The sequence below is a fragment of the Corythoichthys intestinalis genome, chromosome 8, assembly GCF_030265065.1.
Source record: "Corythoichthys intestinalis isolate RoL2023-P3 chromosome 8, ASM3026506v1, whole genome shotgun sequence".
Lineage (NCBI taxonomy): Eukaryota > Metazoa > Chordata > Actinopteri > Syngnathiformes > Syngnathidae > Corythoichthys > Corythoichthys intestinalis.
Genome location: NC_080402.1, coordinates 15,888,011 through 16,122,825, shown reverse-complemented (window position 1 = coordinate 16,122,825; position 234,815 = coordinate 15,888,011). Strand labels below are relative to the sequence as shown.

General features: G+C 38.8%; 6 protein-coding genes and 1 long non-coding RNA gene across 12 annotated transcripts; 6 read left to right on the top strand and 1 right to left on the bottom strand.

The window, feature by feature from the left end:
- Positions 1-4,256: 4,256 nt before the first annotated feature.
- On the top strand, positions 4,257-18,548 carry LOC130920492 (tubulin beta chain-like). Its single transcript, XM_057843765.1, has 5 exons — positions 4,257-4,424; positions 11,790-11,898; positions 11,993-12,103; positions 12,215-12,459; positions 17,417-18,548. Exons 1-5 carry the CDS (start codon positions 4,368-4,370, stop codon positions 18,239-18,241), a joined length of 1,347 nt encoding a protein of 448 aa, XP_057699748.1. The 5' UTR covers positions 4,257-4,367; the 3' UTR covers positions 18,242-18,548.
- Positions 18,549-23,141: 4,593 nt separating this feature from the next.
- Positions 23,142-86,060, top strand: dennd1c (DENN domain containing 1C). Of its 6 annotated transcripts, none has more exons than XM_057844541.1 (22): positions 23,142-23,232; positions 23,547-23,611; positions 24,759-24,802; positions 24,894-24,943; positions 28,121-28,240; positions 28,313-28,382; positions 28,456-28,536; positions 31,851-31,904; positions 38,007-38,117; positions 38,185-38,285; positions 38,347-38,392; positions 38,461-38,562; positions 38,643-38,768; positions 43,680-43,781; positions 45,828-45,915; positions 46,002-46,042; positions 46,113-46,163; positions 46,223-46,279; positions 46,364-46,471; positions 49,137-49,216; positions 49,416-49,620; positions 85,956-86,060. In XM_057844541.1, exons 1-22 carry the CDS (start codon positions 23,216-23,218, stop codon positions 85,980-85,982), a joined length of 1,746 nt encoding a protein of 581 aa, XP_057700524.1. In that variant the 5' UTR covers positions 23,142-23,215; the 3' UTR covers positions 85,983-86,060. The 6 variants fall into 6 exon arrangements, with proteins under 6 accessions (XP_057700524.1, XP_057700520.1, XP_057700522.1 ...); XM_057844537.1 differs by lacking the exon at positions 85,956-86,060 and adding an exon at positions 60,258-61,013 and having other exon boundaries at positions 38,464-38,562; XM_057844539.1 differs by lacking the exon at positions 85,956-86,060 and adding an exon at positions 60,258-61,013 and having other exon boundaries at positions 46,247-46,279; positions 46,424-46,471.
- Positions 53,552-80,472, bottom strand: LOC130920963 (uncharacterized). Its single transcript, XR_009064267.1, has 3 exons — positions 80,318-80,472; positions 68,986-69,082; positions 53,552-57,451 (listed from the first exon to the last, which is right to left on the bottom strand). It is a non-coding gene; the product is annotated as an uncharacterized LOC130920963 (long non-coding RNA).
- LOC130920961 (complement C3-like) lies at positions 86,011-138,876 on the top strand. Its single transcript, XM_057844535.1, has 43 exons — positions 86,011-86,172; positions 88,834-89,029; positions 90,758-90,920; positions 91,016-91,113; positions 94,893-94,981; positions 97,139-97,221; positions 97,299-97,386; positions 97,505-97,607; positions 99,701-99,821; positions 100,378-100,493; positions 102,615-102,761; positions 102,856-102,955; positions 103,039-103,133; positions 104,955-105,146; positions 105,249-105,404; positions 105,570-105,699; positions 110,027-110,101; positions 110,208-110,402; positions 110,485-110,605; positions 115,848-115,936; positions 116,040-116,179; positions 116,276-116,488; positions 119,802-119,865; positions 119,989-120,078; positions 120,189-120,395; positions 120,473-120,554; positions 120,653-120,812; positions 120,910-121,005; positions 127,752-127,902; positions 128,771-128,856; positions 131,545-131,622; positions 131,698-131,853; positions 131,933-131,995; positions 134,018-134,099; positions 134,195-134,243; positions 134,369-134,459; positions 134,535-134,624; positions 134,717-134,819; positions 137,672-137,761; positions 137,873-137,965; positions 138,058-138,141; positions 138,358-138,502; positions 138,618-138,876. The coding sequence occupies exons 1-43, from the start codon at positions 86,096-86,098 to the stop codon at positions 138,757-138,759; spliced, it is 4,989 nt and encodes a 1,662-aa protein (XP_057700518.1). The 5' UTR covers positions 86,011-86,095; the 3' UTR covers positions 138,760-138,876.
- Positions 138,877-148,185: 9,309 nt separating this feature from the next.
- asf1bb (anti-silencing function 1Bb histone chaperone) lies at positions 148,186-156,536 on the top strand. Its single transcript, XM_057843887.1, has 5 exons — positions 148,186-148,282; positions 148,365-148,480; positions 152,276-152,391; positions 152,478-152,654; positions 155,704-156,536. The coding sequence occupies exons 2-5, from the start codon at positions 148,372-148,374 to the stop codon at positions 155,899-155,901; spliced, it is 600 nt and encodes a 199-aa protein (XP_057699870.1). The 5' UTR covers positions 148,186-148,282; positions 148,365-148,371; the 3' UTR covers positions 155,902-156,536.
- A 10,348-nt stretch (positions 156,537-166,884) lies between these two features.
- On the top strand, positions 166,885-199,561 carry prkacab (protein kinase, cAMP-dependent, catalytic, alpha, genome duplicate b). The gene is made up of 11 exons (XM_057844095.1): positions 166,885-167,364; positions 171,577-171,638; positions 173,894-174,022; positions 176,086-176,184; positions 183,030-183,112; positions 183,238-183,364; positions 184,045-184,140; positions 186,563-186,685; positions 189,019-189,078; positions 189,231-189,335; positions 192,271-199,561. Exons 1-11 carry the CDS (start codon positions 167,319-167,321, stop codon positions 192,394-192,396), a joined length of 1,056 nt encoding a protein of 351 aa, XP_057700078.1. The 5' UTR covers positions 166,885-167,318; the 3' UTR covers positions 192,397-199,561.
- A 5,630-nt stretch (positions 199,562-205,191) lies between these two features.
- On the top strand, positions 205,192-230,443 carry samd1b (sterile alpha motif domain containing 1b). The gene is made up of 7 exons (XM_057842606.1): positions 205,192-206,485; positions 217,248-217,449; positions 221,116-221,249; positions 224,174-224,207; positions 224,296-224,413; positions 229,048-229,162; positions 229,246-230,443. The coding sequence occupies exons 1-7, from the start codon at positions 205,646-205,648 to the stop codon at positions 229,390-229,392; spliced, it is 1,590 nt and encodes a 529-aa protein (XP_057698589.1). The 5' UTR covers positions 205,192-205,645; the 3' UTR covers positions 229,393-230,443.
- Positions 230,444-234,815: the final 4,372 nt, after the last annotated feature.

Genomic DNA, 234,815 nt, shown 5'->3' with positions numbered 1-234,815 from the left:
CTTCCAGAATGTTCCTGTATTTGGCTGCATCCATCTTCCCGTCAATTTTAACCATCTTCCCTGTCCCTGCTGAAGAAAAGCAGCCCCAAACCATGATGCTGCCACCACCATGTTTGACAGTGGGGATGGTGTGTTCAGGGTGATGAGCTGTGTTGCTTTTACGCCAAACATTTCGTTTTGCATTGTGGCCAAAAAGTTCAATTTTGGTTTCATCTGACCAGGGCACCTTCTTCCACATGTTTGGTGTGTCTCCCAGGTGGCTTGTGGCAAACTTTAAACGAGACTTTTGATGGATATCTTTGAGAAATGGCTTTCTTCTTGCCACTCTTCCATAAAGGCCAGATTTGTGCAGAGTACGACTGATTGTTGTCCTATGGACAGACTCTCCCACCTCAGCTGTAGATCTCTGCAGTTCATCCAGAGTGATCATGGGCCTCTTGGCTGCATCTCTGATCAGTTTTCTCCTTGTTTGAGAAGAAAGTTTGGAAGGACGGCCGGGTCTTGGTAGATTTGCAGTGGTCTGATGCTCCTTCCATTTCAATATGATGGCTTGCACAGTGCTCCTTGAGATGTTTAAAGCTTGGGAAATCTTTTTGTATCCAAATCCGCCTTTAAACTTCTCCACAACAGTATCTCGGACCTGCCTGGTGTGTTCCTTGGTTTTCATAATGCTCTCTGCACTTTAAACAGAACCCTGAGACTATCACAGAGCAGGTGCATTTATACGGAGACTTGATTACACACAGGTGGATTCTATTTATCATCATCGGTCATTTAGGACAACATTGGATAATTCAGAGATCCTCACTGAACATCTGGAGTGAGTTTGCTGCACTGAAAGTAAAGGGGCCGAATAATATTGCACGGCCCACTTTTCAGTTTTTTATTTGTTAAAAAAGTTTAAATTATCCAATAAATGTTGTTTCACGATTGTGTCCCACTTGTTGTTGATTCTTGACAAAAAAATTAAATTTCATATCTTTATGTTTGAAGCCTGAAATGTGGCGAAAGGTTGCAAGATTCAAGGGGGCCGAATACTTTTGCAAGGCACTGTATATGTATATACGCATCATGGCACTGTTCAAGTTCAATCAACTGTTCAAGTTGTTGTTGGCAGCGTTTGAAAGCTTAGGTTTAAAGACATTCTAAATATCCATCTTGCCTCCTCTGGTGTAGTTTTGGCTTAGCAAAGCAAAGGATAGTCTCCGAGGTGCTAGTCTCATGATCTGTTCGAAAAATGATTTTGACCCATTATGAAAACTTTACGTCGTAGGATTTTTGTTAATTTCATTAATTTTTATTGTTTGTTTTATTGCTTTACAACTTTTGGAGACCACATTTTAACGGCTAGGTCTTTATTTCAAAGGGGCAGTTCAGAATTTTTCACATTAGGCTTAATCTTGGAGTTAGCGGGGGTTTAATTAGTCGTTGGAGTTGATTTAAACAAATTTTGTGCAATTTGTCAGTTATTTGTTAGTTTTAGGGCTCCGGAATGGCTAAGCTAGGGCGAGTCAATGGCTGGTCCACTAATTAAACCCCCGCTAACTCAAAGATTAAGCCTTATGTGAAAAACTCTCAATTACACGCAATGACATTTTTCAGTTATTTTTATGTTGAGGCAGCAAAAGGGAAAAAAAATGGTAAAAAGTAACTGATAAGTTACTTTTAAAGTAGCGTAGTTACGTTGATAATGAAGTAATCAGTAAAGTAACTAGATTACTTTTTTTTAGGTGTAATCAGTAATCAGTAATTAAATTACTTTTTAAAGTACAGTGGTACCTCTACATACGATCACTTCGACACACGATCTTTTCGACATCCGACGTAAAATTTGAGCCGCCATTTGTTTCTACATCCGACGAGTTGCTCGAAATACGACGACATGACAGCACTGCAAACGAACGCACGGTGGATTTTCTTGTGTGAGAAATCAACACAGTTTTCAAAAAAAGTTGATACAGTTGGAGAAACAAGGAAAAAAGTGATGCTTACCTTTGAAATGAAGATGCAAGTTATAGAAAAATATGAGCTTGGGGTGCGCGTCCCTGAACTGGCTCAACAATACAGCTCCATGGTCCTCTTCCGACCACCGTTCGCCACTATTTATAAGTTAAGGTGACAATTATTATTGTGGTAACATTGCCAAGGAAATCGCCAGCTTCGTCACGTTTTTATCATTTATTTAAGAACTTATCCAACACAAAACGCCCATTGTCTTAAGCAGTTGACCGCTCTCAAGAAAACGAAAGTATTATCTCTACCGCACCGACCTATCTCACTGAGACGTCACCTTCGCGGTGCGTTCAGGGACAGTAAAAAGTGTCCGCCATATTAGAATCCGATTCGTTACATTATTTACAGGAATAATTATTAATTATTCTTATTATTATTATATTATTCTGAATTATTTATTTATAACTTATTTGTTTTTCTATGTTTAATTGCCATTTGTAACAGTGCCAGCAGTATTTATTAAGAATTTAGTGTATGTTTTTAGGCTTTGGAACGAATTAATGGAATTATAATGTATTCCTATGGGAAAATCCTGCTCGACATACGACCATTTCGACTTACAAACAAGGTCCTGGAACGAATTAAATTCGTATGTAGAGGTACCACTGTAATCCGTGACAACACTGGTGACGACATACAATCAAATTTACAGTAGTTTAAAACACTTTCGCGGGTAGCTACGAGGCAAGCAAAAGCTGAGCTGCGGTCGCGTGACGGCAGTGCAGGGGGGTGAGAACTGTCGTTGTATGGAGGCTTCATGGCAGCGATGTTTACCTCATATGTGCACAGAAAAAAGAATATTTAGTATGATCACCATAATACAGATTTGCAATGAAACTGTATACATGTCCATTTTTTCGGATTGTTTTATTTATTTTTTCGTGTCAGAGCGTGTCGGGTGTGGTTGGTATGAAAAATTATGTCCATCCGTCCATCATGTGCTACTCAAGCGCCCAAAAACAACGCACGCGGGCACGAGAGATGTCGCAATATGTCTACATTTTTCTTAACAGACTAATGAGAGTAGAAAGGCGACATCGTAAAGAGCAAACAATTATTTCTCGTCAGCATTTGACGATCTGAGATGAGGGAACGACAGGGGAGCTGACCGGATTATTTTATTTATTAATACCAGTGATTTGCATTGAAACCGTCTAATATTCCAAGTTTGTCACTGGTGCAGGTGTGCAGGGAGTGGCGCATAACACACTCAGCTCACCCCTGTTCCATTTATAGCTTGCAGGCTATCACTGTTGACATTTGACAACTAGCTATTTACACTTTAGTTTTAACAATAGTTACCAAAAATAATAGTGATGAGCATAAAAACAAAAACACAACAGAGCGTCAGGTAAATATGATGTGTTAGTGGTTCCATATTTCGAAATTAAACTTTCGATTTATTTTTATTTTCATGACAGCAAGCATGCCGCGTTGGCTGGTAGTAGCAGCATTGTTTATGTGATCAAGATCATGCTAAAGGAAATCCGTGCGACCCCGACCCCAAACCCAAACAATATAATTTTCTGTTGTTTTTTTTTTCCCACATTCTGTCTCTCATGGTTGAGGTTTACCCATGTTGACAATTACAGGCCTCTCTAATATTTTCATTTGGGAGAACTTGCACAATTAGTGGTTGACTAAATACATATTTGCCCCACTGTATATTCTGCTTGTTTTTTCTCAAACCATGATATAAACGCGATTGATTTTATTTTGGGTGTGTTTGAGGAATTCAAACAGTCAAACAGTAAATCGGAGAAAAGATGCTATTCCCTGATTGATTATGTTAAGTCGAACGGTGCCTACGGGAAAAGATACTATCTCCTTCAACTATATTTAAGAAAAATAATCTTATCGAGACGTTTTTAATATGCAGTGTACCAAGTCGTTGAAAATGTTGCAAGACAGGTCTTTAGTGTTTACAGAAAAGTTCGTCAACGATAGTTGGTGCATTCAGAATGCTGAGGTTCCGATGTCCTTATGAACTATTGTATAAATGCTTTCCTACTCGCTGATTAACCTATTAAGAGTAGAAATTCTTATGCATTTTGCTTCATGTTTGTTAAACCTGAATCCAGGAAATACATATGCACTTTATGAAAAACATATAATAAAATCTAGTCTGGCAAGAACCAGTTTCGTCTTCCAGTTGGGCTAGTTGTTTCAGTTAATGTGTCATTCCAGAAAGTAAAGTACGACTCTGAGGGAAGGGCGTGCTGAATCTGAGACCTTTTTAACTGCACTCTGCCATTCGTCTAGCACATTCAGCACTTGTAACACAGTGTACACACTCTGTACGCCGTCAGCATCGAACAGCAGCTCCTTGAAGACGCAGCACCCACTACAGCAACATGCGTGAGATTGTCCACCTGCAAGCTGGCCAATGTGGTAACCAGATTGGAGCAAAGGTATAATTAGACACTTGTCTTCTGTTGTTTGCTACTTTGTGGACATGATTATTAAATAGGTCAACATTGGGTCAAGTGTTGCGTGATCAGCGTGTGATCTGTCATAAATTTTCACACATAAATGTGACTTGTTGGCCCACTTTTTGATTTCTTAAATTCGTTTTGCACTGTGTTAATATATGGTTTGTGTTTTCATGAGCAGATAGATAAAATAACAGTTGGATGATAAAAATTTCTTTGTGATTTGTAGTTAAAACTGTCAAAATATTAATTTTTAAATAGATTAATAAATGTAACATTCCTCAGAATAATGCCTGCTGATTAAAAAATTGCTGTTTTTTTCTTGTGATAATCTCACAAGATTATGTTGAATTGCCAGCCTTTTTTTGTTAGGCCCTACATTTTCTTATACAATTGATTTATCTTGGCATAATCTTGGTTTAAACTTGTAGGACATATCATGTTTGTTACACTATTGTGCTTGGATTCCTTTGCAGGGTGTAAGTGTTGCATGTTAGTACATGTCTTTCATACAACCTTCAGGCATCAAGCAATAAATATAATTGCAGATCTTAAATACTTATAAGGTATGCGTTGGCCAAAGTTTCAGCCGTCACCAGATTTAACTCTAAAGGTATTTGATCAATTTATCATTCTGTTTTCTATTCGTTTGCAAACTGGTATGAGAAACAAACCATTGGAAATAGTTCCTGTTGGCTTCAAAAAAGAAGCAGGTGAGCAAATTCCAGGTTTGTCACTGGTGCAGGTGTGCAGGGAGTGGCGCATAACACACTCAGCTCACCCCTGTTCCATTTATAGCTTGCAGGCTATCACTGTTGACATAATGACCCAGTTTGGGAAACTATTGCTGCATGATTTTAATTTTTATAATGAGAGGACATAGGACCCTGAACAATAATTAGGCAAAGGCTTAGACTTCACTATCAGTTGATGGAAACAAGGCGCGTTGCCGCTCCGTAAGGGGCCTATTTTCAAAAACCTAAAATTCAAATATTTTCAAAACAAAAGTTGCAAGTATCACGTTAAAATATTTGACGCAATTAACGCACGTGCCCCGCTCAGATTAAAATGACAGCAGTGTAATGTCCGCTTGTTACTTGTTTTTTGTTGTTTGGCGCCCTCTGCTGGCACTTGGGTCCAAATGATTTTATGGGTTTGGGGAGTGAGCATGGTGTAATGACATCAAGAATGGCGAGGTAGGAGTTTGTTTTTTGATTGAAAATTTTACAAATTTTAATAAAATGAAAACATTTAGAGGGGTTTTAATTTAAAATTTCTATAACTTGTACTAACATTTATCTTTTAAGAACTACATGTTTTTTTTATGCATGGATCGCTTTAAGAGAACGTTAATAATGTTAATGCAATCTTGTTGATTTATTGTTATAATAAACAAATACAGTACTTATGTACCGTATCTTGAATGTATATATCCGTCTTGTGTCTTATCTTTTCATTCCAAAAATAATTTACAGAAAAATATGGCATATATTATAGATGGTTTGAATTGCGATTAATTACGATAGTTAATTTCTAAGCTGTAATTAACTCAATTAAAAATTGTAATTGTTTGACAGCCCTAATATAAATATATATATATATATCAGAGGTTGCGCTAGACTTTTTCGTTGTCTGTCATTTTGACTGACAGGGTCATAAAAATCCGGTCATAATCTATTTTTACCCGTCAATTAAATTTTTAAAATGATGATAATGACATTGTGGTGACCCTTTGTTTGGCATAATTCACCTTCCGTACTTGTGTGTCCATTTGGCCGAGCGCGTTACCGGCTACGACAGTCACGTGACAGAGACACTTAAGAGCCGCGCGCGGTCCCCTCACTATCCACTCGCTCTCGCTATATGATTGGCCGAAGAGTCGAAATGCTCTCCCGTGAAATGCCCGTTTAAAAATGTTCCCGTTGTTACTTCTTGCGTTCGCTTATAAGTGCCCATTTCAAAAGGAAAAGCGATGGATGATACTACACACAGAGCGTATTATTAACAAATGTTAAAGTTGTATAATCATATAGCGAGAATAAGGAACGTCACTGACAAGCGCAGGCCCCCGCGAGTGGATAGTGAGGGGTCTAGGACAGTGCGCCTACAGCTAACTAGACTCTTAACATTGCATACCGCTTCAACATATTCAATAGTATTTAGTTTTCATTCATTTTAAATTAATATTCTGTCCGAACAAGCTTAACAGAGAATCCACACCGTGCCATCACACATCAAGCAGATGAATATGTAACTTTTTCTCCGCAGTGACAAAAACAGCTAACTGTGGCCCAGTAGTTAGGTAGCCTACCATATGTAGCATATGGAACAATGAAATTAACAGTTCACCTGCTGTGGCCTGAACGTAGTCTCACACTTTCCTCCTGGTGCGCATGGACTTGAATTGCAGGCCCGCTTGTGCAGTCCCTGTTTTTTCACCTCTTTTATCAACACCATCGTCGTTTTGGGGCTTTTTGAAGAAACTTCGGACACTCAGTTGCCTTGACATTTTTCAGAATAAGGCCAACGACGTCATGCATCAAGAGAGACAATGGCTAATTAATAAGCTCACTCGCCACCCTGTGGTCTGGGGTGCAAATTGCAACCGGTCAAAATGATGGATGGATTTCAGTTTTTTCCGTCACCATTTTAAAAAATCGGTCAACGATGGAAAATATTCGGTTAACGCGACCCCTGATATATATATATATGAGCAGCAGTATCAAAAAATTCAGTCGTTCCCTAATAAAGTCCTGATTAATTATTTTTTATGTAAGTATAACTAAACTTAAAATGGCTATAAAATTCTCAGATTTTACGCAAGATGCACAATCCACAATCACCAAATGCAGAGATAATCACCTATATTTTCAGGATTAACAGCAATACTTAACATATCATATAATTTTTTGCCCCAAATAGCGACTTAATTTAAAAAAAAAAAAAAAATTGTGCTATTTTGACATAAGTGTTCAACAGCTAATAAATCACTCAATTTTTACATCAGAATCTTCATACTTGAGGAAAGTATGCAGAATCATCTTACAACAACAAAAGCAAATTTAGCATTTTTCTATATACAATTACAACGTATTTAGGTTGAATTCCGATGTCACTATTGCCTCAGCACGTCTTGCTGGCTATCTGGCCCTCTTCATTTTAAGAGTGAAATTTTACTTAAAAACGTTGAAGCCGATTTTTTTTGCATGAATGCAGAAATGTCTAAATTACTCGTTTTTAACCGAAAAAACAGGCAGTTGGCCGAAAATTACCTGATTACTGTAATTTACGGACTATAAGGCACACCTGACTATAAACCGCCACCCACCAAATTTGACACAAAAATGGCATTTGTTCATAGATAAGCCGCGCTGGACTGTAAGTCGCAGCTGTCCTCACTGTATTATGGGATATTTACACCAAAAAATATTAACCGGTGACACTTTATTTGACAGCGGCATCATAGGATGTCAGAAGACCAAATGAACCACCATGAAGCTTTGAACCAATTAGCTGCAAAGGTTCATTGCTTCACGAAGCTTGATTTGGTGATCAACACTCCCTTGGAGGAGACAGTCAACCTCTGCTGCCACCTGCTGTAAACACTATTGTCATCAACATGCCTCCTAGCATGCATTGCAGTGCTACAGATGTGAATAACAATCAAAATTCATGTTCTGTTCTAATTATTTCTTCAGTTACTGTTCTAATTGTTTCATAAATTGCTAGTTATAGTATTTAGTAACACTTTATTTGACAATGGCGCCATAAGACTGTCATAAGACCATCTTAAGTATGTTAGGACACTGCCATGCGCATTGATAAATGCTAATGACAGATGTCATTTTGTGTCACAACAGCAAATTATCTCACTTTTGAATGAATATAAAATATTTGCGCTGGACATATATGGAGTTAGTGACATAATTTGCCGGATGACACTTAATGACATCTGTCATAAGCATTCATAATGCCCATGATAGTGTTATGACATAATTATGACGATCTTATGGTAGTCTTATGATTCTGCTTTCAAGTAAAATGTTACCTATTTACCCAAAGAAATCAACAAATAAGCGAGACTGGACTATAAGCCGTAGGACTCCAAAATGATAAAAGTCGAAAATTACGGTATTTGAATGTAAAGTTACACTATTGTGTATGGATACAAAATCCAACATTGCAGGCATCACAAAACAAAGAGCTTTTTATGTTGAAAATTGTTGTAAATAAATTAGGGCTTTCAAACGATTCAAATTTTTAATCGAGTTAATTACAGCTTAAAAATTAATTAATCGTAATTAATCACAATTCTAACCAGCTCTATAATATGCCATATTTTTATGTAAATTATTATTGGAATGGAAAGATAAGACACACGACGGATATATACATACAACATACTGTACATCAGTACTGTATTTGTTTATTGTAACGATAAATCCACAAATGGCATTATTAACATTCTTTCTGTTAAAGTGATCCATGGATAGAAAGACTTGTAGTTCTTAAATGATAAATGTTATAGTTACAAGTAGGCATGTGCCGGTATGAGATTTTGACTGTACGATAACCGTGAGCAAAAAAATACCACGGTTTCACGGTATCACGGTATTGCAATTATAGCTCCAAAATGTGTTATTTTGAGATGTATGGGTTAAAAAAAAAAAAACTTCTTTCCATTGAACAGGATTTTTTTTTTTAGAACATAGTTGCAAATTGGAATATGAATGTATTGTTAAAATATATAAATTATCAATTAAAAAAAAAAAACAAATTTTAAATAAAATTAAAATATAATGTAGACTATACCCACAGCCACAGCTCAAGTTGCTCAAGTTTAGAGCAAGAACAAAATAATTTCTATAAAAAAAGTAAAAACTCTTTTGAATAAATTTTTTTAAAATTTATACTGCATAATTTTTTTTGAGGATTGAAAAGCTCAAGTGAAGTTTCGCCATTTTCAGCCACTGTGTCAACTCTAGTCTACATGATGTCATGCCTTTGTGTTAGAAAGAACAAAGAATTCAAAAGTTAATAAGTTAGTTAAAAATGTATAAGTTAGTTAAAATGTAAATATTGTTGTGGAAAGGTTTCATCTTTAAAAAATAATAATAATAATAATTGGGAGTGAGACCTCTCCTTGATCCAGCGAACGTGGATTTGTGCTTAGGGCAAGATCATCTTTCCTCAATTAACGATCTTTGATGCTATACCTTTTTTTCCCCTTCATTCAAGAGAATCATGCTTGTTTTCTCACTCTGCGGCAGTAACACTCGACGAAGTTGCTCTCCCAGCTAAGCCTAGGCTAACATTCGTCTTTTATAAGCTTTTAGTTAGTTTGTATATCGAATTTCAAAGGAAAATATGTGTTTTGTTTTTGGCGAACTCATAGTGCTAATCTGTTTAGCTACTCACACATGGAAAAATACAATTGTACAACGTTTTAAATGTATTCATTCTGAATATTTCACTTACCACGATTTGAGAGCTCAATAAATTGAAGAAAAGAACGCCTTATGTTTGGAGAATTTGTTTAGGGTTCGCTGGCTGTTTAGCGATAATCACTTTCACACGCAGCAACAAACGGGAGGGGGTGAGCGCTGCCGCGCCACGCCACTTCTGGCTGGATTTTTGACACATGAAAAATTGCGAATACCGTACTACGGTCTGACGGAAAATTTTAGTGGTTTTGAAACCGCGACGTTTTCACACCACGGTAAACCGTGAAACCGGTAACCGGCACATGTCTAGTTACAAGTTATAGTAATTTTATATTAAAACCCCTCTTCATGTTTTCGTTTCAGTAAAATTTGTAAAATTTTCAATCAAAAGTAGAGTTAATATAATAATAAGAAGAATAAAAATAACAATAATAAAAATAGAGTGAAAAGTTTTACGTGTATTTTGCATAGCTATTTTGATATGGAATGCCAGTTCATTTTGCATGTTTGTTTAACTGTGTGTCAGAATAGGACCTCATTACTATAGACTGAAGTGTTTTTCTTTTTGTGAACATTATTTTTTTTTGGGGGAGAGAGGGATAGGAATATTATTTTTGTTGTGCTTTCACTAAACGATACTTATGTTTGGAGAAGGAGGAGGAGAAGCTTATGCCAATAAACGGTGCGGTCCAAAGAACGCCTGTGTCCACTCGCCTTTACTGTATAACATATACAGTGGGGAGAACAAGTATTTGATACACTGCCAATGGGCTGGCAGTGTATCAAATACTTGTTCTCCCCACTGTATCTGTACATATCTTACCCAAAATAAAACAAGAGACACATAATTGCCACTAAAAGAAAGAAAACTTACCGAAATATGTGTGGAGCACAAATAGCAATTTGCATTGCATTGTGAATACAGCATAAACGTCTCACAACTACTAATTCTCCCACGTTTAGAAGACATAACATGAGTATGGAACGGCGCTGCCCCCAAGCGGCCGGTGGCATTCTCTTCACTCTTAATGTCCATAAACGGCCTCATTGTAATGTTTGAGGCAATATGCCAGCAGGTCATTCATTGCATGCGTTAATTGCGTCAAATATTTTAATTAACGTGATTAATTAAAAAAATTTAATTAACGCCCGTCAACACGATAATTTTGACAGCCCTAAAATAAATGTGTAAATCCCAGAATTTCTATAAATATAAATGTAAAACAGTCTAGATTCTTGGTTAAAAGCAAAAAAAAAAACAAAACAAAAAAAACGGGTAGTTACCATTAATTTTAAGTAATTATTTTAAGGTGAAGTTGCGCTAATTTTTTCCTGTCGTTTCATTTTTTTCCACAACATTTAAAAATGCATGCATGGTGCTATTTTAGATAATAATTACCATGAATCTTGGACCAAATCACTCTTGAGACACTGCTGCCTGCTTGTATGCACTAAAACTTTCGTTGTTTTTCCACCTAAATCCGGCATTAAAATGCAGTGTGTGTTTTAGTTTATCGCAGTGAAAGCTCCCACAACGCTCTGCCTGGCCCGGCCCCCTTTAGGAAGCCGTGGCGCAATGTCTGTAGGAGCTGTTTTACCAACTGATATTGAAGTCTATGGTAAAGGTATTTACAATGAAGGTGTGGCACAGCACACGAAAGAATATTTCTAGGTTAAATTATGACAATCGTTAGAATAATAATAATAATAAATGCCTTTGATCTAGTTGTTGTAATTTTGACATCGGAAATCTGAGTTTTACAAGACTTAATTATGTTATACTATTTGAAACTTTGGTAGACGTGGACTAAATCATGGACAGATATGATGTTGTTAAATCAACATTACATTGACAAAACCTTTGAAAATGTTTCCTGTTACCTTGTATTGTCTCTACCAGTTTTGGGAGGTGATCAGTGATGAGCATGGCATCGACCCAACTGGATCCTACCAAGGAGATGATGCCCTTCAACTGGATAGAATCAATGTGTATTACAATGAGGCTTCAGGTCAGAAATCCCTAAATTCAACTGTCATTGTTTATGTGTTGTACGTGAAATGAAATCCAGTTTTGAGCGCAACAATTTGTTTTTGTTTTTTTAGGAGGAAAGTATGTCCCAAGGGCAATCTTGGTGGATTTGGAGCCAGGCACCATGGACTCTGTCCGGTCTGGCCCATTTGGCAGGATCTTTAGACCTGACAACTTTGTCTTTGGTAAACTTTCATTCTGATTTTTGATAACTGCAGATAATATACATAAAATAATACATGTTGCTATTTAGTTCACTTATCGATTAGATCATGATTAGCTCTTTTTTTCCCCAGGTCAGAGTGGAGCTGGCAATAACTGGGCCAAGGGTCACTACACAGAGGGAGCTGAGTTAGTGGACTCAGTTCTGGATGTGGTGAGGAAGGAGGCCGAGGGCTGTGACTGCCTCCAGGGGTTCCAGCTTACACATTCTCTGGGTGGTGGCACCGGTTCCGGGATGGGAACACTGTTAATCAGCAAAATCCGTGAGGAGTACCCCGATCGTATCATGAACACCTTTAGTGTGGTGCCCTCTCCGAAGGTACAGATCATTTCAGACTAATTTGATTCAGTGTTATTCCAGAAATGGATGACAATGTCTTTTTCTGCTGCCAAAACTATTGATTGTTTATCCGTTTATTTAATGCTCACTTGCTGGCCACCTATTTACAGAACAACGTATACACTAGGGGTGTAACGGTACACAAAAATCTCGGTTCGGTACGTACCTCGGTTTTGAGGTCACGGTTTGGTTCATTTTCGGTACAGTAAGAAAACAAAATGCAAAATATAAATGTGCTAGTTGTTTTGTGCTTTCAACAATAGGAACATTAGCCTATACAAAGCTACAATTCTGTTCAAAAAGTAGCGGGTATTTAAAGATAATCCAACAACAATTTGCCTTTCAGACCCCGCGTATTGGTCAGCTTTCTTTCTGACAGAAAGACGAAAAAAGAAGCCCTGTGCTAAAGGGAAAACAGTCCCAATGACAAAGATTTGAACATGTATTTTGCAAATGAAATGCCTCAATGAAACATTTTTTTTTCTTATGAACGGTTTTCAAAAGCTTTATTGGTGGATTTTCTCAAGTTAAAGCGCCACACATAAATTAATAAATTTAGTTGTGTAAGCAGGATGTGTGTATAGTTCTTATTATTTAATTACAGGTGTTTTAGCTCATTTCAATTTATCTTATTTAAATGCGCTATTATTTATTTTCAGCACTGAAACGAATGCTCGAGGAACTCGAGTTTAAAAACTGATCCGAGTAATTTTATTCACCTCGAGGAATCGTTTAATTTTGCCAGCTCTAAGCATCATGTTTTGCCCAGACTACTTTTAATGCGGTACAACGCGCTGATGTCACGTGCATAGAGGAAGAAGCAATAAAAAAATATAAAAAACCTTTCTACAGCTGACAGCCGCTCCAAACTACGCCGACGTTGCTAAAAACTAGCCCGCATGATATTAAGGTGGTAGCAGGTAGCATCTGATGCGTCTCATAGATATCAAATATATGTTGAACTAGATGCGAAATGACAGAGTCAGCGGTGTAAGTAAACAGCCGCCATCTTAAAGCAGTACAATTCTCAGTGCTAATAAATAAGATTAAGTTACTGTCACTCGCTCACGTAATGTTAGCCCTGAGGATGGCTAGGTTTCTATTAAGACCACTGTCGATGCGTGGCTAACGTGTCTTACATACAGGCTTTAACATAACATAGCGTTGTGGAGTGATGAGGGTGTAAAATAAAAACTCAATAATGCTAACTATCAATTTTAGCTCAGTAGTCATTGCTGGCTAAAACACCAAGTAGCACTGGTCCCTAATGTGCTCCAATACAGCAGGTATCATACTGTAACGTTGACAAAGAGTCACCCGCGTCGTTAGGTTGCAATTATTTCTTTTTTGCAAACTTGTGGGACGACAACAACAACAGGAAGGCACGTCTCTCGCTGTCCCGCACCTCCCTCACCCCCGCACGTCACGCGGTGCATTCAGGAACTCATGCCAATGTCACCGCCATATTATAACCTGATACTTTTATTTTGAACACTGCAAAAACTCAAAATTCTATCAGGACTTACAGTTTAGACTAACTTAAAACTTAACTAGAACTTAAAAATGGCTTGTAAGAAATATATACTTTTTTTTTTATAAGATCTAAAAGTTTTTGAGTGAAAGCAGTGAATTGGTCTTTTTTTTTATTCTAGTCACATCTGAGAGGCAATTGTTGGCTGTTTTCAACAATGTACACCTAAAATAAAGACATTGATTGACTGAAAATGGTTCAACACTAGATGAAATGTCTTGTTTTCTCATGTATATTTATAATTGCTCTTTACCTAAAAATATATAAGTTTTATCCGATTACTCGATTAATCGATAGGCTTTTCAGTTGATTACTCGATTACTAAAATATCCGATAGCTGCAGCCCTATTAATTATTTTATGTTTATATTTTACAAATGTGATGTGGTATTCATTTATATCGTATAGTTTATGTTGTATAACTTTAGTTCCTATGTGAATATTAGTTCCTACTTGTTTTGTTGTGGTAAGAGGGTTTTGTATTAAACACGGGGCCGTGTTGGTTATTATTATAGCACAGAAGACAGTAGTAAATCAACAAAGACAAGTCAACTGTGCCCTGATCTACCACTCAATAGATCTGATGGACTCAAAAAGTAGGTTACAATTGCATATTAGTTTGAAAATCGACCGGATCCACCGTATTTTTACACAAGTGACTTCCGGCCTAGCTACCGGTAGTCTCGCGGCAAATAATAAACTCTGCCGTTCTTTTCGTGTGCGTCGCGTTGAGCCGCTTCTGGGACGCATCTAACACGCGGCCGCACTGCGACTGGTGTGCATTGGCTGATTGACTCTAACAGCCGCGTTTCCCTGTGTCCTCGCGGCGGCCACATTGTCACACCGTTGACGTTTCCTGGTTATACTGTCCTACCGTGTTGGTCCTCATTATAGTAGAGAAGACGGAGTAAATATAATATACACAAAGAAACTGTAACCCAATCGACTCACAGCCTCGAAAAGTAAGGGTTATATTACGTCAGAAACTCGTTCGTCTGTTCCGAATCGAGGACCACGTACCAAAACGGTTCAATACTGTTACATGTACCGTTACACCCTTAGTATACACTATGAAGGAAAATGAAATAAATACGCGAATACAAATTACAGTTCATAATAGAACTTTTAAGGACACATTTGGAACAAAACACCATGTAACAGGTGCATATAAAAAGTGAAAATGTTTAAAACACATCACAACACTGATGCAGCGCCGTTCCATACTAATGTTATTCCTTCTAATAGTGGGAGAATTAGTAGTTGTGAGACGTTTATGCTGTTGCTTTGTGCTCCACACATATTTCGGTAAGTTTGCTTTGTTTAGTGGCAATTATGTGTCTCTTGTTGTATTTTGGGTAAGATATGCACAGAGATATATCTGTTATTAAGGCGAAGTAAAAGCTAAGTAAAAGCACAACACAAATAATATTGCTATCTCTCAAAAAAAAAATAATGTTCACAAAAAGAAAAGCACTTCAGTCTGTAGTAATGAGGCCCTATTCTCACACAGCTAAACAACAATGCAAAGTGAACTGGCATTACTCAGAGTTTGGTCACTCAGTTCTTATTATTGTTATTTTTATTCTTCTTATTATTATATTAACTCTACTTTTGATTGAAAATTGTACAAAATTTATTAAAACGAAAATATGAAGAGGGGTTTTAATATAAAATTACTATAACTTGTAACTATAACATTTATCTTTTATGAACTACAAGTCTTACTATCCGTGGATCACTTACACAGAAAGAATGTTCATTATGCCATTTGTGTTATAATAAACAAATACAGCACTTATGTACAGTATGTTGTATGTATATATCCATCTTGTGTCTTATCTTTCCATTCCAACAATAATTTACAGAAAAATATGGCATATTTTAGAGATGGTTTGAATTGCGATTAATTGCGATTAATTACGATTCATTAATTTTTAAGATGTAATTAACCCGATTAAAAATTTTAATCGTTTGACAGCCCTAGTTTGTACAGTTTTGGGGCATGCTTGTTGACTTCCTCCTGTCTAGTTTAACGGAGAAAAAATAAACAATGCAAGATGGAACGCTTGAATGTGGATCTTCAGCTCATCAACACTGAATAAATGTTGATCCTACAAATGTTGAGGCACAGGTGACGCAGAAGACGGTTTCGAGGCGGTCGTCCAACTTTTGATCCCGCATAGAGTTCTAGCCTCGGATGGAAACCAGCTAGCTGTGGCTGCTAGCTTCAGACTGGCGTCGAGCACTGCGTCCAGCGTTTTGTCAGAGGTCTGCGAAGCCCTCCAGCCCGATTTGTTTGCCGTGTCCTACAACTAGCCAGTGGGAAGCCATAGCAGATTTCTAGCGTCTATGGAACTTCCCAAACTGCGTTGGAAGCCTTGATGTTAACGTTATCATAAAAAGCACCGAGGCACTCTCAATCAGTGATGATGTATCGTGTGCAAATTGTCTGTTATTGAAAATTAAAGATCAAAACAACTCATTTGACACCAAACCTGTGCTTTATTCTTCATATACGTGAAGTGTGACACGCAAATAAATCACAGCAGACTCACAACAAGCATATGTACACAATAAATATTGAAGTACACCAACCAAAAATACGACATAAAGTGATAAAAAGCTGGCAGTTTTTGGCCGACTGGGTCACCGCTTCATGTGGCCACTCGATTCCGAACACACACGTCTCGGTGGTTCTTCCATTTTTTTATTCAATCGCTGACCTTTCCATTTGACAAACTTTATGATGTCTTCACGAGACTTGCTCTTCGATGATACTCCCGTCGGCTTAGTCCATTTTTGCGTGTAGAAAAATAATGGTTTACAACGGCGGTGATTTCGCGCTGAAACGGAAACAACAGTCTGAGCGAACCAATCACAGTCTATTTCCACCTCGTCATATGCGTTAATGTGACGCTAGGGTTTGAAAAATCAATAGGACCGCATCAGGCTGCAGCGCAGGGTCGTAAATCGGGTCTTCCGTGACGGCACAGGTCTGACGCGGAAGTATAACTCGGCCTTAAGGGAGGATAAATGAGTGTCCTGCTTGAGGTTCCTGTGAACGACTGTCCTGCATAAAACCAGACGTATGGACACCTTATGAATAGTCAAAACAAACAGAAGCAGAGGCTAATGGTAGCCACTGCTCGTCACATGCATCATTATGGAAACGTGAAATCATGGTATTTTATCGATTATTCAAAAAACTTAGTAATCGTTTAGGTGCCAACTTTTTGCTGAGTGTGTTTTTGTCATGTATGATTTTTAATGACATAAAAAGCAAAATATTTGTCTAAAAGCTCAGACTTCCAATTGACTGAAACGACCCTCAATGATTCAACCATGCTGTAGTTGTACATTCATCTGACTGAAATTCTAGTTTTTAATTGTAGCATTTTGTCTCCAGGTGTCCGACACAGTGGTGGAGCCTTACAATGCAACCCTGTCCGTCCACCAGCTTGTGGAGAACACGGACGAGACCTACTGCATTGATAACGAAGCATTATACGACATCTGCTTCCGTACTCTGAAGCTGACAACACCCACCTACGGAGACCTCAACCACCTGGTTTCCGCCACCATGAGCGGTGTGACGACCTGCTTGCGTTTTCCCGGGCAGCTGAATGCAGACCTCCGCAAATTAGCTGTCAACATGGTCCCCTTCCCTCGTTTGCACTTCTTCATGCCGGGCTTTGCCCCACTCACCAGCAGGGGGAGCACACAGTATAGAGCACTTACTGTGCCTGAGCTCACTCTGCAGATGTTTGATGCTAAAAATATGATGGCTGCCTGTGACCCCCGCCACGGACGCTACCTGACCGTGGCGGCCATATTCCGTGGTCACATGTCCATGAAAGAGGTTGATGAGCAGATGCTGAACGTCCAAAACAAGAACAGCAGCTACTTCGTCGAGTGGATCCCCAACAATGTCAAAACAGCTGTGTGCGATATCGCGCCGCGTGGCCTCAAGATGGCAGCCACCTTTATTGGCAACAGCACTGCCATTCAGGAGCTGTTCAAGCGCATATCTGAGCAGTTCACTGCTATGTTCCGCCGCAAGGCTTTCCTCCACTGGTACACTGGCGAGGGCATGGATGAGATGGAGTTCACTGAAGCGGAGAGTAATATGAACGACTTGGTATCAGAATACCAGCAGTACCAGGATGCCACCGTTGGTGAGGGAGATTTTGAAGACGGGGAGGACGACGACGAAGAAGAAGACATGGCCTAACACCTACTGTATCTCTCTGAGGCAATTCACTGCCTCCGTGCACTTATTTTAGCCTCGGCGCAGGTCTGCAATAAATGCACAATCATTCTAGTCTCCCTTCCAACTTACTGACTTCAGACCTTTGCCATCTTCTACAAGTCAATTCTGGGTTTACTGAATACGGTTCCTCAATTCCCCCAGTGGCTACATAGAGATCTGTTGTCAGCTATTTTTTCCTTTTTTATCAGATTTGGGCCAGATTCAGTACGTTGTATTTGAATTCAGATGCGTGATTTGCAATTAATTTCAATAAACGTATTGGAAAATATATCATGTCTTTTTTTTTTTTTTTTTTTTTTTTTTTGCTTCCTAACTACTTGGATTGACTGCTAGACAACTAGCGAGACTTTGCTAGTTGTCTAGTAGATCTAACTAGTACTACCATCATTCTTTAACACTGGAAGTCCTGTTTTTTTTTTGGGGGGGGCTATAAAGAAATAACAGAAAGGCGTCAAATGACCCCAATTACAAAGTGACTACTGGGCTTTGTCAAACAATAGACCACTCAAACAAACAATCAAGCAGGCTAGACTACAGTGGAGTCGCAGCCTAGGTGTGAAAGGGGGTTTCACTCCGGATAGCTGCAATTAGCATCTCGAATATAAGACAGACGGGTGGAGTTCCTGTGGGTCATGCAAAGGAATTGGCTTGCTCTCATGTGGGCGCAAAGAAGGCGCAGAAGGAAAAATTGCTTCGGCAACAACCTCCAACACCTAGCCTCGGGAAAAGGGCAAAGTGTCATATGTCACCACATAAAAACTGTTTTGTTGTTTATTACACAGTCCCTTGTACTGCAGGCAAACTGCAGCTTTTGGAATATGTAAAAAAAGTTGTCCGCCCGATTGCCTGCCTGAGCACTCGCCTGCCTGAGCACTCCACTGTCCAACAAAGCCAATGCAGCCCTCCCCCACAAACACTCAAGATGCTAATGGCGTACCGCAAGCAACACATCACTTCCGCTCATTAATATTCATGACATTAGCTACTGTTGCTAAGTAGGGACAAGTCACCGTTTGTCCCTAATAGGAAATGAATGGAAATCGTGTACGAAGGAGATGTTTACAGAGCTAAACCTACCAATTCTCTCCGAAAATGATGTGCCTGGTGCCAAATTCACTGGCAAAGATATGGAAGAACATAAAAATGTTCAGTTAAAGAGACGGCTTGAGTGTCGAAGGCGAGAAAAAGACGAAAAAAACGAGCGGGCCTAAGCATAGCCTTAGCTTTTTTATCGACGCGACTGACAATGAATGACATTCTCCTCTTCTACCTTTCAATAAGGTATCCTTTACCATCAGCCCTGTCTTTCTTATATATCTTCTGGTTGTCCTACGTCTCTTACCGTTCTTGTGGGTAATTTACTTAGCTTTGTGCAGCGATCGCAAATGCTACTCAGTGAGAGCCAGCGAACACTTTTAATTTTTTCATTGATAACAAATCTTAATTCTATAATTTATTTACACTTCCCCCTTACTAAAGTTGTTTATTTATATATATACATATAAAGAACAGAATCGGTAATGGTGGCTGTCAGATACCATTGTAATTCTTTTCAGGTCATTCATTGTCAGACAGAAGCAGTACGGCACAACGTTGCCTGAAACGTATGAAGAAAACATCCTTCATGTGTCGTAATGTCTAGAGTCGTTTCTACAAGTTCCAAAAAAGCAATGCGTGATCGGCATGTTCGTTTTTGAAAGATTACCAGCGAAAAGTAGCACAAATTACGTTGTTTCTATGCGAGGGCGGGTCTATAATGTCCCACTTTGGCTTTACTTCTGCTTTACGATGCGACGTCACGGTCTAAAAATAGCATGCGTGCGGTACGCCATTGGAGCAATCCAACCCTGTGGTTTTGCGAGGGTGAATGGGAATTATGAGGACCATAGCGCTCACAAAAGATATGCTGATTTGGGTCGGATGATCCTTTTCCAGTTACAAAAGTGATTTGTATCAACTGATCCACCCTTGGTAGTTCTAGTGTTAAGAGTGCAATAGTAGTATAAGTTTAATATAAATTGTATTTCGTTTGATGTGACTGTAAGCCAATATTCTGCAGTCTGAATATTAATATAGGCTGGCAACCGATTCAGGGTGTACCGCCTAATGCCCACGGTTATCTCCAGCTCCACCGTGACCCTCGAGAGGATAAGTGGCTCGGAAAATGAATGAATGAATGAATATTAACATAGGCCTATAGGGGAAAAAAAAAAACAGCGAGACTGATCGATCCGGCCTGTAGTGGTGAAGAAGGAGCTGAGCCAAAAGCCGAAGCTCTCTATTTACCAGTCGATCTACGTTCTTGCCCTCACCTATGGTCATGAGCTGTGGGTTGTGACCGAAAAAACAAGATCGTGGATACAAGGGGCTGAAAAGAGTTACCTCTGCAGGGTGTCCTGGCTCCGACATCTGGTTCAGATGCCTTCTGGACGCCTTCCTGGAGAGGTTTTCCGGGCATGTCCCACTCGCGGGAGGCCCCGGGGAAGACCCACCCAGGACACACTGGAGTGACTACGTCTCTTGGCTGGCCTGGGAACGCTTTGGGATACTGCTTGAGGAGCTGGTTGAAGTGGCTGGGGAGAGGGAAATCTGGGCTGCGCTGCTAAAGCTACTAACCCCGCGACTCGACCACTGATTAAGTGGTGGATGGATGGATGGATGGATGGATGGATGGATGGATGGATGGATGGATGGATGGATGGCAGATGGATGGAATCAGGTTGTCATATTTGTGTGTGTCTCAGTTCTTTTTCTTTCCTTTTATGCAGCACCTGATTGAGCCAGATTGGCGGGGTAATGCGACACACCTGTGCTTGATTAGGAAAGCTCAGTATTTAGGGAAGCTTGTCACCATCTGCAAGTGTCGGACTATTGCTTGCTATTTGCCTTGCTTACCGCCTGTGTGTTCATCGTCATCCTTCGAGTTTCCCGACGTACTACGGTCGCATTCTGGTTTGGGTCATCTTTACTTTAGTGCTCTTTTGGGCTTTGTAGTCAGGTTCTTGTACTGTGTTATATTCATGCATTCTAGCGTGCTCTCTTAGTTGTACTTTGTTAAACTCGCATTTTTCGCGTGCTCCCTTTGTTGTATTTTATTAAATCCGCGTTTATTGGCGTGCTCCCTTTGTTGTATTTTATTATATCCGCGTTTATTGGCGTGCTCTCTCAGTTCTACTCGCATTTTTGGCGTGCTCCCTTTGTTGTACTTATTAAATACAAACATTAGCTCTACCTGATCTCCTTGTCTGTTTTTGGGATCCACATCAACGGCTTGCCGTTCATAACACAGGTGAAAAGGATCGGGTTTTTAATTCTAAAAACATATCTCCCAGTCCTCTTCTGGATCATCCAAATGCTGTCTACCGAACCACAGACGGGCCTGGACGTGTACTGGCTTCAGCAGGGGGACACATCTGGCAGTGCAGGATTTGAGTCCCTGGCGGCGCATTGTGTACTTAATGTGGTACCAGCTCTCTGTAGGTCATTCACTAGGTCCTCCCGTGTGGTTCTGGGATTTTTGCTCACCGTTCATTTTGACGCCACGGGGTGAGATCTTGCATGGAGCCCCAGATCGAGGGAGATTATCAGTGGTCTTGTATGTCTCGCATTTTCTAATAATTGCTCCCATAGTTGATTTCTTTACACCAAGCGTTTTACCTATTGCAGATTCAGTCTTCCCAGCCTGGTGCAGGTCTACAATTTTGTCTCTGGTGTCCTTCGACAGCTCTTTGGTCTTGGCCATAGTGGAGTTTGGAGTGTGACTGACTGAGATTGTGGACAGGTGTCTTTTATACCAAAAATCAAGCAATGTGATTTTCTGTTTTTTTTTCCACATTCTGTCTCTCATGGTTGAGGTTTACCCATGTTGACAATTACAGGCCTCTCTAATCTTTTCAAGTAGGAGAACTTGCACAATTGGTGGTTGACTAAATACTTATTTGCCCCACTGTATATTGCAATGTTATTTTTTTCCCAATATCATTCAAGACTTTTCTTTTTTTTTTCTTTTTCTCTTCTTCTTTTTTCGGTATCCGATCAGGACTACGTATCGATATGATTCTCAAAGTCAGGTGACCCGGAATTTGATGCGAAAACATGGGATCGGGACATCCCTAATTAAAATATATCGCAATAAGCAAACACAGCATCTTGAATGTTGAATAACAAGTTCAAAATGAACTATGACCACCCAACTTGCTCCCTAAACATCTCATCGACCCAGAGACATGAACCTACAGGAAACTACAGTGGCCCCACTGTATAAGTCTGCAATTAAATAATGTAACTAATCAGCCCTGATTGATACCTGATACCATAATGTATGGTTATACATCCCTAGAACTACTAAGTTTCATTGTGATCTGTGCATGAATAATGGCAGAGTAGCAATTTTAGTTAGTGTCTTCTCAGAAGAAAAAGAAGAAAGTGAGCGAGAACATGAAGCCTCCCTCCGGGCGGTCTAAAACTGTACTGAAAATAGATACATACAATTGATCGATACTTACAATAGACAATGCATCTCCTGGCATGTAGATACATGAACTTGATTAAAAATACAAAATACATTTCAGTGCTGTTAACTATGAATAAATACAAATTCATAATCCAGTATAAGTCTAATGTGACTATTACTTTTGTAAATGCAAAAATGCCAATAATGAACAAGCACATCGCATCTCACAAAATAATTATATATTAATAGGGATTTGCATTTTGTTGGGTAGTTGAATTACAATGTTTAACGTCTGTGATGAGTGTTATTAAACACACAGAGTGACACAAGACTGGCATGAAACAGGAAGTGGTTAGTGACACCGGTGCAGTGCTGATTGTGCAGACTGACACTACTTTTCTCTGTCTTCTTAAACACTGATCACCTGCTAAAGAGCTCGCTTTTCCTGTACCGACGCATGGACACAGCTGCGTTCACACAGCATGGGCTCGAGACTCAGGTAAATTAATCAAGTCCATCATGTTAATCATGAAGTGAGAATGTCTGTCTTTGTGGATTTTTAGTCACTTCCTCTAATATTTGAACATTTCCTACAGCAAACAAATTGCACTCAATAAGTGACCCTAACTTTTCAAAGCAACAGGCAACCAACCATCATTTGAGCGTTTGCAATATAATTTAATTAAAAGCTACAAATATAGTTATTTCCTGTCATACATTTGACAGAGTGTACTCTTGCTCATTACCTCAGAGAAATTATGTTCCATTATAAATCATGCCTATATTAGGTCATATTCATCTTTGTTTTAACAGAAAAAACCCTGAGCGGCCGTTCAACGTGTTCTTTGAGGCAACATGTCCTGTAAACAAAGACAAAGGTGAGTCCATTTTCATTACCTTGCAATTACGCATACTGTATTAGTACAACTTCATCCGATACACAATGAACTGCTCAGCCACAGAAATTGTTCCTGAAATGAACAGGGTTATTGCAACAAATATAACATAATGACTTCAAATTTACAGTATGTGTGTAAAAGTAAAGCAAAATGGTATTTTTTTTAATACTAAATAGATGATAGAAACACAGCAGTAACAATGGGTACTTCCTGTTCTGTGGTTTGGAAAACACACAGCATGTCCTATTTCTTTGAACCTGAGGGCAAGAAATGTGATCTGTAGATAGTCTAGAGTGTTTAAGTAAACTAAACACAACGTGCATGATTTTGAAATGTTGAAAAAAAGTCCTGGAAAACCCCCGCTAGATGGACACATCTCATGGTGCGGTATCATGCGACTGGAAATTTTAACTAACTCTATCAAAAAAATGAAGGAATCTGACATTCTAGCCAGACCGCTGGAATAGCGTCAACCGAACCGCCGGACCTGCGCTGGCGCAGCTCCAATGACCCGGGCCAGCAAGACCACAAAATCCGGCCAGAAGGCCAAACTCTGTGCGATCACCTCAGTCTTAACCTTTTGTACTGACTCCATTGTGAAAGGTTTAAAGTAGGCTCACCGAGAACAAGTCGACAGCAATCAAACAGAAAGGCGAAACAAACTCAGGAGAGGAGGCAAACTCGTTCCAAGATCATTATATGAGAAGTCAACAAAAGGTTCCCGAGAAAAATGAAAATGCTTACTTAAACATTCAGTCTTTTGAAGGCTCTCGCGGGGTGGGCAGTGAGCAGGAAGAAGGGTGTGTTTCGGATTATTTCCTGTTTGTGGATTGGACAGGAGGATTCGGAAGTTACTGCTGTAAGGGTAACGAGGGTTGTGGATTTTGCCACCTCAGCGTCAAAGGGACTCTCAGAGTCTTATCAAGCGCGTTATTCATTGGATATCGAGCGTTCTCCAGTGTTCCTGGTGTTGGGACAGGGCATCCCGCCATCTGCTCTGGACTTTTCAGAAGAAGAAGGTTGCTTAAATGTTGGTGGGGACAATTTGAGCGTCCTGAAAAGTTAGTAGTGTTATGTCCCTACCGTCCCTATGTAAACTTACGCCCTTGTGCTTTTATCTCCACAGATCCGGGAGTACGTCTTCAGTTTCCGGAAGACTTTGGAGATGAGGTTGACCCTTGATTGCATTTGCTTGCAACATATTCTGGACTACATTCATAATTACAGTATTTGTATCCCCCAAAAATGTTCCCCCTTGTAGGAGTCTTGTCAAACATTGTCCAAGTTCTGCTTTCCCTACGACATACAAAGGTAAGTTTGCTGTAGTCACTCCCACTAAAAATCCTGATCGCAGTAGCTTTGCTTTTCATTTAGCGGAATCTCACGGTTTTTGTCACATCAAAATATTGTATGCGAGTGTATGAGCCGAAAATTGCTCAAAATGAAAACAGAAGCAGTCTCAAATCTACAGTAAATGTGAATAATGCTAATTATCTCGGCTATGTTCAGTAAAAAGACCTATAAGTGGTTTTGACTAAATGTAATTTTTATATTGTCCAACTCCAAAAATCCGATACCTCTATCAAATTGATACCGATATATGCGTTCGTGGACTTATCACATTATAGGTAATTGTATTGTGATGCCCCACTGGATGCTTTAATAATGATAATGCTCACATAACATACATACCATAAGTCCCAAGCAGCTTAGTTTGGAGCGATCTAATGGTTAATAAGTATAACTGCTGTGCTAAGCTGTTACCAGCACTTGTCCAAAGGCATAAGGCCTCTACATTCACTTTGAAGGCAACATGCATACTGTATTGGCCCAAAACCGATAATGAAAAACCAACGCTGATATTATCCGATATCATTTTAAAATGCTTTTATTGGCTGATATTATCTGCTACCTGATAATATTGGACAACTCTACTGAAAACTATGCAATTCTAGTTGAGTCTCTTAAAAAGCACTATACAAATAAAATGTACTATTATTATTAAATCACACAAGCTGTTTTTGACTGACCCAAAAAATGCCTCTTACAAAATACTGAATTGCTTTTTTTCTCTTCCTGTGTGTGTGTCTCTGATGTGGGTGAAGTATTTTTACTGAGTGTACCATGAAGTTATTTGCTGTATGAGAGTACAGTACAGTGTACAGTGTTGTTTTTGGCAGCCCTTTTAATTTTTGTCATAGTCTTTGTCTTTTGGCCGAAAATACTTATTAGTTCTAGTCGTATTTGTCATTTCAAAATGTTTTCGTCTAGTTTTAGTCGACAAAATCTCACACAGATTTCGTCCAATTTTAGTTGACAGTAAATCAAAATGTTTACACCTGTAAAATTCAAGAATTTCAGTCCAAAGACTTTATTGATCCCTCATAGGGGAAATTCAGGCATTGCAGCAGCTCAGACAGTGTACAATCAAATGTATAACATATAGACAAACTATAAGAAAAGGTATATATAAATTACCTATGACTAAATTAACAAACGTGAATGATATGCTATGGGGTTGAGATCTGGAGAATGGCTTCTTACGAAGCCACTCCTTTGTTGCCCTGGCTGTGTGTTTGGGATCATTGTCATGCTGAAAGACCCAGCCACGTCTCATCTTCAATGCCCTTGCTGATGGAAGGAGATTTTCACTCAAAATATCTCGATACATGGCCGCATTCATTCTTTCCTTCACACAGATCAGTCGTCCTGGTCCCTTTGCAGAAAAACATCTCCAAAGCATGATCCCCCCCACCCCCCTCCTCCATGCTTCAAAGTGGGTATGGTATTCTTTGGATGCAATTCAGTATTCTTTCTCCTCCAAACATGAGAACCTGTGTTTCTACCAAAAAGTTCTATTTTGGTTTTTGTTTTTTTTTGGTATTTTGGCTCTCTAGCGAACCGCAGACGGGCCGGGACGTGTACTGGCTTCAGCAGGGGGACACGTCTGGCAGAGCAGGATTTGAGTCCCTAGCGGCGCATTGTGTTACTAATAGTAGCCTTTGTTACTGTGGTCCCAGCTCTCTGTAGGTCATTCACTAGGTCCCCGCGTGTGGTTCTGGGATTTTTGCCCACCGTTCTTGTTATCAATTTGACGCCATGGGTTGAGATCTTGCATGGAGCCCCAGATCGAGGGAGATTATCAGTGGTCTTGTATGTCTTTCATTTTCTAATAGTTGCTCCTACAGTTGATTTCTTTACGCCAAGCATTTTGCCGTTTGCAGATTCAGTCTTCCCAGCCTGGTGCAGGTCTACAATTTTGTCTCTGGTGTCCTCCGACAGCTCTTTGGTCTTGGCCATAGTGGAGTTTGGAGTGTGACTGACTGAGTTGTGGACAGGTGTCTTTTATACCGATAATGAGTTCAAACAGGTGCCATTAATACAGGTAACGAGTGGAGCCTCGTTAGAAGAAGTTAGACCTCTTTGACAGCCAGAAATATTGCTTGTTTGTAGGTGACCAAATGCTTATTTTCCACTCTAATTTGGAAATAAATTCTTTAAAAATCAAACAATGTGATTTTCTGCCTTTTTTCCACATTCTGTCTCTCATGGTAGGAGAACTTGCACAATTGGTGGCTGACTAAATACTTATTTGCCCCACTGTATTGTGAACATGTGACGGAAACTATTGCGCTTTTTCGTTTCGTTCTCGTCTCGTCAGACGAAAACTGGCATTAGGCTTGTTATGTTTTAGTCTCCCAAAACAAGTTTTTAGCTTGTTATTTTCTCGTCATCATCATAAAAAAAGTGTTGACGAAATATTTTAATTATCGTCATCGTTGACTGAAACAACACTGGTGTTGTATGAGTTTAGTGTGTGTATTTGAGTTTTTAGTAAAGTTTTTTTTTCCTCAAATGCTTATCATTTTTGAATATATTTTTACATATAATATATGTATGTATGTATGTATATATGCATATATACATATATATACTTCACACTAGACTTGTCCGATATTGTCGGGGATCCAAAAATATCAGCCGATAAAAGCATTTTAAAATGATATCGGATAATATCGACATCAGTTTTGGGCAAATATGCATGTTGCCTTCGAAGTGAATGAAGAAGCCTTCTGCCTTTGTACAAGGGCTGGTCACAGTTTAGCACAGCATTTATGCTTATTGACCATTAGATGTTTTTGAACTAAGATGCTTGGGATTTGTTATGTGAGCATTATCATTATTAAAGCATACAGAGGGCCTCACAACACAATTAGCCATAATATGTTAAGTTCACCACGGCATATATCGGTATCGGTTTGATATTGGTATCAGATTTTTGGAGTTGGACACTATCAGGATATCGGTTGAAAAGTCATTATCACTTTACACCAATAAAGGCCGCTCTATTGTTCCCAACTACCTTGTTCTTGTCAATCAACAAGCTACTAAAAGCAGAAGCTGCATTTTGTTGCAGTACAACTGGGCAAAACAAATGTTGTCTGCAGTTCACTTTTGGCAACATTTCCATCATTGTCTTTTATTTAGGGCCAGGGAAGGGGTGGCTGTTCAGCACTTTACATTTGTTCTCACCGATCTTGAGGGATGCCAACGCTTTGGTTTCTGTCGCCTCACCGGCAGTACCCAGACGTGCCTTTGCATTCTCAGGTATGACCGAGTCAAGTGAAGCACCCCTTTAAGTTCACCACTTAAAGTATGACACAGTTGTTGTTCTCACAGTCACCTTCCATGGTTTGAGGTTTTTTATAAATATCTTAATACCCTGGCTGACCACATCAAAAGGGAGCAGGTGAGTTTATAATAAAGTGGAGGCTGTTTTGTCCCAAATGTGACATATGTGAACCTTCTTTTCTGCTTAACAGACCAATGAGATGAAAGCGATACTCACTGCACTCTACAAGGAACCGATGCCACTGACTGCTGAATCTATCACACTGCAAATGGTAAATTTTATATAATATATATTATTAGTGTTGCCAACTGTGCCTTGAAAATGAAATAGTCCGATATTCAGACACAAAAGTATGCATCCCTTATTGAGCTTTCAAGGGACGCGCTTTGTCCCTTATTATCATCAAACTCGAAAATAGTGTCTTATTTGTAGAACCAACAAATATGCTTTACAAGATTATGCAGGGAAATTAATTCCCCAGCCTATACTGCTTTTTGACCAATGAGCTGACGGAACAATGACAATAAGAAATCCCACTCATCTTATTGGTCGAGGTACTGTCGCTAACGGTAGACAAGAGTGTGGGAGATCGGAGGTGAAAGCATGTTCAAAATGATGATCATTTGTTTTCCTGTTCTTCTCTGTGTACTCCATTTTCACTAATTGTCTTATATTTTTGTGTTCTGTAAAATTCATTATATTTGAAGTGATCATTTGTGAAAATGTTATTGCTGAGGAAACTTCGAACGCACCTAAATTCTAAAAAATAAAAAAATACCTGAGAGTTTGTATACAAATTTTTTTTTTAAGTATTTTAAAAAATGGCCCAAAACACATACACACCCACACACACATAAAGTTTCAGGACCTTAAAGTGCGTATGACACCAAAAAGCATGTTTATTTCTTATTTCACGAGACGTTTTATGCTCCTGAATTAAATGGACCGCTTGGATGTATGTATGTGGAAGCGATTGTTTTATATATCCAATTTTTGAATCCTGCGCCATGAAAATGAGTGACTTCCGGCTCGAGTCTCAGCTATAGGACGAATGCGAATGTGACGTCACCCAGGTCAGCATCTCACAATACAATATTGCTTTATAGCATGCAAATGGACTGTGGATTGAGCTGATTTTGCGGTTTAATTCGTTTATTTTTTGCATCACACCAGCCAAACAGCTGCCGGCTTTTGTAGCTGCACCAGGGAGAGGCGTGTGAGCCTTTTTGGGTTTCAGAAAGTTCCCATTCACCCCGAGATCTGCCAAAGCAAGTGTGCGACCACTGTGGGATCATTGGACTTATGAGGGAGTCAACATCATGTTTTGTATAATGTCAAATACTGGAATCATGGCACACGTTTTAATACGGAGGTGGTTTGCATTTCGTGGCCGACGACCGCGGATTGTGTTTACTCAGCTTATTGCCCTCTTCGTGTGCCTGGTGATCTGTCAATTTTTCCACCTCATCAGAAATTGCAACTTTGTGTTAAAAATGGCGGCAATTACAAAGCAAACACTATAAATTTTCTTTAATCAAAGAAATATTTACTTGCGTTTGATCATGGACGGACATGTAGAAAAGTTCTCTTCAGACACACCCTGCCTTGTTAGCTGCACACAACAACTGCACACCGCTCTCTGTTTACGTCTTCGGCGTGTTTTTAAGCATTAATTTACGCCATATTCGTGTTGTCCATGTGGCAGCTACGCGCTCCTCCGATATCGGCCGGTTCGTCCGGAAGTCATTTTCCAACTGCTTCCCCAGCAAACGAGATCTTCTGCCTGCAGCAGGGGAACAAGTCCGACGAGCTGTAACTTGCTCGCTGCTGGGCGGGTTGCTGATCGGCGAAGACAATCGACAACCCCGCCGCCGTGTGACATGATGAGTGATTTTTCGCTTCAAAAGCCGAGAATAGACTTTGAAACATCACTTGGTTCGGGTTAGCTTATTGGCTAGCTTTCACGCCTCCTAGTTTGTTTACGCTCTCCGAAGCCGGGGCAGGGAAATGACAAAAGCCGGACACCTCCGTGGCTTAAAATATAGTTTGGGAGGTGCAAGACGTGGACAGTTTTGACCATTGTGGAGTAATTTTGCCATGACGTACTGAATAAATGCATTTTTAATATTTCATATTCCATTTGGCACAAGTCTGTTATTTGTAAGGACCATACCATTTATTTAGCAATTGGGGAAAAATACTTCGATAAAAAGAATACCCTGTAAAAATATTGGAGTAGAGAGACTGAAACGATGACATTTTGCGGCTCTCTTCGTCGCATTTTCCTCGTTCTGAATAATTCCCCTTCAATGGGCTGAATTCTAAATCAAATGAAACCATGACCCTGCCGACGTCATCAACCTGTTGGGGACACTAGAGTCCTATAATGGCAGGCGTGGCTCACCGGCAGATTAATATAAGACTAATTTCTCGACATCTGCGCTTGCCCAAATTGTTGTATATAGTCGAATCGTCTCAAAATATGATTCTAATTCACATAATAATGCTATTAAAGACTTTTTTTTATCCGTTCGTAGGCACTTTAAGTGTTAAATTACACACTTTTAAATTTAGCAGGACAGATATAATTCTAGTATATTTTGTATTAAAATACATTGCCGTCAATTGTTTTTTCCATGTGCTTATATAACTCAAATATGTACCTAATGAATTCAGCTTTGAGTAAAATTATTATAATATTATAATTATGTATAATTAAAAAAAAAAATACTTCTTACATACAAAAAAATAAATAAAGGTTGACGATTATCGGGCTCAAATCCAGGCTCTACCAATAAGGTGTCAATTTTTAATTTTTTTTAGGGAGTTGGCAACTCTGTATATAATTATATACTGTAGAGAGTCACACATATATATGTAGACACATTATGCAATCGAACTACTGTGCAAGTTTACAGTATCTTTTGTCAAGATAAAACAGTTGCCACACTGTGTGCAATACAGAATATTCATACACTATCATGCTCTAACTTCATTCTGTCATCTATGAGTGAGGCTTATTCACTTCACACTTCACCATTCTCAGAAGTGTGTGATAAAAGCTTTTATCATTTGGATTTACACAAAAAAGTTTAACTACTTTTTTTTTAAATAACATTTTCTATTTAGACATGAGGAAAAGGTCATTTTAAAAACGTGTACGAGTGCCCTCTAGTGGCGTTCAAGTGTTGTTAACTTTCAAATCTAATTCACTGTAATTGTATTTCCCTTTTTTTTAAATACTGTATTTGATTTTAAGCATTTCTTTAAAATTAAATTGCAGTGATAAATTTTGTGTTTAACAAATGAATGAATGATTTCAGGCTTCCGTTTAGCATTTCTTCATAATAGAATGAAAAGAAGCAACAACCACAATAAATGAGAATAAATACAATGCAACATTCCACATACGTATTCACTAGTTTCTGCTAGGTAAAAAATCAATTCATGATTGCAGGGTGGCCATTTTTCCCCCAAAACAACCAATGCATAGAATTGTGGCCTGAAACTATACCACAGTTTTTTTTTCTTTTCCTACATTTTGCTATAATTCACCAACCCACTCATATTGTATTTTCCCAAAAGATTCCATACTTCGTTGCTCCTGACTCCAGAAGTCTCCCATCGATTCCTGAAAATGTAAGTAATTAGACATCCCAAAGACATGCATGGAAGGCTGATTGAACATCCTAAATTGTCCGTAGGTGTGAGTGTGTGCGTGAATCCTTGTTTGTCTTTGTGTGCCCTGCGAGTGACTGGCAACCAGTTCAGGGTGTACCGTGCCTCCTGCTAACTGGAATAGGCTCCAGCACCCCCACGACCTTCATGAGGACAAGAAGTTAAGAAGATGAATGAATGAATTAATGAATGAATATACTGTGCTGGTTAAAAGTATTGGCACCCCTGCAATTCTGTCAGATAATGCTCAATTTCTTCCAGAAAATGATTGCAATTACAAATGCTTTAGTAGTAATATCTTCATTTATTTTGCTTGCAATGAAAAAACACAAAAGAGAATGGAAAAAAGTTAAATCATTATCATTTTACACAAAAAAAATTCACAAAATGGGCCGGACAAAAGTACTGGCACCCTTTGAAAAATCATCAGGGTCCCCCCAGGATTGATAAATCTAAATTCAAGACTTTTAAGACCTTTTTTAATGTCATTTCAACTGAAAATTAATACTTTTCTCGCACCCATTATTTAGATAATATTGAATCATATTAAAAAAAAACATAAAGCACTGAACATCAAATTTAACCTCAATTACTAAGTGTGTTTGACAAAAGAATGAATGAATGACATTTACTGAAGATACAATTAAAACACATTTAAATTTAATGTCTTTTAGATTTTTTTTTTTCCCTGGATAAAATGGATTTGACACTATTTTTGTAAAGCAACTTCAGAAATTACATTTGCAAAACAACAGGTTTCCCTTTTAAGAGGACCTAGTAAAGGTGGTAGATTGGTGATTGTCAAGTTGGTCACCTTAACTCAGTGCTTCTCAATTATTTTCTGTTACGCCCCCCCAAGGAAGACGTAAATGTTTCGCGCCCCCCCCCCCCCCAACTCTCTGCCGCCACTGTAAATAGTATCATTCGTCTATATTACTATTATAATTACGCCTCAGCCTAACATTGTGTCCTTTTTTTTCTATTAAAGAAAAAAAGTAACATAGATCAACTTATAATAAAGTATAACTTTTTTAACATTGTGTTGCTTGTAACAGAAAAGACTTAACGCGCATCAATTTGCCTGAAGTTAAAAAAAAAAAAAAAAAAAAGTCACATCCAAACTGTAAAAATACACTCAAGGTACATTTTTGACCATTTGATACTGAAAAATAAAATGTAATAAAATCAGTAAATAATAACAAATTCAAATTGATTAGAAACATTTACTCTTGCCAACATGCCAAAAAATTTGACCGAAAAAAAAACAAAACTGAATAGAAGGCGGGAAAAAGGTCTTTGGACAGAAGGAAAGTTTTTATTTTCGCTGATTCACCACAGTGCTCACTGGTTTACTGATATAACACTGACAAAGCAGGACGATTGTGACAATTGGCAATATTCGGCACGTTATCGCTGAAAAACAATCAAGCGGCTTATCAATGAGATTGAGGTCTAATGTCTTTAAGTGGCGTCTTAACTGATTTGGCTTCTCCGCTATAATCATTTTTAGACTCAGTAAACAGTGGTCTTTCCTCATTTCCCACTATATTAAAAGTCAAAGGCAAACGGCCCGAAAAAAGCGCATTCTCGGCGGCCGAGGGAGAACCGTAGGTGAGGGCGGTGGTCGTGACGATCCCAAGCCGAAAACGGCACTTCTCGGCCGGACACGTGAGAACCGAAGAAGACAGTGGGTCGCTGCGTGAGTCCAGCTCTGCATGAGTCTCTTCCGTGTGCTATTGCTTACTTCAAAAATACTGCACGCACTTTGAAAATGAGAGCGCCACTGCCACCCACGGAGTGGATGTGCAAGTACACTTTATTCTAGTACGGCAAAAAAAAAAAAAAAAAAAAATCATGTTCCCCGAGGTCACTCGCGCCCCCCCGGCATCGCTCTGCGCCCCCCTGGGGGGGCGCACCCCACCATTTGAGAAGTACTGCCTTAACTGTAAAGTGCTTGGGAAAATCTTGCAATTGGCAGTGAAAGTTTAAAAAACAGCCACTAAATGGCAGTAGTTTACCATTAATTACCACAAAATAAAAAAGCTACACATGACCATTTCCCTTGGTAATTGTTTTTTTCTAATCACATTACAAGAAGTATACAAAACACATGTTAATCCTTTGTTAGCTATTGAAGACATTTCTTTTAATCAGATAGAGAAAATCCATACTCTTATTCAATCAAGAAAAACATTTAGAAGGTGTTTGACTATCACCTACATCAGACATGTCCAAAGTCCGGCCCAGGGGCCAAATGCGGCCCGTGGTCAAAATACATCCGGCCCCAGCCTCTGTCATAAAATCAATAACGTCTGGCCTGCACACAGACTTAATAACTTGGTCAGCAGTACTGCTACTAGCAAATGAAGTAGCTTACACACTAAATGCTGCGCCTCATTCACCCACTAAAAGGCAGCAGCACTCTAAGCAACATTACCCCGTGTGACCCTTTACTTCCAATTTTCTAAAATGGCGATAATCAACAACAACAACAACAAAAAAAGTGGACTGCGACGGCCGACGCTTCAAGGATAGGTGAAAATTGGACTTTTTCTTCAATAAAATACGCAACAACTGTGTCTGCCTCATTTGCAAAGAGACAGTCGCTGTTTTTAAAGAGTTCAGTGTGAGGCGATATTACCAAACAAGACACGCTGACATGTACGACAAGATTAAATGGCAGATACGCAGCGAGAAATTAGAGCAAATTGAAGCTGGTTTAATTTCATAGCAGCAATATTTCCCAAGAGCCCGAGAGTCAAAAGAGAACCCCACAAAGGCTAGTTGCGAGATAGTTTAAATTATTAATTTTAAAAAATCATAACGCAAATGTGATGCACAGGATGGCTTGCTAAAATTTGCTTAAATATATTGTTCTACGTACGTCAGCCAAGGTCGGCCCACCACATTTTTACCACACCAAATCTGGACCCCTTTGCCAAAAGTTTGGACACCCCTGACCTACATTATAATTTGCCTATCACCATGCCGTGTTATTCAGATACACGTTACCCCGCACTCGTTCAAATAATAGTGTCAACCGTGTTGTGTATCTGAGGGTGATGGTGGATCTACGACTCCGGTTTATCCATGCTAAGGCTAGTTCACCTGCCAATACCCCATTGAACATGGCTAACTCTTGAGTTAAAACTACGAAATTCACTTTCATTCGAAAGGCAAACCGTGCAGAAATACATTATTGCATCTAACACATTTTAATTGGAGAAATTGGCAACTTACTTTCAAATGTTAAGCAGGTCCCTACCTTCGCATGACCCATAAACTGCGACCCAAAGTATCTGGATGCGACTTTGTCGCCGATCCAATACCTCACATGCTGGTCCAACTGTTTGGACTTGGTTGTCTTGTTGAGGCTTTCGTCGAACAAAACAGCTAAGGCACAGGTGTCAAACCGATTCCAGAAAGGGCCAAGTGGGTGCTGGATTTTGTTCCAACCGATACCGTGCAGAGAGTTTAACCAATGAACTTCATACTGAAACAAGCAGCACCTGACAAAGTTTAACTGATTACACATGTAAAAGATCTGATTGGTGAAAAGGTGTCCTCTTCATTGGTTGGAAAGCAAACCTGCACCCACTTGGCCCTTTCTGGAATCGGTTTGACACCTGTGAGCTAAGGCATCTGAGCAGTTCCTTACGTTAGCACACAGTGCTGTGCGATTGCCTGCTGTTGTGATGTTGATGCTAATGATGCTAACAGCACGCACGCACGAGGTGCATTATGATTTGTAGTGCAGTGCATCGTAAAAATTCTACGCGTCATCTTCGTTATGGATTAAAAAAAAACAAAAAACTGCAAATGAAAACCACGGTGAAAAAATTCCAGACTTACGACTGCTAATTTAATAATTTTAATACCTTTTTAATACCTTTGATAATGGAAAACTAAATTCAATGCTTTTTTAATACTTTTAATAACCCGCGGGTACCCTGAATCATGTGATGCTTCTCTAATTTGTGTAATTAACAGCATCTGTTACTTATCTGTGGCACATAACAGGTCGTGGCAATAACTAAAACACACTTGCAGCCAGTTAAAATGGATTAAAGTTGACTCAACCTCTGTCCTGTGTCCTCGTGTGTACTACGTTGAGCATGGAGAAAAGAAAGAAGACCAAAGAACTATCTGAGGACTTGAGAAGCAAAATTGTGAGGAAGCATGTGCAATCTCAAGGCTACAAGTCCATCTCCAAAGACCTGAATGTTCCTGTGTCTACCGTGAGCAGTGTCATCACTGTAAAGTCCATGGCACTGTGGCTAACGTCCATAGATGTGAACGGAAAGGAAAAATTAACGAGAAATTTCAAAGAAAGATTGTGCGGATGGTGGATAAGGAACCTCGACTAACATCCAACCAAGTTCAAACTGTCCTGCAGTCCGAGGGTACAACAGTGTCGGCCCATACTATCCGTCGGAGTCTGAATGAAAAGGGACTATACGGAAGGATACCCAGGAAGACCCCCACTTCTGACCCAGACACATAAAAAAGACAGGCTGGAGTTTGCCAAAACTTAGCTGAAAAAGTCAAAAACGTTTTGGAAGATTGTTCTCTGGTCAGATGAGACAAAAGTAGAACTTTTTGGGAAAATGCATCAACATGGAGTTTACAGGGAAAAAAACAAGGCCTTCAAACAAAAGAACACTATCCCCACAGTCAAACATGGCAGAGATTCCCTGATGATTTGGGGTTGCTTTCCTGCCTCTGGCACTGGACTGCTTGACCGTGTGCATGGCATGATGAAGTCTGAAGACTACCAACAAATTTTGCAGCATAATATAGGGCCCAGTGTGAGAAAGCTGGGTCTCCCTCAGATGTCATGGGTCTTCCAGCAGGACAATGACCCAAAAAACACTTCAAAAAGCAGTAGAAAATGGTTTGAGAGAAAGCACTGGAGACTGGAGAAGAGTCCAGACCTCAATGCCATAGGTCACCTTTGGAGAGATCTGAAAATGGCAGTTTTGAGAAGGCACCCTTCAAATCTCAGAGGCCTGGAGCAGTTGACCAAAGAAGAATGGTCTAAAATTCCAGCAGAGCATTGTAAGAAACTCATTGACGTATACCGGAAGCGGTTGTTCGCAGTTATTTTGTCTAAAAGTTGTGCTACCAAGTATTAGGCTGAGGGTGCCAATACTTTCGTCCGGCCTATTTTTGGAGTTTTGTGTAAAATGATAATGATTTAATTTTTTTTCATTCTCTTTTTTGTTTTTTCCTTTCAAACAAAATAAATGAAGATATTACTACTAGGGCTGTCAAAATTATCGCGTTAACGAGCAGTAATTAATTTTTTAAATTAATCCCGTAAAAATATTTGACGCAATTAAAGCACAAATGCCCTGCTCAAACAGATTAAAATGACAGCACAGCATCATGTCCATTTGTTACTTGTGTTTTTTGGTGTTTTGTCACCCTCTGCTGGCGCTTGGGTGCAACTGATTTCATGGGTTTCAGCACCATGAGCATTGTGTAATTATTGACATCACCAATGCCGAGCTACTAGTTTATTTTTTTTGTTTGAAAATTTTACAAATTTTATTAAAACGAAAACATTAAGAGGGGTTTTAATATAAAATTTCTATAACTTGTACTAAAATTTATCTTTTAAGAACTACAAGTTTTTCTATCCATGGATCGCTTTAACAGAATGTTAATAATGGTAATGCCATCTTGCTGATTTATTGTTATAATAAAGAAATACAGTACTTATGTACCGTATGTTGAATGTATATATCCATCTGATGTCTTATCTTTCCATTCCAACAATAATTTACAGGAAAAATATGGCATATTTTATAGATGGTTTGAATTGCGATTAATTGCGATTAATTACGATTAATTAATTTTTAAGCTGTAATTAACTCGATTAAAATTTTTAATCATTTGACACCCCTAATTACTACCAAGGCATTTGTAATTGCAATAGTTTTCTGGGAGAAATTGAGCATTATCTGACAGAATTGCATGTGTGCCAATACTTTTGGCCAGCACTGTAGCATGCCTAGCAGGTTTTGTAACAGCTCTGTTGTGATTGTTTTGACGTTCCAGAGGAACTTGACAGAGCTGATTGTAGCAGTAGACGTTACGAACCTTCTGCAGCTCTACGCCAGCATGCTGTTTGAAAGACGCATCCTCATATTTGCCTGCAAATTAAGTACTGTATGTATTTCTTTTATAGTTTTAATGATAACAAATGTATCCACAAATTGTCTTCTACTGTTTTTAGCTGACATCTTGTGTACATGCACTTGGCGCTCTGTTATACCCAATGCACTGGCAGCACATCTTTATCCCAGTTTTGCCACCTCACCTTCTGGACTATTGCTGGTAAGTCTGTCCGTCAGTGGTCTGCATATCTACAAATTACATCTGATATCACCCATTACAGTGCACCAATGCCGTACCTTATCGGGGTTCACAGTAGTCTAGCTGAGGTAAGAAAATGTATAAAAACAAACGAATCTATGAACACACGTCGCTAATCACAGTGTGGGTTTGGCAGAAGGTGAGGAGTAGAGGGTTAGAAGAAGTTGTCGTTTTGAATGTGGATACTAACACATTGGAAAACCCCTTCAACGACCTTAAGAAGATACCTTCTGATGTGGTAACAGTGTTTTTGTCTGCATTGATTATTACTTGTGAAGGGATTTGAATGTCACAATTGTCAGTTTTTTCTGTCCTCAGGCATCCGAGCTGAAACTATGTTTGAAGCGTCAGGCAGTGTCGGCTGGTTGTGGGGTTTCGCAAGCTTTTCTCAAGGCCCAGTCTGCGCTGTTTGGAGGATACAAAGATGCTCTGCAGAATCAGAAGGTATGGTTTCTTCTTAACTTGGCGTGAAGTCAAATATCTTTGTTATTCATAATGTAATTTTATTAATGTCATTTTATTAAATCTTCAAGAGAATGTTCCAATTTGTACTTTTCAGTTTTTTTAACATCCCTTCGTGAACCCTGAGGAACATTTTGAAAAAAAAAAGTTTTAATCGGCATGAAAATCTAAAGTATGCATTAGGCACGTGCCAGCATGAGATTCTGATGGTATGATAACCTTTAGCCAAATATTACGGTATCACGGTATTGCAATTCCAGTTCTAAAATGTGTTACTTGGAGATATCTGGGTTGAAAAGAAAAATACCTGGAACATAAGTATAATGTTAAGTTAAAATAAATTTTAAAAATAACAAAAAGTAACTAAAATATTTTAAATAAAATTAAAATAAATGCAACCCTTTAGGTGAGGCTAAACCCATAGCTACAGCTCAACATTATTACCATCAGAACAAAAATAATTGAATTATTTTCCATAAAAAGCACATGTGTATGACTCATATTTTTTTTTACACGATACACACACTCTCTTTCTCAACAGACAGTTCCCAGAGAGAAAAAAAAAACACATTTCACCACCACTAGACACACTAAACACGCTGGAGTTAAGTCTCGTAGCTGGTGGGAAACATTCATGACAGTGTTTACTAACCTTTATTTATGTATAAATGCGAAATCGTATTGGATGTATTGCCTCCTCGGCAGTCACCCTCCGCAAACATGTTTTACATGTCGGTTGGCCCTCCTCCTCAAAGCCACGGCCGTCTAACGTTTCTGTAGCCGATGTATTCCCTTTTCAGCGATTTCGTTTTCTTCGATGGGGGGAAAAAATTCAGAAGTTTCACCTCATCCAGCCATCGTGTCACACAGCTGACTCACTGACAATGAACAACAACCACTGGGGGAGGGTTGAGCCTTGCAGCTATAAGCGAGGCATTTCTCCCTGCATTTTTTGGGACATAAAAAAATAGCTAATACCTTAGGGACGGTATGACGGAAATTTTTTCCAGTTTTGAAACCATGACGTTTTCATACCATGGTATACCTTGAAACCGGTAATTGGCACATGTCTAGTACGCATGCTGATGACAAAATCAAAATTGCAATCATTTTTTTTTCTAGTACGTCAAGTATTTTTTTTCGAAGCTTAACCTCCAGATGGGCCATATATGATGGCTGACTATTGTTAGATAATTAAATGAAAAAATCCTCAAGCTGAATGCCTCAAAAGAGCCATGAACTTCATTTTTTCAAATTAACTATAGTTGCGAAAATAAATGAACTCTATTAGGCTATATAAGCTGCACACAGACTACTTTTCGTTGTGTCAAAGTGTCATTTTGTCAGTGTTGTCCCATGAAAAGATATACTTAAATATCTGCAGAGATGCGAGGGGTGTACTCACTTTTGTGATACACTGTACGAGCATACAATTATACATAATTGCAGTAGCAGATCCTCAAAAATAAAGATACACGATAATATCGGTCACCGATAATTATCGGCCGATAATGGCAATTATGACGTCACACAGATAATCCAGATAATAAAAAAATTCAACCGATAATGCAATCCGATTATTATATACTTGATTTAGCCTCCAAATGTGCGCAACCAAAGAATTCAGCACGCCGCCTCCTCAACCCCTCCCCTCTCTGAAGCCCCTGAGGGAGGAGGGGTTGAGGAGGCGGAGTTACACGACAAGAAGTAGTTGAATATTATGGCGGCTGTTACTAAAAAAACAACGCTCTCGCCATCTGCGAAACATGTACCGTAGAAGTTCCAGGCAGAAAGAAAGCGTCCTCATTCAAAACGACTAACCCAGCAGCCGTTTAAAACTGCGTAACATAAAACTGCGTCACAAAGATTTATGGAACGAATACGAGGCTGCTGTTAGCGGGAATGCTAAGGCTATTGTAAACACAAGCTAAACTACGGGGCTTGTGACAATACAGAGTCGGGCTGTTTGGGGATGCAGCCCAAGGCGGGTGGTAAATTTGCATCTAAGGCTAAACACCGGCACGACTGTAGACCGATAGTCGGCAAGTAGCCGTCTTCCGACGGAGCCCGCCGCTCTGGCCGGTCCGGCAGGCCGCCTCGCCGTAGGCGGGGCAGGCCGGGCCGAGCCGAGCCCGATTTCCCGGCTTCGGGACCTCCGGCGAACACCCCGGTTTCTCGAGCGTTCCCCCACGGCGTGCGAGCAGAGCCAGGACCCGAATACGCCGCTGCGAACCAGTCGGGGCGGGCGGATTATCCGGTACGAACGTAGTTGCCGCCGCCGAGACGAGACACGATTTGTTTTTTTTACCGAAATGTTCCGAGAACCAAAGCCCTGGATAAAAAAATAATGCCGTTTATAGGACCACCATTCTTCATGAAAAAGTGATGTCCAGTAAGCAAACTTATCATGACGGCACAGTGGTTCAATGATAATTTAACATGGAGAAAACGAAGTCAGCCAGCCAATAATGCATGCAGTATGTAAAATGACGAGCGGTCAGATGACTTTGTAACGCTGCCTTTATTTTTGGCTTAACAAAACTCAGGCACAAAACAACACGCACGCGGATGCGAGCTCCAACTCTGTCCAAATAGTCCTGCCGTGTATCAGTTTAGCTGCTGTAAAGCAAATGTCGCGAAAGCCGCAAATGTAAACAAAGCGCTGCAGAATGGGTACATGACATCTCGCTCTTTTGAGTTAATCATTTTCACAGTGTGCAACAAAGCATATAACATTAGCAATCACTTTTCAAATTATTTAACTTATTTCTCTGATCAATTACAGTCACAGTGGATAATCAAATTCTTAAATCAACATTCTGTAGCCACAAATATTATTCAAAATCTTTCCTTCTTCCAAGTTTTTGTTTTTTTAGGATTAAGTATAATAATGTATTGCTTAAAACAAGGCTGTTAAGATTATTTTCAGCTAGCTAATTTTCTTCCAAGAAATCTGAGAGAAATACAATTGAAGCGATGGCAGATAATTTCACTTATTGTCAATAGATTTACACTTAAAACTGACTAGTTTTAAGGAGGTGTGTTTTGCAGCGTATTAATGTTATATATGTTAGGAATGGCTTACTTTTAAAGGCATTTTTGTGCAACTTAGGTATTTACTCTGTAAGTAATTGTTGCCAAAAGTTTACCATTACACAATGTTAGACAATCTGTCATTATTTAGATGTTTGAATTGAAGACTTGTTGATATTTTATGTTGAAAAAAAGAGCAATAAATTATATTTTTGCACAGTAATATTGTCTTTTGTGTGTACTTGAAATTTTTACATAAATCTTTTAATAGAATTATCGGCTTGACATTATCGGTTATCGGTTGGAATGAGGAGGAAATTATCGGTTATCGGTATCGGTTGAAAAATGTATTATCGTGCATCACTACTCAAAAGCATGACATGGTAGAGAAAAACTGAGATCCGTTTTGGATTCCACACTCCATAAGTAGAGAAAAAAAGGCTGTCAGATTTTATTTAATTAAAAAAAAAAAAAAGTGTTCCACGGTGATACTTAGCGATGTAACAATACATCAAAAAGGTGATATATTGCGATAGCTTGTAGCCCAAAAGATTTTCGTTATGCTCCCACCAAGAATCAATCCACTGATGAAAAAAAAGGTAACCAACAGGTTGTTACCAAAACCTTCCATTAGAATAGTGTCTACGTTAGCTCAATGACCAGAGGCGTAGCAAGGGTCCCTGGGAGCCCCAGGCAACATGGGGCCCTTCGAGCGTGTGAAAGTAAGGGGGACAGTTGGACTTGGAGCAATAGCATATTTAATAAAAGTACGTATAATAACGCCTCAGTCTCATAGAGCGCTTTTTACGACACTCAAAGTGCCCGGCTTCTACTACATTAGGACATAAAACTACAGTAACACCGCTGTCTTGCTTCCTTTTCTCCCCTTCTGCTTTTTTTTTCTTTCTTTTGTCGCTTCCAGAAGGATAACTTCTCTTCATTTTGGATATACGCCAATTAACAAAAAGCCAAATCGCCGCTCACTCTCACTCTGAGTCACGTGGATGTGTGGGGGTGGGGGTGGGGGTGGGGGGGGGGGGTAGCGCGAGTGAACGGGCCCCTTCAGGGAACTCTGACACATGAATTTCACTGGCACTGTCGCACTTGTCACTGCGACAGTGCAGTAAAGCTGCATTTGCTAAATCTGTTGGCCCTCTGGGGGCCCCCTGCTGGCTGGGGGCCCTAGGCAATTGCCTGGTTTGCCTAATGGGACGTGACGCCTCTGTCAATGACTCCCATTGACGGCGCTAAACGTCCAATTAATTTTGATTAGGATTTGACGTTTAACGCCATCCATGGCACTGAAACCAGAACATTACAGCCAGTCTTCTTTGGGCATTTACAGGTTACTTCCTATTGATCTTAAGTCATTGACTATTGATTTAGGGTCACAAGTCTTGAGTCAGTTCCTTTTCAATAACCCAAAATCAACAAGAAGTGACCTGTAAATTCCACAAAAGCAAAAGGAAGTCACCGAAAATCAACAGGAAGTGACGTGAAATGCCCCAAAATGAACTCTTGCTCGGGATTGGCTTTCACTGACAGCCACAGACATCCAATCAGTTTTAAGTGGGAGGGTGGCAGTGAATGAACATTTGTTCATTTGCTGCCATACCTCCCAGTTCAAATGGAAAGGATGTTTACTAGTGATTAACTAATTCCAATTCACAGCAGAAGGATGAATATAGTTTCTTTTTCTGTTTATTACTAGAATATCGTAGACTGATTTCCTGACCAGTGTATCAATAACTTGTATTGCCATATTGTGAAATCATTATCTTGAGCCTTGTATCACAAATCATATACATATAATCAAATCAAATCTTTTTTTTTTTCTTTTTTTTTTTTTTTTTTTTGCAGGGGGGTGAAATCTGCTTCAATAAGGATTTGTTTTTGGAGCACAAGTCACCCAGTATGAGGCAGTTTCTTCAAAGTGCCATTCATTTACAGTTTTTCAAGCAGGTACATATGCGTTTGCTGCTCTCTACTGGTCAGATAATCAAATTAGCCCTCATAGCGGTGGTGGGAATCCATCCATCCAGTCCAGGTCGGCAACCCAAAATGTTGGAAGAGCCATATTGGACCCCCCCAAAAAATAATATGTCTGGAGCCGCAAAAAAAAATAAAAGCCTTAAATAACCCTAATACAGTATTGAAGACAACACATGCTGTACGTATCTGTATTAGCTATATTAGCCTACTATCAAATTGACTAAGTCGGCTAAAAATACATAATAAGACTTCATGATTTAATGTTTATTTTCCCTGCAGTGCATCCAACGCATCACGTGACTTATCTGTTTGTATGATCATAGGCGGAGTTTGACTTTTGGGGCAGGGGGGCACAACATGTTGATGACCCCAAAATGCAGTGTCAGCAATAAAATTAACTTACAAGAATATTTAAAATAATAAGTTGACAATGAGTGTTTTTTGTCTCCCATCATTCTTGAGGGGAATTCTAAATCAGGCTGCTTAGGCAATACTTTTCGCCAAGATCGTTATCCATTGAATTTGGTACGCCCTCCGGTGTCGTGCCAATGTAGTTACCCCAGTCAAAAATTGGATCCCCTGGGCGGAGCCATATGGAGGTAGATTTGTGTCTTTATTATTCAATAAAAAAAAGTTGCTTTAATCAAAATATATATTTTCGACCCAAGAAAAGTCGCTTCAATCAAAAAAAAAAAAAAAAAAAATGTGTTCGAAAGCAAAAATACATTTGAAATTCAAAAAACTCCCCCCAAAAGAAAAAATGCATGTGACAGCTATTTTTCTTTGATATTTTTTTTTTTTTTTTTTGATTGAAGTAATGCTGATTTTTATTTGGGCCATATTATGATTAGGACATTTGTATCTAAATCGTTCAATCCCCCAAAAAGTTGCTTCAATCAAAAAATATATTTTTTCAATCAAAGAAAAAAAATCATTTTTAAAAATATTTTTTCTCTTATATATGTATTTTAAATTATATGCAAAGCAAACGACTAAGGTGCTCGAAAAATATTTTTTACCCATTATAAAAATGTTTTTTTGTTCATTTCCTTCATTTTTGTTGCAGTTTTATTGCTTTACAACTTTATATATAGATATATATATATTATATATAAAAGAAAGTCAATTACATGCAATGACACTTTTCGGCCACCAGGGGGGGGGCCTGCCCCTCCCCTTAAAATCCGCTTATGTGTATGAGTTTAACCTCATTACAATATTAATGAATTGTTTCATTGCCTTAATGAAATTCTAGAAATGCAATTAAGAAATCCAATTTTTTATGTCATTTTTATTTTGAGGTTTCGAAAAACAACAAAATGGAATGTGCGTATCGGTTTTGTTTTTGAAGTCTGCAAATAGGTGTTCTGATATGTCGATAAATGTCTCCTTCATGTACTCACCATCTGTGAACTGTTTTCCACGCTTCATTATCTCCCGGGTTGAAACAAAACATGCAGCAGTAGTGGAGCTTGGCGATGCAATCCACTTCTTAAATCTATTTTTGCGCTCCTCTAAGTTCTTCAGAAGTAAAGGAACCGCACATTTTCTCTCACTCCCAACTGGGTACTCGGCTGCCGGTTTGTTTACAATAGCCACCTGCCTGGCATCACACCCTGCTGATAGAATGGCGCAAATCTTCCTTGACAGAAATGTTGAAATTTAATATTTATTCAACTCATTTTTACAGCATTGGAAAATGTTAAGAATGTTTGTCTTTTTTGTCTTTCTACAGAAACCATATCAAAACAAAAAATATATTTCCCTCAACCATTTTTTTCCATTTTCAAACATTTTTGAAAATGCTCCAGGGAGCCACTAGGGCAGCGATAAAGAGCCGCATGTGGCTTTCATAACACGGGTTGCCGACCCACGATACAGTCCATTCATCTGTATCTGGTTGTTGTTACCTTGTACAGTGACTTATTTTGTTAGATCCATATGAATCTTAAACGAAGAAAGACCACTGAAATCTTTTAAATGACATTTATTTGAATTTTGTGAAATATTTTTTAGTTTATTGATGGACGCCTAGACATTCTGAAAACAGGGAAAGTACCAGGAGATCTCTTTGAGGAGGAAATCCTTAATTGCGAAACAACAGGTAAAGAACACTGTGGTAGTATACAGTAATTCTGAACAGTGGAATTTTCACTTACGGTATTTCCGTGTTGGTCATTTTCTTTGCAGGGAAGAATAAATCTTATCAGCAACTGGTTGGTAATTTAAAGGTAAGTTATAAGTTAGTTGCAACAAGAAACTATTTTTCCACCGTTCAGGATGTTGTTGTGTCTTTAATAGAAAGGGGGAGGGGCATTGATCCTCAACATGAAGTCCAAAACAAATATCCGGGTGAGTGTAAGCTGAAGAGTGTTTATTTAGAGGAGCATTTGCTATAACTGTTTATATAGATGAACAATTTTTGTGTTTTCCAGACCAAAGGTATAAAAAGCAGGCTGAAAAATAAGGTGAGTAGTGTGATGGTTGCAGTAATACATAACGCTACATTTAGGGCACTTACACATTAATATGGGCATGTGTGTGTAAGGCAGGCCTTGAATGAAACACATGCCATTCAAAGAGGTGAATCTGTGTCATACCATTGTGCTCAGTCCGACTGCCTGCAAAATCGTCTGCCAATCACACGTCACTATGGAATGGTAACAACCATAAAATTACCTACAACATCGAGGCCCGTCTAGAAAAAGACGTTTGATATACCGTATTGGCCCGAATATAAGACGGCCCCCTCTTTCTCAAGACTCAAGTTTGAAAAAAGACTTTTTGAACACCAAATTCATTTGTATACAGAAAATTACAGTACATCCGTAACAAATGAGTATAACAATATATTTGAGAGAAAAAGCATGTTATTTTGCCTCATTCAAATCTTAATAGCTGAACATTTAAATATGTAAACTAAAGTGCACTCACAATCGTAAATGAATGGCTTCATGTTTTTTAAATGTAAATAAACTAGGGCTGTCAAACGATTAAAATTTTTAATCGAGTTAATGACAGCTTAAAAATTAATTAATCGTAATCAATCGCAATTCAAACCATTTATAAAATATGCCATTTCTCTGTAAATTATTGTTGGAATGGGAAGATAAGACACAAGACGGATATATACATTCAACATACGGTACATAAGTACTGTATTTGTTTATTAAGACAATAAATCAACAAGATGGCATTAACATTATTAACATTCTCTTAAAGCGATCCATGGATAGAAAGACTTGCTGTTCTTAAAAGATATATGTTAGTACAAGTGATAGAAATTTTATATTAAAACCCTTCTTAATGTTTTCATTTTATTAAAATTAAAAAAAAAAAAAATTAAATCAAAAAATAAACTAGTAGCTCACCATTGTTGATGTCAATAATTACACCATGCTCACTCATGGTACTAATCCAGTGCTTCTCAATTATTTTCTGTTACGCCCCCCCCCAAGCAAGACGTAAATGTTTCGCGCCCCCCCAAACTCTCTGCCGCCACTGTAAATAGTATTATTTGTCTATAAAATTACTATTATAAATACGCATCTGCCTAACATTGTGTCCTTTTTTTCTAATAAAGAAAAAAAGTAACAGATCAACTTATAATAAAGTATAACTTTATTAACGTTGTTTTGTTTGTAACAGAGAAGACTTGACGTGCATCAATTTGCCTGAATTAAAAAAAAAAAAAAAGTCACATTCAAACTGTAAAAATACACTCAAGGTACATTTTTGACCATTTGATACAGAAAAATAAAATGTAATAAAATCCGTAAATAATAACAAATTCAAATTGATTACAAACATTTACTCATGAGGACAATATGCCAAAAAATTTGACCGAAAAAACAAAAATGAATAAAGGAAAAAAAGAGTGTCCTTGGACAGAAGGACAGTTTTTATTTTTGCTGCTCACACTCAGTATTACCTCCTTTGCAATGGTGTGGAGTCATTTTGCAATGAGCATGCTAAGAATGCTCACTGGTGTACTGATATAACACTGACAAACCAGGACTATTGTTGGCAATATTCGGCACGTTTTCGCTGAAAAACAATCAAGCGGCTTATCAATGAGATTGGGGTCGAATGTCTTTAAGTGGCGTCTTAATTGATTTGGCTTCTGGCAGTCCGCTATAATTATTTTCAGACACAGTAAACAGTAGTCTTTCCTCATCACCCCACTGTATTAAAAGTCAAAGCTAAAAGGCAAACGGCACGAAAAAAGCGCATTCTCGGCGGCCGATGTAGAACCGTAGGTGAGGGCGGTCGTCGTGACGATCCCAAGCCGAAAATGGCACTTCTCGGGCGGCGACGTGAGAACCGGAAAAGACAGTGGGTCGCTGCGTGAGTGAGTCCGGTCGGAAAACGGCTTTCGAAAACGGCGGCAGCGCACTGCTCTTCATATCTGTTTTCTGTGTGCTGAGTGCTCTTCCTTAGTTCAAAAATACTGCACGCACTCTGAAAATGAGAGCGCCACTGCCAACCACTGAGTGGATGTGCAAGTACACTTTATTCCAGTCCGGCAAAAAAAAAAAAAAAAGAAAAAAGCATGTTCCCCGAGGACACATGCGCCCCCCCTGGCATCGCTCTGCGCCCCCCCAGGGGGGCGCGCCCCACTATTTGAGAAGTACTGTACTAACCCATAAAATCAGTTGAACCCAAACGCCAGCAGAGGGCGCCAAAGACCAAAAAACAAGTAACAAGGTGAAGTTACACTGTACTGTCATTTTAATCTGTTTGAGCGGGGCATGTGCGTTAATTGCGTCAAATATTTTAACGTGCTTAATTTGAAAAATTAATTACCGCCCGTTAACGCCATAATTTTGACAGCCCTAAAATAAACCAATCTGTTGTGATAAAACAACAAAATTGCAACAACTGCATTAACCATCAAAGTGAAGTCTAACTGTAACTGTAGTCTTGAAACAAATCTGAATAAGGAAAAACAATGCAATAAAATAATGCAAACTGGTTAAACTTGAGAGTAGCTGAGATCTGTCATGACAGAACATCGCTTCAATTATACCTGGCACCATCTAGCATCGTGAATGGGGAGAGTAGCTGAGATCTTTCATGACAGAACATCACTTCAATGATATGTGGCGCCATCTAGCGTCGTACATGGGTATGATGTCTAGACCGCGAATATAAGACGACCCCCTCTTTTTTAGTCTTATTTCAATGCAAAAAACACAGTCTTATATTCGGGCCAATACGGTACTTCAGTGTGTTTTGCACTTTTGTCACTACTTGTTCTTCTGTTATGGTTTCTTTTTGTTTTTATGGGGCTGGTGATCACTTTACATCCACGTGATACATCAGCCTCGTCCCCGTCGGCCTGGTCACCAACTTAGTGGCACTCGAGGCAAGAGTACCACGACAGGTGGAGATACATGGAACAGGTGAGATAAATACATCTGTGGACATGTATCGACCCATATGTCAATTCATTCATTTATTCACATGTTCATCAAGTATGAGTAGACAAAAATTCCACTCACGCTGCCAAATTTTAGTTCACTTCAGCTTCACCTCAATGCAACCTTTAAAAACTGAAGCATATTAATTTTACACATCTTTTTTTCGTGCTTTTGTGTCAAGTGAAACATCTGAGCAAGTGGTCAAACTTGAAAAGGATAAAGAGCAGGAGGAGGAAGAGTCAATGCTATGTGATCTGGAGGAAATGGATCTTCTAGGAGAGATCTTTGACACGCTCAGCACTCGCAGCTCACTTGACCGCGGCTTGTTGTATGGCACACGTAGCCTAGATCTGTTTGGCCCAGACAGTGATGACTATATTACAAAGGTAAGAACTTAAATTTGACAGATATGAGCAAATGTGAAATTTATATCACTTGCACATTGTCAGTCAGTCTTTTTGTCTTTGTTATAGTTCTTCCAGATCCCTTTTTTTTTTAGTGCCGCAAGTAGACACGTGTTGATTAGTTGGTTTTAAGTTATACCTTGGTTTGAACACGTCACGGTTTCAAAACCTATAAAATTTTCTGTTATACCTTTAATATTAGCTACAAGACCCAAAAATGCAGGTAGAAATCCCTTGCTTGCTGCTGCAGGGCTCACCCCTTCCTCTCTGGTTGTTGCTTAGTGAGTCAGCTGTAGCCTGGCTCTGCCAGACTATTCTCCCTGTATTTTTCAAACACTGAGAGAAATAGTCTGGAACCCCTCCCATTAACGGCCTTTTCGAGCAGATACAAAATCAATCGACAAATCAGATTCGTTTATTTGCGTCACGTGTTCTTCACAAGCAACGTCACTCTTGCGCGTCGACAGTCGTCCCTTCAGCAACACAGACGGTGAACGGCAGAGCCGAGAATATGTTCCAATCCACGGTAAAATCAGTTTTAAATGACCAAAAACACATCGACACGAGTCACTGACAACAATCTGTCTCGCGCTAGCCATGTCGAATAAACTCCGCTCTCTTCGTATGTTTACTTCCGCGCGCAAGTCCGTCATCCTGAAGTCGCCATTTTTCTAACGTCACGTCTGCCCGTCGCTGATTGGTCCACTCCGCTGTCTGTATGCTGTGGCTTGCTCCGCCCTGGAAATTGTTTCCGTGGGAAGGGTGGCCAGACTCAATAGCTGGAACAGCGTTGAGTCTGGTGTACCAGGCTAAGTCAGCTGTGCTAAACGATGGCTGGAGGAGGTGAAACACCTGAATTTTTCCCCCATCGGAGAAAACAAAGTCGCTGGTATGGGAATATTTTGGCTACAGAAAAGTTACAGATGGCCACGACTGGGGGGAGGAGGGCCAACTGACATGTAAAACATGTTTGCAGAGGTTGGCTGCCAGAGGAGGCAATACCTCCAATATGATTTAGCATTTACGTGAACACTACCCGTCACTTTATACAAAATTAACAGTTAGTAAAAGCTGTAATGAACGTTTCCAACCAGCTACGAGTGTTAATTCCAGCGTGTTTAGTGTGTCTAGCTGTGGTAAAGCAATACTATAATGTAAGCTTGTTTATGAGGCACATAATTTGGCTAATTAGCATGCCAAGATGGCTAACTAGTTTCATCTCTTAACATTAGCGTACTTTTGTTTAAGACTTCCACCATTATTAACCCATTTACTCCCAGCCATTTTCACCGGAGCAAGGCCTGTCGCTCCCGGCTGTTTTACTGGATTTGGACTGATTTTGCAAGACCCACAGAAAATTCGATTCTATTGCTATATAAAAATGGAACCCACCAAAAGAAAGATTAGATTCTGTTCTTTCAGCAGAAAAAAAGAGTAAGTTCATATCTTTTTCCATTCTTTAGAAATCAGCATTAAAAAAATAGCTTAGTTTGAGCAATTTTCCAATTTCTGATGAAAAAAACGGTGAAAATTAGCTTTTTGTAAACGGATACATTTCAATCATAACTTTTGACTTTAACACAGCTATTTTTTGCTTTAGTTACATCCCAAACATCTGAATAATGTTTTACAAAATAACTTTTTACATAATTTAATAATTAAACAATTTATATATTATTTATTTATATACATTATACATATAAATTATGAATAATAAATAAATTAAATTAAATTAATAAATAACTTTATATATATATATATATATATATACAGTATATATATTATATATAATAACTAGGCCTGCAAGCAGGACTGAACGGGCCCTCGCAATCTAGCGCAACTCGGACGTCATGCAACTCGGACAGTGTGCAGGTCAGGGTGGTGGCAGATCGTCCTCTCTAATCATCTCATTAGAACCTAACATGCGCGAAAGTTGCCTCTTTACATTCACACACCTAAGAGATAAAAACCCCTATTGGACAGAGGACTACAAAAAAGGAGCGAATAAAGGGTCATCACAGCAACAGACAGAGACATGTGGACATGGGCCGTAAAATAAGTATTTTAAAAGGTCTTGAAACTACAATGACCAACCTGAAAAGAACTGGACATATATTTTAAAAAATGAGTGACTTTCTATTGCCACTAGTTGGCGCTGTAGGGTTGATGCAAATGACCCCTACAGGACCCTAGTGTTGTATCGGTCGCGAACGATTCGTTCTTTTTGAACGAATTGTTTGGGTGAACGAGACCGAACTAATCACCATCTGCACTGATTCGTTCTATGAAGTTGGTGCTTGTTCACTGCGTGGGAGGGCGTTGAGCAAGCGGCAGCGTCTTCTGACATCGCACACGACCAATCAGACGCCAGCCTCATCGCAGGCAGGGGAGGGACCGGAAACAGAATCAGGGCGTATGTCACTCACTTCCACGTGTGGCCAATGAGCAGCCAGCGTGCAGGCAGGGGGGCAAGACTGAGTTTTGTCACTTCCCGTTCAGTGACTCGGTCCTCTGGTTCCTGACCTAGCTTGCTGCTAACTTGTCTTTCCAGTAATGACTATGCGGTGAACGAATCAAAAAATGAAAGGAAATGACTTTGTCACATATTTGTTAACGTGGAGCCTATCAAATGCAGCTCAAAAAGACAAAAACACCACACAAATCTAGCGAGCATGGTTTAGTGTACTACTTTTCTCAACAGACTCGCGAATACCTATTACGACATACTATCAAATTTACAGTAATTTAAAACACGGGTAGCTACGAAGCAAGCAAAAGCTGAGCTGCGGTCGCGTGACGGCAATGAAGGGGGCAAAGAACTGTCACTATATGGAGGCTTCATGGCAGCGATATTTACCTCATATGTGCACAGAAAAAAAGAATATTTAGTATGATCACCATAATACTGATTTACAATGAAACGGTATATACATGTCCATTTTTTCCAAGTGTTTTATTATTTTTTTTTTTCGTGTCAGGTGTTGGTTGGTTTGACAAATTATGTCAATCCGTCCATCATGTGCTACTCAAGCGCCCCAAAACAACGCACATGGACACGGGAGATGTCGCAATATGTCTACATTTTTCTTAACAGACTAATGAGAGTAGAAAGGCGATATCGTAAAGAGCAAACAATTATTTCTCGTCAGCATTTGACGATCTGAGATGCGGGGACGACAGGGGAGCTGACCGGATTATTTTATTTACTAATACCAGTGCAAAAATTCAATCCGATCACCATAATACTGATTTGCAATGAAACTGTATATACATGTCAATTTTTTCCGAGTGTTTTATTTTTTTTTTTCGTGTCAGAGCGTGTCGGTTGGTTTGACAAGTTATGTCAATCCGTCCATCATGCGCTACTCAAGCGCCCCAAAACAACGCACACGGACACGGGAGATGTCGCAATATGTCTACATTTTTCTTAACAGACTAATGAGGGTAGAAAGGCGACATCGTAAAGAGCAAGCAATCATTTCTCGTCAGCATTTGACGAGCTGAGATGCGGGGACGACAGGGGAGTTGACCGGATTATTTTATTTATTAATACCAGTGCAAAAATTCAATACGATCATCTTTATACTGATTTGCAATTAAACTCAAATATCAAAATGTAGTATTGTCTTTATTTCAGAGCAGCACATTCGACAACTAGCTATTTACACTTATAGTTTTAACAATAGAGACTAAAAATAATAGTGATGAGCATAAAAACAAAAATACAACAGAGCGAGAGGTAAATATGATGTGTTGGTCGTTCCATATTTATAAATTAAACTTTCGATTTATTTTTATTTTCGTGACAGCAAGCATGCTGCGTTAAATGTGATCAAGAACATGCTAAAGAAAGTCCGTGCGCCCCCGACCCCAACCCCCCGCTCCCCCCACAAAAGGAAAATGTTTAACCGTGTCCTCAATCGAAATGCAAGCACGAGCCATGACTTTGAGCCCATAGAACTAGGACAGACTACGCGGAAGTTCTCCCTCGCTTTTGCAGCAGCGGGAGGGAGACGAGGCTGTCTGTGAAAGCAGAATGATATCGCCTGTCACTCATTTCTGAAACTACGACGAGTGGTCAATGTGGAAGAGAGGGAGGGACCAAGCAATGTCACTTCCCGTTCAGTTATACTGCGAAGCGGTCTTTGGTGATTCGTTCGGCAACGTCACTTCCCGTTCACTAACCGAACGATTCATTTGGGCGGGGAGGGAGATGAGGGGGGCGAACGATTCGTTGAACGATTCGTTTGAACGAATCTTTTTACTGAACGATCCGGAATGGATTCGTTTACTCAAGTGAACGACAAATCCCGTCACAACAGGACCCTTCAGACTATGACTCAACAAGCACGATATGTTTGGCGCAGATATGTTGTAGAAGTTATGACTGTTCAAAACTTGTGGTGAGACGAAATGGCTTCAGTCATTTTTACTTCTCCTGTTGGACCCTTCTGCTTCAACCAAACCTCAGTATTTTTCATCAGGCACCTGAACACATGTCTTAAGGCTCCCCTGATGCAGGTTTGAGGTGAATAGATTTTTTTTCCTTGGAGGAGGAGCCTGTTTCGTAAAAAAGGCATTTCCTGTTCCCACTAGGGGGCGCTAGGCCTAATGAGTAATATTTCAATGCACTTGTGTTAAGGGTGGGATGCCGCACATACATGCCAGATATGAAAAAGATTGAACGTTGTTTCAAGGAGCTATTAGTCCTTTACTGAATTTGTCATTTTGCCGAAAAAATGGCCGACTTTGGCACCACGCCCAGGTCAGACCCATGAATGAAAACACACCATTTTGAAAAGTTTAGATTTCATATGTCTCCTGAATTGTCTAACCAATTTTGAAGATGATCCAACTGATTCCCTCTGTGACAAGGTCTCAAATGTGCACCTTGTTAATTGATAAAAATTTCACATTCGATCCAAAATACCCGATTTCCTGTTGGGTTTGGAATATGGGTGCAAGGGACTTTTTGGAGCAGTTTTGCACAAGGTATCGACTCCCCAAATTTCATTGCTCTACGTTAAAAAAAACCTAATAGGAAACGCCTTTTTGAAAAATTCAAGGGGGCGCCACTGAGCCATTTTGTTACATTTTTTTGTAACGTTGCAAGATTATCGAAATCCACACAAAGCCGCATGTATGCGCAAAATTTGGTGAGTTTTCATGCATGTCCAGGCCTCCAAATGTAAACTGTACTAGAAATGGACAGAAATTTCACATTCGATCCAAAATACCCGATTTTCTGTTGGATTTGGAATATGGGTGCAAGAGGCTTTTTTGAGCAGTTAGGCATAAGGTATCTACTCCCCAAATTTCATTGCTCTACGTTGAAAAAACCCAATAGGAAATGCCTTTTTTAAAACTCCTTTCTGTCGCCACTAGTTGGCACTGTAGAGTTGATGCAAATGACCCCTACAGGACCCTTCAGGGTATGACTCTCAACAAGCATGGGAAGTTTGGCGCAGATATGTTGTATATCTGCTGAGTTATGACTGTTCAAAGTATTTTGCGAGACAAATTGTTGACGATCATTTTCACTTTCATGTTTGGACCCCTCCGCTTCAACGAAACCTCAATATTTTTCATCAGGCACCTGAACACAGGTCTTAAGGCTCCCCTGATGCAGGTTTGAGGTCAACAGATTTTTTTCCCTTGGAGGAGGAACCTGTCTCGTAAAAAAAGGCATTTCCTGTTCTCACTAGGGGGCGCTAGGCCTAATGGGTAATATTTCAATGCAGTCGTGTTCAGGCTGGGATACCGCATATACATGGCAGATATGAAAAAGATTGAAAGTTGTGTCAAGGAATTATTAGCCATTTACTGAATTCGGTGTTTTGCCGAAAAAATGGCCGACTTTGGCACCACGCCCAGGTCAGACCCGTGAATGAAAACACACCATTTTAGAAACTTAAGATCTCATATGTCTCCTGAACAGTCCCACCAATTTTGAAGATGATCCAACTAACTCCCTCGGCTAAAAGGTCTCAAATGTGCACCCTGTAAATCGATAAAAATTTCATATTTGATCCAAAATAACCGATTTCCTGTTGGGTTTGGAATATGGGTGCCAATGCTTTTTTGAAGCGGTTTTAGACAAGGTATAGACTCCCCAAATTTCATTGCTCTACGCTGACAAACCCTAATGTTATAGGCCAATTTTAAAATTTCAAGGGGGCGCCACTGAGCCATTTTGTTACATTTTTTTGCAACGTTGTTATATTATCGAAATTTAGAATTTTCCGCACGTATGTGCAAATTTTGGTGACTTTTCGCGCATGTTCAGGCCTCCAAATTGGCCGTTTTCATTTGCCCTGAAAAAAAAATAAAAATAAAAATAAAATAATCCTTTGCAAAACAATAGGGCCTTCGCACGCCTAGTGCTCGGGCCCTAATAATAGTAAATTAAAAAAATACAATTAAAAAAAATAATTATGCATAATTTAAATAACTTTTTACAAAATAACATAAACAACCAGACAAATAGAGCTTTTGATAGCAAAGTAACAATTTAATTACACATAACTAAAAGAGATGACCGCGACAGTGGTGGCCGCGACAGCGGGTTAAACTTTTCCCTGATCGCTGCCTGTCTCGTAAAGATGGAATTTTTTCTAGTCTTTCTTTTGTGATGACCACTGCCTCGTTCGCCTGGGGAACTTGTGTTCCTGGGGGGGGGGGTTGGTTTGGCCGTGCGCGTTTCCGTGTGGGACTCTGGAGGGTGCAGGGGACGCGAGTAGCGAGCACGGCGGCGCGGGCTCTGCTCGGCAAGCAGCAAGGACTCAAACACTGCACTGGTTGAATCGGGTTGGGGGTCTTACCAAATGCGCTCCTGCCCTCTAGTGGCCAGTTTTATTGCTTTAAAATGGGCTTTGAGCTTTGTGCATTGTATCTTAGATACATGGGAACCTCTCAATGCCTATTGTCAAAATAAAAAACAAAAAAAACGCAAAACACGTATAAATGCGTTTTTGGGACACTGACGCAATTAAAAATAGAACATTATTTATACGTTTTTGGGAGCAAATGAGTTAACATCTGTACAAAATTACATTTTCTTAATTCAGCGTATTTTTGCTTAAAGCAGAAGTTCAGAATTTTAGACATTAGGCTTAATCTTTGAGTTAGAAAGGGTTAAATTAGTCGGTGGAGTTGATTACAACAAATTTCGTACAGTTTTTTAGTTATTTATTACTTTCAGTGCTCCGGAGTGGCAAAGCTAGTGTGAGTCAATGGTCCATTCCTAGCATACCAATAAAATAAATGATATTAACCGATCTAACATAGTCAAATACATTTAAAAGGCAGATCATTGTTCAAAATACCCATGCCCAAAAATATCCAAGAGGAGTACTTCAGCCACTCGTGCTCATGCTGCATTCAAGGAAGACTTCTCCCACTCAGATGGTACCAGTTGCGACCTCAAAGCATTCCAAGCGTTTTTTATTTTTGCCATCAAAAGACATTTTGACATCCAACAAACCTGGCTCCTCGTAAGCAATCAAATAGTGGAGGAAAAACTAGGGCTAAGGTAAATAGACCACACTGTATCCTGCCTTCTTTAGTTTTACTATTGACGGTCTGCTTTTCGACGGGTAGCGCATTTTGTCGAGTGACGGCTGATTGAAGCAACTCGTGAAGTCGAAGTTTTTTCCTGACTTCGCAACTAGGGCCTCCTAGTTCGAGTGGCGTTCCAATGATGTTTCCTGCTCGGAGGTTGGAAATCTCAGACTTCCCACCTTCCTCGAATGAAGCATCAGTTTACGGTGTCTTGACTGAAGAACGGCAACATAGTGAAATGTGCATTTAGAGGCTGTGGAAAGACAGAATAAATGGGCAAATAAGAGTTTCCACAAATTCCCTATGAAGAAAAAGGAACAATATAAACTGTGGATACTTGGTGCTGGCTACGACATAAACAGACCGGTGGAAAAAATATCACTCTGCTCTGCAGCCTGCTACCTACAGAGCCACTGGATTACAAACGTTGCTGTTTATGCTAGTTATTGACATGCAATGGTAAGTTTTAATAACTTCATCGTGAAAACATAGCCATCACTATTGACTGCATGGGTCATCTGTGATTTTCATGCGTGCATATGTTGTTTTATGTTGGTATGCTAGGAGAGGCTCATTGACTCGCACTCCGGAGCCCTGAAACTAATAACTAACTAACTGCACGGAATTTGTTGAAATCAACTCCAACGACTAGTTAAACCCTCGCTAATGGCGTACCGCAAGCAACACGTCACTTCCGCTCATTAATATTCATGATGTTAGCTACTGTCGCTAAGGGAGGACACGCAAACGTTTGTCCCCAATAGGAAATGAATGGAAATCGTGTACGAAGGAGATGTTTACAAAGCTAAACCTACAAATTCTCTCCGAAAATGATGTCCCTGGTGCCAAATTTACTTGCAAAGATGTAGAGGTACATAAAAATGTTCTTTTAAAGAGATGGCTTGAGTGTCAAGGGCTGAAAAAGACGGAAAAAAAAACGAGTCGACCTTAGCATACCTTTAGCTTTTTTATTGACACCCTTTTCTTACGCGACTGACAATGATATTCTCCTGTTTCAACAAGCTATGCTTTACCACCAGCCCAGTCTTTCCTATATATTATATCCCCTGGTTGTCCTACGTCTCTGACCGTTCTTAGGGGGGGAATATATATTTTGTGTAGCGATCGCAAATGCTACTCCGTGACAGCCAACGAACACTTTTAATTTTGTTGTTGTTAACAAATCTTGATTCTATAATTTATTTACACTTCCCCCTTACTAAAGTGTTTTTTTTTTTTTTTTTTTTAAACAACAGAAACGGTAACAGTGGCAGTCAGATACCAATGCAATTCTTTTCAGGTCATTCATTGTCAGACGGAAGCAGTACGGCACAATGTCTTGCTAAAAAATAAGTTAAAAATAAAAAAATGGCTTACCTCTTTGTCCTCTGAAAGACCATGCCAACCCAACAAAAAGTTTAATGCATATGAAATGTGAATGGATTCACCGAGCTGGTGTTAAAAGTCTGCGCAAGTTGATTCAGTCATCACATTTTTTATTCCCAAGTTTTTGGTTTCGGGAAACGTATGAAGAAAACATCCTTCATATGTCGTAATGTCTAGAGTCGTTTCTACAAGTTTCAATAAGCAACGTGTGATCGGCTTGTTCGTTTTTGAAAGATTACAAATAGAGCGCAAGAAGCACAAGTAACATGGTTTCCATGCGAGGGCGGGTCTATAATGTCCCACTTTGGCTTTACTTCCGCTTTACGATGCGACGTCACGGTCTAAAAATAGTATGCGTGCGGTAAGCCATTCGAAGATTAACCCTGATGTCAAAAATCCTAAAGTTCCCCTGTAAGTAGGGTTGTTCCGATCATGTTTTTTTTGCTCCCGATTCAATTCCAATCATTCCCGATAATTTTTCCCGACTATATACATTTTGGCAATGCATTAAGAAAAAAATGAATAAAACTCGGACGAATATACACATTCAACATACAGCACATAAGTACTGTATTTGTTTATTATGACAATAAATCCTCTAGATGGCATTTACATTATTAACATTCTTTCTGTGAGAGCGATCCACGGATAGAAAGACTTGTGACTAAATATTGCCATCTAGTGTATTTGTTGAGCTTTCAGTAAATGATACTGCAGCCATTCAACCCAAATGCATGATGGGAAGTGTAACCATGACTGTGCGTAGTGCTACCAATTGATATATCTTCTCTGCGTTGAGAAATAACACAAGGTGTTAAGATAGAAATCAATTGCTACCTTGCTTCCCCACATTGCTTCCCATGATATTTCTAATCGTAGGGAGAGGGATTGTCAGGCTTTAGCCAATTAAAAAAAAACTCCAAAGGCTGCCAATATTCACTCTACTCATTTTACACTGCCTAATATCTCTCTATATAGGTAAAACGGCGGTAGTACAGATTGAGCGCAACAATGCTTGAGTGGGTCGTGCAACGCATGCATTAATTGCGTCAAATATTTTAGCGTAATACTTTTTTTTTTTTTTAATAATTACCGCCGTTTCGGGATAAATTTGATAACCCTACCTTAAGCCTAAACTAAAGACTCTGGATGGGTGTAACATATTATGTCTGTAACGTTAAATACAATTAGAATACGATTTAATTAAAAAATATATATATATATTAAAAAAAGGCATGGCTGATATTTTTTACGCCGATTCCGATACTTTGAAAATGATGTGATCGGACCCGATCAAACGGGATGCCGATCGATCGGGACATCTCTACCTGTAAGGTTATCAAACAGTCAGAATTTCATTCCGGCACATGCCTAGCAGCAAGTCTCGTTTTTAATTGTGTCAAATATGTAACATTTCTGGGTGCACCTGTATTTTGTCCTTCACAAAGTTGAGAAAAATATATTTTTCCAACAGTTATTTAAAAAAATACATTTGATTAAAGTTTTAATATAAAAAAATTATGTAAAATTATTTTTGCAAGAATATTTTTATCACAAATCATCAGATTTCCTGCAGACAACATTTCAGTTATCTACCTGTATGTAGCACTAGTATTTCTGACAAAGCGGCTTGAATTATGCAACATTTGATGAACTTTTGTTGTGTTTTTAAGATTGGTCAAGTCAATCCCAGCCAAGAGAGCCTCCTCCTGTCCACGTGTGACAGCGACAGCCTTCACAGCTGGAATCCAGACCAGTCAGACGAGGTGGTAACCTTAACCAATAACTCGAACTTGCCACTTCACCCAAACAAGACTGACATTGATAAATTACCAGAACAAGAGGTGCTGGAAAGCGCTGAAGATAAACAAGAGGAAAGCAAAGTGGCAATAGATGTGAATCATAGCGTAGAAATACTTAACAAATGTAGTTCAAAGGAAGTCATGTGTGAACCAGAAAACTGGAAATTTGAGACTGAAAATGTCACTTTAAATCATGGCCCATTGAAGGAAACCACTGAGCAGCATGAGGACGAAGAGTTAAAAATCACAGACTGTAGTGAAAATGCGAGTAGGAATCCGGGACAACATGACCAAATAACAACAGCAGAAATACAGAAAGATGCAACAGCGGAAAGAAGTAAAAACATTGGGCAGGAAAGTGAAGAAGTGGGCCACCAAAACCTCTTCGAGATTAATGATGTTCAGATATGTCAGTCATGTGATTCAAAAACCTATTTTGATGCCAACAGCTACATCAAACATGAGGTAGGAAGCCCAACTCCTGTCAAGGTGTCGGAACTTAAAAAGCGGTTTGAAGCTCAATGGAGTGACCATACTGGCTGACTGGGAAAGGAAATATCTTCTCAACCCCAAAAATACAGTGGGGCAAATAAGTATTTAGTCAACCACTAATTGTGCAAGTTCTCCCACTTGAAAATATTAGAGAGGCCTGTAATTGTCAACATGGGTAAACCTCAACCATGAGAGACAATGTGGGAAAAAAAAAACTGAAAATCACATTGTTTGATTTTTAAAGAATTTATTTGCAAATCATGGTGGAGAATAAGTTTTTGGTCAATACCAAAAGTTCATCTCAATACTTTGTCATGTACCCTTTGTTGGCAATAACAGAGGCCAAACATTTTCTGTAACTCTTCACAAGCTTTTCACACACTGTTGCTGGTATTTTGGCCCATTCCTTCAAGCAGATCTCCTCTAGAGCAGTGATGTTTTGGGGCTGTCGTTGGGCAACATGGACTTTCAACTCCCTCCACAGATTTTCTATGGGGTTGAGATCTGGAGACTGGCTATGCCACTCCAGGACCTTGAAATGCTTCTTACGAAGCCACTCCTTTGTTGCCCTGGCTGTGTGTTTGGGATCATTGTCATGCTGAAAGACCCAGCCACATCTCATCTTCAATGCCCTTGCTGATGGAAGGAGATTTTCGATACATGGCCCCATTCATTCTTTCCTTTACACAGAGCAGTCGTCCTGGTCCCTTTGCAGAAAAACAGCCCCAAAGCATGATGTTTCCACCCCTATGCTTCACAGTGGGTATGGTGTTGATGGGAGAAATATTATGTGATGCCTTAACATTAGCACATTATGCCTTTGTGATGCATGATTGCTTCTGTGACCTAGATTGTAAGAACTTCTATTGTTTTTCACCTTGGGTCCCATAGTTAGGAGGGAATCTCACGAGATAACTTGTTTTGCACCATAGTACGCGCTTGAGTCCCGTAGTTAGGAGGGAATCTCACGAGATAACCTAAATAAACATTCTACTTCAACCGCTGGGAGCCTCAACTGGGGGGGGGGGGGGGGGGGGGGAAATCTCATACCCTTGGGGGGGGGGGGGGTTCTCACGAGTTCGGGTGGTGCGTTTTCGTGGGGGCAGGGAGTGGCCACCCGTGTCCCAGCGTCAGACGTGCCTATAAAAGTCGGGAGATTCCCCCAAATCCCCGGAAGTCTGCCAGAGGATTACGTACGGGTCGCTTGGCTTTGTTCCTTCGCCGCTTTGCCGGAGCATTTGGCTCCCCGCTCATTTGTCAACGGTAAGCAATTTTCATTGTTAAGGAACATTTTGTTGTGCTGTAACTGTAACGCGGGGATTCTGGGATTGACAAACTAGATTTAACGTCGTTACCACTTGTTTGATACTTGTTGCTTGCTCTTGTGGGATTGTAATCAATAAATCTCATTTATTCTGCATTTTCTCATCAATAAACATCGTCTATTGGGCAAAAGTGTGCTGGTTGCTGACTCACTGCGAACCCGAAAATTTCGTAAAACAGGTGTTCTTCGGATGCAATTCAGTATTCTTTCGCCTCCAAACACGAAAACCTGTGTTTCTAACAAAAAGTTCTATTTTGGTTTCATCTGACCATTACACATTCTCCCCGTCCTCTTCTGGATCATCCAAATGCTCTCTAGCGAACCACTGATGGGCCTGGACATGTACTTTCTTCAGCAGGGGGACACGTCTGGCAGTGCAGGATTTGAGTCCCTGGCGGCGCATTGTGTAACTGACAGTAGCCTTTGTTACTGTGGTCCCAGCTCTCTGTAGGTCATTCACTAGGCCCCCCCGTGTGGTTCTGGGATTTTTGCTCACCGTTCTTGTTATCATTTTGACGCCATGGGGTGAGATCTTGTATGGAGCCCCAGATCGAGGGAGATTATCAGTGGTCTTGTATGTCTTTCATTTTCTAATAACTGCTCCAACAGTTGATTTCTTTACACCAAGCGTTTTACCTATGGCAGATTCAGTCTTCCCAGCCTGGTGCAGGTCTACAATTTTGTCTCTGGTGTCCTTCGACTGCTCTTTGGTCTTGGCCATAGAGGAGTTTGGAGTGTGACTGACTGAGATTGTGGAAATGTGTCTTTTATCCCGATAATTAGGTAAAACAGGTGCCATTAATACTGATAACGAGTGGCGCCTCGTTAGACCTCGTTAGAAGTTAGACCTCTTTGACAGCCAGAAATCATGCTTGTTTGTAGGTGACCAAATACTTTTTTCCACTCTAATTTGGAAATAAATTCTTTAAAAATCAAACAATGTGATTTTCTGGGTTTTTTTTCCACAATATGTCTCTCATGGTTGAGGTTTACCCATGTTGACAATTACAGGCCTCTAATCTTTTCAAGTAGGAGAAGTTGCACAATTGGTGGTTGACTAGATACTTATTTGCCCCACTGTATATACATTATGACATGCACATTATATCTTGCATAAGAAAGTAAGTTGAGGTGTGCATATATTCTTTACTTCAGTGCACATTATTTATCATTTTAGAAGTGAACATAATAAAAGTGCATCATTATTTACCAGTATTAATCAGTATCCTTCAATGGTGTATTATACAGTATAAGTAGACAAAATGCAGAGTGCGTTAAGAATAAAAAGAGAAACCTCTGTTTAAATACAAAACATGTCAAGTTCAAATCCCTCTTGTGGCAGACTGAGGACAACTTTGGATTTTAGCAAGGAGCAAAACTTCCATAATAAAATAATGTTTTCCTTTTTCATGTAGCAAAACTGGTGACAACATTTATGGTCTGTTTACTTCAATAATGAAATGAAAAGATGTATAAAAAGGAGTGTATGGTTTGTAAGAACGTGAACATGGATCGTCACCAGAAGTGAGTGTGCATATTCCAAATGTTCATCATTTTAGTGTTATCAAATGAGGCGTTCTTCTTTGGGCAAGGGAAGAGTCAGGCTACGCTTTTCAGTTCCAGCTGCTCTGACCTGTTTCCTCTCCTCAGCGCTAGGACGGTAGGTTCCCTCCATGCTCCTCTTCTTTTTTATGATGCACAACAGCAGGAGCAGAGTTAAACCAAGCAGCAACACCACAGTGGAGACTAGTGCCGACACCACCGGTGGGAAGGAGGCCTGCATTGTTATGTTGACAGACAGCTGTGAAAAATGATAACATCACAGACAACGTGTTATTTTGATAGCCTGAATTGCAAACTATTTAATAAGTTTCAAAATAGGGAAAAATAAGCCCCCAACGTCCCATCTGGTCTCAGATGCTCTACAGTTGTATGAAAAAGTATCTGAACCTTTTGGAATTTCTCACATTTCTGCATAAAATCCCCATCAAATGTGATCTGATCTATGTCAAAATCACACAGACGAAAAAACTGTCTCCTTTAAGTAAAAGCACCCAAACATTTATAGGTTTTCATATTCTATTGAGGATAGCGCACAAACAATGACAGAAGGTGGTGAAATATAGTAAGTGAACCTTCTCCCTAAGGAGACTTAAAAAAGAGCATACGACAGGTGAAAAAAAAAGTCTTAAATAGCAATATTATGTGAATTAGAATCATATTTTGAGACGATTCGACTATATACAACAATTTAGCAAAGTGCAGATGACGAGAAATTAGTCTTTTAATCTGCCGATTAGCCACGCCTACCATTATAGGGCTCTAGCGTCCCCAACAGGTGGACGACGTCAGCGGTAGACTGGGCTCATCAGTTTTACTATTCAGCCCATTGAGGGGGAATTATTCAGAACGAGATAAACACGACGAAGAAAGCCGGAAAATGTCAGTGTTTCAGTCTCTCTGCTCCAATATTTTTACAGGATATTATTTTTATCCAAGTATTTTTCCCCAATAGCTAAATAAATGACTTGAGAAGGACCAGTCAGCTCGTCAAGGAGGAACTATTCACAACGAGGAAAACGCGACGAAGAGAGATGCAAAATGTCATTGTTTCTGTCTCTTTACGTAAATATTTTTACAGGATATACTTTTTATACAAGTATTTTCCCCAATTGCTAAATAAATGGCTTGGTCATGACAAATAACAGTCTTTTGCTAAATGGAATATAAAATAATAAAAATGCACTTATTCAGGACGACATGGCAAAATTACTCCGTAATGGTCAAAACTGTCGACTTCACCTTTACTGTCGCACCTCCCAAACGATATTTTATGACACCAAAATCGGACATATGTCATTTCCCTTCCCCGGCTTCGGAGAATGTAAACAAACCAAGAGGCGTGACAGCTAGCCGACATGCTAACCCGAACCGAGTGCTGTTTCAAAGTCTTCGAAGCGGAAAATCATACATAACTAGCCCGGATTACTTGACATGACGACTGGGTTGTCGATTGTCTTTGCGGATCGGCAAACCGCCCGGCGGAGAGCAATTTACAGTTCGTTCGCCGGAGGAGGGCGACTGCAGTTGTTGTGCAGCTAACGTGCACAAGGAGAGCTTTTTATATGCCTATCAATGATCAAACGTAGGTAGTCCTTTATTTAAAGAAAGTTTGTAGCGTTTACTTTGTAATCGCTGTATTCGTATTTGACATATACAAAACAAGATGTTTACTCACTTCCTCGTAAGTCCAATGGTCCCACAGTAGTAAGGGATTGTTTTGGCCAAAAAAACGAAATAAATATAGCGATCGCTTCCACACACATCCAAGCAGTACATATCAATCAGGAGAATAAAATACCGTGTGTATTATGAAATAAGCATGCTTTTTCGTGTTACATGCACTTTAAAGAGCAATTGAAACCACTTTTTACCATACAGTTTAAGTCAGGTGTGTGCCCAATCACTGATGAGTGGTTGAAAGCTGTCCTGCTCCGTATAAAACACACACCTGGTAAGAATTGTCTTGATGAGAAGCATTGTCTAATGTGCATCATGGCTCAGTCAAAAGAGCTGTCTGAAGACCTGCGATCAAGGATCGTTGATTTGTATAAAGCTGGGAAAGGATAGAAAACCATCTCAAAGTCTGGATGTTCATTAATTGACATTCAGAGAAGTTGTCTACAAATGGAGAGACTTTGGCACTGTTGCTTCTCTCCCAAGAGTTCGGCGCAGAATACTCAGAGAGGTAAAAAAGAACCCTAGAGAATCTGCTAAAGACTTCCAGAAATCACCGGCACAGTCCAATATCTCTGTGCACACATCAACTACATTTAAAACTATGGCCAAGAATGGTATTCATAGGAGGACTCCACGGAGGAAGCAACTGCTGTCTAAAAAAAACATTGTTGCTCATTTAATGTTTGCAAAAAGGCACTTGGACACGCCACAGACGTTTAGGCAAACTATTTTGTGGACTGATGAAGCCAAAGTTGAATTGTTTGGGAGTAACAAACAACGTCAAAAATGGAACAGCTCACCAACATTAACACTTTATCCCCACCGTAAAACATGGTGGAGGGAGCATCATGATTTGGGGCTGCTTTGCTAACTCAGGGCTTGGACAACTTGCAATCATTAATTGAATAATTAATTCAAAAGTTTATCAGGATGTTTAGCAGGAAAACCTGAGGCAGTCTGTCAGACAGTTGAAGCTAAAGAGAGGATGGATGCTGCAACAAGACAATGATTCAAAACACAGAAGTAAATCATCTTCAGAATGGTTTCAGATGAGCAAAATGCACGTTCTGGAGTGGCCAAGACCAGACTTGAACCCCATTGAGATGCTGTGGCATGACCTAAAGACAATGATTCATGCCAGACATCCCAATCATCTGACATGACTACAGCAGTTTTGTAGAGAGCAATGGGCCAAGATTACTCCTGATCGATATGCCATACTGATCTGCAGCTACCGGAAGCGTCTGGTTTAAGTTATAGCTGCCAAAGGGTGGGGGGGAGGGGGGGGGGACCAAAATATTAAACTTGATGGTTCACTTAATTATTTCCCCCCTTCTGTCATTGTTTGCATACTATTCTCATTAAAATATGAAAACCTATACATGATTGGGTGGTTTTAGTTAAAGCAGACACTGTTTTTTCATCTGTGTGATTTTGACAAAGATCAGCTCACATTTGATGGTGATTTTATGCAGAAATGTGAGAAATTCCAAAAGGTTCAGATACCTTTTCATACCACTGTAGGTGTGTCCGCTAACTGCGCTCATATGCCAAATGCCTACTTGTTACCATAATATCTTGTTACAACTTGAATGATACTTAATTTAGATGTTGTCCATTTCCATGCCCTTAGCAAGGGCGAGCAACAACCAAAGGAAGCAAACAAGCAGAAAAAAGAATATAGGAAGTAAGGTATTATTGAAGTGAAAAATGACAACCAATGCCCTTCATCCCTAATGTATTAAGGCACACTGAACGTATACTGTGTGTCACACAATTATAGAATATATTTGGCCATTACCATGCACTGTATGGCTCAGAGAGCTAGCAATTAATCGTTCCTTCACCTTTCTCTGTCACAGCATTTAAACTGGATTAATACTTGCATAGCCATCAATGTGTGTACGTCACTGTGACAATGCCTCGTGCAGTTTTCCTTTTTGTGTAATGACTCACGCCCAGAAGTTTCAAATGCCTTGTCCTTGTGGGGGGAGTGGTATGTTTGCTTAACTTTAATTATTTCCCCGCCCGCTCTCCTGCTTAACTTTGTTGAGGCAGCTATTTGAAAATGCTGCCAAGTTAGTGACAGTTAAATTTGAATGCGATGCAAGTGCTGACTTCATGCAAAAACGAGATCTGACTGGCTGTAATGAATGTCAATCAAAGGGGATGATAGGTGAGGTGCTTTGCTTGACTAAAATGAGTTTGTGTTTCATGAAATAATTTCCAATGTGACAAAATATATCAGCAAGAGTGGCTTTATAAAATCATTACATTGTAGAGATTTAGAGTAATATGAGCACAATCCCTTTTAAGACCAAGCTCGTAACGTGAATATGCTTGAATCATGAATTGATTTTTTTCCATAAGAAATAACTGTATTCTAGTTTACGCGAACAAAACAAAGTATTTGGTGGAAGTAAACTAGAGGACATTAATGTTCACTTGTAAGCACAAATGATCCACTTTGATACAAAATTCTATCACCAGAAACAACAAGGATGAGCAGCAGATGGGGAATTCTGTTGATTCGAGATGCTCACATGCCATCTGAACGGGATGCTAAGGCACCCGGACATGCCAAGCGAGAGAGGCTGTTCTGGATTTTGCCTGTTGCTCATATTGTGAAAATTTGCTCGCATTATGAGACTTTTCTCTCGTGAAGATGTTCGTATCGTGAAAAACTCATAAGGTGAGGTGCTAGTATCATGAGGGTCCACTGTAATTTTCATTATGACATGGGCCGCACGGCAGGCCACCTCAGACCACAGGCCATTGGGAAATGTCCCGAATCTCCTAATGGCCTGCATTAGGGTTGTCGCGATCCGACATTTAGATCGGATCGACTGCCGATATGCACAAAAAAATGTGCATCAGATCAGCTGACATGGAAAAAATTCCGATCCAGACTCCCGATCCAGTTTTTTTTTTTTTGAGAAACCGGTCCTGGTTTTCCAGCGCACCGATATACATAATCCATTCCAGTTTTTGCTTTGTTTCCCTAAAATGCGGTCCGCATTTTACAGCACACCTTCATTTTCTTAAAGCCTTAGTACAGTTGTTCAAGAGCAGAGAACTGATGCGGAGTTAATTGTTCATTTTCCACGGAGGTTGTTTGTGCGTTTTGCTTACAGTTTACAATATTATTTGCACGTTTTACTGATTGATAATTTCATTTCTGTTTGTTATGTATAATGTTTTGTGTTTATCACTAAATAAACAGGTCAGTTTCTTGTTACCAACCATTGTGTGTTATTCAAACTCACCTAATTCAGGTGGCTAGTTGTTATCAAGAGTACTAAAACCTTTTTCAACATGAGTCTGACAACTAAGTAGGCTAAATAACTTATATCGGTATCGGCCAGTATCAGTATCGCATCGGAGTGCAAAACAATATCGATATCGGATCGGAAGTGCAAAAACCTGGATCGGGACATCCCTAGCCTGCATCACAGTAATGTACAGTATAATGTTTCAAGAAACCTAACTGGGGAATTATGACAAAATTGCATGATAAGAGTAAATGAAAACAAGACATTTTACCTCCCAGAAGAAAAGAAAGACGCTCCGATTGCTGGGGTGGACTTGGACCTTAGATTGACGTAAACGAGCATCAGTAAAACTTTAAATCAAGCAGCATCTGGAAAAAATAAAATATGTAAGATGACAGATATGTACAGGTAGCGGTGTTGTTTTAGTCAATAATGACAATAACGAAAATATTTCATGACGAAGACGAGACGATAATGAGCTAAGAACATGTCTTGGGAGACTTAAACATAACGCGAATGCTAATTTACGTCTTACGAGTAGAAAATGCGCCATACTTTGCATCGCATTTTCACAACGTGTGAGATTTTTTGTGTGGTTAGCCTGCATTGTAGCAGTGTCTGGTCGTGTACTCATGTGACGTGCTGCCCCCCCCCCCCCCACCAACTCTCTATCTATCTTTCGAACAGTTCGTGGCGTCCAGGTAGGTTTAATTAATTGCCTGTGTATTGTTACGTGATGGATTTGAAGATGCTTTTAAACGCTACAATATGTGCTCGTCTGTCAATGTTCATTCAAAATACTTTTGATTTATTTGAGTGAAACAGACAACAATGTTGAGTAAATGTCGATTAAAACTAGACGAAGACACACATTTTGAAATGACTAAAATATGACAGACTAATAGCCTGAATATTATCTTCCAAAAGACTAATACGAAAATTAAAATGGCTGCCAAAAACAAAAGTAGTCCCCAATTACGAAAGACTTGCGTTCTGACGCTGGCGACGTAACCTGAATTTCCGTGTAAGTCGGAATTAACTCTATAAGTACCCCAAAATACCCCTAAATCTAAAAATATCCCAAAACATGTATTATATGTCATTGTACTGTTCTCGCCAAGATGTTGGAGCCATGTCCTAGCTAGACAGCGAGCTAAGCTCCGAAATGACGATGTCTGACATCCATGTGGTTTTCTCACTTTATTCAGCTGCTCATGACATCAACACTCGCAGAATCAAAATGAAATAAGAATCAAATTAAATCTGTTTCATTTTCAAAAACAGCATGTTGTGTTTATAACTAGCTGCTGATATAGCAATAAAAATTCCACAAAAGCGATTAGCATGTATCAATTAGCGTTCGCACATCATCAAAAACAATCACATCAACTCGCCTCAAGTATTACACCACACTTGATAACGCACAATAAACAGTGCAAAAACAGTTGGCTCTGTGGATGCTTCACAAGCAATAAATGTGCGTGCAGGCTTTTTCTTTTTTTTTTTCTTCTTTTTTTTTTTTTGCTCTTTCCCCTCTCACTCGGCAACGCAACTTCATGGGCACAAATGGCTCTTTATCGTGTGTGTGGGAGCGCTCTTCTTCGTGTGCGCAAAAATCTTTTTCTTCGTGTGTACTTGCGCTCTTCTTCGTGTGTGCAAATACGTTCTTCTTGTGTACATGCGCTCTTACTCGTGTGCGGTACTTACTACCTGCTCTACGCTTCCTGCGCCAAAATAAAAGCATGTATCACAAAACAAAAGTCAACATTAGGAGAAAAAAAAAAACGACCGGAGACTCCGGCGTCGTAAAGTCGAAATCAAATACCGTATTTTTTCGGACTATAAGTCGCAGTTTTTTTTCATAGTTTGGCTGGGGGTGCGACTTATACTCAGGAGCGACTTATGTGTGAAATTATTAACACATTATGATATCATTTCACATGTTATTTTAATGTTTTGGAGTGACACTGATGGTTTGGTAAACTTGTTAGCATGTTCTCTATGCTATAGTTATCTGAATAACTCTTAATAGACCGGCCACGTTCGCGTTCTGCCTTTGCCAATTTGTGTTCAATTGTATTATTGACTTTCTTATATTGAAATGCATGCTTTTAGTTTGTGGCACTTTCACGCCCAAGTGGGGGCGCACTCGCACGTGTTTACGCGAAGAAGAGCGCTCATACGCCAGATGAAGACGCAGCTCTGAGTGAGTGGGCAAGTTAGCGAGAGAGGAAAACGGTTGCGAACCTACGTTCATTGTTTATGCTTGTAAAATATCTCTACAGAGGCAACGCCTGTGTGTATCCTCTTTTTTGTTGTTGTTGTGCGTTTTCCACCCGCGATCGGACACTTACAGCCAGTTGTGTGGTGCTAATGCTAGCGAACGCATGCTAACCGTGTGTGTCATTTCTGTAAATGCACATAATTAGCATTCATTTATGTTGATGCGATCTGTTTGGTATCGAGGACGAAATTGATTCAGCAAATTATACGGATTTCCAGCATCGTTATTTGGGAGTTTAACTCGTTGTATAGCCAGGACCGAGCCGTAGCGTCCTGGTGAGGACAGTATATTCGCATTTCGTTGTTCATGCACTGTACCAGGGCCGGCCCAGCTTATACGCAGACTATGCAGCTGCTTAGGGCCCTTGACCACTTGGGGGCCCCCAATTTGGCAATTGTTTAATTTATATTCTATTTTGTTTACTACAGTTTGCTTTGACTTTTGTGAGTTTTGATACTTGATTACAAGCTTAAAAAATAATAAAAGTTATTCATTAACTTCTTTGAAGTTTTAAGTATGCAGTGCAACAAAATCTGATTAATATTCAAAATAAGGACGTATGGGTTGGATTGCATGTATGGGTTTCACAATACACTGTGACGAAATGGTGGGCCAAAAATATGGGCCCCTTTGCATTATTTTGCTTAGGGCCTCCAAATGGCCTGGGCCGGCCCTGCACTGTACACTTATTCAGCATGTTGTTCTGTATTATATTTACATATTAAAACATTATCTGGCTTTGCCAAATTGCAAAGACCAGATAATAAATTACCTTTCAAGATGACATATCTGTCTATGTGTTGGATTTTATCAAGTAAATTTCCCACAAAAATGCGACTTATACTCCTGTGTGACTTGTATATGTTTTTTTTTCTCTTCGTTGGGCATTTTATGGCTGATGAGACTTATACTCCAGTGCGACTTGTAGTCCGTAAAATATGGTAAGTGGGGTACGTCGTAACCCGGGGACTACCTGTAATTATTTTCTTAAATTATTTAGGTATTTGTTAGGAGTGAAACTCACATATTGCATGATGATTATATATGGATTCTTTGGACAACGATACAATATTTGCCGCTATTACAAAGTCTGGCAAGATTCTCTTTTTGATTCAAGGGCCTTCATTTGAATTAATATAATATGTTGTACACATTCAACACAATTTTGTAACTGAAACATTTCAGACTTTTGGTAGTATTTCACCACTGCACTGTTTCCCGTGTATGATGCAATGAAACAAATACATAGACTGTTTGGCCACATCTGACCCAAACTACCTTGACTTGTGGAACTGTAAACTAATGGTTTGCCAAACATTATTCTTGTGGATTTGGATGGGTCATCTAAACATTATGCAAGAGAGCTTAGCTCGTGTTTACAGTTCTTGGTCATTTTAATTTATAAATTACAAATAGAGTAAGAGTCAACAAGAAAGTAGAGAACGGAGTTGGTTGTCACACGGGTTGGTTATGAAACTAGGTTCAAGTAAAACAAGTACTAAAAAGGTTTTAGCCATACTACAGCCATCCAAAATATAGGGGAGAACAGTGTTTTTGGCCAATGTGATGGTTGTCACACTTGCTATAACTGCACCGCCAGAGTGTGGTGTTACATGATATCAGTATCAAAATGATAGAATTGCACCAATAAAAAATAATAATCCAAATCGTCTTTACTGTTAAGTGTGACATCACTTTAAGATGAAAGGCAAATACTTTTCTAAGTTCAATTTTAAAATGTTATGGCATTTACTATTCTTTTTATTGAGCTTTACCACGATAGGTTTTCAGTCTTATGAAAGTGTTACCGTCAAAGTATGAGGACAAAGCTACATATTTTATTTATGTTGGCTAGCTGGCTAGTTGCTTGCTAGCAGTAAATTTTTGCATTTAGCCAATATCACAAGATGTTACAATTTTAATGGGGATTGTTGTGAAACCATCAGCAGTTTAAGGATTTGTATTGTCGTGGTACAAGACACGGTGAAATTGTTTTCCAACAGCTCTCAGTTGTGTGCATCATACAAAATAGCATTTAAAAAAAAAAAAATTTTTAAAAAGGGTAGAAAATAGAAAATTAAGATAGCTTCAGTACGTATTATAGCAGTGATGTGTAAAAACACCCCCTTCTGTTTCAAAGGTGTCTTAACATTTTTTAATCCATTCTGTATTCTTCGGGAACTCATTTTACACTTTCAACACCAACTTGCTGTTTTACAAATCAGGCAAGTTAAAAAGTTTTATTTCACTTAAAATAATAAATTAGAGATCGACTGGTATGGGTTTTTCAGGACCGATACCGATATTTAGTTGTTAGAGGGGCCAAAAAACGATTTTTGGAGCTGATATTCAATCGCCGTAAAAGTGTAAGAATTGGCACAAAAAAATTGAATATTGCCAACACTGAACTTCATTGAAATGCTAACGGATGTTTATTGAATCACATGAATAGAAAATAATAGCTAATAATAGTGGGTGGCGTGCTCCAGTGGTGGAGGAGTTGTTTCCCAACCCAGAGGTTGTAGGTTCAATTCTTCGACCTGATGACCTCGTCCAAGTATCCTTGAGCAAGATACTAAACCCCCCGTTCCTCCTGGTGCCGCGTCACCAGTAGGTACATGAGGATATAGTGTGAAGTTCTGTGAGGGCCTTAAAGACCAAATGTGAAGTAATTTCATAACATGCCAAATAGGGTCACAATTAAAGTAATTAAACATTGTCCAACAAATAAAGCATGAAAAACAATTTTTTATGTTGTATATTTGAAAAAATAACTGCGTTTCCGAAGTTCGAGCCTGAAAGGGGATGAACCCGGAAGTGATACGTCACACCGAGAACAGCGATGGCAGCACTCCATATGGCCGCCATACAAAGCCCTTCAAACAATGATTCAAACAGTGATATAAGCGATAGATCGAGCGCAAGGGAGGAGATCCAAGTTTTTGAAGAGTTGGAGGAAGAAAAGGAGCTTGGAATTTTATGTTGAACCTAACATTTACTAGCCAGACGCTAATCAGGATGCAAACAATGTGCCTAGACTATCTGACATGGAATGGAGACAAGACGCATCGAGATTACAAGATTGGTAAGATATGGGCTGTTATTATTTTCATGACTTGAAGACGCAGGCATTTGCACATAATTTTATGTTTTTGTCTATTTGATGACATTGTTTAAAAAATAATAATAATCAGACTTCATGTTCATTTTGGCAGATCCGGCAGCTGTAGTGCATATAAAATAATAATATAAAAACATTGGGGGGGAAAGAAGGAGATGAGTCGTTGTTGGCTTTCTTCACTTTATTGTGGCAACAATAAGAAAACAAAATAATAGCGGACTGCCGCCACATTCGACCACAAAGTTTTGCTTCTCGCTCATCTCCCCCTCATGTCCTACTCACAGCTCTCTAGTCCCAGTGTCTCTTAAACGGATCGTGCATAGTGTCTTTTTATGAGCTTTTTGTTGACAAAGGTATCGAACACACGACATGCTGACAACTTTGTTTCTTTATTAACACATGGAGCTAACAGTACGAACACAGCTTGGGGCTCTCGGCAGGTGGTGCGGAGCGATAGATAGAGCCTGTAGAAGTGCCGTCTAATGGCGTGAGGAAATGTAGTTTTTTCACACAAGCCAACAGACTACAAAGTACCACTTCAGTGTTGTCCCGAGACTACATTTCCCATGATTCACTGCGTGACCTGTGCCGCTCACTGATTCGCTGCAAGATTGACTCAATGGCTACGCTAAACCAACACGCTAGTTGTCAACTGTCACCTGTCAGCGGCTCTCGTAAAACACAAACTAGAAGGCTATTATGCGATCACCGTGAAAGAAACGCCGAACCGTCCAAAAGTAATGCAATGCTTGAAGCATGACAGTGGAAATACATAATACAAATGCAAATAAATGTGCACAAACTCACCGGCGTTGTGTGTCTCTTACGGCAACGTGACCGTGAATTACCGCGACGCCGACCCGCTTCTATGCACATCCACACCCCTTTCCCGATTGACAGTGGATTAACCCTTCCGGACAAGATCGTAGATGACGCACAATTTAAACACGCTTAACCTAGCGAACGCAACAACAACTATGATCGGGGATTGCCACAAGATAGCTTTCGGCTCTGCTTTGACAAAGTCATCAGTCATCTATCCAAAAATCACACTTACTTTTTGGCAAATCCTTGATCATAAGCAGACCGGTTGAGGAAGCAGGCATCTTCGAAGTCTTTGTAGCAGAGAACACGACTCGATGATGGCGTGAAATTCATTCGCTTATTGCAAACAAAAGATGTCCATTTACGTGCCCTGCTATCCTTCAGTCACTCATACAACTTTTCTTTAGATTGAGAACAATACATCGCCACACACCGCCGTGGCATCTTACCGAGAAGCAATGCAACAATACTGTGTGTATGGCGGACTTCCCTCGCAGTTCTCGGTGTGACGTCATTTCCGAAGATTTACGAAAATTGTCGAAGAAAAGCATTTTCGTTGTCAAGGGCGTTGCTATGGGTTTAACAAAGAATCTGGAAGGGTTGCGTTTAAAATAATAACGAAAATATGCTTATAATTGTTTAGCCATTGATATTATTCAAAAACATGGTTGGCCAACCATACTTCACATTTGGTCTTTAAAAAGGTGGACAGGCGCAATACAAGTGTAACTCAATTTCCAATTACCATTTAACCAATCAGAGGACTGGGTGAATAAAAGTGCAGGAGAGGGAGGCACGGCTGCATCTGAGCCGAAATAACCCAGTTTTAAATATTTTTTTTCATATCAGCCGGTCGGATATAAGAAAAAAGAAAAGAAAGAAAAAAAGGCCAATACAGAAATACTTTATATTTCCAAATATCGGTGCCGATCATCAGTCTATCTCTAATATTATTTTGAAATGAAAGCCTGAAGAAGAAAAAGCATGACCAAAAACATGTTGCAGTAGAATGTCAAGTACCTCTCACAAAAAAACCTTTTGAAAATGGAAACAAACATACAATATTTTTTTATAACTATAGGGTCCAGGGGAAAACTCATCAGCTTCAGTCAAGCAAGTATTTAAACTGCAGCAGCTGAAGTTTACAAATGAAGAGTACTTTTCATAGTTAATTAACATAACAAACTAATACAATTTAGATCAAAATTATAGAACAATTTATAAACAACTTACTTTGTCTGAATCCATGTCATCATCATAGCTCTACAAACAGATGAACCTTTTGTCATGTCTGCACCATGTCACTCGAACATTTCCCCCCCCCCAAAAAGACCAAGTCATCTGACTGACTATTCTACTAGTAGATGTGTTATTGGGAATCTATTCATGTAACAGTAAAAACTGTAGCTTGTGACAGTCAACCCCGTTGACCCCTACAAACAGACACAATACGTCTGAAATAATGGCTACACACCTAATTTACAGTGGCGCCACCAGGGGGAGGCCAGGGGTGGCCATGCCCACCCCTATAAATTGGTTGGCCACCCCACTGGCCACCCCGCTTGCCAGTATATCGAGACATTGTTGTAGCATCAGTTATGCATTTCATCCCAAATAAATGCATTTATTTTGTTTTGTTGAATGTACGGTTGTCAAATTTATCGCGTTAACGGGCGGTAATTATTATTTTTTTAAATTAATCACGTGAAAATATTTATCGCAATTAACGCATTCGCCTTACGACTCATTCACGCATTGCCGCAAACAGCCTACAATGGCGCCGTTTTACTTATATACAGAGATAAGAGGCAGTGTCAAGTGAGTGGAGTAGACAAGCATTCATTGGGGCCGTGCTTTTAATTGGCAAAAGCGTTGTCATCTCTCACAGCAACTATACATATTGTGGGAAGCGACGTGGGTAAGAATGACAGGAGTTGATCTTTTTCTTAACACCCTGTAGTGTACCCAACGCAGAGAAGATATAGCATTTGCAGCCACCACACACAGTCATGGTTGCACAGCTTCCCATCATGCATTTGGGAAGAACAGTTGAAGTGCATGTGACACGAAAAAGCATGTTTATTTCATAATACACGCGGTATTTTATGCTCCTGAATGATATGGACCGCTTGGATGTGTGTGGAAGCGATCGCTATATTTATTGAGTTTTTTTAATCCCGCGCCATGAAAATGAGTGACTTCCGGCTTCGGTCTTGCATTGAGGAGGAGGGCGTTGTGACGTGTATGGTAGAAGACGTCTTCTTCACTATACAGCGTACTGTTGTGTATGAGGACGAATGATTCAGCTGATTTTGCGGATTAATACATTTATTTTTCGCATCACGCCAGCCAAACAGCTGCAGAAAAATCATTCTGTATGAGGGAGAGGCGTATGCGCCTTTTTGGAGTTTCAAAAGGTTCCCATTCACTGTGGATATTGGCCAAGCCCTACTACTGTGGGACCATTGGACTTACGAGGAAGTGAGTAAACTTCTTGTTTTGTATTATGTCAAATACGAATACAGCGATTACAAAGTAAACACTGCAAACTTTCTTTAAATAAAGGACTACTTATGTTTGATCATTGATAGGCATGTAAAAAGCCCTCCTCATGCACATTAGCAGCACGTTAGCTGCGCAACAACTGCAGCCACCCTCCTCCGGGGAACGAACTGTAAATTGCTCTCCGCCGGGCGGTTTGCCGATCCGCAAAGACAATCGACAACCCAGTCGTCATGTCAAATAATCCAGGCTAGTTATGTGTGATTTTCTGCTTACAAGACATTGAAACATCACTCGGTTCGGGTTAGCATGTCGGGTAGCTGTCACGCCTTTTGGTTTGTTTGCATTCTCCGAAGCCGGGGAAGGGAAATGACATATGTCCGATTTAGGTTTCATAAAATATCGTTCGGGAGGTGCGACAGTAAAGGTGAAGTCGACAGTATTGAACATTATGGAGTAATTTTGCCATGTCGTCCTGAATAAATGCATTTTTATTATTTCATATTCCATTTAGCACAAGACTGTTATTCGTCATGACCATGCCATTTATTTAGTAATTGGGGAAACTACTTGGATAAAAAGAATATCCTGTAAAAATGTTGACGTAAAGAGACAGAAACAATGACATTTTGCAGCTCTCTTCGTCGCGTTTTCTTCGTTGTGAATAGTTCCCCCTCGACGAGCTGACTGGTCCTTCTCAAGCCATTTATATAGCTATTGGGGAAAAATACTTGGATAAAAAGAATATCCTGTAAAAATATTGGAGTGGAGAGACTGAAACAATGACATTTTGCGGCTCTCTTCGTCGCGTTTTCCTCGTTCTGAATAATTCCCCCTCAATGGGCTGAATAGTAAAACCAATGAGCCCAGTCTACCGCTGACGTCATCCACCTGTTGGGGACGCTAAAGCCCTATAATGGTAGGCGTGGCTAGGCGGCAGATTAAAAGACTAATTTCTCGTCATCTGCGCTTTGCTAAATTGTTGTATATAGTCGAATCGTCTCAAAATATGATTCTAATTCACATAATAATGCCATTTAAGACTTTTTTTCTCCTGTCGTATGCTCTTTAAGTCGCTACAGTATCATTTACTGAAAGCTCAACAAACACACTAGATGGCAATATTTAGTCACAATCAGAGGTTGCGCTAGACTTTTTCGTTGTCTGTCATTTTGACTGACAGTGTCATAAAAATCCGGTCATAATCTATTTTTATCCGTCACTTACATTTTTAAAATGATAATAATGACATATTCAATAGTATTTAGTTTTCATTCATTTTTAATTAATATTCTGTCCGAACAAGCTTAACAAGAGGCAAACAGACAACGGAGTGCACCAATCAGCGACGGGCAGACGTGCCGTTAGCAAAGCGACGAGGGCAGGACGAGGGACTTGCGCGCGGAAGTAAACATACGAGGAGAACGGAGTTTATTCAACATGGCTAGCGCGAGACAGACTGATGTCAGTGTCTCTTGTCGATGTGTTTTAGCTCATTTAAAACTGAATTTACCGCGAATTGGAACATATTCTTGGCTCTCCCGCCATCCGTGTTGTTGTAGAGACGACTTTCGGCGCACAAGAGTGACGTTGCTAGTGAAGAACACGTCACGCAAATAAACAAATCTGATTTGTCGACTGATTTTGTACCTACTCGAGAGGCTGTGTTCCAGACTTTTCTCTCAGTGTTTGAAAAATACAGGGAAAACAGTCTGGCCGTGCCAGGCAAACACTCAGTTGCCTTGACATTTTTCCGAGTAAGGCCAACGACGTCATGCATCAAGAGAGACAATAGCTAATTAATATGCTCACTCGCCACCCTGTGGTCTGGGGTGTGAATTGCAACCTGTCAAAATGACGGATGGACTTCAGTTTTTTCCGTCACCGTTTTAAAAAACCGGTCAACGATGGAAAATATTCGGTTAACGCGTCCCCTGGTCACAATATACAAACTCACATTTATCCTTTAAGAATTGCAAGTCTTTCTATCCGTTGATCCCTTTCACAGAAAGAATGTTAATGTTAATGCCATCTTGTGGATTTATTGTAATAATAAACAAATCCAGTACTTATGTTCAGTATGTTGAATGTATATATCTGTCTTATCTTTCCATTCCAACAATCATTTACAGAAAAATATGGCATATTTTACAGATGGTTAGAATTGCGATTAATTACGATTAATTAATTTTTAAGCTGCGCTGCGATTAACTCGATTAAAAAATTTTAATCGTTTGACAGCCGAAGTTAAATGTACACCTTATGCCTAATATATACATAACACAATGAAACACAATTGTTGGGGAACTCTAAATGTTGACTGGACAGTTATGGACTAAGCACATTAAATCATTAGTAACATCAAATATTACACAATACACTAAAATGTATCAGAAAGCCGTGTCCTTAAGTCTTTCTGATAGTTTTCCCCTGACCTTTTTACTGCAATACTATCATGAAAACCTGAACTTAAGGCTTTTAGTTTTGGCCACCCCAAGATTTAAAGTGGCCCCATCTGGCCACCCCTATGAAAAATTTCTGGAGGCGCCACTGCATTTAGTCCGTTTAGAAATGTAGGGCGTAACAATAAAAAGTTACCCCAAAAAAAAAAAAATACTACCAAATTGAGGCATTTTCTCTACAGACAGCAAAATAGTATTTGTATTTCCCTAATCCCTAATAACAGTGCTGACTGGGCGACCGCGATGCGGTTCTGCGGCAGGAATGCAGCCCGTCTGGTTACACCTGTTCGCTCAGGTGACTACTGGGACTCGGGAAAAGCCGCCAGGAGCAGTAGGTGGAACCGATGAACCCTCGCTTCTTACTTGCGTTCAGCCCCTCGACACGTATCTGTACTTGCAAGAAAATTACCTGACGAAGAACCGGGAACCTGCCCAGATGAAATGAATCTCGTCGATGGCGGAAACCTCAGTTTAAAGACGTTGTCAAAAGATTCAGTTGGACAACGACGCTGTGTTCTCAGCACAATCGAAACTTTGGTCCCACGGTACCTGCCCGTATGGAAATGAAACATGTCACGTGAATTACAACGACCAATCAGGAGCGTCTTTTATTCTCGCTCTCTAACGTCAACACTAATATTCATGACCATAATTTATTTTTTCATAGAGCGGTAAATGTGTTCACTCGCGCACCATGATAATGCATACAAATTAATACATGTAAATGTATTGAAAAATAATCTAACAATGAATTATAATGCAAGTTGGTGTACTAGTAAACGAAATTGAAAATTGAAGACTAAATAATAAGTGTCAAAATCGTTTTAGCATAGGCGCCTCATTGACCCCAGTTTGATCGCAAATAGTCCAAATCAGTATCTTTGCGGCATAATAAGTTATAAATAAAATAATAATAACAATAATAATAATAATAATAAAGCAAAAAAAAAAAAAAAAACACACACACACATTGAGAACATATCCACATTTATTGAATATCATCTTGTTACAAATGCAACAAACAAACATTATAATTAAGTGTATTCATTTACACGTAGAATTTACAGTCACAGTGGGTCTAAATCAGGGGTCGGGAACCTATGGCTCGCGAGCCAGAGCTGGCTCTTTTGATGGCTGCATCTGGCTAGCAGACAAATCCCTAATTAGTAAAAAAAAATAAATAAATAAGAAAAAAGAAAAAAAAGGTTATACTCCTTTTCGCATTGCGCGAAACGGCAACAGTCAGAGGCGACTAAAAAGCCAGCTCGCAATAATTTTTGTGGGAAAGTGGCAAACATACATGTCATTGTGTCTATCTATCTATCTATCTATCTATCTATCTATCTATCTATCTATCTATCTATCTATCTATCTATCTATCTATCTATCTATCTATCTATCTATCTATCTATCCATCCATCCATCCATCCATCCATCCATCCATCCATCCATCCATCCATCCATCTATCTATCTATCGCATAGGCAACGCAGATGAGGCAGAGTCACTGTGCAAGTGGGGTCGCCGTATTTTGATGTCGAAAAAAGCGGCTGATGTGCCAATGTGCGTGACATCAGGACGTAAACTTCCCTCGTTTTCAGTTTCGTTTTCCGCGTCGTTAGAAACCCTTTTGAGAAGATGGCAAAAAGAAAAAAAGACGAGGAGTAGCGTACTTTTCAGCAGGACATACAGTGCTGGCCAAAAATATTGGCACCCCTGAAATTCTGTGAGATAAAGCTCAATTTCTCCCAGAAAATGATTGCAAATACAAATGCTTTGGTAGTAATATCTTCATTTATTTTGCTTGCAATGAAAAAACACAAAAGAGAATGGGGGAAAAAATCATTATCATTTTATAAAAAACTCAAAAAAAGGGCCAGACAAAAGTATTGGCCTAATACTTGGTAGCACAACCTTTAGACAAAATAACTGCGAACAGCCGCTTCCGGTATCCATCAATGAGTTTCTTACAATGCTCTGCTGGAATTTTAGACCATTCTTCTTTTGCCAACTGCTCCAGGTCTCTAAGACTTGAAGGGTGCCTTCTCCAAACTGCCATTTTCAGATCTCCCCACAGTTGTTCTATAGGATTCACGTCTGGACTCATTGCTGGCCACTTTAGAAGTCTCCAGTGCTTTCTCTCAAACCATTTTCTAGTGCTTTTTGAAGTGTGTTTTGGGTCATTGACCTGCTGGAAGACCCATGACCTCTGATGGAGACCCAGCTTTCTCGTACTGGGCCCTACATTACGCTGCAAAATTTGTTGGTAGTCTCCAGACTTCATAATGCCATGCACACGGTCAAACAGTCCAGTTCCAGAGGCATTGAAGCAATCCCAAAACATCAGGGAACCTCCGCAATGTTTGACTGTGGGAACCGTGTTATTTTCCTTGAAGGCCTCTTTTTTTTCCTGCAAACTCTATGTTGATGCCTTTTCCCAAAAAGTTCTACTTTTGTCTCATGTGACCAGAGAACATTCTTCCAAAATGTTTTTGGCTTTCTTGGGTAAGTTTTGGCAAACTCCAGCCTGGCTTTTTTATGTCTCTGGGTGAGAAGTGGGGTCATCCTGGGTATCCTACCGTAGAGTCCCTTTTCATTCAGACGCCGAGAGATAGTACAGGTTGACACTGTTGTACCCTCGGACTGCAGGACAGCTTAAACTTGTTTGGATGTTAGTCGAGGTTCTTTATCCACCACCCGCACAATCTTTCGTTGAAATCGCTCATCAATTTATCTTTTCCGTCCCTATCTAGGGAGGTTACCCACAGTGCCATGGGTTTTACACTTATTGATTACACTGCACACGGTAGACACAGGAGCATTAAGGTCTTAGGGATGGACTTGTAGCCTTGAGATTGTCCATGCTTCCTCACAATTTTGCTTCTCAAGTCCTCAAACAGTTCTTTGGTCTTCTTTCTTTTCTCCATGCTCAATGTGGTACACACAAGGACACAGGACAGAGGTGGAGTCAACTTTAATCCATTTTAACTGGCTGCAAGTGTGAGTTAGTTATTGCCACCACCTGTTATGTGCCACATGCAAGTAACAGGTGCTGTTAATTACACAAATTAGAGAAGGATCACATGATTTTTCAAAGGGTGCCAATACTTCTGTGCGGCCCTATCATTTTATGTAAATGATAATGAGTTAGTTTTTTTCCATTCTCTTTTGTGTTTTTTTTTTTCATTGCAAGCAAAATAAATGAGCACATTATTACCAAAGCATTTGAAATTGCAATCATTTTCTGGGAGAAATTGAGCATTATCTGACAGAATTGCAGGGGTGCCAATACTTTTGGCCAGTAGTGTATGTATGTATGTACAGGGCCTTGCAAAAGTATTCGGCCCCCTTGAATCTTATGGTGATATGCCTTGGACATCTATGGGTGTTAATAAGCATAACAAAGGCGTTCCACAAGGCTCAATCTTAGAGCCTCCATTGATCTTAAACTCTCATGTTTGTCTTTCACTGTCACTGGCACTGAATGAGTTAATACAGTGCCTTGCAAAAGTATTCGGCCCCCTTGAATCTTGCAACCTTTCGCCACATTTCAGGCTTCAAACATAAAGATATGAAATGTAATTTTTTTGTCAAGAATCAACAACAAGTGGGACACAGTCGTGAAGTGGAACAACATTTATTGGATAATTTAAACTTTTTTAACAAATAAAAAACTGAAAAGTGGGGCGTGCAATATTATTCGGCCCCTTTACTTTCAGTGCAGCAAACCCACTCGAGAAGTTCAGTGAGGATCTCTGAATGATCCAATGTTGTCCTAAATGACCGATGATGATAAATAGAATCTACCTGTGTGTAATCAAGTCTCCGTATAAATGCACCTGCTCTGTGATAGTCTCAGGGTTCTGTTTAAAGTGCAGAGAGCATTATGAAAACCAAGGAACACACCAGGCAGGTCCGAGATACTGTTGTGGAGAAGTTTAAAGCCGGATTTGGATACAAAAAGATTTCCCAAGCTTTAAACATCTCAAGGAGCACTGTGCAAGCCATCATATTGAAATGGAAGGAGCATCAGACCACTGCAAATCTACCAAGACCCAGCCGTCCTTACAAACTTTCTTCTCAAACAAGGAGAAAACTGATTAGAGATGCAGCCAAGAGGCCCATGATCACTCTGGATGAACTGCAGAGATCTACAGCTGAGGTGGGAGAGTCTGTCCATAGGACAACAATCAGTCGTACACTGCACAAATCTGGCCTTTATGGAAGAGTGGCAAGAAGAAAGCCATTTCTCAAAGATATCCATAAAAAGTCTCGTTTAAAGTTTGCCACAAGCCACCTGGGAGACACACCAAACATGTGGAAGAAGGTGCTCTGGTCAGATGAAACCAAAATTGAACTTTTTGGCCACAATGCAAAACGATATGTTTGGCGTAAAAGCAACACAGCTCATCACCCTGAACACACCATCCCCACTGTCAAACATGGTGGTGGCAGCATCATGGTTTGGGCCTGCTTTTCTTCAGCAGGGACAGGGAAGATGGTTAAAATTGATGGGAAGATGGATGCAGCCAAATACAGGAACATTCTGGAAGAAAACCTGTTGGTATCTGCACAAGACCTGAGACTGGGATGGAGATTTATCTTCCAACAGGACAATGATCCAAAACATAAAGCCAAATCTACAATGGAATGGTTCAAAAATAAACGTATCCAGGTGTTAGAATGGCCAAGTCAAAGTCCAGACCTGAATCCAATCGAGAATCTGTGGAAAGAGCTGAAGACTGCTGTTCACAAACACTCTCCATCCAACCTCACTGAGCTCGAGCTGTTTTGCAAGGAAGAATGGGCAACAATGTCAGTCTCTCGGTGTGCAAAACTGATAGAAACATACCCCAAGCGACTTGCAGCTGTAATTGGAGCAAAAGGTGGCGCTACAAAGTATTAACACAAGGGGGCCGATTAATATTGCACGCCCCACTTTTTAGTTTTTTATTTGTTAAAAAATTTTAAATTATCCAATACATTTTGTTCCACTTCACGATTGTGTCCCACTTGTTGTTGATTCTTGACAAAAAATTTAAATTTTATATCTTTATGTTTGAAGCCTGAAAGGTGGCGAAAGGTTGCAAGGTTCAAGGGGGCCGAATACTTTTGCAAGGCACTGTATATATATATATATTTATATATATATATATATATACATATACAGTGCGTGTGTGTACAGTGTGGTTAGCAGTGTATCAAATACTTGTTCTCCCCACGGTATATATATATATACTGTATATATATATATATAATATATATATAAATAAATATATATAAATATATATATATATATATGTACTGATTTTAAGCACTTCAAATTATGATAAGCTTTAAACATGTTACTGTCTCACTGAATTATTTTTAAACAATTTTTAAACACGCCCAATCTATTTGAAAAAAAAATTACGTCTAAAAATCCTCTTTATGAAATGCCTCATTGAGTGAGTCCACTCAAATCCACTCAAGCTGCTCACTTACACACAATGATTTGCCACAGCAACTGCTTAACAGGTTAAGTGATGTTGACGCATGTGGCGCTTTGAAGTTTTAACCAAAAAGCGTTTCTGGCAAGATCAGACCGTAACTGTCTGTCAATCATCATTAACTTAATAAGCAACTCCAGTGCACTGCACTGTCTGACCAAGAAAAGCGGCAGGAGCGAGAGTGAGAGACTATGTGATCGGATCGCGACAGCTCTATAAAATATTGCGTTAATTTATCTGTTTCTTTCCATTGAAACAATAATCCACAATGGACTAAGGGCGCAGAGTTTGAAGCGCAAAGTAGCGAGGGATCACTGTAACGCATTTCTTCTCTTCTTTGGGAAATCAATCGAATGCCATAGCTCAATGCAAAGAGCAATTTTGTCATCAGAGTTCATTCCATGTTGTCGAAACTCCTCAAATATTTTGTCTCATATTACACAACTTTAACCTTGTGTGTATTTACGTACATGTTCATTTTTTTTTCCTGAAAATGAAAGTTTGGCACAAAAGCTATTGCTGATTGATTTTTTTTTTTTTTTTTATGTTTATTTTGTAGATCTTTGCCAATCTGGGCAGTTTGTGAACTGCTTCTGGGAAATTATGGACCCTCGAGGAGGAGTTTGGATGTGGGACTATAAAAGGGGAGCGTTGCAGTCCTGAACTCTACATTGACAGCTCCTCAGAATTCGGGGGGCCATGTCCGCAACTCCTCTGTGGCTGCTGGCCTCACTGGCCTTTACCTTTTTGTCATCTGTGATTCATGCTGCTCCATTGTAAGTAAATTTGACACTTTCCTCCTAATACGTTTTCGTTTTCTTTTGTTTCTTCCTTTTTTTCCATAGCATTTTGAACTGTTACATCAATATCTATGCCGAAACTGTCATTTGCAGTATCAAATCAGGTCAGCCTCCTTGTCTGATTACTTTAAATTGTCATACATGCAAATTTGCCATCTGTTATTGTACCACTCTATCACCACTTACTGCTATTCACTTTGTTCCTAATCTGTTCACACCGTAAACCGTTTTTAAACTTTTTTTTAAATTAACCTCACTGTACTTTTGCTTTGTTTTATACGGTACACGTTATGGCGAGGTTTTTGATCTCGTTGTACTCTGTACAATGACAATTGCATTATTCTATTCTATTATTTTTCTATTCTATTACATTGTATTGTTTTCTATCTGTCTGGTCATCTCTCCATCTTCCAATTTTTGAATTGTTTGAAAATGTTTAGAGCTGTTAAAATTGGCTCAGCATTCTCGTGTAATCATTAGCAGACCACTAGTTTGCAGTTCCACAAGCCAAGGTAACATGATCAAATGTGGCCAGACAGTCCTTATTGGTTTTATTACATCAAACATGGTAAACAGTGCAATAGTGCGTTTTCGTTCTGAGCAAATGTTGGATTTTAGTCTTTAAAATCAATAGCTGACTCATTGTTTGCAGAGTCTATGGTAGGAGCAGGGGTGAGGTTGTCCTAAAATACAATATGATAGGTGTTTTAAATAGCTATCACGTTGAAAATGAAAAGGATGATGAAATAAAACAACTGATTTAATCATGTTCACTGACAAAAAAATAATTAAGTGAATCTGTCCTTTAAAAAAAAACATTTTTTACATTTACAATTTCACAATATTTCATGGCAGCGGTTAATAGCCCCCATTAAACTCCCGAAAATCTTATTTACAGATGATTTACATTTTTTCGTTGTTTTTTGTTGTTGTTGTTGTGTTCAATGTATTTATTGAGCTTTAATAAGACATATATTAGGGCTGTTAAAATTATCGCGTTGACGAGCGGTAATTAATTGTTTAAATTAATGCCGTTGAAATATTTGACGTAATTAACGCACAAATGCCCTGCTCAAACAGATTAAAATGACAGCACAATGAAAGCTGTACTTGTTGTGTTTTTCGGAGTTTTGCCGCCCTCTGCTGGCGCTTGGGTGCGACTGATTTTATAGGCTTCAGCACCCATGAGCATTGTGTAAGTAATTATTGACATCAACATTGGCGGCTTCTAGTTTATTTTTTGATTGAAAATTTTACAAATCTTATTAAAACGAAAACATGAAGAGGGGTTTAATATAAAATTTCTATAACTACTAAAATTTATCTTTTAATAACTACAATTTTTTTCTATCCATGGATCGCTTTAACAGAATGTTAATAATGGTATTGCCATCTTGTTGATTTATTGTTATAATAAAGAAATATAGTACTTATGTACGGTATGTTGAATGTATATATCCATCTTGTGTCTTATCTTTCCATTCCAACAATAATTTACAGAAAAATATGGCATATTTTATAGATATTTTGAATTGCGATTAATTGCGATTAATTACGATTAATTAATTTTTAAGCTGTAATTAACTCGATTAAAAATTTTAATCGTTTGACACCCCTAATATATAATAAAAGAAAACAATGATTTCTACATGTATTAATTAGGGCTGTCAAATTTATCGCGTTAACGGGCGGTAGTTAATTTTTTTTATTAATCACGTTAAAATATTTACCGCATTTAATGCATGCGCAGAACGACCCACTCACGCATTGCCACAAAAAGACTATAATGGTGCCATTTTACGTATATTGAGATCTAAGAGGTAGAGACAAGAGAGAGGAGTGGACACAGGCATTCATGGGGCCGTGCTATTTATTAGCAAAAACTTTGGCATCTCTTCCACAACTATTATAACTATTGTGGTGAGCGACGTGGGGAAGACTGACATGAGATGATTATTTTCTTAACACTTATGTATTGAACAAAACGCAGAGAAGATATACCATTTGCAGCCACCACTGACAGTCATGGTTGCCCAACTTCCCATCATGCATTTGGGCAAACTCTATTCAAACATTTCGTTTAGCTCAACAAATACACTAGATGGCAATATTTAGTCACAATATACAAACGCACATTCATCTTTTAAGCATTACAAGTCTTTCTATCCGTGGATCCCTTTCACAGAAAGAATGTTAATAATGTTAATGCCATCTTGTGGATTTAATGTTAAAATAAACAAATACAGTACTTATATACAGTATGTTGAATTTATATATCCTTCTTATCTTTCCATTCCAACAATAATTTACAGAAAAATATGGCATCTTTTAGAGATGGTTTGAATTGCGATTAATTATGATTAATTAATTTTTAAGCTGTGATTAACTCGATTAAAAATTTTAATCGTTTGACAGCCGTATCATAAATGCATTATCTTAACATTTTAAAATAAAATACTGTATTATCTTTTTTTTTTTTTTTTTTTTAACTGAAAAAAAGTCTACGATGAACTGAGGGCGCAAAGTTTTTAAGCGCTAAGTAGCGAGGGATCACTGTATTGTTTAGAGAATTATTCTATTTTGCAAGTGTACCTAATGTTGTGACCCTAATAAACTCCTCCCTTTAATGTGCTACAGGAAGGTGATGTCTGCCCCCAACCTGCTGCGGGTAGGAACAGCAGAAAATATTTTTGTGGAGTGTCAAGACTGCACTGGGGGCGACATACAGGTGGACATAAGCGTGATGAACCATCCAACCAAAACCAAAAAACTTGGCTCAGTATCTGTAACCCTCAATAAGGGCAACAACTTCCAAGCGTTTGGTGAAGTTACGGTAAAAAAAGATAAGTTACATGTTTCTTAACCCTTAGATGCATAAGTGGGTCAAAAATGACCCGGTGAGGTTGGTTTCTTGAAATATCTTCAGAATGAAAAATTGCTATCAATTCGTATTTCAGGTATTCCTCAAAAAACATGTTCTTGATATAATGCCATTCAAATTTTTGATGAACTTTTTATACATTTGAAGAAATTGTCATTTTTGTATTATTACCCTAAGCTTCCACAAGTGGGTCAAAAATGACCCACATGCATTTTCTATGGAATCCAATGGGAATCTTTCATTCTTATCAACTTTGGCTGTCAGGAATAAATTTACCGTGGACCACACAAACTAGGTATGTAAAAAGGGACATCCCTTAAGAAGATTATGTTACACAGCAAGAGCTGATACGTATACTGTAAGTATTATGTCCATATAGTATTTTGTGTGTGTGTCTTTCATGACTCTATTATTATTTATCAACAAATTAACCTACTTCATAACTAGCGAGCTAACTATGAATGGGTTCATACCGCAGGTCCTAATGTACAATTCCGAGTTTTTGTCATATCTGTTTCTTTGGCGTACCTGTTCAGACTGCCTTTGTCCATTGAGCCTGTTCAAGTATCACACACGTGCTCTAATTTGCAGTCTGTGATGCGCTGAGCAAACTGGCCCGCGTGCGCAGGAGCATTGGAGCAGAGAGAAAACCGAACATTGTCAGGCTTTTTCTGAACCCATTTTATTTCTTTATTACTGTTGTCAAGCCCGCTCCTTCCCCAAAAGCCACGTTCAAGCTAGGCGCAAACGCAAGCACAGCTGCACCGCTACCGTAGCACCCTGTCTCTCTCGTTTTTTGCTGATGTTAATTGCTGCATGAATTCCAATTTGGGGGACTTGACAGTTCGGACCGCAGCCACATTCTGGAAAAATGTGGCCTGGATGGGATTTTAAACACATACGAAAGTGACCTGCATCGAATTTGAAAATGGTCCTCTTTTATGCGACATTTCCCGTTCAGTCGATTCGGAAAAACACGAAAAAATCTGATTTGTGTTAGATTTACAGCTGAAATGGTCCAACAGATGTTGGATGATGGAGAGACAGTGACAGGGTTGGACTCAAGTGTCCGAAATTTCTGATGATGAGGACCCAGACTATTGTCCAGGTGGCAGTGGCAGTTGTCCACCTGGAAATCCAACTGAACAGGATCAATGTGACTCATAAAATTCCACTTATGTGTCCTCTGAAGAAGAAAGTGTCCAAATCATGGCCAACAGAATGAGTTGGTAGGGTTCTTACTAGAGAGAATTACCTCCCACCCATGGCAGAACACAGAACCAAAATATCCTCAGAAATTGGTCAGTGCTTAGCACCGCTTTCTTACCAAAAAGATGCATGGGAGCTCTTCATCAATGATGATAAAATACAAGGAAAGATAAAGTCTATTGCTGGTGTTGTTTTTTTGTTTGTTTGTTTTTTTTCCAAAAAATGTTAATTGAATCATTAAGATATTTCAAGCATGAAATCATTCTTGTGTGGCCCTAAATATCATACTAATTAATTTACAAGTGATTATTCTTCATCAAAATGGCATAAAAATACATTGGTTCTAATATGGGTCATTTTTGACTCACTTAGTGTAGTGTAGGGTCCAGTAACTTGTGCATCTAAGGGTTAAAGATGCCTTTAAGTGCTTTAATATAACATATTTACTATACTATGCTCCTCACTTGTTAGATACCGACAGCTGACTTTAATCTAGATCCCAATACGAAGCAGTATGTATACCTGCAAGCTCAATTCCCCGACCGACTCTTGGAGAAAGTTGTGTTAGTCTCTTTCCAGTCTGGATACATTTTTATCCAGACGGACAAGAATCTCTACACCCCTGACAGCACTGGTATGTAAAGCTATTTGTCGAAGTGTTAAGTTATTAACAGTCATTTGGCTCATGACAATTTTATGGCAACTTAATATTGTATTGTTTTTTTCTAGTGAACTACAGGATGTTTGGAGTGACCCCTAACATGGAACCTGTTGAGAGAGATCTCCAAAATCAAGCTGATGCTGCTGCTATAATCATTGAAATGATGGTTGGTTATCATATATTGATTGGTTAACCTCCCTTAACAGGTTCAAACTTACACCCTTATTTAAAAAACTGGACAGTGGCTAAGTAGAGAAATCTTTTATTAAAAACATAGATGTATAAAATAACAAAATTAGGAACAAATTTGAAAGAAAAAAGAAACAAGAGTATCTGGTTAGCTTGTTGTTATCTGGTTAACCTGTTCATGTTTTTGTGTACACCGAAAACACTCAACATTTGAGATTCAATATTTTTAATGCGAACATTTTATTTAGCGTAACATTACCGTATTTTTCGGACTATAAGTCGTAGTTTTTTTCATAGTTTGGCAGAGGGTGCGTCTTATACTCTGGAGCGACTTAATGTGTGATTATTTACGGTCGGGTCGACTTCCCTCTCGCTACCTTTTTAAAAAATAAATATATATGGCGGAAAACACAGACAAGACTGAAAAAGCAGTTTCTGCTATTGCACGCCTTTTTAAAAGAAACTGCTGTATTTAAAGCCAAAACAACTGTTGTGTTTAATAGAACAATATGTCTATATGCTGCCATAGCAGATTCATGGCACATTAAGCCCCCAAACTATTTTTAATTTTTCCGTTTTACCCTGAAAACCCCCGTTTACAGACGTCGCGCAACCGCTTTTGTTTCGACCCAGCCATAAAACGAAGGTAATTAATTATATTTATCATTCAAAATGTCTGTCATTTTTAGCTTAGAATCATTAAATGATGTCTAATATTTCATTTAAAAAAAAAAAAACGACTTTAAAAAATTATTCACTCGCATATTTTAAACTTTTAAACAAATGACGTCACAATGAAAAAAATGGCGTCTGTAAAAAAGTCACGGATATCTACCTCATAACTATCGTTTAATTGTATATTTTTTTGTTGCTGTCGCATTTTCCCCATTATTTGAGATAATAAATAATCGATCCAAACAAAGAAAAATTGAAAAAAATGTTGAAAAGGGTAAATATATGAAAAAGAACATCTCAACCACTCCTTGATGTCTGCGATTTCTGCATTGCCACCCTTGTTATATTGCTATGTTTCACCCTTAAAATCCTCCCAAAATCCAGCTGTGGCCATTCACAGCTGTGGCTTGGCACTCAGTGATACATGCAACATGGAGTTTTTGGATCGAAACAAGATAAGTATGCGATAATATCTCTTTAAAGTCATGGCGTCTGTAATTCTGCTCTCGCGTGTTCTCACCTCCAAATAGGGTTTTGCTGTCTAAAAAACATTTTTTCTTTTTTAGGGCTGTCAAAATTATCGCGTTAACGCGCGGTAATTATCTTTTTTAATTAATCACGTTAAAATATTTGACGCAATTAACGCGCATGTCCCGCTCAGAAAGTATTCCGCCTTTTGGTAAGTTTTACAGCAAGGCTTTTTGTGCTGTCCAACAGCGAACTCTTGTGGTCGCTTTGCAACATGGTTTATTGTTTTCTTGCCAGTTCATTATGGCTGCCCGACGTCTCGGGCTGATAATGTTGTGCTTAGATGATCCTTGGACAAGATTTGTCCGTAAGTATGGTTGTTGTAAAGAATGTACATATTATGTTAGTAAGCGAAATGTTATATTTTTTGTATGAGACGCTTTTTGTTTATGTTTTAGTGAACCTGTATAGCGTGCTAAGCTAACGTCATTGCTAATGCAATGCTTGTGTACTTTTATTTTGTAGTTTTACGACGGTCTAAAGAGGACAATGGTTTGAGGCCATTTTATTAATAAATCAGATGAAAAAGGAAGAAGTCTAATTATTAAGGCGTCGTTCACTAGCTGTCTAGCTTTGGAAAAAGTAGAGGCTTCGGAGTGAGGACAGCATAGACAGATTTAAATGACAGTAGAGTGAAATGCCCACTACAGTCCTTATGTACCGATTGTTGAATGTATATATCCATCTTGTGTCTTATCTTTCCATTCCAACAATTTATTTTACAGAATATATATATAATTTACAGAAAAACATGGCATATTTAATAGATGGTTTGAATTGCGATTAATTGCCATTAATTACGATTAATTAATTTTTAAGCTGTAATTAACTCGATTAGAAATTTTAATCATTTGACAGCCCTAATTTTTTTTTTAAAATGCCCTCCTGTTCAAAATTTTTCTTCCCCCAGAAAATTGAGATTTTAAGCTTTCCAATGATGTATCACACATGCATATCGGACAATTTTGAAATTTGGACAAATTGGGGGTCTCAGAGCGGAACTTCAAGTCACCTGAGTGTTTTCCGCCATATTCTTATATTTATACTAAAACGATGTATGGATGTTAAATAAAATAATTTGGATGAAACAAAGAAGGCGCTGTGCATACCTGCGCACGTGAACGCAGTGGCCTCGCTCTCTTTGCAATCTTCCCCACCCGCGCCCTGGCACCCTCCGCGAGCATCATGGTATTTCTTTTTTCGATATGGAGCAGCTATAGGAGTGAAAAACAAACTGAAGAGAGGGGACTTGAAAAGCAAACAACTGCTGTAGGAGTGGGATATGGAAAGGATTCAAATTGCTTGTTGAAGATGCTATACGGAAAACTGTGTCGGCTTCGCTGAATGTAAACAAATGTGGCGCTTTAGTCTCATACGAGAAACATATTTAACAACATTTTCCAGCGTTATTTCGTTGTGTAAATGCATTTATAATGATCATAAAAATATGTAGACTATTTAAACATTGAAAAAACTTGCAGGGGGGGTTTTCTGCCAACTCGTGGAGATTAAAATAAATGTCAAATCCTCTATCTGCCTGTTAAAACAGACACGCCAACAGAAAAGATATAAATGTTTATTGAATATTCATCTTACAGTCTTGTTTAACTGGTAGAATTCGTTACCAAAGACAGGCTTTAATTTGTTATCATTATGCAAATGTGCACCGGCATCATCACAAACGTGATCACACAAAATGCAACCATGCATTGCATCCCCGCATTTCCTCCTTCTCCTGAGTCCTCACAAATAAAACATAAAATTTCGTTTTCGTTTTGTTTTTTTTCCAGCTCGTGCCTACAAATAAAACATAAAATTTCGTGTTTTTTCGGGCTCGGGCAAGCAAATCAAGGTAATTGATCGGGCTCGGGCCACGTCAGGCTTTAATACCCGTGGGCTGGTCGGGTCAGGCTGGATTTTTTAGGCCCGATCTAACTTCTAGCGCAGTGGTCTCAAACCGGTCCTCAAAGGGCCGCAGGGGGTACTGGATTTCATTCCAACCAAACGAGACAAATACCTTTTCACCAATCTGGTTTCTTACAAGTGTAATCAGTTGATTGCAATCAGGTGCTGCTTATGTTAGTAGAAACCTCATTGGTTGAACTGTTTGTGCTGGATCTGTTGGAACAAAAACCAGGACCCACTGCGGCCCTTTGTGGAGTCGGTTTGAGACCACTGTTCTAGCGTCATGTAATGTTAGCATACCGTACACCTATTCAGCCTGTTGTTCTCTGTTGTGTTTTAAATTGCCTTTCAAGATGACATGTCTGTTCTTGGTGCTAGATTCTATCAAAGAAATTTCCCCCAAAAAATGCGTTCAAAGGTTCGACTTATATGTTTTTTTCCTTTTCATTGCGCATTTTTTGGCTGGTGCGACTTATACTCAGGTGCGACGTATAGTCCGAAAAATACAGTAATGTCATGTTGCATTGTCTCTGCGTACTCTGAACTGATCTCATGCACAAGGAATGATCTTTCATGAAAAGGTTCAAAAGCATGATTAAACAGTACTCATGAGCCTGACAATAAAATTTGTTCAATCTTTGTCCCCAGACCCCCGAGGATATCGTTTTACCACTTGAATCAGTCTTCCTGAAGACAGGGATCTACTCTGGAAATTATAAACTTGCTGAAGTTGTCAGGTGATGATTTCTTTTTTTAATCAGACATTTGTCACATAAACTCTGTTTATTTTAATTTAAGAGGTTGGGTCGAGATCAGTGGTTCTTAACCTTGCTAAATGTACTGAACCCCGTGGGTTTCACAAGATCAGAACAAAATCGTATTTTTTCCAACTTGAAAATCGATGTAGCTAAGCTAACAAGCTAAAACCTAAGTGAATTTTCCATTCAATTGTTTTCTCATTTAGACAGCATGTTTTTAAACAGGTCAAAATGTTTGTTTTATGCCTGAAGCATAATAAGACCACTAAACAAAACTGGCCCAATGCGCACATCTTTTTGAGGTATATGTCTTATATTGTTCAACATTAAACCTGCTTAGTTGCATTAACCTTGACTGTGCAGTTTCTGTCATGTTTACATCTCAAATGACATCAAATTTAATAAAACACCTCGCACAAAATGATCGCCAGATTTGTACACAGTCATTATGTTAAAAAAATAAATTAATTAAAAAAAAAGAATCTTCTCACAAATCCAATAAACATTGTTAATTAACAACAAATAATTTTACCTTTTGATTTGCTTTTCACATTGGAAAATGAAATTAAACTTGACTCATTTCACACTGTTTTTATTTATGTTTTCATGTCGATATTCTTATTATATGGGGCCTTGCATTGCAAAGGCCCAGATAATAAATTTGCTAGACTTTATTATTATTATTCATCTTATTCTCCGCGTTTTTTCGGCACAACGCGCAGCCCGAACCATTTGGCCGATGTCGACTCTATTGATGCCAATGTACCTTGACCCCATTGACGCATATGTAAGTCGATGCCATTGACAGCCATGGATGTCCAAATTTCCCATTCATCTCCAATGGCATTTACATTGCATTGATGCCATTGACGGCCACGTTTGTATGTTGATTCTATTGATGCCAATGTACTTGGATTCCATTGATGCATATGTAAGTGGATGCCATTGAGGGCCATGAACGTCCAAATTTCCCATTCATTTCCAATGTCATTCACATTGCATTGACACACAAGTACACAATTGCCAATGAGGGCTATGTACGTCCACGCCATTGACGGCCATGTATGTCGAGCCTATTGACGCCAATGTACTTGGACTCCATTGGTGCATATGTAAGTCGATGCCATTGACGGCCATGGACGTCCAAATTTCCCATTTTATTTCCCAATGGCATTTACATTGCAATGATGCCATTGACGCATATGTAAGTCGATGCCATTGATGGATATGGACATCCAAATTTCGTATTCATTTCCAATGGCATTTACTTTGCATTGACGCCCAAGTACACAGATGTCATTGAAGGCCATGCCTATTGATGCCAATGTACTTGGACTCCATTGACGCATATGTAAGTCGATGCCATTGACATCTATGGATGTCCAAATTTCCAATTCATTTCCAATGGCATTTACATTGCGTTGATACCATTGACAGGCACAATTGCCAATGAGGGCTATGTGCGTCCATGCTATTGACGGCCATGAACGTCGATTCTATTGATGCCAATGTACTTGGATTCCATTGACGCATATGTAAGTCGATGCCATTGACGGCAATGGACGTCCAAATTTCTCATTCATTTCCAATGGCAAAAAAAAACAATGTCACTAAATCAACCTGGGCGGGCCAAGATCTGTATCTTCCCACAGCAAAACCCCATAGTAATTTCTCCAGAAATTGCAGTTAGTAGTTCTATCACATCCTTACCTCTCAAGCCATTTTCGAGGCGTAAAATGTGATGCAAATGTTGTTGTTTTTTTATGTCAACGCAGTGCACACCACCGGTAGGTCTGTTTAACTTCCTCATACCAAGTGAAAGTCAACCTTCTACTGAGCAAACCAGTTTCTTGTTCCATCAGATAGAGGATTAGCAGTTGAAAGAATTTGAATAAAGCCTGTAAATTGGGGACTAACCAGCCCATAACCACGTCTAAAACGCCACTTTCCCTAGATTAAGTCAGCGTCCGAAAATAGGGCTCTGCGTGTCTTAACCTTCACCAAACCCCTTAGACTGACTCACCAAACCCCTGAGGTTCGATCGAACCCGGGTTAAAAACCACTGGTCGAGATTGTACACAAAAATACATGCTGTTCCAGACAATTTGAAAACCTTGTTTGAAATTCTTTGTTTAGTCCCGGTCTGTGGAAAATTGTTGCCAAGTTCCAAAGTCACCCACAGCAAAGCTTCACTGCACAGTTTGAAGTTAAAGAGTATGGTGAGGCCCGAATATACGGTAATTTGTCTGACAGAAAAATGTGTTGCTGTACCATGACATGTTTTCATTACTTTCAGTGCTACCCAGTTTTGAAGTCAAATTGTTGCCTTTTGTGCCGTTCTTCTACCAGGATAGTCAAGAGTTTGCTGTTGACATCAGAGCCACGTATGTGAAAAATCTAAAAAAAATTAGGATACGTACTGGTGCAGAAAAGAAAGATTCTATTATTTTCTATCACTTGCTGATCGGCGTGTAGACGTTAATTTCTTTTCTTGTGATTTAGGTATTTATTTGGGGAAGAGGTAGATGGAACTGCCTTTGTGGTGTTTGGGAATCTAAAGGATGGCGAAAAGAGGAGCTTTACTGAATCTCTTCAGTCAGTGCCTGTAAGTGCATTCATTATTTAGTAAACTGTAACTTAATTCACTGAAATCTGTTTGTCTACCCAACAAGGAATCACACAGTCATTAAACATATTGGGAGGGTGCATGTTGGGCAGAGAAAAAAATAGTTTATACATTTTTTAAAGCAACTCATCAGTAAATGGCCTCAAAAACACCCCAAAAATAATATTACATACAGTTTTGTTCAAAATTGTTAAACCCCCAGTACCGTATAGTGTTGTTAAAAGTCTGAGATCATTTAATGAATTATTTACTGTGTTGGGGAAAGTAAAAAGTCCATTAATTGTTTCCATAAAACATGCATTTCTATATTAATTATGTCAGCTATACTAAGGATATGATTTTCACTGATACTCTTTATAATATGTGCTTAAGTTTACAATTCCTCTTGCCTCCTTTCAGTTATGTGAAAGTGTGCTTGCAGATGTTATTTAACCCCTTCAGACCTAAGCATGCTGCTGAAGGACATGACGCGTTCGCATCTCCAAACCAATAAATACACTGAATTCCGTTGCTCTTGCCACTTCTTGGTGATGACTGGATGAATATTTACCCATCAAAATCATATCATGAGGTTTGGCATGCCCTCTTTGCTATTTTTGGCTCCTTGAAAATGGCTGACCAAACGCAACTTTAAAAAGCACAACGTAAAGTGCTCATTTCTCATCAAATACACATTAACATTAACACTAAAAACAACCAATAAAAGAATGGAATATAATAATTATGAAAAATAAAATAAAATAAAAATGCACTTTATTCTGATTTTTTAGTAGAGCAAAAATCAGCACAGATTTGTTTTTTTTTTTTGTTTTGTTTTGTTTTGTTTTTTTGCCTAACAGATTTTTTTTTTTAATCACTATTTTTTTGTTTTTATGATTTAGGTATTTTTGTTTTGAAGTTATTTGTTAACATCACTTAAAGAAAGACAATTACCCATTTGAGGTTTAGTACAACCTTTCAGTTTTAAGGAAGTGAGGGAGGGAGGGCAGGAAGGAAGGATAGAAAAATGAATAAAAGAAAGAAAATAAGAAAGAAGGAAAAGGTAGGAAGTAAGGAAGAACTAATAAAAGATAGAAAGGCAAGACAGAAAGAAAGAAAAGAAAAAGAGAAATAATAAGAGGAGGGAAGGAAGGAAGGTATGTGGAAAACAAAAAAAAGGATGAAGGAAAAGAAAAGAAAGGAAAGGAAATAGGAAAAAGAAAGAAAGTAAGGTAGGGAAAATCAAGAAAGGAAGGTAGGAAGAAGGAAATAATGTAGGAAGAAAGAATGTAAGGAAGGAAGGAAGAAAGAATGAAATAAAGGAAGAATAAAAGAAAGGAAGGAAGGAAGGAAGGAAGGAATAAAAGGAAGAATGAAAGGTAGGAAGGAAGGAATGAAAGTAGGAAAAAGAAAGGATTGAAGGAAGGAAGGTAGGAAGGTAGGAGAAAGAAAGAAAGAAAGAAAGAAAGAAAGAAAGAAAGAAAGAAAGAAAGAAAGAAAGAAAGAAAGAAAGAAAGAAAGAAAGAAAGAAAGAAAGAAAGAAAGAAAGAAAGAAAGAAAGAAAGAAAGAAAGAAAGAAAGAAAGAAAGAGGAGGGAAGGAAGGAAGGTATGTAGGAAAACGAAAAAAGGATGGAAGGTAGGAAAAAGAAAGGAAGGGAAATAGGAAAAAGAAAGAAAGGAAGGTATGGAAAATCAAGAAAGGAAGGTAGGAAGAAGGAAATAATGTAGGAAGAAAGAATGTAAGGAAGGAAGAATGGAAGAATAAAAGAAAGGAAGAATGAAAGGTAGGTAGGTAGGTAGGTAGGTAGGTAGGTAGGTAGGTAGGTAGGTAGGTAGGTAGGTAGGTAGGTAGGTAGGTAGGTAGGTAGGTAGGTAGGTAGGTAGGTAGGTAGGTAGGTAGGTAGGTAGGTAGGAAGGTAGGAAGGAAGGAAGGAAAGAAAGAAAGCTATAGCTGGAGAAATATGAACCTGTGTACATGAACACTGTTAGTGTTGAAGTCAAGATTCTCTGATACTAAATAACATATGAAAGCTCAGTCAAGAGCACTGCTACATGATATTTTTTTAAATTCACGTCTGTTTTTGTCTTTTAGATCGAGAGAGGCCGCGGAGTGGCCACACTCAAGAGAGCGCAGATAACACAAGTCTTCCCCAACATTGATGAGTTGGTGGGAAGTTACATATTTGTGTCTGCCAGCGTATTGACGTTAAGCGGTAAGAAAGTATTGGTAATAATTTCTCATAATTTGGGAATCAAACCAATTAAAGTACAACGGACAATCATTTTTTTTTAACAAAGGAGTGGATCCAAGTGCACAGAAGCAGGGAGGCCAGGCAGGTAGTGGTGGATTTAAAAAGGATTTAATATCTAAAATATCAGAACAAAGTCCAAGTCAACACATACAAAAGCCCAAACTAAAAGACAGGGTATTAAAATATTACCAATGAATTAGGGGATACAGGAAACACAGGAAACAAGGACAATGTCGCAACAAAAGGTGGATAGAAGAAGGGACCTCAAATACACAGACACGGGGTCACAAGACCAGGCAGACCTGCGTGAGTACAAAAGATGCTGGGGAGCTGATTGGTAACACACATGAATTGGTAATCACAAGAACAAAACACACAGAGGAACAAACTAGAATGAAAATAAGCCACAAAACGAAACAAGACAGGGAACAACCAAGAAATAACCTAAACCAAAATGCACTAAACAAGCACAAACCATGATATTAACATATATTGTGTGTAAATCTTGTGATCACAGGTAGTGAAATGGTAGAGGCGGAGTTGAGAGGAATCCAGATTGTCACTTCTCCTTACAGCATCCAATTCCAGAAGACGCCCAAGTATTTCAAACCAGGGATGTCCTTTGATGTGACGGTAAAGAATTAATGTACAATAAAACAACAAGTGTAAGGGAAATTTAAAATTAAATGCAAAAGGAGGTGGAAAAAACATAGCCACACTGGAGTATAAGTCTCATTTTGTGGGGGAATTTTATTCTATCAGAAAGCAAGAAGAAACATTATACTTTATAGCAGGGGTGCTCATACTTTTTTGCTCCAAGAGCTACTTTTCAAGGAGAAAACCTCACGCAATCTACCTTAACTCAGGGGGGTGCTGCATAATCAGAGGTGGATAGTAAGACGTTACATGTACTCTGTTACATTTACTTGAGTAACTTTTTGAGAAAAATGTACTTCTAAGAGTAGTTTTACTAAGCTATACTTTTTACTATTAGTAGATTTGTGGAGGAAAAAAAAATGCTACTCTTACTCAGCTACTTTGGGCTACACAAGAGTCGCTATATTTTTCCTCTTTATACTACATATTAAATTTATTTATTTATGTAATTATTTATTTATTTATTTTTGGAAGCAATGCCAAGAGTAAAGACGTGCCTGGTGTCTTACCAGGGTAGCGCTACGGATTTCACCAATGAGACGTCGCAACAATAATCACATGCCTCCATTATACCAATCAGACGCAAGCTTGCTGTTCTATCTTTACACCAGCCTGTTCAATCATGTGATGTCTTTAAAGCACAGTAAAAAATGAACAATTTGATTTAGGGCGCTGCCCTCAACATGACACGAAAGCGTGGATTTTATTCTCTCCCCCAGTTATTATTTGGCACTGATTGACCACGGAAAACTGGCGATATGATCTTTTTAATTTCAAAATAGTAATTATGAAGGAACTCTTCACTATTCAAACTAGGAACTATTTTCTCCACCAGAGGACACTCATGCTCTTTGGACGAATAATGCTTCATTTATGTTTTTTTTTTCTCTCTCGTCGGAATTCAATGATTTTTTTTTTAAATTCAATTAATTTTTTTTAACAAAATAGTTTTTAAAAATTCATTTTAAAAATTAAAACTTTTTTTTGTTTTGTATTTCTATGGCTTAATGAGGTTATGTAATGGGCTATTGTACAGTATCATTATAACAATAGTCCATATAGATCAATTTGTGCTCAGAAAAATATACCATTAAAAAAAACGGGGGGAAAAAATCCAACAAAAATGTAAGCATTTACTCACAATGTTACTCATTAATTGAGTATTCTTTTCACCGAATACTTTTTTGCTTGTACTTGAGTACATTTCTTGGACGATTACTTTTACTTTCACTTGAGTAATATTATTTTGAAGTAACTCTACTCTTACTTGAGTAAAATTTTGGGCTACTCTACCCACCTCTGTGCATCACCCCAAAAAGTTGCTCACACAAGATAATTAATTTACAATGGAGGATTAGGGCCAAGTAAAGGAGAAAAAAAAAAGGACTACGAGATTAAAGTTGTACTGGTACAACGAGAGAAAAAAAGTTGTGTTGTTACAGTGGGTAAACAGCTGAGCACTTTACTTACATGTACCTTAGCTAGGAGCTACGACAAAGCATCAATATAAATCCATCTATTGATTATAATTTGATGTAGATTAGCCAAAAGATAAAGGATTTCCTTATTTATGAAGCATATTCCAAAATATAGGATCAGGAGATGCACAATATTATTCCAATTTGCTATTACGTCACTCATATCGTAAAGCTACTCCATAGCTGAGAGCTACGACGAAGTCTTGGTAGCCTATAAAACATTCTGTTGATAATGATTCGATGTAGAAGAGCCAAAATATAAAGGATTTTCTTTTCCTTATTTGTAAAACCGATTCTAAAACACAAGATGCTTTCAATATTGAAATAACTTGGGCTATTGTAGCTGAATATACTGCTACTTACTTTACGTAGCGTAGCTACTTCATATTTTGGCTTATCTACATTAAATCATTATCAATAGAATGATTTAATGTTGACGTAATTGGCACCCTTGCTTTATAGTAACAACAATAGAATATAGAACAACAGGACTTTTGTCAGCTTTAAAAGTTTAGCAAAAACATTTTTTCCTTCTCCTCATAAGAACACATAATAATATAGAATGCAAGCCAGTTAAATGTTTGGTGACGAAGCATTTTTTTTGTGTCCTGGGTGGTAGGTTAAGGTTTTGAATCCTGATGATACTCCAGCACGTGATGTTCCTGTGGTGGTGCACCCAGGTGAGGTACAAGGAATAACCTCAGACAACGGCGTCGCCAAGCTCACTATCAATACAGTTGCGCGGGACCCAGTTTTGAAGATCAAAGTAAGTCTCGGCCCTATTTTAATGCAGGTGAAAATATCACAGCCGTGTGTTTTAACAACAAGGCTTGTTTCCTTCTCTTGTTGTTCAATTACAGGCAAACACCAATGATCCAAAAATTCTCAGAGAAAGGCAAGCAGTCGCCCAAATGGAGGCCCGCCCATATCAGACAAACAGCAATTCTTACATCCACATAGGTAAAAAAAATACTCTTTCCTTTCTGTTCTGTACAGCACCCAAGCTATTTCAGTATCTCATGTATAAAGAGTGCCTTTTACAGGGGTGGACACTGCTGAGCTGGATTTAGGAGATAACCTGAAAATCAATCTTAATCTAAACAGGCCACCAGCTGGAGATACTGACATAACATACTTGGTGAGAAGTGTTTTACTGACTACCCCATGCTGGTTTAATTACCGTATTGGCCCGAATATAAAACGGTGTTTTTTGCATTGAAATAAGATTGAAAAAGAGGAGGTAGTTTTATATTCGCGGTCTAGACGTTATACCCATTCACGACGCTAGATGGCGCCAGATATCATTGAAGCGATGATCTGTCTTGACAGATCTCAGCTGTCTTTTTAGTTTAACCAGTTTGCATTATTTTATTGCAATGTTTTTCCTTATTCAGATTTGTTTCAAGACTACAGTTACAGTTAGACTTCACCTTGATGGTTAATGCAGTTATTGCAATTTTGTTGTTTTATCACAATAGATTGGTTTATTAACATTTCAAAAACCAGAAGCCATTCATTTACGAATGTGATTGCGCTTTAGTTTACATTAGGACTGTCAAACTATTAAAATTTTTAATTGAGTTAATTACAGCATAAAAATTAATTAATCGTAATTAATCGCAATTAATCGCAATTCAAACCATCTATAAAATATGCCATATTTTTCTGTAAATTATTGTTGGAATGGAAAGATAAGACACAAGATGGATATATACATTCAACATACATATACATAAGTACTGTATTTGTTTATTATAACAATAAATCAACAAGATGACATTAACATTATTAACATTCTCTTAAAGTGATCCATGGATAGAAAAACTTGTAGTTCTTAAAAGATAAATGTTAGTTTAAGTTATAGAAATTTTATATTAAAACTTCTATTCATGTTTTCGTTTTATTAAAATTTGTAAAATTTTCAATCAAAAAATAAACTAGTAGCTCGCCATTGTTGATGTCATTACACCATTGCCTGGTACACCAGACTCACCACTGTTCCAGCTATTGAGTCTGGCCACCATTCACGCAGATTCAATTTCCAGGGCGGAGCAAGCCACAGCAAAAAGATAGCGGAGTGGACCAATCAGCAACGGGCAGACGTGACGTTAGTAAAATGACGAGGGCAGGATGAGGGACTTGCGCGCGGAAGTAAACATGCGAAGAGAGCGGAGTTTATTCAACATGGCTAGCGCGAGACAGACTGTTGTCAATGACTCGTGTCGATGTGTTTTTGGTAATTTAAAACTGATTTTACCGTGGATTGGAACATATTCTCGGCTCTCCCGTTCACCATCTGTGTTGTTGTGGGGATGACTTTCGACGCGCAAGAGTGACGTTGCTCGTTAAGAACACGTCACGCAAATAAACTAATCTGATTTGTCGATTGATTTTGTACCTGCTCGAGAGGCCGTTAATGGGCTGGTTCCCAGACTATACTCTCAGTGTTTGAAAAATACAGGGATAACAGTCTGGCAGAGCCAGGCAAATTACACCATGCTCACTCCCCAAACCGATGAAATTGTTTGGACCCAAGCGCCAGCAGAGGGCGCCAAACAACAAAAAAAACAAGTAACAAGTAAACGCACATTACACTGCTGTCATTTAATCTGTGCGGGGCATGTGCGTTAATTGCGTCAAATATTTTAACGTGATGAATTTAAAAAATTAATTACCGCCCGTTAACGCGATAATTTTGACAGCCCTAATATTAAGATTTGAATGAGGCAAAATAACATGCTTTTTCTCTCAAATATATTGTTATAAACATTTGTTTCAGATGTACTGTAATTATTTTCTGTATAAAAAATAATTTGGTGTTCAAAAAGTCTTTTTTCAAACTTGAGTCTTATATCTTATATATATCTTATATATATTGAGTCTTATAATCAGGGCCGTCTTATATTCGGGCCAATATGGTATTATATACTTAGATGGACACTGACATTTTTCTTTTCAGATCATTGGCAGAGGAAAACTGGTGAAACATGGTCGTCACAGGACGATAGGCCAAGTTCTGATCTCCATCATCGTTCCCATTACTAAAGACATGTTGCCATCATTCCGGATCGTAGCTTACTACCGTCCAAATAACAATGAGGTGGTGTCAGATTCTGTTTGGGTGGACGTGAAGGACTCCTGCATGGGCACGGTAAAAAGAGCCTATTAGCTATAAGGAGGACATTCAAATTTATGAATTTCATTATTTGGCGAGGCAAAAACATATATATGTGTGTTTATGTCATCTACTTAGCTCAAACTGGAATCAACTATACCTGCACCATCCTTTGAGCCTCGCAAACTATTTGGACTTAAGGTCACTGGAGACCCAGAGGCCACTGTGGGCCTGGTAGCAGTGGACAAAGGTGTTTTTGTTCTGAACAAGAAGCACCGCCTGACCCAGAAAAAGGCAACCATTTTTTATTATTTTGTTTGAAAGTTGCATATTTTTAGAGGATGAAACAATAAGTTAAGAATTGTAAAAATACTGTAAATAAATAGAGAATCCGGAACCAGCTATTTTTAGTATGTCATTTTAAAGCCATACATTAGTTCTTTGGTTATTGGTTAACAGGTTTGGGAAACTGTGGAAAACGATGACACAGGCTGTACGCCAGGTGGAGGAAAGGACGCAATGAGTGTGTTTTACGATGCTGGGCTGGTGTTTGAGACTAACAGTGGACAAGGAACACCTTACAGAAAAGGTAATAGATTCTACTGTTTTTATGCCATTTTATAAACTGGTGATTTGGGATGTTGTGTCAAATGGCAACAACAATAACAAAGGATAATACAATAATTTGCAAATTCCTATATTCTAGTGAGTACACAAAAAAGACAAGATATTTAATGCCAGCAATTACAGTAGGTCCCATTCTTGCTTGATGTGCAACTTCAGTTACTCAACAGTCTAGTTCTCTGTTGTCGTAATTTGCGCTCCATGATGCGCCATTCAGTAGAATAAATGTGTGGACTGGACCGCAGTGTTGTTTTTGGCAGCCCTTTTAATTTCCGTCTTAGTCTTATGGACGATAATACTTCATAGTCTAAGACACAGAAGACTCAGAAGAACGGACTCCCTCAAAGTAGTGTGTTCGCCCCCCTGTTGTTCAACATCTACACTAATGATCAACCCACCCAACCAGACATAAGACGTTTCCTATATACTGATGATTTGTGTATTTCCTCCCAAAAGAGTACCTTTGAATCAGTTGAAGTCTCCCTTTCAAATGCTCTGGACCTGCTCATCCCTTACTATTCCATCAACCACCCAAGAGCTAACCCAGAAAAAACACAAATTTGCACGTTTCATCTAAAAAACTGTGAATCTGATCGCAAGCTACAGATCAGCTGGTTATGGTAAGAGGCTGCAGCACATCTCAAAGCCAGTCTACCTAGGGGTGACACTTGACAGGTCTCTCACCTACAAAGAACGCATCACAAATACCAAAGCCAAAGTGGCATCAAGGAACAGCATTCTCAGGAAGCTTACCAACACAAAGTGGAATGCTGATGATGATGCACGTACAACAGTGTTGGCTTTATGTTTCTCTGCAGCGGAGTAGGCATCACCTGTCTGGTGTAGATCAGCCCATGCCACCAGGGTTGATACCACGCTAAACTCGGCTTGTCGTGCTGTCACTGGCTCTTTGAAGCCTACAAAGGTTGATGACCTGTACCTACTTTGTGGGATTGCTTCACCAAGCATCCGGAGGCCAGTTGTATCCTAGAAGGAAAAGCTGAGACAAGAAACTGACACCAGCCACCAACTCTACAATCATAAGCCAACAGTAAAAAGGCTAAAGTCAAGGCACAGCTTCCTGCACTCTGTAAAGGCTCTGGACAGAAATCTGGACAAGCAGTGTGTCGCTCTGTGGTCATAACATCTTACCCAAGCCCCACACACAGTGTCTTCTACCAGGCCATGCTAATCTTTTCCATCTGGTGCCAGTGAAGCATGGCCACTCTGGTCTTGCCGTAACCGCTGTTATCGGCCGATGCAAAGCAAACCTAACAAAGTGGGGGTTTTATGAAAATGGCGACATCTCTTGTCTGATTGGAGATGCTCAGACCATGCAACATCTCCTTGTAAATGGTGTTATACTTGTATAGCGCTTTTCCTCCTTTCAAGGCACTCAAAGCGCTTTACAATACATCGCCATCCACCTACTGGTGACGCAGCACCAGTAGCAATGTGGGGTTCAGTATCTTGCTCAAGGATACATAGGCGAGTTCATCAGAGCAGAGAATCGAATCCACAACCTCTGGGTTGGGGGACAACTACTCTACCACTGAGCCACGCCATCCCCATGTCCCCTCTCCTCCCGACATCTTGCACCCAAGAGGACCTAGCTGACCGAACCCCGAGTTTCAGACAATGCATCCAACTATGGACTGGAATCATCTGATGATACATAGTGACTGGAGAAGAAGAAGAAAAGGAGAAGAAGAAGATAGTCTTAGATCAGTGGTCTTCAACCCGGTAGTCAAAGGCCCACTGTGGGTGCAGGATTTCATTCCATCCAAGCAAGATGACTACACTTTTTCACCAATCTGGTGTTTTACAAATGCAAACAGTTTTTCCCAGTCAGTCTGCTTGTTTTAGCAGAAACCCCATTGGTTCAACTATCTTTGCTGGATCGGCAGGAACAAAAACCACGACCCACAGCGGGCCTTTGAGGACCAGGTTGGAGAGCACTGTCTTACATGGCGAAGACTCAGACTAATTTTCGTTTAGTTTTAGTTTGAATTTACTCATAATCTTTGGTCTATAAAATTAAAAAGTTCGGGTTGAAAAATATAACAAATAAAGGTTTCCAACAATTTTGAATAAACATTGACAGGCGAGCACATATTGTAGCGCAGGGGTGGGCAAACTGGTCCTCGAGGGCCGCAGTGGGTCCTGGTCTTTGTTCCAACTGATCCAGCACCGAGCTTTTAACCAATGAGGTTTCAATGGAAACAAGAAGCACCTGACTGCAATCAACTGATTGCACTTATAACACATCAGATTGGTGAAAAGGTGTCCTCTTGATGGGTTGCAGCAAAAACCCGCACCCACAGCGGCCCTTTGTGGAATAGTTTGCCCACCCCTGTTGTAGCGTCTCCGAGGACAACGCCAAGTTGGTGATAAACACACTCAGCTTGAAAACAGTACAGTATTATCAATTATTTATACCCTCCTGGCCACCACAAACTGTATGAAAAAAAAAAAAAAGTTGTCCGAGAGTTTAAGAGGACGCATATCAGTCACGTTTGCGTTAGCATTAGCCTAATGCTAACAAGAACATGAATGCTATGCTAACGCCACCCACTACATTTAGTATGTGATGATCACTCAGCACAGATAAGAAAACGAATCTTACCGCATGTATTTCAGAACAAGCAAGCCTGGAGAGGACATTCATGGGATGGGGGGGGGGGGGGTGCAACACCTCACATGAGTGACACAACCAGACACTGCTTCAATGCAGGCTAACTATACATACAAATGTTACACATTGTGAATATGTGACTGAAACTATGGCGCATTTTCGTCTCGTCAGATAAAAACTGGCATTCGTCGAATTATGTTTTAATATGTTAGACACATTTTTAGCTTGTTATCGTCTCTTCATCATCATGAAAAATTTGTTCGTTGATGAAATATTTTCGTTATTATCATCGTTGACGAAAACAACACTGCCAGTAGACCGGCAGGCCAGTCTAGTACTAGAACTCTTTTACGAAAAATCCATGCTATTCTAATACTTGCAGAATATGACAAGTCTTGCTGAAATAATCAACAACATCCCGGGAAAAAGCATTGGTTGGATGGCAGCAGAGTTACTGTATGCGAATTAGCCATGCCTTGCCTTTTGATCTTTACGCTGATAACGCCAATGATCCAAATGGTAAAGTATTTCAACCACAGGCGGAGTTTGACTTTAGGGGCAGGGGGGGGCACAACATGTTGATGACGCCGAAACGCAGTGTCAGCAATAAAATTAACTTACAAGAATATTTATAATAATAAATTGACAATGAGCGCTTTTTTGTTTCCCATCATTCTTGAGGGGAATTCTGAATCAGGCTGCTTTGGCAATACTTTTTGCCAAGATCGTCAACCATTGAATACAGTATGGTACGCACGCCGGTGTCGTGCCAATGTAGTTACCCCAGTCAAAAATTGTATTCCCTTGGCGGAGCCATATGAAGGTAGATATAATTGTCTTTATTATTCAATCAAAAAAAAGTTGCTTCAATCAAAATATATATTTTCAATCAAAAAAAAAGTCGCTTCAATCCAAAAAAAAAAAAAAAAAGTGTTTGAATGCAAAAATACATTTGAGACTCATAAAAATGGATGTGATAGCTATTTTTCTTTGATTGAATTTTTTGGGGATTGAAGCAATGTTGATTTGTGTTTGGGCCACATTTTGGCAAGGACGTTTTTTTCTTTACTATTCAATCAAAAGATAAATTGCTTCAAAATATATATATTTTCAAAAAGAAAAATCACTTTAATCGAAAAAAGAAAAACTTTTAATCATAGAAAACGTTTTTGAATGTGAAAAAATATTTAAGATTGAAAAATTTGCATTTCAACACTTAATTTTTTAAGTTTTACTTGATTGAAGCAATCCTTTTTGTGTTTGGGCCATATTATGGGTAGGACATTTGTGTTTAAATCATTCAATTCCAAAAAAAAGTTGCTTCAATCCGAAAAAAATATTTTCAATCAAAGAAAAAAATCATTTAAAAAATAAAATTGCCCTCCCCTAATTTTTTTTAAAATGAAAATTATGTGCAAAGTAAATGACCGTCTAAGGTGCTAGTCAAATGATCTGTTCAAAAAATAATTTTGACCCATTATAAAAAATTTTTTTTTTGTTCATTTCATTCATTTTTGTTGCAGTTTTATTGCTTTACAACTTTCATATATATAGTAAAGTCAATTTCATGCAATGACACTTTTCGGCCACCGGGGGGCTGGCCCCCCCTTAAAATCCGCTCATGCTTTCAACGTTTATGATTATGCTTCATTTCCAGAGCTGAAATGTCCATCACCACCACCCAGCAAGAAAAAACGAGCTACAACTCTGTTAGAGGTCACTACAACATTAGGTAAGCATATTAATGCATAGTAGTCATTGCTGCCAAACAGTTGGTATCAAGAATCATGTGATAACTAATGCGGCCTCTCTCTCCCCCACATTTCCTTTATTTTCAGCTGGTAAATATGTCGGTACACAGAAGGAATGCTGTCTGGATGGCATGGCGGAGACTCGTCTCTCATACACATGTGACATACGCAGCGAGTACGTTATTGGTGGACCAGAATGTGTTGAGGCCTTCCTGTTTTGCTGCAAAGAGTTGGAAGGCCAGAGAGCTGACATGAAGCAAGATGCTCTCGTCATAGCTCGGAGTATGAAATGGACATATGGGGTAATATTCATAGACCACTCAAATTACTGTCTCTCACTGCCCCTGTTAAATCTCTTTTTAAGGTGAGAAGAGTGATCACATCTACATGGACAACATTGAAATTGTTACACGCACAAATTTCCCTGAAAGCTGGCTTTGGTCTGATATCAAACTGCCTCCTTGTCCTCAACATGCGTCAAACTGGTATGAAACTGCACTTTAAAAAATGGTTAGAAAAAAATTATGTACATATATTTACTGTAAAATATTGGCAGCTGTGGTTGTTAGAATTTACGATGGAGTATTAGAGCAAAACAAAGGAAAAAAATAGGATTACAAAAATTGAAAGTAGGGTTGTTCCGATCATGTTTTTTTGCTCCCGATCCATTCCCGATCGTTTTAGTTTGAGTATCTGCCGATCCCGATATTTCCCGATCCGATTGCTTTTTTTTTTTTTTAGCTCCCGATTCAATTCCAATCATTCCCGATAATTTTTCCTGATTATTTACATTTTGGCAATGCATTAAGAAAAAAATGAATAAAACTCGGACGAATATATACATTCAACATACAGTACATAAGTACTGTATTTGTTTATTATGACAGTAAATCCTCAAGATGGCATTTACATTATTAACATTCTTTTTGTGAGAGGGATCCACGGATAGAAAGACTTGTGACTTTGTAAATTGTGACTAAATATTCCCATCTAGTGTATTTGTTGAGCTTTAAGTAAATGATACTGTAGTCATGCCCAAATGCATGATGGGAAGTGGAACCATGACTGTGAGTAGTGCTACCAATTGATATATCTTCTCTGCATTGGCAAATAACAAGGTGTTAAGATACAGATCATTTGCTACCTTGCTTCCCCACATTGCTTCCCATAATATTTCTAATCGTAGGGAGAGGGATTGTAAGGTTTTAGCCAATTAAAAAAAGGCTCCAAAGGCTGCCAAATTCACTCTACTCATTTTACGCTGCCTTTTATCTCTCTATATAGGTAAAACGGCGCCATTACAGATTGAGCGCGACAATGCGTGAGTGGGTCGTGCAGCGCATGCATTAATTGCGTTAACTATTTTAACGTGATACTTTTTTTTTTTTAATTAATTACCGCCATTATTAGGATAAATTTGATAACCCTACCTTAAGCCTAAACTAAAGACCCTGGAAGAGTGAAACATATTATGTTTGTAACGTTAAATACAATTAGAAAACGATTTAATAAAAAAAATGTAAAAAAAAATTTAAAAAGGCATGGCCGATAATTTTTTGCGGGTTCCTATACTTTGAAAATGACGTGATCGGACCTAAGCGATCGAAACATCTCTAATTGAAAGTCATAATATTACAAGATTAAAGTTTAAATTTTACAAAAATAAAGTCATATGTTGTTAAAACTAAGAGAAAAAGTCATAATATTATTAGAATAAATTCATATGTTGTAATATTACATGAAAAAAAGTCATACTATTGTAATATTAATGGAAAAAGAACTACATCAAAGCATAAGTACAAATACTTACCGCTCCGGAGTATAAGTCGAACCAGCCATAAAATGCATAATAAAGAAGAAAAAAAACATTAATAAGTAGCACTGGAGTATAAGTCGCATTTTGTTTTTATATTATTGCTCCAACACCAAGAACAGACATGTTACTTGAAATTTAAATGACAAACAATTTAAAACAAAAACAGAATAGAGGCAACACAAGGCTTAACGGTATTGCTTATGTTACATGACACAACTGACAACATGCCTGGCAGTGTTGTCAGTAACGCGTTACTGTAATCTGAATACTTTCTTCAGTAACGAGTAATCTAACACGTTCATTTTTCCAAGCCAGTAATCCGATTAAAGTTAGTTTCGCTAGTGCCTGTGCGTTACTATTTTGTTTTTGCCTCATAATGTATGTACAATGAAGAATACTGTAGTCATGTACGAAGAGCATTTCTCATCGGGGGAAAAAAAATGGATCACGTGTATTAAGATGCTGTTTGAGGCTGTCTGCCACGGCGGTCAACAACATAGCATTCTGACGAGGCAGCGAGGCTAACAGTGAAAGGCAGGATATATGCCGCAAATGGATGCCTTTGCTCACTGGAAATACAGCCATTACTTCACATTTCTGTCCAGTAAAGATGACAAAAATATCTCCGTGCGTTGCAAACTTTACGCTGGCTGAAAAAGACTGTCGGCCGCTAAAAACTCTACATCCAATTCAACAAGGAAGCACTTGGAATTACAGGACAACGAGACAAAACTCGAAAATGTAACAAGACAGCCAGCACTTTTACAGTTTGTAACCAGCCTTTATGCACATTTTATTGTCAGTATTTGTAACCATAGGCGGGGTTTTACTTTTGTGGGGCTGGGGGCAAAGCATGATGATGACTGAAACAAAAGTCAAAAGTTTGGACACACCTAAACATTTTTACGTTTAATGTATTTTCCATACTATTGTAAATCCTCTCTGAATACATCAAAACTATGAACGAACATGAGGAATGGCAAAAAAAAAGTGAAATAACTAAAAACAGGTTTTATATTCTACATTCTTCAAAGTGTCCACCTTTGAGCTGTCGCCAAACCTTTGGCCAATACTGTATATATACATATACAGTGTATATAAAACTGTTCAAACTCAGCTGTTGGTGGTTGCGTTTGAAAGCTTAGGTTTACAGAAATTCTAAATACCCATCTTGCCTCCAAGGATGTAGTTTTGGCTTGGCAAAGCAAAAGCTAGTGTCGTAGGTGCTAGTCACATGATCTGCTCGAAAAATGATTTTGACCCATTATGAAATACGTTGTAGGATTCTTGTTCATTTCATTTATTTTTGTTGTTTGTTTTATTGATTTACAACTTTTATAGATAATATTTTAACAGCTAGGTCTTTATTTTAAAGGGGAAGTTCAGAATTTTTGACATTAGGCTTTATCTTGGAGTTAGCGGGGGTTTATTTAGTCGTTGGAGTTGATATTTAACAAATTCCGTGCAGTTTGTCAGGTATTTGTTAGTTTCAGGGCTCCTGGGTGGCTAAGCTAGCGCGAGTCAATGGTGGTTGAAATTAACTACATCGACTAATTAAACCCCCGCTAACTCAATAATTAAGCCTTATATGAAAAATTCAATTCCATGGGATGACATTTTTTCTTGTCATTTTTATGTTGAGGCAGCAAATGGAGAAAAATTGGTAAAAAGTAACTGATAAGTTACTTTTAAAGTAACTTAGTTACTTTGATAATAAAGTAATCGGTAAGGTAACTAGATTACTTTTTTGAGGTGTAATCAGTAATTAAATTACTTTTTTTAAGTAATCTGTGACAACACTGATGCCTGGTATGTTAAAATAACTCATTAAGATTTTAATCATAGCATAAATAACATGCTAACAACTTTATCAAAACCATCCGTGTAACTCAAAATACCCAAATAGCTCAAATCCAGTGAAATCCTCAGTGTCACTTTTCATTAACTCCCCTAACTCCAGAGGTAGACGATGCGGCACTTCTTACTACTTTTGACTTGTAACTTGTACTGTGCAGAGTAGGATTTCCTTTTCGGTGTCATTTTTGTTAAGCCCTTCTTCTTGTTTTTAAAAGTTGCCAGCAATGCTGAAATTATCAACACAGGCCTAGAGAGCCCTCTTGTGGACGGTTTACTGTAGTGTGAAAATAATATGAAATGTCATCATGAAATAATATACTGGTAATAATGTGTTAATAAAAACACACGTAGGTTGCTCCGGAGTATAAATTGCACCCCAGCCAAAATATGGGGAAAAAAAACACGATTTATAGTTCGGAAAATACGGGGTATATTTATTATAAGAAACCGATTCTAAAATACAGCTTCACGAGATGCTCTCAATATCGTTCATTTTAACGGAGGTGGCGAAGTGCTTTATGAAGTACGTAGTAGTTAATTTAGCTAAATTAGCCTCATTGCATTCATAATATTAAATGTCATAAAAGAACATTTAATTTGTAATATTACAACTTTTTTACCGTAACATTACAACTTTAATCTCGTAATATCACAAATTTATTTCAAGTTTATTCCTGTAGTACTATTTTTTTTTCTTTGTTTGGCCCTAATATTCAGTCGTAAGAATTGTATAAAAAAACATTTTTTAAAAGAATTTACTGTCGAATTAACATCATTAACTACAATTTTTTAAAACTACAATTTAACTGTTGTTTTACAATAAACAACTGTAAAAAAAAAAAAAAAAAAAAAAAAAAAGGAATATGTATGTGTAATTGGTTTGATGGTTGACGTAACTGCACTCTCTTTCTCATTCTCAACCATTTCCACTTGGTTTTGAGCCTTTGTCGTTGCCATGGTACTCAAGTGTCCTAAATACTGAGCCAATCTAGTCACCAGCACACTTTTTCGAGTTTTCGGAGAGGAAGGGTTTCTAACCTTTTTCGAACACGGCACTTACTCTTCAGTAGTAGCTCAGTAGTCAGAACTCTTTACTGCCAAGATGACAGTGTGGGTTTTAATCCTGCAAGAGAAGGTGGAGAATAAGAAACGGAGTACTGTGGTGTCATCACAGTGTAATGAATTTACAATATCAAATTTTTCCACCATGCTTTATAGTTAGAAAAAATATATACATATCTACCGTAAAATTTACAGTTACTAAACCGTTTTTCCTTGTATTTTATGTTCCTTGTATTTTATTTTAACGATAAATGCTGTCAGCTATAGCTGCCACCATTTTGTTCAATGTACAGTATTCAGATTTAGCATTGGAAAGAGATCAATATAAGACATGTTTTTTCACTTTTTTCCCAAAGTATTAAAAAAAAAAACTTTTATGTATTAATAAATGTTTTTTAAGCACCTCAAGTGAAATAATTATGATAAGTTTTAAACATGTTACTGTCCCGCTGAATTATTTTTAAACAAGAATAAAGTAGAAAAATGCTTGTCTTTATTAAATGCTTCATTGAGTGAGTCCACTCAAATCCGCTCAAGCTGCTCATTTACACACAAGGAGTTGTCACAGCAACTGTTTAACAAGCTAAACGATGATTGACGCATGCTGGGCTTTGAAGTTACGGCTTCCAAGCATCTCAGGCAATATCAATCCTTAACATCTCTCAATCATCGTTGAGTTTAATAAGCAACTCATTCGCATTGCCTGACCAAGAAAAACAGCAAGAGGGAGAGTGAGACAACGCTCATCTGTATTCATTTATTTATTTTTTAACTGAAAAAAAAAATCCGCGATGAACTGAGGGCGGAGCGTTTAAAGCGCAAAGTAGCGAGGGATCACTGTATATATGTATAGTTTTACATTGTATAGTCTAACCACGTACAATTTTGTACATAAAAGAGCAAATACAGTATAACCAATCGTTCATAAGGATGAAGGGCATTTCTGCACAAACACAACCTTGTGCGATCAAATCATTTATTATTTGTTTCAGTGACACCACATCACACTTGACTTACGTGCCGATGCAAGACTCCATCACAACATGGCAGTTCATGGGTATCAGTCTATCCAAAACTCATGGTGAGGAATAGATCTACTCTCCTTGAAACTGTTAGAATAATGTCCTACTGGTTTTGAATTGTACATCCCATGTAAACTTTCCACATTTGTTGCTATCTTGCAGGAATCTGTGTTGGTGAACCCTTAGAAGTAATTGTAAGGAAGAATTTCTTCATTGACCTCAAGCTTCCTTATTCGGCTGTCCGCGGAGAACAGATTGAAATCAGGGCAATCCTCCACAACTACAGCCCTGATGAGATCACAGTAAGTCTGTGTGTGTTGTAGATTTTAAATTACATAGACCTCCACTCTGGCTGCAATATATGTATACAATCAAATCTCTCCATATTTGTGCTCAAGGTGCGTGTGGATCTGTTTGAGACAGCGGACGTGTGCAGTGCTGCTTCCAAGCGCTCAAAGTTTAGGCAGGAGGTTGAAATGGGAGCCCAAACTACTAAAGTTGTACCCTATATCATCATTCCCATGAAAAAGGGAAAGTTTGGTATCGAGATCAAAGCAGCTGTGGCCGGATCTCATCTTGGTGATGGAATAATGAAGGAGCTGAATGTGGTGGTAAAAAACATTTAAGTGTGCTACTGAAACATAATATTCACTCTTGAGTCTTACTCAGCCTACAGACAGATTTTGTCGCATGTTGTTGTTACGGACTCTTTTAACATACTCAACTACTCAAGTAAGAATAGCGTTACTTAAAAATAAAGTAGTAAAAGTAAAAGTAGTGAACTAAAAAAGGTACTCATGTACAAATAAAAAACTTAGGGCTGTCAAACGATTAAAATTTTTAATCGAGTTAATTACAGCTTAAAAATTAATTAATCGTAATTAATCGCAATTAATCGCAATTTAAACCATCTATAAAATATGCCATATTTTTCTGTAAATTATATATATTCTGTAAAATAAATTGTTGGAATGGAAAGATAAGACACAAGATGGATATATACATTCAACATACGGTACATAAGGACTTTATTTGTTTATTATAACAATAAATCAACAAGATGGCATTAACATTATTAACATTCTGTTAAAGCGATCCATGGATAGAAAGACTTGTATTCTTAAAAGATAAATGTTAGTACAAGTTATAGAAATTTTATATTAAAACCCCTCTTAATGTTTTCTTAATGTTATCGTTTTAATAAAATTTGTAAAATTTTCCATCAAAAAATAAACTAGTAGCCCGCCATTGTTGATGTCAATAATTACTTACACAATGCTCATGGGTGCTGAAGCCTATAAAATCAGTCGCACCCAAGCACCAGCAGAGGGCGGCAAAACTCCATAAAACACATTTAACAAGTGGGCATTTCACTCTACGGTCATTTAAATTCTGTCTGTCTGAGCGGGACATGTGCGTTAATTGCGTCAAATATTTTAACGTGATTAAATTTAAAAATTAATTACCGCCCGTTAACGTGATAATTTTGAAAGCCCTAAAAAAATATTTGGTGAAAAGAATACTCAAGTAATGAGTAACATTGTAAGTAACTGCTTACACATTTGCTAGATTTTTTATTTTCTCAGGACAAAGTTATCTATCTGAACTGTTTTTACAATCATACTCTAGAATAACCCATTATAACCGCATTAAGCCAAAGAAAAAAAAGAAGAAGAAAAATCATTGAAATCCGGCGAGAGAAAAAAAAATGACAGAAATGAAGCATCATTCGTCGAAAGAGCATGAGCGCCCTCTAGTGGAGAAAATAGTTCCTAGTTTGAATGGTGACTAGTTCTTTCATAATTACTATTATGAAATTAAAATGATCATATCTCCGGTTTTCCACGGTCAATCGGTGCCAAATAAAGACTGGGAGACTTCATTTTTTACGGTGCTTTAAAGACACCACGTGCTTGAACAGGCTGGCGTGTTCATAGAACGGCAAGCTTGCGTCTAATTAGTATAATGGAGTCATGTGATTATTGTTGCGACGTCTCATTGGTGAAATTGGTAGAGCTACTCTTCGCATCACTGGCAAAAAAAATAAATCTAATATGAAGAGTAAAATGGAAAAATGTAACGACTCTTGTGTAGCCCAAAGTAGTGGAGTAAGAATGGTGTTTTTTTTTTCCTCACAAATCTACTTAAGTGAAAAGTATCGCTCAGCAAAACTACTCTTAGAAGTACATTTTTCTCAAAAAGTTACTCAAGTAAATGTAACGGAGTACATGTGATGCGTTACTACCCACTTCTGCATATCACTAAAGAGTAAGAAACATAATAATCTTCATAATGTATTCAGAAATAAGTCTGTGAATTTTTACCTTACAATCTTCAAGAAAAATTAAGAATAGAAAGAAGTTACATGGAAAATTACTGTAATTTTCAGACTATAAAGCGCACCTGATTATAAGCCGCGACCCAACATATTTGACACGAAAACGGAATTTGTTCATAGAAAAGCCGCACTGGACTATAGGACGCAGCTGTTCTCACTTTAGTATGGGATATTTACACCAAAAGATATTAACCGGTAACGCTATATTTGACAGCGGCATCATAAGATCAAATGAACCACCAAGAAGCTTTGAACCAATTGGCTACAACGCTCCATTGCTTCAAGAAGCTTCATTTGGCCATTTTTGCTCCATTGCGGGAGACAGTCAACCTCTGCTGTCAACTGCTGTCAACACGTTTGTCGTCCAACATGCCTCCTAACATGCACTGCAGCGCTACATTTGTAAATAACAATCAAGCTCATATTCCGGGCTATATTTTTTTCAGTTACTGTTCCAGTTGTTCAATTATTTGCTAGTTAGGGTATTTGGTAACACCTTTTTTGACAATGGTGCCATAAGACAACATAGACGTAGACATCATAATTATGACATGACACTCCCAAGAGCATTAATGAATGCTTATGTCATGTCATTTTGTGTCTTTGGTAAATTATCTCAATTTTGAATTAATGTAAAGATCCGAGCTGGACATGAATGGAGTTAGCTGATTGTGTCATGTCACAATTATGACAGTCTTATAACGCCGGTGTCAAAGAAAGTTAACTGTCAAAGAAAGGTTAACTAATAACTAGAGCTGTCAAACGATTAAAAATTTTAATCAAGTTAATTACAGCTTAAAAATTAATTAATCGTAATTAATCGCAATTCAAACCATCCTTAAGATATGCCATATTTTTCTGTAAATTATTGTTGGAATGGAAAGATAAGACACAAGACGGCTATATACATTCAACATACGGTACATAAGTACTGTATTTGTTTATTATAACAATAAATCAACAAGCTGGATTTAACATTATTAACATTCTCTTAAAGCGATCCATGGATAGAAAGACTTGTGGTTCTTAAAAGATAAATGTTAGTACATGTTATAGAAATTTTATATTAAAACCCCTCTTAATGTTTTCGTTTTATTAAAATTTGTAAAATTTTTAATCAAAAAATAAACTAGTAGCTCGCCATTGTTGATGTCAATAATTACACAATGCTCACTCATGGTACTAACCCATAAAATCAGTTGGACCCAAACGCCAGCAGAGGGCGCCAAACACCAAAAAACAAGTAATAAGCTGAAATAACACTGTACTGTCATTTTAGTCTGTTTGAGCGGGGCATGTGCGTTAATTGCCTCAAATATTTTAACGTGATTAATTAAAAAAAACTTAATTACCGCCCGTTAACGCGATACTACTTATCTAATAATAACCAAACAAATAAGCCGCACTGGACTATAAGCCGCAGGATTCAAAATGAGAGAAAAAAGTAGCGGCCTAAAGTCCGAAAATTACAGTACCTCTTCCTCACCAATCCAAACAATTCACAAGCAAAAATATTGCACATAATTACATTATTATTATTATTATTATCATTATTGTTTTTTTTGTTTTTGCTTTTGCTTTTCTAGCATGAAGGCGTCCTGACAAAATCTCCTCAAGTTGTAACCCTCGACCCCACTAAATTGGGTTCAAGTGAGTTTCCACATTCAACTTCATTCTATGGCCATAACATTAAAACTGTGCAACGTTTTTGTCATTTGGCAATTAATTCTTTGTTGTTTTTTTGTTTGTTTTTTGTGTGTGAACGCACTGTAGATGGTAAACAGGAAGTCATTATAAACAGTCAAATTCCCAAGAGTAATATGGTACCAGGCACAGACCCTTTCACACAGATTTCTGTGATTGGTGAGATACTACCAGAAAATTACAGAGTTGCATGACATGATCCTGTATTTGTGGATTTTTGTTTGTTTGTTTTGTTTATTTTTAATCTCTATATATCTTCACGCTTACAGGTAGAGAACAAGTGAGTGTACTGGTGGAGAATGCTATAGCTGGAACATCAATGGGTAGTCTGATTTATCAGCCCGGAGGTTGTGGCGAGCAGAACATGATCCACATGACCCTGCCTGTAATTGCAACCATATATTTGGACAAGACCAACCAGTGGGAAACTGTGGGCTTTCAAAAACGCAATGAAGCCCTGCAGCATATAAAAACAGGTAGGACCACGAAAATTCACTGGCAAAGATGAAAGATTTATGGGTGTCAAAATGGTTAGAAAGTGTTTTGTATACAGGCTACAAAAATCAGCTTGCTTACCGGAGGAATGATGGTTCTTTTGCTGTATGGGCCGGGAAGGTGGGGAAGGGTAGCAGTTGGTGAGTCAAGCAAACAATTATAGCAATCATTGATCTTGGATTTGGTTTACACTATACACATGTACAGAACAAATGTGGTGTTCCCGATCTTGTTCCAGGCTGACGGCCTATGTTGCCAAAGTGTTCGCCATGGGCAACCAAGTAGCGGCAGTGCAAAGAAATGTGATCTGTGATGCTGTCAAGTTTCTCATTCTCCATGCACAACAACCTGATGGCATGTTTAGAGAAGTAGGCACGGTGTCTCACGGCGAGATGATTGTAAGGGCACCTATGTATTGTCATTGCAATTTGAAATTACTTTGAATTAATATTTACTGCTAACTGATTAACATCACTTTATCTGTTTTATGTGTAGGGTGACATTCGCGGTGGAGACTCAGACGCCTCTATGACAGCCTTCAATCTCATTGCAATGCAGGAGTCACGCCCACTTTGCTCTGACACTATTAATGTGAGTACTCTACACCATTATTAGACATTTACAAAAGTCCCTCAGATCCAGAGGTTGTGCTAAACTTTTTCGTTGTCTGTCATTTTGACTGACAGGATCATAAAAATCCGGTCATAATCTATTTTGTATATATATATATATGTATATATGTCTATTATGTATATATATATATATATATATATATATATATATATATATATATATATATATATATATATATATATATATATATATATATTTATATATATATATAATAAAAATATATATTTATATTTATTTATATATATTTTTTTTTTCCCCCAAGTGGGACCTTCCATGATCCTAATACATTTAATAATAATAAAATATTATTAGGGCTGTCAAAATTATCGCGTTAAAATATTTGACACAATTAACGCACATGTCCAGCTCAGAAAGTATTCTGCCTTTTGGTAAGTTTTACAGCAAGGCTTTTTGTGCTGTCCAACAGCGAACTCTTGTGGTCGCTTTGCGACATGGTTTATTGTTTTCTTGCCAGTTCATTATGGCTGCACGACGTCTCGGGCTGATAATGTTGTGCTTATATGATCCTTGGACAAGATTTGTCCGTAAGTATGGTTGTTGTAAAGAATGTACATATTATGTTAGTAAGCGAAATGTTATATTTTTTGTATGAGACGCTTTTTGTTTATGTTTAGTGAACCTGTATAGCGTGCTAAGCTAACGTTGTTGCTAATGCAATGCTTGTGTACTTTTTGTAGTTTTACGACGGTCTAAAGAGGACAATGGTTTGAGGCCATTTTATTAATAAATCAGATGAAAAAGGAAGAAGTGTAATTACTAAGGCGTCGTTCACTAGCTGTCTAGCTTTGGAAAAAGTAGACGCTTCGGAGTGAGGACAGCATAGACAGATTTAAATGACAGAAGAGTGAAATGCCCACTACAGTCTTTATGTACTGTATGTTGAATGTATATGTCCATCTTGTGTCTTATCTTTCCATTCCAACAATTTATTTTACAGAATATATACATAATTTACAGAAAAATATGGCATATTTTTAGGGCTGCAGCTATTGAATATTTTAGTAATCGAGTAATCGACTGAAAATTCTATCGATTAATCGAGTAATCGGATAAAACAAATATATTTTTAGGTGAAGAGCAATTATAAATATACATGAGAAAACAAGACATTTCATCTAATCTTGAACCATTTTCAGTCAATCAATGTCTTTATCTTCGATGTATATTGTTGAAAACAGCCAACAATTGCATCTCAGATCTTATTAAAAAAAAAAAAAAAAAAAAAAAATATATATATATATATATATATATATATATATATATATATATATATATATATATATATATATATATATATACAAAAATGCCATTACGCTTGATAACACACGTCACTTAAAAGTTAGGATTTTTTCCCACATGTTTCAATTGAATTTCTATTTGTGTCAAGCCATTTTTAAGTTCTAGTTAAGTTTTACGCTACTCTAAACTGTAAGTCCTGATAGGATTTTGAGTTTTTGCAGTGTTCAAAATAAATGTATGATACAGGCTGTATTGGGGCACATTAGGGACGAGTGCTACTTGGTGTTTTATCCAGCAATGACTACTAAGCTAAAATTGATAGTTAGCATTATTGAGTTTTTATTTTACACCCTCATCACGCCACAAAGCTATGTTATGTTAAAGCCTGTATGTAAAAAAAAAGTGGTCATAATTAATAGAAACCTAGCCCTCTGCAGGGCTAACGTTACGTGAGCTAGTGATTCAGACAGTAACTTTAATCTTATTTATTTGCGCTTAGTGCTCTTTATTAGCACTTAGTGCTCTACTGCTTTAAGATGGCGGCTCTTTATTAACGCTGCCCAGACGCGGCCGAGTGTGTCGTTTCGCATTTAGTTCAACATACATGTGATCTCTATGAGACTCATCAGATGCTACCTGCTACCAACTTAACATCATGCGGGCTAGTTTTTAGCAACGTCAGCGTAGTTTGGAGCGGCTGTCGGCTGCGGAAATGTTTTTTATATTTTTTTATTGCTTCTTCCTCTACGCACGTGACGTCAGCGCGTTGTCCCGCATTAAAAGTAGTCCGAGCGAAACGTGATGCTTAGAGCTGTCAAAATAAATGATTACTCGAGGTGAATAAAATTACTCGGATCAGTTTTTAAACTCGAGTTACTCGAGTTGCTCGAGTATTCGTTTCAGCTCTACATATTTTATAGATGGTTTGAATTGCGATTAATTGCGATTAATTACGATTAATTAATTTTTAAGCTGTAATTAACTCGATTAAAAATTTTAACCGTTTGACAGCCCTAAATATTATATAATATATTAATATTATATATATATATATATATATATATATATATATATATATATATATATATATATATATATATATAATTTATTTATTTATTTATTATTAAATAAAAATGCACGTTGATACGACGCGCGTAAAGGCAACTTCCAATTTTTTAAAAAATCGTTAGAAAGTTGTATGGACTTACAATCCGCTAGCTTGTTGTTTCCTGTTGTCTTCCGAAATACACCCGGGTGACGCAAGTCAAGTGTTCGTTCATAGCCGACGTGCTACCGTGGTATGGGAGCTCAGTTTAGCAAAAAGAGTACACACAGTGGTGGCACCCTCCATATTTTCCTTGAAATAATTTCAGGCTCTGGCTAGTCTGGTCGGCTTTTTTGGCTTTAAGCCGCTTTCACCGTGTTACCAATTCTGCCCTTCTTGGTAATTGGCAGTGTTTTCAACTGCTCGCCACAGTGAGGAGTGAACCGACGATTCACTTGATTCGTTGTCATCCTTCACTGCATCAGTCCCTCTTTTTTCACCTCTTTTATCAACACCATCGTCGTTTTGGGGCTTTTTGAAGAAACTTCGGACACTCATTTGCCTTGACATTTTTCCGAGTAAGGCCAACGACGTCATGCATCAAGAGAGAGAATAGCTAATTAATATGCTCACTCGCCACCCTATGGTCTGGGGTGTTAATTGCAACCTGTCAAAATTACAGATGGACAGTTTTTTCCGTCACCATTGCAAAAAACCGGTCAACGACGGAAAACATTCGGTTAACGCGACCCCTGCTCAGATCAGAGGTGGAGTTTGACTTTGGTGGCAGGGGGGGCAAAAATTTTGATGAATTTTGAATTTTCACGCTCATACATACAGGCATCCTAGCTGTGTGTGTGTGGGGGGGGGGGGGCGTGTGTGTGTGTGTGCATGCGTGAGTGTGTGCATGCATTTTTCTGTCTTGCCTAGTGGAGAAGTAGACGCTGCTTTTTTTTTTTTACTGAATATTCCAAGCCAGGAACATTTATAATGTTGAAAATGAGCGGGGTTTTTATGTTTCCCATCATTTTTGGGGGGGAATTGTAAATCAGGCTGCTTAGGACAGCTATGCTTTTGGCCACGATCGTCGTCCATTGAATATGGTCTGGCCAGTGGTGGCTCTGTTGTACAATTAACGTCTTTAGTGGGGCACATTGAAACTTCACTCACCATTTTGGCGGTGCTCTACAACATTTTATGGTCCATATCTTCAATCCTTAGTTTTCGCTCAGTAGTTTTTGTCGCTTTTGAAAGCTTAGGTTTGAAAAAAATACGTATATCCATCCTGCCTCTTCTATCCTCAGGTGGTTCTTTTTGGCTTAGCAAAGCCAATGACTGTCTCTAAAGTGCTAGACACATTATCAGATGGAAAAATAATTTTGACTCATTGCCGATCGATCGGCTCCGATCACGTCATTTTCAAAGTATCAGAATCGGCAAAAAAATATCGGACATGCCTTTTTTTAATATATATATATATTTTTTAATTAGATCATTTTCTAATTGTATTTAATGTTACAGACATAATATGTTACACTCATCCAGAGTCTTTAGTTTAGGCTTAAGGTAGGGTTATCAAATTTATCCCAATAACGGCGGTAATTAATTTTTTTAAAAATATATCACGTTAAAATATTTAACGCAGTTAATGCATGCACTGCACGACCCACTCACGCATTGTCGCGCTCAATCTGTAATGGCACCATTTTACCTATATATAGAGCTATAAGGCAGCGTAAAATGAGTAGAGTGAATTTTGGCAGCTTTTGGAGTCTTTTTGTAATTGGCTAAAGCCTTACAATCCCTCTCCCTACGATTAGAAATATCATGGGAAGCAATGTGGGGAAGCAAGGTAGCAATTGATCTTTTTCAAGCGCTATATAAGTATAACACCATTTACCATTTAACACCTTATGTTATTTCCAAACGCAGAGAAGATATAGAGATTGAGATTGGTAGCACTACGCACAGTCATGGTTCCACTTCCCATCATGCATTTGGGCATGGCTATAGTATCATTTACTGAAAGCTCAACAAATACACTAGATGGCAATATTTAGTCACAATATACAAAGTCACAAGTCTTTCTATCCATGGATCCCTCTCACAGAAAGAATGTTAATAATGTAAATGTAATCCTGAGGATTTATTGTCATAATAAACAAATACAGTACTTATATACTGTATGTTGAATGTATATATTCATCCGAGTTTTATTCATTTTTTTCTTAATGTATTGCCAAAATGTATATGATCGGGAAAAATTATCGGGAATGATTGGAATTCAATCGGGAGGGGAAAAAAAGCAATCGGATCGGGAAATATCGGGATCGGCAGATACTCAAACTAAAACGATCGGGATCGGATCGAGAGCAAACAAACATGATCGGAACAACCCTAATTTCATTCATATTTGTTGTTTGTTTTATTGGTATACAACCTTCATAGACAACATTTTGCTGATATAGTTTTAATTTTAAATTCATATATTGGAAAGTCAATTACCTGCAATGACATTTTCGGCCACTGGGGGGGCTGTGCCCCTCCAGCCCCCTCTTAATTTTCGCGTATGCCTCAGATCTGAGTCCCAAGTTTCTTGTGGGCAAGTGGAGATGAGTCACAAAATTATGTAAAGTCAAGCCAAGTCGCATCGAGTCACATGACAGGTTTGTCCTTCACCAATGTTCCCCAGGCCACTTCATAAAACAATCAGGTTCTTATCTTCATGAAAGCAAACCAATCTTCCTAAAAATTAAAAATCAAATCTTAAAAAAAGCGACAAAGTCTGCATGGACTAAACCAGCATAAAACTGTTTATGTATACCAACTTTGATCACAGCCTTATGTGAATGGAAAATGTTTATTTGGATTTTTTTACACATTTAAAGTGCAGGCTCAAACTATGTAAACCACAAATGAGACAGCAAATGTTGAAATACTAACCAAAATACTTACATACATTTTGCGGATTGATGTTTATGTCAAGGTGTTTGCTTGGCCCTGACTGGATTGAATTTGAAACCACAATCAAACATGCGCCCTGTCACTGAGCTATATTACTTTTTACTTTATTGTTCATATTACCTCCATGTTATCGTCACTCCACTGCCTTCCAGTTCATTGTAGAATTAATTTTAAACTTTGACTGATTTTAATGTATTAACAGCTGGGCTCCTTACTACTTGTCTGAGATTTTAACCTTCCGTAACCCTGGCAGGGCTCTCCAATCTCCAGCTGCTTTTGCAAGTTCCTAGGTCGCAACTTAAACAGTCGGGTGATCGATCTTTTGCGGTTGTTGCCCCTAGGTTGTGGAATAGCCTGCCCATAGACTTCATAATGATAGTAACAGGACATGGGGCGTGGGGCCGATTAATAAGGGGGCCTAACTCCATCAAAGCTGACCGAGTGGAAACACAGACAAAGATCTTTTTACGTTGAAAATTCTTGAGAATAAATGCGTAAATCCTTCAATTCTTTATAGATATGGACATAAAACAGTCTCGATTCTTTGTTTAAAGAGCAAAGAACCGGGCAGTTAGCATTTATTTTACGTAAATATGTCGAATGTGCTGCTAGTCTTTAAACCACTGTAGCGCCGCCATATCAGCTCAAGGAGCTTTTTACGTTGAAAATTCTTATGAATAAATGCTTAAATCCCTGAATTCTTTATAGCTATGGACGTAAAACAGTCTCGATTCTTTGTTAAAAGAGCAAAGAACCGGGCAGTTAGCATTTATTTTACGTAAGTATTGTAAACTATGACACCAATGATGTAGCGGCTAATTTCTTCTATTGATTTTTTTTTTTATAACGTTTCAAAATGCATGCATGGTACGAAAAATACAATAATTACCTTGAATCCTCGAACAAATCACTGGTGAGACTATCCTTCCTATTTGTATGCGGAACACCTTTCGTACTTTTTCAACCTAAATCCAGCGTTAGATCGCTGTGTGCGTTTTTTTTTAGAATAACTCCTCTTGATACTTGGTGTGGGCAGGCTCCCTACTTGAAGACATGGTACAGTGTCTGATGGATGTTACCCGTCAAAATAATTTTGAAGTCTATGGCCTGCTCCCTGACATCCACCCCATCACTAGTCTAGGCCTTTTTAAATCTAGGTTAAAGACCCACTTTTTTAGACTAGCTTTTCCTCTGCACTAGGGTAGCCTGTTTTTTGGGGTGTTTCAACTTGCTTATGATTAGTAATTTGTTATGATGTTTTTTTTTGCACGATGTATTGTTTTATTTTCTCATTTTCATCGTGTCGTACGTTCCTGGCTTTTATTTGTCAAGTACTATATTTTGCTTTGTTGTAAAGCACTTTGAGGACCTCTCAGGTTTTTGTAACGGGCTAGATAGGAATTTGAATATGAACTTGTCCTCTCTTTCATTCCAGAGTTTGGAGGACAGCGAAAACAAAGCTATTGCTTATCTGGAAAAACGTCTGCCCAGCCTCACCAACCCATATGCTGTAGCCATGACATCATATGCTTTAGCAAATAAGAATAAACTGAACAAAGAGATCCTCTACAAGTTTTCTTCATCAGGTGAATTCTAAAACTGTGTTCATTTTAAATGATATTGTACAGTATTTTCACTAGTAAATAAGAGTTATTTACTTTTTTATTTATTTATTTATTTATTTATTTATTTATTTATTTATTTTATGTAATGGATATTGACACACTTTAGCCATAGTAATGATTACCGGAATAATTACCGTATTTTTCGGACTATGAGTTTTTATATTTTTTTATACGTTTTTTTTCATAGTTTGGCTGGGGGTGCGACTTATACTCCAGAGCGACTTATGTATGAAATTATTATATATCATTTCACATGCTATTTTGGTGTTTTGGAGTGAGAGTGATGGTTTGGTAAACTTGTTAGCAGGTTCTTTATGCTATAGTATGTAGTATATAGAATAACTCTTAATAGTTATTTTACTTTAACATACCGGCCACGTTCGCATTTCATTGTTCATGCATCATGTAACATTATCAGCTGTAAGCTTATTTAGCATGTTGTTCTCTTACCCCAAAAAAATTACCCCAAAAATGCGACTTCTACTCCGGTGTGACTTATATATGTTTTTTTCATCTTCGTTGGGCATTTCATGGCTGGTGCAACTTGTACTCATGTGCGACTTGTAGTCCGAAAAATACGGTACATTTTTTTCAGTAAAAATGAGGATGGCTTATACTCAAACAAAAATAATTGATTACCTGCAATTGGCTAACAGCCAACAGTTTGTAGGGTGTACAGGCTCCAGCACACACATGACCCAAGTGAGGATAAGCCTTACAGGATGGTTGGATAATAATTACAATAGTGAATTTCTATGTTTTATTTTGTTGTGTAAAATCTTATTTTGAAAATCTAAACCTTTTACCAATTATATGTCTTTTTTTTCAGACTTTAGCCACTGGCCTGTGCCTAAGGGTCATATTTATACATTGGAGGCAACAGCCTATGGTCTTCTGGCTTTAGTGAAGGCTGGGGTAAGTTGATATACTGCAACAATTACGGCTACAGGAAAAATTAGGGACATTTTGCCGTTGTTACCTGCTTCACATTGAAATCAATGTAACATTTTACAACTCACTACTAAGCAAAGGTTTACATGTTCAGTTAAATACTCAAAAGTAATGGTGTCAACAATAATCGATGCGGCGATGCATCCCGATGCGGGGCATGGACGATTCGATTCGATGCGGGCAACAAGCCGAATCGATTCAGCGCATTTTAAAATATATAAGACTAATAGCCTAGATCTTGAGCCCGGACCTGAACCTGACCCAATCCGACCCGAATTTCGGGCCGAGTCGGGCCCAAAATGTCAATGATTTACGTTCGGGTCAGGTCGGGTCGGGCGGACTCCTCGCACGCTTTATTTATTTATTTATTTTTAAAAAATAAATATATACCGTACTGGCCCGAATATAAGACGGTGTTTTTTGCATTAAAGTAAGAATGAAAACCTGGGGGACGTCTTATAACTGCGGCCTAAAAAAAAAAAAAAAAAAAAAAAAAAACTGCGGCCTAGACATATACCCATTCACGACGCTGGATGGCGCCAGTCATCAATGAATCGAATGCTGAACTTCAGTTACAGTTAGACTTCACTTTGATAATTAATGCAGTTATTGCAATTTTGTTTTATCACAATATTTTTTTCTTATTTATATTTCAAAAACCAGAAGCCATTCCTTTATGAATTTGATCGCACTTTAGTTTACATATTTAAATGTTAAATGTTTAAATGTTCAGATATTAAGTTTTGAATGCGAAATTAAATGCCTTTTCTCTCAAATATATTGTTATAATCATTTGTTTCAGATGTATTGTAATTATTTTTTGTATAAAAAATAATTTGGTGTTCAAAAAGTCTTTTTTTCAAACTTGAGTCTTGAAAAAGAGGGGGTCGTCTTATAATCGGGGTCGTCTTATATTCGCGCCAATACGGTATTTGTATACTAAAACGATGCATGAATGTTAAACCAAGGAATATTTGTTATAAAAAATAATTAAATTGGATAAAACAGAGAGAAGGCGCTTTGGTAATCCCAAACATGAGCCGCAGCAGAGCCAGTGCATTGTTTGCGCACATGAATGCCGTGGCCCCGCCCTCCTTTTAATCTTCCCCTCGCGCTTTGGCCTCTCCGCGAGTCTGCAACTGCATCCTCGTATTTCCTTTTCGAATTTCGATATAGAGCAGCAAGAGGTGAAACGCAAACTAAAGACGGGGAGATTGAAAAGGCAAGAATCCATGAGTGGTGTGTGGAAAGAATTTAAATCGATAGTGAAAAATGCTACAGAAAAACGTGTCGGCCTGCAACAAATGTGGCGCTTTGCTCTCGTACCAGAGCAGAAAGACTGGCACCTTGACGCTGAGCAGGCATTTTAAAAACTGTAGTTGCCTAAAAGATGATATTAGTCAAACATCGTTATTATCATTTGTTTCGAGGGCTACACCTCTTCGTGCTAAGCAGGACATCGTGGTGTTCCTTTAAATGTTATTATTTATTTTGTTTCAGTGCTCCTTAAGGCAGGTTGTTCTTTTGCGTGTTCTAATGCGAGTCATTAAAATAAAGAATGTTGTTTAAAAGTATTTTAGTTTAGTTTTTGTATATGCTGCTGTTCCTTTCATTGTCATAGAGGCGTGTAGTGAGCAAAATATCCCACACAGAAATATATTTAACGAACCTTTTCAGCGTTATTTCGCTGTGTAAATGCATTTATAATGATCAGAAAAATAGGTAAACATTAAGAAAAATTGCGTTTTTTTCTGCCAACTCAAAGAAATTAAAAATTTTAAATAAATGTCTATTGCATTTTGCCAAGGAAATGACGCATGAACTATCCACCTGATAGAACAGACACAAAAATATAAAAGATATAAATGTTTATTGAATATGCATCCTACAGTCTTGTTTAACTGGGAGAATTTGTTACAAAAGACGGGCTTTAATTTGTTATCATTATGCACATGGCATCGTCACAAAAAACGCAACCACGCATCGCATCCCCGCATTTCCTCCCCCACCTGAGTCCTCACAAATAAAACGTGCTCGGGCCTACGAATAAAACGTACATTTTCGGGGGGGTGTCCGAGCCTACAAATAAAACATAAAATTTCGGGGGGTTTTGCGCAATTCCGGTGATACAACGGATTTGGTCTCCCCATTTGTATTATTATTCTCATGTTTACCTGTAGAGGAAGCTACTTTACATTCAAAGCAATGCAGGGGGGACGAGGAACCCAAATCCGCTTCCTCACCAGAGTAACGTCACAGACATGCGCAGTTGCAACCGAGAGAGCAGAGAGATAGGACATAACATAACAATGGCTGAAGCGGAGAAAGAGGGAGTGCTACTGTGTGTAAAAAAAAAAAAGGGAAAGCCCTGGTCTCGTTCAAAGCACAAATTATATGCTTTTTTTTTTTTTTTTTTTTTAATCAAATATATATCTGAAAGTATACTATTTTCATTTGACTTCAACCAGGAGTGACACAAGAGCCAATAAAAAGTTGTTTAATCGAATCGTGGCCCTCCGAATCGTAATCGAATCGAATCGTGAGGGCAGTGCCGATGCACACCTCTACTAAAAAGTACTTCTTACAATAGTTGTTTAGTTTCAAAGCATTCTGTGCATTCAGTGCAAACTTTCTTTGAATGTTTACATCAAGGCCTTTGAAGACGCCAGACCTGTGGTGCGATGGTTCAACAAACAGAGGAAGGTTGGTGGAGGCTTTGGGTCAACTCAGGTAAGACAAGATTCTATGGTAACATTTGTGACATCTGGGCACAGATAAATCTATTTTCCTTATTCTTCTGTTTAGGCTACAATCATGGTATATCAAGCCATAGCAGAATATTGGACCAATGCCAAAGAGCCAGACTATGATCTGAAGGTGGACATTGATCTACCTGGCAGATCAAGACCTATCAAATTTAACTTCAACAAGCAAAATCACCATGCTTCGAGAACATCTGAAGTGAGAGTGGCTAATATCTCAGTAGTTTAGCATTCTGACTACTGTTGTATAACTCTTTGTCACCGTTTAATACACACAGATGAAGGGAATTAACCAGGATGTGAAAGTAACGGCCGAAGGGAGTGGAGAAGCAACATTTACAGTAAGTCAACTACTTATCCATGTTCTGGTCCGCTGTTTTGAACAGATACACTAGGTCCAAAATTCTTCATAGCCTATTTTTCTGTTGTTTTTCTTTGTGATAGAAGTTTTAATGTGGAGAATAGGTTTACAGTATTCTGGCCGGAAATTAAACTGTTCATTTCTTTTGTAATTTCGAGCAATTATGGTGATATGCCTTGGACATCTATGGGTGTTAATAAGCATATCAAAGGCGTTCCACAAGGCTCAATCTTAGAGCCTCCATTGATCTTAAACTCTCATGTTTGTCTTTCACTGTCACTGGCACTGAATGAGTTAATACAGTGCCTTGCAAAAGTATTCGGCCCCCTTGAATCTTGCAACCTTTCGCCACATTTCAGGCTTCAAACATAAAGATATGAAATTTATTTTTTTTTGTCAAGAATCAACAACAAGTGGGACACAATTGTGAAGTGGAACAACATTTATTGGATAATTTAAACTTTTTTAACAAATAAAAAACTGAAAAGTGGGGCGTGCAATATTATTCGGCCCCTTTACTTTCAGTGCAGCAAACTCACTCCAGAAGTTCAGTGAGGATCTCTGAATGATCCAATGTTGTCCTAAATGACTGATGATGATAAATAGAATCCACCTGTGTGTAATCAAGTCTCCGTATAAATGCACCTGCTCTGCGATAGTCTCAGGGTTCTGTTTAAAGTGCAGAGAGCATTATGAAAACCGAGGAACACACCAGGCAGGTCCGAGATACTGTTGTGGAGAAGTTTAAAGCCGGATTTGGATACAAAAACATTTCCCAAGCTTTAAACATCTCAAGGAGCACTGTGCAAGCCATCATATTGAAATGGAAGGAGCATCAGACCACTGCAAATCTACCAAGACCCGGCCGTCCTTCCAAACTTTCTTCTCAAACAAGGAGAAAACTGATCAGAGATGCAGCCAAGAGGCCCATGATCACTCTGGATGAACTGCAGAGATCTACAGCTGAGGTGGGAGAGTCTGTCCATAGGACAACAATCAGTCGTACACTGCACAAATCTGGCCTTTATGGAAGAGTGGCAAGAAGAAAGCCATTCCTCAAAGATATCCATAAAAAGTCTCGTTTAAAATTTGCCACAAGCCACCTGGGAGACACACCAAACATGTGGAAGAAGGTGCTCTGGTCAGATGAAACCAAAATTGAACTTTTTGGCCACAATGCAAAACGATATGTTTGGCGTAAAAGCAACACAGCTCATCACCCTGAACACACCATCCCCACTGTCAAACATGGTGGTGGCAGCATCATGGTTTGGGCCTGCTTTTCTTCAGCAGGGACAGGGAAGATGGTTAAAATTGACGGGAAGATGGATGCAGCCAAATACAGGAACATTCTGGAAGAAAACCTGTTGGTATCTGCACAAGACCTGAGACTGGGATGGAGATTTATCTTCCAACAGGACAATGATCCAAAACATAAAGCCAAATCTACAATGGAATGGTTCAAAAATAAACGTATCCAGGTGTTAGAATGGCCAAGTCAAAGTCCAGACCTGAATCCAATCGAGAATCTGTGGAAAGAGCTGAAGACTGCTGTTCACAAACACTCTCCATCCAACCTCACTGAGCTCGAGCTGTTTTGCAAGGAAGAATGGGCAAGAATGTCAGTCTCTCCATGTGCAAAACTGATAGAAACTTACCCCAAGCGACCTGCAGCTGTAATTGGAGCAAAAGGTGGCGCTACAAAGTATTAACGCAAGGGGGCCGAATAATATTGCACGCCCCACTTTTCAGTTTTTTATTTGTTAAAAAAGTTTAAATTATCCAATAAATTTTGTTCCACTTCACGATTGTGTCCCACTTGTTGCTGATTCTTGACAAAAAATTAAAATTTTATTTCTTTATGTTTGAAGCCTGAAATGTGGCGAAAGCTTGCAAGGTTCAAGGGGGCCGAATACTTTTGCAAGGCACTGTATGAGAGTTGTTAACTCTCATCTCTTTAAAATCAGCGCAATCATATAATATGCGGATGTCAATCTAACAGATGGTGTCGCTGTATTATGCCCTGCCTTCCGAAACACAAAGTGACTGTCAGGACTTTGACATGACAGTTAAGCTTATCCCTGGTAATTTTCTCTTTATTTCTGTGGATTTTTTTTGCCAGAATGATTTTATTGTTTGCCTGAAATCCTGAATTTGCTCTTGTGATGTGCGTTTCTAGAAAGAATTACCGAGGAAGAGAAGATATACAAGCTAAAAATAGAAGTCATGTAAGTACAATAAAAAACAGAAAAACAGAAACTTAAAGATTACAAGTTTGATATAATCACATTCAGTTTTAGTTTATTGTGGTAGGAGTGAATTGAAAATATTGCTGTGTCTTGTGTCCGAGCAGGTATCTGAACAAAGAACATGATGCTACGATGTCAATCCTCGACATTGGCCTGTTGACTGGCTTCCGTGTGGACGATAGAGACCTGGGCTTGGTAAGAGCCCTCAAAGACAAATATTGCATTGTTAATGTAGTTTACAACCGTTTCTAATTGTATGTTTCTGTGTAGCTGTCTAAAGGTCATGCTCCAATCATTTCCAAGTTTGAGATTAACACAGTCTTGTCAGAGAAGGGCTCCCTCATCATCTACCTGAACAAAGTAAGACCAATTTCTTTGCATTCTAGTGACACATAATTCACTTTTGATCATGTCTTGTCGTGCATCACTTTTATTTTGCGTCACCTCCACAGGTCTCTCATAAGCGTCGTGAGGAAATCAGTTTTAGGATCATCCAGACCATGAAAGTGGGCATCTTACAACCAGCTGCTGTGTCTGTTTATGAATACTACAATCGTGAGTCACAAAGACACTTCTGCCTTGTATTGTGGTTCAGGGATGCCTAATGCTGTGATTTATACTTCTAAACAAAATTATACAGTGGTATCTCAACATACGATCGCTTTGACACGCGATTTGTTTCTACATCCGACGATAGGCTTGAAATATGACTATTTATGACAGTGCCGTAGTTTCTTTGTTTTCCCACAAGACGGATGCACGGCGAATTTTTTTGTGAGAGAAATCAACAAAAGTTTCAAGAATGTTAGTGCAGGTGATGAAAAAAGGGAAACGGTTACCATTGAAATATAGATGAAAATGATAGAATAATATGAGGGTGGTGTGCGCAACGGTGAACTGGCTCCACAATACGGCCGTAGATCTCGATCTTGACAGTCCTCCTCAGACCTCCGTTCGCCAGTCTATATAAGTTAAGGTGACAATTATTATGATTGTAACATCGCCAAAAAATCGCCAGCTTCGTCAGGTTTTTAATCATTCATTTCAGAACTCTTGCAACTAGAGTTGTTCCGATCATGTTTCTTTGCTCCCGATTCGATCCCGATCGTTTTAGTTTGAGTATCTGCCGATCCCGATATTTTCCGATCCGATTGCTTTTTTTTTTTGCTCCCGATTCAATTCCAATCATTCCCGATAATTTTTCCCGATCATATACATTTTGGCAATGCATTAAGAAAAAAATGAATAAAACTCGGACGAATATATGCATTCAACATACAGTACATAAGTACTGTATTTGTTTATTATGACAAAAAATCCTCAAGATGGCATTTACATTATTAACGTTCTTTCTGTGAGAGGGATCCATGGATAGAAAGACTAGTAATTCTTAAAGGACAAATGTGACTTTGTATATTGTGACTAAATATTGCCATCTAGTGTATTTGTTGAGCTTTCAGTAAATGATACCGTAGCCATTTAACTGTTCTGCCCAAATGCATGATGGGAAGTGCAACCATGACTGTGCGTAGTGGTACCAATTGATATATCTTTTCTGCGTTGGGAAATAACATAGGGTGTTAAGAAAAAGATCAATTAGTACCTTTCTTCCCTACATTGCTTCCCACAATATTTCTAATCATAGGGAGAGGGATCGTAAGGCTTTAGCCAATTAAAAAAAAGCTGCCTTATTGCTCTATATATAGGTAAAACGGCACCATTACAGATTGAGCGCGACAATGCGTGAGTGGGTCGTGCAGCACATGCGTTAATTGCGTTAAATATTTTAACGTGATAAAATTTTAAAAAATTAATTACCGCCGTTAATGGGATAAACTTGATAATCCTACCTTAAGCCTAAACTAAAGACTCTGGATGTGTGTAACATATTATGTCTGTAACGTTAAATACAATTAGAAAATGATTTAATTAATATATTTATATATATATATAAATATTTATAAAAGGCATGTCCGATATTTTTTTGCCGATTCCGATACTTTGAAAATGACATTATCGGACCCGATCGATCGGCAAAAATTATCTTTTTTTTTTTAATCAATGGCAGTATTTTATTTTTTTCTAACAAGATATTTTAGTAAAAGAGAAAAATTGTGGCTTACTAGAGCCTACAAGTCTTTAAGTCGAGGTTTCCTTTAAGGTCTTAAATTCTCCCGTACCAAACTCAAACAAGCATGCCTTTGTGGACATTGTGTAGGTCTGCTGGGTTTCCGGGAACAGAAGATTACCTTCCCCAAACATTTTTAAGATAAAGATTCAAGGGGAACTATTTAGTTTAATCAAACCTGATTCAATAATTAAATTGTCCATGCAAATACAGTGCCCTCCATAATTATTGGCACCCTTGAAAAAGATGTGTTTTTTAGCTTCTAATATATATATATATATTTTTTTATTCAAATAAAATGGGACCTTAATGAAAAAAAGAGAAAAATCCAACGTTCAATACAAGTGCATTCATTCAGTGGGGAAAAAAAATCCCACATAAAGAAAAAATTATTTGACATCAAATAATGTGTGTCACAATTATTAGCACCCCTGGTTTTAATACTTTGTACAAACCCTTTTCCCAACAAATCAAGGTCTGGGGACTGAGATGGCCATGGGAGGAGCTTGATTTGGACATGGACTCACACAAAAATACACACGGTCCCAGGCTTCAACTGGGACCGTGTGCTTTGGTCAGATGAGACCATGATTGAGCTTATTGGCAACAAACACTCTAAGTGGGTCTGGCGTGCCACGAAAGATGCGCATGCTGAAAAGCATCTCATACCCACTGTGAAGTATGGGGGTGGGTCAGTGATGCTGTGGGGCTGTTTCGCTTCCAAAGGCCCTGGGAACCTTGTTAGGGTGCATGGCATCATGAATGCTTTGAAATACCAGGACATTTTAAATCAAAATCTGTTGCTCTCTGCCCGAAAGCTGAAGTTGGGTCATCACTGGGTCTTACAGCAAGAAAATGACCCTAAACATATGGCCAAATTTACACAGAAATGGTTCACCAGACACAAAATAAAAATTGTGAAATATTATAGGAGAAGATTAGGTGCTGTTTTGTTGGATAAAGGGGGTTGTACAAAGTATTAACACCAGGGGTGCTAATAATTGTGACACATTATTTGATGTCAAATAATTATTTCTTTATGTGGGATTTTCCCCCACTGAATGAATGCACTTGTATTGAAGGTTGGATTTTTCTCTTTTTTTCCACTAAGGTCCCATATTATTTGAATTTAAAAAATTATTAGAAGCTAAAAAACACATCTTTTTCAGGGGTTCCAATAATTATGGAGGCCACTGTACTTGTTATACAGTATATCACAGCTAATCAGAAAATAATACAGTATATGTTGGCTCAACAAAAATTACTTCTCTATTTGTAGAGAGGCAATGTGTGAAATTCTACCATCCAGAAAGGAAAGGTGGTCAACTCCTGAAACTGTGCACAAAGAATGAGTGTACCTGTGCTGAAGGTAAGATTTGAGTTGAAGTATCATTCACATACATCCTTTTACCAAGATTTACAATGAATGGCAGCAGTGATCTGTTTACATTACTTGAATATTATGTTTTTGTGTATGTAGAGAACTGCAGTCTTCAAAAGAAAGGTCAAATCAGCAATGATTTGCGTGTAGAAAAGTCCTGCGAGAGTACCCCAACCAACAAGATAGACTACGGTAAGATCATTTGCAGTAAATGGATCTTTCTTATTGGTGAACAGAAGGATCAAAAAGGAATGGATGTTAATGTGTAACTTGTATGTCCTCAGTGTACCAGATAGAACTAGAACAATTTAAAGATGGCGGTTCAACTGACATCTATACGGCACGAGTGAAGCAAGTCATCAAAGAAGGTAAGATTTCAGTTGATTTGGGAACTATTCACAATTCCTGTCTAGTGTTGGGCAGCATCCTCACCTTTCTAAGACCATTATTTTCTAAAACAAAAACAGAACGACATACTTAAGTGGTTTCGGCCCAATAGCGGCAAAATATTTCAGAGGAGAGAGATGCTCTTGATGCTTCTTCTATGAACATATTTTCTTTGTTCTCCCATTATGACATTACAGGAAATCAAGATGTGGGTGCCCAAGGCCAACTGCGTACATTCCTCAGCTATCCTCACTGCAGGGATGCTTTAGAACTGGACATAGGCAAATCCTACTTAATCATGGGTTCATCGAGAGATATTCACAGAGACGACGAGAGAAAAACGTGAGTGTTTAGATATATACAATAGGTCTGTGAGAGAATTTTACACTGAAGCATGAAGGCTTTGTTTTGGATGGTGGCTTGAAATGTGAACTTGTTTTCACTCTCCTCCCCTCAGGTTTCATTATATTCTTGGAGAAACAACCTGGATCGAATACTGGCCTACGACTGCAGAATGTCAAACCCCACAGCACAGACCTACTTGCTTAGGCATGGAGCTCCTGATAAGGAAGTATGAAGATCGTGGATGTGAACAGTAGTTAAAAGTCAAGAACATCAACTGAAAATATTTTTCCAATACTCTCAACATGTAAAGCTTCCTTTATTATGTCATTAAATGTTACACAAATTTCATTAAAGTTAAATGGTTGCAAAAATCACAGTCTGTTTTTCTTTGAAATACCAAATTAAAATTAAAATGCCAAGTTGGTGTCAATTACGCATAAGTGCAGAAAATTATTTTAAAACTAAACAGCATTGTACTGAATATACTGTACAGTATATAGGGTGTATTGTATATTCACTTAACCTTCTTATTCACTTCATGACCCATTGGTGAAAGTGTGTTGGACTGTATATGCTATATTGTTGAGATTAAAAAGGAAATGTAACATGTAGAGCAGAAACGATTATTCAAATAATTCGAGTAACTTGATTGTAAAAATTGATCGAGAAATGTTCTCCACCTCGAGGATTCGTTTAATTTTGCCAGCTCTAAGCAAGATGTTTTGCCCGGAATACTTTTAATGCGGCACCATGCGCTGATGTCATGTGCGTACAGTAAAAAAACGATAGAGGCGGTGGGTACATTTGATTTCAACCATGCATGAATGAATGAATGAATGAAATATTTATTGTCATCATCATCGGTATCATCGACAATCATTGACAATTACAAAATGTGATATGATTTGCCCGAAGGAACCGAAGAAGGAGACAAAGGCAGACGGGACGAAGCATATGCTTATCAGTTTCCCGTCCCCCGTACAACTAAAGCCGCACATTCAGACATGGTACATACTGTACATCAGATGGCCACAAACTTTACAATAACCCAATCAACACAATGACTCAGCGTCCAGTCAAGCAACTCGATTCATTTCAGGGCGTACAAGGTCATGGCTTTGTCATGTCCCTGACATTTTTGCATCTGTTTGCTGTGAGAACATTTTGTTGTGGCTATGTGTGTGGCAAAAGTGATTATGTGTTATCACAGCTGGTGTGAGTGGCGACTCAGCTTTTCTTATAAGTCTCTTAAAAGGATACATTCCTAAGGTGAATTCTTGGGTTTAGAGAAATTAAAAGGGAGGACTGGGTTTAGCAGAAAGTGCAGGTGTCCAATTTTGAGACTCCTGTCGTTTATAAGTTTAAGCTTACTGTCCACATCCACGAGTTGTTATACTGGTCCGCTGTGTAGTATTTACAGTTATCCAGCTTTTGTAGAAGTTGTGGTCCAGGAGTGCTTCAGGAGCTCAGAGTGCGTCTGGACACGACGAAGGCTGGAGCAAGAATTTTAAAATATAAAGGTAACGCCGAAGAAGCCGAAGAAGCAAAGAGAAAGGCACCAAGAAAAAGCAGAAAATGTCAAAAGTGTGGCAGAATTTCAAGCTGAAAACCAAGGCGAACACTGTTTCATGTATTCACTGTAAGACAGCGCTTGCATAGGACTACCCCCGCCTGGCCCTGGCTACCCCCGGCTGGACTGCTGACCAATGACCGCCCCCGAAACTCGGGTCGGGCGCCACCACGTGGCCCACCCGCAAAGGGCAATAGTGCAGTTTCGGTGCAGTTTTAATCCCGTTCAACCAGGGGTGAAAGTGGCTAGAATTTCTTGCCGGAACTCCCCGACGTGAAGGTCGCCACGGAGCCAGAAATTGTATTAATTAATTTATTTATTTATTTATCTATCTTCATTTGGGGGGGGGGGGTTTCAAACCTCCTAAAACTACTGAAATTCAAAGAAAACTGTTTTGGTACAGTTATTTCTATAACACATACAAAAGCTGATTTTCATTGAAAATGGTATTTTTTCAATGATTTGCAAACTAAACTTAACAAAAACAGCAACAACCCCAACCTCCATCTCCTAATTTTTATTTTCCCTCATTTCCTCACATACTAAATGCCAAATCTCAATTTTAACTACTTATGAACATAGGATGTATATTAAAATTGAAGTTAAAGTTGAAGTTTTTTTTTTTTTTTAATAATAAAGATATAAGTAGCACAATTCAGAAAAATAAGTACAAATGACTTATATCATGCAGAGTGAAATCATAATCATAAGGAAATGAATAAGTACCCTAACATAAATGAACAAATAAAAGTCCAAAGTGCACATTGACAGCTAAGATGTTCAGAACCTTCCCATCAGAGCAAATAAAACTAAATATGATAAGCCTCTTCAACTCTTTCCTTGCTCTTAAAGATTTGATGTATTTTCTGTTGCATTGCCCTTTTTTTGTCGCATCAATTCCACTTTTTTGGGGGGGGGGCTGTTCCAGAAAACATGCACATTTGAACCAATCAGACCTAACTATCTCTGCTGATCACATGTCAGTATGTCAGCCAATTGAACGGATAAATGAGTCCAGGCATTTTGCTTTGCTACGTGCATTGGCATATTGACGTGACTCATCATCCTCAGACTCTGATAACTGCAGCAGCTGGGGAAACCTCCATCCCGTCCGTGGAATAAAGTAAATAATAAATATCGGTGGAAACGGATTACGCTACACAAGCACCTTATTATGCTTGTTGTTAACTCTTTTGTATGGAAGTCTGATGTTAGTAGGTAGATTAAATGCATGCAGCTTAGCATTTTTTTTTTACATAGCGTTTTGATAGTTGCCGTCATATTTTTGGAATCAAAGCACCGTGTACAGCATTCAGGCCCTGAATCATATACCGGAACTGCGTTTCTGCCCTGAATCTTGTACCGGAACTGCGTTCCTGACCGTTCTGGCCCACTTTCACCCCACACAAACGAACACAACAATCCACGGACGCAACCCCCACCCCCATCCTACAAATACAAGCACGCACGCGCGCACACACACTAACATAGAAATCAGCTTCAGTCAATCAGCACAGAGGTCTACCTAACTTTTACTGCTTCTTTTTTTCCATACTCACTCAGGTACTGCACCTAAAAACTACAGTATATACAATCGCGGTGTCAGTAACCGCATCAAACGCACCAATTGGAGGGTCGCGCTGACGCATCAACGCAGCCTCAACAGAATTTCTAGTGACAGTACAATATGTTCAGAAATAATGTAATTTCCTTCAGTCATTTAAAAATATAAGTTTATTGTTTAGTGATACACAAGCACTGTAACTCCCATGCAAATGCTATATACATTTTGTTTTGTGTAAATTTCAATAAATTATACAATGCCCTCCATAATTATTGGCACCCCTGGTTAAGCTGTGTTTTTTAGCTTCTAATATTTTTTTTAATTCAAATAATATGGGACCTTAGTGGAAAAAAAGAAAAAAATCCAACCTTCAATACAAGTGCATTTATTCAGTGGGGGAAAAATCCCACATTAAGAAATAATTATTTGAGATCAAATAATGTGTGTCACAATTATTAGCACCCCTGGTGTTAATACTTTGTACGTTTTGCCAACAAAACAAGGTCTGGGGACTGAGACGGCCATGGGAGGAGCTTGATTTTGTGTCTGGTGAACCATTTCTGCGTAGATTTGGCCATATGTTTAGGGTCATTGTCTTGCTGAAAGACCCAGTGACGACCCATCTTCAGCTTTCGGGCAGAGGGCAACAGATTTTGATTTAAAATGTCCTGGTATTTCAAAGCATTCATGATGCCATGCACCCTAACAAGGTTCCCAGGGCCTTTGGAAGCAAAACAGCCCCACAGCATCACTGACACACCCCCATACTTCACAGTGGGTATGAGGTGCTTTTCAGCACGCACATCTTTCGTGGCACGCCAGACCCACTTAGAGTGTTTGTTGCCAAAAAGCTCAATCTTGGTCTCATCTGACCAAAGCACACGGTCCCAGTTGAAGCCTGGGATCGTGTTTTGTTGGCAAAAGGGGGTTGTACAAAGCATTAACACCAGGGGCGCTAATAATTGTGACACACATTATTTGATGTCAAATAATTATTTCTTTATGTGGGATTTTTTCCCCACTGAATAAATGCACTTGTATTGAAGGTTGGATTTTTCTTTTTTTTCCCATTAAGGTCCCATATTATTTGAATTTAAAAATATATATATTAGAAGCTAAAAAACACATCTTAACCAGGGGTGCCAATAATTATGGAGGGCACGGTAGTAAAAATTTGATGCATGATATTTTGATGAACATTATTTACTTTGAAAGAACGGATATTGCTGCCATTATATTTCCTGTTCCTGTTTTGCTTGTTTGTATTTTAGTTTTGACGGACCGGAGAAGATGGACTCAAGCCGGATCGGAGCTGAGCGGATCATTTGGACCACCTCCCATTAATAAAATACAAATGTATTTGTTGCATCCAGTGTTATTTTCGTCAACGATAACAAGAATATTTCGTCAACGAACAATTTTTTCACGACGATGATGTCACGATGACGCGCTGAAAACGGGTCTTGGGAGACTGTGACATAACGAGATGGATGCCAGTTGTCGTCTGACGAGACGAGAATGAGATGAAAATTCGCCACAGTTTCTGTCATCAATACACAATGTGAGATTTTTTCTAATTGTACGTGTAGTTAGAACACATTTAGCTGTGTTTGGTCGTGTCACTCATGTGACGTGCTGCGTCCGCACCGAGCCCCTGCCCCACACACACGCTTACTCACGTGCAAGCCAGCGCCCATTCCAGGCTCATTTTGTGAAACATATGTGTCAGGTGCTGCTTGGTAAGTTTTGCTTTCTTATCTTGGCTAGATATGCCATGTTGCTTTATCCTTTAAAGGTCTGTGCTGAGGGATCATCACACACTAAACAAACTCATAGCATAGCGTTCGCATTAGCATTAGCATTTAGCACAGTGACTTGGTTTCTTCTTAAACTCTTGGAAAAAATTTTACATACAGTTCATGGCGTCCAGGTAAGTTTAATTAATTGCAAATAATGTGCTGTTTTCCTGTTGAGCGTGTATTATCATCATCAAAATGGTGATGTCTTTGTAGACTCTACAGTTATGTGCTTGTCTGTCATGTTCATTCAAAATTTTTGGAAACATACTATTTATGTATTTATTCATGGTAGGGCTGTCAAAATTATCGCGTTAATCACGTTAAAAAAATTGACGCAATTAACGCACATGCTCCGCTCAAACAGATTAAAATGACAGCAGTGTAATGTCCGCTTGTTACTTGTTTTTTGGTGTTTGGCGCCCTTTGCTGGCGCTTGGGTCCAAATGATTTTATGGTTTTCAGCACAATGAGTGAACATGGTGTAATTACTGACATAAACAATGGCGAGCTACTAGTTTATTTTTTTGATTGAAAATTTTACAAATTTTAATAAAACGAAAACATTAAGAGGGGTTTTAATATAAAATTTCTATAACTTGTACTAACATTTATCTTTCAAGAACTACAAGTCTTTCTATCCATGGATCGCTTCAACAGAATGTTAATAATGTTAATGCCATCTTGTTGATTTATTGTTATAATAAACAAATACATTACTTATGTACCGTATGTTGAATGTATATATCCATCTTGTGTCTTATCTTTCCATTCTAACAATTATTTACAGAAAAATATGGCATATTTTATAGATGGTTTGAATTGCGATTAATTACGATTAATTTTTAAGCTGTAATTAACTCGATTACAAATTTTAATCGTTTGACAGTCCTAATTCATGGACTAAAACATTTTACGTTTATGGACGAAAACTTTTTTGAGTTTTCGTTGACTAAAACTAGACGAAGACAAACACATTTTGAAATGACCAAATTATGACTAAGACTAATAAGTATTTGTGTCCAAAAGACTTAAAACTAAGCATATACTTCATAATGTATTGGCAGTACACAGGGCGCGGGGCCGACAATTTGGGGGCCTGCGTTGTTGGCGAGGCCGTCAAAGCTGATCAAGTTGAATCACGGACAAAGAGCTTTTTTCGTTGAATAGATGCTTAAAGTGCCTGTGACACGAAAAAGCATGTTTATTTCATAATACACGCGGTATTTTATGCTCCTGAATGATATGGACCGCTTGGATGTGTATGGAAGCAATCGCTATATTTATTCAGTTTTGTGAATCCCACGCCATGAAAATGAGTGACTTCCGGCAACAGTCTCGAGTTGAGAAAGAGGCCGCTGTGACGTGTATGGAGGAAGGAGTGCTCTTCACTATACAGTCGTACTGTTGTATGAGAAGGACTAAGGATTCAGCTGATTTTGCGGATTAATACGTTTATTTTTCGCATGACACCAACCAAATGGCTGCAGAAAAATCTTGCTGTAAGAGGGAGAGGCGTGTGCGCCTTTCTGGGGTTTCAAAAGGTACCCATTCACCGGTGGATATTGGCCAAAACAAGCCCTACTACTGTGGGACCATTGGACTTACCAGGAAATGAGTAAACATCGTGTTTTGTATTATGTCAAATACTGGGATCATGTTAATACTACGTAGGTGGCTTGCATTTTGCGGCTGACATGGTCCTTGCCCCCTCGGCGGCTTGTTGCACATACCCCCGCCGGGAGAGAACTATACTCTGCTTATTACCCTCTTCATGCGCCCGGTGTTCTGTCAAATTTTCCGACCAATCAGAAATTGCAACTTTGAGTTAAAAATAGCCGTGACTACAGCGATTACAAAGTAAACAGTACAAACTTTCTTTAAAAAAAGGACTACTTGCGTTTGATCATGGATAGGCATGTCATTGTCATTGAATGGCAGCGGTCATTGTCCAGCTGCTTCCCCTGCGAGCTACCCTGTCCGTAGTAGCTAGGAACTAGCTGTAAATTGCTCTCCGCCGGGAGGTTTGCCAATCAGCAAAGACAATCGACAAACCAGTCGTCATGTGAAATTATCCGGGCTAGTTATGTGTGATTTTCCGCTTCGAAGACTTTGAAACATTACTCGGTTAAGGTTAGCATGTCGGCTACCTTTCACGCCTCTTGGTTTGTTTACATTCTCCAAAGCCGGGGAAGGGAAATGGCATAAACCCAATTTAGGTGGCATAAGATATCGTTCGGGAGGTGCGACAGTAAAGGTGAAGTCGACAGTTTCGATCATTATGGAGTAATTTTGCCATGTCGTCTTGATAAATGGATTTTTATTATTTTATATTCCATTTACCACAAGACTGTTATTTGTCATGACCATGACATTTATTTAGCTATTGGGGAAAAATACTTGGATGAAAAATAATATCCTGTAAAAATATTGGAGTAGAGATACTGAAACAAGGACATTTTGTGGCTCTCTTCGTCACGTTTTCCTCGTTCTGAATAATTCCCCCTCAACGGGCTGACTGGTCCTTCTCAAGTCATTTATTTAGCTACTGGGGAAAAATACTTGGGGAAAAAAGAATATCCTGTAAAAATATTGGAGTAGAGAGACTGAAACAATGACATTTTGCGGCTGTCTTCGTCACGTTTTCCTCGTTCTGAATACAGTGATACCTCAGCTCACGAACATAATTGGTTCCCAGAAAGTGTGTGTAAGGCGAAAAGTTCGTCTTCCGAACATTTATTTCCTCAGCTCACGAACATAATTGGTTCCCAGAAAGTGTGTGTAAGGCGAAAAGTTCGTCTTCCGAACATTTATTTCCCATAAGAAACCATTAAAATGAGAATAATCCGTTCCCAGGTCCCCATAAAACATAATTTTCTACTAAATAAGCCTTAAAACTACACAAAAATATACCTTATTTTCTTTAATGTCTTCTTAGGCTTAACACTAGCCTGTGGTGGGGTCTTTTTCGGTCCCATAATACCAAAAGTACACTCAATATGGTCCAAAATGTCTATCAAACACAAACCACGTCCGCACTCAACGAAAGGGAGGGGACGAACTGGGACGCCGTGAGCGTGCGTTAGCTTCTCGTAGCGCTGTTCGACCGCGTGGTTTGGTTCATCCGCCGAAAACTAGTTCGTCAGCAGAGACTATATGCTCGCGAATTTAATGTTCTTGAGGCGAAAGGTTCGTGAGTTTAAGCGTTCGTGAGCTGAGGTATCACTGTTATTCCCCCTCAATGAGCTGCATACTAAATCAGACGAAATCGTGACTACGCTGACGTCATCCACCTGTTGGGGACGCTAGAGCCCTATAATGCTAGGCGTGGCTAACCAGCAGGTTAAAAGACTAATTTCTCGTCATCTGCGCTTTGCTAAATTGTTGTATATAGTCGAATGGTCTCAAAATATGATTCTAATTCACACAACAATCCTATTTAAGACTTTTTTTCTCGTGTCGTACGCACTTTAAATCCCTGAATTCTTTATAAATATGGAAGTAAAACAGTCTCCATTCTTGGCTGAAAGCAAAAAAAAGTGCAGTTAGCATTTATTTTGCATAAATAAGTCGAAGTACAATGCTAGTCTGTTAGTAAATGTAGCTAGCGGCCGCCTGATGTAAACAGAGCTTTTCCGGTGAAAATTATTGTGAACAAATGCTTAAATCCCGAATTCTTTATAGATATGGATGTACAATAGTCTCGATTCTTGGTTAAAAGCAAAGAAAAACATACAGTTAACATTTATTTTGCATAAATACTGTATGTCGAAGTACAATGCTGGTCTGTTAGTGAATGTAGCTAGCGGCCACCTGATGTAAACAGATCTTTTTCGTGGAAAATTCTTGTGAATAAATGCTTAAATCCCCGAATTCTTAATAGATATGAAAATAAAACAGTCTCGATTTTTGGTTAAAAGCAATAAAAAAAACCTGCAGTTAGCATTTATTTTACCTCAAAATTGCGAACTATGATGCTAAGTAGCTGCTAAGTCCTCCCATTGATTTTTTTCACAAAGTTTCAAAATGCATGCATGGTAGGAAAAATATAATAATTACCTTGAATCCACGAACAGGAGACAATCCTTCATGTTTGTATGCTTTCGTAGTTTTTCAACAGAAATCCAGCATTAGATTACTGCGTGTGTGTGTTTGTGAATAGCTCCTCTTGATATGGGCGGCCCCCTACTTAAATGCGAGGCGCAGTGCATGACTGATCAGACCCGTCAATACATTATGAAGTCTATGGAATATGACAGAAATTAAAATGGCAGCCAAAAAGAAACACTAGTTGCGTCGTTCAAGCGTAGCGGAATTTGGGGGTCAGTGTCATGCTGTCGTGTAGCGTTGCCAAATTGATTTTGACGGTGACTACTGCGACAATAAAAGATTGCGTTCTGTTCTATTTTAATTCTACTCTTATCTGCAATTATTGCGTTGAATATGTATGTATTGATATTACATACACTCAGGGAGGGTTCGAGATTATGGGGGGGGGGCGGGGGGGGAATCATACTTCGCGTTTTTTTCACCAATCGCGGGGGGTTCTGATCCCTGTTGACCTCGATAAACGAGGGATTATTGAATGGGGCAAAAGAGCCACCCTGGCCCACACTCCATTCCTAGAGGTGGCGGTAGAGCACCTAGTATAAGATGTTTGCTACCAACCCCCTTCCCATCGCCACTCGCTTCTTCTTCTTCTTCTTTTTCTTCCCCCCCAAAAAAAAAAAAAAAAAAAAAAGATGTGACGTACTTCCGCTTCGAACTCTACCACATTTGCTTGGAGACCACAAAACAGCGAGTGTAGTAACTTCATTTGAGAAGCGTGTGCATTTATTCGCGCTAACGTCTGTACAACAACCTCAGCTTGGACTTTAGACTCATCCAAGTAAAAAGCGAATACATTACTACTTTGTTTTTTGTCTGAAGAAGCGCCATGGCGAAGGTACAGGTGCTTAATGTCGCTGTACTGGACAACCCGAGTCCATTTGGAAATCCTTTTCAGTTTGAAATCACGTTTGAGTGTATGGAAGATTTACCCGAAGGTGAGTTTTGTTCCAGTTTGTTTGTACAAGATATTTCCGCATTATTAAACGCGTTGCCTGTATGATAAATGAATCACAACTTACTCGGCAAGAATATAAATTGGATTGCGCTATGTCGTTACACTACTTTTGAAGCAGTCGATTAAGTTTCCGTTTTTTTTTTTTTTTTTTCCTGTATTTTTAAGTGAGTAACATTTGAGTCGACATGTTGAAAATTGGCGCTGGCGCGTTTGGGTTTGTCGCCCCACCCTTGAGCTTCTCTGATTGGCTAATTTTCTTGCGCGTTGTCGGTTTGCCAATCGTTGATTGGTTGGTGGAAGTGCCTGCCTCGAGTTGCCGAAATGCGTATTATGTTTTGCCGCGAACTTCAGATGACACAGGCTTTACCGATTTTAAACATCTTGCTTTCCTCTTAAACACTAGTGATGACCAAATGAAGTCTCAAAGCTTTCAATCCAGTATATATTATATTTAAAAATATATTGAGAGAGCGATTCATTTCTTGCTTTTTTTGCAAACAACTTTCATTGGCTGACCAAAACCTTGTCGTTTAAACTATTTTTGGTGGCCTTGTTATTATTATTATTTATTATCTTATGGTATCACCGTAGACGTAATTATCTGTTTAACATCAATGTGTGGGTAACAGTGTGGCATAAATTAAACACGTTTAAGTTAAAAAAAATTGTTAGGATTTTCAAATGATGGGTGCACTTTGTTGCTTTGGATGTTTTAACCTCTTTACCTGGGTTCCTCCTTTTAAAAATATTATATTCTTAGAGGCTTTTTCTTTTCTTTCTTTGAGGAACCCCTTTACATTTTACTGATGTAGGATTGCAAAACTATATCACAATCACAACAAGCCTCCATCATAGGAAGGGAAATGAAGAAAAAAGAAGAGAAACATGGCCATAATTCCAAAATGAACTGGACCATTACTAAAATGAAAGGACATGTATTTGTGAATTACTGTAGAGCAGTGCTTCTTAATTATTTCCAATTATTATTATAAGTGCACCTCTGCATAAGAATTTGTCATTTTTAATTTTAAAGAAAAAAAAAGTTATATAGATCAATTTACAATAAAGTACAGTATAACTGTATTAACACTGTTGTGTTTGTAACTGAAAGGACATCAATTTTGCCTGAATTAAAAAAAAAAAAAAAAAAAACTCAGAAACAAACTATAAAAACACACTAAAGGTGCATTTTTTACCATTTGATACTGAATAATAAAATGTAATAAAATCAATAAATATTTAAATTGATGAGCAACAGTAACTCATGAGGACAATATGTCAAAAAAATTTGACAAAAAAACGCAAGGGCGTAGGTTTGCATAGGGACGGTAGGGACATAACACTACTAACTTTTCAGGATGCTCAAATTGTCCCCACCAACTTTTAAGCAGCCGTATTTTTATTATGTAATGATTTCAGTTATATAGGTCATTTAGAATATGTAGAATTGAGCGTACCATTATTAAGTGAATTACTTTCATTATGTTCGGACTTACATTTACCCCTTTTCACTTTCTGAATGTGCCGGTGTTCTGCCAAAATCTCCTACATCTGCGAAACATCCTACATTAATCGAATTTGACACCCAAAGTACTACCGTCCGCTCTAAACTTGTTTTATTTAGACGCATACAGGAATAACGTACTAAAAAAAATGCCTGCAGAAAATACTTAAATGTAGTTATATCAAATAAGGACGGCTTAAATACGCGACGCGACTAATGTGGTCAACTGCTTCAAAGGTAACACCAAAAAACACAATGGTTAAAAGTATGAGGGGGTAATACATGCAAAAGGTATCTTTGAGGCAGTGAAAAGGTTCTAAATAACTAAATTAAAAAAAATAAAGGGAGTACTCGCCGCTTCAAACCGATGTGCGCATGCTTGTGGATGCATGCGCAAGCGCACTGCGCATTTTGTAGGACGTTTTGCAGCGTAGTAAGGAATGGCTAAACACCGGTCCATTTTCCCCCCCCCTCAAACGCATGTTTGATCAGCTGATGACCAGAACCCCCACATTCGCACAATCCCGACAGAAATTCATGTTAAAATGCTGCCTCCTCCGCCCCCTTTAAAGAGGAGGGATATTAGCTTTTTTTTGCGGCCAGCTGCAACAGCCACTGTAAGTAATGTAAAAATACGTCATGTTGTGGAGGTTGGGAACACGCTGCTAATTTTGCTACTGAAAGTCCAACTTGCATCAGAGTTAGCATAACATTAAACTGTCTGAACATGCTAACCTGTAAAACTCAAGTAGAAGGCTGCTTAGAGAGGTGTCTTCCTGTATGTTTTCTTCTGTTAACGTTAATTCAATTGTGCATTTATTCATTAATTAAAATGTATTTATTTTCTACATCATTAAAAGAGGTTTTTATTTGCAGCCTAAGCACATTTTTAACACAACCACTGTAATTTCCTTTATATGAAGAAAACATTTTGAAAAATGACTTTCCCATGAAAATAACGTTTTAATTTTTACATAGGAACCAGCTATTTTTGAGGTATGTACCCAATCTGTTTGGTCTTGTTAATGTCCTATCTCTGGCGAAAAGTGTACATGCAGGTTATGCTGTTATAGCGTCCCTACCAATGTTGAGACCAAACGTACGCCCTTGCAAAAACGACTTTGTCATTGGACAGAGGGACAGTTACTTTGCTATGGTGTGGCGTTATTTTGCACTGAGCAACTTGGTATCCCACCTTATTTGATGATATCAGTGCTCGCTGGTTTACTGATGTAACACTGAGAAAGCGGGACGATTGTTGGCAATATTCGGCACGTTTTCGCAGGGGGGAAAAATCAAGCGGCTATCAATGTGATTGGGGTCTAAAGTCTTTAAGTGACGTCTTAATTGATTTGGCATCCTGCTGTCCGCTGAGAGCATTTTTAGACACTGTAAACTAAGCAGACTGGTCTTTCCTCGTCTCCCACTGTATTAAAAGTCAAAGCCAAACACTTAATGTGCTTCGTCATAAAGTTCCTCGTCTTAGCTTTCCATACCTTCAAATACTGCGCACTTTCTGGAAATGAGAGCGCCACTGCCACCCACTGAGTTAATGTGCAATTACATTTTATTCTAGAACGGTTACGTCCGCCACCCCTGGCATACGTAGCTCTGCCAACCCACTATTTAAGAAGTAATGCTATGGAGTAACACATTTCCTTACTTATAAGCACATTCTGTTTTAATATCTGGTAGAGATCAAATATTGTCATGAGGTGGAAAGACGTCTTAGCAGACTCAATAATTGGGCAATTGTCTGTATGAAAATTGCAGGAATTTAGCCACAAAATTTGCAGGGTTCCTGAATGCTACATACATATTCATAAATCGTGGCAACAGTTGAACTCCATTACAAAATCACGACACAATATGCAATAGGCTTAATATACCTATTAGCTAAATTCAGAATGCATTAAAAAAAACATTAGTTCAAACAAAGACTTAGCTTATGTTGGCCTTAACAGGGAGCATCTGGATTCAGCCATGTGAAATGAGGCAGACTAGAGGGCAGAGTATCCACCCAAATCAATAAAACTAAATGCAAACACTTTTAAAACAAACCATTACATCAGCACTTTAATTAAACGAATCCTCGAAGCAACAAAATTATTATTTTTTTTCTAATCGAATACTCAAGTTAATCGATTAATCGTTGCAGCACTACATAAAACATTACTTCTGAGGTTCATCGAATCAACAAACTATGACCTGTTGCTAGTGAATCAAATTTCTCTTCTTATTTATATCCAATATAACTCTGTGTTTTCTCAGATTTGGAATGGAAGATAATCTACGTCGGCTCAGCTGAGAGTGAGGAATACGACCAGGTCTTGGACTCTGTTTTGGTGGGCCCTGTACCAGCTGGAAGACACATGTTTGTGTTTCAGGTGAGTTGCATTCCCGTTTGCGTTCATCAAGCTGTACAAGTGATTTCCAACCACTTGCTTCGTGTGGGGCTGTTCCTTTCTCTCAGGCGGATGCTCCAAAAACGAGTCTCATTCCAGAGAGCGATGCTGTAGGAGTGACTGTCGTCCTCATAACATGCACATACTCTGGTCAGGAGTTCATCCGAATTGGTTATTATGTCAATAATGAATACACTGACCCAGAACTACGAGAAAACCCACCTCTGAAACCTGACTACTCCAAGGTAAGAGATGATGGCAGGGGATGAAATTAAGCGCATCCCGATAGCCTGGGGCAAGTAAAAAAACAAACCCATGCAAGCGGCCTACAAATATTACATGGGCGAGAGAATGACAATATACATATTTCAAGCTGTATTCAAATTGGCAATGGAAAAAATGAGATATAGAGCTGTGTATGAATTTGCTATGACTCGATTTGTCACTGCAATGGAAGTCGAAAAGTGATCAGTGGATCCAAAACGAGGTTATTGCACTGTCTATTTAAGGGAAAGAGAGCAAGTGGTCTGTGCCTAAAGTGAACATATGTGAGGATGGACGAAGCAGGATCCGTTTTAGAAAAAAATAAATGAATATTTAAAAAAAAAAAAAATTAAAACGCCGACGTTGTCCATGAAATAAGACATCTCCTGTACCAGGTTATTTTAAGCTTTAGCTATCCAGGATGATGTCCTAATGAGTCAAAATTTTCCAAACCTGTTCCACCATCATCCACATTGAGGGATTTTGGGAAATACTTAATTTACAACTAAAAAAAAAAAACAAAATCTAGTGATTTTGCTGCGGCAAAACTCACTGTGTATAAAGCAGAATAGAAAGCAGAAAAGTGCGATGAAATATGTTTGTTTCTAACTTTTAGAATCAAAATTCCATCAAAATGCACTTAAAACTCTCGTGAGAATAGTCTGCTGATGAAATACTTCCAGTTTTGCACGTTCGGTTTGGCTCATGAGTAAACTTGAACCCAAAATGAAGAAAAATGGTAAAATGATTTTTATATTTAAAATAATCGCAAATACAATTTGCCCAGCCCAAGTTAAAAGATGGGTTAGCTACTTTCCATGACTTTTCATGTAATCGACATTTTTTATATATTATATTTGCTTACTACCAGGGGTGAAAGTGGGCGGGAACGGTCAGGAACGCAGTTCCGGTATAAGATTCAGGGCCAGAACGCAGTTCCGGTATAAGATTCAGGGCCAGAACGCTGTTCCGGTATACGGTGCTTTGATTCCGAAAATATGACGGCAACTGTCAAAACTGCCACACGCATTTAATCTCCAAGAAGAAAACAATGTACCAACATCATATTTACATAAGTGTTAACAACAAGCATAACAAAGTGCTTGTGTAGCGTAATCCGTTTCCACCGATATTATTTATTTTATTCCGATATTTATAATTTATTTTATTCCACGGACGGCATGGAGGTTTCCCCAGCTGCAGCAGTTATCTGAGTCTGACGATGACGAGTCACGTCAATGTGCGACATCACCAGATAATTAGCTCTGATTGGTTCAAATATGCATGTTTTCTGAAACAAAACAAACAAAATCAATAAATAAAGGGCAATGCAACAGAAAATGGATCAAATCTTTAAGGGCAAGTAAAGAGTTAAGGTGGCTTATTTATCATATTTAGCTTTATTTGCTCCGATGGGGAGGTCCAGAACATCTTAGCTGTTAATGTGCACTTTGGGTATATTTGTTCATTTATGTTAGGCTACTTATTCATTTCCTTATGATTTAAAAAAAGTCAACGTTTGCACGATCTTCAAAATATATTCCATTTCACTCTGCATAATATGTCATTTGTACTTATTTTTCTGAGTGTAGGTTACCTATTAGTAAAAAAACACAACAAAAATACATGTTTACATTATCTTAAATTTTATTATACCGTACATCCTATGTTCTAAGTAGTTAAAATTGAGATTTGGCATTAAGTATGTGAGGAAATGAGGGAAAATAAAAATTAGGAGATGGAGGTTGGGGTGATAGCTGTTTTTGTTAACATTTATTTTACAAAAAATTTGAATGAAAATCAGATTTTGTATGTGCTATAGAAATAAATGACCAAACAGTTTTATTTGCATTTCAGTAGTTTTGCACCCCCCCCCCCCCCCCCCCCAGAAAAAAAAAAAAAAAAACTAAAATAAATAAAATTCCTGGCTCAGTGTCGTCCTTCGCGTCGGGGAGTTCCAGCAAGAAATTCTAACCACTTTCAACCCTGCTTACTACTATACAGATCATTCCTATATTTTCAACCAATATCAGTTTAGTTTTTCAATCCTTTGCGGTTTTTGCATTTTATTACAGCCTGAAGTGCTGTCATGTCCCCACTAGAGGGCAGCCTTCAGCCGCTAATGGCACACACGTGCTTGTTCTGACATTAGCTGGTCATGGTTGACTGATTTTCACATATTGGAGCACTTTGGCTGCAGTGCAGTACAGCACATTTTCTCTATTGTTGGTCTCTTGTGTGTGCAGATGTCTAAAAATTGGAATAACGGGTACTTTTGCTACATTCTTTTGGCCTATTTTTAAGTGCTAGTAATATACTCACCCATGAAAAACTATAATCATTTTTGCTTTGCACATAAAATATCTTGATTTGGGGAAAAACTAGAGCTTACAGAATAAAACCTAAGGTCTGATTCAGCATCCCAATATTACACAACAACAAGTGTTTGAATGATGCAATTTGCCTCAGATGAGCAAAATTTAGATGCACTTGACCAAAGGGGGAAAGTTGAAGTTATCTATAGGCAAGCCAAAAATTATAAACTTCAAGCTCTCGGCAGTGTGAGCGTCAAAACGTGAGTGAATTTGGGTGGACTCACTCATATGAATGTTATGGGGAGTGATAATGTTCACACAAAAAAAAAGTGCTCAATGCAAAGAGAACTGGCATTCCCAATCAAAATTGCTATGCAAAATACACATCAAACTTACTCAGACTTTGCCTTGGCTGGATCTCTAATTAATTTAAAACTCTCCATTGACACCAGTGGTGTATTTTCAATCAGGACTTTACTTATCTTTCCATTCCAACAATAATTTACAGAAAAATATGGCATATTTTAGAGATGGTTTGAATTGCGATTAATTATGATTAATTGATTTTAAGCTGTGATTAACTCGATTAAAAAATTTTACTCGTTTGACAGCCCTAAATTAAACCTGAATTGAACTGTGTGTGCCTGATTGTGTTGATGTGCTTTGAGAATTGGGGTGTCATATCTAAAGTTGGTCATCCTTTTCAACCATTTAGCTCCAAAGGAACATTTTGGCTTCCAACCCACGAGTGACTCGCTTTCATATTAACTGGGACGGACTGGCTGAAAAGATGGAGAACATCGAGAACGTGGACCCGTCACCCAACATCGGTGGCATGCTGCCGCCGGCTTACATACCGGGGAAGGCGCCACCTTTTGGACTAATACCTGACAATTCCATGGACTGCATGTAAGGAATGGTTACATTTGTACTTCGTCCAAGCACTTCTCACTTGTTTACATGCCAATACAGCATTGCTACGGGGGAAAAATGACATGGTGGTCGAACACAAACATGACTGATCATGAGTGATCTACAGGTATATACTGTATAATATTTGGTGTATTTTCAGTTTCATTGCTGAGGTGATAAGAATGAATGTCATCGGCTACCGTTTCAGGCCTTTGATTAAACGTCTTCATATTTGTGTACACTGACTGTTTGCGATATCAGTTTTGCTTAGAGAAGGTGACTCGTGCCATTTTTCTGAAGGAATATCATAAATGCAATTGGGAAAAAAACTACAATATTAAAAACCATTGTCAGGGTCACGTGCCTTCTTTATGTATGCATTATTTAACCTTACCTCAGTCTAAGAAGCAAAATTGAAGAACCAATGATTCTACAGTTTTCTAATGACTTGAAAATCAGGTTTCTCACTGCGTTACACTAATGCATGTCCATAGAGATCACCAATTATTCCGAGCCGCAGTCAACTTTGTAAATACTGCTTTCCTTAAACATTTTTGAATATTTTTAGGACATTTATGTAATAGTATAAGAGGATATGTAATAACAAGATAAATAAAGGTTGTTGTTGTTTCGTTATGATTATCTGTGTTCCTTGGAAATCATCTTAAGTGTGACCTGATAGCTGGTGCAGCCAGAAAAGCAGCGAAGTGACACGTGAGAGATGAGTCAGCGCACTCTTTCCCCTCCCCTGCCTTTTTGCCTTTTTTTTCTTTCATTCATAAAATGCAGCATCAGATGCCACTCCATTTTCACGCTAGCCGAAGGTTGCTAGGCAACAGCAGTCGCCAAAAACGAGTCAGGCAGAGGGAAACTGGCTTTTACCTACGTTATCAATCAAAAAGGAGCTGTGCTGTTGGTGGAAAGTTCAGTGCAATGCAGGCCTAAATCTTGTGATTAAGTGATTCAGTAGTAGCTAAACCATTTTACACCAATGTTTTCATTTTACATCCATTTTTGGATGCTCCCGTTTTGAAAGTGTTAATAATCAGGGTTGTTCCGATCATGTTTTTTTTTGCTCCCGATCCGAATCCCGATCGTTTTAGTTTGAGTATCTGCTGATCCCGATATTTCCCAATCCAATTGCTTTTTTTTGCTCCCGATTCAATTCCAATCATTCCCGATAATTTTTCCCGATCATATACATTTTGGCAATGTATTAAGAAAAAAATGAATAAAACTCGGACAAATATATACATTCAACATACAGTACATAAGTACTGTATTTGTTTATTATGACTATAAATCCTCAAGATGGCATTTTCATTATTAACATTTTTTCTGTGAGAGGGATCCACGGATAGAAAGACTTGTGACTTTGTATATTGTGACTAATTATTGCCATCTAGTGTATTTGTTGAGCTTTCAGTAAATGATACTGTAGCCATGGCCAAATGCATGATGGGAAGTGGAACCATGACTGTGCGTTGTGCTACCAATTCATATATCTTCTCTGCATTGGCTAATAAAATAAGGTGTTAAGAATAAGATCAAGTGCTACCTTGTTTCCCCACAATGCTTTCCATGATATGTCTTATCGTAGGGAGAGTGAGTGTAAGGCTTTAGCAAATCAAAAAAAGGCTCCGAAGGCTGCCAAATTTCACTTTACTCATTTTACGCTGCCTTTTATCTCTCTATATAGGTAAAACGGCGCCATTGCAGATTGAGCGCGACAATGAGTGGGTCATGCAGCGCATGCATTAATTGCGTTAAATATTTTAATGTGATACATTTTATTAAAAATTAATTACTGCCGTTATTAGGATAAATTTGATAACCCTACCTTAAGCCTAAACTAAAGACTGGGTGAGTGTAACATATTATGTCTGTAACATTAAATACAATTAGAAAACGATTTAATTAAAAAATATATATATAAAAAAAAAGGCATGGCCGATATTTTTTTGCCGATTCCGATACTTTGAAAATGACGTGATCGGACCCGATCGATCGGCTCGATCATCTCTATTAATAATAATTTTGTACATTTTTTAGACTGAATGATTACTAGAAGTGTAAATATCATTGGGAGAACACAGGTGGGTCATATTAGAATTGAAGGACATTAACCCTTTCAGACCCACATTTTTTCTGCGGGGCAAAATTAAAAAAAAATCTTCATCGATTTCTACTCCACTCAAATACCAGAACAAAGTGCATTTTTTTGGTCTGGGGTATTTCATCTTTTCATTGGTTATTTTTAATGTTACATTGTTTTGATGAGAAATGACCACTCACATTTGCCTTTTTGAAGTTGCGTTTTATTTCACCCATTTTCAAAGAGCCAAAAATGGCAAAGAGGGCATGCTAAACCTCATGATTTGATTTCAGTGGTTAAAGTTCTGTCCAGTCATCACCCAGAAGTGGCAATAGCAACTAAATTCTGTGTATTTATTGATTTGATTGAGGTCTAAAGGGGTTAAAGCTTAAAAAGTGAAATCTGTACCTTCAGTATTCCAATTTTCTGCTACATATTCATCATTAATAGGTCATGAACAATCAACAGATTGATTTGTTGATTATACGGATCAAATTTACCAATTTTATTACATGATTTAATGTTTATAGTAAAACAACAGAGTTGAAATCTGTGCTGATGTTAGCGTTCTCTCAGGAATAGAAGCTAGCTGTTACTACTGACCAAGATGTCAAACATGCGTAAGTAAATAGGTAAAAATAATAATAATAATATAGGTGTTATTCTGATCATGGGTTGCATGAGGTAGAGTGAGCTGTTCAATCAAGGCTAACTAGATTATAAAACTTTACACAGTCTTTTGGAAAACTTTGAAGTCCACCCCTACACACACGCTAATTACAGGGAATGCAATTTTGTCATTTCCCAACAAGCTGCAGAATGAAATTGGAGCTTCTCCCTATCAGTACAGAGAATGTCAAATATAAGGCTAAAAACACAATTATTCAAATCAGAACTATTTAGCAAGTGAAATATATAAAAGATAAAATTAATGAATAAAAACTGATTAAAATACATGTCTATGTATAAGAGAATTGGATGAGTAAATGTGATTTATGGAGCATGACAGTTTTATGACAACAATTACAAATTGTGTTTTGTGAATTGAGTCCATGTGAAATGTTTGTGGTATTGTCAAAAGGGGGCTGGTTTTATCAAATGTGTTTGACATTTCCTCATTTGGTTTCAGTGGGTTGGATTTGGGGTTTTAGCAATTGGGAAAAACTCTAAATAGAAGTAGTGTACAATAATCATTTTGCTAGCAATATTAAATTAGGTAAATATGAGTTATTAACTTCTAAAAAATAAAAGTTCCAGTACTTGGGTCATCGTAAAAATGTCTGTTATAATGAGAGTTAAATTAATTTCATATACCACAATACTTTCCGTCTCCCAAAAACAGGGTGGAGGGGTGACGATGGCTCCTTTGCTGGACTGCGGGAGGAGGGATGGGCTGCAATGGATCCCCCCCTGGCGCCCTCCCTCCCCGGGCTGGCTGGGTTGGGGCCGTGGCCCTGAGTTGGTGCCCGGGCAGCGTCTCAGTTCGTTTGCGTGACTGTCGCGTGTTTGTTGGGGCTCGGGTGCGGCTGGATGTGATTGGGCGCACTCGGACGGGGCGGCGTAGGGTCAGTCGCCAACGGGCTTACACTCATAAGGGATTCACACGATTACTGGTTTCTAGATCACAGAGCTGATTTGTGTACACTCCACCCCTCCCAATCACTTAGCTTATAGACTCCCCCCCCCCTTTCCCTGGTCAACAGGCCCCCCACATGGTGTCAACCGGAAATGGCTGACGATAACGCCAACATATTCATAGTGTAGGCGTTCAATGCATTTCTTGTTGTTTGTGTTTCTTTTCTTCTGTTCCCCCATAACCCCTTCATGGTCGCTGCTTTGTCATAATCAACGAGGTATGTTGAATGAGCAAAATGGGAGTATGTCATACTCTCAGTTTGAAACAATAAAACTTCAGATCATCCAGACACTTAGACTTTCATTCTGCGTGTCAAACAGCTGAACAGGACAGGTCTAAAAAAAAAAAAAAAAAAAAAAACGCACTCAGACAAATATGCATGAATAAAATAATTTGCTACAGTTATTTGAGCAACTCCTAAAAAACTAAATGTGAAAATGCCGAAAGTAATAAAGGATGTTATAATGAGAATGAAATTAATTTCATATACCAAAATGCATGAGGCAACATAATTACCCTGAATTAAAACAATTAAGCTGTTTTGGTCGCACATTGAGGTGTGCAAATTCAATATCCTTCAGGTGTGGCCACTTTTGGCCACCAAGTGGCGATAAAAGCGCAGAGATCATGGTGTGAGTTTTTTGTTTGTTTGTTTGTTTGTTTGCTTTGTTTTACTTTGTTTATTTATTTAAATTTACCAACCTGACGGTATATAAAATACAATGCAGTTTTACAATATGAACCAAAACATAAATCACAATTTATAACAACGTAAAATAAATGAAAATTAGGGGAATTTCAACCCATATAACTCAATCATGACAAAACGGGAGCAATATATACAATTAAATACTTTTGAAAAATATATATGACAGGCAAAATAGGTACAGGGTCTTGACTTAATGTCTTTGTTCACACCAGTCCAGGCAAGTATAAAATCTATCAAATTCCTTGATTAAGACAACAAAGGAAGGTCTGGTGTTTCTTCATTAGCACAGTAAATATGGTATTTTGCCAACATTACATTGACAATATTTGATACAGAAGGGTCCAAACTATGCATAAAAACAGAACGTGATATAATTGAAATTTTGGAGTGTCATCCACTCTAAGAGACAGCCAATCTCCAACATCCACCCAGAAGCACCGCGACATATAACAAACATATATTCCACGGTTTCATTTTTCCCCCGCCAAAGGAACACTGATCCACCTCAAATCCAAATCTCTCCCTTAAAAACTCTCCCACCGGGTATATTTTATTTATTATTTGAAAATGAGTTTTCTTCACTTTTGTCATAATAGGCCATCCAATATATTCAGAGTTGGCTTTTGTCAATGTATTAGATTGTACACAATTCCTTTCTTGCCACAAAATTTGTCCAGATAAAATTATGAAATGGTCTAATTTTAAAAACTTTGCCGATGAACTTGTCACACCTTTTATCAGTCAACATACAGTTTTCAATCAGTAACTTTGGCAAAACTGATGAAGTGTCATTATTAATTAAAAACTTCTAATCAAGTGAATCCATGGTAAAGGGCTCACCCTACAAACTCAGTTGGAACAATTCTATTTAAATTTGTTCCGTAAGTCTGAATAACTTAAAATCATCCGCTTGCTATCCATCAAGTCTGTGACAAACACAATACCATTATCAAACCAATTTTCCTTAAACACCAATTTTACAGAAATGTGACCGAAAATTCGCCGCTGAAAACTTTGGGCCAAAAATAGCTCAAATTGCATTTTCGCTTAAAAGACCGAGCATTTACTACAAAATGTTTTGAAGAACAGCGGTCCTCTTGTGATTACATAATCAAAACACAGCGAGCTAAAACGCTTCACAGGCAACATGTTCGCAGTTTGGAAGTATTTTGAAGTATCAAATGAAAATATATAATTATTAAATGAAGGAAAATAAAATTTGCATTCCATCGATGTCCCGCGACACATCAAGTATTGTGCATTTGAGCCCATGCGTGAGTAGTTTGGAGTTTATGCAGTATACAAATAAAGTAATATTTAAAACATACATGTGCATTTGTTGTGGTTTAGTCCAATATGTTTACAGCACGACCACTTCCACACCTCCTCTGCCAGTTAATCAAAGTGGGAATTACTTCGCTCAGCTTCTTCGCGGCTAGAACTCGGCCCGGTCGCCTGACTCTCGATTGATTCCACTTATAGCACAAGAAAACAGTCTTATTTTAAGGAGTAGGAGAGATTGTAATAGCCTTGTAAAGAGGTTTACAAGTTTCAGCAAGAAAGGGATAGTTTTTGGTTTTTGTTGGGAACTACAATTCCACACAAGCGTACATCGAGATCTCATTTAGCTTAGCAATTGGAGGTGTGAGACCCATTTTTTAGTGTCCCACACTTCCAAAAAAAGCACATTTATCAAGTATTCATCGGCTGTGACAAGTGTGTCTACGTCCACCGAACAGCAACTCTGGCCGCGTTCAGAGTTTGCCACAAAACGATCATTGCCACTGGAATCGCACCCTCCAATGGGGTTTCAGAATTGGCACCATTCGACTGATGAAGGCAACCACTCCCGCCTTCAACGGGCGAGCATTGTCACCCACAAAATGCAAGTTATCTCCCAATTAAAACGTGTGACATGATCCTAGTGTCTGACATAAAATTAAACACTTAGCTTTCCCGTTTCCACTGCCTGCCCTTCCGTCCAATGGTCCCTCGATTGTCGGAATTGTTTTGCTCATTCTTCGCGGTGAACAGGATCTTTTGGAAACCCAAAAAGGCTCATCTAATTCTCATTGGTGTAGCAACAAAAGCCTGCAGCACTTCTGGCTTACTTGATGCAAAAAATAAACGAATTAATCCGCAATATCAGCTGAATCCGCATTCCTTCTGCAAACAACAATACAGTTTTGTAGTGATTTTGTTTTCATCCAACGTCACATCCGCCTTGTTCCTCAATTTGAGGCTACGTCTCCACTAGGACGGATAATTTTGTTGCCTTGTGATTCGGACAATATTTATAACTGTCCGCACTACGTTTAAGATACGTTTATAAACGCTGCATTCTTGCACGGGACGCCTGCATTTGCGCTGAGTACGCATGCGCAAAAAGGAGCAGTTCGTGTGTGACGTCATCGTTAGCGTGGGTCACCTCTGAACCGGAAGCTTATAATTTTTCTGCGTTGTTCGATGTCTTCACCAGTCATATTCAAGCGTAAGATTTACAAGGTCTTTCAGTTTTAAGAGGAGGGGCAGAACAGCCGCGGCTGTGCTATTCGCCGCCATTGTTTACAATGCCGTAATGCCACACAAAAAAATAGTGATGTTGCGCTCCATGACATCACTTCCTTTGTATCCAATTGTTATACGGATACCCTAGCTATACTAGGCGGCGGGTCCGTAGTTTATGAAATGACACGGTTCCCCTACCCCGTGTAATAAAATCTCCGGACAATAGGTACATTAGTGTAGCCGACATGCCCTATAGCTTAACTAATTATACGTTTAAGGCCATTATCCATCCTAGTGTAGACGTAGCCTGAGACTCTCAACGGAAGTTTCTCATTTTCATGGCGCAGGATTCAAAAAGTTGAATAAATATATAGATCGTGTCCACAAACAGCCAAGCAGTCCGTTTCATTCAGGAGCATGAAATACTGCATGTTAATATGAAATAGGATGTTTTAGTTGCGTCATTTATTATATATCCTTGCTCATGATTGGCTTCATGTACATGGAGGACCAGGAGTGCAAAAATCTAATAAATACACAATTAACTAAATTATTAAATGTGTCATTAAAATGCTTCTATTTCAATATTTATTCATTTATTTCAGTATATTATTTCGATTTTTTTAAAATTTCAATTTATATTCATTATTTATTTCAATTTTTACTTATTTATTTCAATTTTTATTTATTTCCATTTTATTTATTTCAACATTTATTCATTTATTCCAATATATATTTATTCATTTCAACATTTTTTTTTTTTCAATTTAAATTGTTATGTATTTATTTCATTATTTATTTCGCTTTTTATTTATTTCATTCTTGCACTCCTGTTCCTATGGAGGACCAGGAGTGCAAAAAGTTAAATAAATAAATACACAAGTAAATAAATTATTCAATTTGTCATTAAAATGCTTCTCTTTCAATATTTATTTCAGTGTTCATTTTATTTCGATTTATATGTATTTAGATTTTTATTTATTTCAATTTATGTTTAGTTATTTCAATTTTTATATATTTTACAATGTTTACTTCACTTTTTATTTATTTCAATTTACATTCATGTATTTCAATTTTTACTTCTTTATTTCCACATTTATTTCCATATTATTCAACATATATATATTCCAATATATATTTATTTCAATTTTATTTATTTCATTATTTCAACATTTATTTCATTTTTTATTTATTTCATTCTTGCACTCTTGTTTGCAAGTAGGAGTGCAAAAAAATTAAATAAATACACAAATTATTAAATGGAAATACTGTATATAAATTGAAATAAATACATGTAAATTGAAATTTTTAAAAAATCGAAATAAATACTGAAACTGAGGCATTTTAATGACACATTTAATAATTTATTTAATTGTGTATTTACAGTGCCTTGCAAAAGTATTCGGCCCCCTTGAATCTTGCAACCTTTCGCCACATTTCAGGCTTCAAACATAAAGATATGAAGTTTAATTTATTTGTCAAGAATCAACAACAAGTGGGACACAATCGTGAAGTGGAATAACATTTATTGGATAATTTAAACTTTTTTAACAAATAAAAAACTGAAAAGTGAGGCGTGCAATATTATTCGGCCCCTTTACTTTCAGTGCAGCAAACTCACTCCAGAAGTTCAGTGAGGATCTCTGAATGATCCAATGTTGTCCTAAATGACCGATGATGATAAATAGAACCCACCTGTGTGTAATCAAGTCTCCGTATAAATGCACCTGCTCTGTGATAGTCTCAGGGTTCTGTTTAAAGTGCAGAGAGCATTATGAAAACCAAGGAACACACCAGGCAGGTCCGAGATACTGTTGTGGAGAAGTTTAAAGCCGGATCTGGATACAAAAAGATTTCCCAAGCTTTAAACATCTCAAGGAGCACTGTGCAAGCCATCATATTGAAATGGAAGGAGCATCAGACCACTGCAAATCTACCAAGACCCGGCCGTCCCTCCAAACTTTCTTCTCAAACAAGGAGAAAACTGATCAGAGATGCAGCCAAGAGGCCCATGATCATTCTGGATGAACTGCAGAGATCTACAGCTGAGGTGGGAGAGTCTGTCCATAGGACAACAATCAGTCGTACACTGCACAAATCTGGCCTTTATGGAAGAGTGGCAAGAAGAAAGCCATTTCTCAAAGATATCCACAAAAAGTCTCGTTTAAAGTTTGCCACAAGCCACCTGGTAGGCACACCAAACATGTGGAAGAAGGTGCTCTGGTCAGATGAAACCAAAATTGAACTTTTTGGCCACAATGCAAAACGATATGTTTGGCGTAAAAGCAACACAGCTCATCACCCTGAACACACCATCCCCACTGTCAAACATGGTGGTGGCAGCATCATGGTTTGCGCCTGCTTTTCTTCAGCAGGGACAGGGAAGATGGTTAAAATTGACGGGACGATGGATGCAGCCAAATACAGGAGCATTCTGGAAGAAAACCTGTTGGTATCTGCACAAGACCTGAGACTGGGACGGAGATTTATCTTCCAACAGGACAATGATCCAAAACATAGAGCCAAATCTACAATGGAATGGTTCAAAAATAAACGTATCCAGGTGTTAGAATGGCCAAGTCAAAGTCCAGACCTGAATCCAATCGAGAATCTGTGGAAAGAGCTGAAGACTGCTGTTCACAAACACTCTCCATCCAACCTCACTGAGCTCGAGCTGTTTTGCAAGGAAGAATGGGGAAGAATGTCAGTCTCTCGTTGTGCAAAACTGATAGAAACATACCCCAAGCGACTTGCAGCTGTGATTGGAGCAAAAGGTGGCGCTACAAAGTATTAACACAAGGGGGCCGAATAATATTGCACGCCCCACTTTTCAGTTTTTTATTTGTTAAAAAAGTTTAAATTATCCAATAAATTTTGTTCCACTTCACGATTGTGTCCCACTTGTTGTTGATTCTTGACAAAAAATTAAAATTTTATATCTTTATGTTTGAAGCCTGAAATGTGGCGAAAGGTTGCAAGGTTCAAGGGGGCCGAATACTTTTGCAAGGCACTGTATTTAATTTTTGCACTCCTGGTCCTCCATACATATTGGTCAACGTCAGTCAGTTTATCAAACAAATTTTAGTCCTAAGATTTTCTAAACAATTAAAAAACAAGGGTGCCCAAATTTATGCACCGGCCTATTTTTCTTTAAATCATTATTACGCACTTTCTGTTCATCCTATAAACTGCATTTCGTTTCTCAAATATTACTGTATTCATCTGCTATATTACATATTAAACAGAAATATTTGTTCCAAACAATCGGTGATTTACAAAGGGACATTTTCTTTTTAATGATTAGAGGTGCCCAAACTTTTGCATACCACTGTATGGAGTCAGCAGTGGACATTTTTCCTCGATGGATTCACTTTACAGAAATCAGTAGCAAAAGGTTGTTGTTTTTTTTTTTGTCTTTTGGTTGCAGACACTTGTGAAAGCGTGATTATACTGTGGTAACTATATGTCTTCCAGTTCTGGAATGACCCAGGTGTACAGTAAGGTACTGATGATCCGTTTGCATTTGGGTCTGTTGATTGTTGCTGCACGAAAGCTGTGCTCTCTTTTTCTCTCCCTCCCGCGTCCGTCTGCCATGCCGCGTCCTGCCAAGCTGGCCAGACCGCGCCGCGCGTGCGTTCCATTCTGACCAACATTTCTAAAAATAGCTCGTGGTTGACGTCACTCGGCGGAACGCGTATGAGTCGCTTAGCGGCGGGAAAGGGGGGCGGGGTAGACTACTGAGGAGACCGGAGAGAGACTGCGTGTTTTGGGAGGAAATAAAGAGTACCGCACCTTCGGCAGTCAAACGACAGCATCGCACCTCTAAACATTGTCACGGTCCCTCCACGCCAGCTCAGCGGCGGAGGAAAATATCAGTGACGTTACACCATTCCCGCCCACCACCCCACCTTAGTTTAGTAGGGCGGTAGGATACTGCCGTTGGATTGCGGAGGACCAATCACAGCGCTGCTTTGGACGTCGCCGTAGATTGTAAACCAATGAGGAGCCGAAGCTGCGCTGTCAATCAAGTTGGATTCTGTTTAGTGGGCGGGACGTTCAACGGGCTGTAGTTCCGTCATCCCTCTCATCTCCGGGGCTACAGGGGGCCAATGTTGATTTGGACGAATTTCCTTCGAAATAGGTGGACATTGGATTGGAAAAAACAATTTGCCGACGTGAAGGCTTTCGACTGACAACACCGCATCCCCGCCCTCCCCTTTGCTGTGTTTTTTTGGGCGCTGGGGTGAAGGTGGGAAGCCAGGGGGCCTCGCTCGGAGGGGCTGCAAGGAGGTATCGGAGAAGACTGGCTCCTCCGCGTTCAGACGGAAGCGCGGCTGCACCCTCGCGGTATCAGTCGGTTCCAAATCGACACATTGTTTGGATTTAGGAAATAGCGTCCTGTCCAAATCGAGCTTTGACCTGCTTGGCGGAGCCCGAGAGTGAGCCATCCTCCGTTGACAGGTTGTCATCATGGGCAACGCGCCCACGGCCAGGAAGGGCAGCGAGATGGAAAGCGGTGAGTAGAGCAAAGCATCACGCTTCACACCTGAGCGTCACCTGCCTGGCGCCCGCCTTCTTTCGATAGCGTTTGAGGCCTTACGACGGATCCATTTCGTTTGTGTGAGATCTAAATAGTACACACTTGAGAGTATCACCGTTCGCTGATCACAACATTTGTACAACGCGAGCAGTACATTATGTAAGTTCTGTATAGTACGTTCATGACGTGGTTTGTGATTGCAGTGATGCACAGTACTATTGAAAGACATCAACCCTATACTAATGTTTGGCATCCCTCATGGAGCGAAATTAGATAACAAAACTTGATACATCATGATACGATACGATTTGCGATACAAAGCTCACGATAAGCTCGCGATCCAACGATTATCGATACATTTGTAGAATATCCGAGAATGATTTTCTGACCAACAACTCATAAACAGAAAAACAGGCTTCTGCTGTGAATTGGAATGAGTTTATCACTAGTACCGTATTTTTCGGACTATAAGTCGCACCTGAAGATACGTCGCACCAGCCATAAAATGCCCAACGAAGAGGAAAAAAACATATAAGTCGCACCGAAATATAAGTCACATTTTTCGGGGAAATTTACTTGATAAAATCCAACACATAGAACAGATATGTCATCTTGAAAGGCAATTTAATATTAAAATACAATAGAGAACAACATGCTGAATAAGTGTACAGTATGATGTTACATGATGCATGAACAACGAAATGCGAATGTACTGTCCTCACCAGGACGCTACGGCTCGGTCCTGGCTATACAACGAGCTAAACTCCCAAATGACGATGCTGGACGTCCGTATAATTTGCTGAATCAGTTTCGTCCTCGATGCCAAACAGGTTCGCATCAACGTAAATGATAACTAGGTGCTATTACAGCAATGACACAAATGGTTAGCATGCGTTCGCTAGCATTAGCACATCGTTCAAACAACCACAGAACTGGCTTTTAAGAGTCGGATCGCGGGTGGAAAACACACAACAACAGAAAAGATGATAGACACAGGCGTTGCATCTGTAAAGATATTTTACAAGCATAAACAATGAACGTAGATTTGCAGCCATGAAAGCGCCACAAACTAAATGCATATATTTTAGGGGTGTCAAACGATTAAATTTTTTAATCGAGTTAATTACAGCTTAAAAATTAACTAATCGCAATTCAAACCATCTATAAAATATGCCATATTTTTCTGTAAATTATTGTTGGAATGGAAAGATAAGACACAAGATGGATATATACATTCAACATACGGTACATAAGTACTGTATTTCTTTATAATAACAATAAATCAACAAGATGGCATTACCATTATTAACATTCTGTTAAAGCGATCCATGGATAGAAAGACTTGTAGTTCTTAAAAGATAAATGTTAGTACAAGTTATAGAAATTTTATATTAAAACCCCTCTTCATGTTTTCGTTTGAATAAAATTTGTAAAATTTTCAATCAAAAAATAAACTAGTAGCCCGCCATTGTTGATGTCAATAATTACTTACACAATGCTCATGGGTGCTGAAGCCTATAAAATCAGTCGCACCCAAGCGCCAGCTGAGGGCGGCAAAACTCCGAAAAACACAACAAGTACACCTTTCACTGTGCTGTCATTTTAATCTGTTTGAGCAGGGCATTTGCACGTTAATTGCGTCAAATATTTTAACGGGATTAATTTAAAAAATTAATTACCTCTCGTTAACGCAATAATTTTGACAGCCCTAATGTATTTCAATATAAAAAAGTCAATAATACAATTGAACACACATTGCCAAAGGTAGAATGCGAACGTGGCTATAGCTATTAAGAGTTATTCAGATAACTATAGCATAAAGAACATGCTAACAAATTTACCAAACCATCAGTGTCACTGCAAAACACCAAAATAACATGGGAAATGATATCATAATGTGTTAATAATTTCACACAGAAGTCTGAGTAGAAGTCGCACCCCCAGCCAAACTTTGGGGGAAAAAAAACTGCGACTTATGGTCTGAAAAATACAGTAGACGTCCAATCCATTTGAAATGGGAGGGATGGCAGCGAATGAACGAATGTGAATTGGAATTAGTCTATCACAAGTAGACGTCCGAACCAGTGTGAGCAAATGAACATTCGTTCATTCGCTGCCATCCCTCCCTCTTCAAACGGATTGAACGTCTATGGCCGTCAGTGGCAGCCAATGCCAGGCAATGAGGTAATTTTGGGCCATTTAAGGTCATTTACCTGTTGATGTTCAGTTACCTCCTGTTGATATTGGGGTATTTTATGGGTCAATTCCTGTTGCTTTTGAGTTATAGAACTGGAAGTGACCTGGGAATCATCCAATTGAATAGGCAGTGACTCAAACTCAATAGGAAATGACCTATAAATGCCCTAAAATTAACCGCAAGTGACCTGTAAATGCCCTGAAAAACCCCAGTCTATATGCTTTGGGCGTCATGCAACGTCAATGCAGCCTTAGAGTTAACTGAGACACTATTATGGTGAAAGATTTTGGTAGCAACTTGTTGGTTCCTTTTTATTCATTTATTTTTAGACATTTACACCCCTAAACAAAACCATCCAAAATGACTTCGCGAGGTGCGCAGCACCCAGAGTGCCACACATAAGAAGAAGGGGGGAAAAAAACATGTTCATGTTCATTCAGAAGTGGCAAAGTTAGGGCTTACAGTGGCCAAATCCAGCCCGCCAAATTTTTTCATGTGAAGGCAAATTATGTGTGTCAATTTAGTATTTTTTCACCTTTATCAGCTTTGAAGTATTAGGGAAAATAGTTTTTGTGAGTAGGCATGTGCCGGTTTCTGGTTTCAAGGTTTTACCGTCGTATGAAACTGTCAGTTTCAAAACCACTAAAATTTTTCGTCATACCGTAATAGGGTATTACCTATTTTTTATGTATTTTTTTTCCCCCTTCAAAAAAGATAAAGTCACTAGTATGGGAGTACTTCAGCTCCCGAAAAGAAACAGATGGCATGACCTCCAACATGATTTCACATTTACTTGACCATCTGTCACTTTACACAAAATTTAAGGCAAGTAAATGCTGTCATGAATGTTTCCCACCAGCAACGAGAGCTTCTTTAGTGTGTCTTGCAATGGTAAAACAAATACTATAACATAAGCTTGTTAACGAGGCAGATAACGTGGGTGGTTAGCATGCTAAGACAGCTAACTAGTTTACTCTCTACCCTTAGCCTACTTTCGTAAAGTATTCCGTCAGTGTAAACATCTGTTCAAAATAACATTTTCACAATACAGCGTGTTGTGTTTTTTCCTCTCTGGCGACTATCTTTGTTGAGAGAGGGTGTGGGTGGGTGTCTGTATAAATGTGTAAATAATGATACGAGTCATACACATGCGCTCTGTCTCTTACGCTCGCTCTCCATTAATATTCAACTAATTCATATTAATAGTAGTAGTGGTATGTGTTTTACATTGGGTAAGGCATATTGTTAAGCCACAACTGAATTCATTACCTTATTAGTTCTCATCCCTTACAAAGACGGTGGAAACAGAAATATTGTTTAATCCCCGAGCAGGCGACCATCATGATTTTACGGCACTGTGTGGGTGTGTGCTGGTCCTTATGAGAAATGCAGTCTTTCTTAAGGCAAAGCACTACCGCTTTTGTCCACCGGCGTCGCTAAAATCGACCAAAACTGAAAAGTTAAAAGTGTTGCTATGAAGAGAAAATCAAGCTATTTTGAAATAGAAAAAAAAAAAACATTTAACATTTTTCTTTTACACTTTTGTGGACAATCTGTCAAAAACTCTTGTCTTCCACACAGACTACAATAACACTCCAGTGCAACTTTTCTGTAAATGTATACAGAACACTATATTATTGCAACATTCCTGTAAGCAAAATAGTGTCTTTCCTAACAGAAACTTCTGTAGTCAAAAATTTTGGGTACAACCTGGTGGGTTCTTTTTCAAACAGTGACACCATTTTAAAACAATTCATCGATTCTTGGTGCGAGCATGTCGATAAAATATTGAGAAACAACATTTTGTTACATATCACCTTATTGCTATATTGTCACATGCCTACTACTTATTATAGAACACCTTTTTATGCGACAGGTCTAGCCATACAATACTTTCAATTACCAAGATAGTTGATACAGTTTTTGTGTGTTTGTTTTTTCTTCTCTTAATTGACAAAACCTAAATTACTGTTGGTATTGTTCTTTTATAGTCAAGGAGTTCCTTGCTAAAGCCAAAGAGGACTTCCTGAAGAAGTGGGAGAACCCTGAACAGGTGAGAAAAACCATCCAATAGTTACTAAAGGTTCTCAGTGGAAAATATACTTTCATGTTTTTCCTGTTCAGGTCAAAACGTGTCTCTTATCAAGTAGAGATTAGTTAATGACAAATATTCAGCATTTACGTCCTGTACTAACTTTAAAATTGTAACTGAGTAATTCAGATCATTGGCTGTGACTTTTGAGGAAAGGAATGAACTCTTTCATGGGAATGGCTCCATAAGCGGATTTTAAGGAGGGGCCATATATTATTTATATATATATATATATATATATATATATATATATATATATATATATATATATATATATATATATATATATATTTTTTTTTTTTTTTTTTTTTTTTTTTTTTGATTGAAGCAACTTTTTGGGGAATTGAATGGTTTGGACACAAACGTCCTACCCATTATATGGCCCAAACACAAAACGGATTGCTTCAATCAGAGAAAACTTTTTCAATGAAAAATTAAGTGTTCAAATGCAAATTTTTTAATCTCAAATATTTTTTCGCATTCAGAAAAGTTTTCTATGATTGAAATTTTTCAGTTTTTTGATTGAAGTGATTTTTCTTTTTCTTTTTATATTTATATATTTTTTAAGCAACTTATTTTTTGATTGAATAATAAAAACAAAAACGTCCTTGCTAAAATGTGGCCCAAACACAAATCAACATTACTTCAACCAAAAAAGTTGCTTCAATGGAAAAAAAAAAAAAAAAAAAAATTCAATCAAACAAAAATAGCTTTCACATGTGTTTCAAATTTATTTTCGCATTCAAACACATTTTTTTTGGTTGAAGCGACTTTTTTTGATCGAAAATATATATTTTGATTGAAGTGACTTTTTTTGATTGAGTAATAAAGACACAAATCTACCTACATATGGCTCCGCCTAGAGGATACAATTTTTTGACTTGGGTAACGACATTGGCACAACACTGGCAGGCGTACCATATTCAGTGGGTGACGATCTTGGCGAAAAGTATTGCTTAAGCAGCCTCATTTAGAATTCCCCTCAAGAATGATGGGAATTGAAAAACGATCATTGTCAACTTATTATTATAAATATTCTTGCAAGTTAATTTTATTTCTGACACTGCGTTTGGGGGTCATCAACATGTTGTGGCCCCCCTGCCCCAAAAGTCAAACTCCGCCTATGAATGGCTGTATAAATTTGTTATAACAACAGCAAATATAGTAAACATATTTCATTGTAAATTTCTAGCTCAAATGATATAAACATCAAATTAAACTGCTATAATGTTATTTTTACTCCTGTTACAAAAGCTTTCCTGTGTTTATTTAATAAGCTTAAGTACAGATAAAAGAAACCATACTTCAGTAGGTAAAACAAGGCTACTGATGAAAAAAATGTGATGGAAATGTAATTGTGTGCATTTGTAGATATGGTAACACTTTATTTCAATGCTTCTTATGATGGTGTCATGAGACTCATAATCATGATATGACACCTGTCATCAACATAAATGAATGCTTACAACAGATGTCATTAGGTGTCCTGACCCAAAACCTCAACTTTCCATCACAAGTGACATCCCCGTAATTTTCGGACTATAAGGCGCACCTGACTATAAGCCGCCACCCACCAAATCTGACACGAAAATGGCATTTGTTCATATACAGTATGAGCCACACTGAACTATAAGCCGCAGGTTTCCACATTGTATTATGGGATAATTACACCAAAAGATCATACACAATAAAAATCAACAAGTGAGATAAAAGGCTTGTAATCCCAAAAATACGGTAATTTACTGAATGACACATAACTCATTGGCTACCACTGACAGCAATAGATGTCTAATCTATGAGTAGAATTACTACAGTATTGACACATCAATTTAAATTCAGAGAAGGACACAAAAAGCAACATTATTGGACGTCTATCTTACATTGCTCTGAAAGAGTTAATGATATCTGTCATAAGCATTAATTCATGGCAGGTATCATGTCATGATTATGACACAGTCTGAAGAAGCATTCAAATAAAGTGTATCCATAGCTATTAAGCTGCTCTAAGCATTTTTAGAACAAAAGGAGAAGGAAGCGTTTTAGCAAGGTAATAGAATTTCTTTTCGTCCAATTAAAAAAGTTGCACAAGTTTAAAAAGACCTTCAACACAGTATTGTACTGTTTATCATTCTAAAGCAATGTAATTGTTTAGAAAAGACATTCGACATCAAACAAAAACGAACCCAACTGACGCTTTTTTTATTTTGGCCTATCAGAACACTGCATGCCTGGAGCAGTTTGAGAGGTTGAAAACTCTAGGCACGGGCTCATTTGGTCGTGTTATGCTGGTGAGGCACAGAGAAACGGGACAGCATTACGCCATGAAGATCCTCAACAAACAGAAGGTCAGTCCAGGCCAGAGGTCAGAATGCACTCTCTTCCATAAAGTTAATGTACAAAGAAGGGATGTTTACACGTAACAGTAAACCTAAGGGAAAATGGTAATATTTTCACATATGCAGAATATTTAACAACATCAAAAGGGGAATTTAAGACATCTCAGAAGCAAGTGTCAAAACTAAACAGTTACATCATGTTCTGCATTCTTACAGCCTACTTTGATTTTGCAGATCAATCTCGGCATAATTTTGATATGCATGGTGTGCTACTGTTTAGCACGTCTTTAGCACGTTTAGCACAATTCTTGTGGTATTATGGATGAAAATGGCGAACTATAATCACCAAAATTGATCTGGATGTATACAGTATAGTCAAGCTCACCTCGACATATGGAAATATGAAACCTTCTCCCCAATCTTTCTTTTCATAGAAGATTTAAACTGCCCAGTTTGGAGCACTGCTCTCACTGGCCTGCAAACTGAGTGATGCTCATGGGAAATTTTAATATCTAATATTATACTCGATATGTATGTAAGTTATTTGTTTAAAACAAGAATAATTTTGCTTTGAAAAACCTAATGAAATGGATTCATACAATACAATGCCTTTTTTTGGTCAACATACTAGCAAATTGGAAGACTGAATATGTATTTGACATCAGTTCAGAGAAAAATGTTTTTGAAGGAGTAAATTTGAGGTGTAATGATGTTCACATGAAATTAGGGCTGCAGCTATCAATTATTTTAGTAGTAGATTAATCGATGAACTAGTTAGTTTGAATAATCGGATTAGGAACATAAAAAATTTAAAATGAGCTGAAAAAAATAAAAGAGGAAGAATACTTGGCTAACTTACATAGCAAAAGTCCGCTAGCTTAAACGCTATAAAATGCTAACATTTTTTTTACAATGCTCTCAAAAAATGGTTAAAACACATATTCCCGCAAAAAAAACGCTAAATATATCTATAAAGTAAATTACGAATACATTAAAAAACATTAGCTCAATCAAAATATTAGATTATGTTGGTCCTAACAGGAAGTAGCTGGGTTGCCTGGTACACCAGACTCAACGCTGTTCCAGCTATTGAGTCTGGCCACCATTCCCACGGATTCAATTTCCAGGGCGGAGCAAGCCACAGCAAACAGACAGCGGAATGGACCAATCAGCGACGGGCAGACGTGACGTTATTAACTGACGACTGAAGGACGAGGGACTTGCGCACAGAAGTAAACATACGAAGAGAGCGGAGTTTGTTCAACATGGCTAGCGCGAGACAGACTATTGTCAATGACTCGTGTCGCTGTGTTTTTGGTAATTTAAAACAGAATTTACCGCGGATTGGAACATGGTCTCGGTTATCCCGTTGAACATCTGTGTTGTGGAGACGACTTTCGGCGCGCAAGAGCGACGTTGCTCGTGAAGAACACGTCACGCAAATAAACGAATCTGATTTGTCGATTGATTTTGTACCTGCTCGAAAAGGCCGTTAATGGGATGGTTCCCAGACTATTTCTCTCAGTGTTTGAAAAATACAGGGAGAATAGTCTGGCAGAGCCAGGCAAGTAGCTGGGTTCAGCCATTTGAAATGAGTTATGTCATATTCACTGTCGCCACTAGAGGGCAGTGTGTCCGCCCAAAGCAATAAAATTAATGCAAACACTTTCAAAACAAATTTATTTGAGTCTGGTTTTCTAATCGAATTACTGAAATTGATCGATTAATCGTTGCAACACTACATGAGATCTCGTTAGACTCAAAATTACTATATGCATCCTTTCCTTTTTCCACAAGAAGCCAAGTATACCCTGGAGTGGTTAATCTCACAGCTAATAGTTTATTTTATGTTTACTGTATTTATTATTTAACCAGATGAAACAAGTCATTCCATTCAGACAGAAATAGTCAGTGGCACTAAAACATGATCACTTACTTGACTTCAATTTTTTTTGTTTACATAGGCTGTCTTAGTCCAGTGAATTAGTCTATCACCATCAATGGCAACCAATGAATTCAACACCCCTTCTCCAGAATAATATATATATCTTTTCACTCTGTCTGAATTCTAGGTGGTCAAGCTCAAGCAGATAGAGCACACTCTGAATGAAAAGAGAATTCTTCAGGCCGTTAACTTTCCTTTCCTTGTGCGTTTAGAGTACTCGTTCAAGGTAAGGCCATTTTCCTGATTTTTTTCCTATGAATTTGTGTGAATGTTGTTGGTTTATGCCATGTGGGAACACTTCAACAGCAGACGTGCTCCCTAGTTGCCATACTCCTATTAAGGTTTTATCCATTTAAGCTGTTTGGATGAACCTTAAATGCCCCGGGATTGAATACCTTGATGTCTCAGATAAACCTATTAGCAGCATGGTTTCCCAGTGTCTGGATTTTATACTAACCTAACATACTACACAGCAATGAACTAGTTTTTATATTGGTAAAATAAACAAGGACAATCTGCATTTTAAATCAGTTTATAGCCCATATTTTTGATATGGTTGACTGCAGACCCATTTCAGTTTTACTGCCATTTGTGGAGAGCACAGCGGCCTCTAGTGGCTATTATTGGCACTCGACTATAAGGTCTATCGGATAGAGGATAGACTCTATCCTCAGTTAAAGAAAGATAAAGACAGTATTTTGGCGGCGTTAAAAGTATATTAGGGATGGGGAGTTAACTTTAATTAACACGATATTCCTGAAAATTTGACGGGAGGGAAACATTAATTGGTCTTGCATCCAAAACATATTGTTAGATTCATTTATTATTTTTAAATATCATAATTCATTCAAATTCCTGTTGGACCTAAGTGCGTACGACAGGATAAAAAAAAAGTCTTAAATAGCATTATAATGTGAATTTGAATCATATTTTGAGACTATTCGACTATATACAACAATTTGGCAAAGCGCAGATGACGAGAAATTAGTTTTTTAATCCGCCGTTTAGCTACGCCTACCATTTTAGGGCTCTAGCGTCCCCTACAGGAGGATGACGTCGGCAGGGTCATGGTTTCATCTGATGTAGAATTCAACCCATTGAGGGAGAATTATTCAGAACGAGGAAAATGGGACAAAGAGAGCCGCAAAATGTCATTGTTTCAGTCTCTCTTCTCCAATATTTTTACAGGATATTGTTTTTATCGAAGTACCTTTCCCCAGTTGCTAAATAAATGGTATGGTCATGACAAATAACAGTCTTGTGCTAAATGGAATATGAAATAATAAAAATTCATTTATTCAGTACAACATGGCAAAATAATGTTCAAAACTGTCGACTTCACCTTTACTGTCGCAACTCCAGAACGATATTTTATGCCTCCGTAGTTAGTCAGGCTTTTGTCATTTCCCTGCCCCGGCTTCGGACAGTGTAAACAAACCAAGAGGCATGACAGCTAGCCGACATGCTAACCCCAACCGAGTGACGTCTCAAAGTCTTATTTTTGCTTTTCAAAGCGAAAAATCACACAAAACTAGCCCGGATCATATCACACGGCGGCGGGGTTGTCGATTGTCTTCGGCAACCTGCCCGGCGGCGAGCAAGTTACAGCTCGTTCCCCTGCTACGGACAGGGGAGCTCGCCGGGGAAGCAGCGTAGCTGCCACATGGTCCCGAGTGGCATTTTCGGTGGACAATCAGCCACAAAATGCAAGCCACCTCTATAATAAAACGTGTGCCATGATCCCAGTATTTGACATAATACAAAATACCATGTTTACTCACTTCCTCGTAAGTCCAATGGTCCCACAGTAGTAGGGCTTGTTTTGGCCAATATCCGCGGTGAACGGGAACCTTTTGAAACCCAAAAAGGCCCACACGCCTCTCCCTGGTGCAGCAACAATTTTCTGCGGCCGTTTGGCTGGTGTGATGCGAAAAATAAACGAATTAATCTGCAAAATCAGCTGAATCCGCAGGCCAGCTGCATGCTATTAAGCAATGCTGTACTGTGAGATGCTGACCCGGGTGACGTCACATTCGCATTCGTCCGAAACCCAAGATTGAAGCCGGAAGTCACAAATTTTCATGGCGCGGGATTAAAACATTTTTTATATAAGACGATCGCTTCCACACACATCCAAGCGGTCCATTTAATTCAGGAGCATAAAACACTGCGTGAAATATGAAATAAACATGCTTTTTGGTGTCATACGCACTTTATTGCACATTTTGAGTGTTATTCAGGTGTATTGTATTTTGCTTACACATGTGCTTTTACTGGGATTATGCAGGTCATTAAAAAGCATTAAAAGTCATTAAATGGATTTTGTCAAACTTCAGGCCTTAAAAAGCATTAAACTAAATATTTGAGGCATTAAAAATTACATAAACCTGACGGTTAAAGAAATTTTTTAAAAGATAAATTATTAGAGGTATCATTTTAAAATGATACCGGATAATATCGACATCGGTTTTTCATTGTCGGTTTTAGGTCAAACTGTGTGTTGCCTTCAAAGTGAATGTAGAAGCTTTCTGCCTTTGTTCAGCAGTTATGCTTATTGACCATTAGATGTCTCTAAACTAAGATGCTAGGGATTCGTATGCGAGCATACGATTTGTATTCAGGGTGCAAAATTAAATGAACAATAATTACATTAGATACCCCATTCACTGTACTGAAGCTGTGTGCCTTTGTTGTTATTTTGAGCCAGAAGCACTATGTGAGTCATATGTGATATGGCAGTGTCTTATTGGCACTTTGCACTTGCACTTGTTACAAAAAAACTGATGTTTGCCCGATTTTGATTTCAACAATAAATTTAGTGGTGAAATATAGGCCCGTTTTCCTTAACTTTAGTTGAAGCCGTTCCCTTATTTTTCACACCATGTTTATTGGAATACCTTGAAGTTTTTACATTTACCATTCTTAAAGTATCCAGTGGGGCATCACAATCAGTGTTGCCACAGATTACTTGAAAAAGTAATTGAATTACTTTACTTTTCTGATAACTTTTTTATCAAAGTAACTAAGTTACTTTTTACCAATTTTTCTCCCTTTGCCGCCTCAACATAAGAATGACAACAGAAAAATGTCATCGCATGTAGTTGACTTTCCCATAATTGAATTTAAAAGGGAAGATCAGAATTTTTCACATAAGGCGTAATCTTCCAGTTAGCGGAGGTTTAATTAGTCGATGGAGTTGATTTTAACCACCATTGACTCGTGCTAGCTTAGCCACGCCAGAGCCCCAAAACCAACGAATAATTGACAAACTGCATGAAATTTGTTGAAATCAAGTCCACCGACGAATTAAACCCGAAGATTAAGCCTGAGGTCAAAAATTCTGAGTTTAGGGTTAACAGCATATCAGTGCCAATGTAAAACAATGCAAATTGACTGCACAATAATCAACAACACACAAATGAATTGCTCAGTGCAATAAACACAAAGGTGGGGACGGGCGCGGATGCGCGCGCACAACCTGGAAGTACGCCGCATACACGTGCAGTCATTTTGGCCACAAAGCGTGGCGGCAACAAAGCACTTTACACTCAATCATACTTAAAACACATCCCAAAGATACTAAACGAACACATCACCTCACGGCATTAATGTGGAACACGAATATGATGTAAACAATGCGTGCCAACTTGGAGCGACAACTACCCGTCGTTGCAAGGCAAATTTATTTATATAGCACAATTCAACACAAGGCAATTCAAAGTGCTTTACATCACATGAAGATCATTAAAATCACATTTAAGACAATCAAAATCGGAAATAAAATTATACATAAAAATCGCATTTAATAACAAATAGAATAAAAATAAATAAATAAAAATAAAACAAAAACTGATAATAATAATAATTGAAATCAGCAATGGAGATAAGCACAAGAGGAATAGAAAGCAAGTAGATTGAAATATATAGACAGTTATGGATATGCAGTGCTAAACAAAAGCATTTTTAGCCCTGATTTAAAAGAGCTAACAGTTTGAGCATACTTCAGACGTTGCAATGGCAAAGCTACGAAACGGCCGCGCATGTAGGGGGTCCAACCTACCGCTGGAACCCTCTACAATGAAGGAAGAATAATCATGTTCATTCATGGAAGTACACGGATCAACATTCCCTCGCACATCGCAACAGGTGGCTGCACTTGGCTCTAATGTGCACCCACGCTGGCAGCCTGACACACGCTCTTCTCAGTCCCAATACACTTAGCGCGTGTGACTCGAGACCAAAACAGGAAGTAACTGTGAGCGGTTACCATAGAAAACGAACACGTAGCGGCGACCTTTCTAGCATTTTCTATTCAAAATGCTCTTCGTACATGACTACAATATTTTTCATTCTACATACATTATGAGGCAATAACAAAATAGTAACGCACAAACACTAAGGAAACTAACTTTAATCAGATTACTAGTTTGGAAAAATGAATGTGTTAGATTACTCGTTACTGGAAGAAAGTAATCAGATTATAGATATAGATTATAGCATTACTTGACAACACTGAATAGTGACGGGATCTGTCGTTCACTTGAGTAAACGAATCCATTCCGGTTCGTTCAGTAAAACGATTCGTTCAAACGAATCGTTCAACGAATCGTTCGCCCCCCTCATCTCCCTCCCCACCCAAATGAATCGTTCGGTTAGTGAACGGGAAGTGACGTTGCCGAACGAATCACCAAAGACCGCTTCGCAGTATAACTGAACGGGAAGTGACATTGCTTGGTCCCTCCCTCTCTTGCACATTGACCACTCGTCGTAGTTTCAGAAATGAGTGACAGGCGATATCATTCTGCTCTCAGAGACAGCCTCGTCTCCCTCCCTCCCGCAGCTGCAAAAGCGAGGGAGAACTTCCGCGTCGTCTGTCCTAGTTCTATGGGCTCAAAGTCATGGCTCGTGCTTGCATTTCGAATTAGGACACGGTTAAACATTTTCCTTTTGAGGGGGAAGTCGGGGTTTGGGGTCGGGGGCGCACGGACTTTCTTTAGCATGATCTTGCTCACATATACAATGCTGCTGCTAACAGCCAACGCGGCATGCCTGCTGTCACGAAAATAAAAATAAATCGAAAGTTTAATTTCTAATTATGGAACGGCCAACACATCATATTAACCTCTCGCTCTGTTGTATTTTTGTTTTTTATTATTAAGATGATCGTTTTGAATTTTTGCACTGGTATTAATAAATAAAATAATCCGGTCAGCTCCCCTGTCGTCCCCGCATCTCAGATCGTCAAATGCTGACGAGAAATAATTGTTTGCTTTATGATTTCGCCTTTCTACTCTCATTAGTCTGTTAAGAAAAATGTAGACATATTGCAAAATCTCCCGTGTCCGCGCGCTTTGTTTTTGGGGCGCTTGAGTAGCACATGATGGACGGATTGACATAATTTGTCAAACCAACCGACACCCTCTGACACGAAAAAAAAAAAAAAAAAACACTCGGAAAAAATTGACATGTATATACAGTTTCATTGCAAATCAGTATTATGGTGATCATACTAAATATTATTTTTTTTCTGTGCACATATGAGGTACATATCGCTGCCATGAAGCCTCCATATAGTGACAGTTCTCTGCCCGCTTCACTGCCGTCACGCGACCGCAGCTCAGGTTTTGCTTGCCTCGCAGCTACGCGTGTTTTAAATTACTGTAAATTTGATAGTATATCGTCATAGGCACAGTCCCGAGTCTGTTGAGAAAAGTAGAACACTAAACCATGCTCGCTAGATTTGTGTGGTGTTTTTGTCTTTTTGAGCAGCATTTGATAGGCTCCACGTTAACAAATATGTGACAAAGTCGTTTCCTTTCATTTTATGACTCGTTCACCGCATAGTCATTACTGGAAAGTCAAGTTAGCAGCAAGCTAGGTCAGGAACCGGAGGACCGAATCACTGAACGGGAAGTGACAAAACTCAGTCTTTCCCCCCTGCCTGCACGCTGGCTGCTTATTGGCCACACGTGGAAATGAGTGACATACGCCATGATTCTGTTTCCGCTCCCTCCCCTGCCCGCGATGAGGCTGGCGTCTGATTGGTCGTGTGCGATGTCAGAAGACGCTGCCGCTTGCTCAACGCCCTCCCACGCAGCGAACAAGCGCCACCAACTTCATAGAACGAATCAGTGCAGATGGTGATTAGTTCGGTCTCGTTCACCCAAACAATTCGTTCAAAAAGAACGAATCGTTCGCGACCGATACAACACTAACACTGAACACAATACAATTAGCCATAATATGTTAAGGCAACGACGCCATGTATCGCTATTGGTTTGATATTGGTCTCGGATTGTTGTTGTTGGACAATATCAGTCAAAAAGTCATTATCGGCCAACTCTACTTACAATGTGTGTGTTTGAAACTATCTGCAGTTGGGCATGGGCATTAAATTTGTTTGAAGTGGCATTAAATTACCGTATTGGCCCGAATATAAGACTGCCCTGATTATAAGACGACCCCCTCTTTTTCAAGACTCAAGTTTGAAAAAAGACTTTTTGAACACCAAATTAATTTTTTACAGAAAATAATTACAGTACATCCGAAACAAATGATTATAACGATATATTTGAAAGCAAAATACTGTTATTTTGCCTCATTCAAATCTTACTATCTGAACATTTAAAAATGTAAACTAAAGTGCAATCACATTCGTAAATGAATGGCTTCTGGTTTTTGAAATGTAAATAAACCAATCTATTGTGATAAAACAACAAGATTGCAATAACTGCATTAGCCGTCAAAGTGAAGTCCAACTGTAACTGTAGTCTTGAAACAAATCTGAGTAAGCAAAAACACTACAATAAAATAATGCAAACTGGTTAAACTTGAGAGTAGCTGAGATCTGTCATGACAGAACATCGCTTCAATGGTATCTGGCGCCATCTAGTGTCGTGAATGGGTATAACGTCTAGACCGCGAATATAAGAGGACCCCCTCTTTTTCAGTCTTATTTCAATGCAAAAAACACAGTCTTATATTTGGGCCAATACGATACATTTGCTGATACCTGTATAGAAACCCCTTTTTAGTGACACTAAGACAACACATTTCTCTTCTCCTCCACAGGACAACACTAACCTTTACATGGTGATGGAGTATGTGCCAGGTGGGGAGATGTTCTCCCATCTACGAAGAATTGGCAGATTTAGGTAAGTGTTGAGTGGACATGAAGACGTTTTTGGGGATATGTGGGAAAATTGGGTAGCCACGTTTTGTCTGATTTACGCTCAACTCGATGATGTGTTTCCCTGAGCATATATACTTGCATTTTCAGTGAGCCTCATGCTCGGTTCTACGCTGCTCAAATTGTACTGACCTTCGAGTACCTGCATGCTTTGGACCTGATCTACAGAGATCTGAAGCCAGAAAACCTTCTCATAGACCAACAGGGCTACATACAGGTAAATTTAGCCTCTATTGAATGAATACATGGGAATATTGTATATACTGTAGCCATGGAGATGATACTGTATATATTCACTAGTTGGCTTTTGGGGGGAAGGTTTAATGTTTTGCCTGTGTGTATTAATAGTGCAGACACCCACAAGGCTTACATTATAAATCACAGCTAAATAATAAGCGATTCAAATGCCAGTGAGGTGATCCGTTGCGTCTGCAAAAACATTCAAGTTTGATACATTTGCTTGAGAAGCCACCTATAAACACAAAAATGTTATGTCAATTCAGTTATATTCAAAGAATTCTGAATTGTTTGCAACAGTGAAATAACAACAATAATGCAAGCATAACACCATTCACATCGTCAATTTGCATTAAGGATGTGCAGGATTATATTCTCTCACTTTGCACATTTTGTTTGAAGCTGTTTTATTCTATTATTCCATTTGATGAAAAATGTTAAATGAACCTGTTGCAATTCATGCAACACAAAAAATAATGTCTACATGAGATAAATCAATGCTGGTGTTCAATCAACATGCCCATATTCCACACTGATTATGTCAGTCCAAAGTAAATTGAAAGGATACTGTAGATAAGTATTGACGGACGGAGGGATGGACCGACAGACATGTACATGGATAGCTCACTGCTTTCGCTCAAACTTTTCTTGCTCTGACAGGTGACAGATTTTGGCTTTGCCAAACGTGTAAAAGGCAGGACCTGGACACTGTGTGGCACACCAGAATATCTAGCTCCTGAAATCATCCTCAGCAAGGTAAAGTACTGTTTTGCTGTAAAAACAACAAAAAATCTAACATTATTATCTCTGCATTTCACTGCTATCATATTACTAGTTTTATACCAGTGTTGTTTTTGGCAGCCATTTTAAGTTTCGTCTCAGTCTTTTGGACGAAAATACTTATTAGTCTTAGTCATATTTTAGGCATTTCAAAATGTGTTCGTCTTCATCTAGTTTTAGTCAACAATTCTCAAAATGTTTTTGTCTATGAACTTCAAAAGTTTTAGTCCATGAATAAATAAATAAAAGTTTTCCAACAATTTCGAATGAGCATGACAGGCGAGCACATAACTTTAGCGTCTACAAGGACATTACCATTTTCATGATGATAATACAACTCAGAAGGAAAACGGCACATTATTTGCAATTAATCAAACTCACCTGGATGCCACGAACTGTATGTAAAATGTGTAAAAAGTGTATAAGACGACACAGAGTCACCACGCTAAATGCTAACGCGAACGCTATGCTAATGCCGTATTGGCCCGAATATAAGACGGTGTTTTTTGCATTGAAATAAGACTGAAAAAGTGGGGGTCGTCTTATATTCACGGCCTAGATGTTATACCCATTCACGACGCTAGATGGCGCCAGATATCATTGAAGTGATGTTCTGTCATGACAGATCTCAGCTACTCTCAAGTTTAACCAGTTTGCATTATTTTATTGCAATGTTTTTCCTTATTCACATTTGTTTGAAGACTACAGTTACAGTTAGACTTCACTTTGGTGGTTTATGCAGTTATTGCAATTTTGTTGTTTTGTCACAATAGATTGGTTTATTTACATTTCAAAAACCAGAAGCCATTCATTTACGAATGTGATTGCACTTTAGTTTACATATTTAAATGTTCAGATATTAAGATTTGAATGAGGCAAAATAACATGCTTTTTCTCTCAAATATATTGTTATAATCATTTGTTTCAGATGTACTGTAATTATTTTCTGTATAAAAATTAATTTGGTGTTCAAAAAGTCTTTCATCAAACGGTCAATCAAATGGTCTTATAATCAGGGCCGTCTTATATTCGGGCCAATACGGTATATCTAGCCAAAATTAAAAAGCAAAACTTACCAAGCAGCACCTGACACATACAGTTGTGGTCAAAAGTTTACATACACTTGTGAAGAACATAATGTCATGGCTCTCTTGAGTTTCCAGTTATTTCTACAACTCTGATTTTTCTCTGATAGAGTGATTGGAACAGATACTTCTTTGTCACAAAAAACATTCATGAAGTTTGGTTCTTTTATGACTTTATTATGGGTGAACAGAAAAAAGTGATCAAATCTGCTGGGTCAAAAATATACATACAGCAGCGCTAATATTTGGTAACATGTCCCTTGGCCATTTTTTACTTCAATTAGGCGCTTTTGGTAGCCATCTTCTGGCAAGCTTCTGGTTGAATCTTTGACCACTCCTCTTGACAGAATTGGTGCAGTTCAGTTAAATTTGATGGCTTTCTGACATGGACTTGTTTCTTCAGCATTGTCCACAAGTTCCCAATGGGGTTTAGGTCAGGACTTTGGGAAGGCCATTCGAAAACCTTAATTCTAGCCTGATTTAGCCATTCCATTACCACTTTTGATGTGTGTTTGGGGTCATTGTCCTGTTGGAACACCCAACTGCGCCCAAGACCCAATCTTTGACTGTGGTCACTGACATCTGTGTTCCAGCAGCTTCTAATTCTTGGCAGATCTGCTTTTTGGTGATTCTCGGTAGAATCTTCACCCTTCTGACCAATTTTCTCTCAGCAGCAGGTGACAGCTTGCGTTTTCTTCCTGATCGTGGCAGTGACAAAACAGTGCCATGCACTTTATACTTTCAAACAATTGTTTGCACTGTTGCTCTTGGGACCTGCAGCTGCTTTGAAATGGCTCCAAGTGACTTTCCTGAGTTGTTCTAGTCAATGATTCGCTTTTTCAGATCCATGTATGTATATTTTTGACCAAGCAGATTTGATCACTTTTTCTGTTAACCCATAATAAAGTCATAAAAGAACCAAACTTCATGAATGTTTTTTGTGACAAAGAAGTATCTTTTCCAATCACTCTATCGGAGAAAAATCTGAGTTGTAGAAATAACTGGAAACTCAAGAGAGCCATGACATTATGTTCTTCACAAGTGTATGTAAACTTTTGACCACAACTGTATTTGCCTGTAGAAAGAAGTTTATTACAGCCACAGATAAAATTGATCCTATGATTTTAAAGTACATAGAATTCTGGTAACGGAATGGTATAGTATCGGCAGATGTTAAAATTCAGATATTGGATCAGAATTTTTAAAATGTGGATCGGTGCATCCCTACTTTTAGCTAACTGCTCCTGCCTGCTTTTAGCCTGTTTATGAGAGTCTCATATACTGTACTGTAATACATTTGTCATCTCCATTAGGGATACAACAAGGCAGTGGACTGGTGGGCCCTGGGCGTGCTGGTCTATGAGATGGCAGCTGGGTACCCCCCTTTCTTTGCTGACCAGCCTATTCAAATCTATGAGAAGATTGTATCGGGGAAGGTATAATTCACTTTCTGACTGACACACTCGCTCACAATACACATCCATGTGCAGTATGTACTGTATGAAAATGAAACCGTCATTATTTTTGCTTTCTTTCTGTGATATAAATACTACTGGACAAAAAAGAGAAAAGAAGCAAATCCTTAGACGAGAGGGGTGGGACTGTAATTCAGCTGCATTGGTGCATGCTGGTCATGTTCATGAGGCGACTTCAATCATAACTATAATAATTGCAAGCTGCTGGCCATATTTTAATGCAGGCTTGGGTTTATTCATCTTATCACGATTTTCCAAATTCAAAACCTGTCTGCAATTGAAGTTGTTGAGATTTTAGTCAATATACTCAATGATTAAAGTTTGACCTTCAAATTTTAGTCATGATTATTATGACTATTAACATCTCCATTTGCAGAAAGCTGGTAAGATCTTTGGTTATGATTATACTAAAAAGGGGACATTGTATGAAAGAGGTACTTTTCGGTTCTAGTTGTGTCGGAAGTGGCTGCCCATCCGCCAAGTATTATATACAGTGGGACAAATAAGTATTTAGTCAACCACTAGTTGTGCAAGTTCTCCCACTTGAAAATATTAGAGAGGCCTGTAATTGTCAACATCGGTAAACCTCTACCATGAGAGACAGAATGTGGGGGGGGGGGAAATCACTGTTTGATTTTTAAATAATTTATTTGCAAATCATAGTGGAAAATAAGTATTTGGTAAATACCAAAAGTTAATCTCAATACTTTGTTTTGTAACCTTTGTTGGCAATAACGGAGGCCAAACATTTGCTGTTACTCTCCACAAGCTTTTCACACACTGTTGCTGGTATTTTGTCCCATTCCTCCATGCAGATCTCCTCTAGAGCAGTGATGTTTTGGGGCTGTCGTTGGGCAACACGGACTTTCAACTCCCTCCACAGATTTTCTATGGGGTTGCGATCTGGAGACTGGCTAGGCCCCATTCATTCTTTCATTTACACAGATCAGTCGTCCTAGTCCCTTTGCAGAAAAACAGCCCCAAAGGATGATGTTTCCACCCCCATGCTTCACAGTGGGTATGGTGTTCTTCGGATGCAATTCAGTATTCTTTGTCCTCCAAACACAAGAACTTGTCTTTCTCCCAAAAAGTTGTATTTTGGTTTCATCTGACCATAACACATTCTCCCAGTCCTCTTCTGGATCATCCAAATGCTCTCTAGTGAACCGCAGACGGGCCTGGACGTGTACTGGCTTCAGCAGGGGGACACGTCTGGCAGTGCAGGATTTGAGTCCCTGGCGGCGCATTGTGTTACTGATGGTAGCCTTTGTTACTGTGGTCCCAGCTCTCTGTTGGTCATTCACTAGGTCCCCCCGTGTGGTTCTGGGATTTTTGCTCACCGTTCTTGTTATCATTTTGACTCCACGGGGTGAGATCTTGCATGGAGCTCCAGATCGAGGGAGATTATCAGTGGTCTTGTATGTCTTCCATTTTCTAATAATTGCTCCCACAGTTGATTTCTTCACACCACGCGTTTTACCTTTTGCAGATTCAGTCTTCCCTGCCTGGTGCAGGTCTACAATTTTGTCTCTGGTGTCCTTTGACAGCTCTTTGGTCTTGGCCATAGTGGAGTTTGGTGTGTGACTGACTGAGGTTGTGGACAGGTGACTTTTATACCGGTAATGAGTTAAAACAGGTGCCATTAATACAGGTAACGAGTGGAGCCTCATAAGACCTCGTTAGAAGAAGTTAGACCTCTTTGACAGCTAGAAATCTTGCTTGTTTGTAGGTCACCAAATACTTTTTTTCCACTCTAATTTTGAAATAAATTCTTTAAAAATAAAACAATGTGATTTTCTGTTTTTTTTCCCCCCACATTCTGTCTCTCATGGTTGAGGTTTACCCAACCATAAGACACTGGATTTTGACTGATTTTGCAAGGCCCACAGAAAATTCTGTTCTATTGCTATATAAACATGGAACCCACCAAAAGAAAGATGACTCTCTTCTTTCAGCAGGAAAAAAAAGTTAGTTCATATCTTTTTCCATTCTTTAGAAATGAGCATTAGAAAATAGCTTAATTTGAGCAATTTTCCAATTTCTGATGAAAAAACAGAGAAATTGAGACGTATTACGTCTTTGGGACACTGAAACAATTAAAAATAGAACGTATTTATACGTTTTTGGGAACAAATTAGTTAATTAAGACTTTAATGTAGGGGCGTAACCTTTATTTACTAATTCCAGGTGAACCAAAAACAGTGGTGGATGTACACCCTTGAAATTGTGAAAATACAATATAATGTATACAAAATATACGATATTTAATATATATATACTGTCATTTTGCCTAGGTGCGTTTCCCGTCCCACTTCAGCTCCGACCTGAAGGATCTCTTGAGAAACCTGCTGCAGGTAAAGAATTGTCGTTTTTTTTCTAATCAAAGGTTTGCAGTCATATGTGTTTGGTATTTTTTGTTTTATTTTGTATTTTTCCAAAAAAAAAAGTGCTCCATTAATCATAATGAGCCAAAAAAAATACAAAAAAGTTTTTGTCTTATTTCTAGGTTGATCTTACTAAACGCTATGGGAATCTCAAGAACGGGGTCAACGACATAAAGGGACACAAGTGGTTTTCAACTACTGACTGGATTGCCATTTACCAGAAAAAAGTATGTATTTTTTCTAAGGAATTTCACGACTTAACGATACGCTGTCGATTATTTGGATAACAATACAATATTTGCCGATTTTTACAAAGTGTGCCACAATTCCATTTTGAATGAAGGGGCTTCGATTGAGTTAATGTAACATGTAAATATCTAATGCACATTTGACCTAAAGCAGCAAAAAGTACATTTAACTTCTGACAATTTTGTCACTGTTGCATTTCAGAAATTTCATTCAATTTAAAAAAAAAATTTTTTTTTTTTTTTTTTTTTTGCGCTTTGATCAAAATCAATTTGATTTTCACTGTTTAGACAATAAATACCGGCAATTGCATTTGAGTATACTTGTATTCAATAGTGAAAGTGTAATGCTTTACTTACGCATTTGGAAGCACGCTAGTCGTGAAAGTAAATCTGTCTGATAATTCTACATTACATGACATGAATTTAAGTTCAGCGTCATGTTTTAACATGATGAATTTCATATTTCATAAGTTTCACGTTTTAACGTTATGAGTTTATCTTAGGGATGTCCCGATCCGATCACATCACTGGAAATTGGACCGATCACGGCATTTTTCAAAGGATCGGAATTAAGTGAAAAGGATCGGGTTTATAATAAAAAAAAATATATATATATATACAGGTAGTCACCGGGTTACGACGTACTGGACTTACATAATTTCAACCACACGATGCCGGAGTCTCGTCCTCCATTTTGTCTGTAGTCGTTTTTGGGGTTTTTTTGGGTGGCATAAACAGTACCTTATTGTACCTTTTTACTTTTTTAGCGTGTTCTGTCGTCACTAAACATGAATTTGTTCAGCTTTGCAGACATCAAAGCAATTTTGCTTTTTAAAGCTTTTCACTTTCTTCACTTTTGACAATTTGTAAAGCTGTAACACACATATGTACACTTACTGTATGTTCAAAACGATACGCTTTTTAACAATAAAACACATGATACAAAACAATTGGTGTTCAAACGACCATCTTGTCTGATCAATATGTAAATTTAGTAGATTAAATTAGCCTAATTTGCCTCACAAAAGCCCGCTATCTTAAATGCGACGAATGCTAACATATTTACAATTCTCATGGCAAATATCTCATACATAACTCCACAAACTCTAGCTGTAAACTAAATTACAAATGCATACACAAACATATATGAAAACAATATATATGAAACAACTTACAGCCTTACAGTGGGGCAAATAAGTATTTAGTCAACCACTAAGTTCTCCCATTTGAAAATATTAGAGAGGCCTGTATTTGTCAACATGGGTAAACCTCAACCATGAGAGACAGAATGTGGGGGGGGAAAAAACAGAAAATCACATTGTTTGATTTTTAAATAAATTATTTGCAAATCATGGTGGAAAATAAGTATTTGGTCTATACCAAAAGTTCATCTCAATACTTTGTTAAATACCCTTTGTTGGCAGTAACGGAGGCCAAACACTTTCTGTAACTCTTCATAAGCTTTACAAACACTGTTGCTGGTATTTTGGCCCATTCCTCCATGCAGATCTCCTCTAGAGCATTGATGTTTTGGGGCTGTCGTTGGGCAACACGGACTTTCAACTCCTTCCTCACCCTGTGGCATCAAAATGATAACAAGAACGGGGAGCAAAAATCCCAGAACCACACGGGGGGACCTAGTAAATGACCTACAGAGAGCTGGGACCACAGTAACAAAGGCTACTATCAGTAACACAATGCGCCGCCAGGGACTCAAATCCTGCACTGCCAGACGTGTCCCCCTGCTGAAGAAAGTACACGTCCAGGCCCGTCTGCGGTTTGATAGAGAGCATTTGGATGATCCAGAACAGGACTGGGAGAATGTGTTATGGTCAGATGAAACCAAAATAGAACTTTTTTGGTAGAAACATAGGTTCTTGTGTTTGGAGGAGAAAGAATACTGAATTGCATCCGAAGAGCACCATACCCACTGTGAAGCATGGGGGTGGAAACATCATTCTTTGGGGCCTTTTTCTGCAAAGGGACCAGGACGACTGATATGTGTAAAGGAAAGAATGAATGGGGCCATTTATCGAGAGATTTTGAGTGAAAATCGCCTTCCGTCAGCAAGGGCATTGAAGGTGAAACGTGGCTGGGTCTTTTAGCATGACAATGATCCCAAACACACAGCCAGGGCAACAAAGGAGTGGCTTCGTAAGAAGCATTTCAAGGTCCTGTAGTGGCCTAGCCAGTCTCCATATCTCAACCCCATAGAAAATCTGTGGAGGGAGTTGAAAGTCCGTGTTGCCCAACGACAGCCCTAAAACATCACTGCTGTAGTGGAGATCTGCATGGAGGAATGGGCCAAAATACCAGCAACAGTGTGTGAAAAGCTTGTGAAGAGGTACAGAAAACGTTTGGCCTCCGTTATTGCCAACAAAGGGTACATAACAAAGTTTTGAGATGAACTTTTGGCATTGACCAAATACTTATTCTCCACCATGATTTGCAAATAAATTCTTTAAAAATCAAACAATGTGATTTTCTGTTTTTTTTTCCACATTTTGTCTCTCATGGTTGAAGTTTACCAATGTTGACAATTACAGGCTTCTAATATTTTCAAGTGGGAGAACTTGCACAATTAGTGGTCGACTAAATACTTATTTGCCTTACTGTATGTACTTGTGTTTGAAAATTATTCATATTATGAAGACGGCACAGTGGGACATTAACATATTTGGAACATTTGTTCAGACAAACAAAAAAAAAAATGTTTTTTTATATCAGATTGGACTCGATATGGACAGATTCTCAAAATCGAGCGACTCGGACTCAGGTGCAAAAATATGCGATAGGGACATCCCTAGTTTATCTATCGATCCAGAACGAAGCATAAACACATCCCTGATATTTTCCATGTTCACATTTATTTTTGTGTGTGTGAACACTGTTAAATCGTGACCTCCCTCAACAGGTGGAAGCTCCGTTCGTCCCCAAGTTTAAGGGACCAGGCGACACCAGTAACTTTGACGACTACGAGGAGGAGGAGATCCGCATTTCCTTCAATGAGAAATGTGCCAAGGAATTTGCTGAGTTCTAGAGTGAGTGAATTAGGGAAGCAAGGGGAGTGAGAGCTTTGCTGGTCATGTGGGAGATCTAAGGAGGAGCATCTTGTCTCCTGTCACAATCACAAGCACCAGCTGCAAAAAGAAAGGAAAAGGATTGAACAAGCAGACTGATAACCAGCAGTGTTGCCTTTTTCTGTTCTACTTTCTTTATGATTCGGTCTCATTTATGGATCCCTTTATAATGAAGGTGTGCTTCAGAATCGCCTCTACGGTTTCTTCCCTGCTGGTATGGTTTCATTCTTCACATTTGCGGCCCAAGAGAGGCAAAGGCATCTGTTAGACTCAACTGATCCATTTCTTTGTCATATATGAAGATCACTGGGACTGGGCCAAATCTGAAGTCTGCACTGATTTTTTTTTTTAATTGACACAATTGGTCATCTTGCTCTTCCTCTGGTGAGCATCACAAGTTTTAAAGCACTTAAAACCGACATAGATACACATTAGAATTGAAAGGCTTTGGTTTTGCAAATTAGTTTTGTTCATGTTGTAAGCTGTCAAGTCACCAATGTGATTGGATGATAGAAACATCAATCATGTATTGCAGACAGAAGTCACTCTTGATGATAGTGTGTGTCTGTATTTACTCTCATTGAGACATGGCAACTTTGTCCTTCTCTGCAGCACTCACTTTTAAATGTTCAAATGTGTCTCCGGTGATATCATGTCATGCTAACTAACACAAAGACATGTTTTAATAGTGTGGAGGAACACAAAATATTACATAATGGTATCTCAGGTTCAAACATATCGCTCGTAGGGGACATCGGATAAACATAGCTAACACGGAAATGGAAGTTTAAATTTCTGGTCAGAATTCAAAGGGAAAAAAAGGGAATCTTTTTAGATATTTGATTAGTGTCTTCCACATTTCTTGTCCTTCCATTTGGTTTTGTGACTGGACAAAAGCCTGTGCTGTTTGTGCTCAGATCTCACCTAGTTTGCATGTTTTTGCCCTGAAAGAGACTATCTGAGGCAGAGCACGTCAAAATGGTTCTGGGTTACCAGAGCATTTCTGATCTGCCATTGATGCTGGTCTTATTTGTGTCGGTTTTTTTGTTTTGTTTTGTTTTTTAATGTTGTTGTTGTTTTTTTTAAAATATCCTACTCATTCCTCTTGTCACTTGAAATGTTGATGACTATGGCAAATTTAGCCCATCAATTTCTTTTTTCAAATGTTTTATTCCATATCGTGATAGGAAGAAAAAAACGACTAACAGACCATTGAACTGGCCAGCAAAAGGAAGAGCATCTGCAGCTATTTTTTTTTTTGGAGAGGCTAACATGGTTCTTAGTGCGCTGTATACAGTACTCTCACTGGTTCTCATAACGATTTAGTAGGTTTAGTTAATTAAAAAACGGTTCAGGTTTTTATCAGTTAAAGAAAGAACAGTATGAAACAGGGGCTATTGCAGTGTAGTTGTCCATCATTTTGTAGAGGTACAGTGGGCCAAATAAGTATTTAGTCAACCACTAGTTGTACAAGTTCTCCCACTTGAAAATATTAGAGAGTTCTGTAATTGTCAACATTGGTAAACCTCAACCATGAGAGACAGAATGTGAGGGAAAAAACAGAAAATCACATTGTTTGATTTTTAAAGAATTTATTTGCAAATCATGGTGGAAAATAAGTATTTGATCAATACCAAAAGTTAATCTCAATACTTTGTTATGTACCCTTTGTTGGCAATAACGGAGGCCAAACGTTTTCTGTAACTCTTCACAAGCTTTTCACACACTGTTGCTGGTATTTTGACCCATTCCTCCATGCAGATCTCTTCTAGAGCTGTGATGTTTTGGGGCTGTCGTTGGGCAACACGGACTTTCAACTCCCTCCACAGATTTTCTATGGGCTTGAGATCTAGAGACTGGCTAGGCCAGCTTCTTACGAAGCAACTCCTTTGTTGCCTTGGCGGTGTGTTTGGGATCATTGTCATGCTGAAAGACCCAGCCACGTCTCATCTTCAATGCCCTTGCTGATGGAAGGAGATTTTCACTCAAAATCTCTCGATATATGGCCCCATTCATTCTTTCCTTTACACAGATCAGTCGTCCTGGTCCCTTTGCAGAAAACAGCCCCAAAGCATGATGTTTCCATCCCCATGCTTCACTGTGGGTATGGTGTTCTTCGGATGCAATTCCGTATTATTTCTTCTCCAAACACGAAACCTGTGTTTCTACCAAAAAGTTCTATTTTGGTTTCATCTGACACATTCTCACAGTCCTCTTCTGGATCATACAAATGCTCTCTAGCGAACCGCAGACAGGCCTGGACGTGTACTTTCTTTAGCAGGGGGACACATCTGGCAGTGCATGATTTGAGTCCCTGGCGGCGCATTGTGTTACTGATAGTAGCCTTTGTTACTGTGGTCCCAGCTCTCTGTAGGTCATTCACTAGGTCCACCCATGTGGTTCTGGGATTTTTGCTCACCGTTCATTATGACGCCACGTTGTGAGATCTTGCATGGAGCCCCCGATCGAGGGAGATTATCAGTGGTCTTGTGTGTCTTCCATTTTCTAATAATTGCTCCCACAGTTGATTTCTTTACACCAAGCGTTTTACCTATTGCAGATTCAGTCTTCCCAGCCTGGTGCAGGTCTACAATTTTGTCTCTGGTGTCCTTCGACAGCTCTTTGGTCTTGGCCATAGTGGAGTTTGGAGTGTGACTGACTGAGGCTGTGGACAGGTGTCTTTTATACCGATAATGAGTTAAAACAGGTGCCATTAATACAGGTAACGAGCGGAGCCTCGTTAAACCTCTTTAGAAGAAGTTGGACCTCTTTGACAGCCAGAAATCTTGCTTGTTTGTAGGTGACCAAATACTTATTTTCCACTCTAATTTGGAAATAAATTCTTTAAAAATCAAACAATGTTGTTTTCTGTTTTTTTTCCACATTCTGTCTCTCATGGTTGAGGTTTACCCATGTTGACAATTACAGGCCTCTCTAATTTTTTTTAAAGTAGGGGAACTTGCACAATTGGTGGTTGACTAAATACTTATTTGCCCTACTGTATATGATGTGGGCTCAATGGTCCATTGGCATTTTCTAAGCATCCATTGATCCATCAATCATCTGCCGCTTAATCCAGGGTCAGGTCGCGGGGGCAGCAGCTTTAGCAGGGAAGCCTCGATTTTCCTCTCTCCAGCCACTTCAACCACCTCCTCTGGTGGGATCCCAAGGCGTTCCCAGGCCAGCCGAGAGACATGGTCTCTCCAGCGTGTCCTGGGTCGTCCCCAGGTCCTCCCGTCGGTAGGACATGCCAGAACACCTCTCCAGGGAGGCGTCCCATAAGCATCTGAACCAGATGCCCGAGCCACCTCAACTGGCTGCTCTTAACGTGGAGGAGTAGTGGCTCGATGACCCAGCTTAGGAAACTCATTTCGGCCGCTTGTATCAAGGGATCTTGTTCTTTCGGTCCTGACCCACTGCTCGTGACCTTAGGTGAGGGTAGGAACATAAATCGACTGGTAAATTCTTCACCACTACGGACAGGTGCAGAATCCGCATAACTGCAGACGCTGCACCGATCCTCCTGTCGATCTCCTGCTCCCTCCTACACTCACTCATGAACAAGAAACCAAGATAATTGAACTCCTCCACTTGGGGTTGGATCTCATTCCCGACCCGGAGAGGGCACACCACCCTTTTCCATCTGAGGAACCATGGTCTCGGATTTGAAGGTGCTGATCTTCAGCCCAACTCACACTAGGCTGCGAACCGCTCTAGTGAGAGTTGGGGGTCACGGCTTGATGAAGCCAACAGCACCACATAAAATGCGAAAAAGCAGAGATGCAATGCTGAGGCCACCAAACCAGACAAAAAAAAATTGGAGTGGGGACCGCTTGGTACCTCACGATATGATTTGCGATACAAAGCTCGCGATAACGATGATCTGACGATATGGCGATACAACGATTATCGATACATTTGTCGGGAAATCTTTCGAGGATATTCTACAAACGACTAATAAACAGAAAAACAAGCTTCTGCTGTGAATTGGAATGAGTTTATAACTAGTAGACGTCCAATCCATTTGAAGTGGGAGGGTGGCAGCGAATCATTCGCTGCCATCCCTCCCACTTCAAACGGATTGAACGTCTATGGATGTCAGTGGCAGCCAATGCCAGGCAATGAGGTAATTTTGGGCCATTTAAGGTCATTTACCTGTTGATGTTCCGTTACTTCCTGTTGATTTTGGGGTATTTTATGTGTCACTTCCTGTTTATTTTTAGTTACAGAACAGGAAGTGACCTGGGAATCACCCAAAGGAATAGACAGGGACTCAAACTCAACAGGAAATGACCTGTAAATGCCCTGAAAATCGGACAGAATGACTGTGAATGCTCTGGTTTCGAATGAATGAACGTTCCCAGTCTAAATGGATTGGGCGTCGTGCACCGTCAATGCAGCCTTAGAGTTAATTGAGACACTATTATGGTGGAAGATTTTGGTAGCAACTTGGTTCCTTTTTTATTTTTTTTCGATATTGACACCTTTTTAAAACGATATCTCGATTCTTGGCAGGAGCATATCGATAACCTTTTGGGATACAAAGTATCACGATATATCAACATTTCGATATGTTGTCACACCCATAACGGACACCCTCAACACTGCACCTAGAAATTCTGTCCATAAAAATTATGAACAGAATCGGTGACAAAGGGCAGCCTTGGCTGAGTCCAACTCTCACTGGGAACGAATTCGACTTACTGCTGACAATGCGAACCAAACTCTGACACCGGCCGCACAGGGACCAAACAGCCCTTACCAAGGGTTTCGGAACCCCGTAGTCCTGGAACACCTACACAGGACTCCCCAAGGCACACGGTCGAACGCCTTCTCCAAATCCACAAAACACATGTAGACTGGTTGAGCGAACTCTCATGCAACCTCGATTTTCTAAGCAGTCGCTTAATTTGAATATTTTTGCCCCATTTGGAACAGGATTAATTCATCTATCCCTGGCAAAGGTCAACTTTCAATTTATTTATTTTTTCCTCTCTCATGAAGTGAGATGGAATAATGTTGACGAATCAATCTGGTCAGGTACAATTCAAAACGGCATGAACACCGTAATTTTCGGACTATAAGCCACCACCCACCAAATTTGACGCACCGGACTATAAGCCGCAGCTGTGCTCATTGTATTATGGGATATTTACACCAAAAGATATTAACCGGTGACAATTTAGTGGAAAGTGGCATCAAATGACTCCCATAAGGCCAAATGAACCACCATGAAGTTTTAAACCAAATGGCTGCAAGGCTTCATTGCTTCAAGAAGCTTCATTTGGCCATCACTGCTCCCTTGGGGGATACAGTCAATCTCTGCTGCCACCTGCTGTCAACACTGTTGTTGTCCAACATGCCTCCTAGCATGCATTGCAGCGCTACATATGTAAATAACAATTAAAATTCATGTTTTGTGCTGCTTATTTCTTCAGTTACTGTTCCAGTTGTTTCATTAATTGCTAGTTATGGTATTTAGTGACAATTTATTTGACAGTGGCGCAATAAAACTGTCATAAGACCATAATTATGACATGACACTAGTGCTGCAACGATTAATCGATTAACTCGAGTATTCGATTAGGAAAAAAAAATATTTGAATTAATTTTTATTGCTTCGAGGATTCGTTTAATTAAAGTGGCTTTGTAATGGTTTATTTTGAAAGTGTTTGTATTTACTTTTATTGATTAGGGTGGATACACTGCCCACTGGTCTGCCTCATTTCACGTGGCTGAATCCAACTGCTCCCTGTTAAGAACAACATAAGCTAAGTTTTTGTTTAAGCTAATGTTTTGTAATGCATTCGTAATTTCGTTTATAGATATATTTAGCCGTTTTTTGTGGGAGTAAGTGTTTAAACCTTTTGTCAAGAGCATTTCAAAAAAAGTTAGCATTTTATAGCATTTAAGCTAGCAGACTTTTGCTATGTAAGTTAGCCAATTGTTCTTTTGTTGTGCATAGATCCTCTTTTTTTGAGGCTCAGCTCAGGTATTTAAATTTTTGATGTTCTTTATCAGATTACTCGATTATTCGAACTATCTGGTTCATCGATTATTCGAATACTAAAATAATCGATAGCTGCAGCCCTACATGACACTGCCATGACCATTAATGAATGCTTAGGACAGATGTCATTTTGTGTCATCCGGCAAATTATCTCACTTTTGAATGGATGTAAAAGATCCGAACTGGACATTAATGGAGTTAGTGACATAATTTGGCGGATGATACATAATGACATTTGTCATAAGCATTCATTAATGACCATGATAGTGTCATGTCTCAATTATGACGGTCGTATGGCAGTCTTATAATGACGCTGTCAAATAAAGTGTTACCTATTAACGCAAAAAAAATCAACTGATAAGCCGCACTGGACTATAAGCCGCAGGTTTAAAAATGAGGGGGAAAAGTAGCGGCTTATAGTCCGAAAATTACGGTACAATTTTTTTTCTTGATACTAATGTTACCCAATTGTTAGGACTTTGCGCTTAGTATCACATTCACGTCCGTATTCATGTTGAATAGCGTAATGGGCAGAACCAAATTTGAAGTTATTATCATACAACAATGTTCTAAGTCTCATTGATGTTTCTGCATTGTTACACTCCCCCAAGGTAGGCACAAGGCTGATGTATGTGGTCACACGTTTAGGGAAATGAGAGACTTCAGTCTGAACCATGTTAACCCCCCACGTCTGCATCTTAACACACACACACAGAGCAAAGGGAAGTCACGGCAGCAGTGACATAAAAACGTGAGTGTAATATTTTGCAACATGAATATCATTCCAATAAAGTTTTACTTGTAAAATTAGAATGAAGTTGTCTTTTTTTTTCCCCCTTTGGTGGATTTATTGTTTCTTTAATGTTGACATACATTGTTGTATATAGGGTGCAAGGAAAAAGAATTTCCCTTTTCTTGAGTTCTTTTTTTTTTTTTTAATTCAGAATTTAACACACACAATAGTTTTCTATTGGTCAAATAATAAGTAAAAAAAATGTATGTATGTTTGGGGGATTTGGAGAACCGAGACACTGACGTTTTGCTGTCTAAGTCTAGTTTTTGGGAAATTATTATTTTACAAAGTTACATCTGAAGTAATTTGTTTAACCAGGGTGTGTCTTCACATAGGAGTGCTTTTTGTAAAAACGTGACTTTAAGTAGGGAGACATCATAGGCGGAGTTTGACTTTTGTGTATGTGTGTGTGTGGGGGGGGGGGGGGGGGGGGCATGACGACCCCGAAACGCAGTGTCAACAATAAATCTAACTTAAAATGTGCAGTATATGTACTAGTATATATACAGTGGGGCAAATAAGTATTTAGTCAACCACCAATTGTGCAAGTTCTCCTACTTGAAAAGATTAGAGAGGCCTGTAATTGTCAACATGGGTAAATCTCAACCTTGAGAGACAAAATGTGGGGGGAAAAACAAAATCACATTGTTTGATTTATAAAGAATTTATTTCCAAATTAGAGTGGAAAATAAGTATTAGGTCACCTACAAACAGGTCTAACTTCTAACGAGGTCTAACCAGGCGCCACTCGTTACCTGTATTAATGGCACCTGTTTTAACTCATTATTGGTATAAAAGACACCTGTCCACAACCTCAGTCAGTCACACTCCAAACTCCACTATGGCCGGGACCAAAGAGCTGTCGAAGGACACCAGAGACAAAATTGTAGACCTGCACCAGGCTGGGAAGACTGAATCTGCAATAGGTAAATTGCTTGGTGTAAAGAAATCAACTGTGGGAGCAATTATTAGAAAATGGAAGACATACAAGACCACTGATAATCTCCCTCGATCGGGGGCTCCATGCAAGATCTCACCCCGTGGCGTCAAAATGATAACAAGAATGTTGAGCCAAAATCCCAGAACCACACGGGGGGACCTAGTGAATGACCTACAGAGAGCTTTGACCACAGTAACAAAGGCTACTATCCGTAACACAATGCGCCACCAGGGACTCAAATCCTGCACTGCCAGACGTGTCCCCCTGCTGAAGCCAGTACACCTCCAGGCCAGTCTGCGGTTCGCTAGAGAGCATTTGGATGATCCAGAAGAGGACCGGGAGAATGTGTTATGGTCAGATGAAACCAAAATAGAACTTTTTAGTAGAAACACAGGTTCTCGTGTTTGGAGGAGAAAGAATACTGAATTGCATCCGAAGAACACCATACCCACTGTGAAACATGGGGTGGAAACATCATGCTTTGGGTCTGTTTTTCTGCAAATGGACCAGGACGACTGATCTGTGTAAAGGAAAGAATAAATGGGGCCATGTATCGAGAGATTTTGATTGAAAATCTCCTTCCATCAGCAAGGGCATTGAAGGTGAGACGTGGCTGGGTCTTTCAGCATGACAATGATCCTAAACACACAGCCAGGGCAACAAAGGAGTGGCTTCGTAAGGAGCATTTCAAGGTCCTGTGCTGGCCTAGCCAGTCTCCAGATCTCAACCCCATAGAACAATCTGTGGAGGGAGTTGAAAGTCCGTGTTCCCCAACGACAGCCCCAAAACATCACTGCTTTAGAGGAGATCTGCATGGAGGAATGGGCCATAATACCAGCAACAGTGTGTGAAAAGCTTGTGATGAGTTATAGAAAATGTTGTTTTTTTTCTCCACATTCTGTCTCTCATGGTTGAGGTTTACCCATGTTGACAATTACAGGCCTCTCTAATATTTTCAAGTGGGAGAACTTGCACAATTAGTGGTCGACTAAATACTTATTTGCCCCACTGTATAGGGTGTGCCCTTATCTCGGAAACTACTTGATGGATCTTAAAGAAACTAAATACGCTTAATGTTGAAGGTCATACGTTTTATTGGATAAATTTACAAAGAAAAGTACAAATATTTGTTGGTTATATGACAGATTTTCATAAATGTTCAATATGAGCGCATATGTGACTCTGCAAACGTCGAGTCGGTATTCGAGCTCGTACCAAACTCGCTGTAGCATGTCTTCGGTCACAGTTTCCAGTGCAGCTGTAATTCTCTGTTTTGTTGTTTAGTTGGTGCCTTTTTTGCAAAATTTGTGAAGAAGGCACGCTGCACTGTCTTCGGTGACTGAGTCCGAGCATACTCTAACACGCAAAATGCCTTTTCTTTTGAAGTGAACGGCATTTCTTAACCTGAAAAGATAGAAATGCCAAACGTTACACACAAAAACGTTTCTACACAAGCTGGGAAAATTTGAGGTCATTCCAACGAAAATTGTCAAAATTATTGGCCTACGAAATGGAGTCAAACATTTTGGAACACCCTATTTATCGACACTGTTCGTGTTCAATTCTCTGTTCAAGCTCAGTTGTTGAAGATTTTGAAAGCTTAGGTTTAAGGAAATTGTAAATATCCATCTTGCCTGCTCAGATGTAGTTTTGGCTAAGCAAAGCAAAGAACCATCTCTAAGGTGCTGGTCACATGATCTCTTCGAAAAATAACAATAAAGACCAATTCTATTGTATGCTATTCTACATATATACTTTGTCGGATTCTTGTCCATTTCATTCATTTTGTTTGTTTTATCGCTTTACATCTTTCATAGACTACATTTTACCAGCTAGGTCTTTATCTTAAAGGGGACGTTCAGAATTTTTGACATAAGGCTTAATCTTCGAGTTAGCGGGGTTTTCATTAGTCGGCGGAGTTAATTTCAACAAATTCCGTACAGTTTGTCAGTTATTTGTTTGTTTGAGGGCTCCTGAGTGGCTAAGCTAGTGTGAGTCATGCTAAGCAGGCAACATTAGAGTCAGTATAAATGATCAGCGTTTGTTAGCTGTTTTGTGTTTGTACGCTACGTTCACTTACATCCAGGGGTGAAAGTGGCTAGAATTTCTTGCCGGAATGCTCCGACGTGAAGGTCGCCACGGAGCTAGAATTTTTTTTTTTTTTCTTTCTTTTTTTTTTTTGGCGGGGGGGGATAAAACGTCTTAAACTACTGAAATGCAAAGAAAACTGTTTTAGCTGTTATTTCTATAACACAAAAACTGATTTTCATTCAAAATTGTAGTTTTTCAATGATAAATAAAAGTTAACAAAAAAAGCAATAACCTAAACCATCTAATTTTTATTTTTCCTCATTTCCTCACATACTAAATGCCAAATCTCAATTTTAACTACTTAAGAACATAGGATGTATATTAAAATTGAAGTTAATGTAAACATTTACTTTTTGTTTTTTGATGATAAAGATATAAGTAACAGACATTCAGAAAAATAAGTAAAAATGACTTGTATTATGCAGAGTGAAATGGAATATATTTTGAAGATCACGCAAATATTGACTTTTTTTCATCATAAGGAAATGAATAAGTGGCCTAACATAAATGAAGAAATATAAGTCCAAAGTGCACATTGACAGCTAAGATAAAATAAATAAAACTAAATATGATAAATAAGCCTCCTCAGCTCTTTCGTTGCTCTTAAAGATTTAATCCATTTTCTGTTGCATTGCCCTTTTTTTTGTCGCATCAATTCAACAACCTTTTTTTTTCTTGCTGTTCCAGAAAACATGCACGCTTGAACCAATCAGAGCGAACTATCTTTGCTGATCACACATCAGTATGTCAGCCAATTGAACGGATAAATGAGTCCCGGCGTTTTGCTTTGCTGCGTGCATTCGCACATTGACGTGACTCATCATCCTCAGACTCAGATAACTGCAGAAGCTGGGGAAACCTCCATGCCGTCCGTGGAATAAAATAAATAATAGATATTGGTGGAAACGGGTTACGCTACTCCAGCACTTTATTATGCTTGTTGTTAACACTTGTGTATGGCGGAAAACAATCAGGTGACTTGAAGTTCCGCTCTGAGACCCCCAATCTGGCCAAATTTCAAAATTGTCCAATATGCATGTGTGATACATCATTGGAAAGCTTAAAATCTCTATTTTCTGGGGGAAGAAAATGTTTGAACAGGAGGGCATTCAAAAAAACAAAAAAAATTTTAAACAGCAATACCCTATCTGGGGGCGAGAGCATGTGAGAGCAGAATTACAGACGCCATGACTTTAACAAGATATTATCGCGTACTTACCTTGTTTCGATCCAAAAACCCCATATAGCATGTATCACTGAGTGTCAAGACACAGTTGTGAATGCCCATAGCTGCATTTTTGGGGGATTTTATGGGTGAAACCTGGCAATATAACAAGGTTCGCGATGCAGAAATCACAGACATCAAAGAGTGGTCGAGATATTTTTTTTTTCATATATTTACCCCTTTAAACATTTTTTTAAATTTTTTCTTTGTTTGGATCGATTATTTATCATCTAACATATCGGAGAAAATGTGACAGTAACAATAAATAAATAAATAAATGATAGTTATAAGGTAGATTTCCGGGACTTTTTTACAGACACCATTTTTTTCATTGTGACGTCATTTGTGTCAAAGTTTAAAATATGCAAGTGAATAATTTTTTAAAGCCTTTTTTTTTTTTTTTTAAACGAAATATTAGACATCAATTAATGATTCTAAGCTAAAAATGACAGACATTTTGAATGATAAATATAATTAGTTACCTCAGTTTTATGGCTGTGTTAAAACAAAAGCGGTTGCGCGATGTCTGTAAACAGGGGTTTTCAGGGTAAAACGGACAAATTAAAAATAGTTTGGGGGCTTAATGCGCCATGAATCTGTTATGGCAGCATATAGACATATTGTTGTATCAAACAGAATAGTTGTTTTGGCTTAAAATACAGCAGTTTCAGTTTCAGAGGCGTGTAAGAGCAGAAACTGCTTTTTCAGTCTTGTCTGTGTTTTCCGCCGTATGTAAATCTGATGTTGGTAGATTGTTTTCTTCTTGGGGATGAAATATATTTGTGGCAGCTTAGCATTTTTTTTTTTTTTTACATAGCGTTTTGACAGTTGCCGTCATATTTTCGGAATCAAAGCACCGTGTACCGGAACAGCATTCCGGCCCTGAATCTTATACCGGAACTGCGTTCTGGCTCTGAATCTTATACCGGAACTGCGTTCCTGACCGTTCTGGCCCACTTTCACCCCTGCTTACATCCTGTGTAACTCCTGGGGGCTAAGCCCCTCCTGTTCTTAAAACCTAGTGAAGCCCCTGGCACAACCCATATTTCGCTCAGGAAACTTGCCTATACCTCCAATACATTGGAACTGGGAGCATAAGCGAAGTTTAAGGGGGGGGGGGGGCAGGACCACTTGGTGGCCCAAAAAGTGTCATTGCATGTAATTGACTTTACAACAAAAATGAAGGAAATTTAAAAAAAAGATATTTTTCCAATGGGTAAAAATGATTTTTCCAACAGATCATGTGACTAGCACCTTAGATGGTCATTTGCTTTGCATATCATTCCCCCCCCCCCCCCCAAAAATGGGGAGGGCAATTTTATTTTTGTTGTAAAGGATTCTCTTTGATTGAAAATATTTTTTATTATTGAAGCAACTTTTTTGGGGATTGAATAATTTAGACACAAATGCCTAACGAATGATGGGAAACAAAAAAACGCTCATTTTCAACTTATTATTATAAAAATTCTTGAAAGTTAATTTTATTGTTTATTTTATTGCTGACACTGCATTTCAGGGTCATCAACATGTTGTGCCCCCCCCCCCCCCCCCCCCCCAAAAGTTAAACTCCACCTATGACTGGGAGGGCTGGCTTTGAAGTATTATGCTTCAATGTCATTGACAGCGACAGTCTTTGGCAGCATGACAGCCAGCCCCGCCCAGTGAAAATGGATTGGACGTCTATCGTCGTCAGTTATAGCTGCCAATGATTTAATTACATTTCGAAGTATGTAGATTTGAAATGGTTTTGAATAAGAGACTTAAAATAGTGTAAATATTTTTTTAAATTCTTTTTTACAGACGTATATTTTTTCTTCCCAGCGCCCCCCTCTCAATCAAAACTCCCCCCCAACCGCTACTACCACGCGGCGCAAACGCAGCCCGCCGCGCGTAGCGTGCGTCAGCCTTTGTGTATCCATCGTGGACCGACCGCGATGACGCGGTGAACAAAGGACGCGGCTGTGATGCGCCAAACGCGAGACGGTTCCACCTTAAATGCCGTCGCGTTCCACCTTAAGCGCACATTGTGGCCACCGAACGGGCTTCCGTAGCGCCCGTCCAGCCGGAGAGTCGCACTCCGCTTTGACACAGCAGCGCCACTTGAGGAACAACAAAATCCACACGCTCTTGGGCCGAACCCCGTCGAGATCATGTCCGGACCAAACAAGTACGGAGAGTGGATCCTGGAAACAATCGACTCTCTCCGCTCGCGGAAAGCGCGCCCGGATCTGGAGCGGATTTGTCGAATGGTCCGTAGACGACACGGGTCAGACCCAGACCGAACCCGGGTAGAACTGGAAAAACTGATTCAAGAACAGACTGTGCTTAAAGTTAGCTACAAGGGCTCCATCTCTTACCGGAATGCGGCTAAGGTTCAGAGGAAAAGCAGAAAGAAGATTGAAGACGTTATATACAACAACAGCAGCAACGGCGACAGCGCGCTCAGCTTCACCGATCAGGAGGACGACTCGGAGCCCAGCCCGTCTCGACTGCAAACGGCGGCCGGCAAGCAGCACGCTTCTCCGGGCAGCCCGAGGAGCGTCGCGAGTGCATCGCACGGAGATGCACTCGGGCGAGAAAAGCCGGCCGGGGATGACACCCGCAACCAAACTTACAAGCACACGGTTGCCCAGCAGTCGGAACTTCCCGGATGGCAGTCGGACCCGGGCGACCCGCTGGGACAGGGACAGGCTTCGGTCCGCAGCCTGTCCGAGAAGCGCCTCCAGGGGACCGCCGCTCCCGTCGCCGCCGCCACAAAAGGCCCCGTCAAGCCGCTCGGGCTCAAGGAGATTTTGGGCTATCTGAGCAACCAGGAGGAGCGTTTCTCCGAGGAAAAGCTGACGAGGGGCAAAGTCAAAGTGGTTATGGAAAGAGAGGTGGCCCGGGGCAGGCTGCGCAAGACCCGCTGCGGGAACATCACTCTTCCCCTCAGGGGGATGACGACAACGAAAGCGTCCGCCGGGAGTCTCACGCTGCAGCCCGCGATAAAGGTGGGCGACACTAACTTAATATTTGCAACACGTCCGGGCCCCGGCGCGGCGGATCGCTGTCTGCTGTTAAAATTCATGAAAGCTGGTCGACATCGTTCACATTACAACCACGCGCGCTCCACTTCTTCGATCTAATATACTCCGTATATATATTTTATTATCATGCTGCACAATGTTTATTATAGTGGAACGTGCGTGCGTGTGCAGATATCGGCTTCAAGCACAAAAGCTGCAGGTTACAGCTCAGGAGCGCCTCCCGAAAAAAACGCGCGCGCATGTTGTGAGCGCGTTTCTGCATGGCGCGTGCACGAGAGACTTCTTCCAAGTAGTGACGTTTCATTGGGCTCCCGGGAACTTCTCGTATTCGTAATTCGAATTAACCCACGTAGCGACACGACGCTGCTTCTGTAATTTACATAAACTAACAGGTCACTTTGCTGTTTTTTCCGCACCTCATCCGCCATTCCTGTATTTCTCCCCTAAGTTCCAATCATCATCGTCCGGTCCTTTGTATCGCCCTTGTTCTCCTCCTCCCTTTCTCCACTCCCACTGCGTGACGTGTGCACACGTTAATAAATTACACTGATTGGATTTGAACGTTGATTTTAAACATGAAAATAAACTGTGTTTCACGCATGTTGAAATATACTGAGGTAGCGCATGGGCTGATATTTGTGCCATTGGAAACAAACCAGAGGTGGAGTTTGACTTTTGTGTGTGGGTGGTCGGGGGGTGGGGTTGATGATGATGACCCCGAATAAATAAATTAATCTAACTTACAATGCACACTGCTTGCCAAGATGATGATGACCCCGAATAAATAAATCTACCTTACAATGCACACTGCTTGCCAACATTGCCAAAAGTATTGGCACCCATGCAATTCTGTCAGATAATGCTCAATATCTCCCCAAAAATGATTGCAATTACAAATGCTTTGTTATATCTTCATTTATTCTGCTTGCAATGAAAAAACACAAAAGAAAATGACACACAAAAAATTTTTTAATCATCTTTTCACACAAAACTCCTAAATGAGCCAGACAAAAGTGTTGGCACCCTTTGAAAAATCATGTGACACTTCTATAATTTGTGTAATTAACAGCGCCTGTTACTTATCTGTGGCACATAACAGGTGGTGGCAATAACTAAATCACACATGCTGCCAGTTAAAATGGATTAAAGTTGACTCAACCTCTGTCCGGTGTCCTTGTGTGTACCACATTGAGCATGGAGATAAGAGCAGTGTCATCAATAATGCCCCTTTCCCACTAAAACTAGTGGGTTAACACGCGTTTTTTCCAAGCTGATGCGACCCACTAGCAATTGGCATTTGGCACCTTTCCCACTGACAAAAAAAAGCCGTGTCTTTTTTTTTTTTCACCCGTCTAACTCCCCACCCCTCCTCAGCAGTGCGTAAGGTTACATGACGTCACCACGCAAAGACGTGCGTCGAAAAGTGCGACCGAATTCATTCAGTTCAAGGAAGTAAACAATGCAGAGCAACATGGAAGCCTCCTTTCCGTTTGTGTTCTCTGTTTTCATGCTTTTTACTGCCCTCAAAATGGTCGACATGCATCAAAGGAGCAACTCTGCTTGTGCTGAGGCAACGTAGGCGACGTGAATTTTGGTTTGATCAACGTATACGCATCGACGTAACTACGGTTGTGGGGTGTGTTAAATGGGAGGCGACTGGCACGTTGTTATGACCAATCACGTAAAAGCCTACGTCACCACGTAGATTAGGGTGTTGACTGTTGACCCGGGGTTTTGCTTTCACACTGCATGACGATCAGAGCCGAGGTGATTTTAACGCAGGTCGCTTGCCGGATTGATAGACACGGGTCGAGGCAGGTCGCTGCACCTTTCCCACTGCCACCAAAAGCCGATTGTTAGTGGGTTGACATGGTTTTTTTGGCCAGTGGAAAGGGGTATAAGTTTAAAGCCTATATGGCGCTGTGGCGAACCTCCCTAGATGTGGACGGAGAAGAAAATTCGACGAGAGATTTCAACGAAAGATTGTGCAGATGGCAGATACAGAACCTCAACTAACATCCAAAGAAGTTTAAGCTGTCCTGCAGTCTGTGGGTACAGCAGTGTCAACCTGTACTATCCGTCAGCGTCTGAATGAAAAGGGACTCTATGGTAGGATACCCAGGAAGACCCCAATTCTGACCCAGAGACATAAAAAATCCAGGGTGGAATTAGCCAAAACTTACCTGAGAAAGCCAAAAACGTTTTGGGAGAATGTTTTCGGGTCAGATAAGACAAAAGTAGAGCTGTTTGGGAAAAGGCATCAACATAGAGTTTAAAGGGAAAAAATGAGGCCTTCAAAGAAAAGAACATGTTCCCCACAGTCAAACATGGTGGAGGTTCCCTGATGTTTGGGGTTGCTTTGCTACATCTGGCACTGGACTGCTTGACGGTGTGCATGGCATTACGAAGTCTGAAGACTACCAACAAATTTTGTAGCATAATGTAGGGCCCAGTGTGAGAAAGCTGGGTCTCCCTCAGTGGGCATGGGTCTTCAAGCAGGACAATGACCCAAAACACACTTCAAAAAGCACTAGAAAATGGTTTGAGAGAAAGCACTGGAAACTTCTAAAGTGGCCAGACCTGAATCGCATAGAACACCAGTGGAAAGATCTTAAAATTGCACCCTTCAAATCTCAGAGACCTGGAGCAGTTGGCCAAAGAAGAATGGTCTAAAATTCCAGCAGAGCATTGTAAGAAACTCATTGATGGATACCGGAAGCGGTTGTTCGCAGTTATTTCGTCTAAAGGTTGTGCTGCCAAGTATTATGCCGAGGGTTCCAATACTTTTGTCGGGCCCATTTTTGGAGTTTTGTGTACAATGATAATTTTGTTGTTGTTTTTTCAGTCTCTTGTATAATAAATAAATCAATGAAGATATTACTACCAAAGCATTTGTAATTGTAATCATTTTCTGGGAGAAATCGAGCATTATTTGACAAAATTGCAGGGGTGCCAATACCTTTGGCCAGCAGTGTATATGGCAGAAAACACAGACTAGGCTGAAAAAAACAGTTTCTGCTCTTGCACCCCTCTTTAAAATAAACTGCTGTATTTTCAGCCAAAAGAACTGTTGTGTTTGATAGAACAATATGTCTATATGCTGCCATAGCAGTTTCATGGCGCATTAAGCCTCGAACTACTTTTAATTTGTCCATTTTACCCTGGAGCCCCTCTTTTACAGACACCGCGCAACCGCTTTTGTTTCAACCCAGCCATAAAAAGAAAGTAAGTACTTATATTTATTATTCGAAATGTATCATATTTAGCTTAGAACCATTAATTGATGTGTAATATTTAGTTAACAAAATTTACTTTATAAAATCAATCACTTGCTTTTAAACTTTTTAACAAATTACGTCACAATGAAAAAAAAAAGTGTTTGTATAGAGGTCACATCATAACAATCGCTTATTTTTTGTTGTTGTTGTTGTTACTGTCGATTTTTAAAAATATTTTAGATGATAATCATTCCAAAAAAAAAAAAAAAAACGTTTAAAAGGGTAAATATTTGAAAAAGAAAATCTCGACCACTTGATGTCTGCAATTTATGCATTGCGACCCTTGTTATATTACTGTGATTCACCCATAAAATCCCCCAAAAGTCCGGCTGTGGCCATTTGCAGCCGTGTCTTGACACTTGGTGAGACAGTCAGTCATTTTTGGATCAAAACAAGGGAAGTACGCGATAGTATCTCGTTAAAATCATGGTGTCTTTAATTATTCTCTCTCATGCTCTCACCTCAGGGGTTTAAAAAATAAATAAATGCCCTCCTGGTAATTTTCTTCCCCCAGAAAATTGAGATTTTAAGCTTTCCAATAATGTATCACACATGCATATAGGACAATTTTGAAATTTGGCCAAATTGGGGGCCCCAGAGCGGAACTTTAAGTCACTTGAGTGTTTTCCGCCACATATATGCACAGTATATTTACATCTTGACAGTGTTCGTGTTCAATCCTCGGTTCAAGCTCAGTTATGGTTGAAGGTTTTTTGAAAGCTTACGTTTAAAGAAATTCTAAATATCCATCTGGTCTCCTCAGGTGTAGTTTTTGCTAAGCAAAGCAAAGGACCATATCTAAGGTGCTCGTCACATGATCTGTTAAAAAAAAATAATTTTGACTGATTATGGAATACTTCCGCCATATACAGTGCCTTGCTAAAGTATTCGGCCCCCTTGAATCTTGTAACCTTTCGCCACATTTCAGGCTTCAAACATAAAGATATGAAATTTAATTTTTTTGTCAAGAATCAACAACAAGTGGGACACAATCGTGAAGTGGAACAACATTTATTGGATAATTTAAACTTTTTTAACTAATAAAAAACTGAAAAGTGGGGCGTGCAATATTATTCGGCCCCTTTACTTTCAGTGCAGCAAACTCACTCCAGAAGTTCAGTGAGGATCTCTGAATGATCCAATGTTGTCCTAAATGACCGATGATGATAAATAGAATCCAAATGTGTGTAATCAAGTCTCCGTATAAATGCACCTGCTCTGTGATAGTCTCAGGGTTCTGTTTAAAGTGCAGAGAGCATTATGAAAACCAAGGAACACACCAGGCAGGTCCGAGATACTGTTGTGGAGAAGTTTAAAGCCGGATCTGGATACAAAAAGATTTCCCAAGCTTTAAACATCTCAAGGAGCACTGTGCAAGCCATCATATTGAAATGGAAGGAGCATCAGACCACTGCAAATCTACCAAGACCCGGCCGTCCTTCCAAACTTTCTTCTCAAACAAGGAGAAAACTGATCAGAGATGCAGCCAAGAGGCCCATGATCATTCTGGATGAACTGCAGAGGTCTACAGCTGAGGTGGGAGAGTCTGTCCATAGGACAACAATCAGTCGTACACTGCACAAATCTGGCCTTTATGGAAGAGTGGCAAGAAGAAAGCCATTTCTCAAAGATATCCACAAAAAGTCTCGTTTAAAGTTTGCCACAAGCCACCTGGTAGGCACACCAAACATGTGGAAGAAGGTGCTCTGGTCAGATGAAACCAAAATTGAACTTTTTGGCCACAATGCAAAACGATATGTTTGGCGTAAAAGCAACACAGCTCATCACCCTGAACACACCATCCGCACTTTCAAACATGGTGGTGGCAGCATCATGGTTTGGGCCTGCTTTTCTTCAACAGAGACAGGGAAGATGGTTAAAATTGACGGGAAGATGGATGCAGCCAAATACAGGAACATTCTGGAAGAAAACCTGTTGGTATCTGCACAAGACCTGAGACTGGGACGGAGATTTATCTTCCAACAGGACAATGATCCAAAACATAAAGCCAAATCTACAATGGAATGGCTCAAAAATAAACGTATCCAGGTGTTAGAATGGCCAAGTCAAAGTCCAGACCTGAATCCAATGGAGAATCTGTGGAAAGAGCTGAAGACTGCTGTTCACAAACACTCTCCATCCAACCTCACTGAGCTCGAGCTGTTTTGCAAGGAAGAATGGGCAAGAATGTCAGTCTCTCGATGTGCAAAACTGATAGAAACATACCCCAAGCGACTTGCAGCTGTAATTGGAGCAAAAGGTGGCGCTACAAAGTATTAACGCAAGGGGGCCGAATAATATTGCACGCCCCACTTTTCAGTTTTTTATTTGTTAAAAAAGTTTAAATTATCCAATAAATTTTGTTCCACTTCACGATTGTGTCCCACTTGTTGTTGATTCTTGACAAAAAATTAAAATTTTATATCTTTATGTTTGAAGCCTGAAATGTGGCGAAAGGTTGCAAGGTTCAAGGGGGCCGAATACTTTTGCAAGGCACTGTATATGTATTCACTATTTTGCACTGTTATTTTACTGTATATAACCTGTTTTGACCATAGCATGCTGTCCCTGTGGAATTATCGAATATAAAACTATTCAGTCTTATTTATTTCCTGCTAAATGTTTATCCTAACAAGTTGAATAAATATTATCAAGCTTCAAAACTGTTCGTTGAGCATATTTGGTTGTCAATAGGACATCACTATTATAAATATTGACAAAATTTTTTTTTTTTTTTTTTTGTCTTTTTGGGCCCAAAATGTTGAAAATGTTAAGTATGACTAGAGGTGCATGGAGTGCTGCTGGGTGTACAAAGTGCTCTTCGGTGTGGGGATCAAAAAAGCTAATAATTCAAAAAACCGAGGCACTCAAGAAGTACAAAGATAAAAAGCCTTTATTCAGTCATGGCTTTGTACAAATGAAAAAAATGCCGACATGTTTCGGCCATGTCGGCCTTCATCAAGACAAACAGTGACTCTGCTCAGACCACCTCTAAAAACTAGTGGGCAATTGTAAGTTCAGCATAGCCAGGTGAACTCTCTTCACCTGATTGGGGTCAAAGGGCAGGTCAATTAGGAGCAGCAGAGAAAAAACATCCTAATAGCAGACCATCACAAGTAGGAGAAGGGGGAAAAATTACATACTACCAAGGACCTTTAAAGAGGACATCTAAAAAAAAAATTTTTTTTTTTAGGTGTTTCAACTTGAAATATCATCAAAGGCTATAAGGCAGAAAAACAACAACAATAATTGGGGTTGTTCCGATCATGTTTTTTTGCTCCCGATCCGATCCCGTTTTAGTTTGAGTATCTGCCGATCCCGATATTTCCCGATCCGATTGCTTTTTTTTGCTCCCGATTCAATTCCAATCATTCCCAATAATTTTTCCCGATCATATACATTTTGGCAATGCATTAAGAAAAAAAATGAATAAAACTCGGATGAATATATATACATTCAACATACAGTACATAAGTACTGTATCTGTTTATTATGACAATAAATCCTCAAGATGGCATTTACATTATTAACATTCTTTCTGTGAGAGGGATCCACGGATAGAAAGACTTGTGACTTTGTATATTGTGACTAAATATTGCCGTCTAGTGTATTTGTTGAGCTTTCAGTAAATGATACTGTGGCCATGCCCAAATGCATGATGGGTGGATGTAACACGCCTTTAACAACCACGACTGCGCGTAGTGCTACCAATTGATCTATCTTCTCTGCGTTGGGAAATAACATAGCGTGTTACGGAAAAGATCAATTGCTACCTTGCTTCCCCACATTGCTTCCCACGATATTTCTAATCGTAGGGAGAGGGATTGTAAGGCTTTAGCCAATTAAAAAAAGGCTCCTAAGGCTGCCGAAATTTACTCTACTCATTTTACACAGCCTTTTAGCTCTCTATACAGGTAAAAAGGCGTCATTACAGATTGTGCGCGACAATGCGTGAGTGGGTTGTGCAGCGCATGCATTAATTGCATGAAATATTTTAACGTGATATATTTTTTAAAAAATTAATTACCGACGTTATCAGGATAAATTTGATAACCCTATCTTAAGCCTAAACTAAAGACTCTGGATGAGTGTAACATATTATGTCTGTAACGTTAAATACAATTAGAAAACAAATAAATTAAATTAAAAAAAATATATATATATATATATATATAAAAAGGCATGTCCGATATTTTTTTGTCGATTCCGATACTTTGAAAATGACGTGATCGGACCCGATCGATCTAGAGATCTCTAACAATAATAATTCATTAATTTAAACTAGCTTTTCAAGATAGAAGATCTAACATATAATCAAGACTGACTATGTTCTCAAAGACCTCTTAAATGACTTTAACGTACATATTATTTTTTAAATAGCAAGAAGAGATAAGACACATTGAAAATTAAAAAAAAAAAAAAGAATTATTATTTTGATTTATTTGTTGAAAATGTTATTTGCTCAGTGAAGAAAACAACCATTTGGACATGAAGGGTATGGTGTCCTTAATTAGGGACCCAACCAGGCCATTGTGAACAATTCTTTCTTTGAAATATAGAGGCAATATCAAAGGCATGCAAAATCTGACAAAAATAGGCGCAGGGTTAACACAACATCCCATTTGAATTTCAACCTTCATTCACATTCATTTTACTTTGGTCAACATTAAAGTGGTTCTAAAGTTGTATTTTTTTAATAACTTTGGATACCACTCTACCAGGATCGCAGAATTTGCATCGAAAGTGTCCAGAATGTCATTTGTCAAGCTGCTTTGGTTGCATGGATACATGGATTTCTTCTTGATATGCAGCAAACTATGTCTAAATTTGAATACTCTCTGTTCTGATTTAAAGCAACACTCATAACATTTGTGATGATACGTTGAATGACAACTTGTTGAATGACACCTCTTTTATATCTTGAGGGGGTCTGTATTGCTTTCACCTGCACTAATTAACTTTGAGGAGGGTGGCAGGAACCCTGCCATCCAAAACAACTACAAATGTGCTGACTGCTTTACAGCATACGCCACTTCCCGCTTTCCCCATTCGTTATTAAGGCGCGATACGAATTCAACAAAGATGGCAGAGCAACAAAAGAGACAAAAAGTTTTGGCCGAAGAGGGAAAAAAATGGCTACTGCAGGATAAAATGATACTCAAGAATAAACATTGGCCCGGCTTTCGCTCGATGGCGTGACACTCCACCTCCCCTCAACTGATCTCATCCGCGCTGACGAGTCTGGTGGGGTTAGCCACACTAAGCCAGACGGTTGCTAACTGTCATATGCTATTGTTTAGCCACAACTGGATTCATTACCTTATTGCTATTTATCCTTCACACAGCCGCTGGAAACAAAAATGTCATTTAATCCATCTGCAGGCGACCATGAGATCTTGATTTCAAGACAATGTTCGGGTATGCTCTGGTCCTCATAGGAAACGCAGTCTTCCTTGAGGCAAATCACTACTGCTTTCGTCCACCGGCATCACTAAAATTGACCAAAACTGAAAAGTTAGCTAGTGTTGCTTTAAATTCAATGAACAATGAAACAAAGCTTCGCTATTTCACGATTTTATACACATTTAAATTTTTTTACTCCCTTCACACTCCCAAAATATCAATGTCTAAATTCACAGTTTCGCTTTAAAATGGGTTAATCTCGCAGCCCTAGTTTTATATTATCTTGTCTCTTAAATTACAATCCTGTCTGTGGATCTCACAGTGGTATGAAAAAGTATCTGAACCTTTTGGGATTTCTCACATTTCTGCATAAAATCACCATGAAATGTGATATGATCTTTGTTAAAATCACAAAGAGGTAAAAATAGTGTCTGCTTTAACTAAAACCACCCAAACATTTCTAGGTTTTCATATTTTAATGAGGATAGCATGCTAACAATCACAGACGGGGGGAAAATAAGTAAGTGAACCCTCTGCCTAAGGAGACTTAAATAGCAATTGAAACCAGTTTTTACCAAACAATTAAGTCAGGTGTGTGCCCTATCACTGATGAGTGTGTTAAAACTGCCCTGCCCACTACAAACACCTGGTAAGAATTGTCTTGATGAGAAGCATTGTCTGATGTGCATCATGGCTCGGTCAAACAAGCTAACTGAAGACCTGCGATCAAGGATTGTTGATTTTTATAAAGCTGGGAAATTATACAAAACCATCTCTAAAAGTCTGGATGTTCATCAATCGACAGTCAGAGAAGTTGTCTACAAATGGAGTTTGGCACTGTTGCTTCTCTCCCAAGGAGTGGCCGTCCACCAAAGACGATGCCAAGAGTTCCGCGCAGAATACTCAGAGAGGTAAAAAAGAACCCTAGAGTGTCTGCTAAAAACTTATAGAAATCATTGACACAGTCCAATATCTCTGTGCACACATGAACTATATGTAAAACTATGGCCAAGAATGGTGTTAATGGGAGGACTCAACGGGGGAAGCCACTGCTGTCTAAAACAAAACATTGTTGCTCGTTTAATCTTCAAAAAGGCACTTGGACACTCCACACAAGTTTTGGCAAAATATTTTGTGGACTGATGAAACCAAAGTTGTATTGTTTGGGAGTAACACACAACGTCATGTGCGGAGGAAAAATGGAACAGCTCACAAACATCAACACTTCATTCCCACCGTGAAGCATGGTGGAGGGAGCATCATGATTTGGGGGCTGTTTTGCTGCCTCAGGGCCTGAACAACTTGCAATCAATAATAGAAGAATGAATTCAAAATTTTAACAGGAGGTTTTGCAGGAAAACCTGAGGCCGTCTGTCAGACAGGTAAAGCTAAATAGAGGATGGATGCTGCAACAAGACAAGGATCCAAAACATAGTAAATCAACTTCAGAATGGTTTCAACTTTCAGAAGAACGAAATAGACATTCTGGAGTGGCCAAATCAAAGTCCATACATGAACCCCATTGAGATGCTGTGGCATGACCTAAGGACAGCGAGTCATGCTAGACATTTCAGGAATCTGAGTGAACTACAGCAGTTTTGTAGAGAAGAATGGGCCAAGATTAGTCCTGATCGATGTGCCAGACTGATCTGCAGCTACAGGAAGCGTCTGGTTGAAATTATTGCTGATGGTTCACTTACTTATTTTTCCCCCATCTGTCATTGTTTGCATACTATCCCCATTAAAATATGAAAACCTACAAATGTTTGGGTGGTTTTAGATAAAGCAGACAGTTTTTTCATCTGTGTGATTTTGACAAAGATCAGATCACATTTGATGGTGATTTTATGCAGAAATGTGAGAAAATCCAAAAGGTTCAGATACTTTTTCATACCACTGTATATGTTGTGCAAATTACACTTGATGTAGATTTTGTATTGGTTCCGTGAATTACCGTAATCTGAGTTTTTTTGGGCACTTTCTGGTCTTTTGAATCTCTCAAAACTCAACTTTCTTTGCTGTTACTGCACTTGCCGTCTTTCCAGGAGAGTGAGCCGATGGAGGAAGATGATGTGCAAGAGGACAGTGAAGAAGAGGAGAATCCCCGGAGTTCTAATGAAGAAGCTGGACTTTCCCTGATTGCCATGGCAACCACAGCAGCCCTGGTTGAGAAAGCCAGTGAAGAACGTGAGATCCAGAAACCATCGGAAAAGGAAAGCGTCTGTCGTCATCCAAATCATGACAAAGGTGCGCATTTTTCGTTGTTCAAAAATGCTTCTGATCATTTAATTTCCACTAATAGAGACATAATCTATAAAAAAAAAAATCCAGAAATCAAATTGTGTGATTTTAAAGTAATTTATTTGTAATTTGCTGGGGTTCACATGTATTTGTACCCCTGAGAAAAAAGGTGCTAATATTTAGTGCAGAAGCATTTGTTTGTAATTACAGAGGTCAGACGCTTTCTGTTGTTCTTCACCAGGTTTTCACATATGGAAACAGGGATTTTTGCCCATTCCTCCACACAAATCTTCTCTAGATGTCTCAGGTTTCAGGGCTGTCGTTGAGAAACACGAAGTTTCAGCTCCATCCAAAGATTTTCTATTGGATTGAGGTATGGAGACTGGCTAGGTCACTCCAGAACCTAGATATGCTTTATACGCAGCCTCTCCATGGTCAGCTTGGCTGTGTGCTTCGGATCATTGCCATGTTGGAAGATCAAGCCACTACTCATCTTCAAGTCTCTGACTGAGGGAAGGAGGTTGTGGCTTAAAATCTGACAATACATTTCACCATTCATCCTCTGCTTTATAAAGTAGAGTCATCCAGTCCCTTTTGCAGAAAAGCAGCCCCAAAGCATGAAGTTTCCACACCCATACTTCACAGTGGGGATGGTGTTGTTGAGATTGTTCTCATCCTTCTTTTTCCTCCACACGACGAGTAAAGTTTGCACCAAAAAGTTGTACTTTGGTGTCATCTAACTGTGACTTTCTCCCATGACCCCTCTGCATCATTCAGATGGTCCCTGGCAAACTTCAGACTGCATGAATGCATGATTTTAAACCATTGCACGAAGTGTTCTACTGAAAGTAGCCTTTGAAACTGTGCATCCAGCTCTCTTCAGGTCATTGACCAGCTCCTGCCGTGTAGTTATAGACCCTACCCACCGACGTCACAAAATCACGTGATCGCTGTATTGTTCCGCCCACTTGTCCGTCATTTTGTGTCTGTATTATCAATGGTCTCAATTGATCGAGCAATTTATAATGCATTTCATGGGCGTCCCGGTACTTTCGGATGCCGTAAACTCACTTGATGCGTTGCATAAAAGGTGTTATGTGGAAAAGCTTCAGTTTATCCATTCGCCAGATCCATATTTGATGCCTAAATCGATGTTTTTCGACCCGGTCTTCGCCGTATTTGCCTAACATCTGCTAGCTACCCTGATATTTACAATTATTTTGTCCACACAAAATCAGCCTATTCTCACGAAAGTTTGAAAAACTTTAAGAGCTTGGAGGCTTATAAATACTTCGTTGCTGGTTAGGTGAAACAGGTCCTCGTCCACGAAAATTCGGCAGGAATCTATCTTGTGCTTGGAAAGGTGAGTTACGAAATTTTCAATTCAAAATCTTTTGTTCTTGCTAACATCCACTGTCAAGTTTAATGTATTTCATGTCATTTGTCAATGGAGCTAGGGCTTTTAATGTTTATATGGTTTAGCGATAGCACTCTCACTACATACATACGTGTATGTTGTCGGCGATTAGCCTAGCAATGATCTCAATTGTGGTTGTCAGCCCAAAACCCTCTAAATATATATTAAATGCATCTTACCAGATATAAAATGACTACTACATAATCTGTGGTAATCGTTTGGAGCCCAGTTTTCTCGTCGAATTGCAGCAGCCCATCTCGCTCTCTCCTCTCCGGGTCTCTCGGAATCCGGTAGAACTTCAAGTGTCTCCGTCTATCTTCTTTGTTATTGCAACCGACCGCCACACACGCCTTCACCATTTTGATTATTAATGTTAACGAGCAGAAAAACACGCCGTAAATAGGAGGAATGTACGTAGCCGTAACAGGTAAACACGATGTGTTGACGGACAATTGGGCGGCACCAGTCAGGAGGGCGGAGTTGTGACGTCACGTGGGTAGGGTCTATAGGCTGAGCCCTCACTTTTCTTATCATTAGTGATGCCCAGCGAGCAGAGATTTTAAATGCAGCCCCAGTCCGAGGTAGATTATTAGTCATGTTTAGCCTTTTCCATTTTCTAACAATTTCTGCAACTGTTGATTTATTCTCACCAAGCTGCTTTCCAATTGTCCCACAGCCTTTTTCCAGCTTTGTGGAGCTCAGCAACTTTTTTCTCTGGTGTCTTTCCAAAGCTCTCTGGTCTTGCCTGTAGTAGTAGGTGGTTTATGTCTGTCTGTGGGGTGCACAAGTGACAATAGAGAGCTCAAACGGGTGGTGGGTGGGTGGTTACTCATGGGTAAAGGGACTTTTTTTTTTTTTTTTTTAAAGTAGACTGACAACTCTTTGAGTGTCATAATTATTGCTGATTCTCAGGGGTGCAAATACTTATGAAACTCAGTAAATTACAAATGAATTATTTAAATTATTTAAAAAATTATACAATATATATATACATTTTTTTTAGATTATGTCTCTATAAGTCAGGCCCGGCCGGCCCAGGCCATTTGGGGGCCCTAAGCAAGATAATGCCAAGGGGCCCATATTTTTGGCCTACCATTTCGTCACAGTGTACTGTGAAACCCATACATGCAATCCAACCTATATGTCCATATTTTGTATATTAATTAGGGCTGTCAAACAATTAAAATTTTTAATCGAGTTAATTACAGCTTAAAAATGAATTAAACTTAATTAATCGCAATTAATCGCAATTCAAACCATCTATAAAATATGCCATATTTTTCTGGAAATTATTGTTGGAATGGAAAGATAAGACACAAGATGGATATATACATTCAACATACGGTACATAAGGACTGTATTTGTTTATTATAACAATAAATCAACAAGTTGGCATTAACATTATTAACATTCTGTTAAAGCGATCCATGAAAGACTTGTAGTTCTTAAAAGAAAAATGTTAGTACAAGTTATAGAAATTTTATATTAAAACCCCTCTTAATGTTTTCGTTTTAATAAAATTTGTAAAATTTTCAATCAAAAAATAAAACTAGTAGCCCGCCATTGTTGATGTCAATAATTACTTACACAATGCTCATGGGTGCTGACGCCTATAAAATCAGTCGCACCCAAGCGCCAGCAGAGGGCGGCAAAAAAATTAACAAGTGAGCGTGTCACTGTACTGTCATTTAAATCTGTCTGAGCGGGGCATCTGCGTTAATTGCCTCAAATATTTTAACGTGATTAATTAAAAAACATTAATTAACGCTCGTTAACGCGATAATTTTGACAGCCCTGATATTAATCAGATTTTGTTGCACTGCATTCTTCAAACTTCTCACCCCAAATGATTGTCAGTACTTACAGTAGATAACGCCAAATCTTTTTCTAAAAGAGGAAAGAAGTTAAGGAAGAACTTTTATTTTTTTAAGCTTGTAATCAAGTATCAAAACTCACAAAAGTCAAATAAAGCAAACTGTAGTTAAAAAAAAATAGAATGTGAATTAAACAATTCCCAGATTGTCCCTTATCTGGGCCCACTAGTGGTCAGGGGCCCTAAGCAGCTGCATAGTCTGCGTATAGGCTGGGCCGGCCCTGCTATAAGTGGAAATAAATCTACGATTGAAATTTCAGACCTGTCTCTATTTCGTTGGTTGGTGAACTTGCAAAATCACAAGGGGTGCAAATACTCCTGCTCCTTACTGTATATGCATAAGGGGCAAATTGTTATTAATGACTCCCCCTTAAATGTGCAGATGCCTCTTCAGTTACGAATCCCCGCAGTATGACTGGGTGTTCCCCTCCTTTGGATGCTCCTGCGTCGATGTGCATTACAGCATTTGTGCAAGAAAGACCTGCTACACCCAATCAGCTGCCTATGGACATCCAGGTAAACTGCTTCAGGACTGTCAAATCTAGGGCACATCAAGGTTCTGAAGTATTGTTTAATGTTATGAAGTAAAATCAAAGCAGCTACAACAGTAGGAATTTTGTTGAGCTGTTTCTTTAGTTTCATTGTTGTAGTCAGTGACTATATACCAAAGTTACTGTGTTGTTAATAAAAAACAGCTAATTTTACAGCAGATCTGGTTCTCCTACCACCGTCATTGGCAGCCAATGAGTGTGGGTCTTTATATAAAATGAACATGACTTGATGACAATCTGCAGTTAGGTTTTGTTAGCCAGACACAAAGCCGAGCACATGATTTTGCAGGCCCTATTTGGCTCCAAGGCCTTAAGTTTGACACACATGGGCTAGGCACTTCCTTCATGTTAACCTTGATACTATCACTTTCATTTTGGTACTTGGTTCTGTCCACAGTTGAGTAAACCAATTTCCCTAACTACTACAAGTCAATGTTTCTTTTCATCAACGATGACTGTAACGAAAATATTTCATCAACGAACAATTTTTTTTAATGACGGATAACGAGACGACAACGATCTAAAAACCTTGTTTTGGGAGACAAAAACATAACAAGTCTAATGCCGGTTTTTGTCTGATGAGACGAGACTGAGATGAAATAGCACATTAGTTTCTGTAACATGTTCACAATGTGTGACATTTTACGTGTAGTTAGCCTTAAAGATGTCGGGTCCGATCACGTCATTTTCAAAGTATCGGAATCGGCAAAAAAATATCGGACATGCCTTTTTTTAATATATATATTTTTTAATTAAATCGTTTTCTAATTGTATTTAACGTTACAGACAAAATGTCTTACACTCATCCAGAGTCTTTAGTTTTGGCTTAAAGTAGGGCTATCAAATTTATCGCGTTAACGGCAGTAATTAATTTTTGTTAAATTAATCACGTTTAACGCAATTAACGCAAGAGCTGCACGACCCACTCACGCATTGTCACGTTCAATCTATAAAGGCGCTGTTTTACCCGTATTAGAGCTAAAAGGCAGCATAAAATGAGTAGAGTGAATTTTGGCAGTCTTTGGAGCCTTTTTTTAAGTGGCTAAAGCCTTACAATCCCTCTCTCAACAATCAGAAATATCGTGAGAAGCAATGTGGGGAAGAAAGGAAGTAATTGATCTTTTTCTTAACACCCTATGTTATTTCCCAACGCAGAGAAGATATATCAATTGGTGCCACTACGCACAGTCATGGTTGCACTTCCCATCATGCATTTGGGCAGAAGTTAAATGGCTACAGTATCATTTACTGAAAGCTCAACAAATACACTAGATGGCAATATTTAGTCACAATATACAAAGTCACATTTATCCTTTAAGAATTACAAGTCTTGGATCCCTCTCACAGAAAGAATGTTAATAATGTAAATGCCATCTTGAGGATTTATTGTCATAATAAACAAATACAGTACTTATGTACTGTATGTTGAATGTATATATTCGTCCGAGTTTTATTCATTTTTTTCTTAATGCATTGCCAAAATGTATATGATTGGGAAAAATTATCGGGAATGATTGGAATTGAATCGGGAGCAAAAAAAAAAAGCAATCGGATCGGGAAATATCGGGATCGGCGGATACTCAAACTAAAACGATCGGATCGGGAGCAAAAAAACATGATCGGAATAACCCTAGCCTGAATCTAGTCATGTCTTGTTGTGTCACTCATGTGAAGTGCTTCTCTCCAGTGTTTTGAGACGCACATGGTAAGATTTGTCCTCATATCTTGGCAAAAGAAATATGCAATGTTGCTTTAGCCTTGAAAGAACTGTGCTGAGTGATCATAACACACTAAATGTAGCTCGTAGCATTAGCATTGCATTTACATTAGGCTAATGCTAAAGGCGAGCATCCTCTTAAACTCTGGACAACTTTTTTTTTTTTTTTTTTACACACAGTTCGTGCTGCCCAGGTGGGTATAATTAATTGAAAATAATTTACCGTTTCCCAGCTGAGTGTGTATTATAACCAATTTGGCGTTGTCTGTCAATATTCATTTGAAACAGTTGGAACCCCTTATCTTTTTTCTGTTTTTATTTTTTAATTTTTACAAATGAAAACATTTTTAGCAAACGTCGACTAAAACTAGACGAAATTAGTCTTGAGCTTTCATCAACAAAAACAAGACGAAGACAAACACATTTTGGGATGACTAAAAATGACTGACTAATAGGTATTATCGTCCAAAAGACTAAGACGAAAATTAAAAGGGCTGCCAAAAACAACACTGCTTCTAGTACTGCAAAAATTATTTAATTTTTTTCATCAATACTTCCATAAGTTTATATGGCGGAAAATACTCAGGTGACTTGAAATTCCGCTCTGAGACCCCCAATTTGGCAAAATTTTAAAATTGTCCTATATGCTTATGTCATACATCATTGGAAAGCTTAAAATCTTTATTTTCTGGCGGAAGAATTTATTTTTGTTTAAAAGTTTGAAATATGCAAGTGAATACTTTTTTTAAGTCTTTTTTTTTTTTTTTTAACTAAATATTAGACATCAATTAATGATTCTAAGCTGAAAATAATAGACATTTCAAATAATAAATATAATTACTTCTTTTTGTGACTGTATTGATGCAAAAGCGTTTGCCCAGTGTCTGTAAACGCGGGTCTCCAGGGTAAAACAGACTAATTTAAAAAAGTTCGGGGGCATGATGCGCCATGAAACTGCTATGGCAGCATATAGACATATTGTTCTATCAAACACAACAGTTCTTTGGGCTTAAAATACAACAGTTTATTTTAAAGAGGGGTGCAAAAAGCAGAAACTGCTTTTTCAGCCTTGTGTGCATTTTCCGCCATATACATTTTGTTCGATTTTTAACTGGATGTTGCTGTGGAATGTTAAAAGTTAAAACTAAAAAAGAATATCTCTTTGTATGCAGAGTCAGATCCAGCACACCCAGTCAAGCTTTATCGGTAAGTTCCTCTCTTCTCAGGGATGTGTGCATAGTACACAGTGATGTTAGCAACAAGAGCAGGGAATAAAATCCTTTTCTTGGAGCAGATGTTGAATGTAAAACTGAAGTAGGCGTGTCCTCCTGTTTGCTCACGCCCACGGCCTCCCCGAGAGAAACTGCCCTGCCTGAAGAACAAGGGACGAATGGTGAAGTCAATAACGGAGAGTGAGCACAGATATTTTTTTTAAGCATTCATTAGTCTTTTTTTCATGGTTGGAACCAGAGGTTGCGCTAGACATTTTCGTTGTCTGTCATTTTGACTGACAGGGTCATAAAAATCCGGTCATAATCTATTTTTACCTGTCACTTAAATTTTTAAAATGATAATGATGACATATTCAATAGTATTTAGTTTTCATTCATTTTTAATTAATATTTTAACGCTTGCTTGGCGGCGAAAAATTAGACACGGAAGTCGTGGTATTTTTCTCCCCCTTTTTACTCTGCTTACCGCCAACAACACCAACAAAACAACAACTCCACCCCCAAAGAAAAAGAGGCAACTATATAGACACCAATCACCAACGTCACTCAATGATCTTAATTGTGGTTGTCAGCCCAAAATCTTCTAAATATATATTAAATGCATCTTACCAGATATAAAATGACTACTACATAGTCTGTGGTGATCGTTTGGTGACCAGATTTCTTGTCGAATTACAGCAGTCCATCTCCCTCTCCTCTTCGGGTCTCTCGGAATACGGTAGAACTTCAAGTCTCTCCGTCTATCTTCTCTGTTACTGCAACCAACAGCCACACACGCCTTCACCATTTCGATTATTAATGTTAAAGAGCAGAAAAACACGCCGTAATAGGAGGCATATACGTAGCGGTAATGTGTAAACACGACGAGCTGACACACAATATGGCGGCTCCAGTCAGGGGGGCAGAGTTGTGACGTCTAGTCCACCAATTGGATGACGCGCTGGCACACCAGGTGCACCAATAAGAACCTCGCGTTGATGTGTCAATCACGGTGCCGCCGCCAGACCCCGGTGACGCTACAATATTCTGACAGAATAGCCCACGACGTCATGCATTAAGAGAGACAATAGCTAATTAATATGCTCACTCGCCACCCTGTGGTCTGGGGTGTGAATTGCAACCTGTCAAAATGACGGACGGACTTCAGTTTTTTCCGTCACCGTTTTTAAAAAAACGGTCAACGACGGAAAATATTCGGTTAACGCGACCCCTGGTTGGAACACACTACTGCACCTTAAAACATGTTTTGTTTTCTCCTTGAGATAACTATTGTTGAGATTTGGTCTAAACTAGGGCTGACAAACGATTAAAGTTTTTTTTCAACAAAAAGTTGGGCTGCTTTAAGACAACACAAATAAAATGATAATCAAAACTGGTGTGAAGAAACTAAACCTCGGTTCTACAGTAGGACTGTCAAACGATTAAAATTTGAAATCGAGTTAATCACAGGTTAAAGATTAATTAATCGCAATTCAAACCATCTATAAAATATGCCATATTTTCCTGTAAATTATTGTTGGAATGGAAAGATAAGACACAAGACGGATATATACATTCAACATACTGTATATAAGTACTGTATTTGTTTATTACAACAATAAATCAACAAGATGGCATTAACATTACTAACATTCTGTTAAAGTGATACATGGATAGAATGACTTGTAGTTCTTAAAAGATAAATGTTAGTACAAGTTGTAGAAATTTTATATTAAAACTAGGGGTGTCAAACGATTAAACTTTTTAATCGAGTTAATTAGAGCTTAAAAATTAATCGTAATGAATCTCAATTAATCACAACTCAAACCATCGATAAAATATGCCATATTTTTCTGTAAATTATTGTTGGAATGGAAAGATAAGACACAAGATGGATATATATACACTCAACATACAGTACATAAGTACTGTATTTCTTTATTATAACAATAAATCAACAAGATGGCATTACCATTATTAACATTCTGTTAAAGCGATCCATGGATAGAAAGAATTGTAGTTCTTAAAAGATAAATGTTAGTACAAGTTATAGAAATTTTATATTAAAACCCCTCTTCATGTTTACGTTTTAATAAAATTTCTAAAATTTTCAATCAAAAAATAAACAAAATTCCAAAAAACACAACAAGTACACCTTTCACTGTGCTGTTATTTTAATCTGTTTGAGCGGGGCATTTGTGCATTAATTACGTCAAATATTTTAACGGGATTAATTTAAAAAATTAATTACCGCTCGTTAACGCGATAATTTTGACAGCCCTAATTAAAACCCCTCTTAATGTTTTCGTTTTAATACAATTTGTAAAATTTTCAAACAAAAAATTAAATAGTAGCTCGCTATTGTTGATGTCAATAATTACACAATGCTCATAGTGCTGAAACCCATAAAATCAGTCGCACCCAAACGCCAGCAGAGGGCGACAAAACACAAGTAACAAATGGACATGACACTGTGCTGTCATTTTGATCTGTTTGAGAGGGGCATGTACGTTAAATGCATCAAATATTTTAACGTAATTAATTAAAAAGATTAATTACTGCCTGTTAACGCGATAATTTTGACAGCCCTAGTCTAAACAAATAAAAGTTGATTTGATTTTATATGACTTAGAACACATCCATAACTGAACAGTATGTACATGCAGGTGACAATGTTTTTTTTCAAGGTAACCTATTGTGGTTCCTCGGTTTTATTATTATTATTTTTTTAATTCTTTCTTCCGCAGCCCTTTGAGCTCAATTTGACCCACTTAGAATGCTTCAAAATGCATCAAAATCGGCAGGCAGGTCGACAGGTGCAATCTTTGATACGGTGTAAAGACAAATTCCAAATACACTATGTAGCGCCCCTTAGCACTCATTCTTTGTCACGCCGACGCTTTGAGCCCTACTTTGACCCCCTCAGAATGCTTAAAAACTCACCAAACTCAAACTCAGCCAGGTGAATACTGGTGAAAACTTTAATGAAATGTAAAAAAAGAAAAAAATCTCAAAATATGCGTAAATGTGTGTAGTGCCCCCTAGGAACAAAACCAACATTTTCGTGAAAGAAGAGGTAACAATGCAAAGGTTAAAACTTAAAACTCATCAATACTACAGTGGGGAGAACAAGTATTTGATACACTGCCGATTTTGCTGGTTTTCCCACTTGCAAAGCATATAGAGGTCTGTAATTTGTATCATAAGTTCTCTTCAACTGTGAGGGACGGAATCTAATCCAAAAAAACAGAAAATCACGTTGTATGCATTTTTAAATAATAAATTTGCATTTAATTGCATGAAATACATATTTGATACATCACAAAAATCGAACTTAATATTTGGTACAGAAACATTTGTTTGCTATTACAGATACCAAACGTTTCCTGTAGTCCTTGACAAGGTTTGCACACACTGCAGCAGGGATTTTGGCTCACTCCTCCATGCAGATCTTCTCCAGAGCCTTCAGGTTTCGGGGCTGCTGCGGGGCAACACGGACTTTAAGCTCCCTCCATAGATTTTCTATCGGGTTCAGATCTGGTGACTGCTAGGCCACTCCAGGACCTTAAGATGCTTCTTACGGAGCCACACTTTAGTCGCCTTGGCTGTGTGCTTTGGGTCGTTGTCATGCCGGAAGACCCAGCCACGACCCATCTTCAGGGCTCTCACTGAAGGAAGGAGGTTGTCAGCCAAGATCTGGCGATACATAGCCCCACCCATCCTCCCCTCAATACGGTGCAGTCGTCCTGTACCCTTGGCAGAGAAGCAGCCCCAAAAATGATGTTTCCTCCTCCATGTTTCACGGTTGAGATGGTGTTCTTGGGGTTGTACTCATCCTTCTTTTTCCTCCAAACACGACGAGCCGAGTTTAGACCAAAAAGTTCAATTTTGGTCTCATCTGACCACATGACCTTCTCCCATTGCTCCTCTGGATCATCCAGATGGTCAGTTGCAAACTTCAGACATGTCTGGACATGCACTGGCTTCAGCAACGGGACCTTGCGTGCGCTGTAGGATTTTAATCCATGACGGCTTAATGTGTTTCCGATGGTTTTCTTTGAGACTGTGTTTCCAGCTCTCTTCAGGTCATTGACCAGGTCCTGCGGTGTAGTTCTGGGCTGATCCCTCACCTTCCTCATGATGAGTGATGCCCTATGAGTTGAGATCTTGCATGAAGCCCCAGAACGAGGCAGATTGACCGTCAATTTGAACTTCTTCCATTTTCTAATAATCGCTCCAACAGTTGTTACCTTCTCACCAAGCTGCTTGCTTATTTTCCTGTAGCCCATCCCAGCCTTGTGCAGTTCTATTATTTTATCCCTGATGTCCTTACACAGTCTTTGGTCTTGGCCATTGTGGAGAGGTTGGAGTTTGTTTGTTTGAGCATGTGAACAGGTGTCTTTTCTGCAGGTAACAAGTTCAAACAGGTCCAGTTACATCCGGTAATGAGTGGAGAACAGGAGGGGTTCTTAAAAAAGAACTAAGAGCCGAAATATTTACTAGTGGTAATGTATCAAATACTTATTTCATGCAGTTAAATACAAATTTATTATTTAAAAATTATACAATGTGATTTTCTGGATTTTTGTATTAGATTCCGTCCCTCACAGTTGAAGAGAACTTATGATACAAATTACAGACCTCTACATGGCTTGCAAGTGGGAAACCCAGCAAAATCGGCAGTTTATCAAATACTTGTTCTCCCCACTGTATATTAGAATGGGATACCATACGCGGTACCCAGACTGCTGTCAGTACTACATCCATTTTTCTTTGGGTGGGCAGAGCGTGTCCGTTTGAACCACTCTGACTCATTTTCCCCCCCCCATTTTAAGGTGCATAAAGATTGAAGGAGTCAAGGGAAGCCCAATGGACTGGACCGTGTCTGATGTGGTCTCCTATTTTACCACAGCTGGTTTTCCTGAGCAGGCCACTGCCTTTGGAGCACAGGTGAGGAGCCGCCTTCATTCTTACCAACAGAGGGCGCCAGAAGCGCATTTATTCACTCTACTGTACTTGGATTTGCTCAATAGGAAATCGATGGAAAGTCTCTGCTCCTCATGCAGCGCAATGACGTTTTGACTGGCCTGTCAATCAGGCTCGGCCCTGCTCTCAAAATCTACGAGCGCCACGTGAAGGTTTTGCAAAAGACGCACTTTGACGACGTCGACTCCACATGAACCACCAGAATGTAACGGAATATTTTTGAAAAAGGCATGCGTGGAACAATTGCACTCAAACACACACATAAATACATTGAGCTACACACTTAAAGGTTATTCTAGAATTGGAGAACATTAAAAAATACAAAAGCTTATCAAGCAAATCTAAAAAATAATACTAACAATTAAAAAATTTAAAAAATAAAAACCTAAGAGAAAAGAAGCCATGAAAATAGTTTAAAAAAAAAAAAAAATAAATAAATAAATAATAAAAGTTTGAATGTCTTCCATTTCTGGAATGATATTTAAATTCCGGGGGGGGGGGTGTATTTTGTTTAAATTATTATTATATTAATCAATTTCTGCACAATCTACGTCATGTCATTTAATGACCGACAAAAAAAAAAAAAGTCAAACTTATTTTGCTTATGTGTGGATACAGTTTACCCATATTTCTATTTGTTTTCTATACAGCTTGTCCATGCTAGGGTTCTAGTGAACTAGTCGCCAGTCAAGTGTACCTATCATTGTGATTGGTTTCGAAGGAGAAATAGACGCTATGCATCCACTCCAAAATCTGGAGGTAGCCTCGACAAAATCACAACAGCATATAACAATCCCCTCAAGCAAATTATTGGTTAAAGCTATAATACACTTAAAAATAAACACCAACTCAAAAAAGAGCAGATAATTTTACAATATGTAAAGATATAGGGACAAGAATTTACAAAAAAAAAAAAAAAAATACAAGCAATTGTGTACTAGATTGGCACAGGTTCAAGTAAATCGACTGTTCTCATATACAAGCAGATCTTAAACAAAATATACTTGCATCAAACATTCCAGCTTCTACAGTTTGACAGCACTTAGTAAATGCCTATTTTGTTATTCAATTGTATTTATGTGGTTTCATTTGATGAATATTGTCTTCTAAATAACTACCTCTTTCCTTTTTCTAATTTCCCCTCCATCTTTCTCTTCAGAGTCCAAGAGCACGTTTTCAATTCATGTCGATGTTTTTCATGATACCTAGACAAAAAAAATGTTCAAAATCATTCCATGGTGTCCTACTTGCTTTATTTGCTAACCTTTAGTAATAAAGCGTGAAATTAAGAAAAAAAACAAAAAAAAAACTTCTCTCCGTGTATTTTTATGTTCTCAGTGTGTATTAAATGTTCTCACTTTGCTCTTGACTTGTTGTCAGTTTAAAGACCAAATGTGAAGTAATTTCATAAAATGCCAAATAGGGTCACGATTAAAGTAATTAAACATTGTCCAACAAATAAAGCATGAAAAAATAATTTATATGTTGTATATTTGACAAAATAATCGCGTTTCCCAAGTTCGAGCCTGAAAGGGGACGAACCTGGAAGTGACACATCACACCGAGAACAGCGATTACAGCGCTCCATACGGCCGCCGTACAAAGCCCTTCAAACAATGATTCAAACAGCGATATAAGTGACTGATCGAGTGCAAGTAAGGAGATCAAAAGTTTTTGAAGAGTTGGAGGAAGAGGAGGAGGTTGGAATTTTATGTTGGACCGTACATGTACTAGCCAGACGCTAATCAGGATGCAAACAATATGCCCTGACTACCTGACATGGAATGGAGACAAGACCCATCGAGATTACAAGATTGGTAAGCTATAGGCTGTTATTATTTTTATGATTTGAAGCATGTCACGTAAATAAACCACTTACTATTGCCTGGGATAAAAGAAAAGTTTTGACAAATCCCCGATCGTGTTGTGGAATGAACGGTGGAGGCTAGTGACGTCAGCCTTTGTTTGCCTGACGTGTTTCAGCGAACACTTCCGCTTTCAACCCTCTGACGGGGGTGGGGGTGTTCGCCGAAGCATGTCAGGTAACTAAACCACCTACTATTGCCTGGGATAAAAGAAAAGTTTTGACGAATTTTTAAGTGTAGGCAAAATGAACTCAATACAACTATGATCGGGGATTGCCACGAGTTTGCTTCTGCTGTTTATTCCACAACACGATCGGGGTTTTGCCTCGAGTTACCTTTCAGCTAGCGTCGCTACCTTCTGCTGTTCATTCCACAACAGTTGGCAGCTCTGCTTTGACAAAGTCATCAGTCATCTATCCAAAAATCACACTTTTTTGCAAATCCTTGTTCATAAGCATACCAGTTGAGGAAGCAGGCATCTTCGAAGTGTTTGTAGCAGAGAACACTACTCGATGATGGCCTGAAATTTATTCGTTTCGTGCGAACAAAAGATGTCCATTTACGTGCCCTACTATCCTTTGGCCACTCATACAACTTTTCTTTAAATTGAAAACAATACATCGCCACACCGCCAAGAAGCAATGCAACAATACTGTTCTATGGCGGACTTGCCTCGCAGTTCTCGGTGTGACGTTATTTCCGAAGATTTCCGAAGATTGTCGAAGAAAAGCATTTTCGTTGTCAAGGGCGTTGCTATGGGTTAAACAAAGAATCTGGAAGGGTTGCGTTTAAAAAAAAAAACGAAAGAATGCTTATAATTGTTTAGCCATTGATATTATTCAAAAACATGGTTGGCTAACCTTACTTTACATTTGGTCTTTAAGTAATCCTGCCTATCAAGGGCGTATAGGTCTGCATAGGGATAACACTACCAACTTTTCGGGATACTCAAATTGTCCCCACCAAATTTTAAGCAACTTTATTTGCATTATATAATGAGTTCATTTAAATAGGTAATTTAGATTGTCTTCAGCCCCTTTCACAATTCAATTCAATTTTATTTGTATAGCCCTGAATCACAACAATGTTGTCTCAAAGGGCCTTAGACCCTCCATGTCGGCAAGGAAAAACTCCAAAAACTCCAGAGTCTTTGGGAGAAAATGAGAAACCTTGGGGAGTACCACAGTCAGGAGAGATCCACTCCCGGGACGGATAGACAGGAAGCCCCAGGACTGCTCATAGGAATTAGCAGACGAAATTAAAGTCCGTAAAGATGCAGTGGAGTAAAGGAACAAGAAGAGGTCCATCTAGCCAGATGAGACGGGGGTAGCAATGAGGACGTCCATCCAGCCAGGGGTCCGGACAGTCAGGAGGCAGCAGCTGAAAAATAGCCCCTCTCCAGAGGGGAGGGGGGAAAGGGGACACCGGGTGACTAGTGATGAAGAGACTAGACAACTAGATATTAACATTGGAAAATAGAAATAGAGTAAGACAAGAGGTAGGTAGAGTGAGAAAAGGAGATAGAACTCAGTGGCTGTACTTCCCCCAGCATTATAGCTTCTAGTGCAGCTTAGACTAAAAGTCTACTCCGACTTCAACTAGCCTGACCATAAGCTTTGTCGAATAGGAACGTTTTTAATCTAATCTTAAATGTGTAGACTGTCTCGGCTTCTTTAATATTAGCTGGAAGCTGATTCCATAAAACAGGGGCTTGGTGGCTAAAGGCTCTAGCTCCGACAGTACTTTTAGAAACCCTGGGAACTACTAGTAGACCTGCATTCTGAGAGCGGCGTGTTCTGTTGGGGCGGTATGGAACCAGAGCATCGGTGAGATAAGATGGCCCCGACCCATTAATGGTCTTAAATGTAAGAAGGAGGATTTTAAATTTAATTCTAAACTCGACTGGAAGCCAGTGAAGGGCCTGGAGCACAGGGGTGATGTGCTCTTTTCTATTGGTTCCTGTTAAAAGTCTTGCTGCTGCGTTTTGGACTAGCTGAAGACCTTTTAGAGAACTTTTAGGACAAGCTGCAAGTAGGGAGTTACAATAATCCAATCTCGATGTAACGAACACGTGAATTAATTTTTCTGCATCGCTTTTAGATGAAATATTTCTAATTTTGGCTATGTTAGCAGGTGAAAGAAGGCCGTTCTGCAGGTTTGTTTAATGTGAGCTTTAAACGATAAGTCAGGGTCGAATAAAACTACTAGGTTTTTAACTGTGGTGGTGGAGGCTACACTTACATTGTCCAGTGTGACTATCTGGGCAGCTAAAGAGTCTCTCACACTTTTCGGGCCTATTATAAGGACTTCTGTCTTTTCAGGGTTAAGTAGAAGATAGTAAGTGCTCATCCAGGTATTTATATCTCGGACGCAGGTGCTTAGTTTGTCCACTAGGCACCACTTCACACACTCCGAAACACCAGGAATATTGTGGGATTTAACCGTGCAGCAGTTGTATGTGAAAACAATTAGCCGGGTCGACTGACACGGAGATTGCATTTCATGGGTCGCGTCTTAGTATCATGTCCGGGACTTTCCCGGGAAGTGGTGGGTGTGAAAGCAGGGGTTAAAGTCCCGGGTCACAGCAAAATGGCTGATGACGTAAATATAATGGCGGGCCGACTGTCACTTTGTTTACTACTCTACTTTCACTACTGCGGAAACAAGGTTGGCTGGCTGAAAAGGGGGAATTACACAATGCGTCCGTGACAGAAGAATCAAGGAAGTGAGTCCATCGTCCATCTTTGGAAATGCATGGTTTAATTTTTTTACTCAATATTAGGGTCCGCTAGTGCGGAAACAAGGTTGTACTTCGAAGCAGAAAACAACGGAGGGATGCATTCAATTGTTTATTAAATACAAAAATATATGCGATCGCTGGCTGAAAAGGGGGAAAAACACAATGGGTCTGAGACAGTAGGTCGACTGGGATCAATAAAATACTAACCTAAGCGATAGGCAGACAGCCAATAAGACATCAAAACAAAGCCAGCGGGATTCTTCCTTTCCAAGCCAGCAGGATTATTCCTTCCACCCTTCTTTTGGATAGCCTGGGCTTGAATACAGTCTTGATGAGTCTGAAGAAGGTGCACATGAAGCGTTAGAAGAAGTTAGACCTCTTTGACAGCCAGAAATCTTGCTTGTTTGTAGGTGACCAAATACTTATTTTCCACTCTAATTTGGAAATAAATTCTTTAAAAATCAAATACAGTGGTACCTCTACATACGATCGCTTCGACACACGAACTTTTCGACATCCGACGTAAAATTTGACTCGCCATTTGTTTCTACATCCGACGACATGCTCGAAATACGACGACAATGGCAGCACCGCAGACGAATGCACGGAGGATTTTCTTGTGTGACAAATCAACACAGGTTTCAGAAAAGGTTGGTACAGGTGGTGAAACAAGGAAAAAGTTGATGCTTACCTTCGAAATGAAGATGCAAATGACAGAAAAATATGAGCGTGGGGTGGGCATCCGTGAAATGGCTCAACAATACATCTCCACGGTCCTCCGACGACCATCGTTCGCCAGTCTTTATAAATTAAGGAATTATAATGTATTCCTATGGGAAAATCCTGCTCGACATACGACCATTTCGACTTACAAACAAGGTCCTGGAACGGATTAACTTCGTATGTAGAGGTACCACTGTAATGTGATTTTCTGTTTTTTTCCCCCACATTCTGTCGCTCATGGTTGAGGTTTACCCATGTTGACAATTACAGGCCTCTCTAATCATAGGTG

Bases quoted from the DNA above. Each gene is read 5' to 3' on its own strand.
- LOC130920492 (XM_057843765.1), top strand. From the start codon at position 4,368: ATGCGTGAGATTGTCCACCTGCAAGCTGGCCAATGTGGTAACCAGATT. The intron at 12,104-12,214 runs GTAAACTTTCAT...TTTTTTCCCCAG, and splicing joins ACCTGACAACTTTGTCTTTG to GTCAGAGTGGAGCTGGCAAT. The intron at 12,460-17,416 runs GTACAGATCATT...TTTTGTCTCCAG, and splicing joins GTGTGGTGCCCTCTCCGAAG to GTGTCCGACACAGTGGTGGA.
- dennd1c (XM_057844536.1), top strand. The intron at 23,612-24,758 runs GTGAGTCCATTT...TTATCTCCACAG, and splicing joins TCCTGTAAACAAAGACAAAG to ATCCGGGAGTACGTCTTCAG. The intron at 46,280-46,363 runs GTGAGTAGTGTG...TGTGTAAGGCAG, and splicing joins AAAGCAGGCTGAAAAATAAG to GCCTTGAATGAAACACATGC.
- LOC130920961 (XM_057844535.1), top strand. From the start codon at position 86,096: ATGTCCGCAACTCCTCTGTGGCTGCTGGCCTCACTGGCCTTTACCTTT. The intron at 110,102-110,207 runs GTAAGCATATTA...CTTTATTTTCAG, and splicing joins AGAGGTCACTACAACATTAG to CTGGTAAATATGTCGGTACA. The intron at 127,903-128,770 runs GTGAATTCTAAA...CTTTTTTTTCAG, and splicing joins CTACAAGTTTTCTTCATCAG to ACTTTAGCCACTGGCCTGTG.
- asf1bb (XM_057843887.1), top strand. From the start codon at position 148,372: ATGGCGAAGGTACAGGTGCTTAATGTCGCTGTACTGGACAACCCGAGT. The intron at 148,481-152,275 runs GTGAGTTTTGTT...GTGTTTTCTCAG, and splicing joins TATGGAAGATTTACCCGAAG to ATTTGGAATGGAAGATAATC. The intron at 152,392-152,477 runs GTGAGTTGCATT...CCTTTCTCTCAG, and splicing joins GACACATGTTTGTGTTTCAG to GCGGATGCTCCAAAAACGAG.
- prkacab (XM_057844095.1), top strand. From the start codon at position 167,319: ATGGGCAACGCGCCCACGGCCAGGAAGGGCAGCGAGATGGAAAGCG. The intron at 183,113-183,237 runs GTAAGTGTTGAG...TTGCATTTTCAG, and splicing joins CGAAGAATTGGCAGATTTAG to TGAGCCTCATGCTCGGTTCT. The intron at 189,079-189,230 runs GTAAAGAATTGT...TCTTATTTCTAG, and splicing joins TCTTGAGAAACCTGCTGCAG to GTTGATCTTACTAAACGCTA.
- samd1b (XM_057842606.1), top strand. From the start codon at position 205,646: ATGTCCGGACCAAACAAGTACGGAGAGTGGATCCTGGAAACAATCGAC. The intron at 224,414-229,047 runs GTGAGCACAGAT...CCCCATTTTAAG, and splicing joins GGTGAAGTCAATAACGGAGA to GTGCATAAAGATTGAAGGAG. The intron at 229,163-229,245 runs GTGAGGAGCCGC...TTTGCTCAATAG, and splicing joins CCACTGCCTTTGGAGCACAG to GAAATCGATGGAAAGTCTCT.